This window comes from Dicentrarchus labrax, unplaced genomic scaffold (genome assembly GCF_905237075.1).
Source record: "Dicentrarchus labrax unplaced genomic scaffold, dlabrax2021, whole genome shotgun sequence".
Classification (NCBI taxonomy): Eukaryota; Metazoa; Chordata; class Actinopteri; family Moronidae; genus Dicentrarchus; species Dicentrarchus labrax.
The window spans coordinates 14,097,605-14,366,257 of record NW_026136722.1 but is presented as its reverse complement, the minus strand read 5'-3'; the positions used below and the strand labels follow the sequence as shown (position 1 = coordinate 14,366,257).

At 41.3% G+C, this 268,653-nt stretch overlaps 14 protein-coding genes across 22 annotated transcripts; 2 read left to right on the top strand and 12 right to left on the bottom strand.

Annotated features, from left to right (window-relative positions):
• Positions 1 to 5,825: 5,825 nt before the first annotated feature.
• Positions 5,826 to 10,859, bottom strand: p3h4 (prolyl 3-hydroxylase family member 4 (inactive)). The gene is made up of 7 exons (XM_051387385.1): positions 10,303 to 10,859; positions 9,258 to 9,407; positions 8,992 to 9,163; positions 8,780 to 8,908; positions 8,552 to 8,697; positions 8,013 to 8,096; positions 5,826 to 6,417 (listed from the first exon to the last, which is right to left on the bottom strand). Exons 1-7 carry the CDS (start codon positions 10,747 to 10,749, stop codon positions 6,268 to 6,270), a joined length of 1,278 nt encoding a protein of 425 aa, XP_051243345.1. The 5' UTR covers positions 10,750 to 10,859; the 3' UTR covers positions 5,826 to 6,267.
• A 2,390-nt stretch (positions 10,860 to 13,249) lies between these two features.
• fkbp10a (FKBP prolyl isomerase 10a) lies at positions 13,250 to 18,535 on the top strand. The gene is made up of 10 exons (XM_051387382.1): positions 13,250 to 13,559; positions 14,573 to 14,718; positions 14,806 to 14,995; positions 15,105 to 15,250; positions 16,350 to 16,539; positions 16,625 to 16,770; positions 16,892 to 17,081; positions 17,331 to 17,473; positions 17,569 to 17,732; positions 17,848 to 18,535. The coding sequence occupies exons 1-10, from the start codon at positions 13,363 to 13,365 to the stop codon at positions 18,031 to 18,033; spliced, it is 1,698 nt and encodes a 565-aa protein (XP_051243342.1). The 5' UTR covers positions 13,250 to 13,362; the 3' UTR covers positions 18,034 to 18,535.
• Positions 18,536 to 18,644: 109 nt separating this feature from the next.
• LOC127356005 (cytosolic 5'-nucleotidase 3) lies at positions 18,645 to 22,911 on the bottom strand. Its single transcript, XM_051387390.1, has 9 exons — positions 22,576 to 22,911; positions 22,022 to 22,120; positions 21,869 to 21,938; positions 21,221 to 21,267; positions 20,522 to 20,607; positions 20,339 to 20,428; positions 20,086 to 20,248; positions 19,800 to 20,000; positions 18,645 to 19,672 (listed from the first exon to the last, which is right to left on the bottom strand). The coding sequence occupies exons 1-9, from the start codon at positions 22,576 to 22,578 to the stop codon at positions 19,562 to 19,564; spliced, it is 870 nt and encodes a 289-aa protein (XP_051243350.1). The 5' UTR covers positions 22,579 to 22,911; the 3' UTR covers positions 18,645 to 19,561.
• Positions 22,912 to 23,286: 375 nt separating this feature from the next.
• On the bottom strand, positions 23,287 to 27,746 carry LOC127355994 (kelch-like protein 11). 3 transcript variants are annotated; one of them, XM_051387377.1, is made up of 3 exons: positions 27,642 to 27,746; positions 26,754 to 27,230; positions 23,287 to 26,493 (listed from the first exon to the last, which is right to left on the bottom strand). In XM_051387377.1, the coding sequence occupies exons 2-3, from the start codon at positions 27,215 to 27,217 to the stop codon at positions 24,909 to 24,911; spliced, it is 2,049 nt and encodes a 682-aa protein (XP_051243337.1). In that variant the 5' UTR covers positions 27,218 to 27,230; positions 27,642 to 27,746; the 3' UTR covers positions 23,287 to 24,908. The 3 variants fall into 3 exon arrangements, with proteins under 3 accessions (XP_051243337.1, XP_051243336.1, XP_051243335.1); XM_051387376.1 differs by having other exon boundaries at positions 26,754 to 27,270; positions 27,642 to 27,719; XM_051387375.1 differs by lacking the exon at positions 27,642 to 27,746 and having other exon boundaries at positions 26,754 to 27,627.
• A 634-nt stretch (positions 27,747 to 28,380) lies between these two features.
• Positions 28,381 to 47,467, bottom strand: aclya (ATP citrate lyase a). Of its 2 annotated transcripts, XM_051387361.1 has the most exons (29): positions 47,316 to 47,450; positions 46,407 to 46,664; positions 44,860 to 45,039; positions 43,063 to 43,185; positions 40,959 to 41,021; positions 40,622 to 40,812; positions 38,501 to 38,580; positions 37,786 to 37,916; positions 36,396 to 36,514; positions 35,690 to 35,826; positions 35,540 to 35,601; positions 35,331 to 35,448; positions 35,044 to 35,198; positions 34,095 to 34,188; positions 33,379 to 33,520; positions 33,058 to 33,226; positions 32,858 to 32,962; positions 32,542 to 32,738; positions 32,384 to 32,465; positions 32,185 to 32,295; positions 31,965 to 32,092; positions 31,722 to 31,815; positions 31,420 to 31,574; positions 31,179 to 31,329; positions 30,951 to 31,094; positions 30,593 to 30,706; positions 30,399 to 30,481; positions 30,087 to 30,163; positions 28,381 to 29,889 (listed from the first exon to the last, which is right to left on the bottom strand). In XM_051387361.1, the coding sequence occupies exons 3-29, from the start codon at positions 45,016 to 45,018 to the stop codon at positions 29,795 to 29,797; spliced, it is 3,279 nt and encodes a 1,092-aa protein (XP_051243321.1). In that variant the 5' UTR covers positions 45,019 to 45,039; positions 46,407 to 46,664; positions 47,316 to 47,450; the 3' UTR covers positions 28,381 to 29,794. The 2 variants fall into 2 exon arrangements, with proteins under 2 accessions (XP_051243321.1, XP_051243320.1); XM_051387360.1 differs by lacking the exon at positions 46,407 to 46,664 and having other exon boundaries at positions 47,316 to 47,467.
• Positions 47,468 to 49,280: 1,813 nt separating this feature from the next.
• cnp (2',3'-cyclic nucleotide 3' phosphodiesterase) lies at positions 49,281 to 54,549 on the bottom strand. The gene is made up of 4 exons (XM_051387373.1): positions 54,433 to 54,549; positions 51,108 to 52,695; positions 50,846 to 50,973; positions 49,281 to 50,700 (listed from the first exon to the last, which is right to left on the bottom strand). The coding sequence occupies exons 2-4, from the start codon at positions 52,654 to 52,656 to the stop codon at positions 50,248 to 50,250; spliced, it is 2,130 nt and encodes a 709-aa protein (XP_051243333.1). The 5' UTR covers positions 52,657 to 52,695; positions 54,433 to 54,549; the 3' UTR covers positions 49,281 to 50,247.
• Positions 54,550 to 55,866: 1,317 nt separating this feature from the next.
• odad4 (outer dynein arm docking complex subunit 4) lies at positions 55,867 to 58,813 on the bottom strand. The gene is made up of 11 exons (XM_051387384.1): positions 58,585 to 58,813; positions 58,346 to 58,477; positions 58,062 to 58,215; positions 57,915 to 57,976; positions 57,574 to 57,724; positions 57,188 to 57,412; positions 56,895 to 57,102; positions 56,724 to 56,810; positions 56,331 to 56,527; positions 56,090 to 56,190; positions 55,867 to 55,994 (listed from the first exon to the last, which is right to left on the bottom strand). The coding sequence occupies exons 1-11, from the start codon at positions 58,708 to 58,710 to the stop codon at positions 55,959 to 55,961; spliced, it is 1,479 nt and encodes a 492-aa protein (XP_051243344.1). The 5' UTR covers positions 58,711 to 58,813; the 3' UTR covers positions 55,867 to 55,958.
• A 164-nt stretch (positions 58,814 to 58,977) lies between these two features.
• On the bottom strand, positions 58,978 to 66,675 carry dnajc7 (DnaJ (Hsp40) homolog, subfamily C, member 7). The gene is made up of 14 exons (XM_051387383.1): positions 66,558 to 66,675; positions 65,657 to 65,745; positions 65,384 to 65,508; positions 64,613 to 64,726; positions 64,196 to 64,270; positions 63,965 to 64,083; positions 62,850 to 63,003; positions 62,494 to 62,658; positions 61,396 to 61,487; positions 61,179 to 61,252; positions 60,939 to 61,085; positions 60,670 to 60,822; positions 60,484 to 60,546; positions 58,978 to 60,391 (listed from the first exon to the last, which is right to left on the bottom strand). Exons 1-14 carry the CDS (start codon positions 66,629 to 66,631, stop codon positions 60,354 to 60,356), a joined length of 1,482 nt encoding a protein of 493 aa, XP_051243343.1. The 5' UTR covers positions 66,632 to 66,675; the 3' UTR covers positions 58,978 to 60,353.
• Positions 66,676 to 66,688: 13 nt separating this feature from the next.
• Positions 66,689 to 69,877, top strand: nkiras2 (NFKB inhibitor interacting Ras-like 2). 2 transcript variants are annotated; one of them, XM_051387392.1, is made up of 4 exons: positions 66,689 to 66,707; positions 67,022 to 67,138; positions 67,882 to 68,123; positions 68,297 to 69,877. In XM_051387392.1, exons 2-4 carry the CDS (start codon positions 67,045 to 67,047, stop codon positions 68,537 to 68,539), a joined length of 579 nt encoding a protein of 192 aa, XP_051243352.1. In that variant the 5' UTR covers positions 66,689 to 66,707; positions 67,022 to 67,044; the 3' UTR covers positions 68,540 to 69,877. The 2 variants fall into 2 exon arrangements, with proteins under 2 accessions (XP_051243352.1, XP_051243353.1); XM_051387393.1 differs by having other exon boundaries at positions 66,696 to 66,788.
• A 5,040-nt stretch (positions 69,878 to 74,917) lies between these two features.
• Positions 74,918 to 203,405, bottom strand: znf385c (zinc finger protein 385C). Of its 2 annotated transcripts, XM_051387380.1 has the most exons (10): positions 203,335 to 203,405; positions 160,837 to 161,166; positions 99,413 to 99,555; positions 93,063 to 93,173; positions 88,576 to 88,795; positions 82,056 to 82,433; positions 81,737 to 81,924; positions 80,208 to 80,306; positions 79,578 to 79,667; positions 74,918 to 78,263 (listed from the first exon to the last, which is right to left on the bottom strand). In XM_051387380.1, exons 2-10 carry the CDS (start codon positions 161,162 to 161,164, stop codon positions 78,033 to 78,035), a joined length of 1,788 nt encoding a protein of 595 aa, XP_051243340.1. In that variant the 5' UTR covers positions 161,165 to 161,166; positions 203,335 to 203,405; the 3' UTR covers positions 74,918 to 78,032. The 2 variants fall into 2 exon arrangements, with proteins under 2 accessions (XP_051243340.1, XP_051243341.1); XM_051387381.1 differs by lacking the exons at positions 160,837 to 161,166; positions 203,335 to 203,405 and adding an exon at positions 125,552 to 125,859.
• An 18,224-nt stretch (positions 203,406 to 221,629) lies between these two features.
• dhx58 (DEXH (Asp-Glu-X-His) box polypeptide 58) lies at positions 221,630 to 225,949 on the bottom strand. 2 transcript variants are annotated; one of them, XM_051387378.1, is made up of 12 exons: positions 225,786 to 225,863; positions 225,411 to 225,601; positions 225,086 to 225,290; positions 224,790 to 224,980; positions 224,524 to 224,637; positions 224,117 to 224,249; positions 223,813 to 223,992; positions 223,443 to 223,693; positions 223,032 to 223,343; positions 222,756 to 222,946; positions 222,552 to 222,651; positions 221,630 to 222,439 (listed from the first exon to the last, which is right to left on the bottom strand). In XM_051387378.1, exons 2-12 carry the CDS (start codon positions 225,585 to 225,587, stop codon positions 222,254 to 222,256), a joined length of 2,040 nt encoding a protein of 679 aa, XP_051243338.1. In that variant the 5' UTR covers positions 225,588 to 225,601; positions 225,786 to 225,863; the 3' UTR covers positions 221,630 to 222,253. The 2 variants fall into 2 exon arrangements, with proteins under 2 accessions (XP_051243338.1, XP_051243339.1); XM_051387379.1 differs by lacking the exons at positions 221,630 to 222,439; positions 222,552 to 222,651 and having other exon boundaries at positions 222,752 to 222,946; positions 225,785 to 225,949.
• Positions 225,950 to 228,209: 2,260 nt separating this feature from the next.
• On the bottom strand, positions 228,210 to 236,352 carry kat2a (K(lysine) acetyltransferase 2A). Of its 2 annotated transcripts, XM_051387367.1 has the most exons (19): positions 236,338 to 236,352; positions 235,823 to 236,105; positions 235,361 to 235,484; positions 235,089 to 235,234; positions 234,867 to 234,956; positions 234,545 to 234,726; positions 234,258 to 234,449; positions 233,867 to 233,973; positions 233,461 to 233,565; positions 233,106 to 233,242; positions 232,808 to 233,016; positions 232,606 to 232,732; positions 232,228 to 232,338; positions 231,998 to 232,141; positions 231,783 to 231,897; positions 231,666 to 231,702; positions 230,612 to 230,675; positions 230,438 to 230,522; positions 228,210 to 230,312 (listed from the first exon to the last, which is right to left on the bottom strand). In XM_051387367.1, exons 2-19 carry the CDS (start codon positions 236,087 to 236,089, stop codon positions 230,119 to 230,121), a joined length of 2,436 nt encoding a protein of 811 aa, XP_051243327.1. In that variant the 5' UTR covers positions 236,090 to 236,105; positions 236,338 to 236,352; the 3' UTR covers positions 228,210 to 230,118. The 2 variants fall into 2 exon arrangements, with proteins under 2 accessions (XP_051243327.1, XP_051243328.1); XM_051387368.1 differs by lacking the exon at positions 236,338 to 236,352 and having other exon boundaries at positions 235,823 to 236,106.
• Positions 236,353 to 237,512: 1,160 nt separating this feature from the next.
• On the bottom strand, positions 237,513 to 248,110 carry rab5c (RAB5C, member RAS oncogene family). The gene is made up of 6 exons (XM_051387391.1): positions 247,981 to 248,110; positions 241,704 to 242,049; positions 239,818 to 239,969; positions 239,482 to 239,604; positions 239,291 to 239,384; positions 237,513 to 238,803 (listed from the first exon to the last, which is right to left on the bottom strand). Exons 2-6 carry the CDS (start codon positions 241,867 to 241,869, stop codon positions 238,676 to 238,678), a joined length of 663 nt encoding a protein of 220 aa, XP_051243351.1. The 5' UTR covers positions 241,870 to 242,049; positions 247,981 to 248,110; the 3' UTR covers positions 237,513 to 238,675.
• A 2,618-nt stretch (positions 248,111 to 250,728) lies between these two features.
• On the bottom strand, positions 250,729 to 267,764 carry kcnh4a (potassium voltage-gated channel, subfamily H (eag-related), member 4a). Of its 2 annotated transcripts, XM_051387358.1 has the most exons (16): positions 267,145 to 267,757; positions 260,997 to 261,230; positions 260,571 to 260,702; positions 260,291 to 260,424; positions 259,105 to 259,357; positions 257,880 to 258,037; positions 257,131 to 257,338; positions 256,516 to 256,710; positions 256,236 to 256,435; positions 254,250 to 254,499; positions 253,946 to 254,160; positions 253,766 to 253,804; positions 252,508 to 252,875; positions 252,335 to 252,414; positions 251,974 to 252,050; positions 250,729 to 251,831 (listed from the first exon to the last, which is right to left on the bottom strand). In XM_051387358.1, exons 1-16 carry the CDS (start codon positions 267,218 to 267,220, stop codon positions 250,845 to 250,847), a joined length of 3,606 nt encoding a protein of 1,201 aa, XP_051243318.1. In that variant the 5' UTR covers positions 267,221 to 267,757; the 3' UTR covers positions 250,729 to 250,844. The 2 variants fall into 2 exon arrangements, with proteins under 2 accessions (XP_051243318.1, XP_051243319.1); XM_051387359.1 differs by lacking the exons at positions 250,729 to 251,831; positions 251,974 to 252,050; positions 252,335 to 252,414 and having other exon boundaries at positions 252,721 to 252,875; positions 253,752 to 253,804; positions 267,145 to 267,764.
• Between the last annotated feature and the right edge of the window lie 889 nt (positions 267,765 to 268,653).

The following is a 268,653-nucleotide window of genomic DNA, read 5'->3' as shown; positions in this document are numbered from 1 at the left end:
TAGGTCTGGATGTGCCGCTCTCCATGAAGTCTGTTCCTAAACAACCTTCAGAAACCGGTGTTAATAAACTCTCGCTGAAGCAGAACCTCTCTTGCAGATACCAACATTTTCCCTGAAGAGAGACCTTGAGCTCTGACTAAAGACCTCTCTGATTCTCCATCTCTGCCAGGATTTGGGACATCCTTCGTTTTCATTAAACAATTATCCCTGACAGGCGAGGAGGTTGCGCAAATCAGGTCCCAGGCCTGCACCCATACTGGTCCCACGTGGACTCTTTATGCCAATCTGACAGTAACTCAGCATGCTGCAAATCCATCCATAATCGGGGCCTTGTTAGAGTGCCCCTCGAGCATTGGCTCAGGGAGTTCTTCCAGTAAATTGCCCTCTGGAGTAAAAGAAGGGAGAAGGAGGAGAAAAAAAAAACATTCTCTCTTAAAGGTGGTCGCACTTTGAACGTTTCTATCCTCAGTAATTGAACCCCGATTAATTATTGGGTGAGGATGCACCCATGGGCCCAACATTTCCTCCCTGCAGAAAGGCAAATTAGATGCACAGAGAGCAGTTAGAAGAGGTTGGATTTGATTAAAACAATAAATAATATCCTTTTTTAAAAGTTTTTCTATTTTCTTTTCCGTCTCATAAAGTAATTACCTTTTTATTATTTCTCGCACATCTTTGTTGCTGTCATGATAAAAGGTTTTATGAAACAAGGACAAGAACCCGACCGATGCTCTTGGCACTCATGAGGCCAATACTGAAAATAATAACAAACTTATAATACTGACAAACTTTTTCATCTAAAAATGTGTTGGCAATTATATTAAAAACAGTGAAGACAAATATATCTAAGGCAAGATATATAAGATTTGAATCTAATATCTAATTTGAATCAGAATACATTTTATCATAAAAGATAAGAGTAATAAAATATAAAAGATAAAACATCACTTGAAAAAAACTTTAAATTAAATTAAATTTTAAATCTGAAAAAAAAAATTAGGGTCAGACTGAAGTACTGAGTGCAATTTCTATTTGCATATTTGCCAAAAGTACACCGATACTGCCCATTGTAGTAGAAGTTTTTATTCAGTTTCAGTTTGAGCCACTTGGTTTCCTACGTTTCTACTCTTAAACATTCAACTATGCATCCTTCTCAAATAGGAGGGTTACTCACAAATACAAAACAAATACAAAAGTAAGTAAGAAACTTTTAGCACCTTTTAAAACAAAGTTACAAAGTGCTGCACAACATGTATACATAGAGAAAAGTAAAAAGCATACAGCATATGTACAATATGCTGAAAGATACAGAAATCCCAGTAACAGAGAGGAAAAGTTGCTCACAACACCACAAATTATAGCCTCCAAAATGATTATAAAGATGAATCAATGCCTAAATAACATTATAACCTTCATTATGGGAGGATTTATTTCAGGATTGTTGTATTTGATTGCATTAGTTTTAGCTAGGTGTACCTAATAAACTGGCACTGAGTATGTAAGTCTACTGATACTACGGTCAAATTGCTGACTGAAACCTTAAAACTAAAGAGTAAAATTCCACACTGATACACACGCCTTAAAAAAATAATGATTAGAACTGACACATTCACACTTACATTACTGGAATCTGACGAGTATGTTAAAGTCCCCATCTACTCAAAATCATGTTTTTCTTCTTGTTTGTACAGTTGGATGTTTGAGCGTCCCTGAGCAGAGGGATGTATGTGCAGAGTTTGGCACTAGAAGGATGTTTTCACATTCATCTGCTGAAAGTTAAAAGTTTCTTTGAGCTCATTGATCTGATTTTAAGGGGCGGGGTCTACAAATATAATTTGTGACATCACAAATAGTTTGGAAGTCAACCTTGGTCCAGTTTGCAACTTATATAAGTGTGATGTAGAAACTTGAAGCCTCCAGTGCACATACATTGAGAATGGACTTTACAGTGTAAGTAGGAGACATCTTGTGTCCAGCAGGAAAACTTAATGCATAAACACAATTAGCTTATTCTGGAATTTATAATGAAACAAGAAGGAGTTGATGCCTTTTTAAGGATTTTAATGTGGAAATTATATATATTTTTTAGCAGAAAAATATATCAGATATACATTTTTTTTTACAAGTAGACAATTGTATATATGTCTTAATATATGTGAAGGACATCTGATCTTTAAGAATTACTCTACTGGCTCAGTCTTACAGTGGACATCACGTGGGTCTGATATCTAGATTTTAGAAGAGTAGAGTCAGTACCAAGCCTCAGTTTACACAACATAAATAAATAAATGGGTGAGATTCACAACTTTCTTTAACAGATGACATCTTGAAGCCACATAGTAGCGTGCTCTACCGTGTTTGCTGTGTGCTCTAGTTCTGGTGTTCTAGTGTGTGTTAGTGTGTGTTCTGCCGATGTCTCTCTGCTGTCTTGCGTGTGTGAGGACACTGCCATGTCAGCAGTGTTTCCAACCTGATCCCTGAGTGTCTGCGCTGAGCTGAGTGTAGCTGAGTGAGCGTTTTGACACACAGAAACACACACACACACACACACACACACACACACACACACACACACACACACACTGTCCTTCGCACAGGGTTCTACCTTGACTGTTTAAAAAAGGGAGCACAGGCATTGTCACAGATAAAGTGATGGAAGAAATGTATTGTATTGGTCCCCCAAAGTTCAGATTTGATCAGAAATCACATTAAGTCCATAAATCAGCTGACTCAGGGACCAAACTATAAATATATAATTTTCAATCACGACAATGACCATTGTTTGAATGCACCCTGGCTGAACTTCGCCTCTGGATCTATAGGTTATGAGTTTCTATTTAGAGTTGCAGCCAATATTTTCTGCAAAAATCTAAAGGATGTGACGTTTATGTGTGCTCCCAAGTGCCTCAGCTAGGTAAAGAGTTTGAACTTTTCAGCTGCTATTGTACAGAAAATATGGGAAAAACCTGTAGTAACAGCAAGTGTCAAATAAGATAAAATGTGTATATGTACTGATTAAGAAAGCCCATAAACATCATTTTGGTTTTTAACCCTCACAGACCTTATCCTCATGAGTTTGTTTTGTCAGTATTAAATAAATGTAATTAGAAATGTATTAATAAATTAATGGCTTTGGCTATGTCAATATGTCAGTGATTCAATCAGCCCTCGTTTAATCAGTTCAATGAGTTGTCCTTCTGACACAATGTGAGCTCTGGCGACATCTGCTGGTCAAAGTGTGTAAATGCAACAACTCTGAATAATGTAAAACAATAGTTTTTTTTTGGCTTGTGAACCATAAACGAAGCAATTTCACTGATTAAAAATGTGTATGAATTATACCCTTTGTCCTGTTTTATTTGAGTTTTGGATACGGCAATAAAGTAATCTGAATAATACCATAGCCTTTGTAGCTGGTATTCTGTAAGTAAAACAACAAAGATTAGAGGAAGAAGAAAAATAAATCTGGATAAATTTTTTTTTACATCATATTACAACCCCTCAGATTTATGTTGGAGGGGTCCTGACCTCCAGGTTGAAAACTGCTAATATATCTATAGACCATATAGGCCTTCATATGTGGTAGTAGTCGCTTTTTGGTAGGTTTTAGTTCATCCTAAATATAGTATTTATGGTCTTTTGTGGTCTTATTGCTTTGGGGAAATGAAACAGACAGCAAAGAATATTGGATCTGGTCTGGAATCAGTCAAATGCAAACACAACATCTGGACCAGATGCATAAAATAAAAAAAACAAGGCATGGCTGCTGCAGCAAGGACTCTACCAGGCTCTACCAGGTGAGCTATAGGCCTCCCCTGAATGAGTGAGTTAGTATCTTGTGTCTCTTTGGAGCCATTTTGTGTCTTTTTTGTCTCCTTGAAGTATTTTTCCCCCTGTTCTCTGTTGTCTCTTTTTGTGTGTTTCTTTGTCGTTGTTTTGTGTCCCTTTTTTGCAAGTGAAGCAAAACTCTCTGCTGTTGGTTCAAAAGCTGCAGCTGAACTTCAGTATTTAGTTCACATCAGGCTGTCTGACTCCTGTTCAAAGCTTCCTGCCACAGCAGATCCACACTTTAACACCTCTGCGTGAACATTATATTAAATACTACAGCACACTATACAAAATGTTACAGGAAAAACATCAAAGAAAGCCTGAGATGCATGAGCTGTTCTGCTGTTTTAAACAGCTTTACTAATGATACAGTATGTTAACAGGCTACAAATTACAGACTGTAGCCTCAGTGTGCTGTACATCTGTAATATGAAGGAATGGATTTGGCTCTACTCAATATTAAGAGACTCTGATCAAATCATCCCTACCTTTAACTGAGCTCTGTGACTTTCCACCAAAGAATGTTAACAATTACTTCAAACAGCGGCTCTGGCCCAGGGGTAGAGGGGCCGGCCTGTACCCAGGGCAGTTGTGGTTTCTGCCAGGTCTTTCTCTTGCACTGTCACATAACAAACCTTCCTCCCCCCTAGGTGGAGATACATTAGGTCCCACAATGTGAGACTAATTCCACAGCCACAGTTCAGTGGATTGTTTTGCCCATTCCGTCTAAGCAATACGTCTTCTCTACCTATAGCATCTTTGCTTAGTTCTCAGTGGCGAGACCGTAGAGGTTGGCTACTTTCCCCTTAAGCCACTGGTAATAGCAAAAACACGTCTTCTTGGCATCACATTTTTCAGTTTCTGCCTGGTGAACTTGACAGCGTGCTGTGAGGAGCTGCTCCGTCCTGGATCAGGTAAATCTGCTGCTTTCGCACTATCAGCAAGACATTTCTTCACACTGGTAGGCCTTCTCATTTATGTACTAGATTTGACCTTCCTGTATTTCACTGGCACAAGACTCTGTTGGTGTTTGTTGTGCATTTCTGTGTTTATTAGGTTAAAACAATATGTATAATTTCAGCAATGCTAACTTGGGGCTGGTATTAGTTAAAGCTCCACTGGTGCCAAAAGTTGGGATTGCATTGTTTGGACCCACCGTGTAGATTTCCAGTAGCTAGTTGACCAGGTTGTGATCCATGAAGGTCCTGGATATCATTTCTTGATCACAACCTTTTATAACATTCACATGCACGTCTGTAAAGCCCTTTGCCCCCACGGCTAAATATATACAGTAAAACCTCTTGACTTTGAGTATACATGTAGTGATAGCTGTCCTGAAGTCAAATCCATTTGACATTGTCAGAAATACATTCACATACATATATACATTTATATATGTTTTTATCAGTGTATAATATAAGAATCACTGTGTTTTTGTTTCCTTAAAATATAACATATATATAACAGGAACAAACCAAACACTGCCTCTAGATGGGGATGTTCCCCTTTTTTATGTGTGTTTTACAGCAACTGTAGGTTCTCCTTTGTGCTTGCATGGGGATGGTGAAATGAGGTCAGCTACCTCACTAGATGCTGAATACTACACACTGGTCCTTTAGATAGCATAATTATCTTAATATTAGATTACGGTGGGCACTCATTGCACAAGATAATGTGTTTCTGAAGTTACTAGTTTTTAACACAACATTACCTTTAAAGAGGCCATATTACATTGGGTTATATAGATTTTTTTGTGCATGTATAAAAAGGTCTAAAAAGTGACTAAACCCATGCCAAATAGAGTCCCTGCCTCGTTTGTATTTAGTCTTTTCTTCCATTAATATATTACACTCGATTGTAACAGGCGGAATTATCAATTATCAAAATTGTGATCGAAATTGATCAACTACTACTTAACACTACTGCTATCAAATTGGTTATTGCACCTCCTTTATGATTTTATTGATCTTACTGGTATTAAGTGACAAAAACAAAAGTTATTAAAATATTACTTTAATTATGAGCAAATTATTATTATAACAACAACACAACTCGCGGCATTAGAAAAGCTACATGTCACCTTCCATATAACATGGCACAGAGGCATTCAGCTTTCATTTAAATAAAAACTGTAGAAAAGTCATTAACAAGTATTGGCAAACAGGCCAATGACTGATTATAAGAAAAAACATCAGTTGTAAAAGGCTGATGACAGCCAAGACAGAATATGTCAATCTCTGATCTTGATCAACATGACGGATACGTTTGTTCGTTTATTCTTCGGCTGGGTGAAAGCACACAGTTTTGTTTGAGTTGTGCTTTTTCTACTAAATACTGTTGGAAATGTCTGCCTGTAGGAAGGTCAACACCCTTTGGTATCATGAGAGGTGGGACAGAGCTGGATGAAGAAGCGTTCTGCACGGTAGACGAGGACAGGTGTCAATCTGCGACCTCTCCGATGTCCCACTTCGTTTTGGGTTCTTGCCACCACTCAGCCAGGAAGGACTCCTCGTAGTCTCCCACGCCCTCAAACTCAGTGTCAGGATGCTCTGATTGAGAGGTGGCCATTTCTTCTGGACTTACCACGTCCTTAAAAGTGAACACAAAACACTCACAGTTAACAGCAAGCAAACCTTTTTACTATCTTACTTCCATTGTATCTGGCAAAACTGATACTTTTTCCTACTTATGTCTATAAATCTGTCACTTGTGCACCCTGTAATTCAGCCTAAACTCTCCCAAAAGTCCTCCTCCCCACCTCTCAGGTCCAGGCAGTGTGTAGGGGGATGGGAGGGGCTGACCGGAGTTAAATGGATGTGGCACAGCCTCAGTGGCCAACACCTCCCAGCCACATACCACACGCTGCTGGCGGAAAACACAGCCCCCCTCCTGCTCCCTCTTCCGCAGTCTTCATCCCCCCCCTTTCATCCTCTAAGACTTTTTTTCTTGAGCTTTTTTTCCATAACCTCAACAGCAGCAGTCTGCTATCTTATTCCTAAGTAAAAGTTTATATCCTCAAACATGATGCAGAATATTTTGATTAACTTAAAAAAGAAGAAGAATGGAAATGTGTAGTAAGTTGAAGTGTCATAAAAGTGTTCATAAAAACATATTTTCATATTTATGTACCCTTAGGGTTGTCTGGTCATGCAGACAGTTTTATCTGCTGAGGTTTTGAGATGTCTGTCTCTGAAAACTCTGCCGCCACCCCAGCACAATGGAGGTTTATGGAATTTTTATTGTGCAGCTCAAAAAAGATCCCAAGGAAGGATATCTGAAAACCTCATCAGATAAAATCAAGAAACTACATAGCACTACTTGGAGTAAGTAAAAAAACAACATATCTGCAATTTGGGTGAACTGGTCCTCTAATCTGTCTACAACGTGTCATTTTTCTACACAGATTATAGCGATAATGATGATGCTATGATCTATTGTTTCTTTAAGGGAATCTCTTTGTGCACAGACAGTCATGGTTTGGGGTTAACTATAGAGTAGAACTCTTGGGGTTCATATATTCTGCAGATTCAGTATCTGCTAACACTTCAGTAGAGTGGACTCAGCTTTATCAACTGCACGAAAGACTGTGTCACTTTAGAAAGAAGAAATAAGAGCTTTCCTCTTACAAATGAAAAGCTTAAATCGTAAGAAATAAAATGCACTCAACAGTTTTGCTGCTACAGCTCGATCTGGTCTGGTATGACCAGTTTCTAATAGTGGCTAATGTTGGCTGATGTTAGCTGACTTTGGGAATAACAGACGTTACTGCATCAGTTCTGTGACTTTAAGATTTTTCTCAACTCCTAAGATATGTTTTAGCATTTAACATTATTCCTTAAATGCCAGTTTTGGTGAAACCAAACTTTATTTAAGTATAAATACTTAAATTTAGTTTTATATTTGTTTAATTCATGATCAGTCAGTTCCCAGTCTGCATAGATGGAGAACTTGTTTCCATTCAGCCAATCAAAAACCGGCTGCGGTCAATGAATGACAGACTCACCCCTCTAGCAGCCGAGAGGACAAGGGGCATTTCCAATTTCCCTGAACACATTTTTCCCCTTCTTTTAATATTAATAAACTATTAAACATACATTAAATAAAAAGATTTTTTATTGCAAAAAGGATGAATGGACTTTCAGCATTGTTGCTGTGCTCACAATGTCACTCTGAAAGCAACATACCTCATCGTCTGTTTGTAGGTAGTTCAGTGCAAACTCCAGCATCTCTTTCTGCTTGGTTGTCTCGTTAAAATACCTCAGAGCCTCCTGAAACACAAATGGGACATCAGTTGTTGCGTTCACCCAGGCAGCAGGCGAGAACAAGCCGACTTCTGCTTTATAGCTCTGCGCTGAGCAACAACAAATTTAGCCTGTTGTTCTTTTGTTTACTGCTTTTTTTTTGCCTCTCAGTTTGGAAGCCTTAAAGTATTTACAGCAGTACCTTCAAAAAGGCAAAAGATGTTTATGAGCCAGTCCAGCTCCATGCAGAGCTGGCACACTGCGGTTGCGGCCAACTTCATGGCAAGCGAAAAAAAAGGAAAACAAGTCGGGTAGTATATGGGTTTCTAATTACCACCCTGAGATTGTGTCAATGTTCACGCCAGTTGTATATAGTTCTCCTGCTTTGGTTAAGTACAGCCAGTGTGAACTTTCTGCCGCCTCCAAACAAAACTACATCAGTCCTGGAAGTAACAAAAGAGAGCAGTCTTTGTTTCACTCACAGGCCGAGGCTGAAAGTCATTTTCCTCGAGCCCCCACTGCTGCCGGTAGAAGCGATAGTACGCTACATTTTGCTGCATCACCTGGTCTTTACTGTCAAACAGCATGTAGCTGGCTGCACACGGGGCAGCGTTCTTTACATCGTTCACTGTAAAGGGTCACAAAATAATACACGTTAAAGGGAGAGTTACGGATTGGCATCGATAGACAGTCTTTGTCATAGTTCTTACATTTATAATAGGAAAACTGGAGGTAGTGATACATGGTGGCAACAAACTTCTCCACAAAGAAACCTCCAACGTTGGGTGTCAGGTGCTCTTCACATTTCACTTTACATTTCAGCACGTCAGTGTAGAGATCTGAGGGAAGAAAGAGGGAGAACGTGAGCAAATGTGTGGCAAGAGTCTATTTTCTGAAACATACACAGAGCTGAACCTGTTACCTGCCAGGGTGGGATAGAAGTCTTTGAACTCTACGATCTCATATGAGCTCTCACATCCTGCTAGGCAGCTACTGTATATTTCAAAGTACTGTGTGATGGCCTGCTCCATGTTTCGGGCGCTGCTGCTGAAGTCTCCGTTGTTGTAAAGCGTCACACTCTTCAGGAAAACACTCTGGAGGACAAAGAGATGCATTCAGCAGGTTGGAATAGTTTAGCACGGGTTTAATTTGCACACCGGATCTGGACGAGGATGTTTATCTACGAACTTCATACGGCTGCTCCTCGTGGTCGATGAGATATTCTTCCACATCAAACAGCGTCTTGTAGTAGTTCATGTTCTTGGTCAAGTAGGGATCAGTTGGGTTCTTCTTCAGGAAGGTGTGGGCCGCTGCTACAGCCTTCTCCAGGTGGTTGAGCTGAGGAAGAATAGATAGTTTTACATTTTCAGGATTTCTAAAATATGAAACATCTCTCTCACTGGATAACGTGACCTCTGACCCCTTTTTCCTCACACAAATTCTTGTTGAGTCAATAAAAGGAAAACTAATACAAAAAACAGGAAAGATGGTCCAGTATTATAAGTAAACTCAGTCAGGGACGCCTACTTAAAAGCACATTTGTTGATATGATCATCAGATGGAGAGCTTTGGTTCTCCTTTTAATTTACCAGACAGACAAAACTATAATTTACTACAATTTAAAAGGTTTGATGTGGTGAGTGTCAATAACACCTCCAGCTTTTGAAGGATCACAGCTGTCAAGAGTGTCTGATGGTGGCTGTTCATTACACCACTAGAATGAATGTTATCCACAATAACATGGAAACTCAAAAAAAAAAAAAGCAAAGCCAGTCTCTCATCAGCCCCCTCTGACAGAGAAGAATAAGGGGATTGTTACGGTGCAACACTGGAAGAGACGTGGCACATGCTCAACTCCTGCTCGGTCGGCCGGAGGGCGCAGCAACAAAGCGGCAGAGAAATGACACTGCACATCCAGCCGGCTACAAATCCCCCCTCAGTGGGTCAAAGCGAGTCAATCCGCGTCGAGGAACCATCTGCGGACACTTTTGTTGAGTGTTTGCGCCCGTTACGCACAGTTACAGCAATGCTAAATCTGCTCCTGCGCTATGGTACATATTCCAGTGAGTCTCTAAAGGGCAATAACTTTATGTCATCTCTCTATGACACTCAGTTTTGGGGGCTTTTTGAGTGTGTCGTTTTGTTTAAGCATTTGGTGTAACTTTAGGATTTAGTAGTAAAGGCCTACATTTATTCTGCAGTCCAGCCGACACCATCAAGCCTCTGGTCTCACCTGGTACTGTGCGTACTGTATGTACCGATACGGCACCCTTTTCTCGAAAGTTTCCAGTACATCCCTGCGTGGGTATGCGAGCTTAAACACTGGAAAATCCGCTTTGCACTTTTTAAGGCACGCAGCCCTCAGCAGGATGTGGCGCACGACGCGGAGGCTGTTGTCGGCGAACAGGGTGCCGTTGTCCCGGCTCACGGAGCTGCAGTTGCGGCCGCAGAAAGCCTCGCTGTCCCGCAGCAGCCGGTGGAGCCGCAAGCTGAGCTCCAAGAACTTGATGCTCTCTGCCCAGTTCTGCGCCCCGTACTGCTCCAGCGCGTAGTTGTACGTGGAGTCCAGCGGCATGATGTCCTTCTGGGGGAAACTTTTAAAGCTGTACTTCTCATACTGAGCCCCCACCAGCGCCGGGAGGAGGAGGAGGAAGGCCAGACACAAGCTTTTCAGGAGCATCGTTACCTCCGCCGGCTCCAGCAGGAGACTGTTCTTGTTTTGAATGGATCGGGAAACTTCCCCTTTCTTTACCAGGGAATGCTCATGTCTGCCTGCACGTACGCTGTGAAAACCACGTAAAACTCGTGAAAGCAGATGCTGAAAACGAGCCTTTCTGGCCAAACCTTTCAAAATAAAAGCACCACTCTGTTTTTTGTTTGTTTTTGTTTTTAATGTTGAGTCCATTTCCTCCACATTTCATAGATATTTAATGTTACAGCCCGCCACCATTTAAAGCATCCTGTAGGGCTTTGAAACGTGAATGTGCTTTACCCTCCTTCCATTATTTCCCCGATATTGTATGACAGTAAAAGTCAAAAACTTGCTTGAGATAAGTCTCAGGAGATGTGATACATTTACAGTCTTCTCAGATCACACAGGCTATTTGACAAAAACAAAAGCACTCTTTAATTGTGCTGAATTACCTCAAGCAAGTTTTATGATAATAGCAAAAAATACCAGAGATAAAAAAAAACTAAGATCAGTTTGCTTTTCTTATTGATTGTAATTATGCAAATAATTATAATCAATAATTAAATTGTTTCTGCAGATACGATTTGAAAACTACCGCCTCTGGTAACTTTTACACCATGTTTTAAGTACCAAAAATTCAAAAGTATAGGAATTTTAATCAAAGTTCATCTCTCTTGACAATTATCTTGAAGAAACAAGTCCCTACTTCCGGTATAAATGGTGGTAACTCTTGCTTTCTTGACAGACGCGTCACAGTCTGAGTTTGGATCTCAAGAAAGACGAAGAGGGTCCACTTAACACCCAACAGACCCATGGACTAAAATCTTAACATATTAACTGGGATGATAGATTAGATTTATTTACTTTAAACATGTATTTTTATTACAGTTTTCAAACTGCTGGCAGATTAGATTAGATTTAGAAAATGTAAAGTCTGAACAGTTCTCGTATTTTCTCTGCATGGTAATGAGTTATGTCTGCATTCCAAGTACACTGACAAGCTGAGACATGGGTCGGGGAGTTTAAAAAATGCTTTCACATAGCTGACACATCACATATAGGGCAAATCTAACCCCTGAGACCATATGTAACCTTCCACATTCATACTTTTAGAAGCCCCGCAGGCCCTCTGGGGGGATGTCTGGTGGTTATTAGGACCCAGAGCCTCCGAGCACACAAATGTGGAGGAAAAGCAGTTATGTTTAAAGTGAAGAACAAAAAAAAAAAAAACCACATGCAGCAGAAGCCTGCCATACTTTACTGTGACAAGAGGGAGAATAAATTCAGATTATGCAGAGGCACATTATAATTTTAGGGTTATTTTATACGTGAGTGTGATCATGGGGCCAGGCCTCTGAGCCAGGCATTACACGTTTGCAGAATTCCATTAAAAAGTGGGTGGGGGCCCCGGGACCACTCCTCCTCCTCCTCCTCCTCCTCCTGCTGCTGCTCTCTGGAGTATTAGACCCGAAAGATGTGTAAAGTAAGACAGAAAAACACGGAGCAAGGCAGGAAGTTTGGTTGAGTTCACGTTTAGAATAAAAGCACAAAGTAAACTCACACTAACTCTTCTTTCATATTTCTGCTCATGGTTTATGGTGACTGACAGACAATGTGGAGTTTCTTTCTTTCTACCTCTGAGTGGATGCACATGTGGAGTCACTTTTGTATGCATGCTGGATCCCTGGAGATTATACATTAACACAATAACATGTGCTTGATATAGGCGTATTGTATTTACATTTTCAAAAGCATACTGCTGCACCATGATCCTTAAAATGAAACGTCAGCGCTTTCCATGCTATGATTCAAAATACTGTAATCTTAAAACCAAAAAACTGTGATAAAGCTTGTTTTAACCCCTCTTGCACTGAATTTGGTATCTAATCTTCCCATCTTTTCCAATTTTAACAATAACAGCTGCATCACTTGTTTATGTAATCAGGATATGACACAATGATCCATTACAGTTACAGAAAGAAAGACGTAATCAGATTACAGTTACAGTTAGAAAGAAATGGGGAGTATTTAGCAGGGTTACAATTTTAAAATACACCAGGTTACATTGTTCTGTTGTCTTATATATATTTTCCTCTTGTTTTTATTTCCATATTTGGTGTTGAGGTTGATTATTATGTTATTCTTGTAATTATTCAATCATTCTTTGTAATTTCCTATAACTTCTGCAACTTTTTTCATTTCTGTCAGCACATACTGTGAAATGTGTTTACATTTAGATTGATCTTGCATGTAGGCTCTTAGTTCTTATATTTCTATTTCCATTTTATTTTTTTATTTTATACGTATATGTATATACCTATAAAATAATCTAGTCTATATATAGTGTTAGATATTGTAATATAAGTACTATTTCTATCCTTTAACATGTCTGAGTAGAACAACTGTAACAAACAAAATACAGAAGGCTTTTATTTTGTAATGCCAACAGGAAGTAGCCTATCTGACCGCAGCAGCCTTGACGCAGCTCCTCTGGCCCAGTCCTCTTGCGGTACTTCTCTCTTTACCTCACCCGCATCTCCCCGCTGGCAGACGGACTCTCTCCTTTGCTCTTCCGCACTTTTACATTCACGTCTTCCCCAAATGGATCCGACTGTAACTCTGGTTTTACTCCTCTCCGTTGTCGTTACCGTGACTTGCACCACGGGCCCGTTAGTGGACGTCGTTGTCGATCGGTACGACATACCGAAAGTTTGTCCTCGAGAAGTGCAAACGGAGGATTTTGTCCGTTATCATTTTAACGGCACCTTCCACGCAGACGGGAAAAAGTTTGACTCCAGGTGAAGTTGCACACATTTAATGCCAATTAGTTCAAAACTATTGGAACTGTTTTCTCTCTGTCTTCATATGGGGATGTTTGCATGGTTAAAGTTTACAGAACGAGCTATAGTAACAACATCTCATGAGCAAACCGCGAGAATATAACATATAGTAATGTATTATACTGTGTTATTATGAGATAATGTTTCCACTGTAAACTAATGCATGTGAAATGTCTCCACACAGCAACGTTATTTAGTATATATAATGGAGAAACTGCTATAAGTAACCCTACAAACATTGTCCTGATGCCTTCAGGCTCTCAATTGACTGTAGCTGAGATAACAACTGCAGACGTGTCAATCCCATTGACTCTCATCTGTGTAAACATGCAATTGTATATATTTTTTGCAGTGATTTAATTTGTATTATGAACTGTAAGTAAAGAAAATGTTGAGTTTTTCTACGGTATGTCTCTAAATAATTAGTTAAATGTGTGACAAACAGTATTATAGTGAAGTACTGTAGTGCTGATAAGATGCCCTGGTCTGCAAATCTTGTTCTCCAGATGTAAGATTTAACATGTTCGTTTGGTACAGACCCACAGAAATATTCACAAAATCGTGATTTTATTAGTTTTTTGTAATAAAACTGATCAAATTTGTAATAAAAACAGATAATTTCCACACTAATTGTGAATCGTCTGGTAAAAATAATCACAGTATGATGTTTTTACCATGTGGTGCAGCCCTAGTTTGTCTGTGGTTAGGATGGTGGATATAGCAACCCTCTTTGGTTAAGTGTAAAACTAATCATGATAAATGAAGGAAGGAGGGAGTCCCTTTAAATAATACTGCTGATGCAGATGGAACATTGGATGCTGACTTTATAGCACCATAAAATATTGGAGCACCACCACATGAACTCTCTAGTACACATTTTAAATAGTCTTTTCCTCAGGTTGTACTACTTTACAAGTTTCCCCATCGATTGTAGACTCACTCTCATCCACCTCTCCCTCCCTGTCTTACAGTCATGACCGAGGCAAGGCCTTCATCAGCCAGGTCGGCTTGGGCAGACTCATCACGGGGATGGACCGCGGGCTTCAGGGCATGTGCGTCAACGAACGCAGGAGAGTCACAGTCCCCCCACACCTGGCCTACGGGAGCGTCGGAACAGGTGCAGATAACCAGAAAGCATGAAAACTGTTGCTGGTCACATTCTCTGCTCTGGTTTATGCTCACTCTCTCTCGGTTTGTCTGACAGGTGGTGTAATTCCTCCTGACGCCGTGTTGGTGTTTGATGTTCTCCTGCTGGACATATGGAGCACCGAGGACAAGGTCCAGATCCGAACGCTCGTCAAACCTCCAAGCTGCAAGCGCAAGGCCGCGGCGTCCGATTATGTCCGTTACCACTATAACGGCACCCTGCTGTCTGGTGCAGCCTTCGACTCCAGGTGAGGCTGCAGGGTGGTGCAATGTAGTGCTTTTTTTTAAAGGTGGGGTGTTAACATTCGTGTCTGTTTCTGTGATTTTCACAAACCATTGAAATTGTGTTTAACTTAGTTACTCGAGGAATACGACCTATGACACCTACCTGGGACAGGGCTACCTCATCAAAGGCATGGACGAAGGTCTTTTGGGCATGTGTGTTGGGGAAAGGAGGCTCATCATCGTCCCTCCCTTCCTGGCATATGGAGAGAACGGCTCTGGTACGGACAATAATGTTTAAGATGACTGTGGCTAGTATGTAATAATGTCACTGAAGTTTTACATTTCAAACTTCTTACAGTTTTTACTGACCCGAGGCTGCATCTAAAACTACTGAAAATAACATTTTGTAGTATTTTTGAAATTTGATAGGTGTGAATAATTGAGCAGTTTGTGGCTATTTTGCACATTTTTAGCAGAAAAACTACAAATCACATATACTTTTCATAACTAATTTAATTACTTTTCATTATCCAAAACAAACTTTCATTTAAAGTTCATTTTAGTTGTGGTACAAACTTTCTGGAACATTTACATAATGTATTCTGTTAGAGGTTAAGATGTATCACCTATTACAGTGAGCATTTGGTCTCATTTACTTTTATTGTGAAGTTTTGTCTTTGCAACTGGTACCACAATTGCTCTGTAGTTGTGCTCAGGCATGTGCTGATTTGACATTTTCCTTCTCACAGTGTTCATATGTGATTATTGTTTACTTTCTGAGTAGTCTGACTCCCAGAAAGTAAGCTGTTTGTATAAGACTATTTCATTCAGCATTCTTCTCCCCTTCCGCTATCTGCGTGTTACCCTTTTTAAAGTCCCTATTTGACAAACAACGAGTCCGAGGTTGCTCCGAGTTAACAACCATAATCTGGTCCCCAACAATATGAATGTAAACAAGCTTGCAGCTGTTGTTTTCTTTTAAATGGATTTGGCCGTTTTAATGCCAGAACCCGCCTCCCAATGTGTACATCTCCACCAAAACAACGAAAACAAGCCAGTGTTTTTTCTTTCCTGCACCAGAATGCTTCTGTCAGAACTTGCTCCAGTGCTGACACAGTGCTGAAGCGAAGTGTGCAGATGGGTCTGGCTATGCAAGGCCACTATCTGGGTGCACTTATGTTTCAGGAGAGTCCACGCTTACTGCATACGTAAAATGTAAAAACAGATTACTAATGTCATACATGTCTCTGCAAGTCACTGCAAGTTCCATACCACACTAATGTAAACAAAACAGGACTGCCTGGAAGGTAGAAAACACATTTCTAAAGTATGCTGTATGTGAGTGGCGTGGACCTCAAGTTGCTTTCTTCCCAACAGGAACTAAGATCCCTCCCCAGGCTACGCTGGTGTTTGAGGTGCTGATGATCGACGTGTTCAACCCTAAGGATGATCTGATCGTGGAGGTGAAGAAGGTGCCCAAAGGCTGCACCCGCAGGACGGTGATCGGAGATTACATTCGCTACCACTACAACGGTACCTTCCAGGACGGCACCGCCTTCGACTCGAGGTAAGCCTGAGATTTCTCCGTTCTAAGAAACCAATAAAATATAAACAAAACTAACTGACTGAGTCTTTAACGCTTGCATTGACAGCTACGAGCGAAACAGCACCTATAACACGTACATCGGCATGGGATATGTGATCCAAGGGATGGACAAAGCCCTGCAGGGGCTGTGCATAGGAGAGAAGAGAAGGATTATTGTCCCTCCTCACATGGCGTACGGCGAAGACGGAGTCGGTGAGTTTGACGCATGCAATTAGGGAGTTTTTAAAAAGACACTTGGACTGGACGAACAAACCACCGAGTCTCGTTTATGACTCTGTAACACTGCCATGTTCCTTTTTCTCTCCCGCTATAGGAGACCTCATTCCTAGCTCCGCCGTGCTGGTCTTTGACATTCACGTCATCGACTTCCACAACCCCAAAGACCTGGTCCAGATTAAAGTCACCCACAAGCCTCAGGAATGCAACATGACTAGCGAAGCTGACGATTTGATTCAGTATCGTTATAACTGCTCCATGATGGACGGCACCCTGCTGTACTCCTCGTGAGCGCCCTCTGCTGTACAATCTGCTACACTGCATCCTCCTCCTGGTTCATGCATGTAATCATTACTGGCTCCTTGTCTGACAGATTTCCGTGGGCTTGGAAATGCATACCAATTTTTACGTATCCATGACAACAGCACGTATGCCCGCATGGCTCGAGGTTTTAATACGTGGAAAAGTTTCTTTGGCTTTGATTTTTTTTTTTTTTAATAGAGTTGAGTGGTAACAGGTTATGTGTCCATTTCCAGGGACCATTACGACTCACCTTCCATCACAACACTCGGAGAAAACAAGGTGATCCCGGGTCTGGAGAAAGGTTTGCTTGGCATGTGTGTGGGTGAGAGGAGGGAGGCGGTCGTTCCACCACACTGGGGACACGGGGAAAACGGAGGTTAGTCACTGGAGCTGCTCAGATCACACTCTGAACACACTTTCTTTTTTACCCTAAAATCTTTTTTTTTGTCTCTTCTGTCTTGGCATCTCCAGCTGGAGAAGTTCCTGGGAGTGCGGTGCTCTTCTTTGAGCTGGAGTTAGTGGACCTGCAGAAGGGCGTGCCCGAAGGCTTCATGTTTGTGTGGCTGGGAGATGGACCCGATGAGCTCTTCCCTGCGATGGACCTCAACAGCAACAAAGAGGTCCCTCTAGAGGAGGTAAGAAGGTCCAGTCTGAGTAATTACCTCCTGCTAAATGTATCTTTTTAAAGCAGGACAAACACCCTGCGTATAAGCGAACTAATGTGCTTTAACTATCTCATATTTTCCCCAGTTTTCCGCCTTCATCATGCTCCAAGTTAAAGAGGGCAAAGGTCGTCTTCGGCCCGGGTTGGATGCCGACAGCACCATTAAGGACATGTTCAACAAACAGGACCGCAACAGAGATGGGAAGATCATAGAGGATGAAGTCAAACCTAAGGTGGATGAGGAGTCCGAGACGAGACGAGACGAGCTGTAAAGGGGACGTGCAGTATTTCGGTAGTGGCGAGGGACAGGCAGTGCAGAGGCTGAGGGTTATACTGACGTCTTAGCATCTGTCCTGCAACTATTTTGAAAATGGCAGCTTTGCCAGGTTCTGTTTGAAATATATGAATGCCCTCTTGCACCTACTGCAGGAGAACCGGCCCGTCATCCTAACGGAGCTCAACACAGACAGGAAACATCTTTATTTGACGGGTCAGTGTGTTGTGCAAAGGGAACAGGTGTTTGAAAATGTGAACGGAAGAAAAATTGTCTGTAGTGAAACTGTATTCAGGCACATTTGAGCATTTGGGCTGGGCCCTTCTTCCAGAATAGTACATCTTATATAAACTAATAGTCAAGTGCAGTGCCTCATATAAAAAGGATGAAGAAAACACTGGTTGTACAGTAAAATTTGGAGTGAAAATCTGTTACTGAAAATGATATTACAACGTGTAAAACATTAAATAATTTGTTTTTATAATAAAATGAAGACAACAGCCATTAGATTTCTTCCACACTGTCCACATATGAACATGTACCTGTAAATTAGTTTGGTAGATTTTAATTCATTAGCCTCAATATCGATGAAAACATTTTTAAACATGCTGATGAGAAATGGGTGAAACCACATTTTATTTCAGACAAGCTGGAACATATGGAAAGGTAATGAGTTTGTAAAGACAAAAAAATGCATGACTGACTGCATGTGGCACACAATAACAGACATGTCATTTTGGGATATCGTGTTAATACTCTGTTACGTTTTTTGGAAGCTTTTGTTTGTTGCTGTGTGACCATTTTGAATCGACCTTTATCAAAACCTAAAATGACAGTAAAGGTGAAATCATTCAAAATACTAACAAAACTTGTTATTTAACGTTAATACCGTAACAATTCTGAGGTAGCAGTTAGTTCTTACAAACACTTTCACCTCTCAGTGACATATTTGTTTTACTCATGTTAACATATTTATTTTTCTCTTAATATAAAGTAGCACGGTGGTGTTACACAAGAAAAACAATAGTTTTCATGATTGACAATATGACCAAAAACTGGAAGACTTGACACCAATAAAATGTTAAACCGTAAGAAGTTTCAGGTTAAAATTAGCTATAAATTAGGTTTTATTGTAAGAGGCTGGATATCAGTTTCAGACCAAATGCAGTCACGTGCTGCCATTTATGTTGTGCGTTTTTCTTTCCCTTAATCATGAAATCCTAAATATGAAGACCAAAAACTGCCTGACAACCCCAATCATACACTTTACATGCTGCACAGTAGGTATCTGGCTTCCATCACATACAGTATGGTCCAAAAGTAGTTAAACCGTTAAACAAGAGAAGAAATCCAATGGACAAAGATGTAAGAGGGTGAGGTGGTGTGCGTGAGCTTGCGAATAGTTTTGTAAAATAAAAAAATTATGATGACACATTCTTGTCTGTAAGCCTTTAACTGGCACTTTCTGAGCAGGGTGACCTGGAGTGTCCAATACCAAACAGCCAGTGGTATTCTCAATTCTCAGTTCACTTATTGCCAGTGAGGTAGAGCAGAAGGGCGTTAGGGACTTCCAAGGTCTCATCTTTTACCAACACAATATCATATGAGTCCAAGTAAGATTGCTTCCTCTCCTCCACCTGAGGGAGCGAAAACAGATGAGAAATGTATTGAAATGTCAGAATATGACTACTTAACTGTAAAAAGTATTGAACATTGATGTCCGGTCATTGTGATGAACATGAGAGTGTATACTTTTTTATTTACCTTGTCATTGAGGAACCCAATCTTGAGGATGTTTTCCATGTCCTGCACCCCATCAGCCATGGTGAGATCTCCCAGAGAGTCCCCCATCAGTAGCACGTTAGGCCGCGTCCGCAGCTCTTGGAAGTGGCCAGTGTTGAGCAGCGCACCTTCCCTTTTATTATAGATGTGGATCAGCTCCCCCTTGAAAGCCTTCAACACTCCCTGTACAGATCAAGAGTCAAATAAATGATAGAGTTTCACTCCCTGGTGTGGGGATCAGATCGAAGTTTGTGGTGTGGCTACTCACAGACTCATTGAAGTCCATGTAATTGGAGAAGACTTTGACGTTGGAGTGGAAAACACCAGCCTGGTGGATAACCTCTTCTAGGATGTCTCCTATTCCAGCAGAGAAGATGAGCAGAGGGATGCTGTGCTCATGCAGGTGATCAAAGAACAGCTGGTAGCCCTCCCTGTTACAACATCAGCTCCGCATTAGAGTTTAAGTACTTAAGGAAGGAAGGAATTTAAAGTTTTAAATAGAGGGAGCAGGTTTTTCTGACCTCAGCATGGCATCAGACTCCCGCACGGCCACGGCCAGCAGGTCTTTCCTAATCTCCTGCTGTACCAGTAGTTCATGGGCTCTAGTCCACCTGTGAGATATAGGTGCAGCACAGTTTTATAAACACATTAACATAGAAGAATATCTTTTTTTTGTTTTGTTAAAAGTTCTATTAGATACTCACCACTCAACCATAAGGGGCAGCTTTTCTTCTATTGACCGTGAAGAGTCGATCTCTATGGGGTAGTATGTGTTGAGCAGCTCCTTCAGCTGACAGAGACGGGACAAAAGTAAAACAAACATCTGCTTTTTACCCAGTCGGACTTAGAGTTGATCTTTCCTTTACAACTTTTGGTCAGATTATATCAGAGGGAAGCCATAAGAGTGCATTCAGTGCGTATGTTCATGGTCACGATAGTAAAGTCTAGACACTGTCTTAAAAAGTAGATCTTTTTCCTTAATACTTAAGCAATATGTGGTCACACTGCAGATACACAAAGAAGATTTAACAGCAGGAAGACACATTTCTGCATTAAAGCTCAATAGATTCAAATGAATGATCATGGTTCAGTTTACCTGTTGTAATTCTTCCTATTGCCCACTAGAGGGCAGACCAACTAAATATAAGTGACAATGAATGAAGGACTCACCAAATTAAATTCAAAGTTAAATACATTAGTCTGTAGGTAGTCTAGTGCTTAAGATTTTAACATAAACATTTCTAAAACCTTCAAAAAAAACACATGTAGTTCCCTATTAAGATCTAATAAGTTTAAACTTATATTTATGATGTCTGCTGTGGCTCACATGGGGAGAAACATACATTAATGGCACTGGTCCTTCAAATAGAAAACCTGCTTTTGCACTGAAAACTCATTCCTACCTTTTCTTTGCAGTCACTGGAGATAAGTTTGCTGTTGTCAAGAATATCTGCAAATAAAATACACAGAAAATAAATCCCTCAGCCATGCACCAACGTTCAGCCAAAACCAACCTTAATACACGATTACCTCAAACTAGAGGTGTAAAGGAATATCAGGAAATATTGTATCATGATATTTACTTTTGTGATATTGCATTGATTCTCAAAAACACTCGATTTTTGTGTTTAAACCGGCAACTGCTAAATAGCAGTGTTGTAAACGTAAACTGAGGGCTATGATGTTGGGTGTTACAGAGACTGTGATAACTACAAATGCAGATCACACGGATTCTTGTCAATACACATATTGCAATTATTATTCTGATTGCGATTTACGATTATGTGGGAATGTTTATTGTTTTTTTAAAATCACAAATTGAATTTTCACCCCCCAAAAAACTATCAAAATCTTGATAATGTGATCTGTACCAAACAAATATGTTAGTTTAAATCTGGAGAACAAGAGTTGTAGACCAGGGCACCTCTGCAGCACTACAATACTTCATTATAATGCTGTTTTGTCACACATTTTTCAGCACATTACAGCTCTGGTGATTTGCACATTGCACTTGAATTGTGCAGCCCTACTTAAATAGTCAGGGAACTTACTGTGACAGGTGGGGCACCTTTTGCCATTGTGTGCAAATCTTGTTAGGGTCATGTCAAAATCGGAGATCACCTGGATGAAAGATAATATAAATAAAAGAAAAACACACTCTCTGCATATTGAACACACTGAATCATGTCGCGGAGGTCGTTTACCTGCACGGTGTTGGAGCCAGCCTTCACCATGGACTGCAGGATCTCCTGCACCCTCTGAGGGTCCCTCATACACACCGACGGGTTGGACAACTCTGGAATCTTAACATTGAACATATGTGCTAATTTAAGTTAATTAGACATTTAATGAGAGAGAGAGAGAGAGAGAGAGAGAGAGAGAGAGAGAGAGAGAGAGAGAGAGCACAAAGTCCCATTTGAGCTTTGCAAAACGCGTTGTCGGGCGCTAGCACCACGTTAAGCTATATTTAACGTTACCTAACTTATTCCCCAACCTGCACAGCATTTGCCAGTAGCACAACAATGACGCTGCAGCCATAATAACAACCGGTTTCTTGTATTGTAAATTTACTTTAGAGCTATTAGGTCCGCTAACAAAGACAAATCAGTATAACGTTAGCCACACACACACACACACACACACAGCTAAGCTAGAGACGCCTAGCTAGCCAGTACCGAACTTCCTTGGTGTCGGGAGCGTTATTATTTATGGTGCTTTGGTATTTTCCCCTTAAAACAAAGACGCTGAGTGACTTTACCATTTTCTTTAAATCGGTTGTCGGTCCGTTAAGGTTATTCTGACGAGAAGACGTGTCATCAGTTGTCAGTGTCCGTTGATAAACCGTTTGTGTTGCTATGTGCACGAGAGAGTCACAGCCGCGGTTCCGCTGCCTTCCGGGTCTGAAGAAAGTGTCGGAATTTGTTTTTGGGAAGTCGCAGTTTAATGTTAAAACGAAGCGGTAGACTGCACTTTTTTGTTAACGAAACCATTTATGGACACCGTCTAGACAAGTTATAACTAAACGTTAAGATGTCACGTACTCTCGGCTGGCCTAAGGCGATGAAAGATGTCTTTTTGTCGGGTGTATTCAAAAGTGCGAGCCTATGAGGTACACGTGAAGGCAGCACTACTACTTACATAACTTGAAGTGGGACGTTATGTACTCTTCCTCCCAATGCAAAGGCTCTGATAAAAGGTTCCCACCCTGCCTCTCCTCCAGGATTTCTGGGCCCTGATCCAAATAATACTGGTGAGAACATGCCATGTACCACTAATTACGTGTCTACTGTTTGTTGCCAGCAACCACTGGAGCCTGATGCTTAACTATGTAGTAGCTTTGCAATAAAATGTACAGTAGGTCTAAGCAGTTAATAGTAATTTAACAGTCTTTCAGTGGATGCCGACTACATCAAACTCTTTTGATTAGTAAAGGCCAACAAAGCAATAATACACTACGTGTGCAACCATCTGTCTTACAAAACAACTTTAATTGCAAGTGATGACATTAACATTTCTTACATCCAATATAAAGGACACAATGTCAGACTATCACATGCAAAGCAAATTACATAGCTTATTCCACTTGCAGTGCTATTTATGTTGGTCATAAAGTGGAAATGAATATCATTTCTGCGCTCTGTAACCTTTATGCTGTAACAGGTGCTGCATGGACACAGCTGGAATTTCTGAATGTCAGTCACAACAATCCCTTTTGTTCTGCCTATAAGTCTGATTCCTTTCCATCTCATTTCGAAGTCTCTTGGGGGGGCTCTAATGTACACCCAGCTGCAAGTGAAGTACAATAACACAAGGTTTTACAAGACATTTAATGTTGGAAACAAATCCACAAATAATGCTAACATGTTTTTTTCAAAGAAGATCAAAACTTACTGGCTGGAAGCTGGGTAAAACAAAGCATTTCCAAAAATACAATCACCTTGTCTGATATGAAACACATGAAGTATGCAAAGTCAAAGTGCAGTTGTAAATGAAATGTTTATGTAAGACTTTACGAACAATTAAATGTTAAAAAGTGCATTGTAGAGAAGCTCTGCTCTGCAAACACAAATCATACACACTCCTGCACTCACATGTATACACATTCTCTATGTTTCCTTGAATGAATGGGGAACCATGGAGCAATCAACTGCCAAAGTGCAAAAGAAAGGAATGATTGAGCCATTGCCAATGATTGGTGCTTAGTGCAGTGGCCAACTTGAATGATTCAGTGTTGAGATAACTCAAAAGGAACAATTTCAGTACATCTTATCACAGATCTCTCATCATTTCACCTCTTCAGAAAACCTGGAGAAAGCTTACGAGTTCAAGTGTTACATGAGCAACAAAAATGAAAACATACTCATAGTACAACCGTTGAAGGGAAACTGCGATCTAAAAGCAAACTAGTCTACAGGATCTTAAGACTAACAGCCTCATATTCACTTGTGGAGGCTGCACAGTAACAAGGAGAGACATTCTAATAGAGCAATTATGATACAAGTTATATGTGAGTGAGTTAGACGTTTGAACCAATGTTATAATTTCATGAGGAGATTGTCACAGTGTTACAACGGAATGAGACTTCATTAAGCGAGTTGGATTGAATGTAGGAATGAAGTTATCAACAAAGTCACACAGCCTTCCCAGTGCGGGCATACAATAAAGGAATGTAAAATATCCATATAAATGTTTACATATACAGCTTTATACTATTTATGTACAAACAGATAAACAGCATCTATACCAACATACTTGACAAAAGGATATTCAGTTTGTTGGCTGCTTTATAACACTCTTATTCACATGTTTACATTCGCCATATCCCTCCTCACATAGACCAACAGCTGGTCAGCACACACCTGCTTACACATTTCATGGCTTTCGACAACTCAGCCATTAACACAACACAGCATGAGAGCCGATGGCACAGTTTAATGAAATTCCAGTATGAGAGCAACACAAGACCCGCTGCAGCATGTTATGTATGTATGAGTGGGGGGTCCATGAAGATGCTTGCAATGGAACGGTGGCTTGCAGTGTATCCTCGGACAGAGCTGTGTAGTTCTTGGATGGCGCAGACCGCTGACTTCCTCAGCACTCTATCTGCGACTGGAGCTGCCGGCGCAGGGTGAGCGTGCGCCGGTGGAGCTGCTGCATCTGCTGCATGCGATCTCGCTGGCGGGCCAGGTTCTGAGGCATGGGGTAGCGCTGGCAGCCATACAGGAAACGGTAGGGGATGCGGACGTGGCAGGCCGTGGCTCGGCAGCGAGGCTGAGGCATGGGCGGTAGCAGCATCCAGCGCTTCCTCTCAGCACAGTAGCGGTAGGCCTCCTTGCGGTACTGCTTGTCCACATCATCACTGTTCTTCCAGCCTCCGATGATGAAGACGTCCTCATCGAAGTGGCAGATTGCAGCACCCTCGATGCTGGTAACCTCTGGTGGCAGGCTCTCCAGGATCTCATCAGAGATGCGCACACTGATCTTCTGCTTAGCAACCTCATCCCTCTCCGTGTAGCTCTTGGGGCAGCAGGAGGCCGTGTGGTAGAAGTTAGTAGAGGCCACAGCCATCTGGAAGATGCAATAGTTGTCAATAAGGGGCAGAGAGTCAACATCTTGCCACTGGCGACTCTCCGTGTCATAGCGAGTGGTCACCGTCTTCAGTCCATCCTCATTATCCGTATCGACAGGCGTGCGTGCTGTAACATACACATAGCGGTCCTCTACACTCACTGCCTTCACATCCCGCAGGATTTTTGGGGCAGATTCCAGATTGTGCCACTTGTCCTGCTCGGGCTCATACACACTGACATCTTTAAACCCAGGACTGAAGTTTCCATGGCCACCGATGCTGTACAGTATATCCTTGATGCAGGTGAGGCCAAAGGAATGCTTGCGTGTTGTCAGGTTGCTCACCTGCTCCCAGGTGTTACGATTGGGATTGTAACGTTCCACCGTCTTAGCAAAGCCTGGTTCCATCGAACCGGCTACGTAGACGTGGGACTCTGTGGCAGCGATGGCATGGCCGTCCAGGTGGTTGTGGATGTGCGGCAGATTGACCCAACGGTCCTCATAGATGAAGTAACCCACACACTCGCTCAGGTAGTCCCCTCCCTCTGACACACCGCCTACTACCATGATGACGTCCATGTTCTGGCCAAAGCGAGGCTGAAAGGAGGCCATGTGAGAAGACCAGAACTCCATATCAGCTGACTTGAGGTTCTCAAAGCGGATAGCGTGACCCTCTACTGCCTCTGACACCAGCCGGAGGCAGGCCTCGTTGGCGGCCACCAGCCGCTCATTTTTCACCACCCTGGTCAGGTAGGTGGGCTTTATTTGGGGCAGCCTCAGGAGACGGAACAGCTCCTCAAAGTAGCGGCTTCGCTCCTCTGAGTTCTTCTGCACCCACTTCACCACAGCCTCAAATAGCACCTCCTCAGAATCCACCGTGATCTCTGCGTCAGACAGCCAGTCACGGACCAGGTGAAAGGGCAGCGTGTAGAACTCGTCATCCTGGATAACCTTGTGGAAGTTGCGCCGGATCATGTCTGCAGCCCGTAGAGCCAGCTGGTCCAAGGTGTACATGTGGGCGAGACTGTGCACCGCCACACAGTTGGTCAGGCTCAGCTTCTTCTTAAGAAACTCACCACAGAAATCCTTTAGCTGCAGCAGCAGAAACCTAATATAGAGACAACAGAGAAATTACAGTGTAGGATGTCAGAGACAATGAGCAGTTTCTCTCAAGGACATAATACTATTCTAGTTCTACTGATTTGATGCAAGCAGAGCACAAAAACAATACTTTTTAAGCATCAGGGCAGCCATTGAAGGCCTCATGCTTTGACTATCAAAATCACAGTCTCTCTCTGACACACACACACACACACACACACACACACACACACACACACACATAATGTGATTGTAAGCAGCTCATACCTATCAGCTAGCTCCAGTACTTCATGCACATTGCAGGTGCTAACGCGTATTTCTCCAGTGTACATGTACTGGATGACACTCTCCACCGTATCCGGGTCCGGCCCCAGTTCTGAGCTCCATTCCTTCATCTCCACCCGTCCGGACAAGGACTCGGAGAACTGTCCACCCAGCAAAGGGGTGAAATAATCGGTGGCCGCAGCCAGGACAGACCTGTGGGCTGAAAACTCACAGCTCTGCACGCTCCCGGTAGCCACCCCGCTGCTGAAGGCCAGCGTCACGTCGCAGAACAAGCCCTGCTTCCTCTGCTCGTTCTGCCGCCGAGACAGCTCCGAGCAGTGGGAGGAGGAGGTGAAGTCCTCGGTCTCTTCCGCGTCCCCGTCTCCGGCGAGGGCGCTGGGTGTGCTGGTGCCGCCGCTGCCGCTGCTCCTGGCGGAGTCCTCCGGGTTGGGGGCCGCCGCTGCCATTCTGCTGCCGGCGCTGGAGGTGAGCAGTGGTGTGGGGGGGGGAATGGAGTAAACTAGTGCAGGAGAGGAGGCGACATACGCAGCCACACATACACGGAGTCAAAACAGAGAACGACAGCGAAGCGCGTTTCGTATTCGTGAGCGACACATCCGCGGCTTTAAAGCTGGGTTAATCTCAACCTGCACATTGTTCGGTTTTAAATGCAACATTTCAGTGGCCAGTAGTTTCAAATTAAACTAAAAAAAAGTGTATTTTTTTATGTCAGATAAAATATGATAATTATCTGACATGTAATACAGAATAACAATTACAACACGGCAGATAAACAGCTACATGCACACAATAATAACGCAATAAATATGCACAATAACAGCGGTATTATTTCACCTGGGCTTCCATTTATAGTACAAGCTAAAAACGTACCTTTTAGCACCGTTTATTCTGTAAAATATCGAATCGTTTAGGATGCTACGAATACGGAACCGACTTCAGTTTGGTAAACACAAGACAGTCACTGACATGCGCAGTGGATGAAAGGCGTAACCGCGTCGTTGACGTCGCTGGCAGTTGCTTGTCACTGCTGAGCTCTGCACATGGGGAGGATCTTGTATTGACATGCATGTAGTTTGCTCTGCAGGGTAGGGATGGTTGACCCACTGCAATAAATGCACAGCCTCATATCACTGTATATATATAGACTGTATAATTACAGTGGATAGCAAAGAAATCTAAGTCTGCTATATATTTTTTAGTGTTATAATGCCTTGTGATCTGGAAAAAAACAACATTCCAGTCATTATGCAGAAGGAATCTCATGGTAGATGCACAATAGCACCAACCTGCCATAGGCAAAAACTACATGAAATGCAAACGCCTGTGTTTCAGAAGCTAAAAAATGCCAAGATGTTTACATCTCTGCACGGTTGCACAATCTAGAGATCTAACACATTATAGTGTGTCTAAAGTGTGTTTGCATTTAATTTAAAACAGCTGGAGTCTAAAGAGGTAAAAAGGTGTGTGCAGGTATAAAAAAAAATGTCAATTTAGGAAGACACCCAACCCCTACATTAACAATTTAACCTGGACAGAGGTTAGAGAAGATATATATAGATAGATATATTTGAGAAGATAAAATTGTACAAACACACACACACACACAGTATTATTACATTACATTAATTACATTTTATTTTACTCAATTACACAGTTGTCAACATACAACAAATCCACACAGAGGCACATTGAGTTCACATTGAAACAGTTAAAAACATGAACATTGAGACAACACTGGTGAGGTTTCTGGTTGCCCACAGAATTTCTATAGTTTTGTAACATTCACTTACAAGATGACACTGATGATGGCTGCTATACATTTTCTTTTATACCTCATAAATTATGGGGGGGGAAATTTATTAATTTTCTTTAATTTAAAAGAGCAGACTGTCCAACATAGTGACCTGTGAGACTAGTCAACTGTCATATTAATTGGTTGTTAAAAAATGTTAAATCTATTAATGATGTGAAAATATAAAACCTATGATGACATTTATCTGCTAGAAATATTAGCTGGTTTTGTTGAGCTGATGCAGAAATATTCTAATAATAATTATTCAGTTCATTGTAATGGGATTAGTGGGATTTATATTAACAATATCAAGACAGAGTAGATCTTAAAAATATATTTTATCTTTTTGTAGCTAATGTCTCCTAGAAGATCGTATTATAACTGCATCCTGGGGCCATTATCCATTTAAATAACTGGGGAAAGAAAATGCATTCAAATTAAAGATTCCTTTTCTTTATGACGAACTTGACTTCCATTTAGACCCTTTAAGAAAATACTCCCACATTTTCCACCAGCTGAGAACGATTATTTCCCAACACCTGCCAGGAATGACTCATAAAAATGGTCCCAAGTGCCACAGTAAGCAGATCGAAGATTCATTTCCGCCACTGTGTCAAAAACATTAGAGAAAATCAAAACTATAACATTCTTGTACCATTAAATTTTCCACTATGAATACACCTATATATAAATAAAAAGCTCTGATCTACAGTATGTTCTCATATTATAGGCATTATTGCACTATGTGTTCACCCTTTGTAATAAGCTCATGATTCCCAAGTGGCACAATGACGAGAGCTGCACAGAGAAACAACAGTCTGAGGTACAGACACACATGCTTGGTTAATACAACAGTGATGTAATATTTGGGGGTAAATAACAGTGTTTCACTAGCCATGAGAGTGGTGGTGAATAATCCCTCACCTGTATACACAACTCATCTTCAAATCTCCCAAAACACATTGTCAGACCCTGACTTTCTCTGGCTAGAGCTTCACAGTTTAGCAGGTATTTACTAATATTCAGACTGCAGCACTAACAGGTTTCCAAAACTAAAAACATACTCTCTTCTTTTCAATATTTTGTAATTTACAGCTATATTATTAGTAACATCTTCCCTACATTATGCCACTGCTTTGGCGTGACATATCACAGTATGGGCGGGAACTGACAGCTGGGGTGAGGGGATCTGAGGACACAGGGCTGACACTGTCCGGGGTAGTTGCTTTGATTACATGGACATGTGCTCCGGGAGCACATAGGAGATGTCGTCCCAGGGGTGGCGATACAGACCCTGTTTCAGTCTCTTCTGGTCCAGGTAGTGTCCTGAGGAGATACGAAAATGTTGTCACGCGAGGTCGAAGTGTTTGCCATCACACACACACACACACACACACACACACACACACACACACACACACAGACAGACAGACAGACACAGACACACACACACACACACACACACACACACACACACACACACAAACACACACACACACACACGCACAATAGCAGTGACTCACCGATAAATCCCATGCTACGTCCCAGGACAAAGATGCCATTCAGGGCTCCAATTTCCACAAACTCATCAGCTTCATCCCTGTGGTGGACATAGTGGACAGCAAGGATAAGAGTGGCTGCATGCAATGTAGCCTTTATACTACATGTGTGAGTGAAGTGCAGGTGGATGACAACTTGTAGCCCCAGCGTGTCCTCCCACATATTTATTATATCAATGTATAGATGAGCCTTACACTCATTTGCTACATGGGTTCAATATAAAAATGTAACTGTATAAAAGACATTGTACAGATGACCAGAATTTATCAGCTCACCGTGTAAAACCACCACAAGTCCTGAGCAAGTCCACAAAGGCCACACCAATGAAGCCATCCACATTCAGGATCAAATTGGGTTTCTAATACAACAAAATGAACACACGGGGGAAAAAAGGATCATGTTATTTAAAGATGAGGTATGCCAATATTTAGTAAAGGCTGTGAAAGACAGGATGAAGGTATAAACTTACCTTGGATGTGGTGATCTTCTCTACATCCAGAGCGTAGTCCAGCAGCTGCGTGGAGGTGAAGTGCTGCTTCACAAAGTCCTTCAAGATCTGGACTCTCATGTCTGGATTGTTAATCTGGGGAAGAACAGAAAATCCCTTTTCATACAAAATCTTCCTTCTCTAATCAACCTTGTCTTCCTCCATCTCTAGTATATATATATATATATGTCTTTTACATGATTTTTATAGCACCAAAGCAATATTGGCAGTCCTTTTTCCTGTGATATTTATTAAATTAAGCTTTATAAAATAGCTAAACTCTGATTTAAAGATCACACTGCTGTCCACACTGGATACACACAGGAACCATGATACTCACAGACTTCACTCTGTGTCCAATACCCATGATCAGCTTCCCTTCCTTCTTCATCTTGTTGACAAACTCCATGGGCAGCATGCCGCTGTCAAATGCCTTGCTGAACTGCTTTGCTGCAGCATCCAAAGCACCTCCAAAGCGGTCACCCTGAAAAGTGACAAAAACATGCTCATGGTGGTCTTTTGCAGGTCAGTAAATCAAGTACATGAATCACAAGTTTAAGTGTCCTACGATGGTGAGAAGGCCGGAGGTGAGGCTGGAGATGAGATCTTTGCCAGCTCGAGCACAGACAATGGTGTTGTGGGCACCGGAAACAGCAGGGCCGTGATCAGCAGTCACCATCAGGCACATCTCAATGAACTGGCAGGCATACCTCGGCAACCTGCACACAAAGAAAGAAACAGCAATGGTTACGCGGTTCAAGGATTTATCAAGAGTTTGTTTATCACAATTACTGGCTTAAGAAGCTGACCTCCTCTGGAACCAAAGAAGCCCCAGAGTTCCTCCCAGGCCTATTTCTGACTTGAAGACCTCAGTGATGGGCATGCCTGCGTAGATGAGCTCCTGACCCCTCTCGTCACAGATACTGGTCATAAAGGATGCAGGTTTACGGATAAGGCCCAGCTCCTGCAGGGCAAAAAAAAGGGGAACATTTTCACTCCGTGTACTGGTGATCCATTTGTCGTATTTTAAGACAACCCGATTTGCTTTGTTTTGCCCTCATCTGATAGCTTAACACTTGATCATACTGATCTTGTTCGGAGGCATACTCACTCGAGCCCAAGAGTAATCCATCGGCACAGTGGGAGGAGGCATCTCCTCGGCTGGCTGGATAACTCCTTTGGCAACAAGGTCATCATAAACGGATCTGCATGGACGAAAGAGACAGAAGAATGTGAAATTAGCTCAGGAATCATTATGATACAATACTGACAAACACATCAGAAAATGTTGTCGCAAAGAATATTTATGTTGGTGTGATGAACTGAAGGAATAAATATGACAATGTGCACTGACTTGATGTCGTCTCCCAGCTCATCAAAGCTCTTGGGGACGTAGGCACCAGCTTCCTTCAGAGCCTTGTTTTTAGCTACTGCAGTCTCAGATGCCTGGTTAGCGCAGGCTCCTGCATGGCCAAACTGAACCTGGGGAGGGGGGGGCACATGGGTCAGAAATGTCATTAAAACGGTCATTATGGGGCGTGAAATGCACCAGACTCTACACCTTCCCCTCTCACCTCTGAAGAGAACATGGTGGCACAGGTGCCAATACACCAGCACACCACTGGCTTTGTGATCCTGCCCTGTTTAATAGCCTCGCAGATCTTGTACTCCTCTGTGCCTCCAATCTGTGGAAGGCAGAGACAGATCCAGTATGTATTAAGTCAATAACTGCTTAAAGTTGCAGGCACAAGTTTGTATATATTATATCCTCACCTCTCCCAGCACAACAATCATCTTCACCCCGGGACTGTCTTGGTAGCGCAGCACATGGTCAGTAAACACAGAGCCTGGGTATCTGCAGAAGAGTGTAAAATTTCACACTAATCCAAACCCACATGCTCACATACTGCAGATAAACGAAAGTTACATACCTGTCCCCGCCAATGGCCACACCTTCAAAAACACCATCGGTGGTGCGGGAGATTATGTTGTTGAGTTCATTGGACATGCCGCCTGAGCGAGACACGTAGGCCACGCTGCCTGGACGATAGAGCTTGGAGGCAAGGATGTTATCCAGCATGCCTCCTGTGTTCCCGATCTTGAAACAACCCGGCTTGATTCCTCCAACCTGAACAAAACAAAAAACATACAGTGATTTACTGGTCTCCTCAGATAAAATAAAAAAAAAAAAATAAAATAAAAAAAAGAGTAAAATTGTTATCTAACTATAATTAAAGTGAGACTCACGGTTGCTGGTCCAATGATTGTTACACCCTTCTTATCTGCAGTCTTGATGATCTTCCTGGTGTGGGCTTCAGGGATTCCCTCAGCGATGATGGCAATGGTGTGAATCTGAAGGCAATTGAATCGAAAGGCTCAAATTTAGAAGTTTTTTTTCAGTTGTTAAGTACCTTGCAGATGGCACAGGATGAGGGATGTGCATTTACCTGTGGGTACTGCATGGTCTCCATAGTGCTATCAAAGGCTGAACGCAAAGAGGCAAAGCTGATGAGCACGTCCACATCTGGGTGCTTCTTCATGGCGTCACTCATGTTCTTATACACAGGGAGGAGGATCTCTTTATGGCCCCAGTAGAACTTCTGTTTGTGGTCTCCACTGAACGGCAGCCATGCAGAAAAAAGCATTTGTCACTCAGAGAAAGGAGGCCGTTTACTTTTATTACATTAAATGTACAATTAAGATCCATTACACTGACAGCAGAACAAAGTAAACACAAATTAAAGAGGAAGGGCAGAGAGCGCACTTACGTGAACGGGTAGACCATGGCTGCAACAGATGGCTCATCTCTGGAGCAAACATAGTCAAAGTCCAGCATGCCCTGTACTGCCCGGGTCTGCATACCCCACACTATGGACTTGGTGTGCTTGCTGAAGAGGGTAGTTGCCTTGGCTACAGGGAAAGGAAAGCAGTTACAGATAGAAACTGAATACCAAGTCAGTAAAATGTATTTCTTCCTCTCCTTACTGTTACTTTTAGACTTTACAGAAACCATAAAGAAAATAAATATTTAGTTTATTAAATCAATATTTGGTGCACATGATGACAGTGAATGAAGTTAAAAAAAATAATAGCACTGATATGAGGAATAACCAATGTCAATGAGGCATCAATAAGATTAATCAAGTTGACAGATAAATTGATAAAACATTTTTTTTCTACATAAATACAAAAAAAATAAAGATATGTTGATCTTTAAAATGAACTCGATTAGGTGTGTATGTATCTGATCATTTATCAGTACACTGAGTTTGGATTTCCCTCCTGCTGTCCAAAGGGGGGAGCTATAAACCTAAACTCATTCCTGCATGATCACAAGACTTCTACCTATCATGCTGCCCAGCAGTGGACCCATGCATGAAAACACATCAAAGCCTCAGCATTCACAGGGCAAAGATTCCCCTGTGCAATGTGGTGTGTGTGTGTGTGTGTGTGTGTGGGGGGGGTTCTGTGTGTGTTTTCCCACCGATGGGAGCTCCGGTTTTGGCTTTCTTCGCAGGTGAGCTCTCAGCTTTGGCTCTGTTTTCAGAGAAAGAAGCGGTTCTGCTGGATGCTGGGGTCTGGAAATGACAAAAAAAAAAAAAAAAGATTCATCCATTTTTTTATTCTGCGATGCATAGTTGAAAAAGTGTGTGCTAATAAGGACAGCTCTGTTGAGAATTGATCTGCTTTAACAGCAAAAATTGTGGCCTTTTATATTTTAGAGGCCTGATAAAAGGGCAGAGTAGCCTCATTATTTTATACATCATCACCTGCACAAAATGTTACACAGTGAGTCTTAGTGTTCTTGATTTTTCAGGCCATTGGCTACACAAGTAGAGCTCTGTGAGGGATGACTAACTAGATTTGAGTGCTTTAAGCATTAGAGTGAGTTTCATTCATTCAAATAAAAATACATGCTTTTGGTTGACTTATTTTCTAATACTTTATCTGTACTGTTGTATTATACTGCTACATATAGTCCATATACACAAAATACTCTGTCATTTTTCTATCATAAATCTACCACTACATTTGAGGCAAACAGTCAAATACATGCATGAATGTGCACACGTGTGCAGGCACGCACACTCCCTTTGCTGAAAGCCCATGCACTGCACAGTCTTAATGGATGCCTCAGGGTAGTGGCAGTGCGTTACTGACTGTGGTTTCACAACTATGTGAGTGAGAGCAGTGCACAATGCCCTGCAATGCTCTTACACAAAAGAGCCATTGGGCTTCTGATAATCTGCTTCACTAAAAGGAGAAGACAGTAATAACTGAAACAGAGGCTCTGGCATGCAAGTCTTCTGCTCACTCTGCCACTAAACTGCACCACACCATTGGTGGAGCTGATGATGTAAATTCACTGCACAGTGAGCCGACACAACATCATGACAGCCTATTTGTCTCCATGGAGTCAGTATGTGTCATACCGATGTGCTGCCGCTGGAGTTGAGGAGGAAGTTGGCAGTGTGGGCAGCAACAGGAGGCTGGTTGGGGATTGGCCGGTGGCCCAGTGCCATGCCAACTATGGCAGTCATGTGAGTTTCTGTGCCAAAGACATGGATGGGGATCCCAGTGGTCTTGCCTAAGGAGAGCAGGGAGAATCAAATTAAGTGTGGTGTATGAAAATCAGCAGGTGCTTGCAGATAAAAATGCACTCAAGACATACTTTCATACTTCAGAGATAGAAGTATAAATCAGTATATGTGCAACTCACCAACTTCTCCCATCACTCTGAGACCTTCCTGGTAGTTGGGGCCTCCACGGCGGACAAAAATGGTGACCTCATGCTCCTTTAGTGGCACCTGATAGTCTCTGATAGCTCGAACAATCCCCTAGCAAAGACAAAGATATGCTCGGTTGAAAACTTGATATTGAGTACGAAATATTAAGGCTACTTCAAACAAAAAGCATGTGACACTGTACCTTAAATGTTGCTGCAACATTTGTGAAGTTTGCAATGCTTCCCCCGATGATCAAAACCTTTCCTGGAAAACATCATATGATGGAAACATCATTTTAGAAATAAAGACTACTTTGAGCACACAGAAAGTTTCGACAGAGCAGTTTTCCTACCATCAGGGTGTTTCTCTCTGGTCATCAGAGACAGGATAGTCTTGGCGTAGTCATAGGTCTGCTGTTCGCTAGGAGCTCCTGAATACTCCCCATAATTGGCCAGCTCATTGACACCACCCAGGTCACAGATTGTGTCACTAGGAGAATTTTACATTAGTCATCCACACAGAGGAAAAAACAATAGTAACAGCAGCTGTGCATTCTCCCATGCTGGGACAGTCATATCTAGCAGTAGACCAGCTTTCCAGCTCAAACTATGATCAGCACTAAACATTAGTATGCACTCAAACACCATGTCTGCTCTGAATTAATACTCTACTGTAAACAGACACAATAACTTCACAGCGCACAGAGGGAATAATTAGTCATAGCTGATGTGTCTGCATGTCACGCTTTACACCCCCGACAGATGGTGGGAGACTCCGCTCATTCCTCCAGACTCTCAGTAAAATGGCAACACCTAAGAATTGAATTTCTCAGGCAGCTGAACGGGCAGATTCTGAGATACTGCACCACCAGTCTCACTACTGTATCACTGGCACACTCTCCTAATGCTGAACCCAATTATACATAGTATAATCAGTGTAGTGAGGATAAACTCAAGGTACAATCTAAGCAATTAGGAAAAAAAATGGATTATTTCAGATACATGGCTATTGCTGTCTTATTTATTCAGGCTTTGTGCTCTGGCAATGTGACTGGGTACCTGTACACCACTGAGGCACCTCCTCCTGCTACCATGGTCCAGATCCGGCCTCGGGGGTTGAGCAGGGTCAGTTTGAGGCTGGCACCACTCTTTGCATCAAGGTCTGCAATGTAGGCCTCCTACAAAAATCAAGGAAAAGGTCAATGAAGAGGAGAGAGAAAGGTTTTATGACTGCCAGAGAGGGGGAGGGGTGTGTGTGTACGTGTGTATATATAGGTGTGTGTGTGTGTGTGTGTGTGTGTGTGTGTGTGTGTGTGTGTGTGTGTGTGTGTGAGAGTGAGAGAGATTTCAGCCTTAATCAGAGCAGGTTTTGCACAAGCACCTCTCCATTGGCCACAATTCATTACATTCAGTGTTTGCATTGATTCTAAAGAGCTTTTAATTGGAAATATTGTCTAAATATTAAGAGGGATAGTGGATGTGATGTGCATCAGTGGTTGTTTGTGACAGTTGGGGCCACAGCTGGTGGCTGAGAGTAAAAAAAAGCTCCCAATCAAAGCTACCCGCTGTCCCTCATCTCCACTCCAGACTCACAGCAGCCCAATTAGAGTCTGTCTGGTACACAGACAGTCTGTCTCAAATGAGCTCCTACATCCCAAGAATAGGCCAAAAATAGGAAAAAGTACACTTTACAGACTAGTTTATTTTCACCTACATTATCTTTATTCTCTGTCAAGCAGGGGATTTACCTTTCAAACCCCTTAAAACTGAAGCCAAAAGAATACCTCCATAATACAGAAGTTTGATGTCACTATAAGCCTAGTTTCTAAAAACCAGACAAGAAATTCACGACACAAAATCAGAACTTTTCTAACAAAGGATCTCCTACATCTCATGACAGTATACGACGTGACAACATATTGTCTTTATGCACAGGTTTCTGCCCCGACGACCTTTACTTGAGAATATCTCCTGAGGATTTCTCCATACCTCTCCATGATGAGTCATAAAGGCTGATTAACAGATGTGTTGGTGCTGCACTTCCTCATTAATTCAACATAGTGCAGCTGGGACAGAGGCTGCTTCAGAGCAGCAAGTGGCGGGTAATCCCACTGAGAGATCCTCCTTCAGGCTGATAAATTTGAAATTAAAACAATTTACGTCTTATGGAAGGGCACTGCATGAAGCCTACGTCATAGTTTACCCCCCATTCGGAGTAAATTATAAATAACCAAATCCAAATACTGTTATTTACAGTCGGCCTTGGAGATACACACTGAAATGATAGGAAACAGTCCTGAGTTACGTTTAAGATCGGTCATTTGCATCCTACTCAAAACCCCCAGTAAGCTTGTTTGCCTCTTTGGAGAAAAACACCAACTATTAGATGCTGACAGACTGAAATCGGATGCATTGCTACAGTAGCTCTGTCCCTCCAGTCATCCCTCACCTCAGGATAAGCCTCCCTGCCGAAGGGTGGAGGGAACTCAACATCGCCCCACTTGGCCTTGCAGATATAGTCGGCTGTGGCATCGATCTTGGCGGCCATGTCCAGCACGTAAACTCCATCTTTTGTGACCACTGAGAGAAGAGATAAAAAAAAAAAAAACGGTGTTCAGATCTATACCTTAACGTTTACACACACCCACCTACTGAGATTTGCCGTGTTAGCAGAGGGCCTGAGCTTTAAATAGGTCATGGGAGGACCATGCTCGGGCACAGGTGACCACAGCCTTCCTGCTGTCCCTGCAGGAGGTGGAAGGAGAGTGAAGACGGGGAGGAGGTGGTGCGACATCAAAGCAGGGAGAGTCTGTCTCAGCAGCAACGCTACATCCACAGGAACAGCTGCCAGAGGGCATGTACTGGTGCCCAATTACTCCATTATAAACACACGCAGCCTTCATCAAACAGCGAGTGCATACATTATTTAATGTTTTCTTCCCTCAGTGTTAAAAAATGTGGCAGAATCTGCCTCTTGGATTCAACATGATGTTTTATTATGCATTGCTGTTTTCATTCCCAATTTCCTTTTGATGTCACAATTTCATAATCTAACAACATATTTATAAATCTGTGTTGGAATAAAGTGTAGATGCTATTCTGATTCCTTGCGCAAACACAGTACATCGAGGTATTGGGGATTTGAGAAACAACAAACAACCTACCCAGTGGATTGATCTCTAGGTATGTGAAGAACAGGTCCTCATACAGGTTGAAGAGCCCAACAATGAAGCTGGCCAGGACCCTGCAGAAGGGATGACAAAGGATGACATTCAACACATGAAGCTAATCTTTGGATCTGTCGCTGCAGCCCCAGATTGAGTGTCTGGTTAATCATCTTACAATATAAAATAATAAAATCACATAGCTGAAATAATTAGTTGACAAGATAATCAATCTGCTATTGCTAACTATTATTTATTATTATTAATTGGCCAATAATTTGAGTCACTTTTCAAGCTAAATATTTGTTGGAACCAGCCTCTTAAATTTAAGTATATTGTGATCCTCTCTGTTTTATAACATTGTATAAAATGTATGTAAACTGAATACACAAATGCCCATTTAACTTGTAACTTGCTAAACGTTCACAGCATTGCAATGTGAAACTCTTAAATGCATACAGTTTTTATTTCATCATGTTTTTACGTTATATACTGTATATTAAAATATTCTTAATTCCCTGCACAGTTTATTATTGCTTATACATTTTGACTTGACTTAATTATTGATCTGCAAACCACATTTACCTTCCAACAACAACAACAACAAAGTAAAGTTGAAGTCAAATTTAATTCTTAATCACCTCATTCTGGGCTGCGTAATAGAATTTCCCTGTACAATGTATGCCGATGTAAAAAGAGAACAGCATGGCCATGATAAAGTAATTTCCACGTAATTCAAACCATGACAAACTACAGGCAATATCATTGAAGGATTGTTAAAGGCTGAGCTTGACAGGAAACAGTCCACCTGTAAATTAGCTGCAGAGAGCCTTGGTGTAGAGAAGGAAAAATCTAATTTACTCCCTCCTTCACATGTCAAAACAGAGCAGTGAGGGGTGGGGGGTTGCCGGTGGAAGAGGAGGTGGGGGGAGGCACTATTTTGCTCTCCTCTCCTGTCAGTTGTGCAGGCAGCTCTGGGCCTTTGTAACCACGTCAGCCCTGCTGTCAGGACTCTGACTGGCCCATGGGGGAAAACTGTGACCGAAACCCAGAGTGACTCAGCTTCCCATGTCTGCTTCTGACGGGAGGGCAGGAAAACTGGCCAAATGCCGCTCTTGTTTTCAATCCAGAGTGTGAGGAGAAGAGTGTAAGGGGCGAGGAGGCCAACTAGGGTTGGCAAGAGCGATTTCTGGGGCAGCTTTTTCAATGTCAGCCAAGACAGCGAGTCTGGCCAGAACTGCCGTCACAAGAGCACTACCAGAGAGATGGATAGGAGGGGTTGGAGGGGGCGAGCCGCTGTATCGTACCCATCAAAATAAATGGACGTGCTCTGAATGTGGCCGTAGTGTAAAAAAAAGGGCTGGGGGTGGAGGCTGATCGAAGAAAGGCGGACGAGAAGAGGGAGTTTGTCATTTGTCTAATGGAAACACTCCACCCATCTGTCCCCTGCTCCCCCCCCACATTTACTGCCAATATCAAAGTGCTTTCTCATTCTTCATTTGTGTGACGCCTTTGTTTTTCCACTGTTGATCAGGAATTTAATTATGTAAATGGAAAACGCCCAATCTTTTGCCCTTTTTGGGTCTTTTTACAAGCTTAGTTTGATCATCTAAATACCCACAGCTGGAGTTCATTTTTAAGAGCGCTTTCTTTTTTTTTTTTTAGAGTGCACGTTGTTTAGCAGCTACAGGATTACAGTTTCAAAATAAAATAAATTTTTTGTCAGTTTGTCATGCAAATCATGCATTCTCATCTAAACAGTTTCTAAAAGAGATTTGACAATAAACTGCTAATTTAGGGTGTTTGAGAATGTAAGGTAGCATGCTACAAGACATGATGAAAGGCCAAATACACACCAGGTGGACACAATAACAAAAACATTTACAATGAAGCTAATTCTATTAAATATTAAGCTTATTAAAATAATTTGTAGTAGGGAAAGTTATTACAAAACTCTTGGTTTAACTCAAATAGGCCAGGTTTGATGTTTTAGACTCCTTTAAAAAAAAATTTCCCACCTTACCATATAATGGTAATAATAATAATAATTTACTCCATACCATTGAGACAGAAGGTGAAGTTTTGCACACACCCTACAGACACTTTTTCCATGCAACTCACCCTTTCTTGTCGTTGGGGACGTGGGTAAGCAGCTCTTTCTTCACAGAGTCTTCACTGATCTTTTCATCCACCCCAATTAGCAGCTTCTTCGCCTTAGCATCCACATCTCCCACATCCACCCCTCCCTCATGGTGAAACAGCACGTAGTCGCCTTCCCGGGTGGCGTAGATGCACACGTAGAACTCCTCATCCTGAACAATGGACCGTTAAAATGACACAGACGTCAATAAATGTCTCTTTACCGGACGTCTAGTATTATCAATGCTAAATAAAGAATCTAAAGAAAATTGAGGGGTGAATTGGGAGCCACATAGTAGATGTGCAGTGAGTGCTTTACCTGCTTATGGGAGACAAATGGCTCGATGAGGAAGTTCTTCAGAACACCCTTGGCTTTTCCCACCTGAGAATCATCAAGAACATAGTTTTCTTAAGGAGATGAAATACTAGATAAAAAAAACGGTTAGGAGCAAAATGACAAATTAGCACGAAGTCCCATGGGTTAATAAAATATATGCCACTGGTCCTCAGATTGTGGGTGTTTTCATATTCATCCCTCTTACTTATTGTCAGACATACTGCCTGGACTGGTGAGAGGAGGGTGGAAATGATATATCATAATTATTAAATACAAAAAAACAACAACTACAACAACAACAACACAGGGATACCACTTGACTGGACTGACATTTGAAAAGAAATAGGAAATAGGTTGAGAAGAAGGAGAAAGAAAATGCCGTCACATATCCAGACAAAGGCCCGCTAACACAGCCACAGCTCATTCGGTGCGGCCGTCATCGTTCCTCTGTTAAAGGCCAACAGGCAGAAGGTAACCAGGGACTGGCTGAGCGCAGCCAGCCGGAGAGAGCAGGACAAAATAATAAAAGGTCGAGAGGGAGTTGCCATTTTGAGAAGTGCAAAAAAAAAAAAAAAAGGTTGATGATGGGTGGAAAAAAAGCCTATCTGACTGAAAAACCACAAGCAAGCTGAGGCCAATTCAGATACATGAACAGACACCTCTATCGCTGCCTCACAGAGGAAAGAAGCCATTCAAGTTGTGAATGCAATTTTAATATAAAATGATTCACTTGTGATAAAATGATCGCACATAATAAGAAAAACTAATTTAATAAAGTGAACCATTGCAGGAAGCTGCAGCAGAGAACAGCAGCGAGCAATGTGTGAATGACGTACGAATAGAAAGGAAGTAAAGGGACGTGTAAAGTTTAAAAGTGGTACTGCTATCTAATCTAACTTGTTCCTCTAACAGTGCAGCTCTGATCATTTCACTAAGATAAGCTCGCAGCTAACTAAACAAAACAACAGTCAGATAAGACACAACATGCCATGAATCAATATAATAAAACAGCTTTCTTACCTTTCGTAAGGCCAAGACGTTTGAATAAGGTTACGATGCTAGAAGCTCAGTGAGGCACAGAAGTGCTTTGAGCTGAGTTAGTGAGTTAGCATTGCTAACATTTGCTTATTTTTAGCACCAAACCCAAATTACAGCTGAGGCTGATGGGAATAATGTCATTGGTTTTGCAGGTATTTTGGTCATAAATCAAAGTACGGGACACATAGAATCAGTATGCTAGTGGTAATTGTAATTGCTAATTGTTTTTACCTATTATTTCACCGAGATGGTTGCATTGAGTTACTGATTTATTCCACTTTAATGCCCCTAATGACTCCAAAGCAACACAGTTAACAATAGATGTCCACAGCAATTTATCTGTGTAATTACTTCAACTAATTAATTACTTCTACTCTACAGAGGACAATTAAGACAATTACAAGCTGAAACGCCGTCCTGACTTTCCACAGTATATCTGTGGCTTCATTCATTTTCATCTACTGCCACAGGCAGCGGCTGACAGTTTCATCTCATCTGTGAAGAGATACATCTTCCCAATCTCAGTGCCGCAACACGCACACCGACTCTCTTCTTCAATGCTTTATGAGCCACCCTCGCCTCTCCATAACTTGCTTCTTGGTTTATGAGGCAGAGCAACATCTCAGTGGCGCAGTGATGGATGCTCTGTGCTGTGGTTATGCTGACTGGATAGATGGACAGACTGTTTATTCACTAGCAGCATGCGTTCCAGCCGACTGGACTGATTTACTACCGGAGGACTGGTACTGAAAGGCTCAGCAATCGGGGCAGCTGTTTAGGCAAACAGACATCAGGCGAGAGAGAACACACACACACACACACACACACACACAGACACACACCCAGACACACACCCAGACACACACAGACACACACAAAATGCGTCGGTTCTACTCAAGGAAGGAGGGTGAAGGAAAGGGCAACAGGAGGAGGATCTGACCAAAGCACTGGGATAATATTGATCGAAGGAGTGTTCAGCAAAGTGCACACTCTCAAACGGAGTTAATTGGCGGGGAAACATCAGACAGGGAGAGGGTGGATGACGTACTGTCGTCTCTTTCATGAGGCGGGACTTCAGCCACTCTCTGACGCCGTTCAGGTCCAGGTTGACGCCGACCAGGCCCAGCTTCCCTCGCCTCTTGATCAGCTGGTCTGGCTTCACCACCAGCCTCTGGAGGAGGAAAGATGAAAAATGGTCTCTATGTTAGCAGGGCCAACAGACACCTACAGTCTACAGTGCCTTTTATGTCATATTTTATTTGAAGCAAAGCAATCTGACTGAAATACATATTTCAAGGGTGTGAAACTGAAAAAGAAATAAAATAAAGCTATACACGTAGACAGGATTGCTCAAGCTGTTCGGTTGCATGACGATATTATTTACAATATTTCTTTGTTAAAGGCAACCAGTTGATTTATCTATTAAGATTATTCATGTTAAATTCAATTACTTAAATTTCTCTGCTCTTCATTAGTTTTATATAGATTAAACTAGAACTGAAACAATTGTTCAGTTAAAAAAAACACCTAATAATATAAACTACTTTGCCTATCCAGTAATCAGTCAAGTCATTTAATTTGGTGCAACTTCTCAAATGTGAATGTTTGCTAGTTTTATATTATAGTAAACTTTGTATTTTGTAATTTTTCATAGTTTTTTGACAAGTTATGGAGCAACTGATTCAGCGATTAATCAAGAACATGCAGATGAATGGAAGAGGATTGTTAGCTGCAGCCCTAAAAATCAATAGACATGAATTCTGTTTAATGTTTTAAAGTCAATCACAAAGCAGGAATCCAGCACGGAAATGGGTTCCATAACTGCACTTGAAAAATTGTTATTCATGCGCTTCATCTTAATTTCCAACAAGACAGAGCAGATATTTACTCATTTAAGAGTTTATCATTCCATTATAATCCCAAATAATATTTTGTAACCAATATTTTATTAAAGAAAGTGCAGCAGATTGTTGTACATAGTCAGAAAAATAGTACAGGGGGCATTTCCAGTTTTAACAAATAATATTTATCACCTGAAAAATGACGTGAACATCATTTAAGTAGGAATCTCTCATAGATGTAATCTCCCCCCGACGCAAAAGCTAAATTACATCCAGACCCCACTGACTGAGCAAGTCAAAGAAGAGAATGACTTATGACAGCGGACCCATTAGTATCTGGGAGCTCGCCAGTAAGCAAAAGGAAGAGAGGGTGGAGGGTGAAAGTTAATGCAATTTCCTAATCAATTGTACCGCAGCACATATCTCTGTGCATCTGCCCTCCACATCCTCCTCATACCTTCCAGATAAAAACCTTCAACCGTGAGAGAGAGGGCAATGATACTTTATCCTGCAAGATGAGTCACAAAGTAATTCAATTAACTGCCATTACAGCCTGTCTATCTGCTACTGCTTCGCTATGAAGAGCAGTGAGGGTTGATCTGAGAGCAGAGCGATGTGCTGAGTAAGAACTGGAATACTGCCGTGTACCTGGAGAACTGCTTCTGCAGAAAAATCCTACCCTAGCTGAACTCTGACCTCCCCGTCACCAATTAGGAATGAAAGACAAGAGAGCATTTCCTTTAGCACTTCATTTCCACCATGAATGAAACAGAGCTTCTGGACCGCTCTGCTGTCTGTGTTCTCAGCTAAAAGGCACCAAGAGACCACTCTGCTGCCAGCCTAAGTAATTGTCTGCATAAAGAGAAGATCATTTTCCACAAGCTTAAGGGAGACGGTGTTTTAGGAATTTATGGGCTATAAATTTGTGACATAACAAACAAGCTGTTCCCTCAGCTTAAGAAAATCTTACTTCACCCTCCACAAACAATGTTCTCCTGCCTCACCTCTACGAGCAGCCATGGATGGTCTCGCGCCAGTCGCTCAAAGTCTGTCTCTGCCGTCACGTTGACATAGCGGAATCTGTTCTGGACAGCTGCAGATGTGCAGATGTACTTGTAGAGGAACTCCTTTCCCGTCTGCTCGGAGATGGCTTTGGCCGACATGACTGCTTAGGCTAGACTGGCCTGAGAGGAGAGAGGGAGGCCAGACAGAGAGAGATACGCAGATAAGCAGGGAGATGGACGAATACAGAGCAGATCTAGAGACGTGGAGAGATGGATGAATACAGAAACATGTTTTTACAAAACAAAAACACAGCATTTGACATCCTGACGTGCTGTCAGAACAGTCAAGAAATGGTCTGGTAACCAGGTGATTGAAAGACAGCTTTATATGTTGTATTTTCCATGAATTATATATATAAAAAAAACCTGCATGACATGCTGCAATTTAACTGCACCGAATTAGGAGAGACTGCTGGAAAATCAGATTACATACTAACTACAGATTCAGAATCAGTCAGATTGTCTCACGCTGTACCCAGACAGTGAACCCAGTGGAGCTAAATCCAACAGGATTAGCCTCAGTTTGTTTGACCTGCACACTAATGAGATACTAGGCACTGATTTGCCACTCAAACAATCTGATTGCTTCTGGAGCTAGAGTGGAGAGCGTGCAGAGCTGGTCTCCAGCCACCAGCATACAAGTGCATGAAAAAAATAATCCTTGTAAGTGACCGACTAATCTGATGTGACCAATTATTAGCAGCACTAGAAAACAGCATAGACACAGCCAGGTATAAGAAATAGATTTATTTTGGTGCATTAACCGGACTGACTGTCAAGGAAGTAAAAGGAGAAATTTGATAACTTGTAATAGCATCTATAAATTTTACAGCCAAGGGGAGGAGTTGTGACCTTTACACTTTGGCCATAATCTCAATGAGGTCATCTCCTACGTGACCAACACACACAGTTTACGACTTTCTAAAAACAGTGATATTTAATCTTTTATCCCTACGACAGAATGCACCATTACTGCTTTTATTAGCACCTGACCAAAGCCACGTAGAAAAGGTGTGTCCCTCCAACGAGAACTCTCATATAAAATCGACTCCGTCTTTTCATTATACGGCGGTTTCTTTATCTTTTCTAAAGGAGACACGACGTGGAATCATTACACTGTAATTTAGATTTACATCACAACAGCTAAAATCCTATTTCTTTCACTGATGCCTGATGTTTGACATTCCCTTTAAACACAAGAGCAAACACCATTAATGCCCCTTACAGGCCAATATTAAACTCCACGCGGAAATCTTGCAGCTTGTCGTCGCCCTGTCTGATGAGCAAGAATATACTGTACATCTTGCCGGCTTTTGCTCTGACCCAAAGTGTTTTGATCTATTGGTGGATTCAAACTTACCACAATGCCCTTATAAATGTAGTTAATTAAGGGTGTAAAATACCAAGGCTTTCACAAATTCTCCATATTTCCTAAATCAAAGCTTAACAACCACTGTGCATCGTGTAACCTTGCTGGGATGATGTACCTGCTCTGTCTGTATCTTCTTTGTGGTTCATTAGGCTAAAAGCCCTGATGTTGGCTCAAACAGGACTCCCTGCTCCAGGCTGCGGCCCTGGCAGCCATTCCTTAAATGGATTAATGGGACCGTCATGGACCTTTCTCACTATTGATCATTGATGTCCCTGAGTCACCACGGCGCTTCTTCCACCGGGCCAGGCAAACACGGTTTATCCAAAACTCGTCCAGGTTTCCATATATCATCCACTTTCTCTGAGTAAGTGACCTGCCAGAGGTGTTAAATATCACCATTACAACAGCAATAACACTGGTTCAGATGACGCACAGTAACAGGGGATGATGGATTTGCTGGAGGGAGGCAAAATCAGGCACAAATTTAAAATCACTAAATTAAAATCAGACAGTGAAGTAACAAAAATGCCATAAAAGATGGAAGTTGCAGCTCCATATTCACTTTTAACTGACCTACTAACTTCCAGAATAAAAACATGCCTGACTTTGCAGAAGGTATTAAGTCATAGATCCCTGAGAGAACCCAACTCATTCATTCACAAACCGGTCAGACAGCAATTCAATTTTTTTTTGCAAATATCCTCTCCACTATTCTGAGGAAACTTTCAGTGAGAACTCAAACTTCTTGATAACCACCTTCTAGCAAGAGTTCAGGTTGAATACTGGTTGTGGTGGACTGAGCAGTTCAACTTGTTTTATATTTTTTGACACACACACACACACACACACACACACACACACACACACACACACACACACACACACACACACACACACACAGAGAGAGAGAGAGAGAGAGAGAGAGAGAGAGAGAGAGAGAGAGAGAGAAAGACAGAGAGACTGAGAAATAAGCAGCAAAAAAAAAAAAAGTAAACACATATTTTAAAAACAATAAGTAATTTACCTTGTTTAGTTGTTTTTTCTTGCTTTAGCGGCTCTGGAAGTGTGTTGTAGTTGGATGTGTGCTTGTTCTCGGCCCCGCTGCTCCACTACTGCCGTCTATGGGAACCAGAGGTGCCGGAGAGTGGGGCTTCCTGTGAGTTTTGTCTCCATCGCCCATCTGCCGATAGGCTTGGCTCATGTTTCCTGGGCTCCTATTGGCTCATTCCACACCATGCTCTTTTGCTGCCTTCACAGACAGTAGGAATAATTGGCACCACGCGATGCGAGGCACACAAACTGAGGGGCAAATATGTATATATTTTTTTATATATAGAGATCAGATTTAATTATCTGTATGCTTAGAAGACGTATCATTATGTGCAGAATTGCATTATTATGTGACCTGAATGGAAATAATTGTTAATGTGCCGCTGACACATCAGTTTTGCAATGGCGGGATGTAACTAAATACTTTACAGCTCAAGTACTGTACTCAACTACACATTTTAAGTATTTTTTTTTTTACTTGACAGCTATAGCTACTCACTAAAGTTACTTTACAAATTAAGATTACAAACACGAGGAGCATATACATATAATTAAGTGTGATAGTCTGTTAATAGGTATAATAGTATATATAGTTAAAAATAGCTCATTCGTGACCAGCTACAAAAGTAAAATGCTAGACATTGATGCATCAGTAATTATACAATATAAAATAATACTCTCTCGCCATTTGTCTGCATTGAGTATTCACACTCTTCTAACATTGCTTGTATACTTTCACTAGTTGCATTTTGGATGCAGGATTTTTACTTTTTCTATTTTTATAATGTGCTACTACAGGATCTGAATATACTTCCACCACTCTGTTATCATTTTTATCAAACGCACTTGAACTTTCCTCAAATTTCTTATAAAATCATTGGACAAAACCACACCAAGTTTTCGTAGAGTACTTGAAGGTATCATTAGTTTGTACACTAAACTCTCTCTCTCTCTCTCTCACACACACACACACACACACACACACACACACACACACACACACACACACACACTCACAGAGAAAACAGGGCAATTATCGGCCGTTGATGTTGATTGGTTGACATTGTTCTTTATCTATACAGCAGCCAATGAGGAGGTAAGTTGATGTCTGTAGACCCACCGACCTGCACATGTAGAGCCAGCTCATGGCCTTTTACCTGTCCTTGACCTGAAGCAACTATTTTTAGTTGGGATGATGTAGTGGAGAGCACTTGTAGCCTGTTAATTAATTTTTTAATTTTATTTGAAAGACTGCTTACTTGAAAGTTTAGTAAAAAGTGGTTCAGGTGTACTATATGTAGATTGAAATAGATTTTTAAGTATAAAAAGTATAACACTGTATGTTTCCAGTCAGCAGGAGTAGTATTTGTTGTAGACTGTGTGGCAACCCCGCCCTGATAACATGCACAAGTCACCATATAATAATTACAATCACCATTATATATAAAGCACTAAAGCAATTTAATTTTTATCATTTGTGAATGCAAAACAGGATAAAAGAATTACAGTAGAGGTGTGCTAGATGGGTCAGAAATGGAGTGAGGTTATTACAACCTACGCTCTGAAGAGGTATCACTTTTTGGCAGCTGAACTGTCTGATGAAGTTTACTGAATTTTTACTGCGCCAGATTATGAAAGTGCAAACTGTAGGGAGATCAGAGAAATGGTGCAATCCAAGTCTGTGGCACAAGGTTTGAAAATACATTATTTACACAGTGTTGAAACTGATCCTGACACAATAAACAGAAACACTAACTGGGATTACATGTATAAACACATCACCCCACAAAATGTTTTAACCAGCACTAATAATGGGATGAGTGCCCTCTGCTGGCTCACTCCTTCAACTACATGTCCACGCTGTGAGAAAATGCCCATGTGCAGATAAACTGTCCCCAGTTTTATCACCCCCCTGCATTCATAGAAATAACCAATTACATTACTGGAGCAAAGCATGTTCTTTTTTATTAAGTGTACAAAACAAGTGCAAAAATAGTGATTCATAAGAGCTACACAAAGTAGGACTTGCCCTTCAAAAAATTACAGTCACAGAGGTTACAAATCGAAATGCAATACATGAAGTGCTGTTCAAAGAGGATAAAAGGATCAATGGTGCAGTCTTGCGCAGTAGAAAAGATTGCAAAACATGGACTTGGATTCACAGCATTTGATAATTACTAAGTGCAAGCTGCTGAAACAAATACCAAATTTACCAGCATTCTCCCTTTCAAACTATGCACAGTGCAAAGATTTTACCAGGAAGGACCTCTATAAATGACATTCATTCTAATACACTTAATCAAATAGATAACTTTGGCCCATATGCTATTGTAACAATTACTTCCTATGATGCGCACACTCACACACTTTCCACAGAAATGACAGCTAATCTTTTTTTAACGTACAAGTCAAAGGAAACACAAGACAACTTCTGTTGAAGCGGCAGAGGTACTTTTAGCAGGTCAGAAATGTGTTAATATGTCGATACCGCTAACCTCGGATGCATGCAATGAAAGTACCTAGTTTTTGTATATCTGAATACTGAGAGACACTGACATGAATAGAAGAGGAAATCTAAGTTTCAGATAATTGTGGAGCTGTGGGAGTAGGCTATTACTACCTTAGTCTAAAACTGCAGCTAATAACACCTCAGCAAATAGCCAGGTACTGTGACTCTGGCACCGATATGTGAAACAAGATACTCAATGTTAACAAGCCTAACTGGACTGAAGGCATCTTGGGTTGTGGTGCAAATCAACAGTAAAAAAAAAAAAAAGGCACACAGCTTGTGGATTTAGGGTGGCTATAACTGAAACCCTAAACACTGCACAAACACACAAACCTTGCACAGAGTAAGCCTAAGTTTTAATTCACCAGTCATCCCAGCCACACATTCCCATTGCCATTTACAGTATGGTGCACTTTTGCTTCTTTTTCTTCTCAGGTTCTTTTTTGGCCTGCTCGAGCTCCTTGCACCCGTAGAAGCTGGAGAAGCAGGCTGGGGTGCAGATGGGCTCTCTGAGACTGAGCAGCCACCTTCCTTCGCCGTAGTAGGTCAGCGAGCCGAGCTCCATCTCCTCGACGGGCTCCCCCTGCTGGCCTTCCTGCTGCAGGGCCAGGATTTGGAGCAGATCTAGACCTGTTTGAACTGGCTCAACACCCTCTGCGCATCCTAGAGTAACGTGGGCGCGGCTCCCCAGAGGCAGGGAGGCAGCAGACTGTACCTCCTTTTCGGCGTCAGCTGGCCACAGCAAAAGCTGCTCCTCTGTGAGGGACACTCTGGCACCAACAGTGCGAGGAGTGACAAAGAGAGCGCTCAGCGACAGCTCGAACACAGAACCATAGAAATCTTTGACAGCCTGGAGAGTGAAAAAAAAAAAAGGAAATATCATAAATAGTAACTTATTAATTCTATTGGAAGGGTTCTCTCAATGCATAAAAAAGTAAAGTGATAAATGATAATGCCTACTTACACACGCAGCCACCATTTTGAAATGTACTTACTGGATTCTGTGCATACTCTTTGGCACCCTCTACTTTTCCATAGTCGCAGAATTTTGTAGTGCAATGGAGGGTCCCTTTGGCTTGAAAGTACTGCTCCAAATCCACCTCCTTCTCAGCTTTCCCTGTGACTGCAAACAGAAGGAAAGATCAGGTGTATCTTAGTCATGGCAATAACTTTGGACATTAACGCTGCTTAAAAAGATGCGTTTCTCACCGGTGGATTTACCTTTGTAGTAAATGAAACAACTTTAAATACACTCACAGTCAATCAAGTGTTTCTTGAAGGCCTCCAAGGTGTCCAGCGTTTTCAGGAAGTCCATTGATGTGCACCTAACCTTGTCCTGGACCGAGGAGAGAAGAAACCAGCCATAGTAATAAGGAAGGGACATTTCCTCAAGTGGACCTCTCATGGCTTCCAGTTGGGCCTCATCTAGTCCGCGCTTGGTCTTCTTGGTCAGCTGCGGTACATCTCTGCTCCATTCAGTGCGTGGCTCCAAAAAGACCGCAACGAGATGGTGCTGTTCGGCAATCTCCCCCAGGCGGGCCAGCCGATCCTGGGTGTGGTTGGTGTCATCCACCACCATCAGCAGAGGGGAGGCTGCTCCTGCACTGCAGCCGGCCAACACAGCCTCATCCAGAGCCTTGTACCCGTCCACAGATGATTCTGGACTCTCTGGCTTCACGCCATGGTCATCAGCACAGATGACAGAGCAGTGGTCTTTGTAGGCATCAGCTATGGCACGTGCCAAGAAGCTTTTACCGCTTCCTGGAAGGCCTCTGAGGACCAGAAGGGTACGCGAGGTCCGCAGGGCGTCTTTGGTCTGTTCTCTTTCCAGGAAGGCAAAGGACAGGGAGCCAGACACGGGGACTGTATCCTCTTCCTTTTGAAGCTCTGCATCATTCTTTTCAGCTTCTGGTGCTGCCTCAGCTCCCTTCGGAGAATCAGACTCAGCTGATTTTTCTGGTTCAGCTTCTTTCTTGTCCTCTGCAGGTTTCACATTTTCAATTTCAGCTGATGCCTCCTCTTTTAAAGTCACAGCCTCTGTCGGCTTTTCTGGGGAAACTTCTGCCACCGACACAGTTCCTGCTGGTTTTTCTTCTTCCCCCTCCTTTGTAGGCTCGGCTGCGACATTACTTTCTGCCACCCCCTCTTTGACAACCGTTCCTGCTCCAGTATCCATTGTAGTCTTCAATTCTGTAGTCTCAGTTTTCACTTGTTCCGGCGCCTTCTCTTCCTTGCTGGGTGGTTGTGCATCCACTGGTTGCTGCAGCGCGGCTGGTTCAGGTAATGTTTGCTCTTGTGGTTCAGCCTCTGGAACCGATTCTGCCAATTTCTCTGGCTCCGGTTCAGGGGCACTCTCTGGCAGAGGTGTTTGCACAGGCAAAGGTTCTGGGGCATTCTCTGGCACAGGCTGGATGTTTTTTGGTTCTGTGTCTAAAGCTGCAACTGGGTCAGAGATCTTTTCAGATGACTCATCTGGTTCTGGTGGTGCCACCGCATCAGACACAGACTCCATTTCAGATTTTCCTGCGGGCAAGATGTCCTCAATCTTTATTTCTGTTTTTTCCTCAGCCAGAGTAACAGTTTCTGTCACAATCAACTCTTCTGTTTCTTTTAAGTTTATGACGTCTGTATCGTGACCATTCACTGCCATCTGCTCAGTCTCTTCAACAGCAGCTGGTGGCTTCTCAGGCTCTGTGGATTCCTCTGGTGTCTCCATTTTTGACACAACCTCTTTTTCCATTACAGTCTCCTCTGGCTGTGGAGCGTCTGACGCATCTAAAACCTCGACGCTCTTTTCAGTATCCATGTCCTGGCTTAAAGTCTGACTTTAAACACCACCACGTACCTTATACAAATAAAAAGAAAGAGAAATTGTTCATTTAGACCAATGGTGACTGAACCCAACTTTGTCCCCAGCCACTACACCCTACAGAGTGCAGGATCTTACTCAATTACTTCAACACTCATCAAATTGGGCCATAAAAAGGTAATTTGGATACATACTAAAGCTGGAGAAGTGCATTATTCTTATATAAAAGATTTGGTGCAACAACATCTCTCTAAATAAAACCTGACTGACATGAACTGGATCCAGTTTTATCCTGGGCTGTGTAGAGTGCCCCATTATTAAACATAAATAATTGATTTAGATAAAACATGCATATTGTATTTAACTATTTAAAATAATTACAAAAAAAAAAAAAAAAACAGCCACTGAGAAAAATTCATTTGACATGAAAAAAAAACTTGAATACACTCTTAAATACCCTCACTTTTTACAGAATTATTTCAGACCACATGCCCTTATAGGGTAAAATCAAATACTTTTATGAGGACTGCAGTCATTATGTCTCAAACGGGAAGTTAGTCAATACGCCAGATTTAAGAAAGTAGAGTTGTTGGGGATGGGGATGTGGTTGCACTGCACGTCATTTTTCAATAGATTTTGGCAACAGAGGAGGTGAACACATCATATACAATACAATACAATGGCCCTGCAATAACCTTCAGCTATAATGTCCATCTTTGATCAGGGGTGTTGTACTCTTGAACATATAATAGGGGTGGTGGCACAATTTTGGCCACAGTTCAGCCATTTTTTTATTTTTTTATTTCCATTTATTTAAAAAAAAAAAAACACACAAAGACAGTAGTTTACACAAGCATGACTGCAAGAGACTGTATTCAAAGCTTGCATTGCCAGATTAACTGCGTCAAATCTTGCCAACAAACAGACAAAGGGTACTTAAGGAAATGGGGCATCGCGGAAAAAGTGAGGGTTAGTTCACAGCACAGCGCCCTGCACCGTGTGGCAGCTTATTTCAGATATCAGTGTAAAGGTTTGTTACCCAACACTAGATTGAACAGATGTGTGAAACCACATCGTGTCATGAGACAGAAGGGGAAGCGCTCACAAACACAACCCAACGTAGAGGTAGAGATAAACTGGCTAATTATTAAACACATTTTTTTTTTTTCCTCTTCCCAGACACAAACATAACCGAAACCTAACAGATGCAAATTTGGCAAATATGAACACTTTCATATTGAACATCATCCGTAATACAAGGAAGATACAGTAAATGGCGCAGTGAGTGAACAGGAGCTGGGTTTTTTTTTTTTGTTTTGTTTTGTTTGTTGTTTAAAGCAAGTTTGGACGAAATACGCTACACATTCACTTAAATAATAAAAGGAATTTTCAAAATAAATGTCTTACGTCGCGTCCAAGTGAGCTCAAATGTTGTTTTAAACACAGAAACTCGATATAGTTTGAAGGCAAAAAAAATAAATGTGTATTAACAAGCACAATGTGGCCAGCCAGGCGGGGAGTGGCGTGCACCTAACGTTAGCACGCCAGACAAAAACAATTTAGCCTGGCAGTCTGAATCTGGCTATAACATCACCAGCTGCAGCGCCACGTCTAAACAACTTTCATGGTTTTTTTCTTTCCGTATATAAGTCGCTGCACGTTACTGGAGCAACTTGTTTTCTTTTTTTTTTTTTTTAAGGCTGATAGAAAAAAATATGATAGAGATGTAGCATACTGTACGAAGGGCTTTTGTTTGCCATTATCTCAGCTTACCAGTTACGCTGCAGTGGAGCTGTCGGTGGTGCCGCTGACCACGCGTTTCTCTCCGGATACAATGACAACGCAATCCTTGGCACACACATGCACCCGCTTCAAAAGGAAAATCCCCGGGAGCGCGCAACTGGGCGTGGCCACGGACACGCCCCTGAAGACCGGAAGGACGCCACCAAGGTTTTTTTTAAAAGGACTACATAACAATAATAATGTGTTATATATCTATGATATATATTAATTTGTGTTGATTTAAAAATAAATAAATAAACAGGATATAGTGACAGACAGTAGGGATAATATAAGCTCATATTTAATCAGGAGGGGTTATTACTTTCCCCATTTTCATGGAAAAAATAAAACCTAATACAAATAAGTTTTTCGTGTTTTTTCTTTCAGTTGAAATGTTCTCCAAACTATATCTGAATGATTTAAATTAATAAACTCCTGTCTGGTACTATGCTATTTTTAAAATACATTTTATTTATTAAATGTATATACTTTTTTGTTTTTGCTTACTTGTTTTGTTGTTTTGTTGTGCATTTGTTTGTAAGTTTATAACTGATGGTGTACATCTGTGCTGAACATTAGATTAGTGTTCAGTCTATACTGCATGCCTGTTTATTTATATGAGAAACATTCAGTGTGAAGACACACACCTCTTGAGCAGGTGTAAATCATATCCCAAAAAGTAGGCCACACAGACAAAAAGACACAAGATACAAAAGGCAATGTGTCAGGGACATTTCCTCAAAATGTAACACAATTCTCATAAACGTTAATTATACTGTCGCCGATCTACACACAAACAATGCACTGATAGTGTAGCCCCTTCTGGAAGCAGAGTGTGTAAATTACACCATGCATGCCTGGTGGTGACAGATGTTATAGTGGGTGTGACAAGGGGAAGTTCCCTGCAGCAAGTACAGCTATGTATAGGGCTAAAGGACTTCAGGGTTGGCAGGTTTCAGTATGTATATAAAAGTGTTAAAAGTAATACAATTCCTCTGTATTTTGTATATTCAGTGACACATTTTCTACAGAGACGTTGAAAATGAGAGACGTTGACTTTTTAATAGAACTTCGAATCACTTCCCCATATGCATATTTCTTACTTCTGTAGGCAAGTCTGTAACTCTTATAAAGAACCACACTGAGATCCAGTGCCTGGTGTATGTTTGTGTTGCATGCTGGACTGAAAGTTAGTACTCAAGAAAGTTAGTCCAAAAGACCTCTGATTAAAGACTGGGTCTTATCAGCCACTGTAATAATATATTTATACTGGAAGAAATATGTATATAAGTAATATCACATCAACTCACACATCCAAAAGTCAAAATACTGATCCTCTATATCGAACTATATCAAGCTGTGTTTTTCATCATAAAGCATGAGCATGCATTTCTGCATTCATTCATAAAAACTCAAATGTCTCAGTTGCACATTTGAGAGAGAAGACTTTTATTGGTATTCATTTTGTTCCACTTTCATTTGATGATTGTGGTCTTCCGTAGTTCAGTAGGACATCCTTACTGTGGCAGGTGTTGCTTTGCTTCATCAAGAGCCTAAAAGCAGAAAGATAAATGTCAATAATCCAATCAAATGTCAATGTTTTTGATTGGAACTAAAAAGAAGGCAAAGGGAAGCATATGACAACAACCTGCTGAATGGCATTCACTGCAGCATCGTTCTCTTGCAGTTTGGCCTGCGTCAAGGCTCTCTCAAAGTGGGAGACACAAGATTCAAAGTTTCCAAGTTTCACTGAGATGAAACAGAAAGGAATTGACAGAGATCTTTAGTTTGTACTACATCAACAGCAAATAAGCAGACATGTCACACGTTGTAAACATTAGAATATTTCTAATAATTAAGTAAAAGGAAACAAAAAAAAACATAATTACATTCTGATTGTGCCACCAAAACATTGGCATTTATCTGCCATTTCTCATCAGCAATTTCGTCAGCTGCATCAACCGAACGGACGCCATAATCTCGGGCTTCTTCGTGGCGACTAAGCTCCAAGTAACACCAACCAATCTCATGAAACAACCAGGTCTTCTCTAGACCACCGCGGACCAAAGGAATCTTCTTCTCCCAGCTGATGTCGAAAACATACAGAGAAAAGAAAATGAAGAAACCAATCATTAATCAAGTAATCTTCAATAGTCACACCTCAATGTAAAACAATGCTCGCTAAAAGAGGTCTGACTATACGACATTACCATCAAAACAACTTGTTCTGCAGAAGACCTAATATATATTATAGTGCAGCTGTTATTTAATTATTTACTTACAACTCAATGGCCTGTGAGAACTGTCCAATTTGGGCATAAACCCTCCCAATGTTGTCCAGAGCTCTGGACATTGCATCTGAGAGTTTGCTGTTGATAAGAAAGATTACTCAACATTTGATACAATTTTGTGAAACACATTCCCTCCTGTTGTGTAATTTCTGTAATTCTCACCACTGTTTAGCCAACTCCAAGTCTTTCCGATGATGGTCTAACGCTTTGTCCATGTCTCCCAGGTCGATCAAGGCATTTCCAATACAACTGTGCAGGCTGCCCAAAACCTCTTTCTTATTAGGCACATCTTTCTCCGACCATCTCTGCACTATCTTCATGACTTCTTCCGCCTTCTTCAGACTACCCTCTGCATTTCCAGATGTCAACTCTATGACAGAAGAACACACAGTAAGCATTTTGTGGGCTATAAAGGAAAGCACCAAGCTACACGTTCACTCAGAAGCGTGCCTTACCTTCGTCTATATCGTCCAGGCTCTTCAGCAGAAACTGAGCGGGTTCAGTGGGTGCACTACGGCGGGGCTTGCTACATTTTTGCTGCATGAGCTTACGCTCCCTTTCCCGTGCACAAATAGGTTTCTCCTGGCTCCAGAACTCGGTGCAAGTGTCAAGGTATGTGAGGCAGGTCTGAATGACGTCCTGCAGTCGCTCCCCACCCTTTGTCTTACTTTTTACCAAGTCTGAAGATCATTATGTAACAGTTTTAAATATTAGTCCATTAAAGATGAAAAATGTGATTGTAGGTGGGTTTAAATATTGAAAAGCAAAGACTGGAGGAGAAATGAATTAAAATAATAAAAACAAAAACATAGATTATCTCTTAAGTGACATAAGATCATACCATCATCTTTAAGCAGGTTTTCCAGATATTTCTTGTCACTGTAAAACTCTCCCAGGAGCTGTTTGGTTGTCCTCTCATTCTTAGGTGTCTTCTGGGTCAGCTTTTTTTTCTCCGTTGTCAGATGCTGAATAGCAGTAATCGGCTGTGCCCTCTTTAGCAGTCAGTCAGTCATTCAGAAACATAATATTGTCAGACATCGTATGGGAGGCAAGGTTTGAACTTTACAAACAAACGGTAAAGTCTATGGTAAGCCACTGGTTAGAAAAGTAAAGAATTACTATAAAACAGCTCTACCTGCAAGGTTTCCTGGGTTATTAAAGAGGAGCTGAACAAAGACTCACCTCTTCATCTTTCTGGAGAAATGACAGGTCTCCCTTAATCTCCAGTTTCACAGAGGGAGGGCCTAGAAGAAGCCAGTGAAGTACAAATGGTTTAGAGTATAGGAGTGAGGATTTTCCTACACCGTGAAATAGCACTGAATTACTTACTGCCAACAGAGTTTTCTATGGCCTCCTGTGCTTTTTGGATGCCCAGTCTGAACTCCTGTATTTGTGGACGTAACTTTTGTCCTCTGTGGTAAAACACCAGTGCAAATTCAAATTCTCCCATGTAGTACAATGCCTCCGCCTTCTGGTACAACCCCTGAAAAATAAATACATCTCACACATTATCCCATGTTTACGCCTTCTTTCTGACTCGAGGGCTGTAATTTAGTATAAACAAGACATGCATTTTTATTTTTTTATTTAATGACACCAACATCTCTGTTTACCTCGAAAAATGTATTGTCTCCTTTGAGAGAAGCCTCTGCATCTTTTAAAGCGTCTTCAGATTGACCCAACTTCAGGTGACATTTGGATCGGCCGACGAAGCAGGTCTTGTCGCCAGGCTTTACAGTCAGTGCCTGAAACAAAGAGCTGCATTTAAACGTTGCACTGACAACCCTGGATAATGTATTGCAAAACCAAAATGTTATCGCCATAGTTGAGCTTCAGTTTGTTAGCTGCTTACCGTTGTGTAGCTGTCTATAGCCTTTTTATACTCTCCTTTAAGGTACAGCCAATCCCCATCGGCCATTAAAGTGGAGAATACGCCCTTTGGCTTCTGACCGTCTTGGTCTCCGTCCATGTCTGACATTTTTAAGCAAATTTTTTTTGGTGAAAACAGCACTTGCAAACACCTTAACTATGTAAACACATTAACATCTCCGGTCAACTGGTATCCTAGCAACCACACTAACAAACCGAGAGCGGGGAAACAGCGCCATCTTCTGCTCGCACCGCTTAGTGCAACTCTGAATCCAGTTTAATTTAGTTTTATATATATTTATTAATTAAAAAACCTACTGTTAATATTGATATAATTAACTAGAATACTATGCCACTAAAACAAAAGAAAAAACACTTTAGGGGAAACCCAGAGGAGGCCAACTTTATTGACATGGCTGGTACTTTTCAAGGATAAAGAGAGGATGGTTTCACCATAAGGGCAAAAACAATTAGAGCAAAGATGAGGACGCTTTTCTTTTTCTTCATGAAGTTGCACAAAGAGAGCCACACACTCATCAGGAAGTAACTGAACACTACCAGTTTTCCATCATCACACAGTGCCTCACTTTCTTAGACAATGGCAAACACCTATAACATGTCATGTTTGTTCTATTTTTATTCCTATCTGTTGCATTGAGTAAAATTAGACAGCTTGCATCACAGTCAAAAAACACACAGAGCATAATCTATTTCTGCGCAAAAATTTCATGCAGACCAAGCAAAACAATTAACTTCCTGAATTTGTGTCAAAAGGGTTGCTCATAATCTGTGCCCCTTTTAAACTTTTACGTAAGAGAAAAGTGTCCTCATCTTACACCGGTGGTTCTATCAGACAGCAAATTTACAATAAATATACATATCAAAATAAAAAAAAAATGGAAAAAATAATCAACTATCATCACAAATCAACACTTTACATTCCAGTAAAATGTACAATGCAGCAATCTGTGAATGGCAACATCAAACATAAAACTTGTGACAACAAGAGGGAAGAGGACTTTGCTGGCAACAAAGCCAGCACAGCTGTCTCCACTGCCATCTTTCTAGTGTGCTTCAACTGTACTGTACGTGTAGGTCTACGCTCCAGCTGTTGTGAAATTTAAAAAAATGCTCAAGTGCTTCTATTGGCTTATGACAAGGAGGCAGTTTTCAGTGCGAATTCGTAGCAGCCAACTGTCTGTCTGACAGATTCTTCAAAAGGGGGGGGAGGTGCTGCTTGCTTAGTGATTTTCTTCAGAAATCATTAAGCAAGTTGTTAACTTTCATGCAGAGAATACCTGCTCAGCAGTAAGTTGAGAGGAGCCGGATAATAGCTTGCTCAATGCTCAGCTGCATCTCTAGAGTTTCCCCAGGATGTCACTTCCAGCATGGATCCCTAAAAGCTCTGATACAATAGCTGCACAATCTCTCCTATCTCAAAAATTGAGAAAATATTTGGACAAAGGGTTGCTAGCCATTACTGACTCTAAAGTTTGTTTCATTCTTGAGAAGAAGAAAACCAAATCCAAAACCAGTAACACTATCAACTCATTCTGAGACGACTTGGTGTCCTTGCTTTACCAGCTTTAAATCGTTTGTTGCATGTTTTTTGGGTTGCATTCATTCAGTCAATGGCATAGACAAGAACCTGACTTGCAATCAGTCAGTCATTAAATATGGGTGGTGGGTCAGGGGGTTGACATTGTTGAAAAGTCCTGATGTAGTAACTGTTTAGGTAGAAGAATCCTCCAGTTAACCAAACTGGAAGAAGAAATTTCCTGGTCCAGATGCTGAAAGAAAGAAGTAAATAAGTAATGTATTCTCGAAATGTAAATGGGATTTTAGTTTTTTGTTTGAATACATAGAGTACCACATAAAATACCTTCAAAACTAAAACCTCCTGGGCCTCCAAAGAATGCCTTGAAAATGTTGTTGGCATCAAAATCTGGTGGAGACAAAAAGAATCAACAACATCAGGTTCTCTTAATAAAAACAGCTCAGACATGACTCGTACTTTATTTCGTTCACCCCTGAGACCTCCCACCCCGAGGCTTGACCAAGTGCTGACCTCCCATGTTCATGCCGTCGTCCTCCAGATCCTGACCGCTGTCGTAACGAGACTTCTTCTTTGCGTCTGAAAGCACGCTGAAAGCCTCGCCCACCTCCTTGAACTTCTTCTCCTCTTCCTTCTGTACCTCAGGACTAGCTCCGCTGTGACGGTCTGCCGGGAAAAGACACGAGGGGGGAATAACACCACAAAAGCACAAAAGTCAGTTGGGCCGAGGCACACCTGTATACCGCCACTGTTAGGTAGAACTGTTGCATTCAGTTAAGCACCTGGGTGATGTAAAAGCGCCCGTTTGCGGTAAGCTTTCTTGATCTCCTCCTCTGTGGCGTTTTTGTCCACCCCAAGCACTTTGTAGTAATCTTTCCGCTTGCTTTTCTTCAACTCCAGCTGGGCAGTTTTTAGGAGGTGCTTGTGTTCTAGAGAATAAAAACAAAATAAAACAATTAAGCAGAAATATCTGTGCTAAAAGCTGTGTCAGCGGAGCCACCATAGAGGAGTCTGTTTCTCACCTTTAGTCTTTTCTGTCTGGTAAACCTTCTCATAGTCTCGCACTGCCTCTTCATACTGCTCTGTGTCCATGTAGCTGTAACAGAGTATGCAGTTAGCCAGTTTGAACAGTAAAATATGAGCTCAGATAACGATGATGATGCTGTCTTGTTTGTCCAAGCAAAAAACATTATAACTTACTGTCTCTGTTAACAACCACGTTAGAAAACCTGGACATACCACTGTGCTCTCCGTAAATAGGCCTTGATGTAGGTCTCATCCAGTTTAATGGCCTTCGTGCAGTCTTCAATGGCCTGTTCTAGTTTCTTCAGCTTTCAAAGAAAAAGATAAAAGTGTGACCATGCAATCAGAAACCGAGAGAGAACAGTGGTGGCCTACTTCTTTTTACATGGCAAAGATACCAAAAAACGTTATACTGTCAGAGCGACAGAATGAGAACTTTGCAAACGTCTGTGCTAATGCATGAATAACTAATAGGCCTTTTTCCATACACACGCTGGCTTGGCTTGACTTGGCGCACCAACCCGGCGCGACAGGGATTTGCATTTCAATTACAATAGGGCTTCCCGCTTGAAGGTGTGTTTTTACAGCCACAGAAAGCAGCAATGGTCGAGAGAGTTCAAGATTGAATAGAGAGAGGGGCCGACGTTAGTGAAAACAAAGCAGTAAATCAAATAAATATGTTATATTCTTATTGTTTCACAGTAGTTACGTTCTAAAGCAAACAGTCACCCTCCCTCCTGCAGTATCTAGACTTGTTTTTAGAGTTGCAGGTTGGCCATGGTCGGCAAGGTGCCACCGCAACCCGCCTGGAGGTGGGTCGGGGCAAGCTTTGGCCCTACTCCGGAGAAAGTTCATCTCAGGCACAGCGTGGCGCGTTTAAACTGGTAATGGAAATGCAAATCAGTACAGCATAGTTTGACTAGGCACAGCCAAAAGTGCCAATGGAAAAGCCCTATAAATGAGGGGGTGTGTGAGTGTAATGCATGTGTGATGACGGGTCTGTATGCCTGCAACACGCATTGGATTATCTAGGTCAGGTATGTTTTATTGTGTTCCTCTGCTGTCCTTTCTTTCCAGACACAAGTCACTTTTCCCTTTCCTCTTTCCTTTTTTGTAGTTTTTCTCGTTTGCAATATTTACAAAGCTAAAAAAAAGCTGGGGTGCTTGAATACTCTTGGAGCAACACATTAGCCCTCAGTGACTTTTAGCAAATAGCCACCAAGGAGGCTAAGGTTCATTTTACAGTTGACCACTGAACACAACATGTCAGATGTTGATGCAACCAGTGGTATCTCTCGTGTGCATGTTGCTCACCTTAGATCCAACAGTGGCCCTATTACAGAACAGCTTGGCATTAGTCTTGATGTTGTTGGGGTCTATTGTTAGTGCCTCAGAGTAGAGCTCATAGGCTGCCTCAAAGTTTCCCTCCTTGAACGCCTTGTTCCCCTCCTCCTTCTTGGCTTTTAGTGCTTTGGCATTCTGGGAAGACAATACACAGGACAACCTTAAACGCTACTCTGGGATACGTTAACAATAAAATCAATCAAACAGATGACAAAAACACCACAGTGTTATAGGTTTTTAGTTAACATTCGCTTTAAGAGTAAAACACAACCAATGTACATTACTTGACTTATAAAACTCTATCTCTAATCTACTGAATTACTCACTCTGCAAGCCAGCCGAGCCTTGTCATGGTCAGGAGCCATACGCAGGGCCTGTACAAAGAACTGGACAGCCTTGTCAATGCAGTCCTCATAATACAGACAAAGACCACGCACGTACAGTGCATCTGCATTAGTGGAGTCCATTCGCAGAATATCACTGAATGGGAGCAAATAATGAACATTAATGCATTGATAACAGTGTTTCCTCTAGGATTTTTTTTAGCAGTGGGGGCAGGCCCGTCCGAACACGGGGGTGCAATATGTCGGCAGGATCATTCAAAAGGCAACCGTGACTACATTGTGCGTCTGCCCCATTTCTGATACCGTGGCGGCAGAAATTTAACAGTGGCAGGCCGCCGCTCCAAAATCAACATAGAGGAAATACTGGATAAACAGAAAAGAAACTAGACAAATTACATCTAAAATATGGGATTTTGTGTCAGCATCTATGGAATATATACTTCCCAGCAATGATGTATTGAATGATCGTAAATGTGGGAAGACATATCCATAATGGAAGGAGAGCACCAGCCAAAGTTTTTCTAGCTTTAAATTGTGAGTATGACTTTCCCCATCTCTCTGAAAACAGAGCAAGCTCCACACAGTTCCTAAAGGCACTCCCCAGAGAATCTTCATCAATTAACAAGGTGGGGTGATCAATTTTAGAGACGTGCCATTTTTACAGAGCTTTAATTGCGAGTTTAAGTTTAAACTTATATATATTTAAAAGCATCAGGTGTTAAAGCCCATGGATTTCAGTAACCTGGCATACTTGTATTAACTAAAGATGAGTCAGCCCAAGAAATCACAGTAAGCCCGATGCAGTCAGAGCCTTACCTTTAATAATTTATTCTGGCTTTAGAGATGTGCCTGTATATTTATAATTACTACATTCAATGTTATATATCATGGTTTTCCTTTTCTACAGAGCTCTGGGATATAGGATTACTCATCTGTTGTATCTGACTGACTCATAATTAGAGCTGTATTGACTTGGTATAGCACATGAACAACCCTGTGCCTTACTCTGCTTCAATCTTGCAATCATTGTGACAAATTCCAATAATGTCAAATAAATAAGAGAATCAAAGTATTTTTTTTAAAACATGTTGTCCTACCTGGCAACAGACTGAGCCTCAGGGTAGCGCCCCAGCAGGGCTAAGCACTCTGCCTTCAGTATCTTGAATCTGTGACAGGCTGGGGCAGCTTCCAAGGCACGGTCCATGCAAAAAACAACCTAGAGACAAACACAGCACACTTGTATTCTGTGTTTTTTGACATGTCTGTAACTGGAGACATACCACACAACTGACAAAACTAAGTAGGATTGTGACCACTGTTTGGCTTACCATCCTGAAGTCTCTCTTCTCAAATCCAATCTCTGCCATTCTCTCATATTCAAGGATGGATTCTGCATTCTTCAGCTGACAAAGGAATTTGTGGTATTTAGTGACAATATGAAAGACCTCTAGTAGTCAAATAACTGCTTTACAGCTACCACTGGCTTCTCTTCTGTGCCATATGTAGTGCTTGTAAAACCAGGTCAATGCAAGCAGCAGTACTTCTGTGAATAACCTAAAACATGGCTCTTGGCTTTCTCATTGAGAATTAACAGTAACAGTAGTTGATCTCCTCTTAAACCGCTCAGTATCAGACGTTTTCGCTTCATTTGCACTAGCTTGGCCAAAGCTTATCTGATTGTGGATAATCATGTTGTATGTTGTCAAGTTGTCAGATCATGTTCTGTCGAACTGAGGCCAACTCACCTCCTGCTGGGCTTGACTGTTGTCAGACTCTAGCTCCAGAACCCTTTGGAAACAGCGGCTGGCAGCCATAGCATTGCCAAGAGACAGGTGGCACTTGCCCTCTCGCAGATGGCCCTGTAGGTTTGGGAGTCACAGTTTACAAACTTAAGTGATCAATTCGCAGTGTTGCGGGAATCCGTTGTGCACTGAGCAGTAAAAACTAAACCGTGGCTAGCTCTAACTTACTTCTTTGTTATGTGACACAGCTTTTCATCCTTTCTGCAAAATCATAATGCTAGTAGTCATGCAGCAATGGCTAATAGCTAATTAAATACATACATAGATACATAGATACATACAGGGATGTTCTATAGTGTATGTATTGAGGAGCCGCATATCACTATAAACAAAAATGTACAGATGCATAAAAGCTGAACAGATACATCGCTCTGAAATGGCATATAACAGACCGATTGTGTGAAAGTAATTTCAATTGGCTATATAAAACTATATTCCAAGTACATTTTCTACTCCTTCTTCTACTTCTACTACAACACATTTTACTCATGCCATCTTCACACATTACTGCTAAACTGAACATGTTCATACCCCTTCTTGTCCACAGCAATATATAAAATGGAAAATCATTCATCAAAGCATTAGTAGAAGAGGAAGGTAAATGTGTGCCGCAAAAACAAAATAACTCTCAGAACAGAAAATACTTAATGTAAAACATTACAAGAGTATATTTTCCCTTTGATAAAATGTAACGGCTTGTTTCCCACAACCTGCCTTCATGAAGGAGTTATCTAGTCGCACTGCTTGCTGGGAATCCTCTAAAGCCTCTCTGTATCGACACAACATCATTAGCGTGGCTGCCCGGTTTCCATAGTAACTTGCATTCTTCGGACACATGTCTGTATAAAAAACAAGTGATGAAGTTGCTATTGTATCAAGGACAGACAGAATTCATCAGAGTTTTTATTTCTTACGCAAACACAAAATCAACATCATCCCATCGACTAACATGAAGACCGACCCAAATTATTATTAAGGGATAATTACCTATGGCCTTGGTGTAATAATTGAATGCTTCTGCATAATCCTTCTTGATATAAAAGGCATTGCCTTGCTCTTTGAAGCCCTCCGCTTCCCTGTGTAAAAATGGGCAGTAAGACAGAAAAAAAAAAGGGGTTAAAGGCAAAGACTCAGATCAGTGTATTTATGGGCAAAGCACACAGGTATGTGGTGGTCAACTGGCTGGGTTTGATTGACAGATCACTAAACCTCTAGATGTTGAAATTCTTGTCAGCAAAAATAAATATTATGACCTTAACTCTGAGCATCACATTCATAACCATGTGTAAAGAGAGCATGTCCAGGATTGTGAATGACAAGAGTGCAACAGAGAGCTCACTGGCCTGAGTAAGCTAAACATAGAAAGAGCCAAAACCAGCAAGGCAGAAGTGTCTACTCCAATCAAACACGTAGCTATTTTGTGAGGCAGAGAGGGGGCAGAGCCAGGAACATATGACACCATGCCGTGGGCCACTGCCATTACTTTTTTTGGAAGTCTTTCATGTTTTACATCACGACCACACATCGACTGAACGGTGTCATTAACTAGTTCGCCAGCTTGACATCGCACTAATGTGAAAGCAGGAACTTAACCTAGGCCCTATTCACTTTTTAACACTTGACAGGCAACGAGGTCTTTATGTACATAAAGTGTGTCTGATTATAAACCTAGAAAATCCACCACAGGAGCCAGCTGAGTGGAGGACGAGCAGGCTGAACGCGATCCAGGGCAACATTTTATCTGAACAGTTAGCGGTAGCACGCTCCTTAGCTTTCTTATTGCGACGGGAAAATGAACATGGCAACCACCGTTGAGAGTAAATACCGGTATTAGACGTCGTTATGGACACACACCACCCGCTGACAACAAAGCATTAACTTGTTTTACCTCTCTAATTCTTCGTCACTTAGCAGTTCCATGTCAGGGTCCATATTCACAGCATCACAGTTCTCCGTCGCCATTTTGCCGTCAGTGGAGAGGGGCGGGGCCACACACTGCAGTAGTGACGTACGCTGTAAACAGGAAGTAGCCCGTTAGGTAAGCAGAAGCAGGTTTTTAGCTTGCGAGGAAGAGATTACTGTCGTGACACATATCCACGAACAGAGAGCGAATAACAGCGTGTGTATATTTTAAAGACACGTGTTTTTTTTGTGTGTGTGGGGTAGTTTTCAGATTAGCTGCCGTTTTTTTTTTTTTTTGTTTGTTGCGATTTCGTAGCTGTCTCGCCGAAAGCTAATGCTAAGCTAGCGTCAGTTCTTAATTTCATAGACTGCAGAAACGTTCACATACTGAGTGAAGTGTTTGATGAGCAGTTTTCCGTCTGTCTGTCTCTGTCTTTTTCCGACAAACAGATTGTCTGACCTGGGTGTGAGTCATGGGGAAGAGCTGTAAAGTGGTTGTGTGTGGCCAGGCTGCAGTTGGTAAAACAGCTGTATTGGAACAACTACTGTATGCCAATCATGTTGCAGGTATACCTTTTTTATATGTATGATTAAACTATTTTCCATGTTTTAAATGAATGGGTTCCATTGGATTGTCAAGGATGTGTTACAAGTTGGTTATTCTCTGTGTAATTACTGTAATTACACGTATAAAATGTTATATTAAGGTTATTTACATGCGTTACTACTTATTTGAGAATAGCAATTGAACAAGCAAAATGTTCTTTTATTACAGTATAAGTAAATTGCAGGACATAGGCGGCTTGCTCTTGAAGGCGAAAACTATTTCATCAGGTTTCAGAAATTCAGTATTAAGTCTAACAGTTAAGTCAGTTACAGTAATTTGTAAAATATTTCCTGCAACAACAAAATGCTGCTCTGCTCAGTCAGTGAGTCACACTGGGCGACAGAGCTTGTGAAGACCCCAGAATAATAAAATACATCTTAAATTCCAGTTTATAAAGTTTACTTGGAACTGAATGGTAATCAGAGATTACTTAACCATTACCGACATGATAGCTGCAATTTGACTGCAATTTGTAACCCCAGACTAAGACTCTTAAGTGTAATGTTGAACAGATTTATTGCGTATTATATTATTATATTGCGTTTTTTTCACCCTATCATATTAAGTGTTTTGCCGTTTATTAAACTTTCACTTAAGGAAATTTAAAAGTGCTCAGATGCAGTCTATAAATTACAAGCAATTGTGTTAATGCGTGTGCAGTATTTGACACTATAGGGGCCTGTCTTTGTTTATCCACTGTCAGGTTCAGAGCCCATGGAGACCCTGGAGGATATCTATATTGGCTCCATAGAAACTGACCGTGGCACACGAGAACAGGTGCGTTTCTACGACACCCGCGGACTCAGGGATGGGATGGAGTTTCCTCGACATTACTACACTTTTGCAGATGGCTTTGTACTTGTCTACAGCATTGACAGTAAGGAGTCATTTAAGCGGATGGAGGTCCTCAAGAAGGACATCGACCGCCACAGAGACAAGAAAGAGGTGAGGACTGAACCATTTATACGCTTGAGAAAGTTCATTTTGAGCTTTGGGTCAGTTAGAGTGGACCAAAAAATGTCCAATGCCATATGTATTGGAATGAGATCTATAAATTATTAATTTGAATGTTGTTTCCAAAACTGATGAGGGGCTAACCTGATGATCATTATCCACAGGTGACCATTGTTGTACTGGGTAACAAGCTGGACAAGCAGGACGAGAGGAGAGTTGACTCTAACATGGCCCAGAACTGGGCAAAGAATGAGAAGGTGCGTTTGTGGGAGGTGTCGGTGGTTGACCGGCGCACACTGATTGAACCCTTTGTCTACCTGGCCAGCAAAATGACCCAGCCACAGAGCAAGTCCACTTTCCCTCTCAGCCGCAATAAGAATAAGGGCAGTGGGTCTACAGACAGCTGAATGGCCAGACACTGATTTTTAAGGGTGGAGGATAAAGGGAGAAATGATGTGTTAAAGGGAATTTAGTTTTGCTAAAAAAAACCAACTATTTTGATATTATGAAGGATGGAGGTAGTAAGAGTTGATTTGGAGAATGTGGTGAATTGATGATGAGAGAAAAGGCAGGATGATTGTATTGATATTTATATACAGTGAGTACTGTTGGTATTGGTATAGCATCAGATATGTTTGGTGAAATATTTACTTCTTTAATTATAACTGAGTGAAAATGCTGATCTTTTGCCATATCAGCTAAACAATTTAAGAATGCAAGGTGCTTTTAATGTTATTCCTATTTTATTAGATCAGATTATGGTCAAACTATTCATCCACGTTCTTTTACAAATACCGCTGTTCATCATCAGCAGTCTTGTTTGGACCTATAATGTTGTTCTTGAACTACTGACAATCAACATTTTGATCTCAGTTTATACTTAGAGTTTTAAGATATCAGACTCATGGCGCTCACTGTATGGATAAATTAGGACCTACTCACATGTACACTGGCTACTATTTTATTTACACAGACTGAATCAGGAAGAGCAGCAGACACTCGTGTTACCTAATCATTGCATCACACAAATGCTGAATTTCACATGTTGTAGAAGATATGATGGGTGAAGGGAATCTATTGATACGTAATTGATGATGTACAGTTACTGTGCTGCTTGTTGATCTGGAGGTTTGTTACACTATATATGTTCTCTGCTGAGATTCACTGTTGGATGTTGTAGAATGAATGATTGACATTCCTTACACATATTGCCTTCTGTACAGGCTTTAGAAATTTAAGTATGAGATGTTCAGATGAAAGGCAGTTTCTGCAGGCTCAGGTGCTACTTTTTTCTGGTTGCAACGCATGAAAGACATAAAGCACTCTATAAAGTGAAATGTTGTAGCAAAACAACAATGTCGTCATATAATCAGTTACGGTTACTGCTGAAGTTGAAGCTGGTATATTATTTTTTTTACTAAGCTGTAAAAAAAATCCTGAATTACTCATTAGACCACCACTGAACTTTTTCAGGGTGCAACACAAGTCAAAATATGAGCAGCTTTTAATGTTTGTTTAATTGAAATGGGGACATTTGTTGATATTGTCTTGAATATCCATGTGTTTGTGCCAGAGTCTCTCGTCACTATGTATCATACATGCAGCTGTTTTGAGAATATCAAGCTTTTATGTATTAATATCCATAAAATGTGTTCACTTGATATTTGTTTGCATGTTTTGTAAACAAACTAACCAGAGTTTTTGATTGTGCTTAAATGAATGAATTAAATACAGCAAATCTTTTATTTCATCATGGAAATTATTGGGTACTTTAAGTTTTTCAAGCTTTACAAAAGCACATCCCTCATAGATGTCACCTGACAAGGACTGATTTGATGAATTGTCTCTGTGACTTGTAACCTTCTTAAATGTGACAGGCAAGAAACGTTCCAAGTCTAAAGACAGAAAAAACCCCAGAAAATACCAAGTTTAAAAAGTTCAACCCAACCCCAATCACTGGTTTTCAGTTAATTTACAATGAAGTATGTTTCATGGCCAGTAGATGTCTCTGATATCCCAGTAAAACAGGGTGGATGTTCTCTTGCAGTTTTGTTTTCAGGGAAATATCCACATGTATACAGTTCAGTAACCTCAGCATCTCTGCACTTCCCGGTAACTAATCCGTGGTTTCAGCTATCTTTAAATTAGTGCATTGATTTGACAATTTGTTGCATCTTCACTCAGTAATAAACATGTTTGTTGTATAGCCTGATGGTGTATGAGGGCCTGTAGGAGACATGGAAAATAAACAAACACATTGATTTATTTACTTATTAATTCTATTATTGTAAGTATTCACTGTAAGCGAATAACAATGAGCTACAGGTACTAATATCAATGACAATTTACTGATATGAACAGGAATGGCCCTAGATAGACAAGTTAGACACAATACTTCAAAATTGAACAAAATAGTGTTCAAATATTCTTTCCACTACCATGCAGCAAACAAATAAATAAACATGGACAAATGTAGTCTTTATGACAAGGGATTTCTATTATTAAGTGTATATCATCATAAATAACATGCCAATGAGTATCCTTTTTGATACATATAATAATCAATCAAAAAATGAATCACTATCTGTACACACACACACACACACACACACACACACACACACACACACACACACACACTTGTTTCTTTGGGCAGGAGGGATACAGGTTTGATGATATCTAGCACTCCCTCCTTTGTTGAATGAATGCACTTGAAAGCTTCAGAAGCTTTGTTCTATGTTTATGTTAACACTTTTTGTCTTATGAAAGGACTTACAGTTTTTTCAAGGACAAGCAAGTGTTGGAATTGTATTTAAAATGTAGTCTTTTATCTCCATTGAAAGGAAAACACTGATACGAATCGATTCATTCAAGATCAAACTCAAACCGAACAAAAACTGATATCAGGAAGCCGGGCAAATTCGTCAGCTGTCGTGCAATAAACTGCCTTCAGCTTATGCGATGACTTTTGATGTCAACAAAATTCAAACTAAAGTGAAATATTCATGATACACATATTGTCAAACCAGTGATTCACTGGCATTTTTTAAAACCTGAACTGACACCAAAAACATCAGCCCTATCAAACTGAACCAGTTTTGTGTTCAGGTATCCAAGAAAACTGCTTGAAAATTGTTCTAAGGAGTCAGTGGAACATTTATTAGTTTTGCAGTCTGTGTCCGTCAAAACATTTACATTGACTTTCCTATAACCAGAATGGGAGTGGTAGTGAAAACAATGACAGTCAGACAAGGTCAGAGACGTTTAGGCAGAGGAAATGATCTGCTAGTTCCACACGGGCATGTTGACTGCAGAGGTTAATGCAAGATAATGAGAAAACCTCAAGTGGAACATTTATGGAATGATATTACACTCACCTTAGTTTCCCCAGAGGGTGCTATCATGTACCATCTCATTTCAATCATGTTCTTTTTAATGACTAGAATTGAGCCACTGCGGTGATGTTACTTCCCTCCGAATGGTTCAGTTATTGTATCACACATTTGGACTATGACAGTACACATTTTATGTCCCCAAGTTCTAACAGCGAGGAAGAGACTCCTGTAAGTTGTCAATACGTCGCCTGTCAGATTCTTTCTGTGTAATGGCTCCGTGTCTGTATTGACCCGCATAAAAAAAACTGAAGATTTACAACACAAAATGTGAAATACACACTGTGAGCGTGCCAAGGCGGGGGATCGATTTGTCACTTGCCTGTGATTTATGAACCTTCTTCTTCCTTCAGACTACGCTGACTACAAAAGAGAAATTCACACTTGCTAGTCACAGTCGCAGGGCAACAAGGTGATGCCCTTGTGTTGCTACCAGTAATACTCTCCTACTGTTGCATGACAGTGTGTCTCATGACTGCAGCTGAGCATCCAGCTCTCCCAGTGGACCCATAAGGAAGATAATGGTTTTTTTTTTTTTAGAACTAGACTTCAACCCTGGAAGCTCTGCAGTGACCCTCTTTTCACAGTCCACATCACGAAGCCTCAGATTTATAAAACAATTCCACACAGGAGTGAACACATACAGTCTAAATGGCAGTGCCACCTTTATTCTCTGTGCTATCGGGCTTATTTCTGTGGGCTGGAAATACCAGCTGCTCTTAAGCCATCAGTTATGTCAAATGTTAGTTGTCATGCTGGCTACCCACGAGCCTCTGAGACAAGTCATTTATCCTCAAAGCACAGGGTGATTTAATCTGGGAGAAATCAAGCTGAAGGCATTCTGAACCGTGCAAAAATTGGATCTTCGTTATTGCTTATAGCTTGTGCATTCAGCGAGTATGCTGAAAGAGTTTGACACCTTTGACACTCTCCGTGGGGACATGTCGACACATTGTCTCCCATCAGTCAATAAGAAGACAATTTAAGCTCAATAAAAGGACTAAATAAAGAAACCGTGGAAGCTGAAAAACAAATTGATTTTTTCCACTGCTCAACTAACTCAGCCCCCTGTCTCCTGCTTTCATCTTTCTGTGGCTTTTTCTACCCTTATGTGCAAATTTGGAGCAATACTGCTGGCTCTGAATGTTACAGAACAGTAATTTCAATAGCAGTACTATGTAACTGTAAATATCAAAGTATTTTCTTCATAATTGTACTACTTTTACAAAATGGTAATTATCTGTGGTTGGTTCCAAGAAATTATGACTAGTATGTTTAAATGTTAAAAAAACCTAAATATTTAATAATGATGCTCCATACTTGCATGAAAAATGTATTTATGAAACAAATTAACCCAAAAAATGAAATGACCCGTAGTAACTGCTATGGAATAATGTAATAGATTTGATAATCATTTTATATTTATGACATAATTGTGCTGTGGGTAAATCAAATATTTCAGTTATCTTCTGTAATATCAGCAGTATGTATGATTAAGCACTAATGTACTCTGAATTAAAACATTACCATTTATCCACTATGTAAAGCAAAGCTGGAAAAAAATTCAGCAGCAGATTTTAATTAAATTAAACACTAAAAGTTTTTTTTCAGTGGACACATCAGACTTCAAACTTTCTGACTGACTTCCTTTTCTTTTTTTATCATCGAAACCAACGTGCATATGTTTTAAAATAAATTAATTTCCTGTTAGCCATTACCCAATTTTCTTATTCACAATTACAGCATCTTCACCTGCTAAATACGTACATTATTGTCTGTTATGCATTTGAGGTGAATTACTTTTATGTACAAAATAACTACAGAAGTGAATACTTACCTGATAATTACTGGACATGATTGTAACCATGCCATTTTTGTACTAACTAATACTACATACATATAGGACATAAGTTCATCCGTCTGTATACAATTACTTTGATGTTTCTGCTCTTTCAAACTATTAAGTAATTGTACTATACGCTATAGTTATATTTGATCAAATCTATTATTCTTCCCGGCACATTATGTTACATTATTAGTCATGATAGTTCACATACAATGAATATTATGCTAAATGAGGCAGAAACAGAAACTGGCTGTGTCTCTATGGTGTATTTTCTTCTCCATCTTATAAATCTTCTTTTCATTTGCTTTCAGTTAAACAGAAACACACACACACACACACACACACACACACACACACACACACACACACACACACACACACAAGCTATGTTTTTATAAGGGGGTAACTCTTCAGTTGCGGAGTGGTGACCACCACAACAGGAGATAAGGGTGTCACTCCCTCCATGGAGAGCAGACAGATAAGATATTGGATCAATACAGCGGATACACCAGTGTCGCAGCTCAGCAAGGTCATCATGTCCTTCTGCCATATCAACGGCTTTAGTAAGTGCTGGGGATCCAGTGGCTTTGATTGGCACCACAGGAGGTGCTGGACTTGATGTTTGTGCTTATCTACTGTTTCCACAAAGGACGGGTTGGCATGATGGCCTGAGGCACAGAGGACAACATCAGTAAATAATCCAAGGGCTCCCCTTCAAATACACAAGAAAACTGGGAAATTAATACAGAGCTAACTGAGCTGAATGCACGATTATCCAGTAGGATGGATAAAAGCACAGAGTCACAGTTTATCACATGGGAGGACAGTAGCTAGAGCCAATCAAATGGCCAAATGGACATCCGTGGAGAATCATCTGTAAATAAAGATTATGTCTGTAAACCACATCAGCCACTCAGGTATATCATTCTGCTCCTCTGCATGTCACAGATGCAGTAGAGCTCAGACACAGCGGCTTTAACTTGTTTCCATTTGCTTTCACCCTTGTATCTTAGCTAAAGACCAGTCCTGCTGTCACAAGTTGTTTCCTGAAATGGCTGGAAAATGAGTAGCTGTGGGTTGCCACATGAACAGATGCTGTGAGGGTGTTGCACACTTTCAGAGAAGCCAGTCTGCACCTGCAAACTCAGGATCATGTATAAATGTTGTTGTTTTTTCCACCTGGCTATTCCTGACTCAGAGCTGGATATGCTCAGTTTTGACTTTCTGATTAATAACTAGTATTTTGAAAACGGTGGTTCTCTTTGTTTCTCCGTGTAATTCAACTGTACAAAACTTAATTCAATCAAAGACAAAGTGCAAGTGCAATTTTGAGCATCTTCGTCAATCCGAGGATTCATCTTGTCACTGTTTATTCATTAGCAATCATCTGCCAGTCTTTTTTTCCCTCTTTCTTACACCCACACACATATTGTTATTGCTCAAATATCAATCTGAATTAAAGTACGGCCTTCTGGGTTGTTGCTGTTTTTAGTTTTTACCCATGACACAGGAAAAGCACACAGACATTTGCATAATCACTAAAACCATTTGTTTTACAAGTTCTAAAAGCTTTATTTTCCAAAATCCATCACTTGTCCTCTCTATGGTACAGCACTGTAAGTTTTTTGTTTGTTTTTTTGTCAATCCATCCATGCGTACAGTGTTTCCTGCTCTCTAGAGCTATGGAGGGATACCCTGAATGGATGGTCATGTTAGCATTTGCTCAACCTGTCACCCCTGAGAAGGCCTGTCTAATGTGACTTTAGGATATTGTCGAAAAAAGGCCTTGAATTACATAATTAATTAAGTCACCGTCAACAAGGAAGAAAAAAAAAGCTCACTCAAAAAAAGTTTGTTGTAAATATTTTCTCTTGTACTTTAAAAAAACATGTTGGTAAAACCACGTAAATAAACAAACAAAGAAAAAGAAGAAAAGAAAGCAAAGCATTTTTCCTGTCCCTGTTTGCTGCACAGAGCCTACAATAACATAATCTACTCTCCTCTATGATAGCAGTTCATTATGATACAGATAACAATAGCAACTCTGATAAAATCTCTATAGTTACTCTATGATTTCTACATATAATTTGCCTTCTCTAGATTCTTTATTTTAAGAAAGTTTCAGTTCTTTAGGTCAGAGTTCCCACTGAGCGATAGAAACAAACAAACAAACAGTGAAGATTAAAGGCTGGCTGGTTCACTGAGTAGTGCGACTGGGGAGAATCACATCGGTATGGCGGGGAGACCCGGTGGCTTCGCTTACCCAGAAAGACTTGGGGGGGAGAGGGGGTCCTTAAACAGAAATGTACATCGGAACAAAGGTTTTGCAGAAGCACTAGTACTTGATGGCAATTACAGGGTTTTCACGACAGATGGCACTGCTGCATCACAGACAACTATACATATTGCACAATGAGAAATGCATAGGATTTGCTCCATGACTGTAATTTAAGAGAACATGATTTGGTATGAGTGTTGAAGGAAGGGTGTGTGTTACGCTCCAAGTCCTTATGAGACCTTGCCAACAGTCCATTTTGGCAGAGGGAGGGGGTTGAGTGTCTGTAGATATCCGGGGTGGGAGACAGCACACGAGCATGAACAGCAATATGACAGTTGATGTTGCACTTGTGACACTTATCCCAAACACTTGTCTCTGACGGAACAGTGTTTTGCTCAGTGGAAGTCATACAAAAGTTCTCCCGCTCCACTAAAAAGTGAAACAGCAATGTCATACGGCGCTGAAGCACCCTTTCTGCTGCGCGAGAGCAGCTATAATTGGAAACGGCTCAGCCCAGAGTCACAACATGTGGAGACTGACCATGAGCATCAAGCATCAAGGGCAGCACCGTCAGGACAACCCTGCATTTCAAATGACTCTTTGCTGACAATTCAGAGTTGGCCCTTGACTGTGTTGGAGTACATATTACATTGTTACACGTGTGTACAGTATAGAATAGATAAAGCCATTGACACACTGAAAACACATCATAAACATAAACATACTGAATGTATTGCTTTAAATGTGAGACTTATTAATTATGGAAGAACCATAATTTGATCATTCTCACCTGATTGTTTTTTTGTTTTTAATCAAGCAAAATTATCACTGAAATTGACATGGAATTTTAAAAAACATACACCTAGAGCAAAAAAAGGTGAATATCAACACAATTTTCATTGCTTTTGTAAGTAAATCAGTTTTAAGGTGCTTTTAATGTGGTTGCCATGGCACTGTGCTTTGTTCCCTCCTACGCTGTGCGCAGACACTGCAACACGATGTCAATCAAGTACTGGCTGAGCAGCCTCCCCACCCACCGTCAGCCAAACTTTTCACGGAGCTCTAAAAACCCATCAAGTCTTCAAGTTATCCACTGCGTTTTCATTATGTGTGTGATTGTGAGCGCGTGTGTTGGGGAAGGGGGGGTTCCCTCCTCAGCATCATCATCTCATGCTGAGATAATGCCATAGAAAATCAAGAGCAACAGTGAGGTGACGACAGCGGGGTGAAGGAGGAAGGAAAAGAAAAAGAGCAGTCACGAGAAAGACAAGAAATAATGGCATATTGCAATGTAAGACATCCATAGCTTCAAAAATGTTTTCGTGCCGCCGGCTTGGCGAGAACATAATGTTCAAGCTGCATTTGCGTGAATGATGCACTGGAGCATAAAAAGAAAAAACCATTCCGACGAAGACAGATTTGCAAATTGAAACAAAGTCAAGCTGACAAGCTGACCTTTTCTGGACCTTAATGAGTGCCTAATCCTGGGATACAGGAAAGGGAAAGAAATCTGGAGGGCTCTGACTGTGGCTGTGACTCAGAAAGAAAGAGAGAAAGAAATGTTTTAATTGTACAACTTCAGGGCTCTGAGAAACTGCGTTTGGTAGGGGGCTGGAGGTGCAAAATGGTGCTAATGGGCTTTTAATTTATGGACCTACAGTGCATACTGTAGTTTTAGCTTCACATACCGCCCACAATGACGACTCACATTTGTCTTTCAAAAGTGTTCAATTGACAAGGGGTACTTGTCCAGAGAGCTGTTTAATAATTGCCATATCAAAGATGAAATGTGACAGCGGGTTCACTTCAGATGATCCTTTAAGCTTCTTAGTTGACAACACTGATCAATGAAACTGACTTGTCCAGCCATACAGGAGGATGCCTCGAGTTCAGCTGCTTTAATGAACTATGAGATTCCCACCTTTCATAAAACCCCCCAACCAATAAGTTAAAAACGTTTTAGAAGAGCATCAAGTAAAGGGACCTTATTTTGTGGCAACCACACTAAACATACATCTAGACGTGTCTATATTTGTTCTCTAATAAATTACACAATAATATCCATAATCCAAACCACGTTGACCCATGAAATGGCTATAAAAGCGGCCTCTGTGCACCAGTCACTGTCTGGAGGCCTGTCCTCCTCCTTAGGTCATGATAAGAGGAGCAGAAAGAAGGCATGATGGGGGATCTTGGCCTTTATGATAGGAACAGCTCTCAGGCCTAATGGCCTACTGAGCGTCAGGACTTGTGCACTCTTTCCATCGTAAGTCAGGCGGGCTGCATAGTTTGCGTGTGGCCTGTCATGTGGGTCACACTAAAGGATGGCCTGGGGTTTGGTAAAGGGACAAGGGTGGAGCTGAGATGGGAAGAGGGTAAAGTCTTTAGTAGGGGGAGAAGATGATGGGTGTGTGTGTGGCCCGCAGCGGCCCTGGGGCAGGCCGGAACAGTGCAGGTCCCAGGAAGGGGGTCTGGATGAAGGTGGTGGTGCCCACTGGGTGGCGCAGAGCCAATGGGTTAGTTGCCATTGTGCACAGAGTTGGCTGGGTGAGGGGACTGGGCAGGAATCCAGTTGTCAAGCTCTTGGTCAGCTGCTTCTGCAAGGCCAGTTTGGTCTGAAGAAGATAGGAGAGGGAATGGTGAGGGGTGAGAGAAGAACACAGTGAGAGCAGAGCACTGTGACTGGGCAAACATTTTCCCCCAAACTTATGGCCCCTGTTTGCACCCATAGAGGAATGCATTCTTATACATCACTCCATACCATCCACAACTGGGTTCCTGACAGCTTGTTGCATGAACACACATCAGATATAAACAGTAGGCTAATTCTAAGACTACAGTATGAACAAAATTTACCCTATTTTCAGTCATGACAAGGGTTAAATGGCAGCTTTTTAAGCTCTAGGATGTTTAAGGATGGCTTTAACCTAAGGTGAAATCCTTTACTCACTGGCCAGGATATTGATGCATTGATATTGGCTTAGATGAGATGCCAAACCCTTTGAAACCACAGTGCAGCTTCTGTGCTCTTCCTATCAAATACTCACCCTTGTAGGCTTGAAAGTTGGGTTTAAAAACTCCATAAAGTTGTGAAGTGCTTTTCCCCATTCTGTATTCCCATTCAAAATTGTTCTTTAGACGCTATCCTCAATATCACTTAACACAGAAACATGGAATTGTTGTGAGTTTATGTCATGAATACCAATTTCAATTATTCCAATATTTTTTCTTAGAGGTGATGTTTTGTCCATCAGTTTAGTAGTTTATTCATGTATGGTGGATGGCTCCAAATACTACAGCACAAATGAAAGCAATGGCAAATTCAAAATGTTTCGTCCTTGAATTTGTGAACAAAACACAACATCATAGTTGCTGAATTGATTAAAAATGGACCAAGAATTCAAAAGTGAATTGACTAAAGCCACAGATTGTATTTTTCTCAACAGTGTTATCTTTAGCTCCCTTCTACTGTTACTGGCGCACGGAAAATAATTTAAGCTCTTTGATTGGATGTTCCTTCCTGAAAGTACCTTGGAAGTTATTGTTGCCTTCTTCCCTGAAATCTCTGTGTCTACCGTCTGTATCTTCGACTTATTATTTAAGAACCAGATATTTTAAGGGAGAGTTCATCAAAGCTGTAGAAGTGCTCCAACTGTGAGTCACACACCGTATATGGGAAAAATGAATGGGATGCTTTTCTTTCAGACACCACTGGCACCTGAATTAGCACCTTCCGCTTTGTAACTCTATTTACATCATGACCAGTGAGTAAAATGAGCAGCACGTCTTGTAAAAACACAAAAAATATATATCAATGATTTCTTCATTATCTCTGCTCAGTCCCCTGCCCGTGGCCAGGCCTAAAGTTGAGCCATCTGAAGCTCTCGCCCTCCAATCTAACCCCAGTCTCGGCCTCTCCTGCCACTGACCTGCGAGGAGAGGGAGGTGAGATTGTACTGGCTGAATGCTTTCTTCATGGCAGACACAGCCACGCCTGCATAGCCACTCCATCTCACGTTCTGTAGGATAGAGGAGGAGGAGGAGGTGGAAGAAGAGTATAAGAAGACAGAGGGATGGGGAGGTGTGTATATGACAGGGGCAGAGAAGTGATTAATCTGGAGTGCTGATTCAGGCTGCTGTTGTCAGAGCTGGTCAGTGGGGGAGAGAAGGACTATTTTAGACCTGTCTCAGGGGTAGGGGACTCACTGAGTACAACAGTGTGTTTAACCTCTATGACAGTGCAGACACACAAACTGCCTCACTAAGACATAGAAGCCCCTGAGCGCAATGTAACAAGATCTGTGTGTTTTTTAACTGTATGTCTGCCGGGGCTGGGGGTCAAATCAGTTAACTGCAACAGAGCTAAATTAAAATCTGTGTTTAAAAATGCATTAGTTTACAAGCTAGACTGAATTTTTTTCCAGTTTTGGCACATGTGTACAGCATGTTCAAGCGTATCTGCTGCAAGAGAAAGGCAATTATGTTTTGTTTGTCTTCCTTGAGTGTGTGTGCATGCGTGACAGTGTTTTGTTTGTCTGTGTCTTTATGCTGAGACTTACCGCTAAGCTGGAGCTTGGCTGGCTCTTGCTGTGGGGGGTAAATTTGGGTTTGGGTGGTTTTCCGGCCAGCCTATCCTTGTGCCTTCTGCTATTCATGTGCTGCAGAGACCAGAAGAAATACCATCAGTGAGCTAACAAGCATCTGTTGTACCACAGTGGAAAAACTTCAAATGTTATCTGCTGAATTAATAATGGATACACATTGAGTATGACTGAAGTGCACAGAAATTACATCACATTACTTCCTCCCGCTGCCACACTATGTCCTTCTCTGGCTGCAGTACTAACAGGCTTATGTCCTCCTGGGATAGGGGCTGTTTATATAAGACTGGTGGAATGCATTTAAGGCTAAAGCAGCCTGGGTGCTCACACATGCCAGCGTATCCTGTATCTTTTCCACATTCCACTCCAGCATAGGCAACGTTTCCAAGACAATCCCTTCACTCAGATGTAGTATTTAATGAACATCAAAAGGGGAGAAATTACTTCCCCTGCCTGGTTTGATGCCAATGTAACCAGAAAATTAAATACAGGAGGCATTAGTAGCTCGCAATAATGAGTGGTAAATAAATGCCTGCTCACTGAAGAGCTTTGCAGTTAGTTATAGCATCAGATGATATCTGTCTAATGTGGAAAAATAGCTGCTGTTTGAATGTATTCAACCCTGGCAACCTGCTTTCAATGGCTTCATTCATGTGGCTATAAATGAAACTGCTACTTTGATTTAAACCATCCTCCATCAAGGTTATGTTAAAATGGTCTCTTGGATTAAGGAAGGTCTTTAAAATCCCATTATTCATATTTATCATTTCAATACACACCATTTGTGATTGGTGACCGTTTTTATAACTGTTACATTAGAGGTCAGTATGGCCTATAAGTTCAATGTGTAGCATCAGCCTCCTGATGTGGAAGGTAATTGCTAACTATGTGCAGACAGTTCTGTTTTCTCATTAATTCTTAACATCATCTGTCTGTGGAGGTGTGAGGTAACTATATGCAACATTTTCTCCACTGTCTGATGTGATTGGGCCAGAGTGCTTTTCCCTGTACAGTCAACATTTCTTCTATGCCCCTTTGAACAAAATCCTATCAGGTTAGCAACACTCTCACTTAGTACGCCTTGACAAATCTTCAGGACTTCTCCGAGCCTCTGCTTCCCTCCCCATCTTTCATTTCACACAGCACAGGAGGGATAAATAAGTCCCAGAGTGATAGCTCTTTCCGTTTTGTCCTCCTACTCTGATACTTCACAGCCAAAAAGTTCTGATGTCTCTAGTGGTGCTAAAAGTTCAATAAGGTCATAGTGATCTCTAAGTTTGGTATGTTCCCATTGCTTCACATACATATTTCTGTCTATTTCATATTATACCAGCTATCATGTGAAGAATTACTCCACATCCATTCATTTGAACCAGCTCGTCTCAAAATTGACCTGTAGGTAGTACATTAAATGGTCAGCTAGACAAACTGTATATATGCAATATGACCTAATATTACTATTTCCAAGTTGCTCTTTTGAGCCTTACCTGGCTAAGCTGGGTCTCAGAGTTCACAAAGATCTCACACACTTCACACTGAAAGTTCTTGCTGGGCAACCCGACACTGCCTTTGCTACCCAGCCGCTTGCTCTTGCAACCTGCACGAGTTGCCACCACTTTCCCCCTGCGTCGAGGCAGAACACTGTGACCTTCCAGCATCAGTTTGTGCTTTGTACCTGGTGGAGACAGTTGACAGTTGCCAGGTTATTTCAGGTTGAAATCAAATTATATTACAGGCATTTATTTGACGCTCAGATCCCCAACATTTTTGCGTCAGTTACAGGCATTTTAAAAACTGCTGTTTTACCGCTGTTATGTGCTTCCAGTTGGGAGACAGAGTTGACTGTGACTTTACAGACAGGACAATGGAGGTGAGCCTTGCTCTTCTTGGAGTCCTTGTCCTCATCTGTACGTGGCTCCCCATTTGTGCTGGATGTGTCTGCTTGGCTGCCTGACTCAGTGGTCGGGCCTGCGGCCTCGGCAGCCTCAGCGGCCTCTGGGACTTCAGGGGCGCTGGTGTCTGAGGCGGTCTCTGAGAGCTGTGAGGAAGGTGAAATCTGAGGAGGGGAAAGGGTGACCAACTCCACAGAGGAAACCTCGGATACCGGTGTCAGCATTACTGAGCTCCTGGGACTCTCCTCGAGCTTCGCCTCCACATTGGCCGGTTCTAGATCAGACTGAAGACCTGCATGAAAAGGTAGAAATAAAGAATTACATCAGCAAACTGTGGTTCATTTAAACCTACAATAATTGATTATTTTGGCCACAGAAACAAGCCTGAACACAACATTTAAGTATTATCACCATTTAAGTTGATATGGTGAAACAGCTGCTTATTTACACATTAAGCAGTTACAGAGAAACATAATAATTCATTTAGAGTTGTGTTTCTGGCAACATGATGAATACGATGAATGAAGTCCAATATTCACTCTCTTTTAACTCAGTTTTTGGTCTCTACTAACTCCTGTGGGAAATATCTGACACATTAGCTGCTAAATACTCCACTATGTTCACCAGCTAGTCAATAACTGTGTCTTTCTGCTGTTTGGTGCTGAGCAGGTAGCGTACAGTGGCCTTTTGAGAGCTTTCTCGCTAAAAACAACTGCCTGTTGCAGCTGAAAAAAACACCACAACATCTCTACACGTTTAATGGAGAGACTGCTCTGTTATGTGTTAGGTTGGCACAGTGGTTGGAGACGTGGGGAGGCAGTTGTTTTTTTTCCATTGCAGTTAATATAATCCCAACAAAGCTTGATATCTGAAAAAAACAACAATGAGCCTGAATAACCAGCAAAAAAAGCCCCAAAAAACCCTTGCATGCTTAAACAGCAAAACACTCTTTAGATTCACGGAACTTTTTGAGTACGGATATAAAGTCGGCTGAATCAATCTCCAAAAACAACCATTTCTCTTTTAGTACAACATTTGAGCCAACATTAAGAGTGCTTTTCAAGTGCTAGCTTTGTGGCACATCCTGATATACTATCTGCCTTTGTTTTAAACCATGTGGAACAGACTAGATTAGCATTGGTTTAGGAAAGTAAATGCCACCAGCCTCCTCCCTCCTTCCTTTCCACCTTCCCTCTCCCTCACTATTCAAATATCAAGTGGACCCGGAGTCTCAGTCAATATAAACAAACCCATCGACTGCCGGGCCCAGCCGATAAGTCACTGGAGTTCCATTACACATCTCCCCTTCACCCCACTGCCCTCCCGAGGGAGTCACAAACTTCACCCCAGAGCGTTGTGCGTTACGCTCGCTGAATATCTCCATTTCATTTAGTGTGGTTTCTCCCCCCACACGCACACACATACACACAACCCTTCCTAATGCAACTGTGCTCCATTGATTTTCCCTTTTACGTTTCAGAGTAAATTCATCATTGGAGATAAGGGCCTTCCTCTCCCATTCCAGCTAAAGAAAAAGAACCTATATAGGAGCAAGATTAGACAGTCCCCTCGCTGTAATGAGAGTGACCCCTAAGGGATTTGAGCTCCTCTGAGGGGGGGCGGGGGCAGGTATGATCCTGAGCTTATGTGAAAGACAGGGCCACCTGAGAAGTCTCTGGAGGGGAGTGATACTGATCAATGGATTTAGCAGGAACCTTACAGGGGAAGACATGGAGGCTGGTGAGAATCAAAGCCCTCTAAAATCCAAAGACTCAGAACATGAAGGACTTTATTCAGCAAAGAATCATTTCAGCTATCTCGACCGCGTTGAGATATCTTAATTTTTAAAAAGCCCAAACTGTAACAGCAAAAAAATGTATCAGTAAATCTATTCTTACTTACACTTATATTGAAATCAGTGCTCTATTAATTAAGCAGTAAATCAACAGGAAATGTTGATTCATTTCAATAATTTATCAAGCTACAATGCCAAACTGGTCCACTCTGCTGGCACATTTCCACAAGCAGAAAAATACATCAAAATAAATTAGTCATATTAAAAAAAAACAGACTTTTTATGGAATAAATTAAATTTTCCATGTGTGCTTTTACTTTTATCATGACTAACTTTTCATCAATTATTTTTCTTTCCTGGCACAAATGTGCTTCAATCGATTCTGGCTTCCCAGATGTGAGGATAAGTTACTTTTCACTATTTTGTATATTTTTTTTATGGGTTTTGGATTGTTGTTTTAACAAAACAATCAATTTCAAATGACACGTCTGAAAAATTGGGATGGGCAGCATTTCAGGCATTTTACAGACTGAAAAGGTTAATAGATTAACTGAAAAATAACCCCACAGATGAATCAATAATGGAAATAATTCTTAGTAGCAGCCCTGAAGCTGTGAAAGAGCTTTTTTTCCATTCCAGACTGGGATCAAACATCCTGTGAAACAGACAAAAATTTTGATAAATACCAAGTCTCTCCCGCCCTCTTCCCTAAAAAAAAAAAAAAAAAAGAAGCTTTTCTGTCTCCTTGTCAGTTGTCCCACTTGCTCTCTAATCATCAACATGATGAGAGAAACTGCCACCGACATTGGCAAACTGTCAGACCAAAGGCCAGCATATTGGCAGTGCCAGCAGGGCCTCTGTGGAGCAGAACTACCCAGCAGCAAATTATGGATATTTGGATCAATGTTATGCTGGCAATCATCAGTTTTCTTTAACATGAAAAGAATTTAATCCAAGTTTTAAATCCAATTAAATCTGACATGCTTTTAGAGTGTAAACACATCTGAAGAGATCTCAATTCAGTAGACTGATCCACTGAGAACTTCAACCACAGCCAAACAGCAAATGAATATGAATATTGGACTCATTATGCACCTGCTCGCATACACATACAGACACAGAGCGCTTGGTTTAGCAGGCGAGCTCTGATCCAAGGAGGCCTCAGAACATAAACAACTTCCCTGGGGAAAAATCCTTGCTTTAAATCATGATTACTGTGGTGACAGACTAAGTCCCCACGAAGATGGTTTCAGCAGTGGAGTCAATCAAAGCCGAGGGTGATTGATGCTTGTCACGATTGATGCAGGCCCTCTGTCTCTGCTGCTTTCTCACTTGCTCATTGCTGTGTGCTCACTCCCTCTTTTGTTGGTCGGGGACATGGTTTATAAGCATCGATTAGTCCCTTTGTAAGATTGAAAATGTGGTCTCTGCTCTTCTCGGTCTCCCTCCTGTATAACGAACGTTGTGGTACCCTAGATTAAAGAATATGTCAGATATTTTGGAAAGTTTAACTGTAAGGTAGGCAAAAAAGTCTGCATACAGTATAGCAACATGGAACACTGTAGAGAAACTAAAAACATATAGAAGATCTCCATTGGTTTAGAGCAGTATTTTTTAACCTGGGGGCCCCAAGAAATATTGGGAATATTTATTTAATTAATTACATGTTGGCCCAATCAGAGAATGTATAAGAATGACAAAAAAAATCTCCTTACTGGTAATCTGCCAATCTACAGTATAAACAGATATGATACAAGGATCCCTGAGACTAGGTCTTATAAAATATACATGGCCTGATATGTATACATTTTGGGGGTCTTTGACAGCAAAAGGTGGAGAGCCCCTGGTTTCTGTGTCGGTACTTGAGCAGTTTAAGGTCTTGCATTTGTGCTTGAATCCTGGGCCGCTGCAGTAAGAACTCAGCCTTGGTAAATGGGGCGCCAGCTCTAGCAGGTGAGCTATCCAGGGACCCCATTTTTGTTAGAATGAGCCTTTTTTATCTATAGACGGAGATAGGCCACCATGTTGAACTGCCATATTTGTACAGTAGGCCAGAAAGGACAAACCAAACACTGGCTATAGATCATTTCGCGGCCACCGTAGTTTCTCCTTCATGCTTGGAAAGGGGAAGGTGAAGCTTCCGACTTGTGATCTACTACACTGCGAGATGCCACTAAATCCTACATACTGGATCTTTAAATACAAAAAGGATACAAGGCAACAGTTACGGTTTGGTTAGATTTAGGCACAATAATGACTTTGTTAAGGTTAGGGTTTGGATTAAAGTTACCGCTTCATTAAGGTTGGGGTCTTTTGTTGTCATATGGCTAAGGTTAACAATTGTGGTTAAAAGAAACTGACACTGACTGTTGGTAGGAAATGGGAAAAAACTTAATTTTGTGCATCTTACCATACCAACCTCCTCTCTCTGTGGACTCGTTAACAATCTGACACTACAGTACTTCCTCCTATGCTCCAAATGTACAAGGATAATAATTCCTAGAGTCAATAAGAGATTTTCACAATAGATTTTTCAGTCTCACTAAAGTTTAACAGACAATCTATAGGCTGTAATGATTGCTATAGAGGTTGTGTCGGTACTTGAGCAGTCTTAGGTCCTGCATTCGGGTCTGGTCCTATCATATTGCTATTTCTCCTAACTATGTATTGTTTACATTTTAATTACCTGGCCCATCCAACTGTGGCACTTTTCCAAATACACTTGGAAAGCAATTTATGACTCACCATTTGTTCGTGTGTACCTCTAGAACCCCACAGTCAAAAGGTGGTATATGAGTGGTTGCAGCTCCTGGGTCTAAATGTGCATTAGTTGATGATCTAATGGAGCTGCAGAGGCTGACCTTGTGGGTCTAGAGTCTGTTTATTCTGAGCCAGACAGGCTGCTCAGAGGAACAGCCGACAGGTGTGTTATTGGTTCCTGATGGCAGACAATGTGGGCATTACCTCCAGACAGCAGCCCACCAGCCTTCAGTTTCATGGCAGACATAACTCATTTCATAGAGTGTTAATTTGGAGCGCTATTCCATTACAGGTTGGCATTGTGGTGCATGCCACCACTGGCTCGCACTGCTGCATTTCAATTTCACATTAGGCCAATCACACAATTGGGCTTATTAAAGAGTGTTCCTCCTCACAGAATTGCCTTGGAACTGTAAAATTATTCACTGCATAAAAACTAGCTATGAATTATCTACTTTTCTCTCTCCAATGACCCCCCCCCCCATCCCTCCATGCTCTTTCTCTCTTATTCCTCCCTCTCTCTGTCTCCTTCATTCATTTCATCTTATCTTTCATTTTCCACTCATCATCTGCTTTCGTCTCCACTGCTGAATCCCTCTTTCAGAGCTCTCCTTTGCAACGGCGGAATATTAAAATGAGATTTGATGAGAGCGTTATCAGGCTCCCAGTCTTTTGTCCACTTTCTCCTTTCTGAAGGAGACTCTTAGTGCTCAAGGCAAAAAAAAAGTGTGCATATATGTGTCCACGTGCACATGAGCATGTCTATGGGGGTGAAGGAGGAGGGGTTGCAAACTGTCTCCCCTCTACTCTCAGTACCTTCATATCTCTTCTCCAATATTCCATCTATCATCCAAGTGCATTTGAAATTCTGCTCAGATAGTGATCTTCTCCGGGGCGGGGGGAAGTGGAGGGGAGAATGAAGTAGGGAAGTAGAAGAGAGAGAGGGAAAACTGCTCCTCCACTCCCGTCACCTTGGATGGATAAATGAAAAGTGTGGACCCAGACGAGTGCAACATGAGAAGGTAATGGGCTCACTCTGCAGTCAAAGTGCCATTGGAGCAATTCATGCTCTCAGAGCTAAAGTTGCAGCCATGTCGTGTGGAAAAGTCAACATTTGTATTCTTCTGAAAGAAATGAAATGCACTCGTCTTTCTTTATCAAAAGATAAAATGCCTGTATTTACACCACCAATGTGAAAACATTTTAACTTTTTGTAAAAGAAGATTTCTTCCAAGTTTTTTTTCTATTTGAAAGCCCCTCAAAATGAAAACTCTTACCTCTATTTTGCTCCCTCTCAACTCAGCTAGAACCATGTGTTGTTCTTTTCATGCTGCACAAATACACCAATTCTGGTTCTACAACTACCCTCTCTGTCTAACCGAGATAGATAGGAGAGAGCGAAAAGGAGTCAAGCACTGGAAATTAAGAAGCAAAGGGGGTAAAAACGACCCCAGTGAAGCTACGATCGATCTCAGCCAGCCCCTTTATTTATACAACATCTCTTGCTCGCAGACATCCCACAATCCCACAGCTTCGGAGCTCTCTATCCATCACAAGGCACAGGGACAGAGGGCCAGGTCAGAGAGGTTTTGGGGAGGATGGAGTGGTTTGAAATTGCTGAAGTTCCAAAGCACAGAAACACAGAGGAGATAGGAGGGTGAGAGGGTGAAGGATAAGGTGATATAATCTCAAAGTGTAACACAATGGAGCAGAGAGAAAGAGATAAGGGAGGTCAAGACATGGAGGATGGAAGCTGTCAATGATGTGAGAAGTGGATTGGTGGAGGGGGTTTAGAAAGATTGAGTGGAGTGGAGGGGGGGAACCAAAGTCCGCTAGAGTGATCATCAAGAAATGCTTTTCTCTCTGTCTGTTAACGTACTTGTTCCCTCCACTAAGCTGGTATCCATGAGCGTGGGAAGGGCTGCCTCGGATGTGGACGTCTTGCTCCGGTCCCGATCTCGTTCCCGGTCTCTGTCTCGGTCTCTCTCCCTTCCTGTGGACGACGCCTCCCCGGCTCGTCGCTGCCTGTTCTTCTGGGCCTCCATGGCTTTGAGCTTCCGGGCATGCTTGTGTCCCTTGTAGTGGGCCTCTGCTTGATTCTGCAAGAAAATGATAGAGAGGTTGGGAGGGAAAAGCAGACAGGAGTGTTTGACTGGATGCACTAGCTGCTGGAAAGACTGGAGCCCACGTGCAATAAATGTTAAAACTCTCGCCTGAATATTTGCTCTCTCGCAGGCATACACAGGCTGTGAGGAGGAGAGTCTGTTTCCACCTGATAACAGCGATGGCACATTGGGAGGCCAGAGGTATAATTGCATGTGTAATATGCAACAAGAGAGAGGATCCCATCTCCACAACTACCCTATTAATGTGCACTGTGAGAGTCAGCCTCTGCGAGTCCTAGACACGTGACAATACATACTAATGTCACACATATCTGAGCACTCAATAGCACACAAACCCACAAACACAAATCAGACACATTCTTACTGACTGCGATGGAGCAATAAACATGTTCACACACATTTTCTTTCAGGTGGATCATGATATACCTTCACATTCTCATCATTCTCACGGCCCTGTTCAATCCGAGAACAAAGCCCCTGTTGTAAGAGCAAGCATGGATACATAAGAATAGCAGAGAAATCAATACAGAGATCACTCATTAAAAGCTAAAACAACCTCCAGGAATCAGCTCTCATCAGCTCCCGGCCTGGAAAAGACATAGTTATAGAGGGATGGAGCAGAACTACTAAAAAAAACACCACCACTTCAGTACATACAGTACAATAATGGCTAAATTAGATGTTTTGTTTCAAATTAAATCCAAATTGTGGAACATTTACCCTCCTTACTCCAAAAAAACCCCACAAATTATAGAGAATACTTAGTAATATGAACATTTTCATACCCTCAATACTTAAGAGATGGATGGATTAAGCATAGAGGATTAAGTATAAAACTACATTTTTTTCCCCAAAGGGTGTATGTTTTGACAAGTGGAGCAAGGTAAGATGTTCCTCCAAGACTGCAGTGCTGCTGAGTTTTACTTCCTCAAAAAATAAATCATGCAAATCCTCTGGCACCAAACAGGTTGAGTACAGAGACTGGACTTTGCTTTGAAGACTCCTAAGTGAGGAATAAATACATGCAGAGACTTGAAATCACTAAAAGACTTTTTCATTAGAAGCAAAATGTGGATTTCTCTGATTACCTGAGCATCAACAATGCATTAAGTCCCATAAGCAGTAAATAAATGTGCTGCTTGCGATGTGTTAGTGCGCAGATTCAAGGTTAAATGCACACATACATACACCGCCACCACAACCAGTCTCATGTGTTAGCTCTGTGTAAACACCAGCACTCTAGGGATGTAGTTAAACATGTACACTTCACATTAGCGAGCCTAATGGTGTGACATGGTGGAGCCCTATAAATAATGTTGCTGTCAAAGCATCTGTAAAAAACAACTCACACGCAAGTGCGTTGTGTGATAAATCTGCCCTAAAAAAGGCGTGATGTGTCGAATTCAGCCACTTCCTTCTCCACCACTAGTCTCTCAGTCCAATTAGGTCTCAGTGGAGGTAGAGGGACAAGGTGTGAAATGAGCTTTGGTTTTCACATCACCACTAGGGCCAGCAAGATACAGTATTCTTCAAAGGGATCAGTGATGTCCGGTGATTAGCCAGTCGTATGGTTAAAAGCAAAAATCTGACTATATCTGGTGCATAGACTGTGTGGGACATGTTCCTCTATAGCTCTGAAATGGCACTGAAGAATGACTTGCTTAAAAATAACAAAGACATAAAAATTAAGTGGATCTGGCAGTTGGCTTGCTTAATTTAACAATCACTGAGCTGCCTGTTTTGATTGTGGAGGTGCATAGAACCGTACAGTTTCCCCTCAAGTCACTTACAATGAAGGGTGTTGGTAAATATATTGCTTTTGCCAAAATTTGCCCCTCTTTGTTTTATTTTGTGTTCCATTGTGCTACAAATACATGCAGCCTAATCATGTTCCATTATATTATAACAATATAAAATTTTAAATATGATGAACAAGAGGAACGACATAAAATAAAAGATGTATGCAGGTACAAGAGTAGCAAACTGACAGAAGACTCCTTTCACACACAAACAATGTTCTCACTGCACGTCCTTGACCTATTTTACAATATTTCAACACCACTGTACCTGGATTATAGACACCAAACATATCAGTGTATTGCAAAGTTGCTTATTCTACACCCAACATTACACAGTCATTTTAGATGATTATTATCTTCTATACAAAACTGCACAAATATCAAAGAGCTGTGAAGTAATTCACGAGTTCTATCAACCTCTATGGGAAACAACTAGGAATTGAAACATTCAAAAAAGAAATTAGCAACAACATAAGAACTACAACAGAAATACCTGAAGATCCACATTAGCATGCACAATGGTGCAATACTAACACTGCTTCAAATCATTTTATTTGATCCTTTTTTTGTATTGATAAGGACATTTTAGCTCAACCCAAAGGTATGCATGCTGAGCAGGATAGCAGTCGGACAACAATAGGAGGCTCAGGCCACTCAGGTGTTCTTCTGCTGTGACAGAGGAATACGGTTATTTGATATAAAGCTACACCTTGATTAGCTTAGCTTAGTGGGGAAAAAATGTTTTTGTCTGTCTGAAGGTAACATCATCTCCCTGACAGTACCTTTAAAGCTCCCTGAGTAACACATGATACCTTGTTATTTAACTCGTACACCAAAACTAAGTGTAAAAATGACATGTTGGGGTTTTAAGGTGGGTTGTGTGCTGCCCAGTGCAGCATTGTCCTGTACTCTCTGCTGGTTGCAACCTCACAATATAGTTTGAGGTTGCAGTTAGGAAATGTTTTGTTAGCTTTGTACAAAGAGCAGTTTCGCCCTGTTTTCAGTTACGAGAGAGATATTGATTTGCTCATGTAACTTTCAGCAAAAATAAGTGTTTTTCTTAAAATGTCAGAATTGTCATTAAGGGCACATGTATGTCAGCACCTGTAATCACACCCAACAGTGACGTCACAGTGCATTAACACACCCTGGAATAGTCCTATACCTCTACATCACTGCAGCAAGGTGAAAAGTTGAACCACTGGAGGTCTGCAGAAACAAGATTTCCAGCTGGTGTCGAGTTGCTCTTTCAGGCCAATTTATGCTATATTGAGCAGCAAGGAAAGCTTACTTATTACCCCCTTTGAGCATTATGCACAAAGATAACGGGGTATAATATCTGAGCAAACTCTGTGGAAGGTGCATGGAAGTGTTAGGAAAGTATTCATGCTCTCAGAGAGACAGATAAAGCTACAGTCAGACCTGACACTCCTCTTTAAGTCGGTGTGCCGAGGCAGGGAATGGGATTTGCTCTAGTGTGTGAAGAGCACGTCTGAGTCTCCACTCCCCCCTCAGCTCCCTGTCTCCTGTGCCTCAGCCCTTCTTTGAAGATGGTGTCCAAAAAAATGTGTGTGCCTGTGTGTGTGTATTTTACTGTGCCCAGACATGAGATGTCTTAAGGCTTTCTGGACTATTATCTATTTGTTTATGTGAATATGCATGAAATGTCAAGGGATGTTTGCTCGTGTGTCTCTGGGTGTGTATGTGCATGCACTGGTGTGCATGGGTACAGTATGAGGGCGTGTGTTTGTGTATGTGTGCGAGTGGTAGAGGTGGCAGGGATGGGAGAAATAGAACGAGGAGCCGAGAATGCTGCTTCCTGCTGGGGCCGCTGATTGTTTCTGCTCTTTGCTGATAAACGGCAGCTCTCCCTGCTGTCTAATCCCTCATACCAAAACAACAGGCAGGCGCACACATACAGATTTCACTGAAAAGAAAAGGAAACAAACTTTTTTAAACACATAACAACAAAAAAAAACCTAAATGACTAACTTCTGATTTTAAGGTCCATACATTTGCAGACAGGGATCCACTAAAAGTGTTTTCTGTTTTGCATATGCACACAAAGACACACATTTGGTTTTTACACACACACACACACACACACACACACACACACACACACGCACACACACACACACGCACACGCACACGTGCACACATGTGTACAGTATACACAAACACATTATTATGAGGATGATAAGAGCTGAGGTAATTGAGGAAAGGCCATATTTTCAAAAAACAATATTCAAGAAGATAGCAGAAGCACAAAACAAAGAGATGTTGTTCTCTGGGGCTAGACTCACTTTTTTGGTAAAAATTGCTTTTATGTTGTAAATTACACAGTCTGGCATGCTGTCTATTACTCTCTCTTATTGTCCCACAACCTCTCTATATTTCTCATAAACACCAAGGCATAAAGCCACTAAAATATTTCTTACCGTTGAGTTAAAGCGCAGGTGGCAAATGTTGCAGGAGATAATCTGTTTCTTCTTTAGGGGCTGAGGGACACCAAATGTGTGGTTGATCACTGCCTTCTGGACAGGGTCCATCTGAGAGACATAAAGAAAAAGACCAGTACAAACAACATTAGTTCTATAAGATTTCATTTTCCCAAATGAGATATTTCGGTGCAGCAGAACAGCTTCACCTCAGAGGTAAGGGGAGGTTGCCCAGATTCAATCTTTAGTGTGGCCATACTTTTATAAAGAATCTTTTAATACATCAGTAGACAGCGCAGCATCACATCCAATTATTTCCAGCAGCTACAGTTGAATGTAATAGGGAAACATCTTCAGTTATTAGCGATGAATATTTTTATGTCTGTCCTTTAGAATTGAAGAGTAAGGGCAGCTTTTTGGCACTGATGTTTCTATAATAATAGAACTCTATTGAAAAGAGAGACAACTAATTCTTTGTTAAGGGTGAAAGCTGGCAAGTTAAAACTAAAGCAGTCTAACTCAAAAGACTTGCAACAAATCCTGCCTTCATGAAGGTTAAAATGTAGTGTTTGTTGAAACAGTTTTAGAGAGCCTAATTGCACGGCCATTTTGAAGGCAAGAGGGCATGAAGAGGAATATGCTCCTTGCGTGTTAATCACAGCGAGTCAAAATAAAAAAATAAAACGAAGAAAGACACAAGAAATCAAGGACAAACAAGGACTGTCTACTTTAGATAGCTGAGCAGGTTTGTGGCATAAATCTGTAACAACTGAAAACTTCCCTCGGTGAATTAGCATGAGGTTGCATGACCCTCTGATGTTAGGGGACTATCTGAATTTCTCCCTGCAGGACAGTGTGTGATACTTCGGGCTTGGTGCATAACCTTTCTGACATTAGGGGCTGTTTTGCACATGCATAGAGTAACTTTAACAGTGGCTGTTTTTTATTTTGTTACTTTTCATAAAGAGTCACACTGACATGTTTGTTATGATGCACTAGATGAGGGTAGCCTTTAAGACAAAAGATAACCTCAGTGGAGAGGCCTACTTTATACATTTCATCAAGCAATACTGCACGCCAACCAATTATTGCGTTTCAAATGACATAACTTTGTGGTAACGCAGGAGTTCACAGCACAAGAAGATAGCCTTGCTTTAGAATCTTAAGTTCTTTCTTGACACAATAGATGATATTACTGCTCCCACAGAATTTCTTCCTGATTTGTTTACATTTTCCCCTCCCTTACAAATGTCAAGGCACAGTAGTGGAGGCAGCTTTGGCCACTTTATTATGCAAACCTACACATGCTCATTTGGAAAATAATTTGTTCTACTGTCATTACAACAATAAATAATAAGGTATTAATAATAATGTATTTTTATTGACAATGTATGTAATTAATTCCCATGGTCCACCCACACATTTCTTATTTGTCTAAATATACCTCTTCTTAGGACAGTGGAAGTGTGTATGTGCTCTACTGACATCTTCCTCAGTCTGTATTTGCATGTGTTAATGTGGGAGAACTTTCTTGATTCTTGATTGATGATTTTTATCATTCTAACTGATAGTATGTTGAGATTGGTGACCTCATGTCATTTTCATACAATACAAATTCTTACTTTTGGTGGAAAATTTTTCACATAAGTGTGATTTTTTTTATTCAATTAGAACTTTTCAGAAGCAATGATCATAGCATGATTGCTTGCTTTTTTATATATGAAAATAGCCTTCTCAGAATTGAAGCAATCCCTCTTTCTAGTTTGAACCGACAGTTCATTGATTGCAACTGTGCCTGTTCTATTTAAGTGACCCAACACTATTACTCTGTCAGCACTGGTGTCTGTCAGACTGAAATGTTTGCTGTTGGTTTTAATGTCACTTAACTGTGTATTGGAAGGAACAATATTTTGATTTCAGATACGTGGCTGTATCTATGGCTGTTTGCTCTTAATCATTTAAACAGTAAAGACAGACGATATTCTGCGGGTGTGGAATCCTCTTTGCTGTACGTGACTGCTCACTGTGTTTAGATCATAATTAAGATTGGTGTCAGATTCACTCTAAATGCATTGCAGGCTAAAGTAATCTGCTCCTGCTGTTACAATGCAGAGAATATCTTGATGGAACTGCCCCACCCTTTCACCACTACCAAACACTTTTTAATTGAACAGATCTCAAAAATGGGGCTGAGCCGGTCCTGTGCCAACCAACAATACTCAAAATATTGATATTAAAATAGTTCTTGCTAAAATAAAAATTAAAACATAATGTTTGCAGAAATGTACATCCACCCAGAATGCAGTTTCTGTAAGTCAAACAGGTATTCACAGATCGCTCAACTTTAACTGCTTCTGTTTTCTCATTCAAGTTTCTGATGCTGGTAGAGATTGTGGAGACAAGGAAGTTGAAAAAAGACTCTCAGTAGTTTTTTCCACTTACTCAAGTCTAGCAAAGCCATTACACTGCAAACCTTTTATTCAGTGTGATCGCATTGTATGAATGTATGAATGTTAACACAGTGTTTGCATAGCAGTAGGGTTCTATTCAGTAATGAGACGTGGCAAAATGATGTAAAGTTTCCTGGATGTAAGAATGTGTGTATCCTGCCATCGCTCTGTATCACAAAGTAAATTGAAGAATATAGACACAGTTACTCTGGGGAATATAATTGAGATGATACAGCCTGATACAGGCGTCTGATGATATCAGTGGGTGAAATCTGATGCTCAACTATAAATAGCTGCACCATAGGTACCTGTAGGGGGACTCCAGTCGACCCCTTGCTTTATAAATTCAGCTTTAGCCTTCATGTTTCTCTCCACACAGGTTCTGTAGGATAAGTAAGTTTGTTCCTAACACAACAATTTTGTCCGGTTGTTATGAACCTCAGGATATGGCTAGTATTTTTATGCAGTTAGAGTTCATTGTAATTTCAGAAATGTGACTGTCCAATGCATTATGAATCATTGCAGCCCACGGGAAAGTGTTTCTGGAGAGGGTTTTCGGCAGACTAATTCAGTTTTAACTGTCTGTGAAAGGACTGCAGAGAGCCCCAGAATGGCATACTATAAACAGCAGAGTGAAAGCCGAGGCTTCATTAGAAGGTCTGCATGCCATGATGACAGCTGATTTCATTGCGGCACCCTTCAACTTGGTATCACATATAACAATCACCTTGGATCTCTCCCCAGGCTGGCACAGGGCCTGGCCCAGTCCATTCAGCGGCTTGCATGGGAGATGGGACTCAGGATGGCCGGGCAGAGCGCCGTTCTCAGTTAGTGCGCTCACTAGAATCACACCGATGGTACTGCTGACAGCCTCAGCTGCCCAGAGATCAAGGAGTGTTGGTGTATTGATGGCAGCGAGGATAGCACACTGCCTTGCTTTCTTTCTGAGAACACAAGCCTGAGCAACATCAGATCCCTCTTTGCCACACAAAGAGTTGTGCCATGTCCAAGGCAGCTGCCTCCTGTGCAAGAGTGAAGTCTGTTTACTACGGATTCCTCAAGGCCAGGTGTGAGAGGGAATATAAACACACCTGACACTGAAACCTCCAGGCTGAGGTATATCTCTCCCTAAGGGCTATCTTTGCCTTTGTTGCTTTATTTTTGGCTTCTTCTACATGACTCAAAGCTACCTCTGGGAGCAACTGACTTTTCCCTTCACCAGCTGAAGCCTGACCACAGAAACCCAGCTCTCCCACTCCGGCTGCCCTCTGTCCACCTTAGCAGGGCAGACTGCACACAGCTATTTGTTTTAGGAACTGAAGAATGTGCCCATTGTCTGTCCGCAGCCATCCTGAACCGACTGCTATAAATGCGTCTTTTGTCCAAGCCCTCCGTCCTCCCCCACCATCCTGGTGCAGACAGAACTTATCCTGTGCCGGACGGCTGAGTCCGTGATGGGGTTTCAGGGTAGGTAGAGAGAAAGAGGGAGAAAGAGACGAACAGAGAGATGAGGAGAGGGTGAGGAGGGGCGGGGGGGATGTAAGACGGGACACCAGGGGAACCGGAGGATATTTAGTTTTGGAGACAGGTGCATTCATCTTCCCCCCTGCACACGTCCGGGACAACGTGTGCCTTATCAGGGCTAAGAGAACCTGGGGCTCCCAGTTGAATGGACTTTGTGATTAATGCCACAGCTGCGCTGTCAGACTGTGTGTTGTGGAGGCTAATCATCTCCTCCCGGGACTGAAGCGACACTGATTTGATGTTATTTCCGCAGTTATCATAATTTCTGCATTCTGGTTGTGGTAGATTCCACATCCCACCGCGAGTTGTATTCTCCTTAACAAGGGCTGACTGAATATCATTGCAACTCTGTAAATAATATTTTCATAAGCTTGGTGCATTCATTGATAATCTACCGCTTTTTTCTTTTGCAATAACTATATAATAAATAATAAGAAATGCCACTGATATGAGTACTTTTATTGTTTCTAATAAGTAAGCATAACATTTTTTTTTTTATTCTGAAACATATTTGCTGTGGGTTGTCAAAAATTATTTGTATCAGACAACATAAAGGCAAGAACAGAGCTGTGAGCCACAGACATTGGTTTGAAAATAGAAAAATAAGCATAAAACAGAACAACTACTGACCAGAGACCTGCCCTACTGCCTCCAACACTAATATAAATACATGAGGGTGTCAGAGGAATGAATGTTTTCCATGCTGCCTTTGCTGCTAGGCATGCTCAATCCTCCATAGGGCAGTATAGCCAACCCCACGAGCAAAAGCAGTGGGCAGCAGAACAAATGAATAAACTGCACTTTTCACATAACAGGCTGGAGACCCCCTACATACACACATACACATCATACAGCACACATTTATGTCTCATCCACCACACAAATACTCCACTGTAAGAACCCGCCAGATGTCTGTGTGGCCCTACATCTCTCTCTCTCTTCCCACCTTTTTTTTTGCTTGGTTTGAAAAGGTGTAAAGTGCATGCTGGAGCCAAAGCTCTGGCTTATGTTTCATTTACAGTCCACAGAACTGGAGATGGTTTCACAGTGTGCGATGAGAGAAGTGAACACACACAGATGCACACACACACACACACACACACACACACAGTGTAAAACTAGGATCAAAGAAATCAGAAGTGCCTACACACACACACACACACACACACACACACAAACCGACAATGGGTATAGTGCTGGTAAGTAAAGGATCAAAGATACAAGCTTTTAATTCCAGGCACCGAGGCATCAGAGCCATGGGGCTTGAGGACCGAACAGTTTGTTGCTGACGTTCGAAACAAATTACTATGGGTCTCATCTGTAGAGATGCTGAGGTGACAACTAGCCATTCTGAGAGGTGAAACACTGCTTGAATAAAGATTAGCACCCCAGACCTAAGGTAAGGCCTCCGCACAGAGACAGCGGTAAAGTTTATGGCACGAGTACTGGAGGCTAAGGTCTGGCAGAACAGATAGTGAGATGGTGAATAACTGCGTGGCGAGCATTAAGGACACAATTTTATAGGCCTGTCTTTCTTCATACCTCTCTCTGATATGAACTCAAAACCATCACAAGGTTGAACACTGACACCCAAATCATGAAGTACGTGGATCACAACCCTCTCCCATTAAAATGAAGGCTGTTACTGCCCCAGAGTACAAAATGATGTTAATATGTTGACATGTTTTTAATCAATACCACTGATGGATAGACTGATTCTTTGCTTTCACTCCCCTTGCCTGATATTTTGCCCTTGCAATTTCAAAGGGAAGTGTGCAAGGCGTGACAAAATATTAAAAGGCCCAGTGTGTCACATTTTGAAGGATTGCAGAAATGGAAAATAATATTCTATGTTTTGATTAGTGTAAAAGTGTCATGTTTTTGTTACCTTAGAATTAGCCTTTTATATCTACAGACGCCACGGGTCGCCTTTCACTGAGGCAACTATGTTGAACCATCATATTTCTACAGTATCCCAGAAGAAACAAACCACTTTTCAGGAAAATTCGCCACTGTAATCCCTCCTTTGTACTTTGAAGGGAGGATGAAGCGAGGGAGTTGCGATCTGCAACTACACCACTAGATGGCACTGAATCATACACACTGGACCTTTTAAAGAAGTTCAAAGAAGTGTGTTACCAAACTGTGTATTCACAATACTTTTCTGCAGTGAAATGAGTCACCTATGCACATGATATTTCTGTTGGATCTAATTAGGTACAGTATTATTTTTAGAGGCTTCAGTCTTGGACTCTGCAAGAGAACTTTCTTGTTGAAATTTCTTGTTGATAAAAGTCATAGATTAATTGGTTCCACCTTAATATCAGTGTTTATCTAATTGCTATTTTCCATGATATCAGCTGCCATTGCACTCACCGTGTTAAAGTTAGGGAAGAGGCTGAGGGGAGAGGATCCATTGAGCCTGAAGGGCAGGAGGTGTTTGAGGTCGAGCTGAGGTTGCAGAGGCCGTCCTGGGACAGGGAGGGAAGCCAGAAGGGGGTTGCCCTGGGCCGATGTACCTGGACAACACAAAGAGATAGATGTTAGAAGTTAAGAAACAACCGGGAAACATTAAAACAAGGGACATTTGTGTCCCAGTGTGATTGTAGGAGTGAAACTGCACCGATGGTTCCAAAAGGTCAGGTGCTGCACTCAGAGGAGGCCTGACTTTGATTTATTTGATACCAGAGGCGCCGTTACACCTTTATCTGACACACATTGTACAACTCAGAAGTGTGGTTGTGAGTGGGGATGTGTTTGTATCTGGGACAATACAATGTGTATGAGTAAACGTGTGTTTCTGTTTTTATGCAGACAATAGGAGGTGGTGTATATGTGTATTTGGGGAGAGGGGCAGTTTTGTTGGAGACTTAATACTCCCATCACCCCAATTGCCCTAGGTGATCCCCCAAGGACGTGCACCTGCCCTCATGTACATACACACACATACACACACAAACACATCATTTAATTACTGATTTATTGGCTGAGGAAAGGTGCCTGTGAGAGGGGAAGATGGGAGATATCGGATTTCAAATGGACCAGGGATGAAGAGATTTCTAATTTTCCGCTTGGCTGCGTTTCAGTGGACTGGTGCGCTCACCGGTGCGCAGGCACTTATCCCAGCACCGGGATCAATCATTGGTGTCAGCTGCAGGTCACCGTGGCCACCCCAAAGTATGCCTATCATATGAGCCCTCGTGCAACACACATACACTGTGAGGTGGTTGTAATCATGTGTGATAACGCACACCACAGGCAAAAAAAAAAAGAAGCAATAACTGACCTTGAAATAATACCAGCGGCTTAGAAATAGAAAATCTTGGCCAAAAAATAGCTACTTCTCGAGGTAGGGGAGGGAGTGCAAGATTTCAGAGACAGATGGTGGGATACAAAAAGGGAAAGGTGAAGAAAGAAACACTGGTGCCACAGTGAAATTTATTCATAGCTAGGAGTGCACAGTACTGCACATGGTGCTACTCTGTTTGTTTTACAGAGAACTCCTATTGTTGAAATAAAATTAGTTAAGTAAAGTTAATAGTATATATATATATATATATATATATATATATATATATATACATACACACACACACTATATATATACTATATTATGGTCTTTAATTTATAGTGACAGCTGAAGAGTAGCCGAGAAGGCGACACACAACAAAGGGCAGATGCAGCAAGGACTTTAGTACACGGGGCCACCACCTCTACCATGTGAGCTACCAGTTTGCCCCAGAAATGTTTAATGTCAAAACACTAACACTGCCTATGAAATTTTGTAAAATGAAATAAAGAGAATTTTTTTTTTTTGAAATTAATTTTGCTCCAGTTGGTTAAAAATTACTAATGCAGCTAAAAACATTGAAAAATGCCCTGTCTACAGCCAGTGTTTGGTTTGTCCGTCCTAGGCTACTGTAGAAACATGGCGGACTCCATGGGGCGACCTGTGGTGTCTATAGATGGAAACAGCTAATTTTAAGGTAACAGGTGATTATGAAAACATACCTACGAATATTATATTACATTTCTGCCAATAGACCCTCCTAAATGTTACACACTGGACCTTTAATCGATGAAAACACTTTGTTAAGGTTGTGAAAAGATCGTGGTCATGGTTAAGAAAAGCAAACCTTAATAATAGGTCTGTAACAGGACGCAAACGCACCCATCTTAATTTTATGCCTCGTTACAAAAAGGACACACTGTTTTCTCTGCTGGCTTCCGGCACATAATTCCTAGAAAGACTGCAGGGACTGGATGGAATATAGAGCTACTCCACTTATCGTTTACTTACACTTTAAAACATGGCGACACAGCCATCACAGTCAACAAAACAACAGACACTGTCAAAATAAAGCAGCAGTAAAAAGTTTGTGGTGATTTTTTCCTCTTGTTGTGTCATATTAGCAGTATCCTTTTTCTCTTTGGTGGTTTCAAGGTTGTGGTATGATTAAGACACTGCTGTATGGCCTGTGTGAAGAACAGAACAGAGTGATAGATGGGGGAATCTGTCAGTAGTCTGGCCCACGGCTTTCTGCGGCTTGGCAGGATTGGCAGCCATGACGCGGGGTGTGTGTGCGGTTGGTGTGTATGTGTGTTGGGGGGGGAGACTGACGCTCTGAGCATATGCTCCTCAGTACTGGGCTCAGGCCTCCCTTTGCCATGTGTGGGCTCTCCTCTGCTGTCTGTCTGACACCCAGAGAGAAGAAGCACAGGACGGACGCAGCCTACAGACACGTGGGCAGCAGCCGGCGGGGTATCACTCACACACACAACACACATACACATTCACATAGAAAACGAAGGAGAAGCTGAGTCTTCTCTTGGCTGGGCTATCAGAGGAAAAAGCTAGGCTTGCAGGGAGGGCAGTTATCAGCTGATAGTGCTTTCCCACCTCACTGTGGCTCCCTAGGCAGCTTATTAAATCAGTGGCTGGCTGTTTGCCTCTTTGGATGATAACGCTGCCATGGAGGCACAGCCTGAATCCAGGCATGTACGACAGCGAGCGAGGGAGTGTGTGTGCTCACATGTACTAGACAAGTATCACAGGCGCACACACAACGCATACAAACAGAACTGCCTACGCACCTCTGAAAACAAATAGCTCCCGGGCGAGGGGGAAGTCAATACTAACAGTCACATAAGATGCACACACACACACACACACACAAAATCAAACAAGGTATAATTTTGCACTTGACACATATTGTGTGCGATTTCAGCAGGAGTACACTTTAAAGCAAAGCATACATTTTTAAGAGTTTAAGAGAAAAAGCACATTTCCTTGCGTGTGTGTGTGTGTGTGTGTGTGTGTGTGCAAAGATGAAGGCTGGCTTATGAGCCTGCAGCCCCTGATAACCTCCTTCTATCACATTGTGTCATTTTACACTCATTTAATGTAGTGTGTGTCTGCACATATGTATGGGTTTGCCTGCGTATGTGGTTCTGTGCACATGTGTTCTTTCTGTCTAGAGTCACGTCTGCGTCAAGGCTCCGATTTATTTACGCCTCACTTGTGGTCCGGGGTCCAGACAACCACTGGCAGTTGAGGCAAGGCCTGAAACCAAATGTCCAGCCTCTTTCTCTCTCTCCCAGATGACTTTGCTAACGGATCTGACTGTCTCTGCCAGTCTTTCCCCAGGCAGGTCTCCTCCTCCTCCAACCATCACAACAACGCATTCCTCCCTCTCATGACTCACTAGGCTTGGTTACACAACAGCCACCATCACATCGCATCTACTCGGATGTGTGTATGTTTGTGTGGTGCATTTTTTTCTACTTGCTCATCTGAGAAAATAATAGATTCCAATGCGCACAAGCAAACATACTGAGCCTTCTCTCCTCATTCCTCTTCCGCCATCACAGAATTAGCCATTCAATCCTATAGTCCTTTTACTGTTATTCTCTTGTCATCACTCCAGTGCTCCCTTAGGTTTCTGACAAATTGCCTTTTCTCACATCTAAATAGCCTCACCCGCCCCCGTGCTCTGCATATCCCTGTAAACTGCTGCTGAGCGGCACAGGAAGGAGAAAAGCAGAGGGTCGGGGAGGAGAGAAAACTGCCTTTCTATTTGTGGCCCAGTGTAATTATGTGGGATAGATGCTGGCACAGCAGGGTCTTGGAGTTGGGTGAGTGGCTCTCCACCTTCTTTTTTCTTCTCCCGGTTGCCGTCTGGCCTCTCAAAGAGAGCCACCGATTCCGCTTTGGATGAACTCGCTTAAAACAGGTGCCATTTTGAGACTGTTCTCCCGAGAAGAACAACAGCATCAGTCGTTGGAAGAAGTGCCCCAAAACGTGAAAGGTGACAAAACCCTCTAGCCGCCATAGTCATTGTGACGGAAGCAAAGGAAGGAGTAAGGTGAGGTTTTTATATACGAGCAAAGTCCGCACAGGGAGGAGGTCAGGATTGGGGATGGTTGGATCAACAAAACTTCGGACATTAACCCTCTATGGTACGCATCATGATGCCAGTTAGGAAAAAAATGTTTGGAGTGTTTTTATGTCTTAAAATAGACTAAATAAAGATAATCTAAAGAAACTGTATAAACATTTTTTTCTTTTTTAGACGTTTTTGGGGTTTGTTGCCTGTAGGCAACATTGTACCATAATGGTGTTAAAGTGAAAAAAAAAGAGAGAATTTGAACATAATTTATTTCATAAACATGTGTAAAAGATTCAATAGCTTCAACAGGTTACAATACATGCCATTTTAAATTGAAAAATATTATAAAAGGAACAATTTTAGAGGGTTTCTTGTCTGAACGTTGCCTGTAGGCAACATTGTACCATTGTGGAACAACCCACTGAAATGAATGTCTCAAAGAGTCTAAGCGTAATTTTTCAATCTTTAAATGAACTACTTATCAAAATAAAGATCATAACCATTTGCAAAACAAGAAACTGGTGTCAAATTCCAGTGTCTGATCATCACTCCTTCATTTCAATGCATGTTTCCTATCAGTCCCCTGTGTCTTTCCTGATGTGTGTTGCCATCATTTGTGGTGTTGCTGCTCAATGCTTATGGAACTCCATGAAGCAGTTTTTTTCAGGAGTGAAGCACAGCTAGGTGACACTTTTTCTGCACTGCACTTCCACTTTACCCTTACATCCAGGGTATTTGCACCTGCCCTTTCTCTCCACCCAAATAGTTCAATGGTCAGTGTTGTCTTGATGCACAGGTGATGATGGCACTGGCATCTTCATCAGTAATTCATTCTTATTCAACTTCACTATGCTCAACTTGAAGTGTGATTTCTACCCTCTACCTCCTTGAAGGGGTATAGAATGAGGCTGAATTCATTCTGTAAATGGAGGAAAATGTGTGGAAATTATAAGCAAAGAAGACGAAGTTATAAGGCTAAATACGGCAAACTTCACTATGGCCTACAGAGTATAGTAATAGTCTGAACTTTACTTTACTGCAACAAACTAAATTAAATTGTAAAGATTAGATGCTTTTGAACATTATATATACCTAAACACACACTACCAAAATCTCATGCTGCCATGGTGATTCCATAATGGTTCACTGTTGTCTCAAGGCAACATATGCAATTGTCCATAATGGTACGTTGTTGCCTCAGGGCAACAGTTACAACAAGTTTCTATTATTTAATTAGCAAATAAATAAACCACCATTAAATAACTGCGAGTCAACATTATTTTTTTTGTTTAACCATGACCACAATTGTTCCCTTAGCTAAACCATGTGTTTTTTTGATAACCACGACAATGAAGGCCCCATAACCTTAACAAAGTACTTATCTGAACCCACACCATGATCTTTCCCTAAACCCAATCAAGTCGTTTTTGTGCCTAAACCGAATCAAACCCTAACCACAGCATTGTCACATCATAAACTGGATGTACTTTTCAACAGTGACTTACAGCAGTTTCAGGAATAGCACAGACAAATTACGTCATCCAGCCAATAGGAGCATCAGATCAGAAATGTGTCATTCTGAGGGAAAGGACAAACAACTATCCGACGCTAAAGTAGAAGGAATTGTTTGCATTTTAAGGTAGGCTGTAGATGATTAATGGACCTCTCCTCAGCCTCACTGGATGAATATGCCGTTATTTAGAATCTTGTTTTTGCTTCAAACTGTCAAGCAGGAAAAATATGTCTTTTCTAAAATTTTGACATAAAAAAATACAACAAAATACCCACCTAGTTTCAATAGCTGTTAATTAAATTTGTGCCTCATGTCACAGTATCATCTGAACACACTCACTGATTGGACCCACATATGGTGCGATGGTGGTGAGCTAGATGGATCCTAGCTTTTTAAGTTTTGTTGTTTTTACACCACGTACCACCTCAAAAAACATATCATTGTAATTACAGGAATGCAAAGCTTATTTTACATTACATTTCAGTGATCTCATAGTTTAAGTATTTTCATTTGAAATGTTTTAGTATTTTGATTTTATATTATACGTTTTTAAATTAATTCATTTACTTTTTTTAAATTTCAAAGAATCCTTTGTGAACCCACTAGGGGCACCTCACATACCACCAGTGGTCTAGACACCAGTATGGCCGAACTCTCTTTGTTGTCATTCCTAGCCCACAGAGACAAACAAGAGCACTGAGCTGCTGCTAGCAATATACCCTTGTATACTGTTCGTATAAAAAGACAAAAGGCAGCTTGTTGAGGTAAAATAACGTATGAAACTACTCCTGCTTCCTTCAACAACCAGGGAAATTCAGAAAAGGCTATTTATTATGCAGTTTCCAATAGAGTCTGGCAGAAAAGAAAACATGATGAAATCCTTTGTGTAAGAACATTTTAAAAGAATACACCAGAGATGGAGTTGGCTTTTGGTTTTGTGTTTTTTCTTTCCTTTGTTGCTCTGAAGTGATTGTGGGCTCACTGAGATATTGTCTTTCTTGATTTCTGCAGAATTTAAGGGCATTATGCATCACATCTCTGCTGCTCAGCTGTGCCTGCCTGCTGAGTAACAGTTGGACTGTCAGTAAGACCTTCGCCATCAGGCCTCTAATCTTATTATCCAGCTGTGATAATGAATATCTACACATCTAAACTTGAATGCGCTGAACAGGAATTTGCAAGGGAAATTGCTGACCGGTGAAATGATGAGTACTAAGTGCAGGCACAATATGAGCATAATTACTCTGCACCATGTGGATGATTCTTTCGTCAGATGCCAAGTACACATAATAACCTCTCTTTTTGATGATGTTTAGCACAGTCCTCATATGCTAGTACCAAATGTGCATACAGTCGAGTCCTGACACACACACTCAGAGTCATAACAGGATGTTGCTCATTGTGCATCTGCCACACTGTTGCCACACTGTTTCACCATCCCCCAGCCACCCCGCAAACTTCCGAGCAGCCGCTGCCCTGCCTCAGATGGGGCTGGATCTGACAGGGAGGGAAGAGCCGGCAACTATAACTCTGCATAAATATTGAACCCGAGCTTTTTAGTGACAATTACCCAACTAGCAAAGCCTTTCTTTTTTTTTAACCGAGGTATGAAATAACCCAAGACATGCTGAGCATACAAATGGCTCTCCCCCACGCGCTGTGCCTGGAAATTGTAAATTGGCCTCATGGTGTATTAGACTCACGGCCATTTGAGGGCATGAAATGACATTGCACTGCCTCTGGATGTCCAAATGTACTCCACTGAGAAAGCGAGAGAGAGAGACAAAGAACGAGGGAGAGGCACAGAGAGAGAGAGAAAAGTGACTCTGAACAGCCAATTAGCTTCCGCTTGATCAGGAGGTGGTGTGAGGGCCACCGTGGGAACCATTATAGCATGGACGGAGAACATTAACCACAATCAGTTTTAATTAAAGACTGACGCTTTTTATTCCTCACAATCCCCAACCATTCCTCCCTCACTTCTATTTTCCACCTCCCCCTTGAAGTATGATGATAATCTGCGAACCTGAGTTTAGGATAGAATGTTACTGGAGATGTAACAGAGCAGAGATGGTCAAAGGACTTTAATTAGCCCTCAATTATTCGAACTTGATTAGTTCAGTTACATGAAACGGACGAGAATTTCGTGTTTCTCTACAGTTGAAGATATGATCTCATCGTGATGCATACAGCATTATTCGAAATAGGAGACACAAATCTAGAAAGTGGACAGATAAATGCATGATTCTAGCAGGTTTTGCTTTCAAATTGACCTTTTTGGAGACTTTTATGTCTGCGAGCCACTTTCCTGTTTCAGTCGAGAAACGTTAACTAACTATTCTCAATGGCATGCAATTTATATTTTCTACAAAGAACCCTCTCATTTTATTCCCCCTCCTTTCTGTCTCATTTCCTCACCTTACCTAAAGCCTTTAAAGTTGTTTATTTGAATTACATTTTCGTGCTTTTTTCTGGGTCACTCGGCATGCCGTGCTGGCTGCACTGCGACTGTATTATTGTGTACTGGAGTGTGTAAGTTGATGACTGCGTGTGCTGCTCATGACAGTTTGTATTCCAATGTGTGTGCAGCAGGCAGATACAGTTTATACGGTAAATATGTGCAAGGAATATTTGAGCAGAACACGGCTGCTGCTTCACCCTGTTTGATGTCTGAACAGTCAAGTGTCGGCTTGTCCTCTCCAGTTTGTGTGTCCATGTGATGGGAGAGGAGCTAGCAGAGATCCAAATATCTACGTGATAAAAAATGTTGGCTGACATATTTCCAGCAGAGATACTGGAGTCAATCTCTAATAAGGTGGTGAAGATTTTTCTTATGAGGATTAAATCTCAGCGCTTCCTTTCCTATTTTAAAATAATCTGCTCTTTAAAAATCTCTCATACATAGTTCTGCCCTCCTTTCTCCTTCTTTTCCCTGGATTGCAGGAGGTGGCAGACTGCTCCATGTGGCCTGATTATATGCAAGGCTAAGCACAGTTTGACCCACGACTGAAAATAGAGCACTCTCAGTTAGGGAGATGACTTTTCTTGCGCATGCAATTTTAGAGGAATTATACAAAGTCAGACAATGAATCCGTTTACCTCTCCGTCAACCCAAAAATGTCATGTTTTTTTGGGTTGACGGAGAGGTAAACGGATTCATTGTCTGACTTTGTATAATTCCTCTTAAATTGCAGGCTTCTGCTTTCCTGCCGTCTCGGGTAAAGTTACATCATTGGGGTTGTTTTAATGCTTCATTAATCACAGAACACAAAAGTACTATGAAGTGAGATAAGTGCGCAGGAGATTTGTAAGCAGGTTTAGACCCGAGGCAGCTCCATCACAGTGTGGATAAAAAAGGTATGTAGAGGCTAATTTACAGCCAATAAATAAAATATGACCTGACATTGAAGTTTTAATAAGATCAATATACAGCCTTTGGGAGTGATGGTGCCTCATCAGAGAAAGATATCAATCATTGGCTGTGCTACTGGCATTGACAGACAACAAGGTTAGGGGTCACATTCAATTATGAGAAGTACTGTACAATGAGAGAAGTGAGGTCAACATGACTCTGAAATGACTGTAATTTAATATAATTTGTCTCCTTTCTTATTATGTTACATCATCACATTAATTGCTGCTTTTCGACATTAAATGATAAAAGAATAAAAAGAACATTTTAATACTGGCTTCTAGCAGGTTTGACCAGATAATTCATGAATTAAAAAATGTTACCTCAAACTACAGGAAAGATTTCAGCAGCATGTTTAGGTCTATGGTGTGTGGCTCAGTAGTAAGTCGTGGCAGTCTGGTGGTGGTAACAGGACCATGCGGAGATGCAGCTTCTCCCAGGGAGTGTCTATAATGAGTTCTGTCAGGCAAGCAGCGAGCAGCGCGTCGCTACCGAACCCAACCTGGGCAGAGGCAAGGCCCATCTGTCAAGCTGAGACGATAAGCCTGGAGCCATTCAGAAACAAATTGCTCAGCTTCCCCACTGTGAAGCCCTATGAGGCAGTTGGCTACGGGCGGGCTACAGAGATGCTACTGATTCCTGGTGCTACACAGGAAAAAGGAGGTGGAGAATGGAAATATCAAACACATTAATCTATGCAGATGGTGCCTATGGCCAGTCATTGCTCTGCAGCAGCAGATGTACACAGAACTTCAGCGAGACGATAAACAGAAAAGAAAGGAAAATGAAATCTGAAAAGAAATGTTATTTTTGTTGGTTTTTTTTCTTTCAAGCCTTAGGGTGAGACACTTTAATAAGTCACCCACGCTTTTCCTAATCTCCTCCCTTTGCTTTACAAAGATAATGACAGCTGTCGGACCTTTCCCTCTGGGGAAAAACAAAATTAACTTTTATAACACAGACACTTTTGACAAAGGTGGGAAATGATCAAAAGTAAAATATGACACTCTTTAAACATCTGTCTGAGAGAGTCAACGTTGGCCTCATCTCCATTTTCATTACCATAACTAGCATTGCCAGAGGCATGTCAAAAAAACAAATATAAACTGATTCAAAGCTGTGCCATACCCACACATATGCAAAAATCGAGGTCTGGGAAATTCTGCAGGATTGACAGGAACTCAGATGAGGTTCATTTCCTCAGCAAATTGAGTCATTTGTGGAAGTGGCATTAAGTGCGACATCGTTTTTTACATGAATAAATATCAGGGTGGTCAACCAAGCGTCACCCGGCCATCATGCCAACTGTGACAACTCATTATGAATTGATTAGATATGGTGGGCGAGCCGGGCTACTTGGATCCTCAAGGAAGAGGGCTATGCTGTACGGAGAAAAAAAAGGCACACGACAGAGGTAGCTTTCTAATTTTAACTCCTCAGCTGATGAGATGAGAGGAGCAAGAGATGAAAACACTCACTCAGATACTGAGAGGCAGACAAAAGGTGGTTATGAAGCTGTGAGCAATGTGAAATGAAAATGAAGTTGTAGCTGTGTTGAACGCAGTGAAACTATCCTCTCCTGAATTTCTCATCACAGATGAACAGTGTCAACACACACATGGAGGAGGAAAGCTCTTTACAATTAATGACTCATTTACACAGCTTTTCTCTGAGATTCTTAGGTATTGCAGGCGAGAACATTCCCTTTATTTATATAAACGACAGTAGCAAACTGCTTGCAGAGAATTGTACTGTACATTACTGTGTATTATTACATTCATTGTTATGCAAAATAGCTCCTGCTAAGCAAGTTGTTTTTGCAGCGAGACAGTAAATTGCCTTCCAGAGCAAGTAAAACAGTTTTTCCTTGCCATCAAATGGCCTGCTGATCATCTACTCCCAATCCACCTAAATTTGTTTTTCACAAAATGTCTCCTCACTCATTTTGCCTTTCCAGGTTCTTTGTTTTAGACTTTTCTTAAAACGCACCTAATTTAAATTAAGCTTTCAGGCATGTGTCTACGGCCAATTTAAACTCTTAATGGAAATGTGTTCTGGCTATAAAAAGCAAAGCTTTCCAGTTCTTTTCAAGTCCTAGCTGTAGGGCCAAATATTTTCTTTCTACCTTTTAACATGTAGCACGGAAGTGGTAGACGACGCTTATATTATTTATTATATACGATTATATCTGAGTAACAAAAATGCAGTTAAAAGAGAACATAGGACCTGTGTTAATAAAACCCCTCCAGCTGTTGAATGTAGCACAGCGGTAATGCACATACACAGGTAGAAAACATACACAGTAGCGATTCAAAGATAATTTTAATTAGCCACACATGCATACATTTATTTAAAGAATTTGTTCAAAAGAACTTAACCCTAAAGTGTCCGTGTTTAGGTCAAAAGGTTGGCTGAAGGACATGCCAATGTTAAAAACCAATTATCCTTGGTTGCTTTTTTAAATGCCCTCACTCTCAATCAACAGCGGCTTTGGAAAATGAATGAGCTAATTTTGCCCAACCTGGGCTGTAATTGTTTCAAATCAGCCTCATGCCTCAGCGTCACTGCCAGAATAATTGCTCATGAGCGTGAAGATTAATCTACAGAAGCACATCTGTGGGACTTCATTTACGGGTCGTAGTGCCATGCCTTGTGGATCCATTAGGCTCATTTGGTTTTCAATCTTGTACAGCATATGCAGCTAAACAAAGATGCAATAATGGTGGGGAAATGTCAGGAAACAAGCAAACACAATGCACAAACTGCACAATATTTGTACACAGTCACATGCCCGCAGTTTCAAACACTTGTGTAAATACATGAATACGTGGTGCGCCATGCAGACAGATGCAGAAAGACTCATGTACATTAACAGTAGGTAATGTGTGTGTGTTTGTGAGTACAGATGTCATCCCCAAATGATCCTTCTCTTATCACATCCACGCCGAAACACCCGTTAATGGAGAAAAAGAGTCAGGCTCAGACACAGTCAACAAATTTTTACAAAGGAGGAAAAGTGTCATCGTTTGCCAAATGTTGGCCTCCAATCAGTGGCGGCTAAGAAATCAGCGTTTGGATTGTGAGACACTTCTCAGACTGAGAGAGGATGGGCTGTTCGACAAACTCTCTGAAGAGAAACAGCTGCAAGCTGCAAATTGGAAAGCCTTTGTGAGAATCTGCTCTGCCCTTTGTTGTCTCCTTCCTCCTCTCCTCAAAGTGCTGGCATGCAGATGTCTCCTCTCATTCCTCATGCGTAATTACAAAGATGGGAGAACGCCATAAAGGGATGATTCTTCATATGAGCCATTGTACTGCAGGCGGCACGCACCAGACAGGCAGCCGGCATGTTTTTAAATAGGGAAACTTCACCACAGCAAAGGATTTAACACCTCGCTTTGCTACTGCAGCTGCCTATTTCCTCGTCCGTCCAAACCCTCTCAAACATGACGCACCAAACACAATTATGTGGTTGAAAAACAATCAATGTGACCACCCATGGTGGTGTAATATACCCTCAACTCCAGTCTTAGGGCCCTCCTGCTCTGCCTGGATGCAGAGAAGAGACATGGGGCTGAGCAGATAAGGATTCTTATCAGAGCCTGTGCAGGTGTTTGGAGGAGCGAGGCCATAACAGGATTCCTAAGTTACTATTGGCCAGCAGAATTTCACTTGATGTGAAGAGAGTAAGAAAAGAAGCGCAGAGGGATGGATGGTTGGAGGTGGGGATGGGAGTTGTGTGTGTGGTGGTGACGGGTGAGCCGGTGGCCAGGGTGTTATGATTGTGAATCCCCTCTGAGTGCCGCAGTACAGCGCGTCTTAGACACCTGCTGGCGTGGCGATAAGGAGTGAAAAGCAATCACTCCAGCTACCCAGCAGCCCCAACTGGCATCTGCCTCTCAACCTGCTACTTGGGCATTTCTCTCAAACATAACTGGCTTTCTGTTATAGGTCAGCTCCCTCTGCGGGCTGTTACCTTAGACAGGAGAGGATGGAAAACAAGAGGAGAGGAGAGGAGAGGAGAGAAGAGAAGAGAAGAGAAGAGAGAACAGGAGGAAGGGAGGAGGGGAGAGCAGACGAGAGGAGAGGAGAGAATAGAGGCCAAGAGATCTGCTCTTTCATTTACAGTTAGCCCAGCTAAGAGTGCATGTGGTCTTACTGTATTGGCACGATACTCTTGCATAATCTAAAAATGCAAAGCAGTGTGTGTGGCAGAAGTTCTACTGTGCTACTACATGCTGCCATTTTAAACTAACTTTATCACCCACAGAGGTCAAGGACATGCGGTCTGGCTCTGAGTGGGTCCTCAGACTCTCCGGAGAGCGTTTCTCATTAGTGTGATTCCAACTGAGGATTATAACGTGAATCCTTGGGATAAATCTTTGCTCGTCACGGAGAGACCATCAGCTGTTGCAGTCAACCAGTGCCGACTCCTGAATTATTCATTTTCTGTTTACAGCAGGCGACAGGTGCGTGACCTCTGTGATGAGTGCCCGGGGTGTCTGGGAGAAGTGGTGACAAGGGAAGAGGGAGGGAGGGAGGGCTCAGAGGGACAGCACTGGAGATGAGGAGGAGGAGGAGGAGGAGGAGGAGGAGGAGGGGGAGGAGGGGGGATTCAGAGGAAACTGCCAATTTGTCAGACTCAGGTGCTCGGTAAGGGTTGGAGCTGCTTTAGCTGTTCGTGCTTTTAATTTTAATTCCATGGCAGACCTTTAGGTATGGCTGCATGGAAGGCTTTTTGAAGGGAAAGTGGGGATGCAGTTGCCAATTTTAGGGGCGTAGCAGGGGGAAAAAAACAAGTAAGATAAAATCACTGTTCCCCAAAATGTTAAGAGTGAAACTCAGGGTGGCAGGGGGGTTGGGGAGGTCTGCCAAGCTTGAGCTGCACATCAGCTGAGTGGCATTTACTGTAACCTTTCCCCTGGCTTTTAATAACCGGCGCAGAAACAGCAGAAACACGGATCACTGCGATTCACTGGGGAGAACTGGGAACTGCAAACGGATCTCCCACCGCTCGTGGCCACACAGGGTCCATAAACACCATGAAGTCGAACACAAACTTGATTTCAGCTCCATGAAAACTTTAATGATATGTAGTGGTAGAGACGTATAGCAGATGAGAAAAGAAAAGAAGCACTGCTGAAAGCAAAAGGAACAGGGAGAGATTGATAAATAGAGAAGCAAGAGGCTGGAAATGGTTTGTCAGGTTTGTTTAATTTAACACAAAAGAAATACCAAACTGAATCACAGGAATTCAATCTGGTTCACTCAGCCTCAACAATAGTTTCTGACACCTGATATCAGGAATAAGTCTCCCATTTATGCAGACATACTGATGTGGACATCTGCATGAACACACACACACACACACACACACACACACACACACACACACAAGAATGCGTGCAAAAGCAAACAGGCGCACACGCTCTGCAGAGTGATGCATGAGTTTCACCTTCAGGCAACTGGGGGGAAAAGAGATAGACATTTCTTCCCTTCGGCCAACTCCTGCTTCAGACAAAATAACAAACGGTGGAATGATATAGTGAGCTGTCCCCTCTGGTTGCAAAGTGGGAATGGAACCACATCTCTGAGACAGCAGCTACAAATGGTCCATCTCTATAACCGCCCTCTTATTCTTTCTCCCAGCTGTGCATCCATGGAGACCTTGGCAGATCTCAAAGACAGATTAATCTCGATTGAAAGTTGCTGGAGTGTCCTCAAGCGTCAAAGCATTACCACTTATCGCAGGAGAGCACGGTGGAGACGAACCAATGAAAAGACAGAAAATAAGCTCTGGGGTCATTTGGGATGGACGAACACCCGCAAAAGCGGCCAGTACTGTAAAGTGAACACTCACTAGATTAAGCCCTAATCATGTGAAATCTTGATTTAACAGACTTCTTCCCAGCCTGCCCTTGGTAAGCCTTGGACTGCTGCTGTTGGAACTGCATGAATCTCATGTTTCCACCACTCGTACCAGCACACGTATCACAGTTTTGGCTGCAGAAAGAAACTCACTGCCTCACATAAACTTAAATCTTCTGGAACATGATTTTATTGTGGCACTGTAACATTACTCAAATGCGCAACATTGCTTACACTTTCCATTTGTCTTAGGTCACTAAAGATAGTAGTAGCTGTTTATTTAACACTACACTGTAAAGCATACAGGAATTTAGTGGAATCAACTTTTCTTTTGCCATTAGATTAATGTAAATATATATATATATATTATATATATATATATATATATTAATTTTAAGTTGATTCAACTTAAAATTAAATTTTTAATGACTTCAGAACGTATACACACAAGATTTCCTGACATGTCTTTTGACTTGAAATGATGAGTTGAGTGAATGTACTGCTACATGCACTACCAAGCCTACTGAAATGAAATATAATTAGCATTGTAGCAGACTTCCCAGCATGCATTGTTCTTACGTTTATTGAACTTGTATTGGTATGGCTGAAAAACAACTTTATAGACTTTATAGCCGTTTATAGCAATTTATTGTACATTTTATGAATTGTGTTGGAAATGATTATTTATTGACTTGCCTAAACTATTTAATACTTCACTTTTATCTTTTAGGTTCCTTTTTCATGACAGGAGCAATTTAATTGTAATAGTCACTATTATGTTTAAAAGTGTCTTTACTCATCTCTCTTTGTTAATATACATTATGATTTTTTTTGTTGCAAAATCACTTTTTCACTTTACATTTTAACTAATGTTTATTTAAAAAAACTGATATTAATGTATCATAAAATGTGAGTTACAGGTATAATGTTCAGCTGTGGGCCGGGACACATTTTATTGTTACATCAGTCCTAACATCATGATCAATCCCATATTTATAAAGGATAAATATCCTCTCAGTTGATGACATAACTAAGGTGTATTTGGGCTTTGTTGACCTTTGGCTAACATACTGTAACCCTATTTGACTGCACGGGCCTCAGCTAACCCACTTCAGTCTGTCTGTCGCTGTCTGCTGAGACAAAAGAGGATTTACCGTTAATCTGGCCTTAACAACAGCAGGAGAGCATACTCTCCACAACAGCACTCCAGAGAATAGGACTAATCAAGACATCATGAACATCAAACGGGGAACAATTACCTCTAATAAAATCAATTTTGTTGATTGACTGAGAAAAAGAAAGCAAGGGCCGACAGTTATTTGATTGGGTTTGATTACACTTGAGTGTTTTGTATAGGATCCCGCCAAATAAAATAAAGAAAAGAATGCCCCAACAAATGATTTAAACTGGCTTTTAGTTGAAAAATATGACCCTGGCATGAGCCAATTTCATCTTCTTTCTATGCAATTGAAGTAACACTTTCTTTGGGAAAACGTGACACTGCTTAGTAATGTGGTTTGAGAAATTCTGCCTTGTTTCAAGGGTAGATTCATCCTCAAAAGACCCAAAAACCTGAGGTGACACTGATACATTGACACAGGACACAAATTCCAGAAGGTAACTCCCACCCTTAATGATACCAGCCAACAAAAAACCAGCACATGTGAAATGGGCTTGACTACCAAAAAGACACAAAGGCGTCTGATGAGGTGACAAAAAGGGGTTTGATTGTAATAGAGAACAAACGTTGGATTTGATTGCAGTAATGAGCAAATGGTTTTAACAGGTGGAAGTGTAGCTGGGGGAGTGTACAATTCGCAATCCCTCCTCATTAGTAAGCAAATGAATTCAATCACCTCTCTTTGGTAAGCGGCTTGATAAATCCCTTCAAAGTCGTGTCTGGCTCTAACCACAGCAAGCAGCTTTAATAGATGCAGAGCTGCTAATGCATCATTCTCATTGACTCTGCACTCGCTAAGATCAGCCTGAACACAATTGTTGGCCTCAAGCAAACACACCCAAGTCAATGAGGTTGGGGCTCCGCAGGGAGCTGTGAGGAGTATTTTTCTTGCGCTGGCTCCAATAGCTTTACAAATTTTATTCATATGTCCCCTGAGAGAACTGACTGCAGTGCGCTAATGCTTGAGGGGAGGGCAGGAGCTCCAAACGGGCAGAGCAATGTTGGAAAATTCAGATCTGAGAAGGCAAGCTGTGTCTTCCAAAGAGTCTAAAAGAGAGCTGGGGCAGCTACTCTGGCCCCAAACTACAAGCAGAGAGATTTGCACCCAGATCAGAGGAAAGCAGTGTAACACCAGCACTACCACCTGCTGTACCACTCTGTGCTCCTGTAACACATTATGTCAAAGACACAGCAGGATGTGGCCACAGGGACTGTAGTCATAGACGGACAGAAACAAGAAGACAGTGAGCAAACAGATACGGAATAAGTATAAGTTAGAAATAAAAAATACAAAAATTGAGACTGTCGAGAGCATACTTCTGCTTTGAGTCTCATTCTGGACACAAATGTCTAATGTTTAATGACGCTGTGACATTTGCGACATCAAAGGCCAGATCGATACATTTGTTGTGTGAGAGCGGGATAGAAGTGCAGCATTTGGCAGCGGCTTAGACTTGAGTCAAACACGGACAAAACTTATCTCTCAATGCCTGGCAACAAATCCACTCTGCAGCCCTAATCAATTCGTTAGACAGCCTCTTCCTGAGCACATACATGCACAGACACACATGCGAGTGAGGCACTGCGATGATTAGCTTGTCCCACTTAATCACTTCCTATTAGAGACACCTGCAAGGTTGCAGCAGTCTTGTGTGATTATGTGTAATCATAGAAATGTCACATTTGAATGATAAGCAGCATGAGAAGATGTCTTGAAACATGATGTGCTGCATATTTACACCATAGAACCATCAGCTATTCTCATACATAAAAACCTATTCATATAGGTCTCACAAATACATACATATATATATATAAAAACGTTCACATAAGAGGCACAAATATAATCTCTCACACATAATTTTGCATATGCTGTGCAGGCGTATAAATACACACAAGCACCCACACTGGGCTGGGGGGGGAAAAAAAGCCTATCTGCAGTGGATAAAAGACATCCCTTATCAGCTTCCTCATAGAGGAGCTGGGAATGAAGGCATTTACTCAAATGAAAGAGGCAGCTTTTGGAGATAAGCCGAGAGAGACGGAGCTCAACTAAGCTTTCAGATTGGACTGGGCCTACAGAGGGAACAGAGGAGGATGGGAAAAAACAGAGGGAGCGGATGGACGTACGGGTGGACGATAGATGGGTGGATTGTTGATGAAGTGATGGGAGGATGGCACAGGCTCTTATTTGGTGCTGTGTTGTGCGTTGAGGCAGATGCGTGCATACAGAGGAGGAGTTCGTGGCTTTTGTCTGCGATGGAAGTGCTTATATAAAGCGTATTTAGAGGATGTGGGTGTGAAAGCTATTGTGTTGACCCCGGTATTGTGTCTGTGCAGGCGTGCACGTGTGTGTCTATACCTTCTGTCTATCCCTGTGCTCGTAGCTGGCCCTGTCTACACAGCGAGCTGGCACATCTTCCTCCACTGCGCTGGGCTGTGAGCCGCGCTAGAATAACCCACTTCAAAGAGACCCATTGTCACACACTAATGTGGCGAACGGCAGCTAGCGCCACAGAAATCAGCACACACTGAGACTGGATATTCCCTCTGAGATGGGGGAGGAAGGGTGGCGTGGGAGGGGATGAAGAGCACAGAGGGAGAGGGAGAGGGAGAGAGGGAGGGGGGAGGGAGGGAGAGAGAGAGAGAGAGAGAGAGAGAGAGAGAGAGAGAGAGAAAGAGGGGTTTGTTCACAAACACACTGCTGTGCCAACATTAATCATGTAGACTCTCATAAAATCATTAGAGCTGATCATTCCCAGTCAGGCTCTCTCCACAGCGGCTCAGTACCGACGAAAAGAAGCGAGAATGCCAATTTCTGTTAGAGATGCAAGCCAACACACACACACACACACACACACACACACACAGAAACAACACACGCAGACACCTTTATAGTGCAAAATATCAACACAGAGACGTGAGATAGCTCAACTAAACAGCAGGATTTAGATGACTTGAGATGTATTTATGTACAGAATTTGTACATATTCTACGTGTTTTATGTTCGCGAGACCAAAAACTCTCACTGTATATATGAATTAGCAAATGCATTTTATCAAATCTTTTCTGTATATTCAAGTGTTATACGTGTTATAAGTTCTCACTAAACATGAGCTAGCTCAAAGTTCAAAGTTCACTGTCCCAAAAAACTGAATAGATTAATTATTAACCATTTTATTATATGAGCCTCCTGTACCCCTTTTTTCTGTTTTAATTGAGTTGAACAGTGCATGGGCGTGGATTCAAATGGATATGTTAAGTTGACCATTCTCCAAATGCATGAGCATGTTTTAGCACATTCATGCACAGTCTGTATTTATATACTGTTTGTATGTACTCATTACACATCAAATTTACACCATTGATTGCATTTAAATCTGTGTGTGTGTGTGTGTGTGTGTGTGTGTGTGTGTGTGTGTGTGTGTGTGTGTTAACATAAATGCCTGCTAGGATTTATGCTTTTGTGCTTATGGTTTCTCATTTGATTTATGTGTATCATAAATTGGCAAAGGTGTGTTCCTCTATGGGCAAGCTCTGCCAATTTGTATGTGTCCCTCTGTGTGTGTGTGTGTGTGTGTGTGTGTGTGTGTGTGTGTGTGTGCGCACATGTGTACTGAAAATGCTTACTATTTATATTGGGGATTGCATCGCGTATGTATGTGCCAGAAAATGCAAACCATATGTTTTGGTGATTGCATTTCAATTGATTTATGTATATGGATTTGTTGTTTAGGCACAGCAATACAGAACTAGGTTCTACTTTGTATGTGAGTCTTCACAAAAATGTACACTATAATTTATATATTGGGATTACACATATCTTAAAAGCCCAACCCTTATGTCTTTTGACCACATAAATGTGCAGTCTGTTAAATATATTATTTAAGGCTGAGGAGATTTTGAGTTTTAGTGCTGTTTACGAACATTCCTGATGTAAACAGTGTCAGGAAACATTAATGACTTAGATTTAGTTGTTATTCAGTGTTGCTCTGTGTATTGAAAGAGCTGAGCGATGATGTCTGAGAAGCTGATGGTTTGATGGTGGTACTGAGTTAACTTTTAATCTTGTTTTTTTATTTCTAATTGTAGGGCAGCTCTTTTGTTCACATTTAGATTACAGCTTTTTTTGTGCATATAGTCTTTATTTTGCATTCAGTATTTTTCATATTATTTGGGTGTATTTGCATTTGGTACAAGGATTGGACATTAATTCCCAGCCACTGTAATTAATCCGACGAGCGGTGGGTTGTTAAATGCTCATGAGATGGCGTGCAATACAGGCGGAGGTCACAATCCCGACGGCTAACAAAGAGCTAGAGCAAAGACAGCCATTAGAGCTGGATCACCGCGTCTTCTGTTTACACTTACCACCGTTTACACACTAGCTGCACTCTATTATACGCACTGGACCCTGGAGTATTGCAGATCGGTGGTCAGGGCACAAGGTTTTGATGGCTAGAGTTGACTGTAAAATCGATGGCCTTTGTTACTTTCTCAGTTGCTGATCCTCGTGCTTGGAGAGCTGGGGTGGTTATATAGACAGTGTCTGGTTTGATGACTTATAAATGCTCTTGAGACAGAGGAAGAACTGAGAACCACAGGACAGAATAAGAGGGAGATCTCCCTTTTAGGTTACATTCCCTTAATGTTTCAATTCTATTTCCACCAGTCTCAGTTTCTACCTCTTTTTCTTTATGTGCTTCTTCATATCCTTCAGCCTGCCACTCGAAGGCCTTTAAATCTCCTCTCGCTCATTTAAGTCAAGGTCAGAGCATCAAAAGGAGGACTAGTCACCCACTTCAGATAAAAGCTGCTGAAAACTGATTAATTCACAAGTGCAGAAAAAACACACAAACACACACGTTGCACTTGAAGATGATGTGTTACTGCTTCCCTTCATGGCCTCCATCTTTAGCCTCAGCGCCCAGGGAATGAGAGGCTAAGTGGTGAGGTTTTTGGTGCCGAGTGCAGCGAGGGACCATTTCTCATGTTGTCAGGGCTCCCGCTGGGCCTCACATATGCCTACAGCTCTCAGCATCCAGAAGCCATCACTTCAGCAGGCGGGCCAATCAAACCCACGCTGTCACTTCAGTGAAATAACTTTGCTGTCACTCATACACGGGCATTTTCCCCTCAGGGGGCCTGAGGCCAGAAAGGGTTACATACAAACTACGCATACAAACGGCATATATGCAAAAGCAGACATGTAGTTTCTGTCACAACACTAATCACACACTTACATATTAATAGCCTCCACTATAAAGAGCATATAAGTGTGCGTATAATATACAAAGAAAAATTCCTCATGAATATGGGTGTTCGGGAGAACTAGCATGGACTAGGTAATATTTCAGTGAGTCCACTGACTTGTGACCTCTGCTCTTTGCTGACCTTTGATATGTCTGAAAGGCGCCTGCAGGTCCATGTAGATAGGTCTACTTATTGTTACCCTCTAACTGTCATCCACTCACCCTGCAACCTCTTCTAAATACAAATCATGCACACATATCCACTCTAAACACTCCAACACATTTACATACCAATGTGCATTTCGCTTTGATTTATGAAGTGTTATATTGCTGTATATATCCAGCTAATTGTAGATGGTGTCAGTGGAGTTTGGTGGAAAAAGAGATAAAGCAGGAATCAAGCCCAGCAACTTATTCAGGGTATTTCCCCCATTTTCCGAATGCAGGAATAAAACCACAACACACAAATTAGTGAATCAATACAACATAAACAGAAAATGTCAGTGTTGGCATCAGTCCCTGTTCTGGAACCTAGCACCTACATATATTACCCACAACTTAACGCTGGTTGGAGATTTGGGTGTTAAGCTAGAAGCCTTGAGACACTATAGCTTCAAGCTGACTCAACCTTACACGAAATGTATCAGATTAGGGCTGCACAATTAATTGAAACCTTATGGAAGTCGCAACATGGCCAAGCTCAATATCCAAATCGCAAGAAGCATCAACTTTCTGCAGGTGAAAAAATCTAAAGAATTTGACAAAACATTATGATGAAGTACTGTAGTGCTGCAGAGATGTCCTGGCATACAAATCTTGTTTTCCAGATGTAAGAAAACATGTTTGTTTGGTACAGACATAAATAAATGTCACATCGTTATGATTTTACGTTTTTTTTTTTTCAGTAAAAATTATGCAAAAATGATCATACCCACTAATTGTGAAACATATCGCAATACCTGTCAAATTAGTCACATATCGTGTTTCCCGATTTTATGTAGCTCCCTCAGTGGCCACTAGAGGCTTCATACAACTTTTTTACATATGCAGTAGTACTCCCTAAGACCTGCAAAACAGACTTTGGGGCGTGAAACTGATGATGTTTCCCTTTAACATAATGCAATCATACAGAAAGACATCCATCAGATATATAGTCAGATATCCCTTTTTCCCACAACAGCCTCAAAAGACCAGTGTGTGCGCTAATGTAAGACACATTGTATTATGAGTAGAAGGTGTGATGCATGCTCGAATACCAGCACATCATCACCAAACGACTGCTGAAAAGCACCGAACATCAGAGGTTGACGATATACAACAATAAAGTCCTCCTTAAAACTCACATCATCTCCTGGACTGATCTCTACAGGGAAAGATAAAACAAGACCAAGAATAGTGACTACATCACGGCAAAAAAACAGTACGGAAAGAAAGACTTCTGGAGCGATGACACGTCCCATTGTTCCTGTTACCTGGAAGCAATGGCTGACTGGAAACATTAAAGTGAAAAAGAGCCACACACATACATCAACTACTGTATAAAAGTGGGATAGAACTTCACACCAGAGGGACAACATATAAAATGCAATAGGATGAGAAACAATAAATATGAAATAATATGTTATACAGTTTGTGCTAGTGCTAGACATTCCTTTCATTCTCACAGGAGTCTTTACAGAAATGACACAGACTAATAGAAGCTGAGGTAATGAAAAATACAAAAGTCAGTTTGACTACAGATTTGTCATTTGAGGTGAGGTGTTTGTTGAGCTAATAGAGCAGTGCGTTATTTGTCTCTGCTGTGTGTGTGTGTGTGTGTGTGTGTGTGTGTGTGTGTGTGTGTGTATGTGTGTATGTGTGAGAGAGAGAGAGAGAGAGAGAGAGAGAGAAAGAAAGAAAGAAGGTAAAAATGGGTTGAGCAAGAGCTGGAGAGCTGCCACCTTCATCCCTCTGGCCCACGAGGGATGAACAAAGAGACAGGACGCTCAGGAAATCCATCCATCATAATGTCTCATTGCCTCTTATGCTTTGCGTTTGCATGCATGTGCACCCCCCTTGACACACACATGCACTCATTCCAGACAGAAGCCCACAGCTGCTTTGACCAGAAAGACCAAGAAAAAACACGCATTTAAGGAAAAGCTTGTTCGGCTGATGGTTTGATGGTGGTACGGATATGGTGTTGGTGGGAAGAAGACTGAAGCCCTCAGTCCAACAGTGCTGCCTTTTCATTAACCCCCTAATTTACGCCCCCTCCACCTGCACAACAACTTCAAACAGACGTGCTATTGCTCCCTGCTCTTGGGAACCATCCAGCCTCTACACATTAAAGCTGCAACCAAGGGCAAGTGGACACAGACATTTCAAGGTCAAGGACTGCCCGTTGGGCTGCACATTAAGCTGCAAAATTGGGAATATGCTATCATTATGCTTGTCATACTTCTAAGAAACAAACCTCCTTTTCGATGCCATTCTACTAATTTTCTACCAATTCTTTCTGGCTCACAGCCCTGCTTTCAGGGTGTGGCCAGCCCCCACTCAGCGGTCACAGACTGTAACCCTAACCCCATGTAATTAGCCCTGATCAAGCTTGGAACCCTGTTTAGCAGAGATTAACCCTGCTTCCCATGCATTCCCGCACCCCCCACCTCAGATCCTGTAGATAAAATAAGGAGTGGAAGAGGAAGAATGGCACCCACTCCCAGAGGGACAGGCCTATAATCAGCCCTCCCACAGCCCCACAACCTGTCCTCTGCCTGGGGGTATAGCGGGGGGTCGTGGAGGGTGGTGGGTGAAGTGAGACAAGGTCGAGCCCCCACCATCATCGCTCCTTTTTTCCTCCTCAGGCACTAAATAGGAACAGAGTCCTGCCTCTCAGAAGGCAACAACACAGTGAGTAATCATAGCAGTCGTGAAGTAACGGCTGTTATGTGGTATTGAGAAGAAGCCGATGGAGCCACAGAGCTCCCCTGTGACCCACCAAGCGGCTTTTATGGCAGAGGTGAAATCAACACAAGACAGAGGACTGAGTAGTTAGGGCTCCACTTGACAGTCAAGCAAGAGAGAACACTGACACAAGAGGGAAGAAGACAACATTTCAGTCAAACACCTCAACGCTGAAGTCTTTGGTGCCCCGTGCATATCCATCGTCACCAGTAGAGGGATTAGAAGTAAATATCTGAAGAAACGCTAATGTGGCATCCATTTGCATGAGTCATTGGCCCATGCACCGAAGCCATTTTAAGAGCACGGGGATCTTAAAGCACCCCACAATATCCCTTATAGCGAGATCCATCACATCCAGGGGCCCGGTGTGCCTGTATGTGCAAGTAAACAACAACAACCAGACAACCATTACATCCAAGTCAGGGAACAAGTCTATCAGCATTCACTCCATTTGGACCTTTGTGACAATCTTAACCTTTCCACTTTCAAATTTTCATCCGTTTTCTATTTGTTCGTCTCTAAAATGGAAGGAAGGGCTCAAAGCTCAATGCACCCGGAGAAACGCTGACACGTAAGAATAGTTGAAATTTGGCTGGAGAAAAGGAGAGAAGATTGGGCCATGGCTTTCAATCAGTGTCTCAGGCAGAGCGCGGGAGCACAGCGACTCCAGTCCATCTCTCAGCTCAGCCTACACAAAAGACACCTTCATTCTAATCAGAGACAATATGGAGTTCATTATACAAATGAAGACACAAGTTCTCTAATCTGGATTTAGAGGGTCTTTTTTTTTTTCCATTGGCAGCTATGCTAATATCAAATCCAATCAAAAGAATCAAATATATCAAAGAATATTTTTTCAAAAAACATTATTAATGATTTTTAAACCTCACTACTTTTAACAAGTCAAGTCAAAGTGATCAATTTTATTAGAATAATATAATATATAATAATAATAATAATAAAAACAAATGAACTAATTGTCTGACCTCTCTCAAGGAAATCTGAGAATAAATGTTTTACTGGTTATTTTAGAAGCATGTCTGACTCTATCAGCAAAGATGCTTAATAAAAATAAAAATATTCCAAGAAGAAAATCTGTTCACTGTGATTCTATGCGCATAACCTCTCCTAACCCCGTTTCACAAAGCCAAATCAGTTCTGGTTAACAAATAGCCAATAATTCCAGCACAATCAAATTTGAACGAAAATGTATTCTCTAGTTATCTGCTGATCGAGGTAATCGTTAATTTTAATTTATGACTGGTGACAGATTGATGTTTGACAGAGACGCAGGTCAGATCTCTGGGGGCCTACATTTTCTCTTTCGCACTTTCCAGTAGAGAAAAAAAAAATCATTTTCATTATTATTAATCTAACTGTGTTTTTATTTTCTTTTTTCCCCAATACAAGAATAAACTCAGCTACGGATCGGGAGCAATACGGAGGCTGAGGTGTCCGTAACTTCGCACCAGTGAGGATGCACACGTTTGGATGCCGGGATATATATTCTGAGCTCCATATAACTTGATCGATACAGTTTAAATTCTGCTGTTATAACAGTGGTCATTACAGTGGCGTTTAAACGACTACATGACCGAGGTTACTGATAAATTCCGCATGAAATTCCATCATAAAACGACTCTTTCTGAACGCTCCAATTACTTCATCCAGACCATCAATATGTCCAATAAATCCCGGCAGCGACTTTGAGTGCGCTTGTTCCTCTCAGTGATGTGTTTTGAATGACACATACTTCATGTTTTTTGAGCGACATTATAAACACACTTGAAGGTACATTTCCGTTTAATAGTTGCGCAACATTTCTGTAACGTCCACATGGACCTACGCCGGGATATTTCTGGTATCCTTCATAAATGTATCATAAAGGTTTACTATAGTCAGCGCAGCCAGCATCCCCACCGGTAAAGAGTGGAATACTGAAGGTGTTTAACACTTACCGATCAGCATCGTGCGTCCAGGACCGTATCCGAGTCTCTCCAGCTCGACTCGTGTCACCGTGCGTAAAAACGGTAAAATGTTTACGCACTTTTATCCCCAGAGAGCAGGGACATGCGCGACGCACAGGTGCGAACCGGAGGCTTCCTGTAGTTGTAAAGAACCGACACCGATGGACTTGTTCCCTTCTCTTGCCTCAGCAATGACAACTCTTTCTGCGCGATACTGTATCCTTTTTTCCCTCCGTCTTTGGTGACCAATCCCCGAGAAATCTCAGATCCTATTGATGCGCGTTATCCTCAGTTAAAATCCTATTGCTCGTGCTGCTGCTCCGCTTGGCCTGAAGGAGGCGAGGAATTGGGCTGTCGGAGAGGGGCTGGGTGTAATTGCCTGCTCCTTCTCTCTCTGTCTCTCCCTCTCTCTCTCTCTCTCTCTCCTCTGCTTTCTAGCTCTCTCTGAGTCCTCTCTCCTTGTCATCCATTCCTCTCTGTAGTCCTACCTCTTTCTCTCTCCTTCCTCTCAATGAACACCTTTTTAACTTGACAGGAATGCACAGCTGGGGAAATTAGCTGCTATTTTTTTTCCACAGTCTTCATACCTGTACAACTTGGCACCACATTAGCGTTCCTGTCAAACTTAACTGTCTTACAGGGCAGCACTGAAACTGATGTGTTTGGATCATGCGTATGTCCTGCCGTGGAGCCAAAGAGGAGAGTGGAAAAAGAAAAAGGAAAAACGCCAGGTGCAGTATAGGAAACACAGAAAAGCTGTGGGTGGCAGAAGCATCATAGGAGCACTGTAAACATTAAGGAAAAGGAAAGAATATTTTCTGAAACAGGTTTCCATTCGGGCTCTTATAAGGATGATTTGTGTGCAATTGTCAAGGCAGCTGCCTTGTGTGCACGTCAGTGTGTGAGTGAGAGCGACGTGAGAGTGACTGCAAGTGATGGTTTCTCACAGCCATCTCTCTTGCCAGTCTGCTCCTCCTTTGTGTCTCTTCTTGTCGATGCATCATTTGGTGAAGCTGACACATATTCGGGGATTCGGAATTGGCTCCAGAGCACAGAAAGCCTGCTCGTATTAAATTTCTGTTTGTTCAAATGGTGTGTGTGTGTGTGTGTGTGTGTGTGTGTGTGTGTGAGTGTGAGTGTGAGAGAGAGAGAGCATGTGTGGAAGCATAGATTGTGGGTTGAAGAGCCTTGGTGCAATGCTAAGCTGTCCTGGAGCTATGCCAAAGCACATCTCCCAGGGTGCTATCAGGAACTTAATTACAGCATTAAATTGCTCCCTCTCCGCCTCTCTCCCACTTTCAGTTCACTTCCCCTTCTTTCCCCCTTTCTCCCCCCCTCCTGCTTTTTCTCTCTCCCCTCTCCTCAAACTGTGTATCCACCTTGCACTTTCTCTCTCTCTCTCCCTTTTTCTGCCTTTATCTCTTGTTGCTATTTCCCCCCTTACTTGCACTTGCTGGTTCGGCAGAAATGCCTGCTGGTGTTCATGTCATCATTGTGGGAAAAGGCCTTCAAAATGTGTCTTGATTGTTCCTGACGTGCGACCAGAGATAATAAAAGGTTCATCTGCTGTCTCAGTTGTGCATTTAAATCTTCTAATTGTATACTTTCATATCAATAAACTATGCTGTTTATTAGTCAGTTTGTTATGTTGTAGTCAGAGTGCCATACTACAGGCTTACATTGCAAGAGTGAGAGTGGAGCATGGCAGCAGTGAGAGGTGGTAGAGCTCAGACTGCTGATGGAGAGTTCCCTTTAAACATGAAATATTGCCTCTGACAGAGTGTTATATGGGGTGTGAGCTACCTTTCCCCTCTGATCCAGGTTTCTGTTCCTCGCCATTCACCGAGGCAGCAGTGGACCCAGCAACTCTCCCCTGGGGCAGAGTGGAGGACACAGGGGCAGCTGGGCTGTCCTGCCGCCTCATGCCAACCATCAGCCTGCTGGCTGGCACAGCAGAGCCGAGGCTAATTAGATACACGGGAATGGCTCCAAGCTTTACATCAGTCAGCCTCAGCCAAGATGATTTGTTCTAGCCAATTTGTCCTATATGTTAAAAGATGGTCACTCCTCTAGAATAGTTAGGCTGGTTACGATCCATATCACAGCTGCAAAATTTTACATCCCTGTCACCTATAAATAATCATTTTATGCTAGCAATGTTTTGAGTAACACATAATGTTGCTGGGTAGTGCTTTTTATTAACATGACAAGGAAACAGAAATCAACATATTCGCAAAATGTTGACACTGAACTTATTAGAAAAAGTTTTTCTTGTTTGTTTTTCCCTTCAATATCCGCTCTTGCAATACAATACTCGTAGCAACTACAGCATGATTTAAAGCTATAATATGTATCAGTTACCCATTAAAATGTCTATAAATACTAGCCCTGTTATATATTTTGTTGAGTTGTGTGCTTACATTATCCAAAATGTTTCCAATAATGATCATACCCAGAGAAATCTGTCATTTTATTTGTGTAATGGTGTGTTTCGTATTTGCTATCACTTCTGGGGAAACGGGATACGTCGGATACATTGGAGTGTGAGGAAGGAAGTCGGCAAACGTGACTAAACAGTGTCTGCCTGAGTCAGGTCAGGTAGATGATCAGCAGCAATTTGTTTAATAATGAAAACAACAACTTCCATGATCCCATTCTACTCCATGACGTCATTAAACTACATCTTTTGTTATTGTTTGGATGTGAGAGACTCTCTATCAGCAGAAAATACGCAATGTTTAATTGTTAATGGTTAAGTTTAGGAACCCACAGCACTTGGTTAGTATTGGAAGAATATTGTGGTCTTTTACCAATGAAAAACACTGAAAAGTGACTTGAAGGACACGGCGTGTTTTCACTAAACCGAAACCACAATGTTTCTGTAACCTTAACCAAAGTGCTTTTGTTGCCGAAACTTGGCACCACGTGGAGCTCAGAATGTGAATTCCAGCCTCTGATTCCTGAACATTGTATTTCCACCTTGATCCCTGTCACTCACCTGTGGTACATAAATGCAGCAATACACTAGAAAAATACATAACATAATGGGAACATAATCCAAGCGTTATTGTAGTGCAGAGTCTTCAACTGTATTCATTTTAAAATGACTAAGGCAACAGGTCTTCCACAAATAATCTCTTTCTCTCCAGTGACCTTTTGTTTTTTTCAGGGTCAAGCACTGGAATAAGTAAATATTTCTAACGGTTAAAACTATACAAGATGTTTTTTATTTCTTCTTAAAACGCAATTTCAATGTCAGTTCATAGTATTTAATCAAGAGTAACTTTACAACCGTTTTTACAGCAACCATTTTGACATGAAATAGTACAGTATATACACACGTGTTACCATTGATGTTCCATTTAGCGTAGCAGAGCCTTTCCAGTGAGACAACGTGCACAATAGCAGCAGCTTGACTCTGCTTGACCTGAATGGAACAGAACTTTAATTAGTATAATTTGTAACCCACCCTAACCTACTATTTCATGTCAAAATGGCTGCTGTGAAAAAGGTCTAATGCTTGCGACTAAACAAACTACTAAAACTATTAATTTAAAACAATGTATAATTACTGTAGTGCATGGTCATCTGGCCAGATCAGATAATCTCCAACATGACTGTTTCTCTTTGTGAGTGGGGGGACGGTGAATCTGCATTTAAAGCTGGTGGACTTTGTTAATACTAATGGTATTTACAGAGTTGCCGAGAGCCAAGTATCTATGGTGATGAGTGACGGACCCTGGAGAGAAGAGAAGGTCAAGCTGTCACAGTCAGGTCTAACAAAATTGTGTTGTCTTTCAACAATGTCCTTTTTCTGTACTTTTCTGCTCAGCTAAAGCCACAGATTGCTGATATTCAGCCACTGTAACATAATTGGGTAATTTGAGTGTGGAAAAACTGGTGTGTGTAGATGTGTTTGTTTGCATGCAAGACACCATTTAATTTAAATGATCGCATGAGGAATTTTTGCGATTATGTCTGCAAATGCTTACAGGATTCAATGCTGGATTTTAACACTAGAACTACTAGATTTGTGATAAGATGTACAGAAATGTTGGATGTGCACTGAAGTTTACAATATGTAAGATTTTGAGGATGGGAAGGTAAGGTGGAAACTACAGAAGAGGTGAGTGGCTTGTAATTATTATGCAGGGTGTGTGTTCGCTGTTGCGTGCCGGTGCTGTCACCGCGGTGGGCCGGGTTGGATTGAGGTGGATGGGTTGTGGTGTATAGATGGGTGAGAAAGGCTGTTGGGCGCCCCGGGACAGCGTGACAGCGAGGGCACGAGACCCGAGGGGAGGGAGGAAGAAGAAGCGTGAAATATGGAGATAGCTGCTGTGACCTGAGAAGATGACAGCAGCTGAGAAGACGTGTAATATCATGTGACATATTTTTAGCAGTGGCATCTGGGCATCTCTACAACATCCTCCCCTCCCCTCTTTCTCCCACATTCTCTTCACATATCCCAACTTGCATTAGATGGCAACAAACCCTGAGAAAGCCTCACTCCAGTGCTGACGTGAAGTTCATTTAGCTGTCTCTCAGGAGTAGCCTGATCAATACCTTTCGAGGTGTGACAGCCTCGTAATGTCCACCTTTTTGTTTTCCAATATGCGGCGGGCTAGCAAGAGCGAGATGAGTGTGACACCGCTGTTTCTGATGAGTGGGTGTGTTTCATAGTGCGGGAATGTGGGTTTAGGAGTTGTGTGATTTACAAAACAAGACACATGCTGTTGCCACTCCTCTGGGTTAATGGATACTGATGCATAGCAGTGGATAATCTTCTTTATTCTGCTGGCAACCATTGTACAGACGTCATCTGGAAATTTACTGGACAATTAACGTGCGTGGTGTTCATCATAAAACACAACTAAATATTCAACATGCACGCAGCCAAGGCTTCATGAGCCTCTGCTTTATAGTATGGAAACTTGTGACAAATGCAAATGTATTTGGAAATGGTGTTTTCTGATCCCAACAACAGGCCAGGACGTAATGACTGGCAGGCTAATTTATGAACGAGCACAGGGGAAAGCTAGTCGTGCCTCTTTGCTGTTCCGAGCCACCGGCCTCCTCAATTAGAGCTTGCTCTGCCAACCTGCTGCTGAGGCCCGACTAGGTAATGACTGGCAGCAGCAGACGAGGCAAACAGCCATCTATCTTTCTCCCTGACTCTTTCTCTCTCTCTAAACTAACAATTTTCCTTTCTCGCTCTCTCAGCCCTCCCCTCTCTAAACTAACAGCTCCTCTCTCTCAGCTCTCTCTTTCTCTCTCTCGCTGTAAAATAACATCTTTATCTAAAGTAAACTTTGGACATTCGCTCCCTTTACTTCTCTTTCTCACACTCTTCTTTTTGAAAGTTTAATACTGAGCTCTCACTATCTAAATTGACATCTCTCTATCTCCCTCTCCTTCAGTCCCTCTATCTATTTATGTACTGCATTGGCATATTTATTTCCACTTCACTATCTCTTACCAGACCAAAATCTCTCTATCTGTCGCCCCTCACCTCTCTCACCCTCTTTCCCTGACAAACAAACAAATGAATTGAAGCGCATTGGGAGGGAACACCCTCAGAGCGTAGCGGCTTGGCTGCCTACCTGACTGACTGATGGAGAGACTAACTAACTAAGTGACAGAGAGACTGACAGGAGGTTGCAGGAGCACTGAGAGGTTTGACTGTGCGGAGCTAAAGTAATCTGAAGATGGGCGGACAAGAAAGACAGATGCTGATGGGTGGCAGCGTAGGATGCCACGTTGTACAGTGACAGCAGCTAAAGGCAACTGTAAGGGATTAGGCCAAGTTTTACCTTGGACATGAGAATACCATCCTTGTGTCTCTTTAGCAAGAAACATTATTTCAAAAGCAGAAATGAGAAAATCAAAGTGAGAGTTTGCTTAAGCCTTGTGTTTAGTTGAGATCAGATTTACTTCATTATTTTGGGTCCCACAGACCTTTAAATATGTTATTTTCCTTTTCTTCTGACCCAATATGTAAAGAAATTACATTGAATTACTAACCCTTTTTTTCCACAAAGAGGGCACTTTTGATGAAGGTGATAAAATACAGAGATGACCACAGAGCCTTACTATTACACCAATTAATTAATTAATTAATTAATTTGCAGATATTTTAAATATATGTTTCTGGGTTGTTTTTTTTAGCAAAACGCAAACCCACTGTTATCCTACATAGTGACATTAAGTATGTTTGAGGTCAATTAGACCCCAGAGAAACTCTTCTTCTTCCATTACTCCTTGCAATATCTATATAAATCTCTGAAAGGAAATGGCGCTCTTCCAAATTATCAGAATATCGCTCAAATTGGCAAGATGATCTTAAGATTTATAGAAAGGCCCTCCGTAATGCCAGAGGAGCCTATTACTCAGCACTAATAGAAGAAAATAAGAACAACCCTAGGTTCCTCTTCAGCACTGTAGCCAGGCTGACAGAGAGTCACAGCTCTATCGAGCCACATATCCCCATAAACTTAAGTAGCAATGACTTCATGAGCTTCTTCTATAATAAAATTATTACTATTAGAGAAAAAATTAATCTCCAACTGCCATCAACAGTTATCAGTGGCTCTCCAAGTTCAGGGACTTCTGTCAATGTAAACTTAAATGTATATTTAGACTGTTTTTCTGCTATCATCAGTTAACTTCAATCATTTCTTCATCGAAGCCATCAACCTGTCTGTTAGACCCGATCCCAACTAGGCTGCTTAAAGAAGTTGTTCCCTTAATTGGCACTTCTTTACTGGATATGATTAATCTTTCTTTATTATCAGGATATGTACCACAGTCCTTTAAAGTAGCTGTAATTAAACCCCTTCTTAAAAAGTCCACTCTTGACCCAGGGGTTTTAGCCAACTATAGACCGATTTCTAACCTCCCGTTCCTCTCTAAGATTCTGGAGAAAGTAGTCGCCAAAGAGTTGTGTGACTTTCTACATAACAATAGTTTATTTGAGGATTTTCAGTCAGGATTTAGAGCTCATCATAGCACAGAAACAGCTCTGGTTAAAGTTAATAATGACCTTCTGACTGCTTCTGACAATGGACTTGTCTCTGTACTTGTATTATTAGATCTTAGTGCTGCATTTGACACCATTGACCATGATATTCTTTTACAGAGACTTGAGCATCAAATTGGCATTAAAGGAACTGCCCTAACCTGGTTTAAGTCATACTTATCAGATCGTTCTCAGTTTGTACATGTTAACGATGAATCCTCCATAAATACTAAAGTTAGTCATGGAGTTCCACAAGGTTCTGTACTTGGACCAATACTATTTACTTTATATATGCTCCCTTTAGGCAACATTATTAGGAATCACTCCATTAACTTTCACTGTTATGCAGATGATACGCAGTTATATCTATCAATCAAACCCAATGAAATTAATCAATTATCTAAATTACAAACATGTCTTAAGGACATAAAATCCTGGATGACCTGCAATTTTCTGATGTTAAACTCAGAAAAAACCGAAATTCTTGTTCTTGGCCCCAAAAACCTTAGAGTCTCATTGTCTAAAGATATAGTCACTCTAGATGGCATTAACTTGGCCTCTAGCACCACTGTCAGGAATCTTGGAGTTATCTTTGATCAGGATTTGTCATTTAACTCCCACATAAAGCAGACCTCTAGGACTGCCTTCTTTCATTTACGTAATATTAGAAAAATTAGACACATACTATCACAGACAGATGCAGAAAAACTAATCCATGCATTTGTTACTTCAAGGCTGGATTACTGCAACTCTTTATTATCAGGTTGCCCCAATAAGTCCATTAAAACGCTCCAATTAATTCAGAACGCTGCAGCACGAGTACTGACAGGAACTAGAAAAAGAGATCACATCTCTCCTGTACTAGCTACTCTGCATTGGCTCCCTATAAAATGTAGAATTGAATTTAAAATCCTCCTCCTCACCTATAAAGCTCTTCATGGTCAGGCCCCTTCATATCTTAAAGAGCTCATAGTACCCTATTACCCCACTAGAACACTACGTTCTCTGAATGCTGGGCTACTTGTGGTTCCTATAGTCTCTAAAAGTAGAACAGGAGCCAGAGCCTTCAGTTACCAAGCTCCTCTCCTGTGGAACCAGCTTCCAGTTGTGGTTCGGGAGGCAGACACCCTCACCACATTCAAGAGTAGGCTTAAGACATTCCTCTTTGATAAAGCTTATAGTTAGGGCTGGATCAGGTGAGTCCTGAACCATCCCTTAGTTATGCTGCTATAGGCCTAGACTATCGGGGGATTTCCCATGGTGCACTGAGCTACTCTCTTCCTCTCTCTTTCTGCACTCATTCATGTCCCTTTAATGCATGTTACTAACTCCACTTCTTCCCCGGAGTTCTTGTGCTTTCTCGTCTCGCAGGTTCTCATGGATCCTGGTGGAGCCTCCTGCCATGGTCCTGCTTGACTGCCATTGCCAATACTGTTGTTGCTGTGCACCTGTCTGTCTGTCTGTCGCTCTCTCTCACTCTCTCTCTCTCTCACCCCAACTGGTCGAGACAGACGACCACCCACCTAGAGCCGGAGGATCTGTCCTAGGTTTCTGCCTTTTAACAGGCAGTTTTTCCTTGCCCTTGTCGCCAAGTGCTTGCTCATGGTGGTACTGTTGGGTCTCTGTAAATAATGTTAAAGAGTTCGGTCTAGACCTGCTCTATTTGAAAAGTGTCCTGAGATAACTTCTGTTATGAATTGGCGCTATACAAATAAAATTGAATTGAATTGAATTGAATTGAATTGAAAATAAAGTGATCTGCTGTCAAAAAAAAAAAATGCAGAAAATGTTTTGTCTTGTTTTCTTGTTTTGTAGACACATTTTTGATGAATTATAGCGGCCAGTACTAAACTCACTGACAGACACATTGCATTCCCTGTTACTACTTCATAATAAAAGCCAACTTGTGTTTTGGCAATTAAATCTAACTTACTAACTATAAAAGGAACAAGTCTCTGTCTGTCCTTCGATTTCCTCGAGAACATTTCATCCAATCTGCTTCACACTATATTGAGAGGAAGGAAGTCCAATGTAGAATTTGATATATTTCCTATATTACTATATCAACAAACTTTACATTTTGGCATGTAACTTTCTGAGTTAAAATAAGTTACTATAGACATAACTTATAATATAAGTTAATAAGTCTCAGAAACAAAATCTTTTCCTTTTTTTGTTGGATTCTGTGGATCCAGACCAATCTATCCATATATGCCACGCCCAGACTGATCTTCCGCCATTTTGTCTAAATCCAACCCATTTGAAAGAACAAGATTTCAGTTTCCAGGTTGGGAAAACTCAATTTGGCTGGTGCCCTCCGCCAACGTAACTTGCTTTGTCTTTTTATCTAACTCTTTAATCCATCATTTAATTCACCACTTACTTTCCGTAGAACAGCTGCAGAGCATTGGACCAAAGTACATTTATTAATAATTTATAACTGCAACATTTACTGCAACCCTCCTTTGTCTTTCAAGGTAGCTCTCCATCACATCTGGAGTTGTAATGTTACAGTAATACGTTTTTATTTAATAAATGTATTTTGGTTGGATGCTCTGCAGCTCTTTTGCAGAAGATAAGTGATGATGTATGTTTTATGTCAAATGCAGTAAAATTTAACACATTCATTTTTCATGTGTATTTCTATTCAATGCTTTACTAATGTGCCTCAAAAATATAATGTTTTTAGGTTAAAATATGTAATAATAATCTTTAATTAAGGTTTTTCTGAGCAATTATTGATTATGTGACTGCGATTAAAACAGACTATAAATATATATTTATATTATTCTGCCACCCCTTGAAGTCTCCATGCCACCGTCTAGCCACTCCATTAATATTTCTCTCTATCCACCTGGTTGTGCTGAAAGAGGACATTGGATATATTTAAAAACCTGGCAGCCCAGACGTTATTCTTCCAAATGGCTTGTACTTGACCTATAAAGAATTAATAAATGATTTATGAACCATTAATAAAACCATTAGTTACAACTTATTAAACTCCTTGTAAAGTATGCTGCCTAGAAAAAACTACAGTAAGTTTAAATGACACATGACTGTCAGTTTTACAGCTGAGTAAGCTCTTGCCCGTACAGATAACATAAGGTTTTGAGTCATAGGCTTCCCCTGTTAATATAAGATGTGAATGTCGTGGGCGATGGCTGGCAAGACTGTATGCAGCTACGTGCAGGGAATGAATACATAAACTGTTCCAAAAATAACCCCACAGCAGAGGTACAGCAGATATGTTGAACTGATCATATTTCATCTGTAAAACCATTGAACAAATGGAAATATATGAAAAGCACTAAGATCTCTCTGTTACTGCAGACGATGTTGTCACCTACTGTCACTCGACACACTGGCTGCTAAAGTGTGTTCCTTTGAGAAAATAGAGCGGGTAGTGTCAAATACCTAGATCATGTGTGATAACCCCAGAGCAGGGAGATGCTGTCATTTCAGCATGACACTGCAGGGTAGAAAGGTGTGTGTGTGTGTGTGTGTGTTGTCCTTGTAAGCTATGCTACCACCTGCATATTCCATCTCATCACAACAGGAGAGAGGACGCCCCATTTAGCATCACTGTCACATACGGTTTCACAGACAGACAAACACGAGAAGAGACAAAGTTAAAGTGTGTGTGTGTGTGTGTGTGTGTGTGTGTGTGTGTGTGTGTGTGTGTGTGTGTGTGTGTGTGTGTGCATGTGTGTGTGTGTGAGTCCGGTGTTAATGTGTGTGTGAGAGACAGAGACAGAGAGAGAGATAGAGCTGTAAGGAAAGAGGGGGAAGATGGGTTCCCTAACATAAATAAATCATCAATGTGTTTCGTTGCCTTGGTTGGGTTCACAAGTGGAAGATGAAGGAGAGGAGTGGGATGAGGAGGAGGTGAGGGCGAGTGAAACATCAGGTGGAGAGGGAAACTGCCGGCAGGTGGGAATCCTAATGTCTACTTCGTGCTTTGAGTGGAGGAGAAAACACAACAGCGTCTGCAGTCGAACTGACGTAACTGCTGCTAAGAATAACCAGACACTTAGGCTGAACGGAAGAACCGTGTGAAAACTCCTGCACAGTGTGATATATTATAATGTGAACATTTGTGCACATGTTTGGTTTTCATGTTGAACCTTACCCCCTGCTGTGCTTTGCTATCTCGGAAATTCTTGAAGCAAAAACAACACTGTTGTAGTCTTCCTTGGAAGGTTATGGTGTTTTATGGCATTATGAGTACCTGTAATCTTCAGGACAGTGTTTAAGTGTTTAAAGCACTGTAGTTTTTGCTGATGTAGAAGCTCTTAGTAGGTCATTAAAATTTGAATTACCCAATGGCCTTATGCTCTGCCTACCTTCAAGGGCAAATGTTTTAGAATAGCATCAGTTGCCCCTATTTTGATGGTAATTACACATTCTCTTCATACATCCAAATACACAGCATGGTTGCTTCAACTTTTATCCTAAAGCAGGATTTAGGCTAAATGCAATGGGCTGACAGGAGTCCCTCTGTACATACAGCATAGTTTATTGTTTATTGTCTGTATTCCACCTGTTGATATCACCACCACAACATGCATTGTGCTTTAATTGTATTTCCTATAGTTACTGTGTCTACAGTCTTTCATTTACTTTTTGATACGAAAACAAATGATAACGTGGTTCCTATATGGTATCTCCGTCAGAGCTGACGTGTATTTCCATTTTTGAAGAGACACACATCAGATACTTGGTTAATCTATGGGCATCCAAGGGGGCGCTTTTGCTGTGTTTTTTCAAACATATAAATAAACCTTAAAAAGGTTATATTTATAAAATTTACAGCTACTAGAGAGAAGCATCTCAGTCCCAAACAAATGGGTGCTATGGCTACAAGATACAATAACTAATTTTACCTTGCAGATAATCTTAAACACACTTTAAACTGGACACAAACTAAATAAAACTCAACAAAACTGTCTTCGTTAGGCTTTCCACTGTTCTCCAACGCTACTTTGGTTGAAATAAACTCTGAAATCACAGAGTTAGATGTGAAAATACAAAATCCTTGTGCCTGTAAAAGTAAATCCACTAGAAGTGCTGGTTTCTGCCATTGACATGCTCGTTATTGTTAGTGTCTGGCAGCATTATGGAAAGGATCCCTACACGGATAGACCTTTTGCTTCAGCTGTTATATTGCTATCGCTTGCCACCAGACTCCATAGACAAAAAACGGTAATTTTACCTTGCACATCATCATTGCAACTTCTTTCAGGAGACAGAAACAACACACTTACACAGTGTATCCAACAATCACCATCTCTGGTTTGGTGAAAATAAATCCCTAACTAACAGAGGTAGGAAGAACAGCAGCTGCTTCAGTCACTATCCTCAAAGCCAACAGTGGCACATGGGAAGACTCACATGCACTAACATGCATGTGGAGTCGGACTGGAGGAGTAAACAATGCTCTGGGATCAAAACAGCGAGAGGGAGTGTAATGTCATTCTCTGCTCAGGATGCCTTCACTCAAATATATATTTAAATAGTAAATATTTGTTTGCTGCTATATTAATGTTACATATTCTGTATATATACAACCTTTAAGCCTGAATCCTTATTTGCCTTCAATTTTGTTATTATTTCCATTTTAAATGTCAGATGTGCAGTAGACTGTATCACCTCTATCTTTCACCCTAGGCCAATGAGAGTGACTAATACTGTACAATGAATTAATAATGTTAGATTGTACTTTTATGCCTTAATTGCTGCCTTGGTGCTCCAAACTGTAATTAGTTATACATTTACAAAAAAAAAAAATTCGGAGTGAGTTCCGCTGCGTTACATGAGAAAGAATATGAAAGGGTGTTGAATTTTAGCCTTGTAATGCAATATTGTCATGTTTTAATGCGGTTCAGACCATCTTAGCACACATTCATGAGTATTTCTTAAAGCCCAGAAATGAAGGACTGATTTACTGGTCAGCTCCTGCGTGAGTAATTTGGAAAATACGGAAAAGATTATAGTGACAAGAGCCAGGTTGACTGATGGTGAATAAAGGATCATATTCTACTTCTGTGCTCCAGACAACTAACAGACAAACATTGCATCGGGCCAAAAATCAATCTCTTATTCATTATCAGTGGGGTGGCTCCAGGCTGTACATTACCACATATTAGACTCTTACTTTCTTGTTATTGCAAGGTTGCTCATGTTCACACATACTGAGTGTCCTGGCCTGTAATGTATTACAGAAAAAAACCTACATAAATGTCTACACATGCTTTCAAATTTTTTAGCTTCAACTGCCTTAAGGCTACACATGAAAAACTAATTAAACCATTTTATTTTCACTTTAATTTGGATATGGTTATCAGTAAAATCAAGTAAAAAAAGTAAAAAAAAGAAAAGGCTAATCCTTTTTTGATGATACATGTTGGCTGTGTGAGTGAACATATATAGGCGCAGCACTCCCAAAAAAATATTTGTACATCTTGCTTGTATTCACCTTGAAAAAGCTCGTCTTTGGGTTCAATAAATAATACAATAAAGCTGTCAGTGGATGTGAGTGTGCTCGTTGACTCAGATAAAGGGAAGGAGAGTCATTGCAGTGGCAGAATGCTGCTTTGTACCCTAAAGATAAGGCTATTCAGAGATGAGAGCAGGGGCTATCACATAATAATTGTGGCTAGTGACAGTCCTCAAAATCACTAAGGTCAACTTAGCATTTATCTTGGTGCAGTGAAAGTAAGGATGGTGCTACATGGAGGTAGACACCTCTATGAAGGCTAAACCACTTGTAGGCGCATGTGTTTATCATTGGTATGTATTTGTATGTAATGAAAGGAAGAGAATGGTTTGCTTGTGCAGTTGGTTGAACAAGGCTTTGTGCTTTAGAGGAGCATTCGTGCAAACAGTCCACACTTGAAACTGCCACAGAGACATTGTGGCTGTGGTGCGGTTGAGTGTGCCACACATCAAAACTGCAGCAGGAATGACAGTAAAAACAGAGCTCTACAATGAAGCAAAGAATCTCTCTTACATCTCTCTCCATCAGATTTACACAATCTGACAGTATGGAAGCAGACCATCATACAGAGGATGGAAAGAGAGCCACAGAGAGGAGAAACAGCTATGATTTGAGATGCGGTTCAATCTAAAGGGATGAGAAAGGATATTGAAGGTGAGAGGGGAAAGAAATCCACTGAGAAGTATGCACTTAGCAACGGATGGCCCAGTGGAAACACTGGGGTTTCACTCTGCTCTGGAAATATGAAAGTGTCTGACGCACCTGACGGCAGGCCTGGAAAATCTGTAAAAATGTGGCCATAAATGTGAAAGGCTATAGGGTTTGGGCCTTGGAAAAACCATGTATATGCATGCTGTATCTCCCTGTCTTCTCCCTTCACACCACGGCCAAGTTACAGCCCCACCCGGCCCATAACCTCACTCTCCCCTGTCTGTGAAGGCCTGTTGGGAGGAACTCGTCTGCATGGAGAGACTCTGAATAACATATAAACAGAAAAAGTGGCCATCTTCATAAATCACTAAATCTTCCTTTTGCAAGTAAAGGTCAGGCCCCTTCAGTAAAAAATCTCTCTCTATCTGTCTATCTATTGAATGAACTGCTGCATCAGGTATACTAAGAATTTACCAAGAAAAAAACAGCACTAAATGAAAATTTTAATTATGTGTATAAAAAGCATTTTTTATTTAAATTTAAAAAATCTTTTATTGAAGCATTTTTAATATTACATTTCTTACGTTGAATTGAGTTTTATTAAAAAACAGACTGTTGCTTTCATTCAAACAATAAACCATTGGCTCACCATCACCTCAATCAATTCATTGAATGAATGAATGAATGAATGAATGAATGAATGAATGTGAATGTGGTTGATTTGGTTTCTCGATCAATGACAACAGCTAATAATACACTAAATTACATGTCTTCCAGGAGGCTGCTTTCTCTGTCAATGCCATAATCAGCTTGTACCCACCTTTGTATACTTGTGGATATGTTCATGTTTGTGTCTATGTATGTGTTGAAGCAGCTGAGGCATGTGGAGTTAAAGACAATGGCACGATCGTAAAGGTCTAGAGCCAGGCATGCTGAGATTCATTTCACTGCCATTCAACCGGATAAAATATCACAGCAGTCATGGCCTGAACCCAATGTTGCTGTGTGCGTGTTGTTTTGTGTACGTGTGTGAGATTTGTCTGTCTGTGCATGTGTATTTGTGCCAAGGTGTTGTGCGTCTTGTCTGTGTTGTGCCAGGCGGGGCTAGGGCTTCTGCCTCTGCTATTGTGAGGACACATCACCTCGCTGTCTTCCTGTTTTTCCATCCCATCCAACACCCCCATCCCCCACCCTCCTGCCTGCCCGCCCGTTCCCATACGCCGGGTCACATGGGTGCTGTGGGCGGTTTCACGTCCCATCATTTCCTGTGGCTGACTGTCGGGGCGGATCAGGGTGCCGCGCGAGTCTAATGCTGACGAGCTGAGACAGCTCCGCTCTGACTGGGAGGGGTCTACTGGACCGAGCACAATCTGCAACCACCACCCCCACAAATAAACAAACATACACACATACTGTAGAGAACAAACCACGTAGCAACAGTGAGTGAGCACCACTGTGCAAATCCAGTGTGTATGCATGCGTAACTGTGTCACTACAGTACAAGTATGAGTCATACCAGAAGGTATCATGGTGCACTATGAATCTGGTTGTATTTTTCTGGCAGACCAGGATGAATTATTGTTAACAACATACTAATATAATAATTGCAGGCTTACAAATAAACATAAAACCAGTAAAAACACAGTATTTAATGTTCAATGTTTTGATGGCACAGAGTGCCTAGTTGCCCTGCTACAGGTCAAAAAACAGAAAAAATATGACTGATGATCATCAGAGACAGTGCAAGGCCCACTAGCAGATAGACACAAATCAAGTATATCCGAGGCAGGTCAGTGAGATGCAGTAAGAGAATGAGCTGTGTCACTGGAATCCTGCCTCGGCTGGAGGAGGCAATGGCCTGTTATCTGGACTATGTCACATCTTACACCTGCACACCATCTGGGTGTATGTGTGTAACTGCAAGAGCATGTGCGCGTGTGCATGCTGACGTGGAACCGTGTGTGTGTGTGTGTGTGTGTGTGTGTGTGTGTGTGTGTGTGTGTGTGTGTGTGTGTGTGTGTGTGTGTGCCAACATTTGCATGCGTGAACTCATCAAGAAGACCCAGAACAGACACACGCCTGGGGTGTGTGCACACACAGAGACAGATGTGGTTACATATGATAAAATGCCTGTTAAAAAGAGAGCAAGTGTCGGGATAAAGAGCGGGGGCCGACGAGAAGAAACAGAATGAAAAACTGTTTGACAGAAACAGGCTAACAGTGTGGAGAGGAAGAGGGCGCAGGAGAAACTGACAGACAGAAGAGTTCGAATAATAGATAGAGGCAGTGACAGGGAGTCAATGTGATGTCGAGACAATAGACAGATAGACAGTCTGGGGAGGCAGGCGGAGGGAGAGGAGCAAGGCAGGCAGTGGGAAATGGTGCCTTTTTGTTCAAAGTTGCAAAACGGAACGTCTGAAGCTCTCTGCCTGCCCTTACAGCACTCTCATCTTACTACGCTAGAGACAGGGAGAGAGACTCAAGCTCACTTTAGTCTATAATGCCATCACCCTCTCACAATAATAATTATAATAATAATTATATTTGCAAAGCATTTCTCAAGCTTGAGCACGAAGAGCTTTCCAGATTAAAACATATACAGAACAAAAAATACAATCAGAAACATTAAGAGTCCCCCCTCTACCCCTATGACTGATCAAATATTCATATAAAAGAAAGAACTGATGATACTAAAACAGGCTCAATCAAACTGCATTGTGTAATGACATGTTCACTAATTCACTATTATTGATTATTGATTAATTGGCTTGAAGAGAGGGCAGTAAGAGAATGATGTTGGAGTGTCTATATTGATTAGTTTTCACTCGTTCTGTCACCTTGGAGCCTTTTGTACACTGAGTTCAGGCTCTCAGGCTGTAGATGAAAACCACCTGGGCGCCCTGGTGGTCATAATGTTATGCAGCAACAAACTGCAATGCACTGTGTGTTCTGACTCCTTTCCATCAGAACCAGATTTAACTTTTTCAGCAGTTTGAGCTACAGTAGCTCGTCTGTTGGATCGGACCACACAGCCCAGCCTTCACTTCCCACATGCATGAATGAGACTTGGCCATCCATGACCCTGTCGCAGGTTCACCGCTTTTCCTTTCTTGGACCACTTTTGATAGGTACTGACCACTGCAGACCGGGAACACCCCACAAGAGCTGCAGTTTGGGAGATGCTCTGACCTCAGTGGCCAGCCATCACAATTTGGCCCTTGTAAAAGTCGCTCAAATCCTCACGCTGCCCATTTTTCTGATTCTAACAAATTAACTTTGAGGATAAAATGTTCACTTGCTGCCTAATATATCCCACCCACTGACAGGTGCCATGATTACGATGTTACTCACTTCACCTGTCAGTGCTTATAATGTTATGCCTGATCTGTGTACAAATGTACACAGGACTGTCTAATGCTACAAACCACAACATTTAAACTAGCTTAAACTAGTCTGCAATAGCTGTCCTTAGATGGGCCTCTAATGCACACATACAACTCATGGGCCTTGAACTGAAGTCTTCTGCATTAAAGTCAGGTACTTGGCACTTAATGTAGACCTGCAGACCACCACTGGGCTGCAGAACAGGTAGCCAGCACAATCTAGACCAAAACATAATCACTTGATTATTGCTCTTGGTTGTGGGAAATGTCTCTTTCCCCTTCTTGTACTGCCGTTGTCAGGTCTGTATGAAAAGATATCCACAACAACAATTTGGCTCAGATGGGGATCCATCACACAGAATCTAATCAAAGATGCATGTGTATTTATTTGGAGGGCTTTGACCTGAAAATGTTTGTGAAGTCAGAGTGTACACACTGCATCATTTATAAAACTAAGGATTGATGTTTTATAAAGTAGAATATAGTCCATGCTGTATATTGTGCAAGCAGTATACTGAGAATGTGTGTGCAATGTGACCGGTTGGTCTGAGGGAGATTGGGAGGCCAGGAGAGATTAAAACTGCATCTCTTCACCAGCTTCTCAGCCCAACCCTCAGCTCTGCTTCTGTTAGAAAGCACAAGATGAAGACACGGTGACCAGTGGCCTCTTCCAAAGAGCGTCTAATGAATCTGACTTATTGGAAACGAACGGTGCAGCCTGACACAGCGAGTCGCGGTGACACACAGTACACGCCAACAAATACCACACTGCAGCGTGGCATCTGCCAGCCATTTTAAATGCAGCTCTCGACAAGCAGAGGACGCAAGAGGAAATGGGAAAGCCGCTTTTCTGTGAAATGTCTCAAATAATTTTTCATGGCAACGCGCATGTCAGTTCGAGCAGGGAGAGAAATGGCGGTAGGGGAGGGCAGAAACTGTGGGTATGATGTGTGTCATGACATGAAGCCGCACAATAGCTTCATCTTTTAAGCAGCTGGAAGTCCCTTCCCTGATTACGGCTGTGGAAGGAGATGGAGATTAGAGAGTGTGGAGAGGAGAGGATGGGGAGTGGTATGTGACTGACAACTCGTTTATTTACGCCTCTCCTCAGCTTCTCTTTCACAGTCACTACTCTGTTCAGAGCCACTGAGGGTAGCTCAGATTTTTTCTTTTTTCTACCAAAGGTCTCACCTGTTTATTTGACACAGAAACACACAGTCATGGGAAAAACACACACAGTAAACCAGGTCTCACATGCAGTTCAAAACCTTTCATCCACTTTTAATCCAAAATACTGCCAAATTCCTGGATCAAGCTGAACCAAACAGATCAGCCGGCACAGGGCTTGGCAGGAATGTCACAGGAGCACGACCAGTTTGGCAGGTATATTCTCAGCGGGGAAAAACATGAGGAGGGGAAGTGGGATTTTTGTATCCTGGGGGGAAGTCGAGGAGGCTTGGGACGTTGTTGCCATCCTCCTGTGAGATTCCCACTGTATTCTGGGATCGCGCCCTTCCTGTGTGCCTCTCACATCCCTACTGGGTGCCAAAGCCATTATCGACCCGTGTGTGTGTTTGTCTCCCAGACTTTAAGAGCTATTGTTGGCTTGTCTTTTGTACTGATTTTCTGATTAATGACGCCACAACAAACAAGGACAATGGTTTGAAAGACATTATTATACTGCTTTACTTTTCATGGGATTCTAATCCAGGGATTCATTTGTGCGCCTGCTTCTCTGACCTGGGAAACTGTTTATTACCTGGAAAACTAGGACGGCGTGTAATGAAGTTGGAGAGAAACATGTAATATTCATGAGCCACACACTACTGGACCTTGACATGACCTTCAATCCATTGGTCGGGATAATAAGGGCTTGATTTACTTTGCACTTGATGGCCCATTATTAATACAAAGGTCTCTCCTTGCAGTGAACCCATAAAATATAGGCTCTCTGTGCTATAAGAGATCTGGGAAGTATAGTATTGATAGAGGAAAAATATGGTAGGAAAAATCTAATTAGGCTTTATCTGCTGGATGAGAGGGAGGATGAGAGCTGGTTTCAGACCTCTTTTGCTGTGGTGTACGTTTGCTGACAGGATATGAAGGGATTGACTCTGAGTTAAAATTACATCTACACACACACACACACACACACACACACACACACACACAGACAGACACTCACATGTATGAAAACATAGGCCCTTGCCGGCTAATCCAGGCTAGCTCCAGCCAGCCTATAGGGGCATGGTCTAATCCTGTTATCGGGCCCAACAGATGCTGTTGACAGAACAATAAGCAGGGGGCCAATATGGCAGCGCGGCCCCGAGGAGGTCATGAGCCAAACTCATCACAGAGGCAGCAGGATCGCTGGCTGGCTGGAGCGAGCTGGACTCTGCGCTGGTCACACACACTGGCTCTCACAGGCTGCACGCCTCACTGCGACAGCCGTTCACAGTGATTTGTTTCCTGGTATGCAAATCCCATTTTGCTTTGTCTGCAGTGTCAGAGGGTGTAAAGTGTGGCATGTCTAAAGCTGGGAACTGACCTGAAGAATACTAAAGAATATATATATATATATAGAACCAGACACCCAACACATAATCCACCAACACAGATTTTTTTTTAGTCTGGATGGTCAGAGAGGTAAATACAATAGACAGCACAATGTGCACCACTAGACTACAATTAGACGTCTGCATAGGCAATACCTGAAATCTTCAAAACATACATTTTTGAGTGCTACTTCACCAAAATAGAACTAGACATTAGTAAACAGTAAACAATTTGTGCAAGAGTGTAGAAACAAGAGAAAAAGTGATACATGGAATGATGTGTCCAAAAACGCTGAGAGCTAGTGAACTGTGTAAGAGCAAGGTAGCAGCAGTTTTGTCTGCATTGAAACCCAGAGAAAATGCATTACAACACAATTCTCTCACAGTTTGCACAACTTTTAGGCTTTTTTAAAATGTTATTTCTCCTGTTTATTCATCAGTGACAAAAAATGGTTCCAATTCCAGACATAAAAGGATGCACAATCAAACTGGAGCCAGTGGCGACAACTGGACTCCAAGGAAAAGATTTTAATTTCTTAGACATGACACATTGATTTTCCTGCAACTGGTTCAGACCACAGACTTAAGTCCGTCTTGGTGCAATCAGTCATTATGTCTAAATCCAACTATAGTCAGCCCAGAAATCTTAATGTATTTCACTCTCAAGTCCCGTCATTTCCATTTTGGAACATCAACAATTCTGTGCACATAGTTTTGTGGCAACGTTATGTACCTTTTGCGCTAGTTTGGGGTCTCTTGGTGCTTTAATAAAGCTGTGATGTGCTGTGTGAGCGCATGTGAGTGCGCTGTGTGTGTACGTGTGTGTCTGTGGTTTCTTCCAGATCTTAGAAGAAAGAGACTGCCTGGGGCTGCTAGCTTTGCGTTTCAACTCCCAGCAAAATATCTTTTCTTCTGCACACCAACAGCCATAATGCCTCGATGTAAGATAGATACAGTATAGTAACAAGCTCCAGTGTGCACACACACACACACACACACACACACACACACACACACACACACACACACACACACACACACACACTGTAGAGCTGAATCAGAACATGCTGTATTTGGCTGTTAAAAGACTGAACCTGAACCAGCCAGCTACCCAACCAACGTGTCATCCATAAACATACCCTCACACAATGTTCTGACTCAACCTGCAACAGACACTCCTTGCTCACCGTCGACCAACAGAGGATGTGGTGTGTGAGCGAAAGGTGAGGAAGGAGAAAAATGATCAGGATTGGAAAAATCAAACAGAGCAAAAACACTTATACGATTGCCATTTTACAGCAAGAGGTCTCTGATTGACATTTATCAAAGCCAATAGAAAAGAGAGGTGACACACATACTAATTAAATAAGGACAGCGTGCAAGCCAGTCATGCATGAGGGAAGAAATAACAATGACGTTGGCTGTGATGATGAGGAAGTGTTTTCCTCCACTCTCTGACTTTCTGGTTTGTGTCCCAGTTTAACTAAATCCCATTAAAAAGGCTTTCATCTCACTGCACTTCATTACTGGCATAAATGCTGCAGCTCACCCCAGAGAGAGGCAGGGATTAGACGAGACGAGCTCATCTAAAATGTTACGCTCTCGAACCCCAGCAGCTTTTTTAATAAAGACACTCACTTTAAATTCTCCATATTGGATTATCCAAATAGACCCTCCAGCGCCGAAGGTGTCATGAAGGTCGGGCTTGTTGTGTTATGTAGGCTATAGGCTTGTCCTTGTGTACATTGGCAGACAATGAACTGGATTTTAACGGCAGAGGATGCTGTACATTTCCTTTAAAAAACAAACAAAAAATACTATTAGTAGACCAACATCCCTGGAAAATGTTAACAAAGACGAGCGAGGGGAAAATAAAGAGGAGCTTCACAGGCAAGAGCGAGAGGGGAGAGGACAGCAGAGAGGGAGCTTGGTATTGTGTGTGTATGATTAGATGCGATGGGTCAGAGGCTTTCACACGCATTTATGAATGCTTATTTTAAGCAGAGCCCAAGCTGAGCTAATCTTTACTGCTCGCCTGAATGAGGGTGCTGATTAAAAGCTAATTATACGCTACAGATTTGGCCTCTGGTGAAGACTCTGCTGATTTGACACAGCTTGGACTCCGGCCTGGGTGCATGCCTGTGGGCTTCAGCTCCAGATAGCCATGCGTGTGTGTGTCTACAAATCAGAGAGGAACAAGACGTCAGCATGCATGATGGATGCTGTGAGGTTTGTGTTTATAACAGCGGTGGATTGTAAGTAAGTCCATTTACAAGTACCGTATTGAAGTATAATTTTAAGGTAATTGTACTTGGATTATTGACTTTTTTTATCTACACTCAAATATTTTTTTACTTTTAACATTTATTTGACAGCTTCAATTAAAAGATCCAGTGCCAAACATTTAAGAGGATCAATTGGCAGAAATGGAATATAATATTCAGAGGAATGTTTTCATTATTGTATAATCACTTGAATATAGGAATCATTGCGTTTTTGTTACCTTAGAATGATACGCTTTTATCTACAGATGCCACAGGATGCTTCCATCGAGTCAACCATGTTGAACCACCATGTGTCTACAGTAGCCCAGAATGGACAAAGCAAACACTGGCTCTAGACAGTGCCTTTTGCAGTTTTCGTGAGTTTTGCGGCCATTATAGTTTTTCCTATACACTTTACAGCCTGTTTTTATTCCCAGGTCATCAAATACATACGTGAGCAGTGTTCAGTTAGTCCTGCAACTTTACTGCTTGATCCCACTAAATCCTACACACTGGTCCTCTAATAGTTACTTTGAAAATTATTAAAAAAAAACAGCTGAAACATTAAAATACCTCTTGCATTTTTATGAATCCGTAATAATTATAATAGAATATAATAGAATAGAATAGAACTCAACAGGGGTCATTATGAGTTGACTGATGATTTAAGGTATCCTGTAAAGTTAGTAACAGTATGCAGTAGTGTTTTTAGAGTGGGGCCCTGTTTAGTCTGAGTGACACACATGCACATGCGTGTCACTCAGACTAAACAAATAATCCTATCAACAATGCGCAAGTTAAAATATTATATAATTATACTACTACTATTAATATTTGTTTTACCACTGGTTTATTGGATGTGTATTAGTAGTATAAGATACAAAATAGTATAAACAAAAAATGAAAAAAAATACATTGACTGTGTACTGTATGTTTTCTATGCTATTTTCTTGTGTTCATAATTCCTGAATTTGACATTTTAAGTAATTTTGATTTCATTTTGCCTTATTATTTAAGCGTCTTTGGAGCTTTGTTTGTGGTCTCATGTTACTTTGAAAACTCACATGTGAAAATGTTGATTGCCAGTCCTCTCATACATCTGACATCTAATACTGCTAATAAGCTTTCAACCTCTAATGACACTTCTTAGTCTGCAGCTGTAATTAATCACAGTAATGAAGTTGTTATTGTATTACCTATCCATGTTAATTCAGCATATAAAATGCATGGCAATGAACCAATATCAAACTGTTCCACAACTGGAGGAAGATAGTATTATCCTTTAGTTTTAAAGATTATTATCATATTATAAATGAGCTTTTTTATTTGTCTCAGCTGACAGTAACCACATCCAAAATGTCTTTTCACCTGCCTCTACTCCTTTTTGATGTCTCTCATTCCTTCCTTTTTAATTCTACATAGCTCAACATCGGAGTTATCCCTGTGTGATTCGCTTTGACTTTCATCCCTCTCCATAGGAACTCTTCTAGGGCCTCTTTCCCCTTCCTCTCCTCTTGCTGTCATTCCACTGCTTGATCACACAGATAGGAGGGGGTTAATATCTCTTATAAATGCAGCGAGGAAGAGAAAATAAAGTGAATCCTTCGCTGCCTGTTAGCATCTTGTCTTTGACATCATTACTCCTCCGGCATGGCAATGTTCCACGCCTATGACCCTCCCGCAGGAACTAACCCCGGTGCAACGCCACAACAACACGCAGGAAACAACATGTCTCACAGCCAATTGCCTAAAGGGTGCCTTACAGTCCTTGGCTATTTATGTCGCGGGTAGTGACAGTTTGTTAAACTGTTTATTTTCTTACCATGTCCGCACTACTCACAGCGAGCATTTTAATAAAGCAGCACATAAAAATGCATTCACTTTTCAGCCGCTGCATAACAGAGATATTTGATGTCTTTATGAGCTGAGAAATAAGAGCTGATGTTGATGAGGGGCGAAAAGTAGTCGCCTGTAGTTTTTTTAAGCTGCATTTTAAGCCACATCCTGAGTTTAAATTGTCCTGTGGGTAGCTGGTGTTTGCCTTGTATCTTAATGTGTTGTTACATTAACCTGTAGCCAGTTTAAAATCAGCTTCTACTACTGATCTAAAGACAGAGGAGCAACAGCCTGCCGCTGCTCGGGCGTCTTATCAACAACAGAGAGAGGACAACTCTACATGCTCACCTTCATGTCAAGGACAAGATAATTCACAGCTAGATCACACCTGGTCACTGCCTGCATGTGTGTGTCTGCGTGTGTGTGAGGAGAAAGGGGAGTGGGGGATTAGTTTGAGAGCTGGTGTATGACTGGAGGCATCTTGACAACTCCAACCGTCCCTCTCTAACTCCCATTTCTCTCTCTCTCTCTCTCTCTCTCTCTCTCTCTCTCTCTCCCCCCATCTCCCCTCCCCCCCTTTCCTCCTCCACCTCCTTTGCCTGTCTTTATTATTAGTGGCAGCTAGAGGCAGTGGACCGGAAAATTCCCATCGAGAAACAAACCCACATCTGCATATTACAGCCCTGTTTCGGGTCTGCCATGAGCGAATAAATTAATACATGAATAACAATGAAAATCATCCATGAGTTGACTCGCTCGCTCTCTAAATGGCATTGTGTGTGTGTGTGTGTGTGTGTGTGTGTGTGTTGTAAGAGAGAGAGAGAGAGAGTAGTTCTCTCTTTTGGCCATGCTCACCAGGGAACTGGGAGTATTTGCATAAAACCTCTAAGAACTGACATACCTACAGTACAGTAGGTAAGATCACAAGTCAGGTGGCAACGAGTGTTTGGACACAAACTTATTAACATGACATCCTGTGCACTGATATCGATCGTCATCATTAATTCACTTGTTTCCCTGTACATTTAATTGACTGATTTTCTCTACAGATTTTTTTCCTTATTAAAACTGGAACAAGTTACACTCTAACAGCATTAAAACAATATTCCTTATCTTTCATTCTTGTCTGTTTTTATTTTATTTTGTGTAATTTGTTTCCTGTTAGAGGTTTCTTTTGGGTGGGTTTTCCCTCATCAAAATGTGGCGTTATCATTTGTTTAACAGATTGTGAAACCTTCAGAGACAAATTTGTGATTTTGGGCTGGATAAAATTGACTGACTGCTTTAATTTATTTTAATTAATTTAAATGTTTCCTCTTTGTTGTGTTTTGAAAGTCCAACTGACATAAAACTGAAGGCTTTTTATTCTGCTACATCGTGCACATCTGCTCTGTAAATCACATTTTGTGTTCTTTGAGAAAAAGGGAGCAATGTTTATTTTATATTGTTTTGGTTTAAAGATGGCATACCCTATCTTTTCATTCATTTGTTGGTTGTTAGTGTTCCATATACACAGATAAAGAACTTGTCTCAGCCAATGAAATAGCTTTATTTTAAACCATATTTGGTTATAGCAGTAATATCTGCATTTTATCATATGCAGACAGTCACACTATAGTGATCACATTACAGACTAAGAGCCCGACAGCAGCCTGCTATACGACACATGAACCACAGAGTTTGAACATTAGTTTCATTTCCTCAAAACCCTTTTTCCTTCCCTTTAATAATAAAAAGTAGTATTATACATTTCAAACACACCTACCCATGTCTTTGCCCTATGTAAAGCACTTTGAGTTGATCCTGTGGTGCTGTACAAACAAACCTGCAGAGCCTTGAAAGTCTACAATAATTTAAAACTACTAAAATGTACTACAATCTGACAAAAACTAAAAAGCCAGACAAAAAATTGAACTGATTTAGCTTACAGTTAATGCATTTGGCTTCCCCACGGCATCCCTGTGTATCCTACTGCATAATTGTTAACACTTAGTTAAGTGAGTGTTATTATTTGATTTAGTTTGAGTTTAGTACAAACACAGATGTAAAAAATATGTTTGTTTGTCTGCATGAAATAAAGCCATGTGAGGATGTGTTTGCGAAAAGAGCTCCCGTCATCTATGCCAGTGAGATGTCTATTTCTGTGTTTGTTAGTGCACCATACGTGCCCTCCTCCCACTCTCACTCTCGTCTCATTCCACCTCGTTTACATCTGTTTACTAAAGCTTGTCTACTTCAGTTTTGTGTACGACACGGTGAGGGTCTCTGGAGGTCCACCATGCCGCGCACTAGCAAACGCTCCAACACTGTCAGACTACTTTGCTGCTGATTCCGCTCATTCGATGTGATACAAGGGATCTCAGGAGATTAGATCAAATTCCCAAATATTATGCTTTTACAACCAAATGCTGGCAGACACATTTTTAAAAAAAAAAACTCAGTGACCCTCTGCACAGCCTGTTCTGGCATCCCCATATTGTGTTGCTTCCGTTGGCAAGGCACTGGATGTGAAGGATGGGAGGTACGTGTGAACTTTGGGAACTGTGAGGCAAAGCAAACTTTAAGGGGCCATATATCATGTGTCCATTAAAAGACAGCTCTGCCTCGCTCGGTAAATGACAGTGTTTGTCTACGTCTTCTTCTCACTCTCTTTCATACACACACACACACACACACACACCTCCCACTCCATTCAAGCCAGCCTCTCAATCTCTTTTCTAATCTTTACCCCTTCTTTCTCTCTCAGTCTCATCGATGTGATCGTTCCCATCTTAGAACCTCCATCTTCCTTGTTCCTCTCCCTCATCTGCTTTATCCCTCTAGCTCCCCTTTATTCCTGCCTACCTTTTCCCTCTCTCTAACCTCCATCCCTTTCCCTGGATACAGCTGGTAATAAGTCACTCTGCTGTAATTTTGCCCTTCTAAAGGCCTGTAATGATGGGGCTCAGAGGATGGCTAAGGTGGAGGCGAGATGAGGATGGGGTGGGGGTGGGGGGGTTAAAAGGACTCTTTTCTGCCCAGAAAGAAAGCCTTTCATGGGCCTTTTTGCAATGAGCCACTGGGGGAAGAGGGTGAAATTGGGCAAAAGAGAAAGAGAGAGCGAGTGGGAGAGAAAGAGAGAGGCTCATCAGTTCACATTCTCCCTTTGTTGTTTCTATATCAAATGTACAATATATCTATTGATGTTCAGTGTGTTTGAGGAAACTCGGAAAAAAAAAAACTAACACAAACACTGATACAACACTTTTGTGCCAATAAAAAGCCCAATGAGTGAAAGTATTTGCAGATTGAGAATATAAAAAGGAGACACAGTGAGAGGGAATGAGGGCAACAGTGAGTCGGAATGAGAAAGAGAGGGTCGTGCTAGGTGACAGAATTGACAAAATACTGTTGAAACTGACTGATATTTTCTGACATTTAGCAAACTGGCTAACAGTTCAATTCATTTAGAAGATATGTGTGTGCCAGCTGTGGCAAAATGCGTTTGTGTATCAGACGAGCCAGATAAGGGTTCATAGTGAGATTCGCTTGGCCTTCTCCACAGACAGAGCCGGTCGACCTGTCAGAGCCCGGGTAAACACAGACATCGGATGATTTCTGAGAGATGTGCCCCTCTCCCTGTGGCCTTATAAGCGCCGCTCCTCATGTTTCTCGCTCCACTAGGCCCTGTGTGTCGACCCGATATGCCCCTCGACCTTTTTCCAGAGTTTGAACTGCCGTCACACAGAGGGGTGCACCCTGGGGCGAAGCGGAGAGGAGGGAGAGAGAAGGACAGCAAGCGAGGGGATCTGAGGTAGAGGGGTGGGAACAAAGTTCAAGACTCCACAGCCATATTGCATTTCAGGAGATTTACATAATAGCCAACAACAGGAAAAGACAATGATGGTAAGAAAGGGTGAATGCACATTTTTCTGGAATTAGACATAGCCGGTAATCATCAGCTACATAGTTATTTCACTGTAAGCTTTTATTGGAATTGATTAATTGATGAAAAAATCACATCGACCAACCAGAGACAGGCGACGCTCGATGTACAAAGCTCCAGATAGACATTAAGGCCGCTAGACAAACACCACACTCAGTCAACGTATGCACATGTATTGTATGTCAAAAGGCAATGGGGAGGGAGTTGTCATTTCACCTCGCTGGGGTAAGAAATAGGAAAATAGCAAGGCAGCACAAAAATAAAACGCAGATGCGCAAAAGCATTCAAGCAGAAAATCCTTGCCTTTAATCCAATTCCTCACGCTTTATTAAAACAGAGCCAGAGAGACAGAGTCAGAAAAGGGACCCTGATGAAGAGACTAACCATGAAGAGGAGGCTCACATTACACAAACATACACCAACACACACACACACACACACACACACACACACACACACCGCACAAATCAAAGCAAGATGGGATATGGAGGGACCATGAAAAAAAACTAATGCAAATTCTCTCTCTCCCCTCCTCTTGCGCTCTGTCTCTCACAGAAAACTCTTCCACACATGACACATTTATGCCACTGCACAAAGCTTTGGAAGATTAACACAACAGTAAATACAAACAACCACACACAGGCAAACAGTGTGTCATCAGACTGTTAGATTTATAGATCCACAGGCGCCTGTGCTGGGTCATATCAGGCCAGACTGTCTCCATCCCTTTTCTCTTCTCTCTCTTTCCCAACACCCTTCCATCATCATTTGATCATCTGCTCTGAAAAGGAGGGTTATTTATAGTACCGGACAAGTATGTATGAGTATGTGCGAGAGTGTGAGTGCATATGCATAAGGCATTTCCGTCAGGGGTGCCGCTTCTTTTAATTGTCTATCTCGATATTTTGGTGCATCTGGCTGTGTGTCCTTGGTCAAAATGAATAAGATGCTAATTATAAAGCCTTAACACCTCCCTCAGAGGACTGAACTCTTGATTGACTGCTTTAATTTATTTTAATTAATTTAAATGTTTCCTCTTTGTTGTGTTTTGAAAGTCCAACTGACATAAAACTGAAGGCTTTTTATTCTGCTACATCGTGCACATCTGCTCTGTAAATCACGTTTTGTGTTCTGTGAAGAGAGAGATAGATAGATAGATAGATAGATAGATAGATAGATAGATAGATAGATAGATAGATAGATAGATAGATAGATAGATAGATAGATAGATAGATAGATAGACTTTATTAATCCTTGAAGGGAGATTGGGTCGTCATAGCAGCCAGGTACATTTAAATACAATAAAATACAACAATAGAATAAAATACTGAGGTAGCAAAGATAAAAAGATAAATAGATAGATAAGGTGCAAAGAACTTGTAGTTGCAAGATGGTGGTAATAGTACTGGTGATATGAAGCCACTAAGACACTAATTATTAAGCCTTTGCATTGAAAGGACTTGATGTCAGAACTCTGTAGAAAATAATAATTTAACAAAACCTTGATGGAAAATGATTAACTGCCATGTCATTTTCAATGCCAGTATTCAAAGACTTGAAGGACTTTCCAGTCTCAGGCAGACAATTCTGAAGACTTGTACCTTGTCTTGGAGTTGCCCTTGACTTAAGGCTCTCTTTGACAATAGATGAGACTTTGACTTGTTTTGATTGACTTGACACTTAACCTGGACTTTCCCGTAAAGACTTAAAAATGGCTCTGAGATTGATGTGACTGTTGAGCTTATGATGAGCAAGTTTAGATTAAAAGAAACAGCAGAAACATTTGTTATTGACTATAAGTGGAAGCTGAAACAAATAACGAGTAAAGTGTGTCTTTCATCTCAGTGTCCTTGAGCAATGTGCAGAACTCTAACAGCTTGTGTCAAGTAAATGCGTCAAAAGTCAAATCTGTGGGGATGCGGTTGTAAATATAATGCATGCAATAACAGATTCAACAACAACCAAACTTCACAGCTATAACTCATGAAAGACGGGATGTAAAATAAGAACCACAGGTCCTTTGAAGGTGTACAGTAAACTTATTGTTTATCTCTCTGGGCATGTTTGGATGCACTGCAGCTTCACCTTACACATATGACGCACTGACACAGCTCATGAGGGTCAAATCTTGTGAAAAACATTCCCCCAAGAGACGGACATAATGAGATAAGGAGAATAAGAAAAAGCATCTGGACTTCTGTCCAAGGCTCAAATGAGTCACCCATATCACCTGGGCTTTTCTCCTTGAATAATAATAGAGAGAATTATAAAGGTCGACTGGAAAAGATGAGTATTAATGAGGAAATGATGCAAGTGATGTAAATGCATCAAACACAAATACAATGTATCAACAGCTGTAAAATATCTATCCACCACCAGTTTTTGCTCTGGTTTATAAAACTTCTGTGGCATTGAAATATTGCAAGCATTGTGATTGTTTTCCTTTTGGGACATGATAAAATATAGCCAGTATTAGCAGCCATACAAGAACCATGACAACATATATAAAATCTGGTGGATTTGTTTTGGTTATCTTAAGTAGCCTAGCTGGTGAAAAAACACCTAATTTGTGACGGAATGGAAACACTTAGACATTGCCATTTAACGACAATAAATTATTGCTAATAAATGCTTGTATAAAAAAACATGTAGGCTGTCATTCACAGTGAATTTTTAATATTACTCGTTATGAAACATTAAGATATAAATGTGCATAAACTGCAAAAATTAACACTCTAACCCAAACATCTGGACTCCTTCTCTTCATCCAGATCCGTCAGCAAGCTCCTCTACATATTATTCTCCATGATAACAGAGTAAAATCACTTAATCACTGGCACATTCCTCTTTCAGTAGGACTGGCTGCGCCACATGTCCAGCATCCATGCCAGAAGGAGGGAGAGATGAGGAAGAAGAGGGGGGAAGTAGGGGAGACAGGAGAGAGAGAAAAAAAGAGCCTGAACCCATTGTCAGCTCAGTGAAGCAGAGAGGGAGGAAAACGCACGCCGACATGGAGACGACTTGCTGCGAGTAACACAAACACACACATGCACACATTGATTTAAAAGAAAAGAAAATTGTTCTTTTCTTTATTCATGCAATCTATAAACCTATAAACATACATACCAGGCACAGATGCCTTACTGTACATATGTAGGCCAACATAAACACAGATGCACTGGAGCACGTATTGATGTTTCCACAGCCAGAGTTACAGATTCTGCAGCATTTAAGAATTCTAAAAATATCTGAACCAGACATTCAGGATGCGCACATACGTACACAGACACAGACACACACACACAAACACACACACACACACACACATACACACACACACACACACAGCAGAGAAGCTGCGGTGGAGCTGAGGACACAGCAGGGCTGGCTGCCTGAGGGAGTCAGCAGAAGGTGAGCAGAGATAAGGCTGTGTGATTGTGACTGCATGTCAGAGAGAATCTGCACACCACAACAGTTCAACATTCCCTGCGCCACACATACACACACACACACACACACACACACACACACACACACACACACAACACAACACAACACAACACAACACAACACGTAAACACATACCCACTAACTTTTATATATGCAGTCTGCATCACCTGCAGCAGTGTACCAAAACAGGGAGTTTAGACAACACGTGGCCTGAGTGTATGACAGCATTTCTGGTATTTTATAGAATTCATTAAGTTTATTCCATGCTTGCCGGTCTGCTGCCCCTAAGTACCCTGACACACCAAGTCGAACTCTAAGAGCCAGCGACAACAAAGGAAGAATGTTAATACACAAGTTGCACTTGAACACACAGCAAAGACTGGAGCTGACTGCTGACATATACGTGTGCAGTTCCGTGAGAAGAAAGAACGGATCCAAAAAGAAAACCCACTGATGGAGAAACAAATAAAAACTAAGTGGTCTGCCATTTTATCACCACTGAGAATCAGTTTTAAGATTATATCTGATAAAACGTTGCAGAATCGCAACTGTGCTTTGCATTGAACTGCAGTGGTCAGTCTCTAGTCTATTGTTAGTGGAATAACAGAAAGAGAGTTACTGCATGAAATCAGTAAAATCACTGATTTGCTAGGCTGAACAGCCAGTTGGACAGCTCCCTCTCACCGGCTGCCTCTGCTGCAGACTGAACATGCTGAATCAGGCAAACAGCTGGTAATAAGGGCTGGTTAGAACCAACAGCGCCAGAGCCTTAAATGCTGTGGATTCTTAGTGTGTGTATATTATTTTTGTATTTATTTATACACAAACCATACACGCATGCAGACACACATGCGCATGTAAGACAGATACATGTACATATATTTTTATGCATCCATTTTTGCTCAGAAATATAGACTCATGGGTGTTTTATAGTTGAAGAAGTTCTCACACAAAAAAGTAGGCCCTAAGCACTTTGTGTATAAATGCTAAAACCCAATTTTCAGCTCAGAAAAGGCGGAACTCTTATGTGCTGATCTCAGGTCTTGACCACACTAATGGAGATAAATCTGAAAGCAGCGTTTACTGTTGAAAAGTTTTCTGTCAACACCGGCATTTTCAGAGCAAGTTTCTAAAAGATTATCTGTAACAAAATTGTTGAAATGTCCTCTTTTTTTTAACCTCTTTGTGCTTTGCAAACAACAAAATGCATATTTTACTCTTTTGGCAATTGCTGTTGATGATCCCTCTCCTCTGTGATTTTTAAATCTCTGCTTCAAAAGAGACATGTTCTGTTGTTGACATAGTTTGTGTGTCTATTGTCAGATTAAGCACAACTAAAATAACGATTTGATCGACTGTCATAACTACCGCTTAACAAATTCCTTAGGTACTGCATAGAACCCTTGAATTAAATCAATGTTTCATACTCATGCAGACTTCTGACAACACAGAAAAATATATTAATAACAAAACCTGCATCGATCAATCACAGAAAGAATCACAGGCAACAAAATATAACATTAACATTATTGGCAAGTTGATGAAAAGTTACGATCATATGTTAGCATGGTCAAAATTCTGTTTCTCATGTCTGCAGAACAATTTAGCCTCTCTGGAGCATGAAAAGCACAGTTTTTATTGATCATACTCATTGGCTTGTAAGTGGATTCTGTGTTTAATTTGAACACTCAGAACAAAATCTGAACTTAACTGATCCTAACAAGACCGCATGAGCTTAAGCACAATAAATTACAATAGTCTTGCTTACTGTAATTCGGTATTTCCTTCCACTAAGAGTACAGTGAAAGAGTGAGGACAGCAACATCCCATCCATCTATTATTGCAAGGACATTAGATACAAAGATACATCAGAGCCACTGATTAATCTTTATCCTTGGCTTTAAAGTACTCAGTAGTAAAGTAGTGTCGTGAAAATTAAGACAACACTGAAATAGATTCAGCCATGGGTATGACAGTTGTAATTGTAATATAATAGCTTCCCAACGAGGACATCTATAGAAAGAAATGTGAAACCCATTCTTCTTTCTATAGCAAAGTAACCAAACGTTTTTTCAAGAAACTGCGTCACCCTACAAACATGGAAAAATGGCAAACAGTGCTTTCCTAGTAATTCATTGTTGCTATGAACTTTGAGCTCACAAGATGATACTCACAATCACTTTACTATCAAAATAATCATCTAACGTAATCTCATCAAGACATACAATATATTATCTATTATGCAGCTGTTTAAGTAGCAGAGCAATGGGTTTTACAAATAGCCCTTCCGACTACATTTCTCAGACATCAGCTACAGGGAATTTAAGTATTTTAAACAAGTACTTACTGGCTTTTTCTATTTTAATTTTTTTATGTTTGCTCTTTTATGGCCTGCTTCAGATGCTACAAAAAGACGTTTTCAGAAATACACACTGTGAGCATCACAGGAGCTGCACCCCTATTGTTATCAGCAGCTATGTCAGAGCAGTTAAGTGGTGCCTTGCTCAAGGGTATGTTGACTCCACATACATTTCCCCAGCTATCTTAGAAACTGGACTGTTTAACGAGCCTACTTCCTTGAGCATCAGCCCAGAGCTTATTTAGAGGTAAATACTTTTTTCCAGGACTTGACATTTAACCATATAGATGAGATTATTTTTTCTGCTTTAAAAATATCTTTTATCCTGATGTTACCAAATGCCAGCGCGGGTTCAAATACAGCCACACTCTTTCAGAAAAACAGACTCAGACACACACAGATGCAGGTATAAACCACATGTATCTCACCAAATTATCTGTGAGGCCATGTTGGCTGTTTAGAGTCTGCACTTCTGGAGGGCAGATGTAGGCAATGTGATTGGTTAATACAGACAGACATCTTCCAGCTCGGAAACCTGCCGTGCTGAGACACAATCACCATGTTTCTCGAAGTCAAGAATCTACTAAACACAATGTAACCCCTCAGTCGACCTGTCTCTACGCACGGCAATTGGAGCTTGAACTGGGTTTTTAAGTTGTTATTCCGATTTATTTATTTTTCGGTGTGTGAGCTTGCTGCCTGTTTGCATAATTTTATAATTTGTGTTTGAAGAGTTTTGTGTGAGTGTTGTTTGTGTGTGTGTGTGTGTGTGTGGGGGGGTGGGGGGGTGCGCATCCTTTACAAAGACTGAAGAAAGAGCAAAAGAGAGACCAGGAGTGTGAACGAGTCAAACTGAGAGACTGACTCCCCCCGGAGCAGAGTCCTAATCGAGGCTGTGACTAGAATGACAAAATGTCCAACTTAACTCTAGCTGCATCACTCCCAGGAACACAACCATCAAACACAACCAGCACTTAATTAGCTTCTCACTTGCTGACTTCACTCAGCTCTGCTCCACTTGGGTGTGTGTGTGCGTGTGTGTGTGTGTGTGTGTGTTTATGTGTGTGTTCTCAGCCCAAGGCTCTGTCTGAACACATTTCAGCAAATAGAATCCAATTTGTTTAACTTCTATTGAATACAAGTAAGGGGGATTGGCACACATTGGCTGGCGACTGTGGACTGTGAACAGTGTGTGGGTTTCTGTTAATCTGCACGTTCCTCTTGTGCTAAACAGGGTTACAAAATCCAGTGGCAGTGCACTTTATCCAGTGTTCAGCATTTATATCTGATTTTGCAACCATAAACAAACAAAGTGATAAGCCCAGCAGCGCTCCAGGCCTACCTGTGTTACTTGGCATCTTGCCATTGCTGATCTGCTTGAGTCTCTTCTGGTGGGATTTGCCATTGTAGTGGATCTGGGCCTGTGCAGCTGAGTTGAGTTGGATGTTGCAGACCTCACACAATGTGTAGCTCCGCTGCTTTCTCTCCCTTTTGGGTCTGTGGAGTGCAGAAGGCAGGGCGCCCCCTGGTGACTGCTCATCCGGTACTGCACCCTCATCCCGGGCGTCGCAGTAAGGCTCTCCGTCCATCTGCACTGCCAGCCCAGAACCAAACCCCGTCCTGTCCAGCTCAGTGTTCGGCAGAGCTGATGGGCTGAAGGGACGTTTCATACCTGTGGTAGACAAAGAGGACAGGATAAATACAAAAGGAAGGATGACACAGTTAACATGACGAAAGGCCAATATCGCTTCAAAGTTCACGTTCCAGCTCAGGTGTCAGACCACTTCATGTTCAAAAGCAAACATGTCTGATCCATTCCTGAAGCGCAGCAGAGTTAGCATGTGCAACGCAGCAAGGGTCAGAGTTGTGTGTCCTGTCGCCTGTTGATGGAGGTATCATTTTCCCAGTATGGCCTGACCTGGCTCACCCAGCATACAAAGCCAGCCTGTTAAAACCTGATAGCCGCAGAGAACACGCAGGCAAAAAATACCCCTGATTCCCAAAGCTTTGTAGAGGGGTGTGTGGAATCCGACCCTGTTCTTGTCTGATGTTAGTCATGCTTGTCAGCAGCACCCTCCAAACAGAGTGACACCTGCACTGTACACACACACACACACACACACACACACACACACACACTCATGAAGACATCAGAAAACAAAAGACAGACTGGGCACAAACGTGTACATGATCACCCTGTACAGTGGGGAGTCTAAGTGGTGGTGGTGGTCCTGGGGAGCAATGACGCACCACTTGGGGGAGACAGAGTGCTGTAGTGTGGCTCTCAGAGGACCAGCGAGGCCCCCTCTGTCAAGCTGCTTCACTTGCGATGACTCCATGCCTGCTTGTTGTCTGTGCACGCCTGCAAGCCAAAATGCTGAAGCAGTAGCTGCACTGCCACTGTGGAGAATCTCAACCAAGCGGTGCCTGGATCAGATAGGAAAACAGGAAAACAACTGTGCGACTAGGGCTCATGAAACAGCTCTGATCATGTTTGCTGACATTAAGGTTCAAATTAGAACGTCTCTATTACGGATACAACAGCAAATGTATGTGGGAGCATACGCTGACACACTTCTCCCATCCACTGTGTTTGTACAACCAGCTGTAAGGACTTAAAAACCTGAGTGCCCTGACTGACCTGGATATATCTGGAGGATAACAGGAAAGCAGGACTGTTATATCAAAAGAGACAAACAAGCAAAGTGACATTTCTGTCAAAAAATGCTGCCACTTCCTTCCACACCTCAGTTTTTCCATGGAGGGCTCTGTGGTCAAAGAAGAATCCTTCCCAGGATACACAGAGAGCGAGAGAGCGAGAGAGCGCGAGAGAGAGAGAGAGAGAGAGAGAGAGAGAGAGAGAGAGAGAGAAGAGCTGTTGTTTGTTTCATATGCAGAGCTACTATCTCTATAAATAAATGAAAAGGTAGGTCTACAGTAGCTCTGTGAAGGATTGAGACATCACCATTGGAAAAAGTCCCTGAAATACACACAGCTGTGCATTTCTGCTGCTGGCTTTTTGCATCCGCCTTGAGTTATTTACGTAAACACCCAAACTACTCAAACACACACACACACACACACACACACACACACACACACACACACACACACACACACACACACACACACACACACACACACGAGAGAGACCAAAGAAAAGTGGAGTCTATGATGCATACATACCTACATGCATGAAAAAATGTGGACACACACACACACACTGCTAGAAAACACATTAGGGCAAGCAGCCTCCATGAAAGCTGCTATTCACGTTGCCAATCTGGGAGCACTCAAGAGGCTCCATCAGATGTTTTCTCAAAAGCTTTGAGCAACGTTCCTCTCTGGCACTGAATAAAAAAAATCTCTGTGGTCCCTAACCACGCAACCTCCTCATACTCCTGCCAAACTACTCCGCTAGCCACCCCCAAATTAGCATGGTTGTAAAAACAAAACCCTCAATGACGACCTACAGAACATAACATACAGAGCTGTCACAACCTTGAATTAAATATTATTAAAGGAAGTTCTTCATAGAACACTCATATATATATATATATATATATAGACTGTTATAAAATCTGATAAAAGATAAAAGCAGGTCCAATTGTTAGCCTACAAAAGTGGCTCCTAACCTCATGCTTCCAATTATGTGATACTGTTACTAGCGTTCCTCCTATCCTCGTAAAAACAAACATTTAGCTTTGGATGCTAACAGTGAGTTTTGTTTTCGTGCAATTTGGTGTGAATAAAGCTTAGAGATTTGCTGGATATTTGCTGGAGACGAAAGTATTTTTACCTGCTACAACATCTGCCTTTTGAACGTGAGTTGCGTTGTTCTAGAGCTACAGGAAAACTTTACACTGACAATGGTGAAAATATTAACCGTGCTCTTTGGGGTTCATTCTGGTACACATTATTTTATGCCAAAGTTGGAAGCATTTTGTCATCTGTTTTTTTGGGGGTTTTTTGGGGGGGTTTGCTCATCCTTTAAGTGGGCAGGACCCTTTTGGAAAAAGGTGATGTCCTGTTGCACTCTGAACACCAATCAGGATTTAACAACATCTGAGTCAGAATCTGATGACACTTTGTGGGTTATTTAGTCACTGACAATCAAATGTGATCAAACAACACCCACACAAGCATGATGAAGTAGATTAAAGAGATTTTAAGTGTAAACTCCTCATAATAAATAAGATGTTTTTGAAACTTCGACTGCTGTTAGTCATGAATATTTAATATTTAAAAATGTTTAAAGACTCTTCCAGCCTTAGGTCAAAACTGTGCGAGACAAGAGTCCATGCTGTGTCTGCACACAGAGATCCGTAGGCTGACGCAGGACAGGAGAATGTCAGGGGGCAACCCTGTGGGAGGAGAGGGAGGACAGGAGGCTGTGCCAGCCTTGCCATGTCCACTGTTTCCGCCGTCTGATGTGCCCCTCCGCCTGCACCTCCTCCCCCCAGCACATGGGAACCATCAATCATTGCTGTGATCTTGCTGAAAGGCCCAAGCTCACCCAGCATAGCAGCTCGGCAATAAAAACTCTATTTATGATCTTGTGTCTGCTGCTCACTGATCCTGAAATACTATAGCACTTTCCCCAGCTCAAACCAGCTCTAACCACTGGCCCGCCGCAACAAGCACCCCCACCCATCCACTGTGGCCACAGTTGGCATGGGGGGCGTCGGTTCTTTCTGGTGCCCGGCAGAAAGCAGCCTCCAGATGGACCAGTGCAAACACTGCAGGTATGTTAGCAGCTCCTAAATCACACTGATGAGAGGGGGACACCGACAACAAGTGCAGGCCAATGGGCATCCTCATACTCCTCACATACACACATGCATGTGTACACTTACAGGCACAGTCGCAAACACAAGTTGCCCTCAGATTCTGTAAACAAGGAATAAGCAATTCAGCAAACATGCGCAAATAAACAAAGGAATTTGGACTAAATTTATCTTCTGCTGCCCGGAGCACATGGGCTGACCTCAGAAATGTAAACAAACACAATCAACAAAAAATGTAATCCAATCAAGCAAACAAGCGTCGCATCAGCCAGAACACACATACATATCCTCTATACGTTGCCACAGAGGAGATAAACAGATACACATGCATGAGGGAAAAAGAAAAGGTAGCAAGTGGAAAAGCCTCCTGACTGAACAGTTGGATGTCAATAGTTAGCATTCCTCACCATTAAGCGGTGTTGACAGTGAGGGATGTAAGCAATATGACTGCGGGCGAGGATATTCTCTTTCCCTGTCTGACATGTAGCAGGCGGGAAAGGATAAAAATTTTCCTGACAATCAACCAGAGCTCAGGGCACTTCACTACATCAAGACCCCAGTGATGGTACTGAGACAGTAAGAGAAATATGGCGGAAGAGAGAGAGACTGATGAAGGGAGCACAAAGGCGCTTGTATAATTGGCATTATCAAAGTATCATTACTGTCATCACTGCTGTATTGTCATGACTGCAACTATAGAACGGGCCGAGGTCTTTGAAGTTCCATGTCTTTGTGTCCAGTGTATCACTGTTGATTACATAAAGTCCAGGCTGTGGCTCTCTAATGAGTGTAATTATACAGGAATCAGTACTGCGCTTATTGAAAAGGAAGCTTCGACTACAGCGCGGCTGGCTCGGGAGTCAAAAGCTGGGACCGAGTGTTTGCAGTCCCTGTCACCCCCAGCCCAAACCCGAGAGTAAATAAAAAGCAGTGGCACATAAATTGATGTGTTTTCTCTAATCTTTGTTTGCAGCAGTTCTTTGGCAGTGCACAGGGACGGCATTTGTTCACTGTGTGTGTGTGTGTGTGTGTGTGTGTCCTAGCAAAAAAAATTGTTTCACCGGGGGAAATTTATTATACAGCATCACACTGATCCTATCACTGAAGCTGTATTGCATATGTGTGTGTGCATGTGCACGCCCATGCTGGTCGGTACACACATCGGTCCGAGGGTTTTAGAAAAGATAAAAGAACAAGAATTTAGAGCAAAAATGAGATGGAGATAAGCAGGATACAAGGGTGACTTCTGATTAAAGAACCTGGCTAATAAAGAAAGGGTAGCTTACTGTAAGTAAACAAACCTGCACATCCAGTGTCAACACACCAATTTAACACACGCTGTCTGAAAAAACAGGTACAATGAGGCTCCATATCTGTTCCATCAAGTGCAAATGCCTTTAAGGAAAGGATATGCTAAGGTAAAAAAAATATTCATTTTGTCCCTGTTTGGAGGTACTGTAGATTCATGGAGATTGCATAAATGCCCCCCCTCCCCTTGACTGTTCTCAACCTCTTATCCTGTTTTACTCTTCCATGCTAGGCACCCAGTCAACAAGCAGTTAGATATCTTCCCCTCACTCACACACACTTCTTCACTTGCTTTCAGACTTCCACATCTCCAACATGCAGCCCCCAGAGAACAGCTATTAATGTGTGAAGGATGGTCTCAAATTGTGTGAAAGACAGACTCTCTTTCTCGCTATTTGAATGGGGTTGTGTGTACGCACACACACACACACACACACACACACACACACACACACACACACAATTGCATATATGTGGTTGCATGTGCAAACATGGATGCCGAGGATAAAGGAAAACATAATTTTCACATTTAAATGTGCAACTATGAATTGTGCATTCATAACAACATGTTCAATAGCCTTTATATGGTATATCGTCCTATAATAATAGTGCTAAATTGCAAATCTCCTTTTGATGTAACAACTTATGCAGAATAAAACAGATTCACTCAGGCACGGTGAACAATCTTCTGGCTATGTTTTCTCTGGGGTGCAGTTTAATCTCTTTGAAATTTTGTTAAAAGCTGCTCAGCATTTAAGTTGAAGTGGTTCTTGATAGAAAGGAGTGTATGATTTGAGCCGTATAGATGTGGTGTGAGTTATTAAATAGTACGTCTATCAAAGGATGAGGGGAAACATCTGTACGTCTGCCTGTATTCATACGCATTTTGCAGTTTGGCAAAATCAAAAATATACCAAATATGTATCTCTTATTGAACTTTTATTATATTATTTGACAGGCATATATCTAACCCCAGAATTATGACTGGATTCTTATCTTTCAGTCAGTGATCTGAGAGATATTCCACTATAGTTTAGCACTGTTTTTATTACCTATATATTCTTCTACATTTTACAGGCCGAGGAGCTCTTGGCTAACAAAAAGATGGAGCAGTTTCCCTTTCTACATATATTGTATAAAATTGTGCTATATTAAACATATTAAACTGGGCCTACAATAATGGCCTGTAGAGCTATGTATAAATAAGATGATAATTGACAGATTCCTATTTCCAGTTTATAGTTGCAATTTTAAAACATACATGTGGAATTTATCTTTGCTAATAATATGTTTGATTCATGTTATCATGTATTTTCAGACATATTTACAATTTTGAAAAATAAAAACTCAAAATATTATCAAACAATAATTTGGTAGTAATTCTGAGGACCCTCTTTTGAAGACCCAGGTATTAGACATACGATAAAATGAGTTATCAAAAATATACTGTCCAACATTTCAGTCACACTTCTAAAAACCCTTTAATAAAGTTTTTTTTCAATTGTGACTATGAGTATACTCATATACTTAGTATTTTTCTTTTCTTTGACTGTTGTCTTGGGCTCAACACCTCACAAAGACTCTTTCTTCTCTCTCTCTCTCTCTCTCTCTCTCTCTCTCTCTCTCTCTCTCTCTCTCTCTCTCTCTCTCTCTCTCCCCCATCCCTCCTATCTTATCATTATTAAATAACATATTTCAGGGGACTTTCCTTCCTGTGCTCATGATTCCAGTCAAGCCTAGCAAAAGAATTAGATGGTTTCACAATTTGTAAAAAAGGTACACAACCACTGCACTGAATAGGCCGACTCCCTCCAGTGTGGGCCTTTTCATTTTTCAACCACAAAAGACAGACCAGTCCAGTTTTTGCACTACTATTCAAACATCCGTCTGCCTGAAGCGTGCTAAAGTTAGCCCAGGCAGGAAAACAGGCCCATATTCGCCTTGTTCACATTTCACCACAAACTCAACTGGGGAACTGCCCAACAGGAGTAACCACAGACACTGGGAGAGGTTCCATACAACACTATATACTTAGACATGGACAAACCCGGGCTTAGCCACAGTCACAACATAGACACACAATGCACAGTCAGCCAGCTGTGCATACACACACAGACACACACACAGACACACACACACACAGATGAAGAGACAAAATCTTTACTCTTCCATTCAGCAATGAAAACATTTAGGATGGCAATTTGTACGAAGGCTTATCTAAGAGGTGTTTATTTTACAATCTGCTTTGGCCAGTGCTTTTAACCTCTTGTCAGTTTCTGCCTGCTTCCACAAACATGAGACTCAATCTCATGACAGCTGCAAAGCGTGGTCAAAGTAACAGCGATATTTGGAAGACGTTTTTAAGAATTTGTTCCCAGCCAGGAATAAAACCAATTAATTTCTTAATAGGAGGTTGTCTTTATCCGCAGAGGCATCTGTTGGCCGAAGCGTTGCCAGTGGTGTTTGGCATATGCCGAGGTATTCTGATGACCACATTCAGAAATAGCATCAAGGACATTTGCCACCGCTGGCTTAAACATGCATGGTTCAGAGAATCACTCAGAATTATTAGTACTGACCGGGACTGGCTTCCCCTTCACTCACTTTTACTGTTAATTATGCCAAAACATGTCATTCCAACATCCCAGATAAAAGCCTTTACGCTTCTTTCATTTAAAAACTATAAATTTACAGCAGGCTGTATTGGTCTCTAGATACAGATGATGTTGTGTGCTCTGTCAGATGTCTGGGGAATGGGATTAATTCTGAGCTGAGTGGACATACGGTTTTGCAGGCAGAGTAGACGAATGTTTTGCTTTGAGATAAGAGACTCTAATCCTGCATATATTTAAGAAATGATAAAATAGGCTAAGTAAGAATGACGTGCCTCTATCAACTCATCTCCCTCTCAAAACACCAATGCAATCATTGTCTAATACGCTCCAATAGTTATCTGCAAAGTCCATCCAGGCTCCCAGATTTTTCCACACAGCTTGTGTGACAAACAGGTACTGCATGCATTCAACAGCACACAACGGAAAGGCATCTCTAGCCTGGATAGCATGACTAATGGAGATGGGAGGAAACAGATTGGCTTCAGGAGAGAAGAGACGAGGAAGAGGGATGGAAGTTGGGCACAGGTGCAGCCCCGTTTTTCATATGGCTGAGATTGAGCACGGAAAATGGCTTCTTATGGAACTTTCTTTTCTACTTGTGCATTCCTGCACGCACAACACACAAGTATGTTATTCCACTGATATGTTTTACAGTGGGTAGATGATTCAAACGCTTTGAATAAATAGTACACCACAGTGAATCAGCTGGCATCTGTGGCTAACAACAGCTTCTGGTCTGCTTCTCTTGAGGAGAAAAAGAAAATGTGTACAGCAGACATTACCTCACACAGCTTCTTATAAACCATGGATAACCAAGGAATTTGTGGGGTTTTGACCTCACACTACGTAGACAAGAGTGACTTAAACAGATCCAGACACCTCAAATAGAGGGAGAAAAAGTTAAGGACCCCTGCTGCCATTACATTATTACGGTTATGTCTCCATGTTTCCAGCAACACCTCACAGCACAAGTCAGCACTCTGCTTTAAAACTGTCAGGGCAGGTTTAAAATGGTCACTGTGATGCTTTTATATTGCAAACCTTAAATGCCTTTGATGTTACATTTTGAAAAAGTGTCTTTAAAGTATTATTTGAATTATGTTGGCTGAGACTTAGAATTTTCTTACATTTAATTTACGCTAATAAAAACGTCTTCCAGATTTGAGAAGGCAAACTTCTGTTTCTTTACTTGCAGGCACATGCTTGCACGTGAATGTAAAAAAAACACACACACACACACACACACACACACACACACACACACACACACACATACCTCTTATAGTGTTTTAGAGTAGAAATTTGAATCCATGTACAATACTGTCTCCTGGAAATGTTGTATTATGTCATAAAAGGGACTTATTATTTTTTATACCATTTAAAAAAAAAAAAAAAAAAATCACACAAAAGAGGCACAGAGGGGCCTGACTGCAATTTAAATCCAAACATCCCCGTCATGGAAAACACAGAGTTAATTCAGAGGTTTACAATAATATTACTGTTAACATTGATGGTGACTGTGCTCTGAACAGAGGTGTTATACGCCTGCTGTCGTTTATCTCTGAAAAGCCATGTTAAATAACCCTGTGCACTGATTGTTCTTTTATATTTTGATTAGTCATCAAGCATGTGAAGATAACATAAACCATAAGTGCAATGAAACTTGAAGCCGTGTGTAACAATGTAGACAACACTGAGTTGTGCAGAGCGATATTTAAGAGTTATCAAACCACCTCATCAAACTTCCTGTAGTCGTGTTTATGATCACACAGTTCTGTTGTGCTGTAACAGATATTTGGAATTATATCATTTTACCTAATAACTGAACAGACTTCTGCCTTACCTTTTGTTTTACCCTATTGTCCTTTATCATGAGAACCCCTACTGTATATTTCCCATATTGGCCACACCTATATATCATGCATCAACCCTGCCAACCTGTTTTCCTGTAACAGGTCAAAGAGCAGTGTACTGGTAACTCCCTCACTACCATCCCTCCTCCACAATGTAAACACACATTTCAGAATGACAGTAAGACGTTGCGCAGTGATACTGACACGGTTTCCCTCACACGTCCCGCCCAATTAATAAGCAAGAAAACACTTCCACTAGATTTTGCACTGCCAGATTCTACCCATCTCATGTTCCTCTATTTTCCACTCTCTGGATCTACCTGAAGGCACCTTCATTGATGCCGGTGTTGTGCTACTTACAAGTTCTCCTAATGAGCTGCTTCTTTTCATCGGTGTGGCATATCTGGGCCCGGGTGGGGAAAGTTGTAATTACTGCTAGGATTTGATTGCATTAGCCTCATCCCTATCTGTCCTTAATGACATTAGTTCTGTAGGAGGAAATTCATTAGACACAGAGAGCTGAGTCGGTCTCCCTCACATGCAGTTAGACACGCTGACAAATTGCCTGCTCCATTGTAAACAAATGTAATTTAGTGAGGGGGGTATTTATGCAACAAGCACACAAACAACCGAGCAACTTGGACTCAAAGCATTTGACATCAAAAAGAATAAAATAAAAAAATCTGCCTTAACATAGAGGAGCTGTGATTTCAAATGAGACACTACATAAAACTAAACATATGCACATTCACACAGACAAATGGACACACACACACCCCATCAGCGCTACAGGAAGTGGTCTCCAAGGGAAAAAACCAAAAGGCAGAGCTGTCCCAATAAAGGGAGATAAAGAGCACTGCTGCTGCTGCTGAAATGCTGTTTCAGCATGTGGGTAAGCGAATGTGGTTCAGCTGCACATGTCTATCTGTGTGTGCATGTGTGTTGTGGTATCTAAGAGTGAGTATCCAACTGTATTATCCAGGGATCAACTATGGTGTTGATGCTGGCATGCAAGCTGTCCTTGCCAATAAGCTGCCCCTTCATCCATCAGTCCCCGTCACACTCCCAGTGCCAGCTCTGACATGAGGAAGGATTATCTGCCCAGAACTTCGAGTACTCGTTATTTATGTTGCCATGCTACTCACAGGGACACACAAAGAAGGAAGAGAAATTATTAGAGGGGAGGTAATATATATATATATATATATATGGTGAGAAGATGAGTACTGCGACTCAAAGTGGCTTAAGAAGAATGGCAAAGAGAGTGGCCTTCCCTTACACCCGCATACTAAATATTGTGCAATCAAGAGCAACTGCTAGTATCCCAAAAAAATAAAATCAGGCAGCAGGATAAGAAAAATCACACACAAAGCTATATTCCATTCTTTTATCTCTTTTGTGTCACTTTGGGGGCGATGGAACAAGCTTTACATCCTATTACCATATTTGATATGACAAAAGTTATTCAAACATCTAGCATCCACAGAGCAATATTCATTTGAGTTGTGTTTCTGGCCATAAGTCCAGTACTGAGTCCTTTTACCCCTGTTTGTTCCACCGACCGGTCTGCCATTTGGTGCTGGGCAGTTAGTGTATAGTGTGTTATCAAAGCTTTTTTGTTAAAAACAGCTGCCTTCTGTTGCCAGCAACTAGGTTGAAAAGAGCAGAGTTGCAGGCCAGAAAACCAAAACAATCAGCTGAAAGAGACTAAAAAGGCGCCATAGAGCAGAATCAAATAGTAGAACTGGATGACGACACTCACTCATGTCACTATGAGGAACCCCTTACACATAACACGCAGTCAGACTATTTAATGTACTTTAAACATACTTTACTTTTCACAAGGGTTACTTGTTATAGTGTTTTGGAGTAGACATTTTAATCCATATACAATACTATTTACGAAAGAAAAGAAAGATCTGGAAACTTTAAAATTACATTTTCTGCTTCTTCACACCTGATGGTGAGGAGCTTCATTTAGAGGATGTAACACAAGCATGGATTCACACTACTCCACACACCTTCATCACACACCCTCGCATGCAGTAGGAGTCTATTAATGCAGCAACTTCCGTAGCTGGAATTGTGTTTTTCCCTTCCTACAGGTGTGTATGTAACAGTAAAGCTGAAAATAAAACCTGTGTCCTCTTAAAATAGGGATTAGTCACTGTCTTTGTTTTAAGATTTGTTTCAAGTAAACTAGATTTTAAATACAACAATAATATTATATAACCTTATTTAGATATATGGTTTTTGAAACAAAGACTGTGACAGTTTTTTTGTATTACTGTCTGGCATACTATAGTGTAATAGTGAAAGTGCTTGAAAATATTACTAACCTTTGATAAGGAAAAAAAAGAAGTAAACATGTTAAAATGTAAACATGGTTGAATAACCAACCAGTAGAGAGAAAATCAGGTGATAGGGCAACAATGCTGTAAAAAGACTGACACTGGAATAAAAGGTAGCCACGCATACAGTCCCTGCTGAGTTCATTTCAGTTGGACCTATAAACACATTAACACTGGCCACTACCATAGAGCTCCCACAGCACACACTACTGTATATCACCATGCATCTCACCTACCACAAAGACACACAGACGGCTCTCAGACCATATACACATCCCTGCCGTTACACATTCACAGCTGTTTGTCGCTCACAATAATGTTCGTCTTTAGAGCTCTTTGATCATGAGGCTTTACCATGTCTGCATCTCTGATTTCATCTAATCCAATAATCTAATTGAACCTAATCTAAGATTACCTAATCCAGATCTTTTTGTCAACAAGTCCTTAGCAAGAGGATATATTAGAGTTCAAGTGTGAAGAGTGAGCTGCTGGCAGCTACAAATCGGTACAAGCTGGAAATGGCTTTGCAGATTCAAGCCATTTGTCCTTAGCAAAGACTTAGCATTAGAAATATTCAACAGTCACCTTAAAGGACTTAAAATATATTTTCAATGTCCATTTGTGACAACATAGTTTAAGTATTACCCATTGTGCAAGGACTTACATGACTGGCTTTTCAAAAACACTACAATTTATTTCCATGCCATCAAAAGTAGGCTTCACACATTTTGGAGCTGCACATGCTACCCTGTGTATCTGATGCATATGTATGGCAGACATTATAATCAGGTCTACGGTCATGTGTGAGAAAGCGGTTGAGCCTGTGCTCCTAATGTGGCATCCTTGCTGTGATCGACAAAGCCAGAGCAATCAGAGCAAAGCTGCCCTTGGCTGCTCCTGCAGAGACTCCGAAAGTGCAGGCAGAGATGAAGAGCAGTGGGAGTGAGGGTGGAAGGTCAGCGGCACTGGGCACACTCCTGTAATATGAGTAACATTAATGCCAAGTCTTTGATGAGGAAGTGTATCTGCTTTGTTAACCCTCTGATGCTGAGACAGAATCACGACAGATTCATTCTGTGTTTGGATGCTTTCCAAACAGGGTCATACACAGGGTCAGAGCTAATGAGCTAAAGCGCGCAGGCACAGCAAAACAGATAAATGAATAGACATGTTCACTCGCTTACAGTCATAAATCAGCTTTCAGTAACCTCTGTGTGGTATCTGGGTCACTCTGCAATCTTTTAGTGCAGGGGAACATGGCTAGTCTGAGAGATACTGTGGTTGTACCATGATTGATAAAGTACAATTACAGCAACACACACACATTTTTGCTAACACACACATGCATGCATACCGTAGTAAACTCCAGACACTTTTTCAAATTCTTCCGCTGACGTCTATTGTGTAAAAAAACCCCAAAAACTGCCATGCTGTCATAAAAGACAAACTATCCTGACCTTTGAACTCTGTCAGCCAATTAAGTTGCCCCTTAACATTCCTCCTTGCACTGTGACCAGATCTGCCTCTAAACAGCTAAACATCATATCTTACCCTTCACTTAGCACAGCACGCACTAACCTCACTGGGCCCTGTTGAGCTTGTTGCCAATTTCCTGTCTGATGTGAGAAGGTCAAGGGACTTGTTAAGACTGGGGTCAGCATAGGCTCATGAGGAAAAACTTTGCAGCATGTCTGTGTGTGCGTGTAGGTGTGTATGTGTAATGAAATTATGTACTCTGGTGCTAAAAGTACCAGCTGTATTTCTACATAACAACACACACCTACACACACCAGCACACACACACACCCTTCCCCCTCTCTCTTTGCAACCGCTTGCACATCTCCCCCTTTTTCTATCAGCACGCATTAGACCCCGAGGAACCTATTAACACTGTTAAACTAGGCTAATTATGTATCAGACACTTTTAACACTGAGAAAGTGTGTGAGAAAGCATGTGCGCAAGAAACGAGCGTGTGCGAGAAAGCACACATTTGCATGATTGTGTACGACATGCGATAATGTCTGTGTATCGTCAATTGCTCTCACAGGAAGCAAAGTGAATCAATCAGGTTGCCACTCACAATTACCGGGCTATTAATAACAAAACACTCTGCTGTTGCCTCCACAACAGCCATAACTGCTGAAATGACTCCAGTAGGATAATAGTTTTATCACCATATCAATTATTCAGCACTTTGCAGTAAACAGAATTTGCATGCTCTTTATGGCTGTACAGACAATTCACTGTCGGTTATATGTATCTGTTTCCTGATATATTTTGGGATAACAGCTAGGATCAAGGGCCCTCTCCATCACTGTCCTAGTGGTAGTGACAGAGCCAACTGGTGCTCATCGATCACACGATAAACAACTGTAGAGGAATAAACATACTAACAGCTATTTAGAAGCAGAGGATCAACTTCCAGTAGCTGAGAGAGGCCCAGGAGGTGTTGATGAGAAGGTTTATGGTCAGGGCACGACTATACAGGACCTACTGTACATGGCATGGTTTAGAGAGACGGGAGAAGTAGACAATAGGCCCTTGAAGGTGGGAAATGGTTAAACACTTAAATGTTCAAAATATAAAATCGTTTTCAAATGACTAAAAAGGTATTCTGATTACACCCCTTTCACACGGTCACTTTGTTTTTGCATCGTAATTGGATACATTGTTGATACATGTAAAATTATAAATTACAGCTGCTTTTTCTTTTCTATACCTGAATTTAAAAAAAATATAGAAGGATCATAATTTCTGTTTCTTTTCAACCGTAACATGCTTTACCCAGATTTTATGTTCCAACCCACCCAGAAGTTGTTAAAAAGAGAGATTCTGGCATTTTTAAGCCTGGGTCTTGTTCTCATAGCTGTTGCCATTATGACAACAATTCATGCTACTTCTGCACTAGCCTCCTTAGCATATGTTTGTGCAAACCGTACACACATCCTACAATTAAGCTCCAAATAAACTTCAACTCTTATCTCTGAGAGGAAAAAGCCCCCCTAGATGAGATAGAGATAGATAGAGCTATTGGAGCTAATTGCACAGCAATCTACTCCTGGGACCAGTTGTTGGATAACTAAACCACAGAAGCTGTCTAAACATGCCTTAATAACAAACTTATATTACTTACTGTTTTACATATAGCACGAGTCTATGTAAACAACCAAAAGGCTTTGTACTCGTAGTTACTGCTATTGCTTACCTTTGCATTGAGTCATGAGTGTGAAGCGCATAACCATAGTCAGAATGACCCCAATTGTGGGAAGGCCCTGTTAAAAACACCAAAATTTCCTTTTAAGTTTCCTTCTGTAAGAGAACTACGATCACTACAATTTACAGTAATCAAAGTCGTTTTCCAGTAAAAAGTCGAAAGTAACAAGACAAATGTTTTTTAAAGTCAGTATAAGCTCCAATTAATGTCCTGATACTGTTTTTTACTAAAAAACTGAAACAATGGAGGGGCTAATATCAAAGTACTGTAGCATAACATATAACCATTATAATCATGGGGTTTAAGTAATCACTTTGAACGTTGAAGGTTATTGATTACAACATTAGCAGTACAGCTCAATGAGACACTAACAATCATTTATAATGGAATACAGGTACCCCTACGTACAAGTAACCTCTCCAACCTGGCTGGCTACCAGACATTTAATACATCAGTGGGTCAGTATGACTCTGTGATGAGCTGTTGTTGTTGTTGTTGTTCCACGTTGGCTATCATACAGGATACACTCTTAGAATAGTGTGATGGATCAGTAGATACAGCAGTGACAAGTGAGAATGTCACTGGGTGTCACAGAGGTACTATACTTAGGTGCTGTGTGATATACGGCTATACGGTTGGCCTTGGCTTAGTGCTGTTGCTTGGATAGCCAATGGGTGCCAACTTAAAAATCAGCAGCAGCCAACAGCTAAACTCTGATTAACTTCTGGCCTCATACTAGGAGAAACTCCTGCTGTCCAGTTTGTTCTGATTGATTTTTTGGGTTTTGCTGGAAAAGAAATTCAATAGTTTGATCTAATTCTGACTGCTGAGCTTGATGCACCAATAGTCACATAGAGAAACAGGCAGACAAACGTACTGGCAAACACAGAGATAAGAGATTGGGGTCTTCTGCCTTGCCTCACTGACACAGAGCTCAATCTCTCTCCCTTGGACAACAGCAAACCCCGGAGTTGAAACCCTCCAGGCCACCTGGCATCAGTGGATTATCAACAAGTGTATGTTTGCCTTTTATTCAATATCAAACATTGGTGTGTATCTTCCACGCTTCTAAAGTAATAATCTCAAAGATTTTCATTAATTTGCAGTATTACGAACTGGGTGTCTGTGGCGACATTCCTGGAAAAATCAAAAGGTGCACAGTTGGTGACACGCTTTCCATCACCCAGACAGACCAAAGAGAACCAGACGCAGATTTTCGAAAACTGTTCCAGATCCAGCAATTTCTCTACCTGCTGTACAGTTTCCTATTTTTAATGAGCTTCTCCATCGTCTTCATCTGCTAACAGCCTGAAGCCGTTCAAGGTCACGAGTGGATTCTTTTTAGCCACGGCCTAGTTCCATATCGGTGGCATCTACAATGGGCACAGTGATGACATAAATGTGTTGAAATTTGACACAGAGTCAAAGTTACATACTGCAGCTTTAATGATGACAAATGTAAACTGATGGATTCAACACCGGATGTCTTCAGAAAGTTCTTGTTCTGTATTAAGGCCTGGTTGCACAAGAAAGTGATACAGCAAAATGAATCAGTACATCATTGTGAAATATTTTGTTCTTGAAGCTTGGTGATGTAGTGACTACTTGCAGGGCTAGTTGGGGAACAACTGTAGCTGGCAAGCTAACCGCTTACACACTAGCCAGCTGGGACATGCTGGCAATAGTCAGTCACAGTTCCATAAACTTCTTTCTTTCTCTGTACTTGGCTGTTAACTCCCCCCTGGAATTTTGTTTCTAGGATCAAACAGCATCTCATTCAATAAAGAGCTCCTTGAAGAAGGAAATATATTTCTGAGCTTTCAAGAAATGGTTTTGTGTCTGCAAACCATTTCTCTTTGTAGAGCAGTTGATACTCCAGAGAGGAGGTTCAATAAATGGAGAGACACAACTAATAAGCTACAATAGCTTCCTACATTTTGGTCAGTGGCATGAATTCATGGTTCAAAATTATTCAAAGTTGAAGTTGATGCAAAACATTTCTGCAGAATTACTTCACCCTTGCAAATAAATCCACTAACCGTAGGTATTCCATTGAAATGAATTGATTTTGCAGCAAAATGTCACTTTTGTAAATGCTGATGTGTAGGCCTCAAGGATTATCAAGAGTAATATTTTAAAACAATGCATAGAAAAAGGTGGGAAAACATTTGCAGTCAAACGTTTCACAAACTTCCAGCTTGACAAGAATAGAGGTCTTGAAGACAGTCTGAATACTTTAAATGTTTATATGCTTTAAATTTGAACATATCATAATAAATAGCCTAAAGTCCACTGAGTCAACTCATAGGTAATGGATATGTTAATATGTAAAGCTAATGTTTAGTGTCTACCTGGTCATTTCACACAGCATGCACAGCATAGCACTCCACCACACACCAGGAGAGCCAGGAGGCCTTAGTTCCCCTGGACGTGACAAGTTGAAAAACTGATAAATAACCATTAGCATTTCTAATGCTGCAAATGCCTAATATAAAACAAACATAAGATCTAATTATAATCCAATGTCCTGTCATTGCTACTTTATCTCCTGCCAATAATGTGTATAACATGATTGATCTGGACATGTGCAGGGTTTTGTTTGTGTATTGTGGCTCACAGGCGGCTTTCATGTGTTGTTTTGTTGCATATTACTAATCACTGTGTGTGGATTCGGTGTCAGATCAGTGATTCTCAGCAAGCGGGCCGTACAGTGTTGGCTACAGGAGCACATCTCCTGCTGGCACATTTGGTTCAGCAGCCTCTCCCATAGTTTCTGTCATGCATTAAAGCAAAGTATCCCCTCTGTCTATCAGCATGCAGTGAGGACTTAACTCTCCTCCCAGATCACACAAATCTGTTAAGCAAGTTTCTCCTTTATGTTCCAGAAAACAAGCTTCCAGAATAGAAAGGATGTAGGAAACACAGTTGCATAGTGACTTTTCCACGGTATTAAAATTATGTCATGTAGAAAGAGACCCACATTTCTCACTAAGTGGTCAGTTTAATTTTTCTTATTTCTTATTTATTAAATATTTGATATTAGAGGCCTCTTTCTCTTACTGTAACAAGTTTCTTCTTTCCTCTTTCATTAATCACAATAGTTGTGGCAGCTTAAACTTCGTAAAGAGACCTTACAGTATAATGTTGAAATGTTAAATGGACTGTACTTATATAGCACCTTCCTAGTCTTCTGACCACTCAAAGCGCTTTGCACTACATGCTACATTCACCCAGTCACACACTGATGGCAAAGGCCTTCACAAACAGAAACTAATTCATTCACGCAATTCTGAAACAATTTTGGGCTCAGTGTCTTGCTCAAGGACACTTCGACATGCAGTTGAGGAGCCAGGGAATCAAACCACCGACCTTCTGATTAGTGGATGTCCCGCTCTACCTCCTGAGTCACAGCCACTCGTAATCCGCACACCGAATGTTCATCCATATGCTCATTATGTTCTTAACACTCATTCTGTAAAATATACTAAATACAGTGCTTCTGACTAGATATAGTATGTTTGCCCTACTTCATTTACTGGCATTTGTAATAATTAAAACATCAGTATTCATATTCATTAGTAAGGACCAATAAAAGAACATAGATCACAGAGAGAGGACAGGGAAAGGTTATGGTGTGTGACTATTGATACACAACATTTCAAAGTAATCACTAAAATGATGATGATGATAACGAAGACGACAATGATGATGATGATACATGGGGCAGCAGTTAAAAAAGGTACACACCTCTACAGCCAAATGGAAGTGAAAAGATTTCCACATGTTCACCATGACTACGTGGCTCACAATCTGTCCATAGACAGGGAGCACAGACTAATTCTTCAACCAATTATGCCATTATCACCCCCATTACTCATTAATTCATTCAACTATTATCCCAGGTAGGAGAATGGCAGTGTATGGCCATTACAACCTATTTTACTCTACAAATGATAACAGCAGCAGAGGTTGCTGAATGAGAGGAGACAAATGAAATCACTTTTCCAACACCAAATGGACTGTCAGCTAAAAGCAAGAGTGACTCTGATTGTGTCTCTCTGTCACTGAGAGAAAGAGATGGTGAGAGAAAAGGAGAGATGGAAGAACGACATAAACTGGCAGAGAAAAATGAAAGAAATGAGGGCCGGTCCCGACACAAAGATGAGACAGAAATGAGATGCCATTGTACATTGACGTGGAGCTGGAGTGGTCCAGGACTGATGAGAAGCTCTGACTGGCTGCAGCAGATGCTTAACACACACACACACACACACACACACACACACACACACACACACACACACGCACACACACACACACACACACAAGGAGATGAGGAGAACTAATGATGCATGAAAGAGAATTACCCCTCTCCTCCACAGAGGACAGTCACTCCGCTTGTCGCATGGACAACACTTATTTCAAATGACCCTACTATCTATTCATGAGGCATCTGTGTGTGTGTGTGTGTGTGTGTGTGTGTGTGTGTGTGTGTGTGTGTGTGTGAGAATCAGGTCTCTTTGTGCTCATATATCTGCCTTGATGCATCTCTAGGGTGAACAGCACACACACACACAGGAAACACTGTGGAGAGATCAGTATCTGGGCTTGTGAAAATAAATCTTTTAGACCTTTATTTATTCAATGAAAGTCATCAGTGCACAGTTGCTCTTTTCCAGTAACTCCCTGTTTCATATCTCTATAGTTAGACAAAATTCTTATTAAAAAGGGTCAGTCCTCCCACATTACAAAACAATGTGTATTGTCAAATTGGCATGCAGTTACATTTCAGACATATCCGTCACTAAGATTTCTGCCTCCCGCCCTCTTTGTACAGGTCACTGTCCATGATCATCCTCCTTTGCTCCCAAAAGATTCTGTCTGTATAATAATCTCTCATTCATCTATGTAACTGTCCCGTCCCCCTGACCCACTGGAAACGGCACTACTGATTCACTTTCCTTACTCACCCCTTCCAGGCACCAACCCTATTCTCGAACTGGGCCGCGTCTGAAACATTTCACCTTTCCCCCGTCCACTGAAGGGATTCCAGTCCTCTCTGTGCAGATTATTTACCATCTGTTAATCATGATGATAATGTAACCTCGACCACCTGGCAGAGAGGCAATAAGCAACAAAGGTGGGGGGAAGGGTCGGAGGGATTTTTAAACTATGCTGTGTTAGAGAGGGTTAAGAGGTGGCATGAAAACTGAGTGACAGGAAAAGGGGAAAAACAACTGTCCCAAAGTCAGTGCGCTGTTTAATGTGTGATGGGTGTGGGGGTAAACTGCCCTTGAGATACTGATCTATTGCTTTTCATCTTCATCCAGGCCGTCTGTGGCTCAGGGAGGACAAACACGTTGATTAGATGTCGCTCAGAAAACACCAAGGGGATACCTCGAGCCCGCCAGACCATCTCCATCTTTTCCTTCTTTTCTCACTCCCTCCATCCATCCCTCAACACATCAGCTACATTACCGTTCTTGTTAACAAATGTGTCTGATCAGGAGAGGCCGAATAAGCAGATGAAGTCACTCCGAAGGCAACAACTTTGATGGGGATGGATTTGTTTGCGAAGGAGTGTACGTGATTAAACTTTGGTTAATGTGTGTGAGGGTGTGTGAGGTTTGCTTTAAGGCACATGCTTGCTCGTGAATGTAAAATCACACACACACACACACACACACACACACACACACACACACACACACAAGCCCATGGATGACTCTTCCAAGAGAAGGGCGGTGGATTACAGGCCAGTGGAGGCTTAGCATGTAATTCAAACCATTTTCCATCACATTTGTATTCACTTGAGGCCTAATCCCACCTGATTAACATGCCAGTCAATGGGGAGGGCACCTGCTGTACTGACTGGGCCATCAGTGTGGAGGGATGCTGATCCGAAACAAACAGTGTGACACACACACACACACACACACACACACACACACACACACACACACACACACACACACACACACACACACACACACAGGTGTAAATCAAAGTGGATTAGTTTTTGTCATAATTTTGGCTGCAATAATAGATGTTTACTCATGATTTTAGTTCAAGCATCTAATCCCAGAGAATCTGTTTTCATTACATGGATTATTTCCATTGTTTATTGTTTATCCCCATTAATTCTTGCCTTGGCTACAACTACTCTTCCTGTGCTCCATTGGTTTCATATATATTTCTCAACAGACTAAATCATAAGCAAAATACTTCTCCGTTATTTAAGATACTTTTCTATGTCCCACCTACATCCCGACGACATCTGCGCCTCATGGATGCTCAACTCCTCCACACCACAGCCCTGCAGCTAAGCATTTTCTGGTGGATTATTCTGGTTTTAGTTTACACTCACACTCACTCACTCACACACACACACACACACACACACACACACACACACACACACACACACACACACACACCACGCAGTCGCAGACACAAGGGATTAAAAAAGGAGTACGTCACTCTAATCATTTTCATAGTTATTACTGTCTGAGAATGTGGCAGAATCTGAAATCGAAGTATAACGTCAGACTCTGTGAGCCTGCTGACATTCCTGGATGAGCCTGACTGTATTTTAGGAAGCTGTTTTGCTGGTTTTATTATATGAATGGTCTCTATATATACACACACATACTCGAGCCAGTGATTATCTTTCATACAAGATGAGAAAGACTTTCTGGGAAATTGGTTACAGCTTCCCAGGCAGAGCCTACTCCAATATATCTCTTTGGGTTCTGCTTACTTTTCATGTTCAGTATGGAGGCTAAAGGCATCAGCTGGGGCTGCATGACCCCAGTCAGCTAATGGTCCCTTCACATAAGAAGATGGCAACAATAAAAAAGGTCAAAAGGCAATTGGTTCTGTTATGGCAGTAATCTGGAGAGGCACTAACTGTAACAACGTGACAAGCATGACAGACGTTAGCATTTAGACATGAATGTGTCTGAAAGATGGGGTGTAGTAAATGCTATAATGAATACTTAACAACAACAAATGTTTGGGTTTTTATGCTTTAAGGTCCGTCCACTGTGGGTTTTAATCCAACGTTAGAACAATCAATGCTGAGTTTTAGCATATGTATCAACCTTTCAAAACTGAAATAGCCATGTAAAACCGGCATAGGGCCTCCATTGAAACACAGCATCATGACCCCTCAGCTGTTCAATGACAAAAGAATCTATGTGCTTCATTAAAGTTATAATCCTTGAAATGTTCATAGAATCAAAACATAATCATCATAATCACAACATTGATACTATTCATATTTACATGTATGTTTAATTACCTGTCTATATAGTAGTTTTCATTGTTAGTGGTGATGCCTGCAGTTCCCACACTGGGTTCAAAATGGCAAACTTGAATAATTTCTTTCAGTTTAATTCAAAGTCTGAGATTTTGTGTCATCAGCCAGAAACTTTTGTCATATTAACAGCAAACAACATGACTGGTATTTCAAAAGTCACAAAACAACATTTGATCCCTTCGATACACAGAATATGGACCAAACCTTTTAAATACACAGCAACTCAGATCAAAACAAGCATTTCAAGCAAGCAAGGCCACTGACAACATGTCTGAGTCACACACGTGTCAGACACACAACCTTATTGGGATGGTTTGCTGGCACATTCAATGCTCTCTCACATTATATTTTTCTTCCTTAACAGTGATGAGAGCAGCTCGCTGCGTCACACACACCACAGGCTAAAGAGCTGATATAACTGAAGACTGGTCTTGAACAGAAGAGGCATAAAGGGAGGATGTGAAGTGTAGCAGTGGGCGGGGTGTTTGACATTTCTTGTCCTTAAGTAAACAAATAATAGTGATGTCACATCAGAATGAGTCAGTCTAATTTGTGTTGAGGGGTCACAGGGTTATAAAGTTATAGCTGAAGGTCTAAGGGTAGGAAAATGGGAGGCAACAGTTTGGGGTGCTATGAAAGGCAGCAGTGTGTTAAAAACATAACATGGATCCATCTGACCTGAAGGGTAGTAATAAAGGTGTTTATACTACACATTTGGGGTTGTTACATTCAGAAAAAGACATTCCCAGTAGGCATGGAAAGGGACATTTTCAGACAGGTGTGTAGGTTTAAATTTGGGGGATTTTGTTTTACCTTTAAGCTACACGATTTCAATGTCAGTGTCTCGATACTATACTTCTCAACCACATTTTAAACACTTTTCAACCCCACTTTTCAAGCACAGTTTTAACCTTGATTTGTAGACGTCCATTCACCTGCAAATTAGCAAACCAGTGCTTACTGGGTTACCAAACTGCCAATTAAAATTCAACTGTGGTTGTTCAGAACACTGACAAACACTTTTTTATAGTAGTTTCATATGGATGTCGTAGGCAGATGAACAAATGTTATGGGGACGAACTGACAATAAGTGTTTGTTGTGCATTGAAGATTGCAGGCCTTGGAAACTACTGTAATTTCCCATAGCGTATAATTTGCACTAGTTGTTAAAAAAATAATAATTATTATTTTTTTTAATTTTGAGGATTTTGATAGCAGGTGGCACCTCTCTTTTGTATAGGGCAGAACATACAATGTCAAAAGAGGACCCAGTGTCAGAGCTGTAAGATACCCAAACATCCTGACACTGCTTGTCTCCACCCCTGGGAGGGCTCAGGGCGGACCTGAGAGCTTGTTCTTCTCCTCCCACACTAATTTCCTCATGAGCCCCCTGCTCCTTTTCAAATTAGGCAGAAACACTCCACCGAATCAACCCACGCTTGACTGACAAAAGAAAGTACTATAAAACCCACCTATAGCAGTGGTTACCGATCCGAAGGGAGTCAGAACGCTTCCACAAATCTTGAACATTTTCCTGAATTACTTCTAGCTGTAGCTTAATTGGCTTTTCTTCAAACACCCTGCACATGTCTCACTCATGTGTTTAGATCCACTGGGCTTTAACAGTGGGAATTACCACATTCACACTTTCATACAAATACACAAAAACAGTGGCAAATTAATTCTGATGACAGGGAGGATAAGGATATATAAAGGCAAAATATAGACTAACATCACACAAACAACAACAGTTACTACATTAAACCATGCAGTAGTCAGAACAAACCAAACTCTACAGACAAAGCTACATCCTCTGAGCCTGCTGTTCAAGATAAAACGATTTTTATCAGGCAACACAATTTTCACCAAGACATAATAAGTGTCGAACATCAACAGCAATCAGCAACTTAAAAGCCAGGCTTCTACATTTGTCAGAATTCAAACCCAATCAAGCCAGACAGAAACTACTTTCCCCCGCGTGAAGGAAGGCGCATTACTTTCCGCTTTGTGAAACACGTTATACAAACCCACAAATACAGGCACACACAAACATGGGCACGAAGTACATCGGCATTATGTTACATCACCCTTGCAGCACCCTAAAACACATTGGTGTTCAGGTCACTCTCTCCGAGAATGGACATAACATAAGGGACAGTGAGGCGCAGCCCCTCCCTGTTGTGTTTGTTTTTGCGCTGGAGGTGGAGGGGAGAGGGCTCTGACAGTCACCCATGCATGCAAGGCCAGTCTGTTGTAATTTAAAGGCTCACTTGTTTAATAAGCTAGGGTCTTAATTTGTCCATACTGCCCGTACTCACACAGGCAGAGGAAGCAGGGGGAATGCTGAAATGAAAAAAAAGAGTGTAAAACCTCAAGGCAGAAAGGATTTTAACAAGATTCCTTTAAAAAGCAGTAGATTAAAATACAGGATTTTTGCACCAGTTTCATTGTGAGGGTTTGAGTGAATAAAGGTTTGACACGTCATCTTATACATGCATATATACATATTATACATATTATAGATGTTGGCAGTGACACCTAATTAGTCCTCAAGCACCTCAGTGATATTTACCTGGACTACACTCTATTTACTGTGCACACTGTCCATGCAGATTCAGAGCATGTCTTTGAAATGGAGACTGTATCACATTGTATCAGCGAAAAGCTATTTCAGAGAGAAGTTTAAATCTGACTACATTTATGGTATACGCTGTGGTGGAAAACATTCCTCCACAATTCTCTCTGGATAGAGCAACCATTTCCTCCAGTGAATTATTACCAAATTGCTGAAGTGCAGTTTTAGCAGGCCCAATCTGGTACTTCCTGAGCCAACATTTCGATGTGGTGCAGGTGCAAAAATAGATCAAACAACTAATCCAATAGATTGTTGCGGGAAAAAATGCTTGTCCTGTGATATTTCTGGAAGAAGGAATAAATAAGAGGTCAAAGACAGCACTGTCAGGGTGTGGGTGGGAGTACAGGGTGGGGACCCTGTTACTGTAATAGAAACTCTCTGTTCACTTTCCTCCTCCTCTTTAACCAGAAATCACTGGCCTAATTAGCTTTTTAGTTAGCACTCAACACAGCAATTAGATCTGACTAATATTAGAAGTGCTAAACAGAGAGAGAGCTAGACAGGAAATGTATGACTAGGCAGCAACATGGCTGGAGCTGACACTTGAGATAAAGTGTGTTGCCGTCTACACAGTATGGGTAACCACACAGACAGACACACACAGACACACAGACACGCACACACAGACAGGTTGGGCTCCCAGGAGGCACTGCAGCAATAGACGCTTCAGCTCTTGTTTGGATGATACATATTTTCCCTTTAAGGACAAAGAAAAATGTTCCCCTCTCTGTTCATATATAGCTTGTCAAACAGCATGAATGGTGCAGGAGATCCAGCAAAGCCAGAGTCCAACTGCGCAAATGGCTCAGCTGGCCACTGAGATAATCATTACACTCATTAGGATTCCACTGTGCTCTCTTCAAATCATTGGGCACCCCATGCCATTAGAGCAAAACTGTCATGCTGGGGGCACGGTCCAGCTTTGTGAGCCAGCCACCCAGCTGGGACAAATGTCTTCACATGGTGGTGCATTGTCTTTTTATTGACAGAACAACAAAACATGAAGGAAGATTCCAGTTATCTTTACAACCTCAGTCTTATTTTTTTGTGATGGCTCTAGGGATGGCAATGCCGGACTCTTTGTCAATCGTTCGGTCCACCATTTGGTCCACACTGAAAGATCTCAGCAGCTACTGGATGGATTGAAGTTTGGATGACGTTATATGCATATATTCATGGATTAAGTTTACAGACTTTGGTGATGCCCTGGCATTTCATCTGGCACCACTAGCAGCTATAACCATCTTATTTTGTGAAATATCTCTACATCTTCTTCATCCAGCATCTACAAATATTTGTTGCCATGAACACTCGCTGACTTCTCCCTCAGAATAGATTGTAATAACTTTGGTGATCCATTAACGTTAAAACTGCCATCTGGTATACATTTCAGTTTATTTAATACTTCTATTTATGACCAAATACCTACAAAACAAAGATATTCTCATCAGCCTAAGTTTGTGTTAAGTAATACTTAGCAAGTGTTAGCATACTAACTCACTAAACCAAGATGGAGAACATGGAAAACTGTAAAAATGTAGGTGAACTGACCACTAATTATGAAGGTCAAAGTTAAACCATGACGTCACCCTGCAAAATCTGAACACTACTTTGGTTTGGTAATCATTTTTGATATTCACTTTTGTCCAACTAATAATTTTTAATGATAATTTTCGCTTTCAGTTCCAGTGCTTTCGACAACTGTGGGTGGTTTTGTTTTTATTTAAACAATTTTATTTTATTTTTATTAAAAATGTATTAATCTCTAGCATCCTGACAAATCACTGAAATAAAAGAAAAAACATAAATGTATCTGCCATTTTTTATATGGTTTAGTTCGCTGTAATGAAAATGCCATGACATATATTTGTGTCAACTGAAATCTTGTACTTCTCTTTACATTACTATTCTGAATGTGACACAGCAATACTCTCCCTCATTTCCATAATCACACCAAGAAAAATAATAATAATTTAAGTTTTCACATCCTGACTGAATAATGTAGCAACAGCAGCTTCTGATAATCACACAATAAATGTGCTGAATGGTGTTCCACCTACAGCTGGTTGGTGCGACGGAGGATGACAGCACATTACTGAGTATGTGTAGGCTGCCAGCTTTGTGACAATTGTGACATTAAAGACATTTTGTTTTTTCACACTTTTACTTAATTCATTACACCTTTTTTTCTTCCCTATCACCTAGTCTGTCTCCAACAGGAATGGCAAAGAAACGGATATATTTTTCAAGTGCACACACACATACACACACACACACAGCCATACAATGTTAATACTCTGAATTCATTTAATTTCAGACCCTCTCTGGCCATGAAAGCACACAGCAATCCAACAGTGTAAGATACTGATGAATAGCAAACTGTGCTTTCAACAGGCACGCTTGCATTGCTGAGCACCTTACAATATAATCTACAAAACAATCAAATGAGCTGGAGATAGGCGAGGCAGGAGGCAGGAGAAAAGGAATGACCCCCCAGAACTGCTGAAATAGCACTGCAGGCTGAATGATAGGACAGGCAGACCACAAAAAAAGAAGGATTGAGAGTGAAAGAGAGAAATAATGCAGAGTGTTCTGTGGTTTATGCTCTCTTTGTTGTTCTTCTTTTCCAGAGAAAGCTTTCTGTATGATAATAAACTCTCCCTTCACATAGCAGCACCCACTTTTCCCCATTTTTTCATTGTGTACCAATCAACTGCATGCTTTGTATAGATCTGTTTTCTGTCTAATTGCTGTGCCCCTCCACCTCTTACTCTCTCCCTTCCCTCCCCTTCCATCCTTGTTTCTGTCTCTGGGTGATGAGTCAGGGAGCAGCAAGGGGTCCAAGATATTTGCATCAGTACCTCGCCTCATTTCCTTCCCTAATGGGAGACATGGGAGCATGGCAGCAGACAGAAATGGGAGCTGTGGGACAGGGGAGGAATAGGTGGGTGCGTGGAGGGGTTGACAGAGCAAGAGATAGACAGATAGAGAAAGAGATGCTATAAAAAGAAAGACTGAATGATGAAGTGTGTTCAAGTAGGCTGGTGGGTACTGGAGAACACATTAGCATTAAAATAGCAAACAACCAGTAATGCAAATGATGCACGTTTCCATGAGTGAGTCATTTGTAGCCTAAGCGTGTTGATTAAAACCGAGGTACCACTGTGATTCATTGTTGTTCGCACTATGTGACTAGATCAACCTCGACAACCCTTCCTCCACCTCCAGCTCCTCTTCCTTCTTTTCCTCCTCCTCCTTTATGAGACACTAGAGAGCTCACTGATTCACCCACTCTGCTAGTACTGCAATGTTAGTACTTCCACATATGTACTTGTGTGTGCAAGCATGTGTGGTATTTTTTTATTTTTTTTTGCGCCTTTTGGTGGTGGGCAGTCAAGCACCGTTCACTGGTTCACTCCAGTAGAGGAGGATAGGCCCACACATCATCCCCATGACAACACTACACTTGCTTGCCAATACGAGCACCTCTACCTATCTAAATCATTAGGCAGGCAGCCACCGATGCATTACCCATTATCAGTTGGTGCATAACAAGCAGCTAGACCCTCACAGAAAAATATGCGCCAAAAGCAACAAAGCAAAACAAGCGCTCTCTGAGACAAGTGAATGTGGAGACAATTCAAAATTTAGACTGCAGCTAATGGGCCTGCTAAAACAAAACAGGAAAAGCAGATGCAAAAGGTCCCAATCCCTGCCTGCCTGCCCCCCCCTCACTGCTGTGGGACTCTATCACCCAGATGCAGGAGGTGATTTGGACCTGGGAGCATCCCTGTTTGCCATCCATCTGGTACTGTGGTGCTGGGAATGGATTCAGTGTACGTGTACTTCTGTTTGCAGCAGTGGACGATTGCATGCCAGGCCCCTGGGCTGGCACCACTCTGTGCAAGAACCTAATGCTAGCATTATTGGTCTCCAGGGGAAATGGGGCTTGTGTCCCAGCACAGCTGAGCAGGCTACAGGCTGGGGGTGGGGGGGCAGGATTGAAACAGGGGGATGCCAACTATGGAAGTTTTCACTGAGGGTGAGGCCTTAGGCGACAGTTAGAGGAAGGAAGGGAGGAACTGTACACACTAGGAAACAAACATTGGTCACAGGCTTCTGCTTTGTCACTGACATTATGACAAATATAAGTAACTCCTTTCGAAAAGCTAAGCACTGCAGCAGCCTAGGTCTGAAAACTGAAGGCCTACATCGTGATATGCACCAGATCACATTTAGCCTGGTTTCTCTTAAAAAGAGTACTCCAGCAATGCATCATGGTAGTTACATAAACTGTGTTAATCAAAAGAGACAGAGATGAAGAGACACAAGGGTCAAAACTGATGCAGGCACTGCTGGGATGTTTTAAACTTTCAGACTCTAGTATGGCTTGGGAGACCCCCGAACCCCACAGTTTTCCGATGTCGGCAGTAGGGGCACCGTGTCCGAAACAAACCACACAATGACGGAGGTGCGGAAGTAGGTGCGCCATTAACCCCATATTTAAACAATTATCACATCTCACCCCTTTCCACGATAGACAGATTTTCACCTCGTCTCACCAGCTTTGAATGCCCTCTGACATGGTTGGCAAAAACATTGCACAACTAGTTCTATTCGAGCATAACCCAGCCCAGCCCGGTAATGCCCATGATTTTAGAACTCTGTTAACCCAGTTTGTAACATAGGCTTTCTGTTAAAATGTCTTCAATCCCCAGCTGAGATAACCCATACAGTTATTTTCTCTTGACTTGACAAAACCCCTCCAGAGCCCCAGAAGACATTATACAACTGTTTTACAGACCAAGTACTCCCCATGAGTAGTAAACAGTGGAATTCCTCTTTGTTACTCTACACTGTTCCCCTAAGTGATCTGTCAGTCATCAGGTGAGAACCGAAAAACAGTTTGAGGTTGCACTCTAACTCCCTTAAAAGCCGATAATGGCAATTGTGGTTGCAGAGCAACGCTTGCTCGTGGTTAAAACAATTGTCTCCTCTGCCCTTCTTTAATTGGGATTGACATTTAAATGAAGTAGTTAATGTGTGCCAAGGACAGAGTATGCCGTGTTAACAATTAAAATGCTGCTTAATGGGGCATGCCAGAGCTATTTTGAGTGCATGTTGTGGGAGAAAGAATAGGGCATACTCTATTAGTCAGAAACCAGAGCGTTTCCCTGAAGTGGGCCAAGGTCAGAGCCACTCCTTCGTTTCTAGGCTAGCTGCTCATCATCCAGGCACTTCAAAACCCTGACTAAAGTCATTAACATAAACACCAACCTGGGAGAAGGCTTTTAGCATAACAAAAAGTGGCCATCGAGGATATGCTGTCATTTATGTAATACCTCTCTAGGCATGTAGAAAAGCAAGAGCTACCAGGCTTACAGGGGAGCTGAGAAGTGCCCTCAGGGCCCATTACTCCTCTCTTTGAAACACAGGTTTCCTCTCGCTTCTCACTCACTCTTTCTGATATAAAGCTCTGTATGTCCTCACTCTTAAGGAAGATTTGGGCTTACTGGTACCGAGGAAGTTGGATCAACTTGACTGGAGCTTTTGGGCTTTGGAAATCACAGAGCAGACTAGAAAAACAGGCAAGAAAACAGGAGGTATAACACCCTCCAAAATCAGACACAATTCTGACTAGGTGTCTCAAAGGCACATGTGTGGACAGGAGGGAAACGGGATGGAGCAGAGAGAGGGCTGTGCCAGAGGGAGGTGGAGGAGGAAGTTAAATACAGAAATACAGAGCTCCAATGTATGTTCTTCCCGCCAATCCTGTCCTTCTGCCTCCATCTCTCTGAAGGCTCCAGTGTGCCCCTGTGTCCCGGGCCAGAGGGGGAACAGGGCAGCTCTCTGTGCTTCCCATACTTTGTGAGGGGTCAGTCTCCCTGAAGCAACTTTCACTGTGTGCTTTTGGGGTTAGATGTGAGCCCAGGCCCGAGGAGGCCTGTGTGTTCATGTGCCACAGAAAAGTTTACAGTGAAGGAGGAGTACCTTGATATAGGCTGTGAAGTGGGCAGGCTGTCGAGATCCAGCAGAGGCAATGACTGAGCACAGTGTTAAGAATATTACACAAATTCTTTGTACTCGCTACATGTTTTCATCCTGCTGTCAAGAGGATTTTAAACAAACTCATGAAATGCTGGGCCTTCCTGTATGGTCAAAATGTCTACTTGCTAAGATTCAGGGAGAAGAAAAATTAAAAGCGAGAACTAATTGGCATCAGAAAAGTAATAGTACTGACATTTTTTATTCTGTAGACATTAAATAGTTTTTGGTGAACAGTGAACTGAATGTATCCGGTTGCAACCAGCCTAATAAACTTTAATAAAACTAAATATAAACTACTAAAATAATAGAAAGAACTACACATTATGAAGAAACGTAAGATAAAAGGAAACTATGCCAGCTGGAACTTAATGTTCACTTTCCAACGGAGCTATTACAACAGTGCACCACTGAAGAGAGAGGAAAACAAAACAGTGGAAATTCAGCTCATTAAATGAACAACAAGAAATCATTAATAAAATACCATGAGCCAACAGCCACAAAGTTCCCCCACCCAAGTCAAAGCAGTTTGTAAAGCAGCTCATTTAAAAAAAAACTAAGAAATGAAAGTTAACTGCAAAATTTTTGTGTGGACTGAAATCTGAGCTAGTACTTGATAGGCTTCCATACAAATGTATTTTTTTAAAAGTAGCCAAAATAAATGGGTGAACTACTGTGGGCTTACATCAGCTGGAGTTATGCAAATGTTCTCAAGAGGATGTAACAAGATTACATAATTAAACAAGCACATGTAACTCTGCTACAACATGGCACTGCAATGCTGCTTCCCACCTCATGTGGCATTTACTGTATTTAATTAAAATGAATGAATGTCTTCTCTGTCCACACACATCATGCCACTATAAAGAGGGGGAATGACATGCAACAAGGGTCACAGTTGGATTCAGACTGTTCGCAGTGTTTGGTGATGCAAAAATACAATATCACCAAAACAAAGACAACAACAACAAAGTACTCCAGAAATGCATGAACAACATCAGCTTGTTAAAGCAAAAGTTTTAGATTTGGGGAAATATGCTTATTCCCTTTCTGGAGGAGAATAAGATGGGATGATTGATACTACCCTCATACAGTAGCCTACAGGTTCTCTCTGCTAAATATGAAGCTTCAGCAGACAGTTAGCTTAGGTTGGCAAACAGACTGGAAACAGGGGGAAACAGGTAGCCTGGCTCTGTCCAAAGGAAACAAAAACTGTCAACCAGCTGCTCTTATGTTCATTACCTAAAACATTATATCTTGTTTGCTTAATTGATACAAAAACCAGAGCGTAAAAATTGGGTTTTTACGGACTATCCATGGCTGGGAGCCATGTGGAGATTCCAGGATGGAAGAGCCAGGCCGGTTGCTTCCCCCTGCTCCCAATCTTTATGCTAAGCTAACCAGCTGCTAGCTGTAGCTTCATATTTACAGACAGATGAGAGTGGTATTGTTTTTTTTATCTAAGTCTGAAATCCAGAAAAGCAAACAAATGCATTTCACAAAATGTCAAACTAATAATTTAAAGTTTCGAACATGATAATATTTAATATATTTGTTAGATTTGCCATTTTCTTCTTCTACTTCTATTGTCAGTCTGCATTTATTGATCAAGCCGATTTAGATTGCATTATATTTGTGTGAGGTTTTATGGATAATAATAAATAGTTTTTATGGTAATCAGCCCTGACTACTTGTAAGGGAGCAGCCCTGTAACAGGCCCTGTTCCCTGAAATAACACTGAGCAAGGCTTAAATCAAGCACTGTAATTTGTCAATGTTGCATAGGAAACCTCTGACATCAACAAAGACATTTTTACCGACCGGGGACTCAAATTATTTCCTCACATCAATGTATGCTAAATGGATGAAAAGCCAGCTATGTTGATGCCCCACATGAGTCTATGTGTATTTATTGTACATATGAGGGTAAGAGAAAGAAAAGAGAGCAAGAGGGGTTATCAGCAGCCCTCAGGTTCTCTTGTTCAGATGTTCCCTCCTGTGTTTTCTCTCTAAGTTTTCCATCAAAAAACATTAGCAGAGCCCAAAGCGAGTGTGTTCTCTTTCACTACAGCGATCAAGCTATTGATTTCCTACAGACTTTTGTGGTTCAATTCAGCTTTGAAGAGGAGTGCCTTGTTTTGATTCTTGCTCTGTTTCTTAGAACAGAGTCACTGAAGCGTCACAGGGCTGCAGATCCTGTACCACCCTGTTCATACCACTGGGAGAATTAAGACACAAAAAGCTCCCTTCAAGTTCCTCTGCACTTTGTTTGGTATTCTGTATGCCAGTCAGTCAACTGCAGAGAGTAAGAGAAAAGTTGTACTACGAGTAAAAAGTACATAAACTTTGTGTAAAGATATTACACAGAAAGCAAAAAAAAAAAAAAGAATTCTTCTTAAAGTTAATTAACATTTACCAAGACAGTTTGAGTGAAACATCTCCAACACACTTACAATCAAAAGCATTTTATGAGAAATTTCGGTTCAAAGCCAGCCTGATTCAAAGTTTTAAAACCATGTCCATTATCATAAAGAAATACATCCTTTTACATAGAGTGGCAGTATTAAGCATTGTCCAACAGTACAGCAGAAGTTATTAGTGCAAAGCAGAGAAAGACTATCTAAAAAGCTCCCTGAAACAACCATGCTTTATCATAAAAGGCTTTCAAAGTCAGTATCTGTACCTTCCTTTCCGTCCTCTCTCCAAGGTTTGGCTTGACAAACTCAGTGTTAGCTATGTGTGGGTCTTCCAGGGAGTAGGTGCACCCAGTCCTCCACTCTCTTTATCTTTTGCTGTGCCCCCTACCTGACAGCAGTGTCGTTACGATTGTTAACCCAACCCCAGCAGCCACTGTTTTGTCAGCAAAAACGCTGCGAGGAGCAAAGTACTGAAAGATGCTCCTTCCCTTTACTGAAAGAAAAAAAATATATGGTTCAATTATAGGCTCTGTCAGGCCAGTACGCGTTTGTGATGGCCTGAACTGAGCTGGGGGGAGATAAAGTCAAGCTGCTAACTAATGTAGTACAAGTAGAGCTTTTTGTGGGTTCAGCTTTTGCTACCTCATTCACTATAGCTTTGTTTAAAATTCAGACTGGCAGACAAAAGGTGAAATTAACAAAGTTAAAATCTGACTGTGAGAAATGTGCAATGAATCACGGGTAGAAGCAGTCTTATTCAACTTTGCCAGTCAACTCTGGATAGGCTGAACGTACTGTAGAAGCACTGACTCACCAAGCAGGTAAGAAATGGAGAGAGACACAGCGAATCAATGCAGTTAACAGAAGTGATTTAGTGGATCAGTGAGTCGATGTGTGCGTCAGCCGTGTGAGTTAAGAGCTGATGTCTCGGCTGCTGCTGCAGGGCTAAGAGGGATTTTAAACTGGAGGAAGTGGAGTTAATGTGGGATCTTGAAGAGTAGAGAGCTGGCCTTGCGTTCTTCACCCATTCTCAGCCCACCAGTTTGACACAGATGATAAGAGGCCCCAAGCAGAGTGCAAAGGCACATCACCCACACACTCCTGCAACGCAGAAATGAAAAACACCTCAGCTATTAAAGAGAGGAGCAAGAGAGGAGGATAGTGCAGGGGAAAAAAGTATACACATAGAAAACTGTGAAAGCAGAGCTGAGACAGTGGAAAGAATAAACAAGCACAGTTTCCTAGAGCTGCTTAGCCCACATATGGTAAGAGGGTGATAATCTGACTTTTAATCAAAGGCCAAGCCACCACCGATAGATTTGCTAAGCCCTAGTTCATTGTGAGTAGATGGCAGACCTGAATGAAAGAAGCTGAATGATATCAGCAATTCTGAGTCAGCAGCTACGTCAATAGTGGCATCACAGACCCATCTCCCTGCATCACCAGCGCTATCAGGCTATCTGGGGTGACCTGAGCCACACCCATCAATATCCAGCGTCCTTTCCTCACAGCCTGCATGGTTCAATAAGAGACACAGTAAAACAGGAGTGTGTGCCTCAGATCCAGCCCTCCAGACGGTGGAGGTTACTGCGATCAGCATGGATTAGATGTCTTTCCAGCCTGATCAATGAGAGATGGAGGTGGGGGGTTGGTGGCTTGGTGGGGATGGAGGAAGCTTTGGTACCTCCTGCGGGCTGTAATGACTCTGATAGCTGATATCTGGAGCTGTGGGAGGCAGAAGAAGAGCTGTTTGCTGTGCAGGAGATAAAACAGATGCTGCTCCCAAAGAACGGGCGCATGAATGGAAGCTGAAAAGCACAGAGACAATCCACAGAAACACAGAGGCACTGTCTCCCATTTACACACGTATGCAGTTAGATTAGGGGAAGCAATGTGTAAAAAATGTTGTCATGCTCAAGTTAATAAGATTATTTCTGAATTTCTTTTGCATGACAAAATTAATTTTCTGAAGGTACAACTGTTGGAGAAGCTGTGTAACAGATTTGTTAGGGATCATCTTCCCCTGAGCTCACTTCAAGAAGATTCAGGTCAAGTGCAAGACAAGTGTGACTGTTGAGAAAAATCACACATCCACTTTACTGACACACTTCTGCAAAACACCAAACTCTCCTAACTTGTTAATCATGTAGTTTTAGAGAAAATACTTGAGAACTGGAGCCGCTAACATTTCACACTTACATCCAAAAACGATTGAATTCAACAACCTTTATAAATAATGCACTCTGGAAACAAAACTGTTAGTGTGATGGAAAGACGAGACTCACAGGTACAGACAGTTACAGGTTCACCTCAAGTCCCTCATAGCTGAATGTAAAACAGATGACACATAGCTGATCCAAATATCTACGGGGTGGCTGTCTTACCTGATGGTTGCTGGTGTTACATATTCATTGTTTGCTACTATTCCACATTTGGGTGACAGCGGTGACAGCAAAATGTCTTCCGCCTGCGCAGTTGAACAAATTATCTTTTCAGATATTGGTATTTTCTACGAAACCATCAACACTGCTCAAACATGTATGATGCAGTAGGCCAGTGTTTATTTATATTCCAATATCTATATACATCCAGTGAGACCAAAGCTCTATTTCAGAGAGTAGAAATGGAGACGGCGGGAGCTTACTTAGATATTGACGAGAATCCTTGGAAGCAATAACTTCAGTGATAGTTCTTCTCATAACTGACTTGTGGAGAGCACTACTAAATTACTGTAGCTCTTCACTACAGGAAAAAATACTGGATAATATGTAGGCCAAAGCTAAAGTAAAGTAAGGCCAAATTGTACTAAAACACACAATATCATTCAAAAGCTTTTAGAGTGCAGGGTGATTCTGAAATCTAGCCTCAGAATAATCCCCCGGCAGCCAAATATACTTTACTTAAACTAATGCATTTAATTCAGTCAGATTTAGCAAACAACCAAAAAGACAGCCTGTGATGAGTGAGATTATTATTTTCCCCTGCAGCACAGCTTGAGATTTCACATTAAAGATTCTGAAAAGTGTCTCTCTTTCAAAACTTAGCACATGAATCACCTACATGAATGTTGCCATCATAATCCTGGCAGTGGAAAACCCGGAAAGTGACAAGAGCTTAACACACACCATCAAGACAGAGAAACTAGTCTTCTTGGCTATAAATAATCTTGACACAGAGAAAGCAAATTAGTAACACTCTCCCTTCTGTCAATATTGATGACTGTTATGCCCTTGAGCAAGGCAATTAACCCTGCGACAGCTCCAGCATAGCTCCACTGAAAGACTGTGGTTGTGCTGTGCAGCTACCAGGTGTGAATCAGTGTAAATGAATGAATGACTGTATGTGAAGGAGGGCGTTGCTGGAAAAAAAAAAGCCATGCATCAAACCATACCTACACACACACACACACAAAAAATATCTGCATATTCATGAAAGCAATCTACAACAGCATGTTTCTGATCAAATGATAACCACCACCCTTCCTGCTGAGTGCAGTTGGACCCAAACAAGTGGTCTATTTAGAGTTTGTTGTTGTTGTGCGGAGTGGTTGAGTTTGGTTTGGTTTACCTGGCCGAACACACTGAGCCAGTGTTTAACACCAGAGCACCGTCATTCACCAGTAGCTCGGCAGCATAAACGCACCACTGTGTGTGTGCATGTGTTTTTGTAAATGAATATGTGGCTCTAACACTGGGGCCACTGTCAGTTCTAAGTGATTACGCATGTGTGAGTTTGTATGCATCTATGGCTCATGGCAAGTGAGGCAGACTTCTGGTGCTTCCTGTTAATGAGGATAATGATTTCATAACAATGAATCAAAATGAGATCAAATGAAGCTCGACGCTGAATGCACCACTGAAGCGGAGCTACCCTCTGCTAGGTGAAAGACCTGACTCCCCCTCCCAGCTGACGTTCCCTTTTCTCCTTTGCCCTAACGTCTTGCTGCCAGATCACCTCCTGTTTGGGCACGGGGCTCAGCGGGGAGGCAGAGGTGTAAAAAGGGGTCATGAGAGGATGGGAGGGCGGATTGCACAGAAATACAGCAAGGAGGAAGTGAAACCTAAACCATCCCCAGGGTCAGAAGTGTCACTTCTCCAGCTTCCCACTAAGGAGCAGGCAGCCTCTGCTGAGTCTATCCCCGGGTCGGGCATGCAAATCTGCTAGGCGGTGGGTGGGTGGCGGAGGCTGGGAGGGAGAGTGCTTCACAACGGGAAAAGGGCAGTCTACATGCCCTGAGGAAGGCTGCATGCAGCTGTCAGAATCCGTGACCCCCACCCTGTCTCTGTCACCTCCAGCCTCACATGGGGTACCAACCCAGGCCAGCGGAGGTAACTCAGAGATGGAAGGGGACCATCACCCTGTTGCTCCTTCAGGGAAGAATTGACAGTATAGCTAGAAGGGCCAGTGTTCATATCTTTTTATAGAGATTTTCATTTTACCTGTCATGCAAAAATCCCTGCACAGCTTGCCCTGTCACTCTTTACCCAACCCCTGGAGTGTGGCAGGGGAATTCATAATTTATCAAGCTTGATGGTTAAAAGAATCACAACTCCAAATCACTTGTTTAACAAAATACAATTTTGTGTACATAACTCAATGCTTTGGCAGTGACTTTAAAAATCAGTACATAGCACAACATTTTAAGAAATCATTGTGAACTTGTGCACATTTAAAATGAATGTCTTGTGTACTTCATATTAACAACCATCAGAAGCTTTGAATGGGACAGTGCTGCTCTGCCAGGCCATGACAGGACAGTGATGTCCTCCAGTGCTGAGCTTTCCCCAGCTAATTGGGAATTAACTGTGTGTTTGTACTGGCAATGGGAAAAGCAAATCATCAAGTACGTCACAGTTATAGCACAAAACTTTTCGTAGAATCAAACTGAAGGTCACTCTGCTACTCTGGTCGCTTTCCACGCAGGATGAAATCAAGGCTAGCAGTCACACAGAGAGTAAGAGAGAGAGGGAGAACAAGAGAGGTCAACAGACATCCAAAAGTGTATAAATTCATTCTTGGGCCTTGCGGGCTCCAGCTGTGCGTGTTGCTCTGTGTGAGCGGGCTGGTCACCTTGGCTCAGCAGGTGATGATACCATAGATAACAGCAGTAAGGAGGAGGATCAAAAGAAGGTCAAAGCAAAATAGCGAGAGGCCAACTTGAACAGCAGATGAGCAAAGTTACAGAGAAAATTGTAAGGTAAGAGGCAGCAATTTAAGAGCACGTGCTGACAGAAATAAAACCTAAAAATTACATTTAAAAAAAAAAAAAGACAAAAACTGTTCTGCTAACACACAAATAAGATGCCTTGCACATGCCTATATTTACCAAGAAAGTCTTGACCAACAGCAGCAGTAAGCACCGCAAAGTGCATAGGATACAGACTCATTTGTGTGCATACATGATGTTATGTGAGTGAGCTTGGTGCCCAAGCAAGGCAGAGGCCTGAGGTCAAGAAATAGAGCTCTTGTCAAGACACCAAGAGGCCGGCTTCACCCTGCACTTTGGTCATAATGAGGATGTCACTGTAAACCACTCAGCGTTACATCTATAAAGACACTCTATAAAAACTACACACCCAGCCTGTCGGAAACAGTTTACACTTACCTCCATCAGGATATGTATGCTGGGATGTCGATGCTTCTTTTTCCCAAATTATGCTTTCTCTCTCTCTTTGTTTATACCTCTTTCTTTCTACACTTTTTTTTCTTTTTAAACACAATTCTACTTACATTCTTGTCTAAGTAGGGGATGGAGTTAATGTTTTCCCCCTTCATGTGAGGTAAACTCAAACACCGTCTTCTCCACAGAGAAGAAAAACTGTGCAGTGCAGCCCCAGAGTGACCCCCTTTCTACATGTAATATTAATGCTTTCTGTCAAATGACCCTCTGCAATGAAAAGAGTCTTCAGCATTGAGCACTACAAGGAGCATAAACCCACCTTTAATGCATTTTGCCGAGGCACGTTTCACAGCTGGCTTCCTGAAGTGGAAGTTAACAGGAGTATCCACCTCTAACAACACATAGTGACAGACAGGCTGTTTGTCTTTTGCAGCTCTGTAACGCTGCCAGCAAGAAACAATTAAAGGCTAAGCAAAATTCCCACAACACACAGAGATACCACCTACATCTCCTCAGGGGGTAAGGGCATGCAACACTCACAGTTTGTACTGTGATTTTTTTCCATATGTTTTCTGTGCGGTGAGGAAATTAAATGTATTTAAAAAAAAAAAAAAACCTTAAACACTGGCTCATGGGTCATAATTCATGCTGTAACAGGGATGCTGAACTCCACTGCACTGTAAATCATTTAAGCTGGTTCAACTTAAAGATGTTTTTAAGTTTCTCTGCTGAATTTGATTTGGATAATTAATTAAGTTGAAAATGTAAAATCAGATTGACACAAATTGGATTTGCTCTCAGTTCTTCATTTGACACAAATAACTTACAATTGTGGCTGCTGTTGTTGGAGCCACTTTGTACCACAAAATAGACAAGGCCATTTCCAGTAAATTTGTTAAAATATAAGTGTACAGGACGAGGGACAAAATCTGGTAAACATAGATACAAACGGGTAGCTCCTTACAAATAACAGAATGATTAAATAATTGAATGATTTGATTTTTAAAGGGCTAGCACCTTCAAGCCTCTGTTGTTTTAATCAGTTTTCGGTTGTATTGCTGAAACACGCATTACCTATGATTTAAACAGCCTAAAGTCATCAGAAAAGGAAGCATGGGGTTTGGATTAAAGAGCATTGGTCCTTGAGACGATCCACCCAGCCAGCCCACCACGGCGGCTGCTGTGATCACCCCAGGAGAAGAGGAAGACGCCTGATATGGGAGCCATGCTGGCCCAGCTTGGACTTAAGACTGCTCCTTCAATTCTTAAGGGAACTCACTACTAATATACGATAAAACAGTCAATATTTGTGAAAAATGACACCTCATAGAATAACTAAAATGAATATGTATAGCAGAATAAGTGCATATTGAAACTATTTAACCACTCCTGCCAAGATTTAAATCCAGATCGTTGTGTTTCAAGTCACAGTTTAAACGTCTCTGTGGCTATGGCAGTGCGAGACACACACAGCTCTAGCAAGGAAGCAGGGAGACACTTGTGAAGTATCTGTTTTCCCCATGTGGTGACAAAACACGTGCAAGATTACCTTTTTGTGCTCAGTAAATCCAATTAGTGGCTGCAAACATTACAACTGTGCAACTGGTTCCTATTTATGTCCTTGCTAATGATGAATGCAAAGATAAAATAAGAGTTGTGAAAACTCTGCAGTCTGCTAACACATGAGTTTGTAAGCTTTGTTGAACTTGTTTTGCACTTAAACATTAGCATCAGTAACTTCACACCGTGCACATGTGAGGTAACATTAGAGCGAGACTCAAGCACTTCATGCTCTCTAGGAGAAATTTTGTTTTCAGTTAATCTACTACTCTGTGTTGTCACTGAGAGACTATAATACTCCCAAACAAGGGATCTAAATCTTTAGATTTTACCTTCTCATTTGTTGTTCACCATAACAATGTAGCTGACTAAACCCAACTAGTGTGGTTTTAGGTAACAGCCAAAAACTGCGGACAGAAAGCCAAATGTTTTCCAAGTGGGATTTGCACTTTTAAATTTATATAACACATGTCCACACAAGCTGTAATTACTGTACTGTACTCCTGAAACCAAAAGCCCTGTATCATGAACCATCCTCTTGTTCTATCTTCTCTAGTCTAACTAAACAAAATATCAAATGCCAAAATCCCTTTAGCAAAAAGTAATAAAACAATAAAAGACAAATGACCATGAGAAACTTATTGCACACTTTATCATTACAGCAAGACCGATTGCAGCATTTATCAGGGAGGGCTATTCAGCAGGAGAAGCCAGCTCTAAAAGGTGCTGTCCATAAATAAAGTCTGTACACAGCAGCTGCACTATGTCAATTTCTCTAAATCAACCCTGTGATATTTCACTTGATTTATCAGACCTCTTGTAACAACAACTACTGAGCACCAAGATTGCAGTAAAAGAGGTGTTCAGTTGAGAATCCAATATAATCAAGTGACAGTTTCACACGCTCCACTATGACCACGCTCGCTTCAGAATGACGGATTGATTTCAACATCTGTACACCAACATAGCCTTCTCTCTGTGTACACTTGTTTATTTTTTTTAATGAGGGCACTGCTGGTGCTGATTAAATAGACATGTCAAACTTCAAAAATTCCTCAGTGAGCAGAAGGCTGTTAAATCTGTCATCATCAGTTCGGCTAGACCATATCTGATGAAGTGTGTGTGTGTGTGTGTGTGTGTGTGTGTGTGTGTGTGTGTGTGTGTAAAATCAATGCTCATCATGAAAGCATCCTACATGCTACACAGTGTTTCACAAAGGTCATCAATGTAAAGCTATAAACTATACTGAATATCTTAACTTGATATGATCTCCTGAACACTATTTCTTTGTTATCAAACGGGGACAGAAACACTGCAAAGTCTAATATAATGAATAAATTTTTATTAATATGTTCAACATTTAAGTTTGAATAAGAAAACTGATTTCCCTTTAAAGTAAAGTGAATATTAGATTTTCTATATTTACACATAATGTAACGTCAACAGGCTGCAGTGCACCAGGAGGGGATTTATTGACAATTTTCAGTGGAAAATATTATTAAAGTAAGATTATTAATTCGGGATGGGGGCATAAGGTTGTGTGCAGAGGAGGACGGAGTACATGAGTGAAGCAGTTGTTGTCAATATCGACACGAAGCTGACTTTATGACTAACTTGAATAGTTCTATTAGGATATCATTACATCATTTTTGGTGGGATACAGTTTATACAAACAAAAATCCCCAAATCAGCTTCATGGTTGTATTTTTTTCCTGTTGTCGCAGATTTTGTGGTTTGATTTGATCTGATTAAAACATTTAGTTAATACCATCTTTCCTCATCACTCATTAAAATACTTTAAAGTATTTTATTTTCCTACGGGACGAGAAGTGTGGAGAAGAGGGATTAGAAGTCTGGTGCTTGCTAATGCGCAATTACGCATAACCTCCGAAATTCATAGTCTTTATCGAGAGCAGACCAACGAAAGCGATGAGCGAAATAAAACTTTACAACCGCACGTTGAATTCACTCCAGTCCTCCAGAACCCAGCGAACCTGTGCACCTGAAACTATCGCATCAATATTAATTAAAAGCCACATCAAAACTTTTTGCAGAGACAGCACTCCTCCTCACGTGTGCCAATACAAGGAGATAGGAAAGCGCTTTTGTCTTACCGGCCCCCGTTCCGTTTCCGACTTTCCCGGTGCTCGTCCGTGCCCAGCAACAGTGGAAACAGATTGGTACAGACTGGCTGCCAACGCAAAAAAGCAGAGCTGTCCAGTGCAGCGGTTCCGTCAAGTTAGACACAACTGAGGCCGGAAGTGTCTTTTAAAAATAAAGGCATGCATGTGTTTGCACCGGCCGACACACCAAAGCTGTAAATCGGAATTTACCTTTTGAGATGAAAAAAAAAAAAGCCTTTGAAGCTTTAAATTTTCCTCTTGTACGTTAAAGTTTATGTTAAGCATTAGGCAACAAATCCTCTTTAAGTGGGTCGATAATAAGATTAAAAGAAGAGCCTAAATCACAAATAGTTTTATTTTGAAATCCATGGCCAGATGTCTTGTTGCTTGACTCTGGTCAGTTCACACAGACTGGCTGGGGTAACTCCAAAAGCCATCACATGGATTTTAACTGTTATTTATACAATATCGATATTATGTAATTAACTACATTAAAATAATGTGCAACTCTCTCTCTCTCTCTCTCTCTCTCTCTCTCTCTCTCTCTCTCTCTCTCTCAACAAACATTCTTTTATGAGGATTTATGATGTTTCTATGTCATAAAAATCACCTTAATGTAACGTAGCTTCATAAATATTTGCCACTCTAAATAACAGGCTCAACAAACTGAGCCATGGGAGTGTTAATTGATTTCCATATGAGAAGACAAAATCAATCCGCTGAGTAATTATGTGGTTCCTAATGGACATTTATGTGGCTGCACTTCACAGACTGTTAATGTAGCTGTCACTGTGCTGTAGTGGCATGTTGATCTGCCTTCAAAGTGAACACTATTGGTAAAAATGTAATGTGACAGTGTATATAGTCAACTCAATGAGGTGTTTATGCTTGCAGATTTGAACTGTTTCCCAGACTCCAAAATAGTTACTGCAGGAACAATAAACATCCCACAGTGCCAGCATTGTTCTTGTCATCCAAGAAAAACACTGCAGAGTTTGCTGATGATGTGATTTCAATACTCGTCAGATTTAGGGCCTTTTTATAGTTTGTTTGTTCCATTAAATTCTGTTTTTCTATTGGCTTGCATCTTTAACAGATTAACAGAAAAGGCCAATTGTGTGCTGGGTCCCTTTACGGTAGCGTGACAAACTGATGGAAATGCGAAGAACAGGTTGTCACCAGTGAAGTGACGGATACTCGTGGCTCTCCTATTTATGAGCACTAGATATGTCCTTCTTCATGCAAATGTGCTGGCACTCGAACATGCGGCGATAATAAAAATAACCCACAGTCAAGAACATGGGGACCACAGTGAATGAAATACAACACCATCGTCTCTCCCCACTAACACCAGCCATTAGCACCTCTGACTAAGATGCTTTAAAAGTCTTCTATCGATTAATGTAGATTTTTTTATCATGTTTATGGTGTTCAGCCTTTGAAGAAAGCATGGCTCCTTTCTCTCGTTTTACTATTTGGTTTCCAATCTCCAGCACCGGCCCTCTTGGCCTACACACAGAGCTAACTGAGAATGGCTAAAGGGCAGGATGTAAGCCAGATTCAGAGACCTAAGAAATATCTGACTGGTCGCTGTCCAAATCCTGCACCCCATCAAATGAGCATGCACCTGCCTCACATAAGGTTCCAGAGAGCGCTGTTGGTGTAACTTGCCCTTTCAGTGCTGACAGCGCTGATTATAGAGCTGCTTATAGTGGTAAATAAAGAGGTGGGTAAACTATGACCTCTGTCCAGTGGTCTTCGAAAGGCAACAGCCTCTAATTTAAGATTGAAGATTTACTTTATTAATCCTCTATTGGATAAATTCTTCTTTTCACTCTTTATTTTATTTTATTTTATTATATTTTATACACACACAGGCTGAATTGCACACTCATGCACATTCAGGGCTTGTGGACATGCAAACATGGAGAGAGATGGTGGAGTGATGGGCTGCCACGTTAGCGGCGCCCCATGAGCAGTTTCTTGGGGTTAGGTTGCCTTGCTCAAGGGCACCTCGGCAGTGCACAGGAGGTGAAACTGGCACCTCTCCAGCTACTAGTCCACACTCCACTGGTTTAGAGAAGCATTAAGTCGGCTTTCCCTTAAAATTAAAAGTTTGAGACATTTTTGGAAATTGATCCCACTCTCATACGAGTACGGTAAATATGAAACTACACAGCCTGGCGTGTGTCCAAAGGTAACACATATGTGTTTATAACCAGCACTAATTAACACATTGTATCTTGTTTGCTTAATTTGTATAAAAACCAAAGTGTAAAAAAAGACACGTCACTATGTTATCTACTGGATTCTTTTTTGGCCGGGGACCAAAAAGTCTCTGCTGGCTGCTAACTGCTCCTGGTCAAGAAATAGTCCAGTACATTGCACACGCAGCACATTGTTGCTTTCACACTTTTTGGTTTTTGTGCCGATTAAACAAATCAGATATAATGTGTTGATTAGTGAGTCTCAGAGGTGCTGAAGACTGAGCCTAGCTAGCCATTTCCCCATCGTTTCCAGTCTTTGTGCGAAGCTAAGTTAGCCGACTGCTGGCTGTATCTTCATATTGACCATACAGACATAAAGCTGTATCAATATTCTCACATACCTCTTGGAAAATAAAGTGAATTGTTAGTCAATATGAATCATATTTCCCAAAATATCGAGCAAAAACAACTCTGTTCTGTAAATCAAAGAGTAAACTGATATCTTCTTTGCCTTTGGTCTGGACTTGTGCTTCTTGTTGTGGCTTCTGTATCTGCATTTAAATGTATATTCTTTCCCCTTCCTGGCGGTTAAATCGCCACTAGGTCTGTACAGTAAAATCCATAAATCTTGACAGACCTCTATAGCCTCTCAAACTCCCACTCACACTGTTCCCAACAACCTTTCCATGCGTCAACCTGGTTTCCACAGCAACCAAAGTGCCAAGCAGTGTCCATCCAACGTGAACTTTAAAACCCATCTTTAAATGGAGCCTTTGATGGACAAGAGTGAGTGGAGTCGGAAACGAGCTAAACAAAAGGAGGGCGGGGGAGGGAGCGACGGCACTTAAGGCAGTTGATTAACTTAAGCATGAGTGTGGTCAAAGTGGTGTGTATGAAGAGAGAAAAAAAAATGGATATGGAAATGTTACATTAAAAAAGGGACTGACAACTTCACCACCATCTATAGAATGAGTCTCACAGTATGAAGCTAGAAAAAGGCTGTAAATTCATGTGATTATATCAAACAGAGAATGTATGTGTGTGCATATACACGGCACAGTCTGGAAAGGAAGACATTTTGTTGCCTTTTTGTATGAAAGAAATATAGACAACCTCCAGTTGCAGAGCTCATTTTATTCATACACCGAGGTCATTTCACACTGTGTTATGTGTTTTCTTTTTACATTGTCCAAGGGGTGGATTTTTCTTCCTCATAATGAAATGTCCTTGCTTGCTTTCACAGGTTTAACTTTTTTATCTTACACATACAATCCTTTATCTTTTGACTGAAGGAATTTCTCAACAGTGATATTTCATGGTTTTGTATAAAGTGCCACTTCAGTGTGACTGTTGTATACCTGGTTGCTTTAATGTAATGACACCGAGCTCCCTGGGAAATAAATCATGGATTTAATGTGCCCCTGTATAAAAAGAAATGGGGGGCTACTTAAGCTCCCATAACCCACTGCAGCATGAGTTATGGTTTACTTGTGTCTTTCTCCAGAGCAGGGGCATGTGGCTGCCCCGTTCATTTGTGGTCACTTGCCCTTGGCATTGGTTCTAATTAGAAAAGGTCCAGTGGGATTACCATAGTGCTAATTATGCTGGCTGGCTACTGAGGCACTAATGGCCAAAAAAGGCTGGTACAAATGAGACCGACTTGGGTAAGAGGCAAAAAGCCGAAGACACATCAAAACAAACAAGTTTCAGTGCAGGAGACACTGCGTTACTGTTTCCTCAGATATTTATTGACTTCCCCGATGAGAAATTGCTTGATAATCTGCACCACAGACACTGCCAGTCAGACTTTGTTCGTCCATCTAGGCTCAATCAATTTTCGTAGATGCCTGCAGTGGGACAGATTCATATGTGACTGACAGTTACCAAATGAAGAATCACTGCTAAAGATGGAGGAGGGTTTGGGGAGGAGGAAGCTGTCGCTTTGATACGAGAGAAATGCAACCTAACGAAAATGGTACATTTGCATATTGTTAGTCATTGATATAAGATATATTTCATTTTATTTAGTCAGTGCCAGTTATCTTTAATGTTCAGTTTATGTTTTTATAAATTAAGACTTAATTTCAAGGTGTTTAATTTCCCCTACCATTAAAAAGATTTTAAAAGAACTTTAGTGACACACGAACAGTATACAACCAAATATGAATCATTATAGGACAGTGTATCAGTTATTCATGGTTAGTCATTTTAGTGCAAAGAGCTTCACCTTTTGTTGATAGTATGTACAGGTAAACATATTATAGTCTCAATGTCAGGGTATTTTAGTGAAGAAAAGATATGTATATCAATATTTCTGAGATTTCACATAATGAATTTGTGATAAGCACCTTTCTCAAACTCCTCAATGTTTTGGAATGAGTGTAACTGAAGTCAATAAATCCTTCAAGACTCATCAGAATGTGCAATGATTGGATTAGTATGCACACCACCAACCTTTACACAGCACACCAATGGGGATATTAATACAGTATTAAATGACAAACTTATGGTGGAGGAGAGTCCTTTGCCATAACCTCGGTAACTGCAGCCGTATGCTAACAGCACCCATAGCCTAACTGTCTTGTGTGATTTATAACTTGGCAATTAACCTCCCAGTGCTGCTGGTGACTTTCATGGCATTTTCCCCAGTGAGGGAGACACAGCACCAGCAGAGGAACAAAGCCCCGCCGCCCCCCCAGCTCTCAAAAAAGCCTTACGCACCATCAGATTTTTATTCTACAGGGAGGATGAGGAAGCAAAAGCTATACATATTAATAAGTAGAAATGTCTATTGCCCATCTTTTACACAGAGGAGTCTGCTGCTGACTGTTTACCAGGGAACTCACCTTCCGGCGTGTATCTTATGTAAAATATTTCTATATGCAACCTCTAAAATAGTCTATTGTATAAAGTCTACAGACGATGAAAGTTTAAATGCATCTTCTGGTTCTTGGCAATGACCTTGCATGAGAGAGTCCAGAAAAGCACTTAACTTTGACGATTTTTTTAAACTCTTGAACCAACATTATAAATGATTGCCTACCGGGTCTCAACAGGATTAATCGTCAAAGTGACACATGGGAGCCATCTTCACACGTCTTCTCTGTTGCTTTCTGTAGCACTGAGGGGAGACAAATTTAGAATTTTTTGCCTTCCCCGTAGAACAATATGGGCTACCATTGTCCTTTTGCTCCATATTTATGTCTATGATTAGATTCCTGCATAATTCCAATAAAGTACATATTGTTTTTACTTCAATAAGCAAATAGTCATTCTTGATATCTAATATGCTGCTGGTATAAACTTCTGGTTATAGGGCTTTAAAGGTGGGTTCAGTTATTCTGGAGAAAGATAAGTTATTGTTGAGTCTCATGGTGGTCAAATACTACTTTGGCAACCCAAAGTGTCTGTATTTGACTCCTTGGTTTGTTTCCCAACAACCCAAAGCAATGGTATTTGACAACCTGGGAATAAGACACAACAATCTTTCTCCAGAATGACTGGCCCCACCTATAAATAAAGCAAAGGTTGGCCTCAACAAAGTGAGTGAATCACCAAATGATCATAATTTAAAAATATTTTCTATCCCTGGATAGCCTTGGGAGGATACTGAATGAGAAGCATGTAGTGAATGGGTAGAATAAGATTAATAAAGACTCGAGTAATAGAGAGTGTATTGATATCTCATTCTCACCCGTATCAGCACATCTTGGCCTATTCAAAAGTAATGAAACAGTCATAGCTCATGAACTCACAGCCTCACTTAATTACACGACAGAGACGGAGGGACAGATTTATGGGAAAGAAAATGCATAGATAAGTTGAATCCGTTTGCGTCCAAGTTTCTCATTATGGTGACATTGTTATGCTACGAAAGAAAGACAGTGCATACAAGAAAAATAATATATTCTAGTGCTCCTCGTGATGCAGCAACAGTCATTTGTAGGAAATGAGGCTGCTTATAATCAGGGTCTATTAGCTGCGTCTACTGATATAATCAGTCCTCCTTTCCTACACAGCCACATGGAAATCATTTATTTTCTCCCAGTTTCTCTGAATTCTGGTTGTCTGATGATCACCTGATAAGTTCTTGCAGCAACTATGTTAAATTTTCATCAGAAAACTAGGTGATTTGCACAATTATATCAGGAGAGGAAAGGTGTGGGAGATAGAGAGAACTCCCCCAACTCCCTCCACAGCCGGCCTATAATTGATTCAACATTTTACACGATTATAACATTTTGCTCTGATGTCCCGTTTTTGTGCTTTGCTTTCTCACCATGCTTGCATGGGTCTGTGCTTGGATTTTGTCCCACAGTCTGAAGAAATGCAGGTTCAATGAAGTGGAAACTTTAAACTGCCTGTAGGTGTGAGTGTGAATTTGTTTGTCTATGTGGCGGACAAGTAGCCTGCCCACGGTGATATCCGGCTTTTTTGGGCGATGCTAGCAGCACGGAGCTAGAGTTGATAATGTCGGCCCGTCTGAAACCACTGAAATATTTCAACAACTATTGGATAGATAGATATTCACAGTCCCCATGAGTCCAACTGACTGTGATTAATTCATACTTTGGTTTATGAGCAAATTCTTGCACAAATCATGACATTCCCATCAGCCTCAGCTCACATGTTTGAGAATATGGCAAACATTATACCTGCTAAACATCAGCAGGTTACCATTGTGAGAATGTCAGCATTTAGCTCAAGGTACAATCTCACAGAGCTGTTATGGCAGTAATTCTTTTATCCAATGCATGCTGGGACTGACACCAGCCTTTACGTCCCTCAGGAGGAATAAGCATGTATAGCAAATGCATAACTGCTTCCGAGAACTTCAGTCATTTGATATAGTGTGGTATACATATAGACTGCCATACAAACCATTCAGTATGACCTATTCTATAACCAAAGTTGATTTTATTTTGTTGAAGACCACAACTAAAAATCCCCTGACGTGGTTTAATTTAATTATTTAGCCACAGAAATAGACAAACCTGGACTGCACCTGTGATTGAAAATCGAGGTAACGCAGTGTGACACGAGTAATTGATGGAGATACCTGGTTATATTCAGTTGTTCACTCACACAAGACAATAATAGGGAAGGGGACACTTTATGGTGCACGTTATCATGTCAAGTTTATTGAAGACTGAAATATTAACTTGAGCTGTTGCGCGTGGCCATTACGATTTATACATGCATAATTTCTCTGTCATGTCACATCAGTGCAGACGTTTCAAGGCTGAGTGATTTGCATGGTTTGACAGCAGTGCTTAAGAGGTGCAACAGGGTGTAAAGCTGTTAGGAAAAGGCTGAAATCTGTTGTTTATTGAACTTTATTCTTGTAGATTAGATGTGAGTATTTTGTTGTTGTCAAGCATTAACCTTCATTATTCCCTTTTATTCTCTTGATTTTCTAGTTGTCAGTCTGTTTAAGGCAGTGGTTCTCTCCCCTCACACATCCTGCATGCCCTGCAAATCATTTTTGGTTATTTCTGTCCATCTTTATTTCCCCCCCTCCCCATCCCTTTTCCCAAACTCCAATCATTTTTAACTCTCTCATGCAATCACTTCCCCTGCTTTGTGCCCCACCTCGCGCTCTGCCTCCCCCCTTCCATCACCCCCCTCCCGTTTCTTTAATCGTTCTGTTTTCTGCTGAAGGTTACTCTTGCCTGCAGGGCTATGAAAATGTCAGAAAGGCCCACTCCATTTTCAGCTACGTAAATAGCCATTTCCCGCCAGAGCAAACCCACTTTCCCGGGTCTGACCTGCCACGTTGCACATCACACTTCCCACCTCTTTCCCTACACTACCTGAGCACAATAGTGGGGGAAGCGCTCCTTCATTGCTTATCTGTCATTTTGATATAACGGACTGCTGCCATTGTCCTCTGTATTCATCTCCCTCTTGTTCTGCATTTAAACAACCCAGACTCATGAGGGAAACGCTCAGCTACATAAATTCAAATGAAATTGCTCCTATTCCTGTAGGGATTAGCCAAGCTCACTATGAATAGCTATATATGCTGTGATTAAAAGCTTGTTTTCAAGAGAAGCAGTAACATTTATTATAACTCATCCAGTTGAGAAATGGGTTAATGAAATATATTAGCTATAACAATAGGAGGAATGCTGTGTGATTTGTAATTTTCACTATTTACAGCCTCTAATGGACAAGCACACTTCCATTAATCACATTTTGAAATATTGTTGAAATATTCAAATATATTCACAAAAATATGCAACAGCCATGTTGAAATAAAATGCTAATTCCACATCCAGGACTCACAAAAGAGCAGAAATGGACTTATTAACCTTGCCTAAAACCACTCTGTACTCCCCAACCTGAAACAGCCCGTAATGTCAGTACAATTTATCACCATGGGAAGCAATATGGGAAAGTGCGTGTTCATTGGCAGAGACGTGGAAAGCACTTACAGTGTTGAAGAGAATGACAGTCAGAGAAAAGAATCTTCTACACTTCTTTAAGTCACAGAGAGCTTCAAATAAAATTTTGCTTCCATTAAAACTTTACTCTTTTAACACTCGAAGGACAAATGCTCTTTTAAGGCTGAGTGAGTGTGTTTTGTGTAATTCTCCAAAGGTTTAGTGTTTTCTCTGAATTAGAATTTAGCTTTGGATGCAGTGGTGAGAGGTGGCGTGGGCTCAGAAGGATATTGCAGAAATATTAAACCTGGATTTGTGCCCTGAGTCTTTTTAGCGAATAAAAAAGAAAAAAAGGAAAATCACTTATTTGATCTCTTGTGTTTTCTAAAACAACTGTACTTGCTTCTGTGCCCTGTAAATCCTCACACTTTGAGAGCGCGCTCCTGCAGGTCATGCAAGGCTAGTTCATTTCCGTGTGCCATGTCCCAGAAAACCCTGACGTGCTGGGCGTCGCTCCCATCCTCCACCTCCTCTACCCCTTCACTAACACTCCCCTGATCTTCCCTTTCAATTTCCTGCAGCTCCACAAGACAATGGAGAGCTACATCAAAGGCCTGCATGAGGGGTTTGATAGCTCACATCAGCAAAAAAAAAAAAGAAATCATTCATACACACTTCTCGTTCAACAGTATTTGGACAACTTATCATCTTTCAGTGCACTTGCGACAGAGGTTTACTTTTGAGAGAGTAAAAGAAAAGCTGTTAGTGGAAAGCTACAGGCAACAAAATGCACAGGTACAGAAACACTGATAATTTCCTTGACACATATGAGTGTCACGGCCACGCTATAGACTGAAACTATAATTTCTGACGGTCTCTTATGTTTTCCTCTAGTATTTACACTGACAAGACATATTGATTCATGCTGCTGTCACAGCCTAAGCAAGGGTTAGGCACTGAATGTGACACATGCATGTGCACACACACATTGTGTGATAGGGCTGAAATAACAGGGAAATGATGTACACAAAAACATAATTGAGTGGTCCAGATATAAAATTACTTCTGGATCCATTCTGGCTAATTTACCTTGCTTTACACAGTGTTGTTCCTCTTTTAACAATGGATATAGTGAGTCAACGCTGTCAGTCTGGCACTGCCCTCCCGCTGCGACTGAAAATGATTTTCAACAGCTTGATCAAATTAATTGGCTTGACTGTTGGGCAGAGGGGGATAGATAGACCATTAGCTATTGAAAAGGAAAAGATTGACAAGTACGTTGTTTCTCAGGAATAATTGAGAGGGAGGACTGCGGCTGGAGGGAGAGTGAAGGGTACACAAAGAAAGCAGGCCTCAGATGAGGACAAAAGAATAGATTTTGCAAAAATGAGCATGCTTTGTTTCCTCTCCTTGGCAGGAGTCAGATGTTTTGCTGTGCTCCGTCTTGTGAAGCATGACTCCCTTTTCTCCTTAGACACAAAACCTATCATTTGGACATTTGTGGATAGACGAGAGAAAAGCAGCTTTACCAAAGACAGGAATAGACATTTTGAGGGATGTGAAAAAAAGGGGGTGTGGTGCCAGCATGAAAAGTATTCAGTGTGGAAACATGCGTTTTCTAGTAATATAGCGTATGATTAGTTTGATGAGAATATCCAAAGCCAAGAAAAACAAGAGGGACAAAGACGAAGGTTTGAAACATTTGCCAATTGCTATTACATCTACTTCCTGTATGATACACCACAAGGGGCTAGTGAGACTATGGATGAGCGGTGTGCGTGCCATGCTGCCATGCTGCCATGCAGTTTCTTGTGTGAGGGTTGCATAGAGGGCAGGGCAGTGGCAGAGAGGTATGGCGCTCATTCTAATTGGATCTGTCAAAACTCGCCACCAGTTAATGTAGTGCCTCTATTAGGCAAAGCTGCAGACCATGACCTGCAGTGTGATCGATGACTCTATTTGTTATTTTGCTGTTGTTGCTGCTAGTAGTTTTTGTTGTTGGTGATGATGAAGATGATGACAGAATGCTTTTTTTAAAAACAATTGGTTCAGAATTTCAGTCAGTGGTTGACAAAAACTGGCTTCTGTTTTTAAAATAATGGAAATATCTATGTCTGATCTGTCTCTTGATGGCTGATGGATGATACTGTGCTAAACCATTAATGGGTAAAGATGCGTGTCCCTCCGAGGCAAACAGTTAGCATGGCTCACCAGCGGATGACCAGGAAAGAAACAGCATGCCAACTAAAACCAATCCAACGAACAGTAACAACGGGACAACGCAATTCTGCCCTTTGTGGCATCATATGATAGGTGCGCTATGCGGCGCGCCACTAACTGCAGGATGCATAACATACACAGAATGTTTAATTACATTAAAATGGGGGCGATAATGTAATAGAGACCCCCACACTTCTATGATTTTACTGCTTTTGTGGGAGCGCATGGGAACTCCCACTGGTTCCCACGTAACTCAAACCCTGGAAGTAATGCAGGGTTATGTTGCTGCAGTAAGCTAGTCAGCCAGACATCCTAATATTCAAGCAGATAAACACTCTCTTTACTACAAATTCATTACCCTTCTGATCTTCTGACAACTACTATCCAGGGTGAGGTGTTTAGCTTTTTGGTAACACCTCTCAATAAGGTCCAGTGTGTCTCATTTAGGAAGATCTACTGGCAGAAATGGAATATAATATTCATTGGTTTGTTTTCATTAGTGTATAATCACCTGAAAATAAGAATCAATGTTTATTTTTTTCGTTACCTTAGAATGAGCTGTTTTTATCTCCAGGGGGTCCTCTTCTACAGAGGCCGCCATGTTGAGCAGCCATGTTTCTGCAGAAGCCCAAAACATACAAAACGAACACTGGCTCTAGACGGGTCCTTTCACGTTTGTTTGCAAGAATGTAATTTTGCTCAAATGACTAAAAATGACACTTTAAAAACCTCAACAGTATTAAAATCCTTTCCAGATACTACAGAATCTAATCTACAGACATTTCTAATTCTAGTTCATCTCTAATTCTCCATTTACAGTAAGTCACTAAAAATGAGCTCAACCTACATACCCAAAACATAGAAATGTAAGTAAACCACTCTGAGGTTTTGCTATAGCCTCCACTTTGCTTTGACTGGCTCAGATGGGGGAAAGGGGATCAATACCTCCCTGTGCCAGAGTCTCATAAATCTGTAGAAATCTTTTTATGCTATATGAGCCCTCTACTTATCGCTGGCTCCAACTGGTACACAGAAACAAGGCTTTTTCTAGGTTTGATTGGGCTGCTTGGGGATTGTAACAGTGTTTATCAGCCCACCCTATGAGACTGTCCTGTTGTTGTTGTTGTGTCTCTCTGTTTACAGAAAGATTTCTGGGAATCTGTCCTGTGTCCTGGCAAGGTTACAGATGATGAACGACTTCACTTTCATAAGCCAGTATTCCTCCTCCAGGACATATGCCACTGCTCCTCCTCTCTAATTCAACCTTTTCTGCACTCTATGAAGGTATTATAGCCCTCCTTATTCTGCCTTCTATAATCAACATTTTTTTCCTTTTTGTGCCCTCTCCTCTAGGCCCCCTTCGTTCTATTTTCATAATTTCTTTCTGTCCGTCAGATGTATCATTTTCAGGCTGCTGTAGTCATTTCTTTTACTTTTCTCACTCCTCTCATTAAAAAAAAAGTCGGAATAGGAAATAACAGACCTTGCATGTCTAAGCCTTGACTGCTCTATACTAGTGAGGCTTTCATGGTATAATCGATACCCTGGGCACCGACCTCGGGGATAGCCTGTTATAGTCAAATGCTTTTTGGTTTCTCTTGTGTGTGCAATTGTTTCAGCCAATGAACAGCACCCCTGGCCTTGCCTTCAGAACAAGGACTCACCCAGCTGTCACACACACGCAAACAAAATACACATTTACAGTTTATGCACTTAGCACACATCCACAGTTACAGCGAGTGAACATGTTGGGATACAGTTTATAAAAAGGCAAATTATTAAACAGAAAATAGTGAACCACTGCATGTTTCTAACCCAAAGTAAAGCCTCTTCAAATTGCCTTTTTATTATGTCGAACCATTAGTCCAAAACCCAAAGATATTCTGTTTATAATTACTTAAAAGAGAGAAAAGCAAATATTCATATTGGATAAACTGGAATGCTGATTATTTTTACTTGATAAATTACTTAATGGAGTAATTACTAACACTTGTTTTATTATTGACAAAACAGTTGTTAATTTTCTGACAATCAATGAATTGACTTCAATTGAATTATGAATCTTAGCTTCATATTAAAGTTGAAAATTGATTTTTGTTTTTGTCAGTGGACAAAACTAAGACTGTTTCTCCTGTCTTGGTCAAAGTGAAAGACAATTGGGTTCATGTGAAATCAACTGTATTTATTCAGTTCGCTTCACCCTCCCCTTCCAAGCTTAAAGGAGAAACAACTGTGAAAAGTGCAAAATACACAAAACAGCTCTATCTACAGCTAGAGTTTGGTTTGTCCGTTTTGGGCTACTGTAGAAGAATGGCGATTTAACATGGCGGCCTCCATTGAAGGCGACCCCGTCTGCTCATTCTGACATAATGAAAACACAGACATTTCTGTTTTACATGTGATTATGCACCAATAATCCCATAGTTATGCATATTATATTCCATTTCTGCCAACAGAGCCTACTAAATATTACACACTGGACCTTTAACCATCACATCCGTCACACATACACGTACATGCAAACAAGACCACACTCAATCATCTTCCAGTGATCAGCGTAGAGGGGAGTAAATAAAAATCTGTGGGCTGTCATATGAGTCCACAATAATCCCCACCAGCCTGAATGACTCAAAGCGACTCAACATGGATTAATAACAGGGATTAGAGTGACACAAACTGCAGTCAATGGCAGAGACAGAGGAAAGAGGACAAAGACACATTTATTTTAGCCCAAACCAAAACCACTATACCTACGCACACAGACACACACACACACACACACACACTAACAATAAATATCTGGAGCACCACATTTACTTAAGAACAGGACTCTGTCAACAGTCTCTACTTCTCCCAGACTTTCGATGTGAGCGCTAATATTTATACTGCCAATATGTCATAATGTTTTATGGACTAAAACATAGACAGCAGCACTTGTTTGGTTTTTTAAAGCGTGAATTCTTTGGCCAGTGAAATGGGCTTCTGATCAAGAACTTATTGGGTGTTCATGCTTAAGTTTCTAAACTCCAATAATTTAGCAGGCAGTTCTGTCAAAAGGAAGGCAGTAGAAAGGGACAAGACAGAAAAGAGCAGACAAAAGCCCAGACAGCAAAGACAAGCGCCTCTTTTATCTGTTCTATAATAAAGCATGAAATAGGCTGGGTAACTCGACTTTGGCACTGACACCGGCGCTCGAGTCCACTTCAGAGAGCGACATCCTCAATCAAAGGAGACGTGCGACAACAAAGATACACCCCTTCCTTACTATAATTGCTTTCATGTTGCCCCCAAAATACACACAAACATGTTTTTCAAGAGTCTGGGTGTTAAAAAGGAACGTACCGTGAAATTAAAAATGTAGAAGGGAATGTTCTGTATAAAATTTGAAATACGCCCCATCTCGAATTGACCCGAGGGCTTTTTGATGGCAGCCAAGACACGACTGCCCCAAAAGAGGTCAAATGGCATAACAAGACATGGCCACATCACTCCAAATATAGTTTACTCGCAGCACTGTACATCCACACAGGCTGGGCAGCAGCCTGAAAACCACTCAACTCCAAATAAGGCACAGGCAGTATACATAACCACATACAGTAGGACAATGCAGATGTCATCACCCATCTTGTCACTCAATGTAACTTGTAATCCACTGCTGTTGCCATGAGAATAGAGACTTTGAAGTCCTATCGCCTTGACAAGAAGGCCGACGAGCAGCGCAGCAGGCTCTCAGACAGCACTAGCAGCTGCCTGACAAGTAGACCGATCCCAGAGGAAATGCCCGTCCTGGTGACCGGCTCACTGTACTGTAGGAGATATTTGTGTCTGTCATTGTCTCCGTCTGTGTCCTGGAGAGAATATGTGTTACGACTGCACAAGCAGAGAGAGAGTGTGTGTGTGTTAGTCTGACGCTGGCCTAACAGGTGTGACTTCTGTCTGCAGCCAGGAAATTGACCCAGTGATGGGCTTTGTCGTCCACACCTGTCAACGTTGTCTTACCACACAAGTTTTACGCACAGACTGCTTACAGTATTTGCTTATTTAAAAAGGAAAAAGAGAGTTAGGTAATGTTTTTTTTCCAAAATCTATATGAATGAATGATTTTTATTTAAATGTCCTGCCATAATGGGTTTAAAAGACACTTTTACAAGACATCCATATTTACAGCAGAATAGTAGATGATAGGACAATATAGTTCTGGTTCTCAAAGTGGAATGATGGGATCAATTTGTGATGCACAAATTATGATTCCCACTAGTTTCAAATCATATCGCAATATCTATCCAAATAATCGCAATATGGTGTTTTTACCATTTCATGCTGCCCTGCTAGCCACACGGCTCCACAGACGGCAATGTCGCTCCACCACGTTGGTCCAGACTGAAATATCTCAACAACTACTGGATGCATTGCTATTACATTTCAAAAGCACATTCATGTCCCCCCTCAGGTTGACCTGCAATCATTTTGGTGATGCTCTAATGTCTTTAGTGGTCTCATCAGGTCTTTAAATTTGTCCAGTACTTTGGGCATTCCCATCAGCCTCAGCCACAGGGCCTACTTCGTGTGGCCTACCACTTCAGGCATCTTAAAATCTGTCAAAAGGGAAAAAAAATAAAAATAAAAAAAGAATCACTCATCTGTTGATCTCACAACTGTTTGCCTGCACTGAGGGCAAACCTTGAGGGGCCACAAGTAATATTTATTGATCGCAATAAAATTAATTCGAGGCTCCACACAGCAACAAATCCAATTGGCCAAAGTTGATAATGTGAATCAGGCACACAGTGGATAGCAGGGAACAGCAGCCATGGCAAATCAGTGTTAAACAATGTGGATTCAAAATGCAACAGAGCAGCTTCGCCATATTCAACACAACAAACCTTGCTGGCCGCTGACAGGTGTCATAAATACACCTGGAGGAGACCACCTGCTCATGCGTAAAACACTCCAAACTCAACATTCACAACGCCATGACTGATAAAGCAAGGTCAGTCTCTCTCTATCTCTCTCTCTCTTATGAGTGTGTGTGTATTTGTGGAAGAGGAACACATCCCAAACAAGCTGTTTGTCCAACTATAAACGGAAAACGTGTGTAGGGGAGAAATACGCAGCCAATTCACAATTAATCTGCAAACATTCCCCTGATGCTGAGTTCCACCAAATGGCAACAGTGGAGCTGTCACGCTGCGCGGCATCTTCCACTAAAGCCCATTTATTAGCTCAGTTTGTTCCTGTTAGTTGTTTCTTGGGGGGAAATCGTGCCAACCGGGCGGGAGTCCGCTGTAATCGCCCTTCCCCTGCATAGTTCAACACACACAGGTCGCCAGGTCAGCGAGCTTCCATTACAAGTAGCTAATTAGGCTAATGACCTGTCAATCACACATTAAAGGTGACACCCAGGGTAGAGGCCATGTTTGGAGATTTTCTGTAGGCTATGTGATAAAAACTAAATAAACTAAATAAAAAACTTCAAACTGAACTTTACCAAGACAGAGGGGAAAAAATACATAATACATAAGTAAGTATCTTATTATTACTTTTATTATGAGTGAGTCTGCTGATTTATATTTATTTTCTCTATAAATATATGATCACTTTGTTGTTAGCACGTCAGAAAGTGGTGAATAGTGAAAAATGCCCCAAATAATATCCTAAAGCCCAATGTGACATATTCAGATAGCTAGTTTTGTCCACATACAGTCTAAAACCCAAATATATTTAATTATCCTATATGACAAAAGAGCCACTACTCTTGTTTTGCTTTTTTTAAAAATCATAAACATTAATCAGTTATTTAAATTTTCAGTTGATCAGTCAATAATATCAGTTGGTAACATGTTTCAACATGCACCAAATAAAGGGGATCCCTTTTCTTTCAAAACATGCAAAATAGCTCCATCTTGTTTTTACATTTTAAAAGAAATATGAAATCGATGAAGCTATTTTATTAGTTGGCAAATTGATTAAGTTATGTCATACACTAGGAAATATCAGATATTGTGAAATGAATAAGATCCTACATGACATCAGTTTCTCAGCTGGAAGACATACTCGTCCTCATCAAGGAAATCCGAAACCGACTCTCATACAGCTCGTGTATAAGATGAACATATACAGTAGACAGACAGCCGTGCATGTCCTAGATACCAATGACAACAAGCCTACTATAAATGTGAGTAGCATCCCCTAAATTCACACACACACACACACACACACACACACACACACACACACACACACACACACACACACACACCATGTTATCCTTTGCTCAACTACTCCAAGCTGCTTTAATTTCAGAAGTGAGCTAATTGCAATTAAGATGCATGGGGTGCTGAGCTGGGAAGTAAAAGGAAGCAATCAGTGTTGATTATAGAGCCTGAGCCTGATCAGAGTAAATCATACACTGCACGGCTCCTCTCTGCCTGCCTGGATCTGAGTCAGGCATGACACCGGAACAGAGCCTGTTTTTAGTGTGATTACGTCTATGGCAGCACTACTGACTCCAGCTCTCTGCCAGATTTGAAAGGATTACGACACATGTGACACTGTGAGGTTGACCTAATCATGTCTTGCCCAGAGATGCACAAAAAGATGTGTTGTGGGTCAAAAGTGAATATACCCAATACAGCTGCCTGCCTGAAACTAAATGCTTTCCTCGCCAGTTGCTTTAGTTCCATAATCTGGGTTTGTTTTGGAACCTGCTCATTATAGCTGAAGCTGTGCTGCTGTATATCAAATTTGATTCATATATGTAAACACAGCAGTAAAAACAAACTGTAAATTAGCTTCAGCAAAGACTGTTTTCCATGATTAGCTGTCTAAATCTGTCTTTTAGGGATTGCTGAAATCAAGCCGTAAGGGTTCTTAGAAAAAGTAATTCAGTAAATTGTATCTTTGAAGCCAGATTTTTAAATTCATTCAAATTTCAAGTTCATCTGTAGCTCTGTGTAGACTGTTCAGATGATCCAAGCTGAAATACATAACCCTGTATTGATCCAGTGATGCACAAGCAGCATAGTGAGCTGCAGCAGTCAAAACACATCACAAGTAAAATTCAGTATACATTTTGAAAGCTACAAAGAGACGCTTTTGCAGACATTGGAGGATTCGGGGATATTTTTAGCTCATGTAATGCTTTTGTCCAAACATAAAGAAACAGTTGCATTAAAATAAACCACTGTTTATATCAGAACTAATGCTTGAAAAGCCCCCTTTCCTGTCTACTGACTACATTTTTCCTTTTTCCAGATGTCAGATGCTCAAGGGCACCACAGCCAAATCTGGTGAGTTTGACTAATCTAAGGGCCACTGGGCATCAGTTTGAGATACACTAGAGGAGATTTCTACTGCGGCTTAATTTACATTATATGTTACTGGTTACAGAGGTAGAGAAACTGTGTCTGAGTTGATTGGCTAACCAACACTGACACCTAGTGGTTGATAGTGGCACAATTATTACAAGAAATCTGGGCATTTCAAGAGGAATGTTTATTTAAATTCCATATCAGCTTTCATTTTAGTTTATTTACATCGGCCATGATTGCTCATCATAAAAAGTATACAGAAACAAAGTCAAATGAAGTCAAATAAAAGTGGCTTTATAATGCTAAAATATTGTTAAAACTAACCTCCCATAAAACATTTGAATAATTGCATAAAATAATTAGAGATGATCAGTACATACACAGTATCTGCATACTACAGGAACAAACACACGTGTATATACTGCATCCACTGTAAAAATGTGGCTGCTAATTGAAAGCATTTTAAAACAGTTAAATCTTGGTGATTACATGTCAAGTGTTCATGATTGTTAAAGGTTCATGTTACATCTGAGTTGATTTTGTGCTTTGTTTCTGTGGATGACTTAAGAAGAAACAGAGGCAGTACCCACAAAAACATGCAAAAGGAGTTAGGACCTTTGGCCTGTCATGCTAATTTCAAGCATGATCGATGCGTAATGGGTTTTAGCGCACTGCTGCCTCACTGGCCCGCAGCACAAATTAATGCAGGCACATGGGAAAAAACAGATAAAAACTGACATGTGAGGAAGAAGAAAAGAACCCCACACTGATTTCTCTTACTGGTGTCTCAATCAAATATGTCAGGGAAGTTTTCTTCGCAGTATTGTGCAAAGTCTAACTCCTCAACAAGGAAAGTGATGTCCTTCCACTTCTTCACAGTAGTCCTGCCATCAGGGGTCTCCATGGCAAAGTTCTTGATGGCGAGATTGGGCAGGATGGCAAACTTCTTGTACTTCATCTCAAATCCCCAGTTCTGTGAATGTAAATAAGGATAAAATGCACACCGCAACATGAGCACCAACATCAGCTCTTTCGAGTCTGGTTTTGAGTTTTAAATTAATTAATTGGCAGAGTGACCACTTTACCTTGTTGCAGCCTTCGTTACTGCAGCTGATTGTATGTCCAGGCTCCCAGTCCTCAAAAGTCCTTTCCAGGTTCACCTGCCCACCGATTTTGTAGTGTCTCCTGAGAGAAAAGATAAGCCGTGTTCACAGGACGTTCAGAGACGTTTTGTAAAGACTTTGGCTTGAATATTCTTTTGCACATAGCTTATACTGAGTTCAACTCACTTAAAGTCAGGATTGATGTTGACATAGTGCACGTTGTCAACAAGTTTAATGTCACTGCCAGAGGCCACAGGCTTGAAACAGCTGCGACACAAGAGCTGGACAATAGCAGCAGAGTTGCGACTCCTCATCGCCGTTTTGGTCTTCTCTACAATTTTCCTGCCAATAACTGCCTCTGTCTGTAGCTCAGTTATCTGGGGACAAAGAATAAAAGGTGATGGCAAGAACACTAAGCAGTGAGAGTAAGGGATGAAGATGGACACAGTACCACATCCTCACCTTTCTCTGAAACTCTTCAGATCTCATATCTTGGACCTTGGCAATGGCTTTTCCAGTCAGCTCTTCCAGATATTCGTTGGTGAGCTCCCGCTGCACTTCCCGCCCCCCTTTCTGGGCGACCACTGCATACTGGCTGTCTCTTGCCCGGGCACGGCCAATGGCCTGCTGCTGGGCAATTTCATTTGTAAGCAGTCCATAGCGTACCACCAGGTTGCATTCAGGGATGTCAAGGCCTTCTTCAGCCACACTGGTGGAGATCAGGAGGTTGAGAGAACCATTGCGGAAATTGCGGATCGTGTCTGCCTGCTTATTCTGCAAGGAAAGTTTACATTGTAAGGACACATTAACAGATGAGTTATTACTGAATTCGAATGACTTAAAGCTCATAGCTTAGGATTCTTATCAACACACCTGTGTCATGTAATCGATGCCATTGCCAGCCCCAGTGAGAATGGCTGCCTTGATGCCAGCTTCCTGTAGGGCTCTGTTGGTGGAGACCCAGTCATGTAGGCAGTGGGTGCTTTTACGAGTTTTACTGAAGATGATTCCTCTTGATTGCACACTTGGACCAAACTGTTTTAGCAGAGTGCTCTCAAGTTGGGCCATCTTCGGGTTCTCATAGCGAGAATCCATTGCAAACTTCCTCAGCTCCACCTGATTTTCTGTGTAAAAGTGGTATTAATTATTTCTTGCAAAAAACTGCACCATGAGCTTCACATAAATAAAAATGATATGGCCGGTCATATACATAGATAAGTAACTCATATTTTTGGATTCCTACCATTGAAAAGTCCGACAAGGAAGTAGTCTGTTCCATCAATTTCAGGGACGGTCTGGTAGAACTGTTCTAGGGAGCGAAAAGCATCCATCATTCGCAGGGTGTCATTGATGAGAAGGGCGTCGCTGTACTTTCGGAGGTGGAGTGCACATTGTGCCAGCACTCTGTTGCCGTCTTGTACTCCTGGTCCAAATATACACAAATTATGTGTCAGCATGAACAGAAGCATTTGCTGTCCTTGCCACCAAAACCCTAACAACTGCATTGTAGCATACAAGATCGGGAAAAAAAACAACTGATTTCTTACCTCGCCGCTCTAGATTCACCACATCTGCCTCATAGTCTTGTGTGCCACACGCTCTCAGACTGAAATCTGGAGGTATGTTCATGTACTCATGGATCAGCTGCATCATCCACTTCAGATGATCCTCAAATGGATCCTAAGAGGAAAAATGTTGACTATATGTGGAATGTATATGTAAATATAGCATCTTTCAAAATGTTTTGATGATTAAGTTTTTGTTTGTTTTTTTGTAATTTAAATGAAAATAAGTGCAGGCTGTTGCTTTCAGCCCACTTATTTCATTGTCCCCATGTCATGCAAGTTGTAATTATAAGGGTGCATTACTGTCTACTACATCTGTTTTTATTTGGAAATGTTCCAAATGTCTACAAATAGTGGGTTAAATTTAAAAAAGGAAGAAAATTGCTTACCTCAGGCCTTTTCTCCACAATGTCAAACGTCTTCTTGGGTCTGGGTACTTTCTCCTTGAGCTCGGGGGCATAGTGTTTAGTTGAAACTATGGCTGAGTCCAGGTTGGCACAAATCTGAGAGAGAGAGAGAGAGAGAGAGAGAGAGAGAGAGAGAGAGAGAGAGAGAGAGAGAGAGAGAGATGATGAATATCATAATTATGAAGAATAAGAGGAGATGGGGAGCTCTTATTAGTGACAAACAGGAAGGTGAATAGTTAAATCCTAACCTGCAGTACATGGTCCACAGCCCTGTTCAGGATCTTGGCGCCCCCTGTTCCCGGTGATGCAGTGAGGCCCAGGATCTGTGGCAACGGTCGCTCTCCTTTCAACTTTTTCTCCACATAGTATCCCATGACCTTGTTGTAGACTGACTCCTTGTTGGTGTGGTGACACTCATCAATTATCAGTAGAGTAATATCTGTAAGGAACCATGAATGCGTCAAGCGTACAGTCTCGATTTGTGGATCTTACTGTCTGTAGTATGAAACTTACATCATAAACAAAGAAGCTCACTTATACTGACCTGAGAGCTCAACGTGTTTGGTGTCCTCCATGTTAGTCAGAGCATTATACAAGATCTGTGCGGTGCAGATGACCACATCTGACTTCTGGACCACTTTCCCGAAGAAGTCCTTCTCTCCTGTCTCTCCACTGACTGCCATCAAGGTGTAGTCATGGTCCAGGTAAGGCTTGAACTCTTTGCTGTAGTGTTGGTCTACCAGGTGAACCTACAGTGCAGACGACATCAAAACATATTGTATTTTGCCTTCTTCTGCTACACTGCTTGCATCCTATAATTAGTATGAAAATGATTCTGGACTCTGGCAGTTTGTATGCTAACTGTGTACCTTGTTTACGAGGACCACCACCTTTGCGTTCGGTTTGGACTCCAGGTGTTTTTTGGCCACATACACAGCTGCACGTGTTTTTCCGCCTCCCGTCGGCAGCCAAATGATTATGTTCTCTCCCCGGAGAGCCCTTTGAACCACTTCTTCCTGGTACGAATACAGCCCAAAATCTGCCATCCTACACTGTCCTCCTGTTTGACAACACATCAGAATTACACAGCATTGTAGAAAAGAATCAGCACATCAAAACTCATTAACAGCATAACGTCTGGCTACATCAGGGTAAAGTTGGAGAAAACAGCAACAAGCTTCCTGTGAGACCTGCTGAATCATTGTATTCATCTGTTACAAACAGTCAGCCTTTATTAACTCACCAGTCAGCTGTGTGTTTTCGCTGCTTCTCCTTGTCCACTGCCAACACACTGTGGTGTGGAGGGTTTTTTAATTCTGTTGTGATCAGCTGTGTGACGCTCACACACGGAAATGAAAGTAAAAGCCCTTTGAACCAAGTGGCCCTAGAGGGAGGCTCTGGAGGAACAACAGTCTTAGTGTGCAGTGACAGGGGAAGCCTGAACTACACTGACATAAAATAGTCAACCCTCTTTCAAAACCCTTTTTTAATAAAGCTGTGTCTACGCTTATATTCATATCTTATCCATACTCCATACTGCAGCTGTGGCCTACAGCTGAGGTTGTTTTGTAGAGAGTGTTGCGTGCACCGAAACTGGGCCCTGTCTGTTGCTCTTCATTGCATAAGGAAAACAAAACTTATGATTGTTGCTTGTGTTGATGCAGGAAATCCCCATGCCTGTTTTAACATGAACCAATGTAACTTTATGTTTTCTGCCCTCTAGTTCCATTACTGAATAACTGAATTCAGTTGCAAGTCATTGTTTCACCAGACTTGGGTACAGTAAATCTTTAGTCAGGCTAAAGATTGGAATTTCAGTAAAGCTGCACTGACTCAATGACAATACGTTCTGGGCTTGGCTACCTGTACACAACCTTGTTTTGTCCCTTATACCCGGTAAATGAGTGCTAATGATCTTCTGAGTGGCTTTAATTACCTGCTGCAGAGCCCTCCTATCCTGGGCCATATACATCTACACCTGTTTCCTCACTCTCAGCTCCTCCAGAAGCCTCCTCTCTCCTCAAGCTGGCTTTAAGGGATAGGAAGAGCCACCGTGACGGCGGAGGGGGGATTTCTGGGTCACCGGAGGAGAGAGGACGCGAGAAAGCATGAGTAGTGTAATAAAAAGCACTCTGAAAGGCTGTGTGTCTTTGCGTCCTTTCTTAAAATCAACGATCACCTCCTTGTTATATTATAGTTATATTACAGTCTATATTGTTATATTAAAGTCTGTATTTTATTTAATTTTTTTCTTAGTTTTATATTTACACTTATATTGTTTACCTTGTGTGTTATGTGCAATCACAACTGTTTTACTGTCGTAGTATTTTGTTTTTCTTTACTACTGGCTGCAGGTACAAAGAATGCATTTCACTGTGCATATTACTATGTATAACTGCATGTGACAAATAAAACCTCTTATCTATCTTGTTGATAAAGTTGCTCCTAAAGTTGTTTCCACACAGACAGCACTCAGCAATCACTATATGGTGTTAGGTGTGGTTTTAAATCTGGTTTTGAGTAGTTGTGTTATACAGAGAAACAAAACTTAAACCTCGCTCTGCCGGCAGAAGGGCCCCACTGAGGGAGGCTCTGGAGGAACGGCAGCTGCTCTTCGCTGTGCAGCGACAGGGAAAGCCTTCACTGACAGAAAATCTTTGACAAACCCTTTATAATCCAGCCATGGTTAATCATATATTGATCTTTTTGTATGTACCTTACAGGTGACAGTTGTTTTATTGAAACTGAAAAGGGAAAGGCCACCGCACACTCAGGTTTTGCAAACAGTATACTCTAACTGGGCCCTGCCTGCATTTTGTTACATCAGGAAAGCGAAACCTACAGGCCTAATGCTACAGTCAAAACATATGAGTCACAGAAGAATTTATTTTAGTACTTTAAAAAAACATTTTACACAGATGCACCATAACAGACACCTATTTTGCCACAGATGCACCTTTTTAAATACACTATTTAAGATACTAAATATTTGCTGATAGATCATTTGTAACAATTAGGCATTCATTTAAGGATACCAAAGGCAGTTAATGCGTTTCTTCACAAAATGTAGTATCCTCTCAAAATATCCACCAACTTACAATCTAGTGAATGTAAATCCTAAATACCTATATGTGTGTGTACTTTTTTAAGGTTAATCAGTGGTGAACAGTTTGGACAGACAGACTTTGTGATGCACTTAATTAAAGAAAGAACTGTTGTACTATAATCACACATAAAATGAGATACAGGCTATTCTTATGTCTTGTATTTATTGTTTACATAGGCTATGTGTGTGATATCTGTCATCTATTGGATGTGTCCTGGAAAAACAAAGGTAGGGTGGGGGACGACTTGATAACACAGTGCAAGTGCAAGCAAATTAGATCACTCTCACGTGGAGAGGCCTATGACCTGAACACGTTTGTCCCGTTCATCCATAATCCTTTGCCGATTCTATTCATAGCAATGTCAGAAGTAACAAGTGAAAAGTGGTCATGCAAGTATTTTTTATTTTGTCAAATCTGAAATCCCCAAAATCCTGATCTAGTTCTGACTGGAGTCTTATAATTAACATATAATAATAATATAATAATAATAATAAAAATAATAATAATAATAATAATAAACTGGTACTTGATGTTAGAAACTGCACATTTAACAATGGTTTATTTAAAAAAAAAAACTTTATTGTCATGAACAGTATTACAGTTACAGTAAATGGCATTAATACCATAACTAGAGACAGTAGCCATCCTCAAACAGGTGGAACGTTCACTCAGACTGACCTTTTTTTTTTTTAAGAAAATCTGAAATGCAGCATAGGTAGATTGAGGGAGAAGTATGCAATTGACAACCCTGAATAATGCAACACTGACATCACTTCAGTAATTCAAAGCTAGTCATGATTCAAGTACAAAATAAACACACACTCACACACACACACAAACAAACGCACATACACAAGTCAATGGAACATTCAACAAGCAGGCTCAACCAGCACTGGACAGTAACTTCCCATAACAGAAGTGGATGCGTCACAGGAAGCACCCCGTTCGACGCTGACCGCTGAACAAAGACGTGTTTTTAACAGTTCATTACAATGTGTGTAACACTGTAAAAAAAACCTGCATCAACAGTGACTAAAAGTTGGATGTTTTTTTGTGAATTCAAATTGTAAACTGTCTGCCATGCATTTACACCCACTTACAGCTTGTGTATGGAGTTATAAATAAACCAGAGTTAGCTTCTTTCAAAAAGCCCAGAACCACTAGGAGGACTGCTTGTTAGCTTACCCTCCACCACCACCCCCCCAAAATCATGTTTAGGTTTTATCAACATAAACTATCCAGTAAACGTGCGACCACCACAAAAAATGTGGCTGTACACTAAATAGAATACTTAGCATATGTGTGTGGAAGTGACTTTACTACAGACTCTAGCAACAGAACAAATCAATGCCAACAACTACAGTATCACACCTGCAAGCATGGTGAAAGCTATACTAATGCGTGACCTCATCCTAAATGATTTGGAATAAAACCCTGCCAGTGGAAAATGGTGTATAAAGAGTATGCATCATATTTACTGTACAAATAAGTATATATATTATGTTGTCAACATGAAAACAACTGTGTTTTCTTGAAGGCAACGATCGGGGGGAAATTATTTTGTTTAGCACACAAGTGCTGGAAATATTTGATGCCCAGTCCATCACTAGCAGCGTCTAGAGTAGGACTGTAACAAACAATTTTTTATTATAAGTTAATCTGTGCTGTTTTCGTCATTGATCGTTTGTTTAGCATACAGAATGCAAATGATAAACAATTGTCTTTTTGGCCGAAACACATTCAATATACACCGGAATGAAAAGGAAAAAGCAACAAATCCTCACTTTTGAGGAGCCAAAACTAGCAAATGTTCTGTATTTGCCCTTTCGTGAACAACTTTATGATAAAAATCGTTTCAACACTACTCAAGAGTCAAAGTACTGCCTATCTGCCCAAGTGTTTTAAGGTCTTCGCCCCTTAAAAGAACATTTATCTTAAAACCCATGAAGATGGCTGGGATGTTCAAGTGTCTGTCAGTAACGGAAGGCAACGTGGCTTTAGGTCCCGAGGTCCAGTTTTCTGTGAAATGAAACTATACACTACGTATACATCTGCTCAAGGGATGAGTTTTAAACTTGGAATGAATGTCACTGAATGTGCGAAAACCGAGTCAATCATACTATAAATAATGGTGGAAAGTGTGGCATTGTTATAACTTGGACCTATAACTTTGGTACACTTAATGAAATATGTATATGCAGATTATTAACCAACTGTTGGGGAAAGATAATGCCGTTTGGACACTTTGTAATGCTCAACTGGCTTTGATATTTTCAAACAACCCTCTGTTGTATTTGCTCAAGTCCAACAATTCCCTTGTAAAATGAGTCAGTCATGTACATACCCTTTTATTAACTCAGATATGACAATAGCTAGCGATGTTCTCCTTGTGATTTGCTCCATCTTGGGGTGTGGCCGCTGTGTCGCTCCTTGTCTGTGAAGAAATGGGTAAATAATTCTGTGGCTGAGTTCATTTCTCAATCAGGCCTCCGTCTTTTAGTTTGAAGTAGAAGAACTTCTCCAAGGTGTTGGCACACTTGCAGTACTCGCTGTCTGGAGGGTTGTACTCGCGACAGTTGGTGATGATTCGCTGCAGGTCGGCAATGAAAAGCTTCTTGGTCACATAGTATCTGTTCTTCAGTCTCTCTGTCATGGTTTTCAGGTCTGTGGAGACAAAAAAAAAGGAGAAGAGAAAAATGTGAGTTAATAATAATAATTTAATAAATGCTATCTGTGACATAAGCAGGAGCTATTAAAGCTGCTGTATAATCAAAGAAATGCTCGCTGACCGATGGGAAAGCGGATGATCTCGTAGTAATCTGGAGCCTCCGATTTTTTCACCGGTTCCATGAAGGGCCAGGCATCAGGATGAGTCTGTTGAGATAAAGTCCTGGTTAGTCTCCGTTCTTATTACTGCTGTGGTGTGTGTGTGTTGCCGTCTGCTGTCAACAGGTGACCCTTACCTTTATCTGGGCCAGGAGGTTCTTCAGCATGTTGTATAACACGTCAGGATCCTTCACCTCTTTCCTGCAAAACCATGCGGAATGATAGCTCAGTAAAATATTAACTACACTCATGTAAACATATGTCTCTAAATGAGACCCCTGTAATCAGATTCATACTAGAATGTGAAGTACGGCGACATTAAAGAACCCCCTTTATGTCACCAATGTGTACTGGCGGAGGCCCTTTGTCAACCACACATTTTTTGAGGCCAAACAATCAATGATGGATTTTTTAAAATTGGTATGGATAAAGTGAGTCGGGGACCCAGAGAGGGGCAACATGAACTTCTTTAGGAAAAGAAGAGAGGCTTTCTAAAATCCAAGCAGAAAGAATTAAGAGTTTAGCATTAGACTTATATATATATATATATATATATATATATATATATATATAATATATATATTTTATACAACTATTTAATAAAGGCTTTGCCAAAGGCCAAAACGCGTCAGTGAAATAAAGACAATTCAGTCAGCTAGTGTTGAGTTTGTTTCCCCCCCACTCTGGCTGATTGATACTTGAGCGCCTAATTGGCTGCCCAATTAACCCCAGCCTGCAAACCATCACTGTGTAAAGTAATAAAACAGGGAGATGTTTGAGTTTTAAAGTTTCTTTTCCTTCAGCTGCAATCCATTCATTTATCTTTTATTTCACTTCACTGCTCAACTAAGCAGATGAAGATATAAAATAAAAAAGGGGTGATTTAACTTTTTAGCTGTTAAATGGGTGCATGAGTAAGTGAGCAAACTGTGGACTTTAGCCTGTCAACTGCGATGTGTCTGTAGCAGAGACAGCTGCTACATAAAAACACATTAAAGCCACTTTGTGTAGAATTTGTAAATTTAAATTTTTGCCACTCCCCCTGTGGTAGTATCAAAATAGACACTGTGGCAGATGGTAAGAGCACGCACAAAGCCCCGCTCTTCCATAGCACCTGATCATTACATCAACAAGAACAAAAGCATCTCAAAACTTGAACAATGATTTGAATAATATATGCTAAAAGCTTACCCTTTGTCCTTGTTACTTGGTTTCCAGCCCGTCTCTCCTGGAAGAAAAAGACTTGTAAGTAATTTGATAATACAGATTTTTAAATATTTTTTCATTACACACAAACCAAACACTCACTTATGCCTGGAATGCTCTCCACTGGGATCTGTCGCACACCCTCTTTGAAGCAGGTGAGACCTGGGTAAACCTTCCTGATCTGGCTCTGTTTCCTCTCAATCAGCTTCTTAATAATCTGTTAGGACAGTTAAGATTTATGTGATATTAAAACACAAAAGATTCACAGCAGAAATCATGTGTTTGCCTTAACAAGAAGACCTCACAGCCTCACATACCTCCTTCTGTCTTTTAATGATATGAGAGAGCTCAGTGTAGGGGATTCTCGGGTTCAGCTCACACTCCATGAGGGTCGCTCCCTCGTAGTCTTTGATGTATCCCAGGTATCGACTCTTCGGCACTTTGATGTCTTTGGAAAAGCCCTGTAAGGGAAGAACAAATTACTGAGAGGACGGGATGGAGGGAGAGGGCCGGGGCAGAGCTAATGTACGGGTCACGCCGGCAGTACCTGCTTCTTGAAGTAGCCAATGGCGTACTCGTCAGCGTAAGTGAGGAAATAGAGGATGTTGTGTTTGATGTGATACTCCTTCAGGTGGTTCATCAGGTGGGTACCATAGCCCTTCATTAAAAAGACCAGATAAAAGACAATGTCAAAAAAGTGCAAGCAAAGTTTACAAGCAGCATCTCAATACTCTGGTCTTTCCATATGCAAATATTTTTTTATGATAAAAAAAGGGTATGGTGGTACATGAGAATAAGGCAAAACAGGATGTTTTGTAAATGTAGCCCCAGGGTCAGTAAGAAAGTAAAAATGTGCTAAAGAAGCTACTACAAATGACAGTCTATCTGTACCACTATGACTCAAGGGAGTAAATTGTTAGTGTACCTTAACTTGCTCATTGGATGTGACGGCACAGAAGACGATCTCCGTGAAGCCCTGAGTGGGAAACATCCTAAAACAGATGCCACCAATGACGCGGCCGTCTTTGATAAGGGCAAGGGTCTTGTGCTTCCTGTGAAAGTTGGAGACATGAGAACGGTGTGCAGGCAGGCGTCCGATGAAATGTGCTACGAGAGCATCTACTTACGGGTCAAACACCAGTCGTGTGATGTACTCTTTGGGCATGCGAGGTAACTGATGAGAGAAGACATTCTGCAGGCCAACCAACCACATCAGGATCTTTTTGTTGGACTTCTGGGAAAGCGAGTTTCCAATGACGTGGAACTCTATGATTCCTCGCCTCTCCTCCAGCCTGGCAGTCTCATCACGGGCAGCGTTAGGCGTCAGCAGGTTAGTCTAGCAATATTAACATATAAACTGTAAGTGCAACAGTCTACATTTGTAACAAAATAAGACTTCACTTAACAAAAGGTTACACGACTTACCTCTGGTCCAAGCATAGCAGCTGGGTCAGTGATGGTCATCATGACTTCATTGACCAGCTCCATAGGGATGTCTCCCATCACACGAATCCGCTTGGCGTCCTCCAGGGTCAACGCCTCTGGAAGTTTACGTTTCTCTCCTGAACAGACAGGGGTATCACTCAGATCAAAGCAATAAGCACATTCGTATTTAAATAACATATGTAGCCACAGGTGTGTGCTGGGCGCTTTACAGCAGGCCTCAAAAACTACACAATACTCCAAATCTTCCTTTAAGTGCATGAGACGTGTGTGAGGTATCGCCATATCTACTGAGAGCAGAAAGGTAATGGCGTCAAAGAGGGCAGGGCTCACAGACCTGTGATGGGCTCTGCACCTCCAGTGTCCATGCTGCCCAGAGAGGAGATGCTGCTCAGACCCTTGGGCAGAGCGGGGGAGCCGGACACTGCAGCAGGACTGATCACTGCAATGGAGAGACACCAGAGTACAGGAAAATTAATTACAAACCATTAATAACAACCCACATTATGCACATTTCATAAACAATAGATACTATACCTAAACTAGGCTGTCAAAGTTACACTACGGTACACTGCTTTATTTGTTTCCTACCCATTTACCCCATTTCTGTGCTTGCTATAATGTAAATTTCTCCTTAGCGGAACAATAAAGTTCAATCTTTTTACCCTAAAACGGAATCTTATTTCACATTTGTCTCCACTCAGTTGTTACTTGATGACCTTAAGGCTGTACACCCGCCTCACCTGTCTGATGTCCCAGCTGTGCGCCGTCTGAGGCCGGCATAGTGAAGTCTGCCTCCCATATTGGTGAATTATCGCCATAGATTTCCTCCTCCAGCATGGACAAGAACCTGATAGTCAAAGTAAAATGTTATTTTAAAGACAAATATTAGCAGGACACCCACATCCTGCCACTGGGGAAGCAACGCACCCTGGCTATGAGAGGGGAGCAACAGTGACGAATACAGACAGATATATGGGAAAATTATCATTTGTTCACATGGCTGAATGTAAAGTTACGCTTTTCTACAAATAAAGACCCTGAATTTGAAAGAAGTTTCAACACAGAAAGATGAAAATGGATGTGTGAAGGTAAAGATTTTCAAACACACTATTTTCAAGAGTCTGCCCTTACTTGGGAAAGTGTGTGAGGATGAGTGTCCGTTTCTCCGGTAGCAGTTTGTCTTTCTCCACTCTGAACTTCTCCAGCAGTTGGCGTCGGGTCACAGTGAAGATGGACTTGAGCAAACTGCGGCCGAACACGTGAGTGGTTTCATAGCGCGGTAGGCTGTCGTTACTCTGGGGGACGTGGCAGTAGCACAGCCACCTGGGAGTCATGAGGGGAAAAACTGCTATTGTTACAGACTGATATCAGCACTCAACACAGAAAGCTACCAGGTTAAAAACATCACATCCACACACCTGGTGTAGTCCACTTTGTATGCTGTCCCGTCGTCTTTCTGGGTGCGCTGCCGGTACTGCGTCGGTGTCTCCAGCTTCCAGTAATTTAAGCACAAGAGGAACATCTTTGACAGCTCAAACATGGTCTGCCTTTCCTTTGGTGCCAGGTGGCTGAACTTATACTGAACAAAATTCAAAACGCCCTTTGGTTGGAAAAGGAAACAAAAAGATCATAAATGTCACAATGCTGCCTCAGAAATTCTTTTCCACATGTTGTGCACCGACTTATTGTCACAAAATACAGCTACTGCTAAACATCAGGACGCGACCTGTAGATGTTCACCTGCTCGATGTTGGGCTTTTCAAAGGGTGGACTTCCAAGGGATCCCTCTACGACTGGTTGGCTCATCTGCAGGATGCATTTCCTCAGCAGCTAAGGGAAATAAGAACAATGTCGATTGCTGAATGACTCCACGTTTACGTTAAAATAACTTTCACATGGAGCCGCGGTTATTAGTATGTCTGTTTCACCCGTTACACCCACATAAGATACACTTCTGCTCACCTTGAAAAGGTAAAAGTAGACCTGTTTGGTGTCAGTGTCCTCCTCTTTATGCACAGACATAAAAAGGTTCTCCACGTCCACCACCATCCCCAACAGCCTGTTAATCTCATCCTCAGACACATTCTCCAAGTGGGACACATGATCAGCTGGAGGCAATAAATAACACAAACACGTGTGTCAAACAACATTGGGGAAACAAGCGGTGGGCAGGAACAGCTTTATTTGCCATTGGGAGGACGACTGGGGTGTAATGGAGTATAGTTAGTTGGTACCCAGAGCATGTCCACAGCTGCGGCACGGCTCGCTCAGGCTGGCTGCTTGCTGTTGAAGGTCCATACGTGTGGCCGATGGTGGGTTTGGGTTCTTCCATCCATTGCACTTGCATGTGTCAACAGCCTGAGAATAAGCAGAATATACTGAACGCAAATGAAAGCGACAAACACAGCCACTCCGCTGCTGGTCGTGTACGTCAGTGAATGACTAAACAATTAACCTAAGCTAGCTGACAATACAAGCGTCTCCTAAGATGTAATGAGAATAATAATAGAAGTGTCTTTGCTAGCTAGCTAGCAAGCTACAAAAGTTATCAATTACGTTAGGTTATTTCGATATTTGGTCATGTTTTTGTTTGTGGTGCCTTGACGGTGCTACCGTTTCCTGCCCCACATACACTAATGCTAATACTACCGTAGACTGCTTTGTTGTGGTGAACTTTGGCTAGCCGAGCTAGCTACCTTGCATGCGGAGAATACGCCAAGTTTCTCAAGCTTCTTCGCCCGTGGGAAAGCTCGGACTTGGGCTTTCTTCTGGCTTGCGCGTTGTTGCTGGCTGAGTCCCGGTCTGGCCGGGTCGCTGTTACCTGACCCGGAGCCTGTCGCGGCAGTACTGGACCCAGCTGAGCCAGCAGACTGGGCTTGGAGAAGCCGGGGTTGCAAGGCCTGCGCCGCCGGGTCCGACATATCCACGCTGCTAGACTCTTCCTCCGCTCCCGTTGAGCTCATATGCTGCCTTCAAGTGCTGTCGGAGAAATTGGATTTAAGAGGACCGCAGCAATGTTTAGACGTGGACTTTATTTTTTTTTAAAGATTTTTTTTTTTTCCATTTTAAAACAGTGGTGTTGAGAGTTTAATAAAATAAATGACACAAAAGAACTGCGCACTAGTCGTTATAGTATCAACTTCTTTAAAGCAGAAACATAACAGCACGATTTATTGATTACCCAAAATTACGTCCGTTACATCAAACTTACGTCCGTCGACTGTAATCAGCCAAATATATCCATATTTCCGCACGTACACACAGTGCTGGATCATATTAACGTTTTATTGTGAATTATATTAACGGAAGTCGTATTATTATATTATGTCCAGCATGATGCTCGTGTAGTTGCCTGTGAGACGTTCACTGGTAATAATGTGCAGTCTTATAATAGTGAGGGCGCTGTAGACAGTACCGGTTTACCTTACACTAGTATGTAATTGTATGTAATTGTAATGTAATGTAATGTAATGTAATGTAATGTTAGTCTACCAATGCCTCAGTCCATGTGCCCTCCAGTGGCCATAGTCATGAACTGCAACACATTCACCCGTATCCTCACTTCCGTTATGATTTTTCAAAATAAAGTGATTATTTTGTAGCGACGACGTATCATAAAATGATGGTGCAAAATGTTTGTGTGTTTTTTTAGTAGTTACAGTTAAAGACTACATCTGCAACTCTACATTTTACATTGGGAATAACCGATAATAATTCTGATTATTGATATTGTTTAGAGGTTTATCAATAAGTTTGTCAATATCTGCATTAATGTTAGTTTTGTGACCATATGAAGCTCTACACCATCTAATACATTAAAAAAACAGTCCTTCAATAAATATTACCTTACTGCATTCACTGCAGTATCTCTCTCTCTTTTTCAAACAATCTTCACAGAAACCAGCATAGCAAATGCACTTGAAAGCAACACGCCTGGTCTACGGTGAAGATTATGGGTAATGTAGTTTGTGGACATAAGCATTAAAATTCAACAGTTTTCATGCTGGTTATTTTATTTAGATACTTATATTAGATTTTTTTTTGGACACTGAGCTGAAATGGTTTAAATTAAAAGTAAATGTTCCACTGTTAGCTGTCACTAGTTATTGACCAAGTTATTCATATTTGGAAATGATTAAACAGGCATACAGAAAAGATACCTTCTCCTTGTTTATTGGTAAAATTACATTTTCTCTTCTTTCTCTACCCATGACCCCACCCTCCCCATTATCCCCCACCTAGCAGCAGTGGGTGCTGTGCAGGTACTGTTGTGCTAGTTGTTGATGCCATAACATGATGACAACACCGAAAGCAGTCCCTCCCTGATATGAAGAGTAAAAACAGACAGAGAGAAAAGAAAAAGGAAAGGAAGCTGACGATAACATCTCGATTCACAAAGATGATGAGACAGAACCAGTGCATTTAATACCATAGATCTTCAGAAAAAAATTAAGACATAAAAAAAAAAAAAAAAAATTCCATCACAAAATAATTAAGGTTAACAAAACATGTAGAGATTGGGAAGATATTGTTTTGACAATAACTACTGATTGATTATAAACTTTAAAAGTCTGATACAAATACAGCAATATTGTCAATACACAGTTGTGATTTTGGTCAAGAAAACAAATCTTGCTTTATGTATTTGTCATTGTACACTGATGATTCAAGAACATTACATTAATGCTAAAATGACGTATGGGTGACTGTTAATAAAGTACTATTTACTGTATATGGATTGATAACATAGATGGATGATCGTAAAACCTTAAAGTCGAGGCTTTAAAAATCATACTGAACAGCCTGTGTCAAAAGAAGCTGAAGTAATAATAATAGTGATAACAATAACAATGTAATAATTCAATCTACACAGCTCTATCAAGAAGGAAATCTCTGTCCATTCCCGTTCCCCTCTTACGAACCTTCTCTCTTCATCTTATCCAAGAAGCTGACCAGGAACAAGACAGAAAAGTGAAGGGCTGCTGCATGCACCTGGACTGGAGTTTTAACAGCGTCATAAGACCATGATCGAAATACTTGTATGGTGCATGGTAAAGGGGGGGGGGAGGGGCAATGAGCCTCCTTATATTCCTTCCTGTTGCGTTATTTTTTTTTTTTCCTCTACACAAATACAGAAACAAAGGTGAGCAAGATGGCCCTAGTAAGTGCCACTGATAATGACTGATATATTTTTTTTCCTTCTTCCATGAATGGGACTTTTTATTTATTTTTTTCTTTCCCCTAAGGTGACGTCAAGTGTCCATCATCAATAGAGAGGTCATGGATTGGCAAGTCCTGGGGTTAAAACTCTGATTCTGTAAGCCTGTGGGGTTGGTTCATCAGTTGGAACCATCAGTGGGGGTCTGGCAGTTTACTGGCCAGTGGACTCATATGCCAAACAGTTTATTGGTGCAGTGTTGCTCATAGGGTTGTTGGTCCGACCGTGGTTTGGTTTGACCAATGGGGTATTGTTTGACAGCTGGCTAATATCTGGTCTGGTTGATCGAAGCTGTAGATTGGTTGGATCAGCTGACTCGTTGTTGTGTGTGTTAGTTCCCGCCCCCACAGCACTGGCCACTTCTGCCCTGTGGTGCAGTTTCCTGCAGGTTAACGCCGCCCTGGGCTCGTCCGCCAGCGCCCGCTCCACCCTGAGGCTCGTTCTTGGGAAGCTTCTTGGCTGTTTTGGGTCAGGAGTACAACTCATTAACGTGACAGTAGGGCTGCGAAAAATGACTAACTTCATTATTTTCTCTACAGCTTTGAGTATAAAAGAACAGAAAATAATGAAAAACTATTTTCTAGAGCCTGAGGTGATGTCACCAAATGTCTTGTTTTTTTATTTGAACAACGGTCCAAAGCCCAAAGATATCCAAGCTAAGATGATTAGTTACTATTTTAATAATCAATTATTAATATTTTTAATAAAAATTGTGAATTTATTTGGGTTTGGGACCCACAGTCAGATAAAATCTGAAGATGCCCCGATGAACTAATTATACATTTTCCATTATTTCCAAACATTTTATAAATCAAATGATTAATCAGTTAATGAAGAAAATAATTCTTAGCCCTATAGTTAAACACAAATTGGTTATTAATAGACTAATTGTTGTATCTCTACATGATGTGACGTGACATGACGTGGTGTGGAGCGGAGCACTTACCAATAGCCATAAAAATCTCATTGACATTCATAGCAGTCTTGGCTGAAGTCTCCATGAAGAGCAAACTGTTGTCATCTGCATATGCTTGTGCTTCCTACAGAAAGAAAGACAACAGAGCAATTGGCAAATTGACAACTTATATTCATTTACTTGAGGATTTCATAGTAAAAATGCCATGTCAGACTGTCTACCTGGAAATCTACAGCTCTCTTGTTGGCCAGATCTGCTTTGTTTCCTGCCAGTGCAATAACAATATTCGGGCTGGCTTGTCGCTGGAGCTCCTTCACCCAGTTCTTTGCACGTGTGAATGTATCCTTTAAAAAAGAAAAGAAAGAGAAGATACTGTGCTTTTAAACTTTAAATCCCTGATACAGGTTTTACATGTCACATGTGACTGTAAGAATTAAAAGAGCAAAGGTCTGTAGCTGTCTCTTCAAGCAAGCAATCATCAACCCAAGCTGAAAAGACAAGAGTCAGCAAATGACATAAGACTTTTTTTTGTCTTGGCTGACGTCCATGTAACTTACTGTGTTGGTGATGTCGTAGACCACAATGGCGGCCTGGGCTCCCCTGTAGTACATGGGTGCCAAGCTGTGATACCGCTCCTGTCCTGCCGTGTCCCAGATCTCAAACTTGACTGTTGTATCATCCAAACATACCGTCTGTGTGAGGAAGGCAGCTGGAAAGGGAATAATACATATCAGGACTGAGAGGAGGCAGTGACTATGGTGGAGTTAAGTTACACGCTCACTGGAATTATTCAAAAGACAAAACAGAAGATTTAAATTAAGTTCAGGGAGGTGTGGTGCTCCATCAACCACATCCAAATGGCCAAGGTTTTTCAGCATTAGTGTCGCTGGAGATACACAGAGGACAAAAATATCAGGTGTACAGTAAGAACATGTAGCACATTACGAGCAGGCACAACTGCACACAACTGGCTTACTCAGGCAACTGTCACATGACAGAGGAAACTGAGCGCTCCCTTGCAAAGCACATACTTTAAAGCTTTGTAATCTTTGACCAAGGCATGCAGCTGACCACAGGTTCAGTAGAATATAAAACATGCTGACTCCTATTGAGTAAGCGTAAGCACTGGGCATCCTGTCTCTACATGCTGAAGCCACATTACTCATAAAGATATAGGAAACCCAGAAATGTTCTGTTGCTAGTTAACATAATCAGCATTTACAAATATATATAACTTCATCTGATAGTTGACCGCACAGTTTACCGGATAAAGTCTACTGGTAGAGCTCAAACCACATGTTTTTTATTAACTGCAACACCCCTTGTTTAAATCAGGCCTGGGATCTTTGTTGTCCATCATCATCACCCTCTCTCTCTCTCTCTCTCTCTCCCTTCTCTCTCTCTACACATGTCCTAGTTGACCTTTTTTTTTTAACATGGAAATTCAACATAAATCTGGACAGAGGAAACACATTTGCTCAATATATGTTTGAATGACAACATTCTTAGCACTGATGAATCATTTATTAATTAATTAATTAGTTACTCAACATTTGCTTATCTATCTAGAAAACTGAACCAACACAGCATGTTGTAATTTACAGAGATAAACTGCTGAGTGCTGAGGCTGTGGGAGACCGGTGGGAAAGATTTGAGTGAAGTTAATGAAATAATGATCAACAAGCTCGGTCTCAGAAGTCAGCAGCAGTGAAAGCCTGTTTTATTTTTTTTCAGCTGGACTGCAGACTTGCTCTTAAAATTCCATTTAAAACCCACCACTTTGCAAGAACATGATCATATTATTGCTGTAAGATTTTACAGTAACTCTTTAATCAGCTTCACTGATCTACAGGAGGTCGAGGAAACCCCCATTGTTGTCTCAATTCCTTCCTGTTTCAAGCAACCTCCTCTGTTTCTGAAACACTGTATTTACATATAACAATCTAAAGTTATTTTTAGCTCCATCCTCAAATAATATGAAGAAATGTAATTTGTTTCCGCAAAATCAATATACATTTCTGCCATGTGCAAGAGGCTTGCTGGCACATGAGAGAATCGGGTGATCCAGCTGCAAAGAACTGGTTCCACCACTCCTTCTCCTGCACAGGCTCTGACAACAGAAAAGCTTAGGGCAGACAAGCAAGCATGTCCTCTGTACTGGCAAGGGCATGTTTGCTGCTTCTTCGGCATTCATGTCCACTGACATGTTGAAAGAGAGGGTACAAGATAAGAAAATAGAGGTTCTGTACAGCCACATGATGCACAGCATAAAAGCTGTAGGAGTTGTGTAATAATATTATTTTGTAATAGAAGTTTTAAATCGTGCAAGCTGTTTTAAAGTTGTTTTTAAAGTTTTAAATTGTGTAGAGATGTACAGCTGTGATGCAATTCAAACATGACGGCAAGCGGGGACAATTCAGGGAATCAAACACACAGCCCTCACCTCCGATGGTGCTCTCCTGGTACTCGTGGAACTGGCCTTTGACAAAGCGCAGCACCAAGCTGGACTTTCCCACCGCTGATTCCCCCAACAGCACTAGCTTAAACTGGCAGATCTTGTTGCTCGCTGCAGTGCCGTTGGTCCGTGCGGGTCCGCCTCGCCCTGCCATAGCGCAGTGTTGATGGTCGGGAGAAAGAAGAAGAAGTCGGGAGAAGAGGGAGGACGTCTGGTTGACTTTAGGCTTGGTGCAGGGGCTTGTGAGGGCTGGGTGAGGCTGAGCTAGACGGGGGGCAGGTTCAGTTCAGGCAGGTAGATGAGCCAGAGGAAGAGGAGTCCTCACCAGTGGGAGCTGGAAAACACATGTTCACTGTGTTAAGCTCTGCTCCAAACAGAAAACAGGCTTTCCATCAAAACAAAAACCAAGATTAATTCCTTCTTCCTGCTTGCAGTTGCCAATAAGAGTACTGAATCAAGTAAAATGTAGTGTAACCGTAAAATATACTGGCACTAAAGCTTTTGTTTAGCCAAGATGATTATGAGACAATTTGAAGTTGTTGACACAGAAACCTGCATCACACTGGGGCTGGGCCTGCAGATAAAGCTATTATTTAACCATGTTTAGTATAAACAAGTGCTGAATGAAAACACTTGTGTCTCATTTGAAACTGTGTCCTCTGTCATGTCCCCACAGGTTGTCCTAGCAGTGTGTTTTTTCACATGTAAATGCTACGCCATACACCACAGAATGACACTCTTACATTTGCTTTTCATCAGTATAACTAATTCTTATTAAATAATAAAATATATAAGAATTAAATGATGTTGATCTGGAGAATTGCTGGTGCAAGTGTACAGAAGTAAGTGTAAAAAAAAAAATGTAAGAAATGAAAAACAAACATATGAACCATAGAAATTAGCATAAAGCCTTAACCAAACACCCTCCCCAAGCATAAGCTCAACACATTTGTTTCTGTGAGTCATCTCTTAACAGAGGTCTGGCTGCTGTTTTAAGCAATGATTAGGCCTGTAAGGTGTTAAGATCTTAGTGGCTGTTTCCATGTAGCGACACCAAACACCGATAATGAACTCAATATAAAACATTAACATTAATCAACAAGTCACACATTCATTATCTTTAAAACTACAACTTGCAGTGACGTCCACATTTTGTTGTGCAGGAAAGAAGTGAAACTACATTTATGACTCATTCTTGTAGCAAAGAGTTGAGTTCAGTTTGAAATTTTACTTTGACTCAAGTAAACATAACTTTGCTTGGTAACAGCATACCAGGAAGTCACAATAAGTCAACAATGCATTCTCTTCACTTCAGCTTGCTTTGCGTATCTGAAACCTTGCCTAATCTTTTTTCAGTTGGGTGATACACATGAGGTCAGCTAGCTTCTGCTTGGTCAAAGGACAGGAAACACAACTCAGCTCAAAGCAGGAAGTGAAGATTGCGGAACACATTTTTACTGCTGAGCACATTAAAACTTGGGATAGCCTCAGCTTTGTCATGACTTAATGCAGAAACACAATGTATATTGCAAAAAGAACGAGGTTAGACTATACCTGAGTGAGAGGGGAAATGTTGGGGAATGAGGAAAACTGAAGTGAAGGCGTCCCAGCTGATATCAGTCTGATAGTAGAGTTTGGTTGTGCTAGGCTTTTTCTCAGCTTAAGCTTCAGCATGTGACAAGAGATCAAGGCTGTCCATAAAATATTAAGAACTGGCATGTTTCATTTGAGAGTGTACCAGCCATGCCGCATACATTCATTATATGAAATCATTTCTGCAGTGCAAGTCTATGTCTACATGATATTTTGCAGCATTACTTTAATTTTAGACATCACAGCACAACATGGGATATAAAAAACTTGTACTAAACACAGTTTACATGTGTTATGACTCAACAAATAGTCTCTCACTTCAGATTGCGGTTTTACTTTTAATGTAGATTTTAAGAAAGGTCTCATTACACCATCACAAGGCCTGAAAGAGCAGAGGGAACCCTTCACAGCGGGAGCAGAGTTGGAGAAGGAATAAAAGCACTTCACTGGGTCAAACAGCCAATCTGTACTCATTTGATTGCAAGCAGTAGAGCTGAACTCTCACATGTTCACATTCCTCACAAGAGGAAGCAAAAGAAGAAGGGGGCGATGGACTAGCTTTTGGGAAACGGACTTAAAATATATCCTGACTAGCAAATGCCTAAAATATAGCCTAATAGCTCCTCCTGAACAGATTCTCTTGGAAAGAAGACATGCAAAAGAATAAAATGTTAGGAACAATTTGCTTGAATTCAGTTATAGACCTAATTTAATTTAATGCGTGCATATTTTCTCTGACAGAAAAGTGAGGCTTCATCCAGACATTGACGGTTTTCCAAACACAAATTTTGCTGGCTCAGTCAAACTACTGATTTGGAAGGTTTGGATAAGCCAGATGGGATGGAAGAGACTTATACCAACAACAGGCCTTAGGAAAAGGGTTTTATTATACAGCACAGTTACTTTATACTTGTGTGTACTATTTTCAATTCTGGCAAGCACACAAACACTGTATGTAGCGATTCACAGGAAGAATACAGTAAAGGAAGGTTTCAAAGACAAAGGGTAGCCTACATGGGGCAAGATTATGGGTCCTGAGCAGAAGACTTCTATTTACTACCAACAGACACAGCAGAATACTGCAAAGAATAATAGAAAATCCTATTATTAGGATTAAAATGATACACATAGTGTGCCACCTAACTGGTAAGGTAAGTAACATCTATACCAATGTGCAGCATACCATGTGAAAGGTAGAAGTGGCTGTCTAGCTTGCAATCAGAGGCTCTTTGTTACACTGAGACAGACATACACACATCTTAAGCAGCCTCCAACTGCAACGGATGCTTTGACGGCATCCCTAATGGGCTCTGAAGACCTCCACAGGGAAGTGGGTCAGAGAGAGAGAGACAGTGGGACATAGGTCAGAGAAAAGGCAGGAAGAAGGAGCAAAATAAGAGGGAGAGCCTGTGAAATATTCATCATGGCCTCCTGTATGCTTTGCTGCCGGCATGATATCTAAGCACTAAGCAAGGACTGCAGTGCACTGATCACCTAAATATGAGAGCATGTGCACAAACGTAATACCTGTATAGGTACAAACAACTAATCTATGTTATTGTCATTGTCTTTAAAATTCAAAACTTGTACAAAAACCTGAAAAAACTACAATAATATTCCCATGAACGCCGGCTGTTCACGGTTCAGAGTCTGTAGTGACGTGAAGCCAGCATGGAAGCGTCTTAAAACCGGGATTCAATGTAAAGGCCAGCAGGGAGAGCTCCACTTGCTGCAATAAAAAACAATACCATGCGTTTGATTTATTGGATCAGTAAACAGTTTCCTACCAAGTTCATGGTCTCAATCGTTAGTTTCATTTCTTCCTCTGTACACTATGATGTTCATTTAATAAATTATGGTCCAATTTAGAGTAACATAGACGATAACGCTGTGTATGCTTTTGGGCGTGGCAACCCTATGATTCACTGATCACATCACTCTCAGTGAGTCTGTCAAGCACACAGCAGATCAAACTGTCAAACTAGGCAGTGCTGATTGAATAACAAAAGTTTATTTTCAAACATTTCTTATAAGCCAAACTTCAGCATAATGAGAAATCTGAGCTCCCGTAACTAGGGTGTCCCTTGCATAAATATTTAGAAAAAAGTTTAGTTTATTCTCCTAATGGTTGAACAAAACAGGAGAGTCTTATTTTGAAATAATTCAATTAAAAAGAAACAGAAGTTGTAATTGTTTTCCTTTGCAGGCCATGCAATCTAAAATTTGTGACAGGATAAGTTCTTTACAAGGAAGTTAGTTTTTGATTACAGAAAATTCCCTGTAATCAAAACTAGATGACACATTTAAAAAAAGTAGTAGTCCAACAACACCTGCGGCTGGTGTCACTATACCAGTTTCATGTAAACAAGCAGGGACTTGAACTGTTTAATTTGAAGGGTGGGGTCGTGGAAGAACTGGTGGTGTCTGATATGAGGGGTGCATAACCAGTCTCCTTTTGTCAATTATGCCAAATAGACTGGCCTGGAAGTAGCAAATTTACATGTACAGTGAAACCATGTGCGCAAGACCTACACATTATTGGGAAACAAACTTTTATATGCAACACAACAGAGATACATGAGCAGAACAACCAATGAGTTTTCTAATGAAACAGGAAAAACTCTTGGTCCAAGGCAAACCCTTTTGCAGTTTAAGTTTCTAATAAAGAATGGCTCTGGAAACAGATACGGGGAAACTGGTGACATAACTCAGGAAAAGCAAACAGGATACTCATCACTACGAGTTAGCAAGGCCAATAGGAAATCACAGGCACTTCCCTTTCTCGTGACTTCTCATGAAAAGCTCAGTAGTATCCACAGAGAAATATAGGTATCCATAGACTCCACCAAAATCTGCACCTCCCTGACAGTCAGAAATTCAAAACTGACCCAAGAGTTTAAAAACATTTACCTACTGAAACATAATGTACAACAGCAGCTCTAAAAGGGGCCAGGTTACATAATTGCTCACCATATGAGATTACTAAAGTATAGGCTGAGTCTTGCACAGTTCTTCCTATGTCTAAACACTGCATTAGAAAATACAAAAAGGAAGACCTTCTCTTACAAAGCCTTCCTTTTGTATGAAAATACTGGTTCCCATACTAGTTCCCTTTGGTCCTTTTATGTTTTGATAGCAAAACAAGCCTAAAACAAAAGGCTTCAAAATCTGCTTCTTTCTGCAGTGCATATAAATAAAAAAAGAATTAAGTTCACAGGATGCACTGCATACATAGTTTATATAAAGTTGAGTCTTCAGTTCATAATTCAAGAATTGAAACACACTACTATGGCCTGGTTGTCAGTTCAACACTACTGATCTGCAACGTTAGACAGTGCTGAATGAAACATAGCCTAAGTAAGAAAAGTGAGGGGTGTCCTTGATAACCCCAAACACAAATATTATGTATACACATGTGGGGGGGGGGATTCACAGTCCTCCTATCAAGGCTGGTTGGTCAAGATGCAGCACTGCTTTAGAAGGACAAGGTCCATACACCATAAACATAACAAGAGCTCAAGCAAGTTACCATAAATCCCTTCTGTGTCTCAAAAGGTCCAAAGACCTGTTCTCCTTATTGAGCCATAAACAGGAGTGACAAAGACACATTGGTTGTCCAGTGCAAGGAGACAACACGTGCAGACACATAATAACCTCAACGTAAATTGGCTGAATTACAACACAAATGCTGTCAGCACTAATGACACATTTATGACAGCGTCTATATATAATGGCAATGCTTAAAGTGCAAGCTCTCTTTTCTGGCATGAGAGAGTGAAACAAGCTACCAATGTTATATTAAAGTTACATCCAGCATTTAAAAGTATGTAAGCTAAAAAAAAAAAAAAAGGGGTTTCATTCTCTCTTGTAGCTTTAGCAGACATGGCTAAGTTGTAAACGTAACATAATAAAAATAATAAACCAACTTGCACACGGTTAACCAACCAAAATGTGTAGTGTAACTAACCATATTGGCTACTAAATGGAAGATATAGTTAACGTTAACCAGGATAAGCGGTCAAAATAAAGCGCCCAGCATCAATAACTTAAAGCTACATAGCACAACACTGCCTCGTACTTGTGCCAACTTAGTGACTAACTAACGTCGACTAGCTAATGTCAGCCATTCACATATCATTTACCTAGCAGTAGCACTAGCTTGTCAACGTGAATCGTCGATAAAAAAAAAAAAAAAAAACAACCCCAACAAAAGTCGAGCTCTGTAGAAGGAAAACATGACGGCGTTAGCTACGTTAGCAGCTAGAACGTTAGCCAAGAAAACGTCAATAGACAACTTTCCTTTTCTCGGCCCCCACGTCGTCAGCTGTTTGACATTTCGACAAACTCGAGGACTCAGACTTGTTACCGTGTCTGCTGCCGACACGGGTTAGCTAAACATGCATCGTATGTAATCTCAGTAATGTTTGTGGCGAGGCTTTTTGTGTGTATATATGTGTATTTTTGTGTGTGTGTGTGTGTCTCTCAGAGCTAGAGCCTCGTAGCCGCTCTCGATCCAGGCTGATGGACATTTCGGCTCAACCCGGACTTGGTTGCTCAAAATATGATACAGGGTGAATAAATACGGTTAACAGCTGGTCGACAAAAAGGACCAGGATGCGTTCAGTGTCCCGCTTTCCCACCACCTTGTATAATTTCAAGTTGTTTGACTTACAATACTTTTTCTTCTTTCGCTGGTCTCATCGGCGGCGGCGGCAGCTATCTTCTTCTTCTTCTTCTTCTTCTTCTTGGGCTCTGGCCTTCCCTTCCGGTTAGTGATTTTTCCGGGAACGTCCCACTTTTTGTCAGCGGCTGTCCGACCAATGGCAGCAGTGTACACAAGACACCACTGTCTGCAGTACGAGGGAGGTGTGCAGGGCTCTTTAGTGTCCTCGTTTCATCAATGCATTGGCTTAATTTCATTATAATAATTAATTAATGTTTAAATTTTAATGTAAAGCCTGCACACTTCAAAATAGCTTCAAATTGTTTTTTTTAGGCACCACAGCCAAAATACTTATTAAATGTTGATGTGTCTTGAATTAAAGTCTTCTTTTTAAATCTACATTAATTTTCTAATACATCAGTCTCTCTAATTACGTTTTATTTGTCATTTGTCTTATAAACTTTTTCACATCTGGGATTCAATTTCACATTTATATGGACTTGCTGATTGATCTTTGCAGCTAGACTACACTGCTGATGAACATGCACAACCAGAGAAAAGAGATCAGACTAAATGAGGAATCTGTAACTCAGTTTAATTAATATACAGAAGAAAAATAAAATATTTTCAAGTAACAATTAGACAGACAATCTAACTGTGTTATGTGTCCGAAAATAGTAATGTAGATAATAGTGTGATAACGTAGCGGGCTAACTGGCTAGCTCGATGTCATTAAGGCTCACTGATCTCTCCAGTGGTAAATAAAGGTTGAGTGAATGAATAAATGAAAGAGAGCCAATTAGGAGAGGTTGTGGAAAGTTCAAATCTTGTTTAGATCTTCAAAGCTATAATTTGTCCCTTGTACAAAAATACACTTTGCATCTTCGTTTCTTGTGTGACTCTGTAAATCAAATAAATCAACATTGCCAGAATGGCCCTTTTTGTTTGTTGTGAGTTAAAAGATGACCTGCTAATGCTACTGGTACCTCAGAATGCCCCACAATACACCACTCAGGTCAGGATTTAATGTTAAGTGCAACAGGGTTATTTAGGCCTGTACAGTGTTTTACCCTGTGTCTTTTTGTAAGTGATGTAAACCACAACACTGGTGAAGGTTGTAATTTCCAAAGGTTCAGGAGTTCATTCATCTGTTTCAGTTGTGGAGATGTGGTGTGCTGTAGGAATTGTGCAGGTATAATTCAGGGCAATGAGTTACTGCATGATTACATGCTATTTTGTAAGGGTTTCTTACGGACTACCTCACGGAGAGACCACAGTACGTCAGACTGAAGGGCTGCACGTCAGACACTGTGGTCAGCAGCACCGGAGCACCACAGGGAACCATGCTCTCTCCTGTCCTTTTCACTATGTACACATCCGACCTCCAGTATAACTCTGGGCTCTGCCACATGCAGAAATACTCGGACGATACTGCAATAGATGGCTGTATCAAGGATGGACGGGAGGGGGAGTACAGGAGCCTGGTCGAGGACTTCGTGAGATGGTGCAGGTCCAACCATCTGCAGCTGCAACACCCCCAAGACCAAGGAGATGGTGGTGGACTTCAGAAGGAGAAAACCACATCTCCAACCCGTGTCCATCGAGGGGGTGGATGTCGAGGTGGTCAGGATCTATAAATATCTGGGGCTGCAGCTGGACGACAAGCTGGACTGGACAGCAAATATGGACACTTTACACAGGAAAGGGCTGAGCCGTCTGTACTTCCTAAGAAGGCTGGGGTCCTTAAACATCTGCAAAAAAATGCTGCAGATGTTTTACCAATCTGTGGTGGCCAGCATGCTCTTTTATGCTGTGGTTTGCTGGTGAGGAAGCAGCAAGAAGAGAGACGCCGGTCGACTGGACAGACCAGTGAGGAGAGCTGGCTCAGTAGTGGGCACAGAGCTGGACTCTCTGGTGACAGTGGCAGAGAGAAGGACCCTGGATAAACTGCTGTCCATCTGGACAATACCCACCACCCTCTGCACAACACCTTCACCGGGCAGAGGAGCGTGTTCAGTGGCAGACTGCTGTCGCAGTCCAGCTCCACCAACAGACTCAAAAACTAGCACCATCTATCTACCATATTTCTCCCTCCAATATGTTAGTATGCATACTGGCTACTCAAGGAGAATTGACATCTACTGTAAAAGGGAGTTTTTCATTCCCTTACAAAAACTTAGAAATTAGTCTCACTTGTGAATTACTGCATTACGCTATTTTGTAAAGGTTTATTCTACAAATAAAATGGAAAAAATTAAAATTCAAACTCAAAAATCCTTTTAACTGCACAAAGTGGCAATCCCTGTAGTGGGACTCTGGTCTCCTGAGTGCTCATATGTGCCTTCTCCAGATTTGCTTTTTTAGTTTATTAGACTTTGATTTGTTTCTCAGTTGAATAATCAGAGGTGTGTCATAGTCTGGTTAGTTCCTCTGTGCTGTGTGTGATGAAATGTTGGCCTTTTGTTGTTTTACCTAACTGTAACCACTGAGTGGCGCTGCATGCCCATTGTTCATAACTTGCATCTGAAGCCAGGTTACACTGAATTGTGACGACAGCCATGAAAGTATATACAATAAATCTCCATTATTATCCATAATGTCTTGCTGTGTACCTCCTAACAAATATTTTATAAATATCCAAATGATCCTGTATTGAATGTGTGTGGTGCATGTTTTAATGGATATTACCAGTTGCTGCATACCAGTAAGTAATCAATTTAATAAATAATTCCATACAAACATGAACACAACCCAATGTTTGAGGGTTCCAGCAGTTTGGTCATTTTATTTGATGGAAACTTTACACCAAAAATCTTTAAAAGGACAATAAAATATTTTGTATCATACAGCAACACAACAAGCTACTGAGGTCATCAGTGTGGGGTTTGGATTCCCTCCATGTCCAAGAGAGGTGGTTGAACTTCTCCTGTAGGAGAACTGATGCTCATACACGGAAATTCAATATTTTCTGTCCTCTCTTGATACAGTGAAGCTCTACAGTCTCTGTCTGTTACCTGCCCCAGAAGAGAACATGCAAGGGTCTGCGTGTGGTGGGTAGGACTGGATCCCACTGTCTCATTTTGCCTGGGGCCATTGATAGAGCCCTGTTGGCTTTGGTTGTGCCCTGTACATAGTGAAGTGTGGACTCCCAAAGGGGCAAGAGAGCTGAAGGTAGTGTGATACTGTGGCTGGCCAGTGGGAGTGATGGAGGAATGGATGGGTGTCTGGGAGTTGGTCTGATTATGTGTGGGATCAGAGTTGGTTTGAACACTCATAGATGGACGGGAGTAGACTGAATTTACTGGGGAACAAAGAGGGTGAGAGTTGCTCATTGTGGGAATAGGGGCATTGTAGGCCACTTGTGTGGCCTGACAAATCACTGGGAAGCTACTGAGGGCCAGGAGAGATGGACCTGCCTGGGCATGTGGATGGGTCATATAGGGAGAGTTTGGGGTTGTTCTGGAGGTTTGGAAGGGACCACACTGGCTCTGTAACCTGTGGGCTGTGCCCCCCTCTCTGTCAGAGCAACATAGGTGTAAACAGGATGACATAGGGCTTGAAGAGTGTAGCAGCGTGGGACTTCTGCCCTGGGAGGACATCCCGCTGCAGCCCCACACATTTCTGGCAGGGTGGCTGATTGCTTCATGATGGAGGTGCAGCCCAGTGGCAATATTTAAAGGGACATGGGGCTGCCAGTTGCTTGAAGCAGACACACTAGGACTGGGAGCCATCGGTATGCCACAGGAATATGAGGAGACTGGAGGGTTATAATGGAGCATGGCCATATGAGACGGTAAGAAGTGCATTATGTCGTGGAGCTCCTTGGCAAGGTTGGATACTTCTTGGTTCAAGTTGCTTACCTAAAAAGACAAAGAAAAGTTGGCTGAATAGGTACATCTACCTTTTAATAATTGGATATCCTTGATGGCAAGAATCAGTGGTACACTTGGAGGAAAATGATAAAGGCCTAGTTGTGTCAAAGACTACAGTTATGTTCCATACCTCTTTGTTCAGTTTGCTGATGTTCTGTCTCACTTCTTCTGTCTCCAGAAGCAGGTGAGCACTCACCTTGAACCGGTCTGAAAAAGGATGAAAAATAGAGAAATAGTTTGTCTCAGATAAAACCTTTTCACCACTGGGTATGCAATATATAATATCCCAAATGAGTGGGATTATCTGTACTGGTTGAATATAGAGAAATAGACAAAGTGTCACAAATCTGATATTTTCCTATGCTTATTCAACCTTGCATAATTTAGAGTTAAGCATCTGTTCCTGAGAAGTGTTTTCAATCAACATTTTTGCCGCCCCCAGTCCAATATAGTTCACTTTTCATCCAGTGTATAGCTTCCAGAGACTTTACCTGTTACATTAGTCTTTGTCTCGCTCTGCTCTACATTAAATTGAAATGCATGACCATTGTCCTCAATTCCATCCACGACCCTAGCAGAGACACAAATCAGTGTTACACAATTCTGAATAGATGCAAACTAAATTGCTGAATCATATTTGGATAAAGCAGGATAAACAGGTTACCTGGGGCTTAGGTTTAGTGGACTAACACAAGGTAAGGATGGCATGAGTAGCTTGGCAGGCCGATGGTTCAGGCCAGAGTCAATGGTAAGCCTGGGTAAAGGAGTCTGCGAGAGCTCCTCGTTGGGGAATGGCTGAGGAGACGGGCTGCGGCCTCTACCGTCCTGAACAGGTGACCGACAGCGGCGGAGTGCACTGATGTGGCGGAGCTCCTCTCCTAACAGGGTGCTAAGGCAGGGCTGATGAACAGGGCTGCCTGCTCCCTGTAACAGAGGCACTCTCCTCTGCTGAGAGTGTCTCATGTCTTCTCCATGTTCCGCATCATCTGCCTCAATAACATAGGGTAGTTTGTGGTCCATAGAAGCATGGCCCTGAGGAGATGATAGATAGCAAATTAGGTGTTGTTGTTGACATTTAATGGAAGCTGCAAGAGTCTTAAAGTTGCAAGGTTTCTTTTTTTTTTTTTTAACAATATACCCTTTATATCAGTGTATGGATAGGGCCAAAATATGCAGTAGGGAGGAGCTTCCAATTTAATGTGAGAAATCATACCATCATGTTCAATTTAATTTCTGGTGCCAAATATGGAAAAAGAATACATATTTGTATGTTCAGAGAGTGCTAAATTGAAATACAAAGGGCAAAATCCAGAGCTTTCCCCTCTGAAACAAACCACAAACCAAGAATAGAAAACTACAACTACAGTCTTGCTATATTAGTAAGTGAACTTCAGGTGTTATTGTCATTTCTACTTTTCATTAGCATGCAAGCTGGCCAGAAAATGTCAATGATTATTTCTGGGGCAAAGAGTAAACCCTCATACCTTCTGTATAACAAACTGTGCACACAAACCTGAAATTAACAAATACAGTAAAGCCTACTCTGCCTCTTATTATAAACGTGTCTTATTAATTTTGACAGTGTCATACAGCCCTTTTTTAGGCTCCCTTTGAAGAATCATTTAGTTGTCTTGTGCACTTGTTAGCTTAAAGTTTAATCTCTTGATTATCTAATTAGTCTTGCTTGTTTAGTCCATTTCTTTTCTGTTTTAGTTAGCAGCATTGTAGCTACCTTTATCTCAGCTATGTACATGTATCCAGGCAGTTAATATGCCATTTTCCACAATTACCGTACGACAACAGTTCTATGTTTTCAGAAAAGCAAGACTAATGCCTTGTGATGTAGATACAGATTTTAATGTAACAGATTGCCAGATGTATCACACAGATCAGAGCTGAAGTAATTACCTCAGCACACATACCTGAGACAGCCGGGAAGACCATGGAAACTTTTTTATTCCCTGGAGATATTGAAGTTAATTAACAAGGGATTACACACACATTCTATATTTGGTGGCAAATTAAAGGTATGTTGTTAATGAGCAAAGAAATTACTCAATTGTAATTTCAGTCTGTCTTTGCAGTGTTTTCCACTTTCTTACGTCAGCTTCACTGCCCTCTCTCAAGTTGTAGGTGAGGTTGTGGTGGATGTCAGAGCTGAACCGGCTGCCATACTCTGGGTACAGCCCGAGGACCTCTCTCAAAGCCCTGACACTGATGTACTGCAAGTCACAGTAGGTCAGCGCCTTCACGTCTGCATTCGTCTTGATCACCAGGTCATTTTCTGGAAGGTCAGCCCCAATGAGGTCACCTTTGCCTGCAGGGATTGTCGATTACAACGAGGGGTTACAACAAGATGCAATGAGTAAGAGATGATGAAATGTTTCACACTTGGTGCACACTGACCCAGGATAGCTAGGACCATGCCATCTTTCAGAACCTCCAGAGAACCTGAGCAGACAAAATAGTTGGCTTGTAGGGCATCTCCGTGGCGTATAAGGTATTCCCCTGGAGCACAAAAGGAGGTCTTGATGTGCAGGGAGAGGGAGCGCAGACACCCTCTGCTAGCTCGCTCAAATACAGGCAGCTGCAGGATGTCTTTGTTCAGGTGCATTGCGATGTCAGCTCGTAGTTCATCTGGGAAGTCATGCAGCAGCTAAGACAGCGAGAGGACAGGACAGAGTAAATAAGACTTCAATCATCATTACAATGCATTTGGTAGAGAACTGCATCTGCTACACTGTTTCAGGAGTTACAAATATCCCCAACCTCTCTGAAAGATATCACTGTCTCATTTCAGTGATGAACAGACAAATAAAGACACTATCCACTGACTAGATGCTTTTACACAAAACCGTATGCACAGACATCCATGAAAAACATCACTTCAAAACTGTCAAAAAGCAACAGACTGCATATGGTATATTTAAAAAAGATTTGTCTGTTGATGGCTCTGCTGGCATACTGTAGGTGGAGCTCATGTGGGGAATAAAAGTTTGTTCAAGTGACTGAGGGCTGCCTGCTGTCACAATGAAATCCCAACCAAATCATTGGGTGTAATTTCAAACACTGTAAGGTTCTGTATCTATGTCTAAACTCCATCCAGGAATACTTTTGTTTGCACTGAATCAAATGACTACATGAAATGTGAAAGGGTCACTAGCTGAGTCAAAGACACTAACTTCTCGTCTACACATAGCGAAAGCAACACGTCAGCAGTACAACAGCAGCAACCTGACTCATCTGTCAGTGTCGCACTGGATCTGGTCAGTACTACGCGTATGCTCTTAAAAGTGTTTTGCTGGCAAGTATTGCCTAATACACTAACAACATAGACACCTCTTTAAGTTAGACGAAAATACAGTTGAAGCTTAAAAAGATGCTTCTTCCAAAAACTTGTAGACAGCTAACAGCTGCATTAGTTAAAATTGTGTGTGCATCTATTCTGTCGAACAAATATGAGACAGACAACCGAAAAACATGGCAGAAAGACATCTGTTGTAAGCAGGGTGCAGGAATGAAAACCCATCCCTGCTGTTTTATGCAGATTTTAGCCAGTTTTAGTTTATAGTTTTGGTTGTTCAGTCCACACATCAACTGAATATGATTGAAACCCAGATACTGAAGCAGGAACCAAACCAGAGTTTAAAGGAAAGCAAATAAATCAGTGGAATACTCATGTTAATCTATTTCAGGAAAAAACGTCACTCGGTGCAAGTCCCAAAGGGGCCCTCCTTTAAAATGCTTTAATTGAAGACTTTAACTTGGAACTAGACATTTCTGCCTTGAGTTACTGATTAATTAGCCTTAAATATCTCAATATTTGGTCCACTACTGCTAAATACAAGACCAGGAAAAAAAAAGGGTTGATGCACTCACATGATGTGCCAAGCTGCACAGTAAAAACAGACATGAGGTGTTAAAGCCAGCACTTCATCAGAAACTAGCGACTGTGTCTGTTACCTTCTACAGTGAATTAATTATCTACAGATGGTGGTGGCGAGGGTGTTAATGACTATTCTCTCTATTTCAACTCCTACTTTTGTAATTACAGGGAACTTCTCCTGGATCGGTTCTGGCATTGTTACTGAAGTTCTATTTGCAACAACGTGCAGTCTACTTAAGGAAATGGAATAAGACTCCAGAGAATTTGAGGTGACCCACATTGTAAGGATGACATTTTTGAGTGTATCTAGCACCCACACAAAAATATTTTTTTTCTTCACGAAAAAGACATTTCTGCAGCCCACGTATTTGACAGTTCACATACAGTAGAGTTGCTTATTAAAAAGAGATTCACTTTAACAGAAACAACTCTTAAGGCTTAAATACTCACAATACAATATCACAGGCAACCATGAGAACACTATTAATTTGTGAATCTTAACCCACCTCATTGGCGTTGATGCCATTGTTGACTGACCAGGTGGCCTGAAAGTACTCCAGCATCCTCTGCTTCAGCTGCTGAGGTAGACGATGCACACGGATGAAGTCTTTGAGATCCTTCATCCGGGTGTGGTAGAGAGAGCGCCGTGAGTACATGCGCTGGATGATGGCTGTTACGTTGCCGAAGACCACTGCGTGCATCAGGGCTGGAGGTGGGAGAGCGAGGAACATTATGATATCCACAGAAGATTAAATCAACATTCTGGGAATTTTTCAGTTGACTCACCCCCCATTAGCATAATGCAGATTGAGAAGATTTTCTCAGCATCTGTATTGGCACACACATTGCCAAACCCGACACTGGTAAGGCTACTAAGAGTGAAGTAGAGAGAGGCAATATAGGCGCTAGGAATGGAGGGCCCACCCATGGTGCTGTTAATGTATGGTGTCTCCAGCCGCTTTCCCAACTCCTGAAGCCAACCTGGTGGATGAAGTCAGAAAATGGCATTATAAGACTAATCTTGTTTTATAGTATGTCTAAGGTGTCTTAATGTATTGTAGAGAAGTAGTCTTAGTTAGCTTCAGAGGACCTACCTCCTTTGTTAAGTAATATGATGGGTATTGGGTGATATAATACATTATATTTCTGGTGATATAATGGAATTACTCTGTGATCTACACTTCCTCTGGAGGAGACAGGCTAGGGGTTGAAATTTTGCTGAAGCATTCAGGCATTCAAGCGTGACTAGCAGTACTGACCCATTGGGGTTGCCATGAGAGACACTAAAAATGTCTCAGGAAAGCTTAATGAGTAAGGAAGAACATTATACTCTCGATTCAGTGATGTTGGAGCTGTCAAACACACACACACACACACACACACACACACAAATGTGCTCACCTATGTCCCAGGTAACGGGGTCGCTGCTTTCTATCTCCTTGCGTCCGATGACATACCAGACACATGCCATCCAGTGAGCCAGCAGAGCAAACACAGACATGAGCAGGGTCAGGACCACAGCGCTGTACTGGGAGTAGCGGTCCAGTTTCTGTAACAGGCGCAGCAGACGTAGCAGACGAACCGTCTTCAACAAGTGCACCAGTGAGGTCTGGACGAGGAGTGCAGAACACACGTCATTTTGTGTCACTATAACTACACTTACTACACTACAGTTTTAGTTCACTTTTGCTCTGTTATATAAATTCATTAATATGACCTGTGGCCCATCCTCTTTTCTCTTCTAACCTTGATTCTGTGTCTTTTAATAGTCTCTTCTGAGAAACACTTGCTCTGAATTTAATGTTACTATTAGCAGAAAGGTTTTTAACTGGACTCATTTTCAACAAAACCAAGACTGCAGTTAGAGAGATGTCTTTGTGTGTCAGCTGAGGCCTGTGGCAAAGTAAGACTAATCCATGAGAAGTACTAGTGTTTATCTGGAGGATAGAACTGAAGTGAGCAGGCAAACAAGGATGCTCAGTGAAGTGGTTGAATGTAGAGGGATAATCATTTCCAGTCCAATGCTCTGGGGGAATAACACTACAAAAACTGACACATTAGTGACTGGTCTTTAAGTTGGTGCTCTTAAAAAGACAGTAATGTATAAAACCTAGCATAGTGTACTTCAAGATGTAAAACAACAATCTTACCACTGTGATGTTGAAAGCATAGAGAAGGTCAAAGGGCAAAGCTGCGATCAGATCCACAAAGAACCAAGTGGTGCAGTAATGGAGATAGATGGATCGGGCGTCGTACACTACCTGACCTGACTGACTCACGTAGGTGGTGCGGAAATTCAGGATAATATCTGAAAAGCAGCAGTGAAAACAGAAGCGAAGGACATTTATCACAAAACAGAAATAATAAGTAAAAAGGCCTAAAATGGGGAGAACTATAGGTCAGGTACCTACAAAAATAATTCATGAGTAAATGAATTAGTAATAAACACTTCAGAATTATAAAATAGGTGTTTCATTTGTAGCTCACAAGGGAAAGGAGTGAAATGAAAAACAAGTATAAATGATCTTTAAAATGAATAGAAAGGGTTAGGGTAAAAACAAGAAAAACGTTTTCTAGCTCAACATGGATGATTTGGAAACATTAGCAGTATTTCTATAGTATAACATATGACTCAATTAATATAATACATCCCTGACCCCTTACTTTTTCCTTGAAAAGACAAGCTTTTCTTTTGTCAATTGCAACACGATCGAATATAGAGAGCATGTGAATGTAAATGAATCTGGATCAGGGACAAGCATTTGACATATAGCCGTACTCAACTCTAAATGTTTTCATTGAAACCTGCCATAAAACACGATTTACTTTCACAAAAAGGATAGATAGAGAAACAGCGTGTGATACCAGGTGAGTTCATTTCGAGCACGGACATCCCTGTCTGTCCCTAGATGAAAACTTGTTGAAAGAGAGGAAGTCAGCCTCATAACAGATGTGCTATCACACTTCCTTTAGAGGAAAAGTGGGACGAAGTGAGAGAAATCTAATTATGATTGGTAACCTGGGGCAACAGAGACACCCTGAGTGGGTGAGAAAAGGTAGGAGGTATAGTTATGTGTTAGCCATTGCCAAGGAAACCACTGCAGCTGCACTGGAAAATATATTTTATTCTTAATTTAAACTGAACATTGTTGTCTCTTCATAACACTGCTCAAGATGCTTGAGCTTATACATAAAGGTCAGATGGTGTGCAGCATGCAATCAGTGTAGGAGATGTTACTTTAAAATTATAGTGGTACAAGCTACCAATTATCTCACTGAAAGAAGAATACAATCGCCTACTATCTGGAGAAAGACTTTTGTTTTACGGAAGTTGGTTACAAGTTCTAGTTAAAATCAAATATGAATATATCATACCGAGTATGAAGAGCATCTCTACTGCTATATCACTGCCAATAGTGCTGCGACTGACAAGTGAGTGATGGTCACTGCCCTCGTCATGATTGACAAAGCAGATGTCATAAGGCACAGCAACAGCAACATAGAAGGTCGCCAGTAGAATTAGCCAGTCCCACAGGGCCTTGGAGATGCTGTAGTGCAGCAGGATGAAACGGGACTTCTTCACAGCTGCGACCTTGTACTCAGGTAGAGACGGTTTCTGAAACACACTCTGAAAGACATGGCACATACGAATCACATAAAAATCCTGAAAACATCACAAGAAATTGAACACTGAAAAACGGATGAGATTTTAATCTGCAGTGCTCTCATTGATTTCCTGCTGACTCGACACAGTTGGAGAGAGGAAGCTCATTTTATAAACTTACTTAAGCTTACAAATATGAAGTGCTTGGATTATATTTACAGCCACCTTGAATCCTGATGTATAATGAAGTCTTTGGATAAATGAAACCAAATTTTAGAATGAAAAAGGACAAGTCATGTTTTCTTCAGTCTATGGAGGCAATGACTGCATGCAGTAATTAGCTCAGCATGAAACACTGAGGGTAGCCAGTAAACCTGCTTATGATCATCCATCTTCATCACCATCATCATCATCATCATCATCATCATCATCACATTTTGAATACGTTTTGAATAGATTTGAATAAACAAGTCATGCCGATTGGTTTGCTGACTTGACAGCAGTAGTTTGAAAATGGCCACAGATGTACATGAGAGAGGTTTTTGAGCAGACCAGGCAGTTTCCAGTACAACGGTATTACATATCCTTTGACAGTAATTGTAAAAATATTTGGTAGAAAAACAAACATTTGTAATGAATTGATTCATTGGGATATTATCTTAAAAAGACCTGACTACATTGCCTGGTGAATAACACAACTGGAGCAGCCTTTGATTAAAGTGTCATCTGTATTTACACGATAAATCATATAAAAGTTTAGCTATTAGAGAGAGAGGGAGAGAGAGAGAGAGAGAGAGAGAGAGAGAGAGAGAGAGAGAGAGAGAGAGAGAGCAAATGCTTTTATTTTAAGGAAAGTCCCCAAACATCACTTAGCAATAATCAATGAGGACATATTGAGACTCATACTATATGTATATGGTAGGTCTGATGATCTTTAAGCCAGGAGTTAGCACTCACATTGGTCAGCTTCCTCTTGCCCCTCTTGGTGAACAGGTTGGTCATTTGGTGCAGAATAGTCCTTCCCCTCTCTTGAGCTTGGGAAAAGTGTGAGCGATTGCTCTTCCTGCTCTGGTGAGCAGCCTCTGACACACCTGTGAGCAAAATCATAACGCACGCTGTCTTCCATTTAGCTTTAAATTGTATGAAGGAAAATGGCAAACTAACATTTTGAAGATGATATAGTCTAAATTAATGTGGGACTGTTAACAGTTATTAAATGCATGTGGCCAGGCCTCACCTTCTCCTTGGCTGAAATGATGACTTTTCCCATATGATTCACTGACATCTTTGAAGGATAAGAGGAACAGCACCACCTCACCTTTCTCATTTTTAATTGGCACAATATCCAGGAGGCACCAAAATGGATTTCCTGAGGATATTAAAAAGTTATTACTCTGAGATTACCCAGCAATACAGCTATACAGCTTCTTACCCCCAAAATGATGTTTGGATTTCTATTAACGCTGGAATAAAAAAACTTTTATTGTAACGTCTCACCTCATCCCTTCTGTATGTGTTCTGAAATTGCTTTCCTTAAAAATAACTGTCCTCACAATGATAGATTCAGGCCATCATCACAATTTTTCACGTGCACAAATACTTTTTTAGGACACACAAGTAGGAGTGCACGCCCGCTCAACATCTGGGTGAATATGATCCTCACCATTTTTCCTATAGAAGCAGACTTCTCCCTGGTACTCCTGTTGGCCCTCCAGAGCTTTGTCAACCTGCTGGATCACACTCTCGTTGGTCTCGGCTCCATGGAGGAAGCTGCAGGTACAGGTTTTCTGCATCACCTCAGTCCGAACAAAGCTGGTCAGCTCACAAAATCCATCAGAGCAGTACACAATGGGGTAGCCATAACGACCCTGAGCATTTCCCAGTAGGAAGTTACTGTCTGCAAGGGAAATAAAAGAGGTTGGAGGTAAAGCTACTGTGTGACGGAATAGACTGATTGAGCACTGAGGCAATATTTTGTGGTTTTCTTACTGCACAGCTGTGACACAGCTTGAGAAAGCTGCAGCTCTGAAAATATAACATTCAGACAAGGTGACCAGGTTCTTTGGTTGACTCTGCTCTTTCCCCATCTTCCTCTACATACTTCTCTCCAGATTTGATTCATTTGTTGATGCAGCAACAGAAAACAACCTTTTTTTTTGTAAAATCTGAGTCATTCTATTTGCTTTCAGCTCAGAGCTTCCAAAATAGTCCAGTGTACATCAGAGCGGGCTTTGAAGTAAGCTGGTGGTGTGTATGAAGTCTAAGGATATATGCAGGGGCCCAGCTGGCTCCATGGGGGACCAGTGCCTCAGTGAGGCTTTGGCCCTTAATTAGCATGTGGGGCATGTTTTCATCCTGCCACCAGTTGTGCAATAGATTTAGTATTGACACACACACACACACACACACACACACACACACAATTGAGAACAATGTCATTCATCCATCCATTTTCTGACGCTTATCCAGGGGCCAGGTTAGGGTGGCAGCACCATTTTACAGCTCCTCCTGAGGCATCCCAAGGAGTTCCCAAGCCAGATGAGATATATAATCTCTAGTGTGTTTTGGGTCTAGCCCGGAATATGGCTGGAAAACCTCCAAAAGAGTTTTTCTTTATACTTACCATTTACACTGCTTATACTCAGTGGTCACTTTATGTACACCTAACTAGCAGTGCCTATTATATAACAGTCCTGTTTTTTTTTAAGGATGAATAGTTTTGTATTGTTATGTGAGTATGGGCTAAATGACAAAAACAAGTTGAATCAACATCTCTAAAACAGTTTAAACAAAAACTTAACATTAGAACCTTCATGAAGGTACGATTTATTGCAAGACTGTTGTATTAGACTGGATTAGTTTCTGCTTCGTGTACCTAATAAACTTCCAGTCGCCAGGCAACCAGACGAGACTCCAGGCAGTTACTGGTTCCGACCAAGAAATACCCTGTCACATAAAGCCATATTGTTGTTTTTTTACATAGGCAATTGGTTTTTATACAGATGAAACAAACAAGAAAGTATTAATGAGGAGCATTCTGGTACATGGACAGAGATATTTTAGCTGTTTCCGTTACCTGTCTTTGTGCTAAGTTAGGTGGCTGCTAGTGGTAGCATTCACTTCACAATTTTTACCGTGACAATGCTATCAATCTCCTCAACTTATTGCATGAAAATGGATAAGCATATTCCCCAAAAGTGTAATTCCCCTAAAGCTCCAATGTGTAAGAGCCGGCAGAGCAAGAGCTTCTGGAGGAATAAACATCCGTAGTCACACCAGATTCTGCTCTGATCCTCAGCAGTTTACCGGTGGGAGGAGAGATCAGAGTTTATATTTGAACTTTGGGGATTAAAAAGTGGATTTATCTTCACTCTAGCTTCTCAACCTGTCTGCAGCGAGCCGTGGTAATAATATTTCTACAGAGACCATGATGTGGCCAGGAATTACACATTGCACCTTCAAAGATGTTTCAGACAAATTAGCAAGTAGACCTACATTGCTTTTGTGTCACTCTTGTCTTGAAATAACAGTAATTTATTTAAGTTAAAAGCTGTTATTAAAGATTGATTCTTTATTCCTGCAACAAAAAAAAAAAATCTCATGGACCAAGGAAACATTTTTCTTTCGCACACAGCTCAGAGCCATATTTTAACAAAAACTTTAATATTCAGTTGTTACATAACAGTACATGCTCCCTCAAGACAAGAGAGAGAATAGTTCTGCATCTGAAGGACGCTTTTATGCCTGAGAAATAATGGTGGACATGAAGATCTTTGTGAAATCAATTCTGACAGATACTTGAAAATGAAAGCCTTGTTTGAAAAGAGAAACATCATTAAACATTCCTGCTCACTGCTGGAACACTGAAGAGTCATTTTAGGGCATATATTGTAGATGATGAAGTAGAAGAAAATAATCATGAAACTGCAATTCGACAGAGCACTGAAGTTAAGCTGCAAGATGTTGCATGCAATAGAGCGAGCATTTTGTAATGAGTAAAAAAAAATAGCCTACCTAATTTAATCCATTTCTTATGAGCTGCAGAATTTTATAGAACTAAAGTGTATGGGGTCGTGCAGTGTTAATTTTAAAGAGAGACAAAAGCAAAATCTCGCCATCATCAGAGTCCACTTAATGGTCTTGATTTAATTTATCCATTCAGTTGCTCTCTGAATGAATGTGGATTAAATTTCCAAAAGGCATCTTTGACCATGCTGCAAAAACACTATAATGATGATATATTTGCAAAGACAACATTGAACACCTGCAATGCAGCTAGTTCTAATGAGAGTGATGCTTTGTTTTCTCCCTAAACCTAGAAAAGTAAACACTTACAGATAGTACCACAGTTTGTTCAGATGCATGCAGTTATAGATTCAGCTGATCCATTTTATGTGATTTTGAAACTCAAAAATTAATTACTTAGCAAGCATTAAGGGGGTGTTAGTGTGTGTTTGTTCCAAAGGAAAAGACATGCAATTAGTAATGTGTTAATATATTCTACCTGGTTAAGTGTGCAGTTTATCTCACAAGAAACTAAATTAAGATCTTTTCCAAGCTCGTGTTGCCATAGCAATTTGTGTAGAAAAAAAACAAAAAACATATGGCAATCTTGCAATTTGCATCTACGGGGTTGCCAAGGCACTGTGCCCTCTGAAACACAGATGTAGCCAATAAAGTATCTGCAATTTTAGCCTCGTTCTGATTCTTATTCACTGCATTTGACAGATTTGAATTAGTCTAATTGCTAGGGCTTACAGCATGAACAACCAAGGATTTAGTGAAGATAAATTAACTCCTCAGCTAAAACTGAAGCTCTTTAAACCGGTTGTGCAGATTTCCTTCAATTACCTGATCACCTACTCACATCAATTTGATCAGTATTGATGCAAATCAGTCAGATTCCTGTATTGACTATAAGGTTCAGGAGCGAAGATACATCTTCCCTTACATTTCTTACCACCAAATGTCAGGTCCTGTCTCTAAATCCACTCTTTCCTCTCCCTCAGCCTATTTCTATGTATCCATGTTATTCAAGGACAATATGGTTCACACTGACAGCCATCAAAGTCTGACTGGCCAAAGAATTGTACGAGTGAAACTTACCCACAGTGATTTCTTGCCAGTAAATGCTCATGCCTAGATAGAGTCTAGTCTAGATAGAGATAAATTATGTTGTGAATCATAATATAATAAAAGAATTTCAATTTCTAAGTCACTGAATCACTTTTCTCCTTGTTATATCACCAGTTCTACTGGGCGTTCTCCTATTTGCTTCCTTTCAGTGAAATTGCAGTCAGTCATACACAATAATTATTGTCCCTAATTATTCATGACAGCACTTATGACAAGGAATGCAATTCCAACACCTACGAGGCAATTAGCAGAAGAGACTGTCGACAAGGAGGGTAAAAAACAACAACCTGGTACTGTACAATTATAACACTGACACAATTAAAAGTCTAGATCTATTAAACTCTTGACCCCGGAGTCAACTGTAAAGTAAAGAAATAAATATTATTATTGATATCATAAATGATACTCTAAAGTCTCTAAATGAATAATATAATTGTTTCTGCTTTCAAAGAGGATGATGGAGCAAGACCTCTGATGACATTTGACTGGCTCTTGGCCTATGCATAATTCATATTAATTAATTTCCCTGCTCACATATCAGGGTCATGTGAATACCACCTCCATTCCCCTGAGCCCCGCTTCAATTCACATTCACACGGCGGGCATTTCTATTATTTCCTATAAATATCTGAGTCGAAATAGACTTTCAGCTCTGGCCTTATCCCCTTGTCTTCAAAGAGTTGTCATCACACAGAAAGGCTTTCAATTCAACCGAGACAGAGATTCAAGGCAGTTCTTGTACTGAATAGTGCTCTGCTCTGAAACCATCTCTTGTCAGTTGGCCTCTTCACCTCCCACTCAGCGACTTAATCAATCCACACACTTAGTACTACAGTATTGTGGCAGCTAAAAGAGAAAATGTCTGCTGTGCTGATGTGTGTACAGTTTGTGCAAGTCTTTACATGTGTGTCTGTCTCATACAGAAAGCGAGTGCAAGGCGATGTGAAGAAGGGATGGACGATGTATGTGTGTGAGAGACAGATTGGGAGATGCAGACATAGATGGTGTCATCACACTGAATTTGTGAATTTGTTAAGTTGTAAAGGACATGCACAGTCTGACCCATACACACACTCTCTCACACCTTTCATCATGTTCTTGAAAGAGCTGTCCAGTGCATGCTGATGACTTTCTACTTTGATTCTGAGGCATGGTGCACACTAACAGACTTGGACTGGCAGGAGCAAACCATAAACGAACATAATAAATAAACATTCATTGCTGTTGAAGCATGAAGATAAACAACCACCCTCTAACTGTTAGGCTCTATGTTAATGCAATAACACAGACCAGCATAGGTAATGCATTTTAAGGTTGGTGAGTGTGTATCTGAGTGCATCTACTATTATATTCAGGTGCCGCAAAAAGGTTATTTGGAGTTAAAAGACTTAATAAAACAAGGAAACTACAAATAGGAAAGTAATGTTGTGGAACCACTTTGGATTTTATGTGTTTTTTTAAAGTTGAATTTACATTTGTGGAGTTATTAAAAGTTGATATCTGTATACAGATATCTGCAATATCTGAAGAAAAATAACAGTAAAAAAGGCAAAAGTTGGTGAGTAAAATTTGTTAGATTCTTAAAGTAAGATTTGTTTTTTCAGGTCTAAAATGTTTTGGGTTTCATTTGTTTTAGTATTTAGTATAATTCTGTAATTATCTGTAATCTGTGCTTGCTGGTGGAATCACATAATTATTAAATGAGTGAAACTGTGCTGAAACAGATCTGGTCCAGATTGAGACGTCTATTTTCAGCAGCAACAATTTCCACCAAAATATAAACACCTCCGTTGCCTCATATGCATGCACCTTGCATTTTGTTGCACCTCTCCTGCCACCTTGCCACCATGTTCCCTATGCACAGCACCAAAATGATGTACAAAGCAAATATTAAACTCAGAAAAAACAAAAACAAAATGCAATTGACTGTCCTGCCACAAAAATAAGGTATTGAATGTTTTAAAGTGTAATGTTGAAGAAGAATATGTGAGAAAAGGTTAAAACCTGCAGAAAACATGCAGAAATTCTCAGGCAAGAATGTGGATAAAGTATTATTTATATAGTAGATTTTGAATTGGAGGAAAGATAACAAACATAAGCTCTACAGCCTTTAATATTGCTGTTGAAAGATACCATTTAATATTTCTTTGTTCATTTTAAAGAGAGAACTTGACTGAAAAAATCTCAACAAGTGGCTTATCGGTTCCATTATATCATCCTAGACGGACTCCAGTTCTGGTTTACTGTCGTAAGTTGCACTCTTATAATTGGATCTCACTACTGTTGACACATTTGTCGACAGCGGTGTTTTTCAGTGCCAGTCACAATCCTAAAGTGGGTTACAAAAATGCCAAAGGCTAAAATCCTAAAAGCTACAGTGGGCTTAGCTCATAGACTTCGAAACTGAGACAAATTTCTTTCTGATTTTAATTTAATAATGTGTATCTCTGAAGAAAAAGTTTAAAACACAGTGACTACCATTTAGGTTTAATTAAATTAGACAAATTAAATTTAACCTGCAATCTTAAAATACTGCCTATTAACATTAACATATGCAATGTAGTAATTCTTTATTTAATTTTTTTACAATTTAATTAATTTTCTTTTTACAAATCATACAAGACTATTTGCTAGGTTGATTGTAGGGTACAAAATAAACATAAAAATATACTCACGAGTGCCATCAAAGTGGTTTGCAATGGTGTCCAAGAAGGTGTTTTGTGGTGCAAGGAGGCCCTTCATCACAGGCATCTTGTACTATATTAAGATAAGGCTTCAGACTCGCAGACTACAGTTCCCATTAGTTTGTCGCCATTCCCCAAAGAGAACCTGAAAGAAAACCACGGTCGTGCCTGCTTTCAACTCCTCCACAACGTTTGAATGGAGTGCAAGTTGTTTCTATGTTATGTTGTCCAAAAAAACCCCACTAACTTGCATCACACAGAAATATCATTTGTTCTTCGTAAGAGAGCTCGCAGATGTTGTTGTTCTCTAAAGCTTCTCTCTCAGTATTGAGTCAAGAGCTTTCGGATTCAGTTGCGCATCCCTCTGCTCTCAGCACCACTCCAGTATCACAGCAAAGCCTCAGCTTCTCTTCCCTCAGTCTAACTCCACTCACCATGGTTCCTGCCATCTCCGAGTCCCTTGCCTCTCTCTCTCTCCCTCCCTCTGTCTCTCATACAAAAGCCTGTACCATCCCCCTTTCCGCACACTATTTATTAGTTATCTCTCTCACCTTCTCTCTTTCTCATACAAAATGTGCATCCACCTACTTCTCACTCCCCAGAGAAGTTATTAGAAATCACTTCATCATCTCTCTACCTCTGTGTCTTTCCTGAAACTCCTTATTGCGAGAAGATGCTGCTTTGTTGCCTGTCGAATCATTAATCTGTTGTCCAGAAGGAGTGTATATTTTTACTTTTCTTCTGCTTTTCAATGAATGCATAGAGGTCAGAGGTCAGGTTAAAAAAAAACAGCCACTCTGAATGATGATACACTGTCTGGATCAATGACACTACAGTAAATCCACTGCTAAGCCCGATGTCGTCAGCAGCTTGAATGATCGATCAGCCTGCTGTCTGTTTTACCACATATAACACATTTTCTTTGCTACCTATAGGGTACATAAACAAACACCCACACACAAAAACACTGATAGTTGCTGCAGTATAAGCCAATGTTCAGGCACAAACCCACTGATGGCATTTCTAAAGAAAAACACACACTGGTTCTTGTATACCCTTGTCAATTAGTGCTTTCCTCCATGTTCCAGATGGGCGTGTAAAGCTGTGCACAATCACACATCCACTGAGACCTGACATTTCTTACATGCATAGGTGATTAAAATCTTATCCATGAAAAGGTAGAAAAAAGAGCCTATTAAAAATGGTGTTAGTTTTCACATCAAAGGCATGAAACTGAAAAATATTTGGTCACATACTGATCCACATAAGAGTCATTTTGTTAGATTTAAAGTACGTTTAAAGCCAACAGAAGTAGTAGTAATCTAATAACTATGGTAAAATAACTTGAGACAATGTGTTGCTGAGCAGCGGTCCTACTCCGCAATGTGTTGTAGCTGCAGAACTGAGTTCCCAGTCAGACAGCTGTCTAAAACAAATCTGGCTCGCCTTAATTTGAATTCACGGCAATTTCAATCAGCACTGTGTAAAATAAAATAATTT

Bases quoted from the DNA above. Each gene is read 5' to 3' on its own strand.
- rab5c (XM_051387391.1), bottom strand. From the start codon at position 241,869: ATGGCAGGGCGAGGCGGACCCGCACGGACCAACGGCACTGCAGCGAGC. The intron at 239,385-239,481 runs GTAGACAGTCTG...TTCTTTCTGTAG, and splicing joins AGAGAGCTGTAGATTTCCAG to GAAGCACAAGCATATGCAGA. The intron at 238,804-239,290 runs GTAAGTGCTCCG...GACCCAAAACAG, and splicing joins TGAGATTTTTATGGCTATTG to CCAAGAAGCTTCCCAAGAAC.
- LOC127355994 (XM_051387377.1), bottom strand. From the start codon at position 27,217: ATGGCAGCGGCGGCCCCCAACCCGGAGGACTCCGCCAGGAGCAGCGGC. The intron at 26,494-26,753 runs GTATGAGCTGCT...TCTCTATATTAG, and splicing joins GTACTGGAGCTAGCTGATAG to GTTTCTGCTGCTGCAGCTAA.
- fkbp10a (XM_051387382.1), top strand. From the start codon at position 13,363: ATGGATCCGACTGTAACTCTGGTTTTACTCCTCTCCGTTGTCGTTACC. The intron at 14,719-14,805 runs GTGCAGATAACC...TTTGTCTGACAG, and splicing joins CTACGGGAGCGTCGGAACAG to GTGGTGTAATTCCTCCTGAC. The intron at 17,474-17,568 runs GTTAGTCACTGG...TGGCATCTCCAG, and splicing joins GGGACACGGGGAAAACGGAG to CTGGAGAAGTTCCTGGGAGT.
- cnp (XM_051387373.1), bottom strand. From the start codon at position 52,656: ATGGATACTGAAAAGAGCGTCGAGGTTTTAGATGCGTCAGACGCTCCA. The intron at 50,974-51,107 runs GTGAGTGTATTT...TTCTGTTTGCAG, and splicing joins CAAGAAACACTTGATTGACT to TCACAGGGAAAGCTGAGAAG. The intron at 50,701-50,845 runs GTAAGTACATTT...TTCACTCTCCAG, and splicing joins AAGAGTATGCACAGAATCCA to GCTGTCAAAGATTTCTATGG.
- kat2a (XM_051387367.1), bottom strand. From the start codon at position 236,089: ATGAGCTCAACGGGAGCGGAGGAAGAGTCTAGCAGCGTGGATATGTCG. The intron at 234,957-235,088 runs GTGAGCAGAAGT...TATTTCCCTTAG, and splicing joins TCTACTTTTACCTTTTCAAG to CTGCTGAGGAAATGCATCCT. The intron at 233,566-233,866 runs GTGAGGCGGGTG...TCTCCATTGCAG, and splicing joins ACAGCTGGGACATCAGACAG to TGATCAGTCCTGCTGCAGTG.
- znf385c (XM_051387380.1), bottom strand. From the start codon at position 161,164: ATGAAACGTCCCTTCAGCCCATCAGCTCTGCCGAACACTGAGCTGGAC. The intron at 88,796-93,062 runs GTAAGAAATATT...ATTTTCTTGCAG, and splicing joins ACCTGCGCTTTAACTCAACG to AATCAAGCAGAGGCCCACTA. The intron at 82,434-88,575 runs GTACGTTAACAG...CTTTTCATGCAG, and splicing joins CAGCTTAGTGGAGGGAACAA to GTCTTCAGTCTGATCTAGAA.
- aclya (XM_051387360.1), bottom strand. From the start codon at position 45,018: ATGTCGGCCAAAGCCATCTCCGAGCAGACGGGAAAGGAGTTCCTCTAC. The intron at 32,963-33,057 runs GTAAATGCACAT...AATTGCCTTCAG, and splicing joins AGACCATGCAGTACCCACAG to ATTCACACCATTGCCATCAT. The intron at 31,816-31,964 runs GTCAGTGCACAT...TCGTCCATGCAG, and splicing joins GAGCTGGGAGACGACATCAA to ATCCGTTTATGATGACCTTG.
- kcnh4a (XM_051387358.1), bottom strand. From the start codon at position 267,220: ATGCCTGTGATGAAGGGCCTCCTTGCACCACAAAACACCTTCTTGGAC. The intron at 257,339-257,879 runs GTAAGATTGTTG...CTCCTCGTCCAG, and splicing joins ATGCTTTCAACATCACAGTG to ACCTCACTGGTGCACTTGTT. The intron at 256,711-257,130 runs GTGAGCACATTT...TTCATCCACCAG, and splicing joins CCCCGTTACCTGGGACATAG to GTTGGCTTCAGGAGTTGGGA.
- dhx58 (XM_051387378.1), bottom strand. From the start codon at position 225,587: ATGGCAGATTTTGGGCTGTATTCGTACCAGGAAGAAGTGGTTCAAAGG. The intron at 224,638-224,789 runs GTTAGGATTTAA...TCTCTCTCTCAG, and splicing joins CTGTGGACCATGTACTGCAG to ATTTGTGCCAACCTGGACTC. The intron at 223,993-224,116 runs GTAAGAAATCAG...TATTTGGACCAG, and splicing joins GGTGAATCTAGAGCGGCGAG to GAGTACAAGACGGCAACAGA.
- odad4 (XM_051387384.1), bottom strand. From the start codon at position 58,710: ATGTCAGACATGGACGGAGACCAAGACGGTCAGAAGCCAAAGGGCGTA. The intron at 56,191-56,330 runs GTAATTATGTTT...GTTTCATCTCAG, and splicing joins TTTGGTGGCACAATCAGAAT to TGAAACTTGGAAACTTTGAA. The intron at 55,995-56,089 runs GTTGTTGTCATA...TTCTGCTTTTAG, and splicing joins CAGTGAATGCCATTCAGCAG to GCTCTTGATGAAGCAAAGCA.
- p3h4 (XM_051387385.1), bottom strand. From the start codon at position 10,749: ATGCTCCTGAAAAGCTTGTGTCTGGCCTTCCTCCTCCTCCTCCCGGCG. The intron at 9,408-10,302 runs GTGAGACCAGAG...ATTCTTCCTCAG, and splicing joins TACAGTACGCACAGTACCAG to CTCAACCACCTGGAGAAGGC. The intron at 9,164-9,257 runs GTTCGTAGATAA...TTTGTCCTCCAG, and splicing joins ACGAGGAGCAGCCGTATGAA to AGTGTTTTCCTGAAGAGTGT.
- dnajc7 (XM_051387383.1), bottom strand. From the start codon at position 66,631: ATGGCGACGGAGAACTGTGATGCTGTGAATATGGACCCTGACATGGAA. The intron at 62,659-62,849 runs GTGAGTAATTCA...TTGTCTTCCCAG, and splicing joins AGGCTCGGCTGGCTTGCAGA to AATGCCAAAGCACTAAAAGC. The intron at 61,488-62,493 runs GTGAGCAACATG...TTTCTTTGAAAG, and splicing joins GGGCCACTGTTGGATCTAAG to CTGAAGAAACTAGAACAGGC.
- nkiras2 (XM_051387392.1), top strand. From the start codon at position 67,045: ATGGGGAAGAGCTGTAAAGTGGTTGTGTGTGGCCAGGCTGCAGTTGGT. The intron at 67,139-67,881 runs GTATACCTTTTT...ATCCACTGTCAG, and splicing joins GTATGCCAATCATGTTGCAG to GTTCAGAGCCCATGGAGACC. The intron at 68,124-68,296 runs GTGAGGACTGAA...CATTATCCACAG, and splicing joins GCCACAGAGACAAGAAAGAG to GTGACCATTGTTGTACTGGG.
- LOC127356005 (XM_051387390.1), bottom strand. The intron at 20,429-20,521 runs GTGAGTATCTAA...TATATCTCACAG, and splicing joins CTGCCCCTTATGGTTGAGTG to GTGGACTAGAGCCCATGAAC. The intron at 20,001-20,085 runs GTGAGTAGCCAC...TGATCTGTACAG, and splicing joins ACATGGACTTCAATGAGTCT to GGAGTGTTGAAGGCTTTCAA.